Source organism: Melanaphis sacchari, unplaced genomic scaffold, assembly GCF_002803265.2.
Source record: "Melanaphis sacchari strain LSU unplaced genomic scaffold, SCAv2.0 Contig23_pilon_pilon, whole genome shotgun sequence".
Lineage (NCBI taxonomy): Eukaryota > Metazoa > Arthropoda > Insecta > Hemiptera > Aphididae > Melanaphis > Melanaphis sacchari.
The window spans coordinates 2,116,440-2,394,137 of record NW_020271114.1 but is presented as its reverse complement, the minus strand read 5'-3'; the positions used below and the strand labels follow the sequence as shown (position 1 = coordinate 2,394,137).

Genomic DNA, 277,698 nt, shown 5'->3' with positions numbered 1-277,698 from the left:
AGTCGTTCGTCGTCCGATCGGAATTTTTTTTGTTTTTGACGGTCGTGCACGACATGCTGAACCGACTTATAGCGTAACATGAAATAATATATAAGTAAAATAATTGAATAATAAGTAATATTTAATTTAGTCGCATGACCGCGACTTGCGCTTAATATTTGTATACATACATACATGATAATTTAAAATGGATTTTCATTACGTTTTTCTCGTCAGCACGCTATACTATATATATAAAGTTATTTTTGCACCTTGAACGACGCCCCTTTTTCGGTCTTTTGTCTGCCAAAAACACATAATATGATATATTATTATTATATTATAGTTATATTATATAGGTACAATCGTATATATATATATATATATAAGTATACATAATACTTAATCCACGTGGTTGTATATTGTGGTGATGGTAGTGGCGGCAGGGGTCGTCGTCCCTCGGTGATGTATACACTGCGCATTATAAACCGACACGATGTGTGAGGTATTAGGAATTATACATCCAGCGAAAGGTCTCAATTAAATCCGTCTCGGTCTGCAATAGAATCGCAGAAAAATAGTCGGTTAATTATATCCCACAAGCGGCACGTCTTCATCTAACGTCGTCATCGTCTCTTTGATCCTAGCGGCGATATATAAGTGTATACATTTATATATTATATAAGTATATTTATATATACATATTATATTTAGTCGGACCGCGATTTCGCCGTAAAAGCAGCGATTTTACGCTTTACCGTTACATACACATATTATATGTATATAGATATATTTGCGTGCGTGCACTGTATAGTGCAAATTATGTTGGCCTTTTCGCGTGCGATTATTTTTTTCTCCATACACGCGTATAATAGGTTTATAGTTGATACCGACATAATACGTACCTGATATAATAATATACCTACCGCACGTTAGTATTACTTTTTTTTCTGACAATTATATTTATAGAGTAGCGTGATACAATAACTATATTTCTAAATCGTTATGATTGTTTTTATAAAATGCGATCGATTCTAACGCAACTGTGAAGTATGCGTTTCAATAGCTAATGTAATTTTTTTTTCAAATGAATTCGTACAATACCATTAAATTAAAATTTTTATTGAATATCTACTACATAAATATACCAATTTTTTTTATAAAAAATAAACTATATTTAATAAAAACATGAAGCACTTTACTTTTTAAAAGCACATGATGAATGCTAATAATATATCGTCATGATAATTTTATATTTATTTTGTAAATAAAAATAAATAATAGTATAATTTTATTAAATAAAAATATTATTATTATTATTATTATTATTTTTTTTTTTTTTTTTTTTGATTGTATTATAAAAAAAATAGTAGGTAGAGATAAATCTATTATTAAAAAGTAATCATATATTTTGAAATAAAATATCTCATTTTCCTGTTTATTCGTACTTACATATTTACGTCACATATCTATACTTAATTTCCATAAGCCATAAGGTAAATACCCAAAATTATTTATTTTTCAGACACCTACGCATAAATAAACTTATAATATTTCATATCTACATCATGTCATTAGATTAAATTTAATGTTGTTTTTTTTTTAAATCATATTATGTATAATGAATAGACGTTAAAGATACGAATAATATATTTCTACATTAACATGATATATAATATTATTTTGTTTTTTTTGAGTTTAAATAAAAATCTAAAAATTGAATTGATTCAAATTCAGAATGGAAATGATTTTAATTATTTTTACTCATTCTGGAAATTATCAATAAATTCAATAATATTGTTTGCTTACAAAATGTATCATATTCTTCCAAATCTACAAATTAGTAAAGAATGTCCTTTTTTCAGCATAAATTATAATGAATTTTTTCTATGAAAAAAGGAGTTAGAAACATGACAAATACAATGACAAATTAAGTATAAATAAATATCAACGAAATACTTCATTAAAGCTATTATTAATGATTGTGACGATTCTAACTTCTAAGTATTATTATTGTTATTATTTTTATTATTTTTCTCTATTTCTAATAATTAATAGTAGCACAAAGCATTATTTAGAGAAACGCAACTACTATGTATACAATATTTTTGGTAAATACATACTTTATTATCATTAGCTAAATGCCATTGTCCATTTATATCCAATATTCAAAAATATAAAATCACAACTCATTAAAACAACTAATTCTGCGATATATTACAATATTAACCGTGTGTGAAAATTGTAAGTGTAATAAAATAACATACCTATCGAATATTTGTCCCTGTAGGCTATAATTTATTTTCACTACATAATATAAGCAAGAATAATTAAAAACTGTGTTGAATTTCAAAATAGTTTTTCTTTTCAGTACTAAATTAATTTTTCTTCTACTATAAAAACACGACAAAAAGTTGCTTGCGTATAATGGATATAATGTACTGCACTAATACTATACACTAAGTAGTAAAAAATAATTTTAAATCTTAATGGAAAATATTTATGAAACTGATATTTTTATTCTAGCTAAAGAAAATTGTATAAAATATACTTCTGCAACTATATGCGAAGTACCTACCTTACATTATTATCATTTTTAATCTGAATCCTTCTTTACTAAAAAAAGTCTTAACTTTCTTAGATTTACATAATATGATTATAGCCTTATTATAGGTAGATCTGGGTTGTGAAATTCAATCTCCCCTTGTAAGGTTCGTATTGTTATATGAATATACATGCATTATTAAAGATTATTTTCCTTTCGTGGAAATGTATATATAGATGCACATATGTACATATATATATATATAAATTACAAGAAAAATTTAAATTATATGAGTAAAAAAATTTATGTCAAGTAAACTCTCAAAACGCATTTCGTAATACACTAAATAGTAAATACTAATAGTTTATTACACGTATTAATTCAATGTCGGCAATATCTACCTAAATATTTATAATCATGTATATAATATATATAACTTTATGTACATATACATACACGATACACACATGTTATATTCATTCAATCATATGTAGTAAATAGTGAAACAACTACAGTCAATATAATAAATGATTAATATAATCGAAATACGTCTAGCTATTTAAGTACTAGCCTGTCTATTGGTATTTTTCTTAATGAATGATTCAAATTATATTTCTAGGAATATTTAATATTATTCGTTGCGATAATGGCTTATGCAGGTACTGATCATATGTAAATTAAATCATAATTAATGAGATTATGATTAGTATAAAATGTATATTAATTATTAAGTATCTTTACAACCAGTAAAATAACCGATAAATCAATATAATTTCACTTAAACAGTTATACACTTACAATAACTTTAAAATAAAACGTACCTATGTTTTGTTAAAAATTATTATTCACGTACTATAAGCCACTTTATCATAGTATATTATTATATATCAATATATAAATTAAAGGTATACATTTATAATACTTTATAAAAAAATTTAATTATTGTACACTATATTCCATTCATACTGCAATATATTAATATGGCATGCATTATTACGTATATTGAAAATCCTTTAATACATTATTATTTTATTTTACTTAGTTTCTAAATTATTTTAATAACAAATAGATTCATTATAATGTTATATTTATATTTTACACTATCATATATACTTAAATGTATAATATATGTACAGGAAACAAGCTACCAGCTATTGCTATGTAAGTGTTAACTGACGTATGCTTTTGATTGAGTAATTCAAATTAATTATTAATACTATACAAATCACATCAATAAAAGGAGTAATCATTTGGTTAAATAATAACTTATCAAGCATTTTTAAATTATACTCTAACGATTTTTAAAATTAACAGTTGAGCTTACAATTAGTAGTGTATATAATATCAAGAATTATTACGAAATAGACCACACACATAATAATATATATTATAAATCATAATTAATACTGTAATATAGTGCTACTTAATACAGGATCAGTTATTTAAAAGATCGTTTATAAATGACGATACTTATTAGTTATTACTATTATTACGATTAATAAAATCATCATGCGATAATAATAAACCGGAAACGTTCTCGCACATACACAGTACGTAATCAAAAACTGACGTGAACTTCTTCTGCAGCGTGAACAAGACGAGTATGCGTCGTACTGCTATTATGTATTATTAAATACGGTGTTATAAAGTTTTTTTTATAGGACAATATTGTATACCATCATCCGAACCACCCGAAACCCAAACATTAAACGCACACAGAACACAAATTATAGAGTATTATACCTGCTGTATTCGTGTATATATATGTACACTTAGTATACGCATCTCCCCGATCGACCGCAATATTTATCCTTGCCTGGGTTAATGACTATTCCTCGACCCACTACAGCAGTAGGGTTTTCATTTACAATCATCTCACCTCCAGGGCCACCCATGGAAGGTGAAAAAAAGACTCTCTCGATCAAAAAAAATAAAACTATAATTAAATAAAGGGTCTCACTCTCAGTCTTTCTCTCTCACTCTCCATCTCACTAGCGTTTTCTACCTCCCTCTATCATCCTCTCTGATCTCTGATCTTTGATCTCTCTTATTCTCTCTACAAAGCTGTAATTTTTCTCAGCTACAAATAATGAAATTAACCCATTTATCGTGCAATCCAAGTATAAAATCTGTATTATGATTTCCAAAAATAACAATGAATAACAATTAACAAGTAATAACGTCATATTATATTCATGTAATACCCAGCGTAGATACTGTAACATATGATAAAGGCAAAACAATTTCATCGTCCATGTATGAGAACGGATTGGGTGATAGCGAGGGGGTAATCTTCCTAGTATAGGTATATAATACACTCGTGTAACTATACATGTATAAGTGCCTCGTGGGCGAAATCGACGTCCGCCCTAGCCCGCGGCACTGCCGTAAACCCATGTTGTAATAATAATATTAATACAGACAGGTATTGTGCTATTATACAGCTGGTCTCAAATATCATATCGCATGCGTGGAGTACAGAAATAAACCTACTTTATAACTTATAATACGCACGTGTAGGTATTGGCCGACCAAACGTTGTGCGTTACAGCCGTCTGGCAAGCAAATCACGGTTAAGAGGACGTCGCACCCGCATGTGTTTTCTCTGTTTTACACACGTATAACATGGTAAATTTTTATTCACCAGTTTCAATAGTGTGCTTTTAGTTTTGATTTTAGAGTGAATTGACCTATTATCAAACTTTTAGTTAACAACATTATCTGTGTTCTTTCGTTGGTTTTTTACAATATTTTAATTTTTAAATGAGTTATGAATTTGAAAAATATAAGTACTTGAAAATGCTCATAACTCACTTAAAAATTAAAATATCGTAAAAAACCAACGAGAGAACACAGATAATGTTCTTAACTAAAAAATTGATAATAGGTCAGTTTATTCTAATATCAAAACTAAAAACACACTATTGAAATTTGTGAACGAAAATTTACCATGTCGTGCGAATGTAAAACAGAGAAAATACATGCGGGTGCGACATCCTCTTAATAATAAAAACATTCTATAATCCTCTATATTCTATGGTAAAGACTAAAGACACCAAATTTTCATAGTAAAAAGAGAAGAACATTGACTGTTTGCATAAGACTATACAATTTTTATTATTTTTTCGATTTCACTAAAACTAAAAAAGTCATGACTGTCTTGAAATCAGTAATTTTTATACTCTCGAACTTAAAATATGAGTGATTTCGGAAAAGAAATACACTATGACACAGACAAAGTTATCTTCTTTTTATGATGAAATTTAGTTTCTTATCAGCTATAATAACTGTATTCTTCTCGATTCTTTCTGTTAATAAGATATTAAAAAAATATATAATTTAAATGGATTAAAAATATTCTGAATCATAAATCCTCTTCTAAAATCCCATACAAACATTATTGCAATAATTGACAGTAGTAGATTCTTCGTTCATAGTATAAAATGTATATTAGGTTTAGAGATATCCTATCCATTTATATATTATTAAATTTATTTAAATCATTATTTAAAATTTAAATATAGGTATTTTAATTTAAGTTTTTTATGGAATTTAAAACAAATTGCCTAGGTATACAAAACTCCTTAAAAGAGAATGCGTGACGTCCTCGACGTTAAGAGTAATAGAACAGCCAAAGAAGCCAGATATCCGTGGAGTAAATAATAATAATCTACTCAAACATAACCACTAAGAAATACCCACAGTAACATTTACTATATTGGGTAGATACAGAGTTCATTTTGACTAAAAGAAAATAATTGGATGGTATTGAAATATTTCAATAGAACTTTAAAGTTATTTACAAGTGCATGTCATTGTGTGTTGAAAGTAGGTATTTTTGCTATTGTTGTGCAGTCATAATATTTGTTGAAAATGTGCTTTTGATATATTTCGAATAACAGTTTCAATGAAACGAAATGGAAAACTAAAATAAAAATGATGACACAATTTACTATTTTATGTTTCACACGGGAAAAGGGACAATATTGTATTTTATAATTTTAAAATAATCTATTTAGGATTTATTTATTTGTTATTAAAACAATCTATCTTATATGACCTTATTAGTTGTAAATACATTACGCAATGTGGAAGATTTAATAAATAAGTAACTTATAACTAATAAGTGACCGACTGGTCATTAGTGATTAATAACAATAGATTTTAATTAATTTGTTTAAGTAAAATACATTAGATAATAGGTAATATAATATATATAATATATATATTATATACTCATAACAGTTGATATTATAAATAAAATTATAACATTGAAAAGAGATGATTCGCAGGAGTATATATTTAATATCATCATCGATAACTCTGCGTTTTTTCCAACATAATAATCTCTCACCGATTTTTTCAGCTCCTATGAAATCTTCGTATAAAAAGAAAAAAACATAGACCTTCCGCTTGTTTTGATATTTAGTTAAGCTTAATACATGTATTATAGTCTTCCTTTATTAAACCTTTTTAATGCGGCATGCCGCGTCGTGCTTTACGAATACAAAATACGAAATTACTATCCGACATCCATAGTTTGCAGACTACGGAGATTGAAAAACATTTTCAAAATTACAAATTCCAGGTCAGCGTCCTTAGTCAACGACTTGCATATTGACATCTACAGTTAATATAATAATGTGTGCTACGTGCACAACATGCGTTTTATGAATTTATCCTACAACACGTGACACGTCCTCGATACTGAAACTAAGTGTTGTTTTATAATAAAAATTTAATTGATAAGATTCAAAGAAAATCCAATTATTTTATTATATTTATGAGTATTTTGGTAATTTGATTTTTAATAGTTATATAATATTATAAATTTATAACTTATGATGTACCTATTAACAACGAAACGAATAAATAAAACGGTGCTGATTTTTCATATGAAGTATTAATTAATCAATTAAAATGATTATTAATTACTTTAAAATGTCTACAAAGACGATATTTATTTATTTATTTATTTATTATAATATTGAGATCCCTATTCCCTATTATATACAAAATAAAAATAATGCTCAATGTTTACCCAATAAGTTTAGTTAACCTATACTCTCAAGTCGAAAAATTCCTAATTATTGAAAACATATTTTTCTTATCCCTTATGATAAAAGTTTACATTTTAAAAACACAATGCCAATTAGTTGTGATAAGATTTATAAGTTTACATCAGGGTGTCAGATTAAATTTTAAGAAATCCAGGACACAAAAATTATAAATAATATTGTGTATAATTTTTTCCTATACCTTTACAGTATATCTGTGCCCTACACGGTATATCTAATGTAAGTGTTTATACAATAAACATGACACATAAATGTTTAATTAAGACATTATTTATAAAAAAAACATTAAAATTAATCAATTAGATAAGATATCTTAATTTTAATTAAATAAGTGTTAAATAAATTTTAACACTTTTAAAATTTACACACGTGAATTTTTTATCTTTTAAACAATGATGAATCAATACCGATGTACAAGATATAAAACGAGAACTCTGATTGTGAATTACCTACTCAAATTACTATATGATACACAAAAATAGCTTCGCGGGCGGCTAACAAAAAAATCATTTTTAGTAGAAACCGAACCAAAAAAATTGTTGGAAATCTCAACAAATTAAACTGATGATCTTCTAGCCAACTCATGTTTTTGCGTTTTGAGGTGACCATTTAAGTCCGATTGTCCACCATGATTTACTGAAAATGTTCCACGACAGGTTATACACTGTACATTGAAATTGTCAGTAAGTTTAAATTTTTAAATAAATTGGAAATAATTTTAAATGACTGAGTCTTTTTAGTGGCATAGTCACTATGTAAAAAAATGAATTAAATAAAATCAAGACACTATAAAGTATAAATACGTACAAAACCGATGGTAAATTTGACGGTTGCGTACAATCAATATAGTCGGATATAAATGCATACGGCATACTAATTACTGAGACTACTACTGAAGTAATAAAAACTAATAAATTATACATTTTAATATTAAATACATATTTTTTGTAATCACAATTCTCGAAATTCAAAAATCTTGGTTTTCCCGACTCTAAATTTAATCAGAAGTTAAAGGCAGTAGCCTTTTAAAAATTTAGAAAGCGTTTATTACTGTCATTGTCATGCGTTCTAACGTTCTTTCTAATAAGTAATATTTACGATTAGCCATTAGGTTTTATTCGATAATAAAACCGAGAACTGATTAAGTAAAATAATTATGAAAATAATTTAGGATTCTGGGACATTACTATGCAAAAATCCAGAACCAGTAAAAATCGGTGTCCCATGAAACTTTGTACGGGACGCTGGGACATGGATTCCTAAGCCGGCAACGTCCCGAGAAATCCAGGAAGAATATTCACCTTAGTACACACGCTAGTTTAAAAAAATTTTAGATTGACTATAGCAACGATATAATATATCAATAACTATTATATTTTTTTATCAAATATATATTTTTTTTTACAATTATTATTAAATACACAATCTGTAATTATTATTTTACAATAAACGTTTGCGATGGAGATAATAAATAACATGGCTTGAGAGACAGGAGATAAGAAGCCACCCATTGGAGGCACTTAATGTTAGGAGTTTCTTTTTAAAATGTTAATAAGAGAGAATGAGATTGATAACAAGGAAGAGTAGGGATTATAGTAATTTTAATTTAGCAGGTCACGACACCAGGTACGTTTGAAAGTTATCAAATATTTAGAAATTGAAAATAAAATATAATATTGAATAAACATGTATCTAAAATGTTCAGAGCTAACATTTTATTATACCTATTGAGTTTTTTTTCGGAATTCCGTTAAAAATATAATTTTTCCAATACTATCGTTAACAAATCTTAAATTATCTGTTGAAAATACATTTTTAAATGTTATCAGAAAAATATCTATAGCACGTACATCAGGGGCAGCCAAACAGAGGATCATGATCGACCAGTCGATCGTGTTAGAGTTTATTTTTAGGCTACGCATACGAAAATTGACTATAGTAAAAGTTATTTAATAATAAAAAACTTTTTATGAAGATTAATTTTTAAAGATGAAGTCTATTTTTAGTAGATTGTGGCTAAAATAGTTTGTCCGCCCCTGACATATATTATAACGTCATTACGTATTCACGATATTATATTAAGTGTAAAACACATTTTACAAGACTAGACAAAATACAATTTTGCACCTCTTGGAAACAACACACACGTGTATTCAAACAAATCTATTGCTAGCCTAATTATTAGATATCCATAAACCCTATACTGATCTCCCTACTATAGGAACATATCATACACAATGCTATTGCTATGTACTCGTATACTAATACTATACACCGAAGGGGATAATGAATATAAAATATTATATATATATATTATATATATTATGATACGTGTGTTTGTGTAAGTCTGTAAAAAAGAAAAAAAAGATGTAACTTTAATGAATGGGATAACGATAATTAGTCGATGTATTCGGACTTAATTTATTTCGGTTGCGCGCGCGCGCGCGATATACAAAGGAAAATAATAAAATGTGAAAGAAATAACTATCATCACGACTAGAATGCAGCGCGTCTATTAAAAAAAAAAAAAAATAGGGGGGAGAGAACACAGAGGAATAAAAAAAAAAAACGTGATCATCACCTCGGGTGAAACGCGTTCGGCGGAATATAGTACGAGGGGTTGTGTGCGGCGAGGAGAATGAGTATATAGGTATTAGAGTGGAGACGCGGACGAGAAAAGTAAAAAAAAAAAAATAAATAAATAACCGAGTGCGATCGAGTGTTTTGGTTAAATTGTTTAATGATCCTTTATATAATAATATTATATACAAGTGCTATATGCTTAAGACTCAGTGTTCAATAATAGGGCTCTCGGCCGCTGGGGTCGTATTGTTAATGAAATATACATATCTATATAAATCATACGTACCTATACATAGTAATTGTACGGACCTAAGCTGTTTATAGGTGTACTCGTATTATACGTACGTGTATTCAATGTCTCGTTTTAAACGCGCGTCGCATATAAAACAAATACAATAATATAATATGTATACCGAGTGATATGATGTATGTAGATATACGTAGAGTGCCACGATCGAGGCAGTGTGGGTACTATTGTGTATTATTTACGACGGTGTTTTATTTATTTTATTTTACCATTACTATTGTTTCGTGCGCACGATTGACTTATTAAAACCGGCCGAGGGGTATATACGGGCCCAGAGCTGTATTCCGCGGTGTCCGTGTTTCGTTCCACGTTTATACCTACAATTTAAATCCGTATATTATTATAATGTATAATATAGAATCTATATTACAGAAAATATAGATAATATTATATAGAATAACCCGTAACATTTTATACATTATACGTATACATCGAATATGTAGACATGTAGCGTGTACGTATAGCTACTAATTACTATATCTGTGCAGTATATTATAACATGAGCAATATATTGATTTTACGTGCCCGGTAAAAGTAGGTTATCGAAAAGATTGATAAATCATGATACATTACAATGATAAACAATAAAAAAAACCTGTAAAAATATTATCAGATATTCGACTGCAGAATATTCAACATCGGTTATATTATTGTAAAAAATTTACAAAACTATTACTCGTAGAATAATAGAAGATAATTGATCAAGATGAACACAAAATTAAAAGTAATTATTTCAATTTTCAAAGAATACATACACTACAGAATACATTTCACGTACAGACGTGCAACGAAAACACTATTTACTGAACCCTTGCACATGTTATTGAAACATGATATGTTACAAATTGCAATAAATAATTTATTTTTCTATTATTATTAACACTTAAACGAATTGATATTTGATAGTATTATACGTTGTGACATTTAGTAAAATTCGTTAATTTTAAAATTTATAAGTTGTACAAGCTTTGATATTGAAAATATCTTAAAAGAAAACAATACTTTTATATATTTTTTTTATTTTAATTTTATGAATATGTTTATATGAATAAGGTACAAGTTTACAAGTTAAAGATTATTAGAAAAAAAGGATTAAAATGTATTTATCTTAGCACTTAACGTTGTATTTTTATAGGTTGTGTAAAAATTGTAATCATTTTAATCAATGTCAAGTTTATTATGTGGTTAATACAAGTGTCTAATATAGGTATTACTGGTTTGGATTTTTATCTTCGTCATAGCGGAGATTTTACTGACGCTGTATCTTCTTTATTTATATGTTAATTTTAAATTATTATTATTATTTTTTTTATTATTATTATTGTGATCTAATTATTATTATGCTTGAGTTTTCTTTGAGTTTCTACAGTTGTTTCCTAACAATATAATTTGCTTATAATAGTTCAGATCTAATAAATTTCTTTAATAGCTCTAATTAGTAATAAACCAATACAATATAGGTTGATTTGATTTTTACTGAAAACATTGCATTTATAATAATATAACGGTATGTATTTATATTATAAACCAATTATTATTTATTAGATTCAATGCCTACCGAATTACTGTAAAAAGGTGTAAATATTTTCGTAATGGTATTGATAAGCAACAGCTTAAAATTAATTTAAGTGCTTTGATAAAATATGATAATATAAGTTTTTTCACGAATAATATTTTTGAATTACAGCAAAATTACAAAAATTATTATTCTTTGTTTAAATATCTAATTTCATTCGATCTTAAACTAAACATTTCTATAAATAAAATTTAATTTTAATTTTTTTTAAATTTTAGTACGATTTACTTATGGGTTTCACCTAATCTATTAGCTATTAAACTAGTATTGGAACTTTATTTCTACGATAACGGTAGATAATTAAAAATAAATTGATTCGGAATGAAAGTCTAACGCTGCTTAAGTGCATCCTCTACTAAATAATAAATTATAATGCTTCTCTCTAAAATACATTGAAGTATGACTATAATAATCTATTATTCTATGGTTTTACCATACTATCATAGTCTATAGCCGTGGTTCTCAATTTGTGAGTAGTGTGTCACTGAGTAAGTCAAAATGTGTCACGTAAGTACTAATACAAAATGACACGAAATATTTTAAACAAATAATGAACAAAAAAAAAGTTCTTTTTTTATATTGTATCTATGGAATGCCTGGGTTAGTGTGTCGCCATTTTCATGGATCTAAATTAGGTTTTTGCCATACAAAAAAGGTTGAGAATCACTGGTCTATATTATAGTAAATTAATTTTTTGGTTTTACTTTGCGAGTGCACGGCGTGTTACATAGGCACGTCGCTATGATCGTCGGTACGCTGTGTACGCATACCTGTTGCCGTGTATTTGTTTGAAATGAGAAAAACGAACTAAAATATTATAACTTCCTACATAATTTATTACATAATGTTCTTATTTCATTCATTTATTGTACCTTCATCGTATCCTACGTAAATATTACGTCTATCGCTTAAGTACGAAGTAATATATATTATAATTTAATATAAATACTATTATACTCGAATTTAAAACTAATGGATTAGTAAGGTTTTTAAATATTTTGTCATTGGAGTACAGTTACATGGAGTGACCAAATCAAAATTTAAATTTTAAGTTAATAGTAACTTTATTAAAATAAGGTTTTCATCTATCATAAAAGTAATTTATAGATATATAATGAATAATTTTAATCATAACCTAACTTTTGGTATATTATATTATAGAATTATACGAGTATATCTATCTAACAATAATTAATAAAGGTAACTATTTTTTATAGATAAATAAATTGGCTTTTTTCCTAGACTCCTTATATTCACAGTATAAATATATGTACTACAGTACCACTGTTTATTCGAAATAACTAATAGAATTATATCAAATACTAAATATTAGGAATTATTTATTCCTAGATTATATTATCTATATGACTACATAATATCAATAATGGTACTTCAAATGATTGTTAAAGTTAATGTGTAATACCTGGAAATACGTCAGTGGTCAATCACGTTTAGATTTTTTGAAGAAAACGAAAAAAAAAAATACAAAACTTAAATATTAATAAAATTGTTTATCTTCCATAGATGTTTATAGGTATTATCGATGATTTCTCTGTTTATTTCAAAACATTTCTCTTCAAAGATCTTGTAAAATCTTTAAAATGCGATTGGCCACCATAAGTCACTATGACCCGATAGACGATCGACCAAGGAAAAACATTACGGTCTATAGTTCTACATTTTATGAGCCATAAATTGAACCAACTTCAAGCTCTTCCATTTTATATTTTTTTCTTGGCATTTTAATTTTCAACCACTGTCCTCCATCTTCTTGGTCTCGTTGAAAATCTATATATCTAATTACCTTTATCTTTTTTTGTCCCAGTTAACTTACAAAAATTTTAAATTTGTATAATACTTAATTTTTTTTTTTATCTTTATTCAGCAGTAACTTAAATTAACATGCCCAACAAAAATCAACTGTATACCAAAGTGATATGATATACAGTCAGAAACTATCGATGATGCTGTTACCTGTAATTATACACGATCAATTTATTTTTATACAAATAATAGCTAATTGTATTATTTATACTCATTTATTAATATTACCTATATAGGCACTTATATATTATATTTCAATTATTAAATTTTGTTCCTGTTGAAACTAATTAATAAAGTTTATAGAAGTTAATATTTTCTTGGATACAATTTGTGTTCAAAACAATGATAACATTATAATTTATATGTATAATTTTATCATTGTTTTTAACTTAATTATTGCTATGGATTAATTTGTTAGATAGTATAAACCAAAAAAGCTATCGATTTTTTAAGTATAAATAATTATAATATAATTTGTGAAATGTCATTAATACGTTAAGTCGTCAAAATAGAATTGATTCAATAGAAAAACTGAGAGACTTGATCTTTTGTATAGCAGGTTTAAAATATACCTTGTCATTGAACCACTGAGGAAGTATCACTGAATACCTATAATAAATATGATAAATTTTAATTCAATGATATTTCGTAATTTTATGGTTCTTTGTGAAAACTGTGTCAGTTTGTAATCCTATATATATATATATATAGGAGTAGCTTTGTATATTTTGTATATTTATGTTGGTGCCAACTATTATTAATTTATTTTTATATAAGTAATACACTAATACAATAGAAGTAGGTTGTCCTAAACTTTATCAAAAATATTATATAATTGATAATACAAAATTCAATATGTATTACTCTAACTAGTCTTAGATATTTCTTAGATATTAACTTATAAATAATAGGTAAGTCATTGTATATGTACGAAAAATAATTTTGAGCAAAGATAGTTTATCAGTAGGTATATTGCTAATTACTAATAATTAATTAATAATTAGTAATTACATTTCATGATACATTATATTTTTTGTTATTAGTATTACAATAAATTGATTTAATTTTTACAAAAAAAATTGCGTATTTTTACTTATTATACTATCAATATTTTATTATAATAATAATTTAAATAATGTATACCATAGATATTAAAGGTACTATTATATAGTAATATTTAATTGGTAAATAAACAACATAATAGAAACTTTATATTAAATTTTCAAGCATTTTTTTTTATTATAATTTATAAAAAAAATAACTAAAAACTAGGAAATATCAATGGTCTATAGATAGCTAAAAAAGAGTCATAATATTTTGAAAAACGTTATATTGTGTAAAGAATCTTAATACTTGTGTAGTTGTATTGAAAATTAGTGAACATTTTAAGTTTTCACAGTAATTCGTTTTTGAATTATAACAAAATAAAGAAATCAATTTTGTTAAAAATTGGTTTGGCATAAAAGTTCCCGTTTTACTTGAATTTTTTTTCACGATTAAAAAAAAAAATTCAGTGAATTTTTAAAAACGATCCAAAGTACAACTATGTCCAAATTACTATAAAAAATCACCCCATTACTGAAAATTTAAGCATTTTTACTGCCCTAAAGGGCAATAACAAACATAAAGAAACAATAAATAAATAAGACTTAAAGACTCAAAAGAAAAAGTTGTTAGCATTATTTTTTTGTGAATGTAATTACGACAATTTATAAGTAATATAAACGCGAGTACGCAACAATTTTAATACTGGTGATAACGATGGGTATGAATAACGAGCCACAAAGGCTAAGTCTAATTATTTGTGTTCGCGACTGTAAAACAATGTCATGGCTTACTAGTTAGATACTAATTAATAGTTGTATAAAAAAAATATTATTTGATATTTGATAATTAGCTAGGTACCTAATTTAACTTTTATATAGACATGTAAATGATTGAAAATTTGCAGTAAATATTAGTTACGGACACATGTCGAAATAGTATTATTTCATTATTAAGTCATTGTGACCGTGAAGTCACTTTGCAGTACGATAGTCAATAAAATCATAGTAATGAAATTTTTAAAGGTAATTATATCTTATACATATTTATTTATTTTTACAGCTACATAAAAATGTTATAAACTCTAAAGTCAAATTGAGTCCAATATCAAAAATGTCGTAAGGTTCTTCAAAAATAGTGGATAGAGATATAAAGTAGGTACTATAAAATTGTATTAAGTAATGAATAACTTTATTAAAATTTAAAATATGGTTTTCATTTATCATAAAAGTAATTTATAGGTAAATAATAAATAATTTTAATCATAATAGGTATAGATAATAAAGCCCGAATTGTTATATATATATAAATTTAATTTATATACATTAAAAATACAGACTAGCTTCTACTTACAGTTACAATTTAAAAATCCTATATAGCTAAATATATTATAAAAATGAAACATTTATTTATTAAAATACATATATTTCCTTTCAATCAGTTTTTCATAAAATAAAATATTGTACCTTATCTATGATCAATTTCCTCTATAGTTTTAGAAAATTAAATTAAAACAAGTTTATGTATAATATAATTATTAAAAAAATCCAACTCCAAGATATAATAATAAATACTATATTTATTTTACACCTCTATTTATTTTATACTGACACCCTAAGTGATAACACTATTTTATTTAATGCATACTGTTCTATGATCTACCTAACTATTATATAATTTAAAACCTTAATAATTTTCTTAGTTATTTATTTTTATTTAACTATAGATTTAAACTCAAATTAGTAAAAAATATTTAATTACTATTTAATATTCATCAATATATTAATTTAATAAATTTTTTATTAAGTAGAAAAGTAAAACAAGATACATAGTTACCATAAATGTATAATATTAAAATATAATTACATTGTGTACAAAATATATTTAAATTAATAATAATTATATAGATTTATTGTAGTTTTTATATTTTTTTTTAATAATATTTTAGAAAAATAAAATCTGTGTTTATTCCAAAAGAACAATCATTAATTTCATTAAATTTCAACGTTTCAAAAGAAGTAACTGTAATTCATGTTCATGATACAAAAAAATAATATAATATCAAAGTTTAAAAAGTTACCTGATTACTATTAATTTAATTTAGTCTGTGTCAGCTTTTAAAATTCCTGAATCACCAAAATTCAAAAAAAAATATATATCACGCTATCTAATGCATTAAAAGATAGAGGTTCTAGTCATATTATTATACTTAACTCAAGTATGAGTTTAAATTCAATTGCAGCTCTAAAACAAAAACCAAAACAAATATTTAATAAAATTTCATTTATAACAAAGAGTTCAGATAAAGGAATTTTAAAGAAACCATAAGCCTCAAATAAAATATATTCAGTTTCGGAAAAAAAATACGCCAAGAACTAGCTCTTCCAAAATGATTTTAAAAAAAATACAAAGTTCTCCTATGATTAAATCAAAAAATGTAAAAACTAAAAAACCAAAAGAAAAAGTATAAAATATGTTGAATAAATGTAATTTATTAATTCCTATGAAAAAATTACTGTATTCATTGTCACTAACATTATTAAAATCTAAAGTAAAAAAATACTGGAAGTTTGTTGATTTGACCATTAATCCAGATGCTGGATTTATCAGATGATAGTAGATTCAATATCGTTTCAACGTCTTTTATTTTAGATTTAAATAATGTTAATGATCCTGAGCATATAATATAAACATGAAAAGTTTTCAAAATTAAATTAAAAAAAGATTATCAATAATTGCTAAAAAATCATATACTTCTTCAGAATGTTTAAGTGTTGTATCAAAACTTCATTAAATATTAATGAGTCCAATATTATTGATTCAAAGTTAGAATCTCGATCTTCTAATAATAAAAATTCTTCACTGAATACCACATTTGAACAGTTACATATAATCAGTAAAAAAATAAAATATAATTTGAAAATATCAAGATAAATATGACTTCAACTTTAATTTTTATAATCATACTTCAAAATAACTATCTCGTCAACATAATGATATGAATCAAAATATGAATATATTTATTAAACAAGAAGACAATTAACTGTTTCGATTTCGAAATGACAAGCTATTGTTATAATTTCTTGATAGAAAATTTATTCAAAAATTTTAATAGATTTTAACAAACCTTTACAAAAAATACAATCCAATAGTATAAAAGATTCAACACATCTAAAATTCGATGAAAATCAAATTCAATGGAACAATCTCGAAATCAAAATATATTGTATAAAAAACAACGAATGAATTAAGATATTTTAATAAACAAGTTATTTTTAAATATTGTAGTTTAAATAATTATAGTAATAATATTTATAGTTCTGTAATTTATATACAATATAAATATTTAAAAATGTTGATTGTATTTAAAATCCATATTAAAATCTATTTTTTATTTGAGCTCTATTCATTTAAACTTTTTATACTTGCAGTAAAATTAATTTATCTAAATAAATATAGTATAATCACATTAATTTGGATAAACGTATTTTAATTTAGTATTAACTCAATTTTTCATACCGATAAAACAATACATATTTTTAAATAGTTACTAAATATTATAAAAATATAATTTAAATGCCAATATGAAAATAAATTTTATAAATTAAAATTAAAATACATTACACTTTCAATGCATATACCGTCATCAATATATGTATTTTATATTATGTATTATATAAGTATATTTTTTATGTTTCTAATTTTAATATGTCGGTTTGTCTAAATATTGTTTCAAAATAATTTAAGGTATTAATTACGTGTAGTATGTACCTACTAAAAAACTTAATGCGTACCTAACCTAGTTATTTTTTTAATTAAAATAATATAATGAATAAATCAATGCGATATGTGTACGGGCATTTGATATCTAATGGGAAAACATATGTTAATTGTCTTCGAGAAACTTACTGCCAGAACTTGGTAGTTGTTCCAAATTAAAAAATTGTTGAGGCATATTGAAAGAATATCAAAAAAGTTATTGTAAAAAGGAATCGAATAGTGATTTATTAAAAACTAAGTACTTAATTTCTAATAGAAGACGATTGAGATGTGGTCGGTATAAAGATAAAATTCAAAATATAGATAACGATGTATCAAACAATACTAACAATATTGATGATCATTCAACTAAAAAAAACTACGGTTTTCGCATTCGAATTTCGAGGGCATGGATTTTTGATATATGTTGTAAAAATATTGATAGGCTTATAAAATGACGATTTTCGAAAGTTGAAAAATGAGATAATGCAACTTTATTATCAATCATACAAAATTAAATAGAACTAGAAACAATTATTTATTCAAATCAATGGCGAGTATAATTATAGTACCTTAAAAGATATAAATTATTACCAGAGCTCGGGACATAAAGCATTTACTTATTTTTATGAATTGACTTAAAATGTAACAGAGTGGTATGGAAGTGCGTATGTCATGTTAGTTGTTACATTACGTTTAGTCATGAAAAGTTTGAAATTGCTTTTTTTGCTTTTTTCAACGATTTTTCAAAAAGATGCTTATTTCAAGTTTTTCTGATTATTTTTGCTTTTTTGACCATTTTTCCTACTTTTTATGGTTTTTTCCTGCAATGGTGTTTATGATAGAATAAACAATTAGACAAAATATCTCAAAAGTAAAGTTTGATTTTTTATAATATAAAGATTTATTTTTTTATTTTTTATTTAGAAACTATTCCTAAAAAATTTTTTCGATATTTTTTGTAATTTTTATTAATTAATTATATTATTTTTAGTACAGTTACAAATTATGTCTTGTACCTACTTTATCAAGTTAAATAAAAGTTTTTTTTTTTTATTAAATAATATTTTTACTCAAATTTAGGTTTTTTAAATACTTATTTGAGTGTATATAATGATGTTTTTAAGCGCTTATTTTAATGATTTTAAGTGTTATAAGTCTTGAGTTAAGTAACTGCTTATAAGCATTTATTAAAATTTATAGATTGTTAATAGTTTTATAACATACCTACAGCTTTATGATAAAAATGTAATATATTTATATATATTAATAACATTAGGTAAACAAGAAAGCATATATTATATACAATGTATTACTACATTATATATCTAACTAGCGTATTCATTAAACTTCACGGTGCCTTATGATTTATGAATTATGATTACCTGTCGGCTGTCGGCTGTCGGTGTATCTTATAGACTACATATTTTATAGTATCAAGACAATTAAACAGCAGCTTAATTAAAGAATTATTTTCATGCTATAAACTATATCTACAAAATAGATTGTTAGAATAATATAAAATCTCCATAAATGATGATCAATATTATAATAAAGGGGAACTTTTATTTAACAGACTCGTTATTTAATATATCTTCTGTAATATAAACACCAGATTTCTAAGACAATTTTTTACCTATAAAAATCATGGAGATATTAATTTATGCGGACTACCTACGCAATAGAAAAAGCACTATGTAGAATTTAATTGAAAATCAATGACTAAAGTATAGACTATGTATTTTTCTATTTGTACCTATATATATTTCAGGCAGTGGTTTGCCAATATTTAAGCTAAACATTTAAAAAAATAAATTTTAAATGCTATCATATCAACTATTTAGAGTTTTAAAACAAATATATTCTATACTTAGAACATTATTGTAGTACTCTCAAACATGATTTCTTAACCACGCATATCCGGCGAATAATATTGTCCTCTGACTCTTACTGTCTGTAAATTTAATTATTCTTTTATTTTTATTTTGAACAATAGCGTCGCACATCTTGCCATGTGCTAGTAAACTGCGATGGTACCCAAAAACTTCTTTTGCGTTTAAGACATATTGCACCTAAACAAAAACGAAGACATTATATTTTATAAGATTTATAAAATTAAAGGCAATGAATAAACACAAAAGACGAAATTGAAAAGAAAAGAAAAAGAAATATATGGCTGATACGACGACAATATTTTATTTTAAATTCTAATTTCTAATATGCGCGGGTAATTTCTGATAAGAAATAATGTTAGGTCAGATGTTTTTGATTGGTCGCTGAATTTTGCTCTCGATGCATATCAACGACAAGCCGTGCTTAGAACTTTATCAATCGACAGTACGAGTGATTACCAGTTCATGGTGATTACTGAGTGAATCATAGATAACACATAATATGTATTATCCACGGCCTTAGAATATCTTCTAAGACCGTGGTATTATCTATGTAGTGAATAGTGATAACTGTTTTCATTATCTGACAAGGTTCAGTATCAATTTTAGTGTATTTCATATTTACATTTACGTAAAAAGATTTTTTCCGTCTTAATTTTTTTAGTTTTACTTGTCATAGGACGTTTGATTACGTACACGACTATAAATTTAAGTGTTATACCATCAGCTGTGTAAGTTCCTAAATATAAATGACCATGAAACGGCCGATGTATAATCATTTACGTAATTACTGTTTATTACTCGTAGACCATAACCGTGTAGCTTACTAGTATTTACTTTTCAATTTTATTTATTATCGTATTTTTGCAAGACTAACTTAATTTTTTTAAACTTTAAATGTCTTAATTCTTATTTATTTTGGCCGGTTTAACAATTTTGGCGTGAGGATAAGAAATTAATACAATTCAATATAATAATTGAGCCTACAGGTTTACATAATTTATCTTTAAAAAAAATTGAAAGATTTTAATATATTTTTTGTAAAATGAGTATACCTGTAGCAATTGGGTCTACATTTTTTGGATGTATGAGCAATGTCGTTTTTTTGGAACTTTTAGTCAAGTATGTATTAATTTAATAATATTATCTACACAATATTTAGTAAAATGTGTACATTTTAAATTTTAGAGAAGATCCTGGCATAGGAAATTTGATTACGTTTTCCCAATTTTTTTTAATAGCACTTCATGGCTTTATATTTACAGCTAAATGTGGTACCAAAAAACCAAGCATTAGTGTCAAGTATGTATTCATTGATATTTAAAACAATTATAAGTATGGTAAAATATTTTTTTATGAGTGTAAAGTTCAAAAATGTTATTTTTTGTATTATATTTTTGTGTAAATATATTTTAAGTATTCTATTTTTCTATTAGTTTTGTTTTATAGTTATAGCAATATAAGTATATAGTATTTAAATACTGAAGAATGAGTATAATATACTATGCATGACTATTTGCTTTTAAACATTTTTAATTTGATTATTAATTTACAATATCAATTCATTTTTCTATCTGTTCTCTAAATATTAAATACATATTTTAAATCATTTTTTTTTAATTGTAAATTTAATGATGCTACATTCTCTTAATATATTCTGTACTACTAGTAAAATATTTTTATCTTTGTTAATTTATTTTGTTATGCTGTCTAAAACAATAAAAACAAATTATTAAAAAAACAAAAAGTAGTTATCTAATACATTAAAAAATATGTCAACTCTATTGAATTAATTATATATAGTTTTTTATTTAAATATTTAATTTTTATAAATTTTAAATTGTTTTTCAGAGGATACATGATTTTAGTAGCAATGTTTTTTATAACTAATGTTTTAAACAATTATGCTTTTGATTTGAACATTGCCATGCCGTTACATATGATCTTCAGAGCGGTATGTTTTTTTTTTTTTTTTTTTAGCAAACTTTATCAATTTTTATATGACCTTTTCATGTAACCAAAGATCAAAAATTTTTATATTAATTATTATAGGTATAATGGTGCTTATTAGTTAATACAGTATGTTAAATAATACTAAATTTATTGCAATTTCAAAAATTTTTAAATTGAAATTCAATTTAAAAGAACTGCATCATTAAAAAAAAAAAAAAAAATGTTTGTTTATTGTTATAATGGAGTTTAATAAATATTACATCATCATCATTAGCACCAAATATATAAAGATTCAAGATAGTAATAAATAATTTTAACAACGATAAAATTATTTTTTATGTACAAATACTTAAAACTTTTATTTCTACAATATAAATCTCAAATACCACTTCCACATCCATCACTACTTCTCAAAAACTAGAAAATGTATCAACTTAATAATGATTCCTCTAAAACTAATGTGTTCAATATGAAAGGATTTTTAAAAATGTTGTATTTAAGTGGATTATTAAAACACATAAAAAATACCATTGGCTTAAACGCACACACTTAATTTACAAACATTATCTTTCTGTTGCCATACTGTGCCAAAAATAAATACATTTTTTTTTCTAATTTTTTTTTTTTAATTTGAAAACACATGAGTAGCTTATTTATGTTTGTGCTCTCGTGGTACTGTGTTGTGCATATAATGGGAGGTAATTTGTGCTTTTTTTAATTCATTGGCATATTTCTTGTATAATACTGTCTCACATGCACCTCAATTATGGGCAAGTGTTAAATAGCACATTTTTAAAAATTTATAATAGTTTAATCTGTATTACATAATGCTGTGTGATGATATTTACAGAAATTATACTGAATACCATACTCACATATCTCTCCACGCCACTGTCACCAACTATAAAATGTACACCAGTTAGGAAACATACCTGTATCGTTAAGTGTAGTAAATAAATAACAATGTGATTTTACAGCTGGATGAATACTTAGGAAGTCAATATTTCATATAAGTGACTAATCTTATGATGAATGCACATTTTGAATCACTCATTCCACTTATTGTTCCTCCCTTTTTTTCAAATGTTATCAATATTGTTCCCTGTATTTCATTTGTCTGAGATATCCCTGTTAAACCACATGAAATGAACAATATTTAATTCTTTTCTCTAGTTTTATTAAAGTATAGTTGTTTATTTGTTTCTTTTTTTGTTTTTTATTTACTTTATAACTAAAAATTATAAACTAAGATTATCCAACCATGGCTAGGCTTTAAATGATTTAATAAGATAAGAATCCGTTTAAAACCACGTCTCATCCAAAACTGTTCCATGTGAAATTGGGTGATTCAGATAGTTTTTACTTATTTTTATTGTTTAATTATTTAATACTGTATATTTTAATCAATAATTCACAAGCTTATTCTATTAAGAATATTAGATTATCTGTTTGTATATTATCAAATAGATAATCAAAACCTTTATTTTTCAGGGCTCATTAATAGCAAATATGATTATGGGAGTGATTATATTAAAGAAAAAGTATACACTTGACAAATTTATTTCTGTGGGCATGATCACTGCCGGTATTACAATATGTACAATTGTATCTGGTCAAGATGTCATAAGTGCTGCTTAATACTTAATTGCTAAATAAATACTATCAATTTTAAAAATTTTTTGTAAATAGAAAAAAACTGTTGTACACGGTGTTGTTCAAAACACATCAGAGTTAGAAGACTTCTTTTGGTGGTGCTTAGGTATGTAATTTATTAAACTCTATAATATAATCCTTGGTTTCAAAAATTATTAACCCTATTTTTAAATGTGTTTAAAAAATTAACAAAAATAATGAAATCATTTTAAATATTATATTTTAGGAATCGCGTGTTTAACTATTGCATTATTTATTTCTGCTCGCATGGGTATATACCAAGAAACATTATATAAACAGCATGGTAAACATCCACAAGAAGCTTTATTTTATACTGTAAGTATTTAATCATAATAAATAAAATATACTTTGATTAAATAATATTACTTTGAAAAATATACTATAATAAAGAAAACATCTTAATATACTTGTAAGGTTAAAATTGGTTTGATAGTTTTCAATGCAATTTAAAATTAATTGTTTCTAACAAAAATAAAAATTTGAAAAATTAAGAATAATAGAATAATAAGATGAAACTAGAATGCATCTAAATTAACATTTTTACTATCCACCATTATTATACTTTTAAGTTTTAAAACTAGTATTTTTATCTTCTAGTGGCATTTTATAAATGTATTGAAGCATTGAACAATTATTATTGTTGTCTGTAATACAAAAGTATTTTTTTCACAAGTCACGGTAAAAGCATTCTTATTCATTAATTATTATTTAGTGAGTATCACTCAATAGATCATTAACTGATTGAATTAATTGGTGTTTAGAATGAGTTGTAAATTTTGTAAGACATTTTTATGCTTGAATGTTAAATATTTTTGCTTTTATGAAATCAGCAGCTGATTAGAATTATATCTCTTTTTTGCATTAATGTAATCAGATTACTTAATTAAACAACACAATGTTTAGTTTTAGTAGTAACAGTTTAAGTTATTGTTTTATAATAAATAACTTTTACTATTTTAATCTAATTCCACTTGTTTATTGTAATATTAAAATTGCAAAAAATTCATAAACAATTTAATTATCTATTATCTTCATCAATTCAAAAAATTCAAAATATAGTTTATACAAAGCATTTTTTTAAACTATAAATTCTTATTCATCATATTATTATGTATAAATACATTGCACGTAAAAATTAATATTTTATGTTTTATTGTTTTATCTTTATAGTATTTTCATCAATTGCTAGTATCTATATCTTAAATTATTATGTACAATTGTAAATAATATAAATTTGTTAAATTTTAGCATTTGATACCACTTCCATGGTTCCTGTTTTTGTACTCTAATCTAAAGGAACACGCACTAATGGCCTTTGAAAGTGAACCATTGCCATACATAGGATTTGGTATACCAAGTACCATTATTTATCTTGCTGGAAATGTTTTTACTCAGTATCCTTTAATAATGTTTTAGTATTTTGATAATTGTATTCTTTTTTTGATGTGATAATTTGTTTTTGTAATAGTTCATTCGTATATTGAATACGGTGGGATATGGTACATAAAAAAAAATACCAACTTACATTTTTCTTTTTTTAAATGAGAAAAATAGGTAACTGATCTGCTATGCAGTAGGTGTTCAATGTACTTTTCCATTGGAGAATAAGTCACAGTTATAAGTCTCTTAAATTTGAATTTAATGATAAATCATTGCATGTGTTAAACGATTCTGACAAAAGGCAATCTATATTGTTAAGTAGGTATGTTTTATATTATATTTATATTTTTATTAGAGTAATTTATTTTACTATTAGTAATATAATAGGTTGAATTAATTTTAAATACTCAAAACACTACATTTGAAAATATTGTATATTGTATACAATGTAATAATGTATATACGTTAAAAATTTCAAATACTGATGAATAGTATTTTTAAAATACCAAAAAATTATTAAAATTAAAATTCTTCTTATCTAATTTTGCCCAAGTTTAAATTTTCTATAAAAATGTCTTTTGAAAAAATTATCTATCTATTCTTTAAATTTTTTTGTTATAATATAAAGTACTTAAGAAAATTTTATTTTAAATGAAGCATTTTTACTAACCCAAGAAACACAGATTATCTTAAATCAATATATTCATTGATTCGCTCTAAAAATAGAACATTTTAAATATCTAATTATAGTTTAATAAGTGTACATGTTTTAAAAATTATTAATGTAAATATTGTCAACATAATATGGTAAATATTTTAAATATCTAAGGTAAATAGATTATAACAAAATAAGAAAATTGTTTTTATTGAATGCTTTTTCTCCTGAATTTTAGATTCTGAGTGGAACAATGAATATATTATTTTACAATAATGTGTGTTTAATAAATATTGGAAAAATGTTTAAATATTAATAGATATTATAGAAAGAAATATTTGAATGTAGAATATTTTTATGGATTAAATTTGGACACAGTAAATATTTATAAAATAAAGCATGTATAACTTATTTATATATCAAAATAATTTACATATATTTAACATATTTTGTTTGAATTTTTCCTTAACTAAATTTTTATAGATATTTGTGCATAAGTTCAGTTTACTTTTTAACAACTGAATGTTCGTCATTGACAGTTACGTTGGTTATAACATTGCGAAAGTTTGCCAGTTTATTGTTTAGTATATTGTACTTTAATAATCCATTTACTTTGTACCATTGGATTGGAACTCTTTTAGTGTTTATTGGTACAATCATATTCACCGAGATACCGCAAAAAGTACAACAAATGACAGCGCCAAAAAATGCAGCCAAAAAGACAAAGAAAACAAAAATAAATTAATATTCCATTATATGATATTGGATAAATATTAATGGCTATTACAGGATTATAGCACATATTAAATGACTTCTTGTTTAGAATAAATAAAAACTTATTAATTTATTTTATTTGACAATAAACAGAAATAATTTACAAACAAATTATAAGTCTTTTATCTAAATTTGGTGGAGCATTATAATGTGAATTCCTAGCTTTTAAATATATATTATATACTTAACTCAACAATATAATATATATAGATCATAATAATAAAATATTTAAAAATATAACAGTGCATTTACTAAGTCTATTAGGTGATTGAGATTTGCATCCATTTTGATCAATGAAAACCAAAATCTTTGCTAAACGCAACAATAATGTCGTGTAAACTAAAGTATGTACCAGTTACGAATCCTAACAGGCCTAAGACTATGGTAATTATGTCCATGTGGAGTTTCCAATTAAATGCTCCAAATCCTTCGTCTTTCCAGACAACCATATGGCATATGGGCGGGAATATTAGAGCCAAGAATGTGCTGGCTATGGCTCCAACCAACGATATGAACAATGCTAGATGAGGTATCACTTCTGCCGCTAAAACTGTAGCCAAACACAAAATTCATACATGATATAGCTGTAAAATCGTGATATAATGACAATCTATTATATAATGATAATTTACATGTAGCAAATACTAATGCGGCGCGCAAGAGGTATTCGGCGAGGGCGGGTGATTGGAACGGTCCGTATTTTTCTTGTACCGACGGCCATAAGATAGCGACTGGCACATAAAACTGCAATGTGTATGTGCAGATGATTGCAAATACCATTAGACCGACTACAATTTTTGAAAGGCTGAAAAAAATGTGTATTTCATAGGTAGATATTAAAAGCCACGACATCTATAATGTATAAATATGTAAAACGTAAATGTTGTTTTTATTTTTACATGAGAGTAGGTGGGAGGTTAAGCGTGAGACTGCCTTTGACGTCGTCGCCGAACCGCCAGAATCCCACAAAGCCCATGGTTAATATGATAAATGTCACAATAGTCATACCAACGTTCAACACTCCCATGGTAGACGCAAATCTATTGGGTGTTTTCATTTCCAATTGCAGGGGCAATACCTAAAAAAAAAATAAAAAACATTGTTTATTAGTTTATTAAAATTAAAAAATAGCCAGACCTGGCGACATCATCAACTTAATGGATTGTGTTATTTAGACGGCGGACACTTACTAGACTGATGCCTTCGAAAGCATAAATGGCCGTGCCGAAAAACAGGGGTATTTGTGACCAATGAGCCACAGCTGTTCTGGAATTGAGAGTCGGTAAGTCGACTAGACAGTATGAAAGAATGATTCCTAGTCCAATGGCCATCGATATGTTGGCGGCCGTTGACAAGGGTGCGATGAATTTTAAATTTCTGATCATGGCGCATGACATTATGGGCACCAAAGCGAATATCATGTGGATATGGATGTCCAGCACGGTTCCGTATTCGTCGCAAAACTTGAGAAAAAAATTATTACTGATATATAATTTAAGAAAAATATTCAAGACAAAGAGTCAAAATGTTCTACTCAATCAACTAATTAAAAGCGTATAGGTAATGGAGATAAGCCAAATTAAGGCGGTACTGTAGGCCCGGATTGGGTGGACACCGGCCTACTATTCTCAATAAGCAGGCGGTCCAGATGGCCATAGACACAATATAAAAAAAACTTTTTTTTTTTTGCTCATTAATCGTTTAAAAAAATATTTTATTACAAAATTGAGGCGTGCTATAAAACAGTTAGCACAGTGGCCCAGTCCGGGCCTGAACGGAAGGCTTTTTTTTCAAATAAATCTTAGATATACATTTTAATAAGTATGAAGTAAACAACTAACAAGTAATTTTCATACTTGTTCCACTATTAATATTTTAAATGTTTTTGCCACTTTAATTGTTATGAGTATTTAAAACCAATCTACTTATTTAACAAACATATGATATTTCTACATTATAAATTTATAACAGTCAAAATGTAGTATTTGACTCGTAAAATAGGTACCTTCAATAGAATGAAATATTTTATGATCGGGATAATAAGGTATAAAATCTGTATTGACTATATAATATAATTTAAATATTTCGTGTTCTATTAGTCTTATTCTGTTAATTTATTTTCTGAATTTTATTTTTTCTTAATCATTTTAAATTGAAAAAAATATAAACGATATTTTTGCATTTTATACGTAGGATGTACCAATTACTTCTTGTTTAAATCTGTATCAAACTATTAAGAAAAATACAATTGCTAATAATTATTTACATTTTAATTGTATTTAAATGATAATTCTTAATTCTGAAAAGACTAGCTATTCCGTGCGAAATTCTGAAATGATTCTCATAGCTGTTTATTATGTTTATTATGTGTATTTTTTGTTTTATTCTTATGACAGTGTTGAGTATACCTAGTGTTATTATTCAAGTAAATAGTAATATTACCGGCAGAAACGCAATATTGAGTAATCAGTAGGTATAAAGCATTACAATTGAATTACTAATATTACATAATATAGGATATGGTATATTACAATTTACGTTATAGCCTATAGGTACCTGTTTAATGGAGTTGGATACAAACAATATGTACACGCAGCAAAATCCCAATTGAGTGATTATGACAAATACGTTGACCGTGGTCCTGAAAAATAGCGTATTACCATGAATATTATGTATGATGCACTCTACCCTATGTATGTCTTTATTATCCGGTCAACAATAACTCAATAAGTAGTGCCTGCTGCACTACCCGCATACCTGAACAGGTCTGCGTGCTTCTGCAAGCTCTTGGGTCCAGTTGCGAAGGACAGTTCAACAGTCTCCGAAAATGTCGGACAGTGTTCGAGTTTCAGTCGGCTCTTCAGTTTATGGGCGACGTTTAACTGCAATAAAAATACGTATATCATTATTATATACACAAAGCCACACAGATCGCATTATTATTTTATTGAAATACCTTGTGGGATAAAATATAATACGTTTAGTCACAGTTAAAAAATATAACAACGTCTCAATTACGGTTGAATTCGGGCAAAGAAAAGAATGACAAAATCATTTTTGGGTACAAAATTTATGGCCAACCAATTTTTGTACGGTTTTACAGTGGTGTTAAATAGTATTGTTTAAGTTTATAGCTATTGCCAAAGGGGGTAGGCGGATATTCTATTATGGTCCATATTGCGTTGCATCAACAACACATTTACACATATATGATATATAATTCGGCGAGTGTGAGGGTGATTAAACTTTGAATAATTAATAGCTATTAATCATACAAATGGCATATTTTAGAAAACAATAATTTAAAAAATACTGTAATGATTATAATGAATAATTTTATAATAAACTATTAACTAGCTGATCCTGCATGGCGTTGCTCGTAACAAACTAAATGCCCGTTGATTCTTCGATTCCGTTAAATGTATATAGGTAAGCTATCTATACAGTATACATATTTTTAACACATTAACTTGGATGGTTTTGACCAAATTTTAAATAGGTCTAAAAATACATGATATTATACGTATCTAATAAATATTTTATTTTCAGTAATCAATAACAATCCAATACAAACGTAAGTTCGCATTAATTATTGTACTTTATTTCTGTAAATCGGCCTACCAGTATGTGATTGTTGTAAATGCACACGGTTCCAATAAAAATTGTGAGAATTGGCGCCATCAAGAGGCCTCCGTTGCGAAATGCATCTCCCATGGCCAACATACCACAACCGATGTTCCCTTTTAAGAGATGCATAAGCGTCTCGCAATACCTGCAAGTAGAATTAAATTATTTTTCCGGTGATAAATTTAAAAAAAAAAATAAATAAATTTATAATTTTTTCAACTGATATTTTATTAGTAATTAACCATATGATAATAATATACTCTTCTATAACTAAGAAAATAATGCTCACGTAGTCGGATGTTCAGATACGGGGTGGCCGTGCACGGCTTTGGCCACGGCCTCCACCTGTTGTTGTTGTTCTGTTGTTCCATTAGCAGCCTCCACGTCCTGAGTGACACTATTCTTGCGAGATTTGTCTCCCATCGTTTAAGTCACTGAAAAAAAAAAAAGATAAAATGGGTACTTATTATTAGTATTTTTACTATTACATTTTTCGAATTCGATTAACGGAATATTCGTCGTATTTTAATGTTAAATATAAATACTTGTAGAATTGTATTTCCTGTTTGTGAATTGTTTTTTTAATTATTAATCAGCATATACATAAAAAGATTCAATCGGGCACTTATGAACAGTGATTTTATTATTATTGTCCTTTTACAATAAATTCAATATATAGATTATAGTCTAAAAAAATGTATTTCTTACAAATATTAAATATACATATATGGATATATATATTGAATTCCATATTAAATCGTCTCAAATGTAATAACAAATAAGTGGTATATATATATATCTTAATAATTTGTGTTAAATATTTAAGTGTATTTTACAATGTTGTAACAATTATTCCCAATTTACGTTAATTAATTATTTTTGGTTTTTACTAAAGTTCACGATAAATACCATACAAAAAAAACTACTTTTTATCTTTATTTTATGCTATTGCTATCAAAAACTCATATTTTAAATTTTACTTAATAATTATGAGTTAAATTCATATGAGTATGATTTTTTAAATTATTTGAACAAAATTGGTGATATTAGTGACAATATTATCATTATGTCTTAACATATGTCAACGTAATATTATGTTGTCTTTTTATCCACGGTTCACTTTTTTTTCATTTTCACATTTTATCAATAAGTTGTAAGGTATAAAAGACACTAAGTAAGGTTTGTAAAGCGAATAACGTCCGACTTTAAGCTTCTCCGGTGAAATCTTTCTTTTGTTCATTGGTGAAACCCCTATTTTAGTACGGTTCAGTCTTGTAAGCAGCTTCTGATTATGCAATAATCAACTAGTCTGATGACACTTTCTATCCTATGTCGACCATATGTTGAACATTCCCCACCCGTTGCAAAACTACTTCCCATTATTTTCGAACTTGGTCTATTAATGGTAGCCGACAGAAGAGTTGAAATCAATTTGAAGTTCCTCTAAAATCTCAGATAGTCCTACCAACGCACCTTTACACTCTGCTTTTTCTCGTCAACTTTCGAGTCACTCCATGTCTGACCCGCTCTACTACCCTTTTTGTGTGTCATTAATTATAGTTTAAATAATTCAATTCACTAAATGATGTGCTTTACTAATGTCCATTCATCTTTTTTACCGCTTAAACTTACCTGGTTTCGTTACACTTCTACAAACTTGTCACTTACGTGTGTTAATTACTTACAGATTACTGTACTTTGGGTCAAGCTCTTTATTCAATAAAATAAATTAATATTATCGTTTCAATTGGTTGTTAAGACACTACTATTAAATTAAAAATAAATAATTTGTTGATAAAAATATCAAGGTCACCCAGAAATATCGAGATTGACACTTACATTGATGACATTTAAAAAATAAATGATAATATATATTTAAATATTATTGATTATTAAGTTTAGTGAACTAAATATTTTCGTTGAAATGTATTTTAGTTTTTAAAAATTTGAATATTATATTCTTAGGAGATACACAATGATTTAGTTTTATATAAACAAATATATAAATAGGATAAACTATAATAAATAAAAAAGTCGTAAAATAATATTTGATAAATCTATTTTATTTTTATTTCATTCACTATTTTTAATTTGATAATCATTAAACACCAGAATCAAAAACAAATTTATTACTTGTGCGTGTAAAACAATAATAGCACAAACGAATCAGTTGGTTAATATAATTGAGCGTGTGTGTGTTTAGTTTAACTGATTCACGAGGTCCTTTGGTAAGTGAATCTATTAAGCTAACCTATCCAGCTATATAATTTTATATATAGATATTCATATATACTCTATATGTAAATATGTTATTATTTCTCTACCTAGATGTTGGTGTAATTTATTAAAGCGCCGTTGAAACTATATTAACTCTAAGCCATTACATAAATAATTAGATACTTCCGAAATCCTTGAACTTCAAGTTTGTGCATTACATATTTCTTGACAATATTCATTTAACCAAATATATATTTAAAATTAACAAATAAAACTATTAATATTAAAGTATTAATATATATATATTTTACATTTTGCTTTAATAATATTAAAAGATTCATTACCTCGTAAATTTTTATACTTATTTTTTTATGTTTCGTGTACTTTAACAATGGTGATACAGGTATACATATTAATATATTATGTTTACCAAAACGAACACAACATGTAGTATTTTTAATAATTTAACTTTATATAACGTAGGTACCAATAACACATCCATCTTTAGAGCTTTTGTATTTATGATCTTCATTACATATAAATTACAATGTAAAATAAGCGTTTTGAAAATATCAATTTTGAAAGCTATTTATATAATGGTATTTCTTATACGCACATCAATTGCGGTTAAAAATCGTTTATAGACAGATTATTTTAGGGACTGTAAAATGCATATTATCTGCAAATAAATCTTTTCAATTATTTAAGAAGTTAGACTATAACTTTAAGTTTTAAGTGTTATTAATTGATTACAATAATATGAGTTAATTTTCTGTAATAATATTTTTTAAATTAGTTTAAAAGCAGTATGTCGCAGCTAAAGCCACGGACCCAGATCTACTTTAATTTAATATGAAAATTATAATATTTCCGATCTTTATAAAATTTGTAGTCACAAAATTATTACATATTTTTTACGATTTAACATAAAATAGATCTAACGCATAAAGAAAAACGATTTTAGCGTTTCACTTATAAGTTATAATGAATGACACATTTTTCAATCTAGAAATAAATTATACTTTTAAAAGAGAGGTAAATTTTGTCTTTTAAATTCTAAATGTCGGTTTCGCTGAATTTCAATTTATTTTATACCAAAATTCAAAACGAATAAAACTCTTATTTTGGTGATAATTTATTCAATATACATAATCGTATAATAACATTAATTGTAAATTTTAGAATTTTTAATGGTTATAAGAGTAATAACTATGTCTTAATTTTTTTAATTTCATAAACTTTTTGAAGTTAATTATTTTTAATGAACCTGATTCCTTAAATTGTTTTAGCATTTAAAAATTATTATAAACATTAAGGTTATTTTTATTTTTAATACTTCGTTATGCACGTAAATTACAAATAGCTGAATATATAAATTTATAATTTTATACTGTATATATATATATTATGTCCATAACGTACATCACTATGTCATTGATGTTTTCATATAAATTTATTATTCCATACCCGAGTTGATTAGACTGTTTAAAATTCAATTCATCCATTAACATGACCGGCTTACGTTTTTTATACATAATTAAATACTTATAAGCATCACATTTTGAATTGTTTTTTTTTTTAAATAACATAAATAAGGTAAAAAATAAAATAATAGAAATCTAAAATTACTAATAATTTGTTCCAACGTATTAACTCGTGTTATAAATTATAAATATAAATATATATGTAGATAAATATGTAAACAAAAATATAACATTCATCAGTAAAATTTACTCGAAATGTGCATTGATTCGTTATTAATTATTATGCTTATTACACTTGTAATCACTATGTAAAACAACTACATATATCAAAGTATTTAAGATACCAATACATTACATGTACATTCAGCCTGTCCAAAATTAATGTAAATGTTTGTTCGTATTTTGTGTTTATTTGACTACCGTTAAATGTAGGATAAACGATGAACGTTTTTCTAATTTTATGTATTAAAAAATGAATAAATCAAAACCAAAAATTATTTTATAATTCTTAAATTTTTTTTAATTTATAAATATTAAACGAATACTACCTACGAGTAGATAAATGGTATAAAATATAGACATTAAAGTAGTTGGAATAATGGAATATACATGAGTATGTTAATATAACCATAATAATTTATAAGTACTCATTATCAACTCTAAAACTTGATGGACACAATTAAATGGTTAATAAATTTTGTATACTTAATATAGGTATAATGTATTACTGTTTTCGAAACATTCAAGATCGGTCATAACTCATAACAGTCATAATGTTTCATTAGGTACCTTCAACATCTACTCTAACGATACCCCCGTATAATATCTTATGATGTCTTCTTTACTAAAATTTTAAAACGGGGTCGCGTATCACATCATTGCATATTTTATTTTTACGAGTGGAATGCTATCCATTATCCACTGTAGTTCATATATTGTATGTTATGTGCATACATATAACTTCTATAGTAACTGTGCAAATACTGACATTTATGGAAATAATATAAATAACCTATATTTTAACATTATTGTGCTTATCGATATGTATGTGAACAATGCGATTGTTCGACATCGACAGAAACGGTAGATACTCGATCTAGTGCCGGCTCCATGCTGCGAGCAACATTGTAATTAAATATAAATAAAATGTATAGACTATTTAAGTTTAATGTGCATTTGTTTATTAACAAACCATTTGATTATGTACAGCAAGGATAATGTCTACTCACAGGATAATGCCGTGTGAAGTATTGATGAGTAGAGGTACCTATAATAGGCGATCGTAGGTAAATAGGTAAGGCACGGTCGGAATTCGTTAGTTTCCAAAGATAGAACGGCAATGACGTTTCAAATGGAATTTCCTGGTCCCAGAGGTGCGCGCATTGTTTTTCGAACGCACACCGTAAATTTTTATTGCGCGAGCGATAAAAAAAGGTAATTTAAATTTCAAAAACAAAAGCCGACTCGGGAGGTCTGATAAGAAACAAAAAACACCCGCAGACCTATTTAAAAAACAAACATATATAAAAAAAAAAAAAAAACAATACACGCAAATCGAATGAACGACGAAGATGTGTGTTCACATTATTTTTAAAAACCGATATGATAAAACGTTGACCGTAAACGAGGAGATTTTTGCGGCGGACCCGTTGTCACGTGCGTTTATTTTCCTTTGTATAAAATTTAACGTGATGCATGCACGTAATATTGCACGCCCGCGCACGCGTGTGTATTGTTTTTTTACGAGCTTAAAACTAAAATCGCACCGTCGCGGACTGTTAGCGGCGCGCCGTAACTATTTACGCGGTGTGCGTGTGTGTACCGTCCGCCGTCGGGTTTTGAACTAGAATGAATGGGGTATTGGGCGCACACGGCACACGACGCGAAACCAGTTCAAGTAAGCTTTCCGGCGACGTGCGCGTGCGCGCGTGAGTGCTACGATGATTGATTTAATTACCAGTAATTCACACATAATAATATACGATATATAATATTATCATATATGTACTGTGTTGTATATCCGCGCACGGTGATTTATTGCCACGGTGGCGTGTCCCGAACCCGAATATTCGTTCCTCTTCACTTCCGTTCCATCGCTCGTCAAGAAACACCGGAAGAACTCCGGCCCGTCACACGTTTTCCAGTGTCGCTGTCGGTACCGGCGGCGCGTTAAAGAAATTAACGTTATTATATTATATTGGGTAGGTATAACGTACACATAAACCCCCGTAGCCCGAGGGCCGAAAGCGAGAGGAACGTTCGATGATGACACAGATCGCTCATAAATTATTATAATGTTGCGTATTATATTTGCATGCGATCGTAGCAGAACGCAGAAACATCTTTTGGCGAGTCGGGATATTCATTAATAACTTAATGAACGTTTAACGGTCTGTATAGTATCTTACGTTTTGTTGAGTGGCTACTTTAATTAGCGAACACAATTTGTTGTTTAAATCCACGTGCACGTCTATATTTAAATATTGGCCACGCTTGTCCGCCACCTTAGCTGTGACAATCAATTACGATGGTGACATGGTGTAATCAATGAGTCTGTTCACCTAAGAATGAGAACAATTCAAATTTAATGTTTTATGACACTATCTGTAAATCAACACTTATTTGAATTGAATTAATATTATGAAACAAAAATTGGGGTGTTTAAACATGAAATAAAATATTGTAATTCATAAATTGCATATTAATTATTGTAATTATTGTACAATACTCAGTTAAATTTATTTTAATTCAATAACAAAATATGGTTATGGTTTAATATTTTGAGATATAGATAATACAAAATCCCAAAATCTAGGTATAAGTGTATAATTATAGTCTATAAATACTTGCGGTACTTAGATACCTATAACAGACCGTTAACATAACAGTACAGTACATACAGCTACTTTCATTATTGAAAATAGTCGAATGTTGAAAATATTATATAGGTATTTTTTTTTTTTTTTTATTAAACTTAAAAACATCAACGACAAAGGTTATTAGTTTTTTGTATTAAATTACATAGTAGTTGGTTAAAAATTACAATTTTAATATGGTGTTAATTATATATGATTACTATTTAATTTATATTACAATTTTCTTTAACAGTAGGTTCAGGCACATATACAGGGGGGGTTCAACCCCCCCCCTACCAAATAATTTCTTTAAAAATTAAGTCAAATTATACACCTATTATTATAAAATATTTTTATTACTAGCTATTGGTTAATTTTCTTTTGTTTATATTAGTGGGGTATGAAATACAAGTTTATAATCTAGTATTATAGTCGAATGAAGTGATAACTGATTACTGAGAATTACTCATGTGTGAGAACTGAACATTGCGATATAAGCCTTTATATACCTAGAAAACTCACATTTTGTCAATAATCTTTTCTTATATCTCAATCGAAGACTAAAAATTCCTATTAAATTGATAATTTATGTATTATTAAATCAATACTGTAAGATACATTTTAGCCACATTATCTGTTACAACTGTTACTGTGAACGGTCATTCTCAACTCTACGAAGACTTAAAACGTTTTTACGAAACAATATAAGAGAAATTATACTTGTTGGATTGGCACTACTAAACATATACCGACATTTTGATTTAAATGTGGTGAAAATTATCGATAGATTTGTTAAGTTACCACAAAAATGGGATTTTATACTTTAATTTGTAATTTTTTAATGTATTATATATAAATTGTTTGATTTTTTTTCTTCTATCTAAGTACTTAATAGTATAATATACTTAGGTAATTTTATGTGCATAGGTACTAATAAAATAAATGTTTGTTCTGTTTATAACATTTAAAGTTTTATTTATTATTATTATAATATAATTGTTCTTATAAACTTACTTCTGAACAAATGACATACATAAAATTTGGATACTTAGCATAATAATTGTCATATTAAAAAATAATGAGTAATGAGGAAGAAATTGTTTTATTATGTTGCGGTACAATTTGTATAACTATATTTTGTAAGCCCCCCCCCCAGAAATTGTATTTTGTATACGTGCCTGAGTAGGTTTAAATTTTAGTGTATAAATCGGATTTTTTGAGGAAGGTTAAATGTTCGATATGTTTTCGCTATTTGGTCCTAGAGCTTCATACAAGTTGGGTGGGATGTTGTATTTTTTTAAATCTTCGGAGTATTGATAATACTCTGTTATTATGTGCTTCACTGTTAGTGTAACCCTGCAGACTGTACATAGAGTTGGTTCTTCTTTGGTCATGAGGTGTTTGTGAGTCAGTCTTGTGTGCATGGGCGTCCCCAGACATTTTTCTAGGGGGAGGGCAAAATTAATTTAAAAAATAAATGAAAATTTTTTTATACATTTTATTTATAGTAAATTATTATATTTCATCATTATTAAAATTATGAATTAAAACATTACAATTAGGTAGGTATTATTATTACAATTAAAACATTAAAAAATATTATTATACATCATTCTTTTTCATTAAATATAAATTTCAATCTCCGTGGACATTCTCTACCAAATTGTGTCAGTGCATTTTCAATAAATTTTTCTTTATTTGAATTTACTTTTTCTCTATGAACACTCAACATGCATATTCCATTTAGTCTATCATCACCCATCGTTGATCGTAACCATGTTTTAACACGCCTTAATGTACTCAAAGAACGTTCTGCTGTACAGCTTGTAGCCGGAAGAGACAAAAATATTTCCAAAGCAACAGCTATATTTGGAAAAAACGTACAGTTACAATTTAACAAATCGATAAAATCAATATCTTGGCAGTCCTTATTTTGCCAAAAACTGTACCAACTTTCCGCTTCAGCTTGGAGATTATCAATTTTATAGAAATCAGCAATTTTTTCAATACTTTCAAAATACATTTTTTTCTCCGATTTTTTAAAAATGTTGGGGTGAAGATAAAATAGTCCGATTATTATTAAATATTAATGATAGTTTTCATAGATAGCCGTCAGCCGTGCGTTGACATAATATGTTATGGAAACTTAGTAGACCTATTTTTAGAAACTAATTTATCATTTGGAATTTTACCAATTTCTGTGGAAATAACGTTATTCCAGGGGGGGCAAGTGCCCCGTCTTGCCCCCCCTGGGGACGCCCATGCTTGTGTGACCTATTCGGAGACGATTTATAAGAATTTTTTCTCTTCTGCTGAGATTATTATATAAGTATGTATGTATAATATATAACGTAAATTCAAAATAAAAAATTAATATTAAATATGATACTGCAATAGTGATTATAGGACTTTGATCATTTTTTTTTTTTGAAAAAGAAAGACATTTACATGGCACATTGAACTTAGTTTTTAAAAATTATGCATTTAAATCCTAAAATAAAAGCGAATTTTATCAATTTTTAAAAGTTTTTCATATATCTGTTATTTTTGTTTTTAGCAATGTAATCAAATAATCCAACGCGCTTTATAAAAAATCTTCAACTTTCGAAAAAAAAAATTATTAAAAGATCAATTTTCGAGGCATGAGTTTTTTGGGTAACGTGTTATGGACATAAAATAAAATTAGTAGTTTTTTTCTGAATGGTGAGTAGCGTTTACATGTGCGTGTCTGTGCGTAGAAAGCCCCATGACTCATAGAACATTACTTACACAATCCACATACGTACACGACAACTAGTGTATAAATTGCCTAAATATTACCCCTTTACCCCTTATTAAATAGTTTCCTTCATTCCGTATATTATTATTAATAACTATTTCTCCTAAAACGTTTTATGTGTTTTTTATTGTTAATTCGTGTACAAATTACTATAAACACTTAGAATATTCATCAAATGTTTTAATTGGCCTTTTCTGAGCATATTATGATTTTCAAAATATTTCGACTTAGTTTAAATTATTTATAAACACGAGAAAATGTTGGTAACTCGATAATTTTTTAGTTTTATTTCTATAAATATCAATAAAAATCATTCACTGAGTCAAAAAAGTTTTTGAAAAATTAATGCAAGATCTTATTTAAGTTGAACTTTTTATCTTCATAAAATTATAAAAAAATATTTAGTCATAATATTTTTTATATGTATATATTTGAAGTTCAATTTTTTACAAAATTCATCAAAATCACAAAAATTGCCAACTACAAGTTTTTTGAAGTAAAAAGTTTAGAAAATTTTCAATTGTTATAGCTAAGGTTTGAAATTTAATGAAATATTTCTCTAAAGTAGTGTTAAAACGGGAACTAAAAAATGTATAAACTTAATTATTTCTTATATAGACAATTAATGAAGTTTAAACAATTTGAGCAACGAATTAAAATAATATTCGTTATTTTATTATAATTTAAAAACGATAATTTTATTAAATTTATATAATGTAAAAACGTAAAATTGCCTTCCCTCTTTTTAAATTTCATTGCTGATGCATGAAGGTTAGGTTACAATATTTATTGTAACAATTAATGTCACATAAAAATCAAATGAATTAGGTCCCTCTTTCTTTCTTACTATAGTATATTTGTGTACTTCAAAAATTATATTTCCTGAACAACTAAGTTATAGTTATTTAACAGCTAACACGCAATTCAATATTAAAGTTAATTTGGTTAATAAAATTAATTTTATTAGTCATGGACCTTCACCTTCTGACTGTTTTTTGTTTTTTGATAGGCATTTATCAAACGTTTTTTATACACGTATACTACAATGCACTACACCCAGATTCTTCATCTACGGTGGTGAGAAGGATTCTCTTCTCTAAAATCATAATTGTCTATATCATAAGGCATACACCATATAATATTCATACATTGAATGTTTAACGGAAATATTTACAGTTGTTACTTATTTTCATTTTAATATGTATAATGTATTCTAAGCAAGCATGCTAATTTATTTTCATTAATTTAGAGCATTTAATTGACAATGAACCATTATAACTTAAGCGCATAATGTATTAAAATTAAGAAACTTAAATTTAACATCACCCGACTTCGAAGATTAAACACACTTTTAAATAAAAATATTTACAAATCCATGAAAGATTAAACTGCTAGTTTACATTTCTTTTGACCCATATTATAAATCTATATACTGTAGTTACTGTAACCGTTAAAAAAATTACGCAAATGAAATTCAAAAATTCCAAAATATATTACCCTTAGGAAATTAACTAAATAAGTATTTTTACTATAAATATAAGCTTCATAAAAATCTAACAATAACACCCATGATGATTATAAAATACATATTTTTATAGATTTAATGATAATATAGTAAATCCACCTTGTGATGTCAAACCATCTCATTATATAATATGTCTCAACATATTATAATTATATTATATTTATAGGTTATAGTATATTATAAAATTGTATTATTGACATAATGTTTATAATTCGTATAAAATATAAATAATAACATGATATGAACATGTGGTATTGTGGTCTTAGGTTTAACACAAATAAGTGCTTGTACAACGTACCTAATAGTTGAATTTTTCCTTTACAATAACTGTGTCTATGTATCTCTCCCAACCCCTATAATTAGCTATATATGTATATAAATCAATGATGATCATTGATTATCTTTTCTCTAAAAAAGTTTAGCGTTGCAGTACCGTTATATAGCCCATAGGTGATATCATCTAAAATAACGTTGCATATTTACACAAATATTATTTTAATCGTAATTATTATTTTTATTATATATTAATAACATACCTAATCTCAGTGCTAAAGCAGTAAAGTATTCTAATATATTACACTTACCAACTATTTTCAATGATTCAAAAATCGATAAAAACATTTATTCCTGACTCTTGCAGATTATATGTAGCTAATTTACAAATAGACTTGATAATTTCTGTACCTAAGTGTACTAAAAACGGTATGAATACCTACGTAGTACATGACTTTGAATAAATATTCACCTGAAACATTTTCTTGCAATTTAAACACTATTTTAACAGAATATAAATAAAATAATTATTCAATAAATTGCATTTTTTCAGTCAATGGTTTACATTTAACAAGATTTGTTTTGATAAATACGTCTAATAAAGAAATAAATATTTATACAAACTAAGCTTCTTTAAACGATATTCTGATTTCAATAATCCGTTTGCATTACAAAAAAATTTACCTTTCTCTTAGCCTTTCTCTCTTGTCTCTTGTGATCTCTTAATACTATTACTTTGACAAATGTACTATAATTAATTCAAAACTCCATTCTCTGATTTTTTTTATAAATATAGATATTAAAGAAAATTTCTCCTTATTATGATGAAATTTTAAAAGTTTTTAAAATATCCTAATTAAACAAAAAAAACTTAAGAATATAATATTTAAATATCTCCTTTTTATATAAATTAATAAATTATAAATTAGACTGACCAGTATCTATATTAGAAAAATTTAACTTTAAAATTAAAATAAAAAAAAAAAAAAAAAATTCTAGAAATAAAAACATAAAACTAAACATAGGAGGTAAACAAACCTAAAAACTTAAACTGTATTATGTTAAATTGTTTTATTTTTATTGTAAAAGGTTTATAAATAATAAATAAATAAACACTTTTATCATTCTATTTACTAAATTTAATAACCATAATATAACTATGTTCTGCATTCAATAGTTAATATAGTTTAATGTCAACACTCAACCGGTACCAATAACTTTGTTAACATCGATATATTTAATTGTGAGTATAGTGATAATACCTACAATGATATTACAATATAATACATTCTTTAATGACCATTATTCATTATAGTATATTAAGTTTATTTTATATAATTATCTATTACTATTTTCAATAATACTAATAATACTAAATGAAGTTTTTATTTCGTGAATACATAATTATAAATGAAACGATATAGGCTGTATATTGAATAAATATACTCTCTCATAAGATTATTTTACTTTCCAAATAATTTAATCTTTATATATATATCGTCGCAAAGTTGGTCGTCAATCTTTAAACTTCGATAAAAGTGTGTCAATGACATTAATATAGGTTTCCGTTGTATCTAAATTTATTAAACGGCGATTTCCTTTCTAACACAAGAATTAATGTTTAAAAAAAATACGCATGTGAAAAAAATGTGATGTAATCATATTTTCGTGCCTATACGATTTTCGTTTACCGGCGGTAGTATATAGCGATGGAGTTTTGACAACACGTGAGAATCACAGTGTCACACATTCGAAATGTGATAATATGATGGACTGTTATTTAAATGGACGGTATTCTGTTTAAACTAGATCAACCGGGTATTAGGTGTGTGACATAGCATATCCTTTTCGCGCGCGTTTTAACGTCGCCCTATATATTTACTCGAAACTTTTAAAGAGAGGGCCCAGCGCGAGACTTGTGGACCGGCTGTCGGCTGATGCTACAGTTGCCATGAACGAGTATATTACCGTTATTATGATTATTATTACTATTATATCATACATACGTATAATATCCTACGTGAGCATGCAGGATGAGGAAATGGCCAATCTGTGAACCCCGCATGCGAAAAATTTAAATCCCACCTATCTTAAATGGCTATATAATTCTATTCCACGTTTGCGTGGTGACGTCGCCGTCGGTTAATACGTTGCGACGAAATACCACCGTTATAATTTTTTCGGAAGCGCACGATGCTCCAAAATAATCGATAAACACGCACGATAATATAATAATTAACTCGTTATTACCTTTCTAAAATTATTAAAAAATATAGATTTTTGAAATGTATCGTGTAACCTACTTAATATTATAGGTACATGTTATGTTGAATAATCGAACGTTTAAGATTATTGAGTACCATCCTGCAGTCTATACTGGAATCACATATGTTTACGAATACTAAATATGCAGAGTACCCACTATTAACAGTGTACTATGCTACAATACACACACACACATCAAATATACATTTAACATAAAACACTCAGACATTTTATTTTGTAATTTAATATATTGAGCAGTCACGTGTAGATTAATAATAATAAAATAAATGTGATTTTTCGTAACCCTGTATTGAATATAATATGTATAATACAACCAGGCTATTACTACCTTCTAACTACTTTTTAAATTTGATATCCAACTTCACAGGCATTTCAATTTGACTTAATTAATTATAAATTATAAAAAATTAAGCAAGTGTATACCGCTTTGCTGTAAATTAGGTGTCGAGTGGGTTACTTTTACGGATATGTTAAATTTGAATTTAATGCTATAACGTTGTATGTGAAAAATGATTCTAGGCAGAGACGGTCTGTCAGACTATATTACTAAGTAAATTCCGTGATTTACTTCTTTTTGTAGCTACTAAAGTCATTTATTTTAGATTTAGTATTACTGTACGTTGATATAATGTTTTCCTAAAACATGCATTTATTTTATTATTACTTAATACTAATATAATAAAATTGTAGGGCTAGAATGTCTAAATGTATTATATGCATTGAAATTTTTTTGCAAATTTTGATTACTGTTTTAGTTTAAAATGTATGCGAATTAAGTCGTGATGAAACAAAGGTTATTTATTTTGCATGATTTGCGTGTTTTGAATAATATGCATACTATTACAAGTTTCGACAATAAAAATATACCTAAAATAAATGTTTTATGACATATTTTAGTCTTGATGATTGGTAAAGAAAAAAAAATATTATCAATTTAAAAAATATATATCTAAGTATCTATATAAGTTTAGTAGATATATAAGTATATAGTTATTTTATTTATATCTTATTTTAATTGTCATAAACTCGTATAACTGCAACGTAAAATAAATCAAAAATGTCATTATGTGTAGTAAAATTCATAATAATATAATATACGTAAATTTTAAATTCCCACGAATAATGTTTTTAAATTATAACAAAATAATTAACATCGTTAACTATCGTTTTAATAAGTAATGCCTATAAATAGTTAAAAAATAGTCAAAATATTTTGAAAATTTTATAATAAATAGAAAATTATTATATAAACATTTTGTGAAAATCTCAAGTTTAAACAGTTATTTGTTTTCCAGTTACATCAAAAAAATAAAATTGATTTTGACAAAAATTTAATTTATGTAAAAATTCCTATTTGTCCTTAATTTTTATTCCAATTACAAGAAAAAATTACATGGAATTTTTAATTTTGACCTCTCCAAAGTACAAACTAAATCCAATTTTTTATTTAAAATCGCCATTAAAATTGAAAATTGACGCATTTTATCAACTACTTATCATGTATAGTGTACATATAATACATAATTTTAAAATCAATACATTCATCATTTCGCTCAGAATATAAATTAATCAAATTACAAAATATTTTTTCCTATTTTAACACATTTATGCATAGTAAAGACTAAAGAAGTATAGCTTTATCACGCATAATACAAAAATACATATTAATTTTTAAATACAAATTTTTTTGATTTATTTTAATCGAGTAAAAACTAAATTAACTTAAAATAACACAAAGAATATTGTATATGTACATAAGTAATTTTTATAATTTTTTTATAAATCTTTTCTAGTCATTGTTTGGATAAGGTTTATGATTTACATTTCATACGACCTATCATCTATGCTATATTCATAATAGAATAATAACACCATAGATAATTTGTCACTCGGCAAAAGAGTTTAGTCTTTTATGCAGCATAATTGAGCGTAAATACATTTTTATCTTTTATTTAAACTGATATTGAAGGTTCATGGTTATTGGAGTTAGTGACTTGTGTTAAGAAAATATTCAGAATATGGTTTAAAAACTTGGGTCTTCCATAATATTACATATTTTATTGTTTATAAAATATACTTTTTTTCAGTTATGACTTATAAGAACCCAATTTAAAATTATTACAACTAAAAAATATAATAATTTGTTATAAAAAAATAAATAAATAATAACCAGTGTACCTACCTATAACTTATAAGTTACTTATTTTGTAAATTAAAGTTGTAAGTTTTAAAAAATAAAATGTATTTAATATATGTATACTAAAATTTATATCATATACTTGGAATTTGGTGAAATTAGTCTAACTTAGGTTTCTATAATTTGGTAACTTGACTCTTAAAGTATCTATAGACTACAATATATACCCAAGTTTACAATAAATTATTGTGAGTATTCTAACATTACCTAATTATTATAAATACTATTTAATAAGAGTTTTAATTGTTCGCAAAATCGTTTACAACATAAAATTTACGATAAGTAAATACGAAACAAAATTCCTAGGTTTCTGTAATGATAAAATGCATTAAACGCATAATATGTTTTCTATTTTCATCTCTGATTGTTCATTTATTATTATATAAGTATGCGGTGGAACTGGGCTGTCGAAAAAAATTAATGTTCTTACATGACTACATCCTACATGTGTTATTTTATTACTATGATTTATAAATCGATATCGTCCATACCTATTTATGTATTCTTCGTATTAAATGTTGTTAAACTGTATCTATGTAGATTCTTTTCAAATAAAATTAAAAACAAAAGGTCCATCCGTCTTCTTCTTACGAGTTGTGTTGATTGTAAATTGCTAAATTAATAATAAATAAATTATTAGTGACTCATTTCACGTCCTACCATTATGAAAGCTATGTAAAAATAAAATATATTTTTATATATAACAATATAACCATAAAAATATAACGGATTTATCAATAATTAGCAAGTAGATCCATGTTTATAATATGATAATATTGATAATAAGCACAAGTGATTATATATTATATTATAACAACATAGGCGTCGCCAGACATTTTTCTAGGGGGGGAGGGGGTAAATTGATTTAAAAAATAAATGAAGGTTTTTTTTACACATTTTGTTTATAGTAAATTATTATTTTTTGTCATTATTACATTAAATTATTATAATTAAGTATAACAAATTTAAAATTCTAGGGGGCAAGTTCCCCGTCTTACTCCCCCCCTGGGGATGCCAATGTATAACAATAAAACCGTTTACAATTAGCAAATCGTACAAACCAGTAAATACTATACCAAAACAAGTTATAAGACCTTATAAGTTATATCACTTTTTAAGTTTATCGTTTTTTATATATGTACCAAAACAGATGAAAACATACCTAATAAATATCAAAATGAGGTAAATTCAATTATAATAATTTTTAATTTAGAATTAAATTTTTTTCAAATAATAACTGTCTGATCGAAATGCGCCAAGCAAGACTAATTATATTAAAAATATAAGAATCTCTGAACAGATAAATTTCAAGTTGTTGATTTATTTTAAAATAATAAAATCAATACAAAAAATTGGAACCATTTAAATCGAATGAATTGCTTAAGTTATATAGATAGGATATAATTATTATTATTAAGTGTTTTATTTTTACTTTTACAATGAACACTATTTTTCGTTGTTAACCTTATGGTGAAAGATTTTAGTACACATTTATTCATTAGGTAATAAATCACGTGTTTTTAAAAAACGTACAAAAATTTCTTAATCTTGAATGATATTTTGATAAAAATAATTTAAATAAATCATAGTTCAAGTGTTCGTACTAATAATTGAAAAATAACATAAGAAGTTCATTTAATAACTTAAACCACAGTTTAACCGCGTAGATTTGATTAACATTAGGTTACGACTACGAAGACAGACTGACTAACTTTGCAAAATGATAAAATATATACTGATATAATGACATATGGAAGAAGCCTAATATTAATTTCAATATTATAAATAACATAAACATATTGACTATTATATAATACAATTTGATAGATACCTATACTTGTTTATATAAACTAGAGTCTCGACAGTAGTTCGGACGAATTCAGACATTTTTTTTTCAGCATTGTTCGGACTACCGAAGGGTTTTCAAGATTACCTATTCAAATAACTAAGATTTTTTTATTATTAATCCCATCACTTTTATATTTATTGCACTTTAAATTACAAAAATAATAAATAACTTTAACACATTGAATTACAAAAAAAAAAAATGTTTATAATGATAATATTCAGTAATTTTCTTCTGAAGAATTCCGATAAACTACAAATGTATTTTTGAACAAATGGACTTATGCCATCTGAATTATCGGGGGTCCGGATTATCGAAGCTCTACTGAAGTAATGTAGTACCTACCTATACTAAAGCTAAACCACCAAACATGTGATAGATAGCATTTTAGACGAGTAAGCATCAATAATTTTACAAAAATGAGTTCAAATTACAGTATTATTATTTATAGAAAAAGAAATTACCAATAGATATGTAAATAAACTATAATATATTTTCAAACACTTGCATAATTTTCCCCTTTAAATTATGTATTCATTTAAATTCTAACTTTTTATAGTTTATCTTTATACTTAAAGAATATATTTTCAAAAATGTTTTTACAAAATAAATATGAAAGAATAGGCATATTTTTGATTTATTGAACTCTATGCTCTGATAATAATAAATAATAATTGTTCATAGTTAAAAAGATTTAAAAGGTAGCTATGAAGCTAAAATGAGTTAAAAATGTTATTTGTTAATAATGGATATTATTATATCCACATTAATATTTTGTAATCTACAAACATTTTTGAGTTACTTTTTTTTAGGCTTAGTGTAGACCTTTTGTTGCAACCACCACATCTCTCCATACTTCACTATCAAATAATGAACTTTAGACTATAAATATTACAGATTTACATCTATTTTATATTTCATGTAAAACTATTATTATGAGAACTGTTATCATTAGTAAATAGTTTGAACCTTAATTTAAATAAATAAAAAACAACAATTTACACTAAAAAATATGGGTTGTTTTTTTTCATTTAAAACAAGTTTATATTGTTACAATAAACTTATTAAATATCAACAAGAATTTAAACCATTAAAAGCATGATTGTTAAAAATTTCAAAAATCATAATTTAAAAGAATACTTAAAGTATAGGGGCATGGCATTAAGGAGTGGCCACTGAAAATGCAGTTTATGTATCAATCTACTATCAGTTTATAAAAATTTGTTATGTGACTTTGTTCCCAAACTAGGATAATTTAATAAACTGGAATAATCAACACAATTTAAAATTTTAATACATAGATAAGTATAAAAGATACATAATACAATTAATATATAGTCTATTGTAACAATTATTAATATTAATATAATACATGACATCTAGGTATCCATATGAATCCCACTTTATGCTAACCGATACATTTAGATAAACACACATACACACATATACATATAATTGTAAGGCCTATGGCCAATACACACTATGTATTAAGAGACCAGTTCACTGTGTATCTTTAACCAAAATGCAATATCTACACCAGAACTCTGCAAGACTACGACACAGCCACACATTTTTATAAGATAATTAGATTATCTATATGTAAGTACTGTGTAATAATTATTTTAAAGATTATAAATTGATGGTTACTATCACTGAGTCTGTTGTTACTTAAATATATTTTACAATCCTTTCAATAAATATCTACCCATAGCTAAGATTAAATATATTCATAGAATCTTACGATTCTCCCTGGATATCTTATATTTAACTGGTCGTTCCCCTGACCATGTTACACTATGTATGGGTGTATGCTAATATTGTTTGTAACCATCACAGACAGTGCATATTCTCAATGTTTTACTAATAATTTGCAGTTAAAAAAATCAATATTTATTTTTGTTTACACATAAAATAACAAGTAGATTTTGTTACTCTGAATCATAACCAAGAAAAAATGGTTTTCATTAATCAAAATATATTTTACTTATTTACCTTTTATGGTTATAGCATTTATTCATTAATTTTTTTTTTTTTCAAGATTTTAATAGCAAATGGCACATACAATATTTAATGTGTTTACCTGTTGTTTATGTTAATATATAAATATGCCAATAAATGTTCACTTATGTGTATATGTGTACCTATACTTATGTTGGACTCTTTAATTATAATTTGAACAATAACAAATTGTGAAAACTGAAAAGTTTAAAAGTACAAAATCAAATTGATTTAATTTTATAAAATTATAAGAAGATTAACATAACATAAACTATATGCAAATAATAAATACATTTATTTTTCAATGATAAGAAATAAAAATTAATGTTTAGAGATCATATTGTAAATAAACAAAATTTCCATTAATAAAGTTGGTATGACTCGATACAAACTATTTTGGTAAACATTATAATCTACGGTACATAAAGTTTAAATTAAAAACATTAGACTAGAAACATTTTTTAAATTAAAATAATAATATTGAAAAAGTATTAGTTTAAATTTACACATCATCATTATAATAATTAACAGTTAATAATTGCAAAAATTAAACTAAACAGTTAATTCTTAATAGTAATTTCACATAAAAATTTAATAATGTATTTTTAATGCAGGTATTATACAAATAGTCACTAACTTATATTAGTAATAGAGGTGAAGGTGGAAATAGAAAAAAACCATTTACAAAAGTTTAAATTATCAAACTACTATACATTAATATACATTTTCAAAGGACACCATGTAAATGGTAAGTACTTTACTTAAGTTTCAAAGAGTATTATACAAGTTAAATAATATTACTTAAAGTATAAATATTGTTTGTAAATGTTTGAATGATTAAAAAAATTACCAATTAGTTTGGTAATTAATAAGATTTTAATGTCAAGTCTATTTTTGAAAAAATGCAAAATCATTATTTTTTAAATTCAATGTCAAATAATAAAGGGACGAACTATGATTAAAATAAGTCTTATTTTCAATTAAAATAATACTTCTTATCAATTTAGATTAGAAAAATAACGCTAGAACAAAGGAACTAATAATATAATAAATAAAAAAGTAAAGTTATGACTAAAATTTTGAACATGGTTTAGTTATAAGGAAATCAAATCAATTAAATTTTCTTGGGGCTGAACCATTGATTTAGGAAAAAAATCACATAATTTTTCAAACAAATTACAACGCCACTTGTGTATTTGATCACTAAAATCACCAGTTTGGTTATCATCTTTAAATAATAGAGCAGCAGTTTCCTGAAACTATTTTTCATTTAATTAATAGGAGTTCAAATTGTTTATATTAAAACATCAAAATTATTTAATTATGCACTTTTACATGGGATATTTTGAGCAAGTTTATGCAAAATAAAAATATTAATTAGTTTTTATATTACTTAACAATACAAGTAAAAAAATTAATGGGTAATATGAAAAAATGTATGACTATGTATTTAGATAAAACAGAATAAATTAAATTGAATGTATTTAATTTTCAATTTGTTTGCTATCACTTTGACTTACTTCTCGAGTTTGCTCCATGTCGGAATGATTAATTAACTCTGACACAGATGTTTGTAAGAATTGCATAGCTGCTACTTTATCTTTTTTTTTAATTTCTTGAAATCTATACAGCATAATAATATTAAAAATATTTATTGAAGGAATAATTAAAGCATAAAACATACTTGAATTTCCGAATTAACAGTTTGCACTGGTTGCTGAGTTCTGAGTTAGTGCATCTATACACTTTCAATTCCCAAAAATCATCTAACCTTAAATTTTGAGCATCAGTTCTTCCAGGATTACCACCAAATAAATAGTGTGTCTTGATTATAATATAAAAACATAATTTTTATAAATTCAATATAATCAAAATTAAAGAAGACTAGGAAAATATAATTAATAGTAAAGTATTAATAATAGAAGCAACAACCTTATTTTTTTGATCATAAACCAATTGATATGCAAAACGAGGACATGGTTCCAAGTGTTGCATTCTATTCCAATACTGTTCATCAGAATTGTGATTTTTATAGATACAGATCCTATAAGGAATTGTAAAACTTACATTAGATTATTTTACTAATATAAAATGAATAGTAACTATTATATTAATTTAAAAATACTTCTATAGATATCAGCCTTGTAAAAGTATGTTTTTTTAAGATTTCCTAATATTGTCTTTCTTTTGTTAATCAATGGTAATGATAACATTATTTTAGACGTTGATATAGCTTAATAAGATTTATTCTGTTAAATATTACCTATATATTTTATTTTATAAGTTTATAGTTAAATATATAGAAAAAAAATTTATATTTTTTTAATAATTTAATAAAAAACAATAATCAAAACAATACAAAAATTTTAAATATAATGAATAAGTAAAAATGTAAAAATATTTTACAACATTGATATGTGGGACACAGCGTTACACACATTTGATCAAGAATTCTAATTAAAAATCTATGAGTATATTTTTAATGTATGGAATCTATTATTAAAATATATATGTATATTATATTTAAAAATAAACAAATATAAATTACATATAGAATAAAATAATTTAAATTTACTTAATTTGGTTAAAATACATAATACTGTATTTTTTTTTTTTTTGTTAATATATATAATTGATACAGTAAAAATATTATTTTAGTATTTATATTAAAGTATTTTTATTTTTATATTGTTTTATATATAAGATATAATAATACAGTACTGAACATAACCTTATTGATAATTTTTTTTTTTTTATACTTTATGGTAAAATATTTTTATTAAACATACACAATAAATTAATTATTAATATAAAAATAAAATAATAAAAATCAATTCAAATGATATTAAATAATGTTTGAATACATAAATTTACTACATAGTTGCCGATATTTGATTATATCATTCAATTAATTTACCATTATAATAAAAATTTTGTATTAAAACACTTAGTTATATAAATATTAGAAATATTGTTTAAAACATTATTGTTCTGTATTATTAGTCATTACAACTAAGTACGCAACACTAATTCAAAAACTTAAGTCACATATTTTATCAAATTTAACTAATTTTGATATTTAAGATTGTATACATAATATTGACAAATATTTTGTTATAAATTTGCAAAAAAAAAAAATTAATTTAAAATTGAAGAGCCTTCTTATACTCTCATGGTCATCAATATTTTATACCATAAATGAATGATTTATTTTTTATATTAGTTCCCGTTTAAATGTATATTTTATAAAAACACATTAATTGCATATTAATATACCACATAAAGCATATTTAAGATTTTTCAAAACATATATATATGTATACATATTTCATTGCTCTTTTAACATACTAAATAACGAAGAGCTTTACTGATAACTGATAAGTATAGAGAAAAGTTTCTCATTGTTATGTTATAGAATTATCAATTAAATATAAATATATAGGTTTACCATTTATTTTGTTTTATAAAATACACCCAGAATGCATTTTGAACTTTATCCTCTCTGCGATCCTTGTCTTTACTGAGACTCTATATAAAAATAAGCGATAAAAATATTATAATGTACGTAAGTCATATAAAACAATTATTATACTTACAGATAAAACATATATTTCATCATGATCAGTGTCAATTGTGGCGCGCTGTGTATACCCCATAGGTGGCTTATTATCAGTTGATGGAATTGGCATTGGTTGTGTTATCCCTGTTTCAATATCATAACATAAAAAATCTGGACATCTCTGTGCCCATCTTTGCCGCTGACCACCAAATATATATATTCGTCTCATTTTCTAATGAAAAATCAACCTTATTAGAATATGTTTAATTGTTATAGATTATAATAATCATTATAAAAAATAAAACAAACTGAGTGTAATAATATAGAATGTCCTCCGCGTGATGCTACTGTCTGTGGGTTGTGTGTCACAAGTCCACCTCGGACTTTAATTTCATGGTATGTATCTGGCAGAATACATGTCCATGTATTGGTTGGAACGTGATATTTATAAAAACCAGAAAAATCTGGATTGTTTTTTAAAGCTTCATCATCAGAATTGCATCTAAAATAAATAATAAAAAAACTCATTTTTTAAACAATATTATAGTTTAGTTATATAACTTGTTCAAACCTAGAAGAAGAAGCTACCACCCTACCACCAAATACATAAATAGTTGATGATATAGAATCCATAACCATTTGATGGTCAAACAATAATTTGGGTCCACCCATTATACTTGTGTCAGCACTTATTAGAGTCCACTGATTCTGTTCAATGTCATAGACATAAAAATCACTCTAAAAAAAAAAAAAGAAGACATTTTAAAAATAAAAAATAGATACAAAATTTTAATAATAAAATTGAAGCGATTATTTCAGAAACCTGTCAAACGCCAAAATTATGAAAAATGTGTTAGATTCAGATTATTATTTTACGAAATAAAACACTGTTTAGTGCAAAACCTGTTAAGTATCAGAACTCTATAGCTGCTTAATTTTTGGTTAAATAATGGATTTAGTTCAGAAACCAGTTAATAAATGGCATTTGACAACTTTCTGCGGCAAACTGGGAATTTTAAAATTTGCACTTAACGGGTTTCTGAAATAATCGATTCAATTACAATAATACCTGAGGGTAATCATTTATATACGGCTGAGCTTCATAGAATCTTCCTAAAACAAAAATTTGCTTCCTTTCCATGTCAATACATATCTTATGACATGACCGTGGACTCGGTCCACCCTATGTGAAATATATTTTATTGGTTCAATGATTTTATATGTAATTATTTGACTGATAAAAATTAAATAATTTTACATGTTCTTCTACATTGGTCGAAATACAATGCCATGTACCAGTTGCAATAGTAAAGCACCATAAATCAGACAAATCCTTATGTCCGTCCCAACCACCAAGCAGATATATAATTCCAATGGTTGAATCAATACACATTTGATGACCTCCACGCATACACGGCCTTTTTTTACCTCCATTGTCATGTTCTTTAACTAAATTCCAAATAGGTTTAAAATTTTGATTCTTCATAAAACCTTCTAAAAAGCCATCTAAAACAAAATATTGATTTTTATTTTAAGGTTTTACTCAGGGAGTAAAAACTAACCATTTATTGCTTGATCCATTGAAATCTCAGCCTTTTCATAATTTCCATGTGTAACTAATGTATCATATAGTTGTGATAAAAATGGATGTTCTAATGATACATGAGAACTGTGTAAGAGAACATTGGCAGCTAGATCATAATGATTTTGACGAAAATGTTTGAGACACAATCGAATTAACGTTTCTTCTCGAAACTAATAGTAACATCATATTTTATAATAATTGAATAATAAATAATTATAAAGTTTTAAATCATACTTGATAGAATCTAGTAATTTCATTTGATATAATTTGAGAATCATCAATGCCATGTAACTCAACATACCAAAGACTATAATTAAAATTTGAACCCCAGGATTCAAGAGGTTCTAATCTGATATATCTTACAGGAATCATTGCACTATTTTCAAGAGTATAACGTAAATTAAATGTTTCTAATTCACTATTATTGCTGAGACCACTAAAATCAAAACAATAAAAAAAATAAATACTAAAGATATAATAAGAAACAATTAATATTTAATATAAAGAAATTATATTTGCTGTTATCACCTATAGAGCAATTCAATCTTTGTATCATCTTCTAATCCACCGTAAACTTTGAATCTTTTTAAATTACATACATGTGGTCGTTCATACTTTCCAAACTTAATATACTTTACAATGGAAGTGTTTTGTAGCTTCAAGATTAAGTACTGTAATTTAATAAATAATTATTTTGATTAAATCAATAAAATAGATCTAAATCATAAATGATATATAATATTATTAATTATACTTGAGGTGGACTATTGGACATTGAAGACCATCTAGAACTTTGATCATCCTGTTTATTTAGTAAAATATTTCTGTGAACATACAAAAACATTAAATATTATTTAAATATTAACTACTCAAATTAAAATATTTAAAAAAGTTAAAAAAAAAAACAGTTATTAAATTAAAATTAATAGTTTACTTTTCTAAAAATATCATTAGAACCACATTGGTTAATCCAGATAAATTAGATTGATAATAATAACTTAAAATATAAGTATACTTATATACTATATTTAGGACATTGTCAATTTTAAATGAATTTAAGAGCTTTATTGCAAGGTAAAAATATTGGATCAGTACCAAGATAAATAATTTTTTAAGGTTGTAACCTGTTATACAATATAACAATTACAATGTATCTATCAAATTATTAATTAAAGTATAATAATAATTTAATCTAATAATAATCAAGATAAAAAATTATTTCTATAATATATACAAATATATTTAAAAATTATTAAATATTACTATAATTTAAAACTAATTATACCTACAGTTCATTATGAGATAAATTTTTTTGTATCTACTATTAATTACCTTGAGGTAAAAAGTACATGATAAAACATACAATTACTATATAAATAAGTTATTCATAAGATTAGGTAGATATTTATTAACAAATTGTAGGTAGGACATAGTTAGGTACCTAGAAACTTAAAATAATATATCAGTGTATTTTATTCAAAAAAATATTTTTTTATAGTTTAACAATTAGTTAACAATTACAACAAAAATGTGACCAATTTGTCTCAATTTATATATAATCTATATACAATTAAGATACATAATTTATCCAATACTCTGTATAGTGTTTTATCAATTGACGTTAAGTATAATTGTATACATAATCGTGTAATCAAATTAAAACAAATATTGAAATTACTATTTTCTGTTGAGCACACCAATAGATTTAATGAAAATGAACTTTACAAACTATAAGGGGTAACGACGTAAATTCATGATATTATGTATGTTCGGTTAATATTTGTATATAATTAATTAATAATAAGTGTAAAGGTAAGTTGTCCTTACTCTGGTACATAAGTCGGCAAGTAACTCGAATAGGAATGTATGGAATACGATAATTTCTTGCACAAATTGGAACTGGTAGAAGGTTCGTCCATTTTCTGAACACAAACGAAGACGGTGGAGGTGGACAAATTTGGTATATCTATTTGTCGATTTTATTCGGGATTTCGGGAACACTAATCAAGGTTCAAGAGTAACGTCAGTTTGAGACGAGTAGACAATTGAGTCCACATATTTTATTGTAATTTATTATTACATATTTGTCATACTTTAATAATAGACAATAAGTGTCAAAAAGGGTAATTCCGTCAAAATTGAAAATGTACGAAAACAATAAATAAAACTGATTAAAATACTATCAATAGTTTTTTTTATGATAATGGTTTTATGGTATTTTGCTTTGATCATGTTATTTAGCCATGGCTTTGATAATAATCTATTTTCTCATCCATGTTCAGATAAATGGGTATGATGTGGTGGTACTATAATCTTGGTATCGTGTGGTATTAACGGTGTTTATCAGTAAAAATGTCGTTCTGGTCACGGCTGTAGATATTGATAATGATTATTGTTGGACTTGTAGTCCTATGAAGTGAAAATAATCAAAAATAAAACAATCTTAACGATTAAACGACTTACCACTCGTACACTATTTGTTTGTTGTTATTCACTTTAGTTTACCAGATTCTTTTCTTATTTAAGGTAACTGTTTGATAGAGCAATTAAATTCAACCGCCGTCGAAGATATGCTAGGCAGACTTCCACCATGCGTCATCGATGTGGGAACTGGGTGAGTGCTGGTTGGCCCATCCCTTCATAATATTATTATCTCACTCTATTGTATTACCTTGGGTGCTTCGTCACCCTCGCTCATACTTTCATACTTAATAATTACTAATTGCTAATATAATGATCGATGTTCAGGTATACAAAGTTGGGATTTGCTCCCAACAAAGAGCCACAGATGATAATACCATCAGCTATTGCCATCAAAGAGTCGGCCAAGGTGGGTGATCAGACTGTTAGACGACTGACAAAGGGAGTGGAAGATTTAGATTTCTACATAGGAGATGAAGCATTTGATGCCAAGGGTTATTCCATTAAAGTAAATACATTTTTAATATCACTGTAAAAAAATAAAAACACAATATTATCTGGTTTAATTAAATTTTGTAGTATCCAGTAAGGCATGGTTTGATCGAAGACTGGGATTTGATGGAAAGATTTTTAGAACATTGTATCTTTAAATATTTAAGAGCTGAGCCTGAAGATCATCATTTTTTACTAACCGAACCACCATTAAACACTCCAGAAAATCGTGAATATACTGCAGGTAAGTAAACTATGAAATAATATAATTAATTATACACTATTTTTTACCAAATTACATACATATAACATGGCAAGTAGGCGTTGTTAGCTTTAATATTAGTGATTTGACCTTAATAAAAATTGAAGATGAGAACATCTGTTTTTTGGCGTTAGTGTTTTTTAATATTTTAATTTCTAAGTTAGATATTAGTTAACTAAAACTCTTATCATGCTTAAAAATTAAAATATCAAAAAAGCCAATCATTGAGCACATCTAGTGTTCTTATTTTTATTTTTACAATAGTTCATTCTCGCTTTAAACACACAATGGAAAAAATCCATAAGAAGAATCTAGCATTCACTTAATATAATATTAATAAATACTGTGCGTTTGTTATAAATTGAATTAAATTATTTCTTTTTGCTAGAAATAATGTTTGAAACATTCAACGTTCCTGGTCTTTATATTGCTGTACAAGCTGTGTTGGCATTATCTGCTTCATGGAAATCACGACCTCTTCATGAGCGTATACTGACAGGCCTTGTAGTGGATAGTGGCGATGGCGTAACTCATATAATTCCAGTAGTAAGTATTCTACTATATTACTGTAATATAATTAATTTAATGTTTTTATTTTTTTTATATTTTAAATACAATAAGTATTTATTGTTTCTTCTTTAATAATTTCTTTTTTTATGGTGTCCTCTGTGCCATTTTTCCTAGACCAGTCTTCAGTGTCTTGCATTTTAGCCAATGCTTTTGTTGTATTTGTTAGATCATTGTTTGTAAAAAGAGAGGCACTCAAATTGAGTATTAGACAGATTATCTTAGATTTTCAAAACCAATCATTACTTCTATTTTGATAAAGAAGTTTTTCAAGATAAATTTTGATCAGTAAATATTATTGTGACGCATGTTTTTTTTTTGGTATAAACGTTGGGAATTTACCTACTAAATGTGAAATATTTCACCAAGTGTTTCCAGTTTTCACTAGTTATAATTTTAATAGTAAGTAAATGAAAATTTTTGGAATATATTTTTTATTGTTCTTAAATAAATATGGTTTATTGATTTAATATATTATATTTCCATGTTCTCAGTAAAACAAATGCAGTCTTACCTAATATATATGTACAATGGAATGTCTTACTTGCATTTTTCTAGCTTTAGTGAATTTATGTTTCTATAATAAATTTTGGTGTTCTCCATTTAAAATTAAATAATTATAATATAATTAGTTTTAAGTGATAAACTGATAACTATTATAAAAAATATAAATTTTAAAACGTTTAATATAAATCTTATTAATTTTTAACAACTTACTGTTATACAATAAGCAAGTTAATTTACAATTATTTTATATCGTGAAAAATATTTCTTTTAGTATTTTCTGTGCACTGACTTAATATAAATATGTAGTAACTGAAAATTAATTTTCCTTACTCTGATTGAATCAGAAAAATACGTTATATGTTAATAGATTAAAGCAGCGGTTCTCAAACTGTGCTCCGCGAGAGTAGTCTAAGGGCTCCGTGGCTCCCTGAGAATTTTTGTATTAATTAAATTTAAATTATTAAATTATTATTATATTTCTTAGTTAAATTTTTATTTTTATAATCAATATTATTTAGACCGTACCAATATGAATTATTTTAAACGTTTAAAACTTTAAAATATTTATAAATCCACATATGTCATATTTTGTGTCATTGTCAAAATGAGATTAGATAAAAGTCGGGTTTTTCATTCATTTGACATGTTGTAAGATAATGATTTAGTTTACTTATCTACAAGAGTACAATCTACATTCTACGAAGTTCTAATAATTTCTTGATTCTTCAGTCATTACTCGTTATTCATCGGCCGCTAACGCAAATATTGTTATTTCGGTGTTTATTCGTATTACGTGTTTTTTATTTTACCATCAATTGTTTTTATTGCTAACAATTTTTTTTTGTGAATAAAAATACAAATGGATCGTATATATTCGTATTTTATAGAAAATAAAAATATAAAGCAAATCATTTACAATTGTTAATTGTAATTACATAATTTATTTATGAATTTTTGTTGCCTCATATAGACATTTCTGATCTTTGGGGCTCCGTAATTTTTTTTAGGAATATATGGGCTCCGCGAACAAAAAAGTTTGAGAACCGCTGGATTAAAGAAAGGCTGGTTTTGGTCAAAGTTTTATGTATTAATTACTTTTTATGAGCAATATTAAAATTACATTAAATTTGATTGTTAATTTGTATTTAATTTTTATGATTTTAGGCTGAAGGCTACGTAATTGGTAGTTGCATTAAACACATACCAATAGCTGGTCGTAATATAACATATTTTATTCAGTCATTATTGAGAGAAAGAGAAATTGGTATTCCACCAGAACAAAGTTTGGAAACAGCTAAAGCAATTAAAGAACGTTACTCCTATATATGTCCAGATATTGCTAAAGAATTTGCCAAGTATGATTCAGAGCCATCAAAATGGTTGAGAAAATATGATGGCATTAATAGCGTGACTAAGCAACCATTTTCTGTAGATGTTGGTTATGAACGATTCTTGGGACCAGAAATTTTCTTCCATCCAGAAGTATATATTCTCCCTCTTTTGTAATAAAGAAGTTATAATTCTTTGATTTTATAGTTTTCAAATCCCGATTTTACCACTCCCATATCTGAAATGGTTGATACAGTTATACAAAATTGTCCAATTGATGTGCGTCGTCCATTGTATGATAATATTGTTTTATCTGGAGGTTCAACTATGTTTAAAGACTTTGGTAGACGTCTTCAGAGGGACATCAAACGTGTAGTTGATGCTAGATTGAAACGTAGTGAAAAAATTGCCGGAGATAATTTAAAGGTAAATTTTAATAAAACACTATTTTTAAAAATGGCTTATAATATCTTTTAATGTTTAGCCCAAACCTATTGACGTTCAAGTGTATACTCACAACATGCAAAGATATGCTGTTTGGTTTGGCGGTAGTATGTTAGCGTCTTCAGTATGTACAATTTTTTTTTTATTTTCTTAGTTAATCTTGAATTAAACAAATTGAATTTATTTTTTTAGCCGGAGTTTTACACAGTGTGCCATTCGAAAAAAGATTACGAAGAATATGGGCCTAGTATATGTCGACATAATCCTGTATTTGGAACAATGATGTAGTCTTTCTTTATCACTGGGTTACAATAATTATAATTTATAAAAAAAAAATCATATATTATTTATTTATATATTTATATATATACATATAATTTTTTTTTACTTATTACAAATAAAAAATTATTATAATTTACTTATAATTTATTACTATAAATTATTTTCAATTTATATGCATTCAATAATTTTGAATATGGGTGCTCAATACTAATTTTGTATTTTTTTTGTATTGTTATTTGCAACGATCGTAATATAGGCTAAACATTGCCAATTTATGGAATTTAGGATTAAATGTGCTTACAAGATTTAATATTGGATATTCTTGTGTATGTAAAAATTTCTCTTCCAATTAACGATTACTTTGTTGAAATAAATTATGAATATTATTAATTTATATTTTATCTTTTCATGACCTTGCTCTTATGTTTCATAAATTATCATTACTGTAAATTTTTTACTGGGGAAGAAAATAATTAGAGTACAAATATAAAATTATATTTAGTTTAATTATATGATGAAAACAAAATATTAATCAGCAAAATTAAAATAACAAATAATATAATAATAATGAATAGTGATGAAAAAAATTATACAATAGATTTATAAGAATTAAGAGAAAATTTATACAAATGTTTTTAAACACTGCTTATCACAATTTATAATTTATATTAAATAAAATAAAATTACAATAAATGAAAGCATGAATAAACATTTGGCTTACACACCAACAGAAGGTGGTAAATTGTAACAGCTTATTTGTCAAGAGTCTGAAAACTGGGTCAATGCGGTTTTTACTTTGTCAAACAACAATGAATCTGACGTTGTTATCAATTGTTGCAAAAGTTTAAAAATGCCCATTTCTTTTAATTTGGCTTGTCTATCAACTGCACCACTATCTTCTTTCCATACAAGATTTGATACACAAAATATTGCTGCAGCTTGTAATTTTGCATTACAATTTGTCATGTATTCTTGAATTTTTTTCAGGATCTCGTTATTTCTCATTATGTAATCCTTAGCAATGTCACCATCAGCAATGTTGGCTAAAATACACAATGCCTGTTCCTTTACCTCTGGCAAATGATCGCCTTCAAGAATCATCATCACAGCCTGTATTATATCACCACCGCAGAGATTCATTATATAGTCGATGTGAGGTTTTGTTGAAAGCAAATTTCTTAACAGCCCTAATGTTTTCATTAGAATGTTGATGTGAGAATCAGATAACAAATTGAATATTTGGTCAGTTCCCAGAGTACTTAGGATTTGTGATTTAATTTTTTGTTCTGCTTGGAATGCCATGTTCATTAATGCCCATATTCCATTAAGTCTTAATGAATGATCATCTCGTTTGGTTAAACTGCAAAATAGTTCTATAGCTCCAGACTCTAATATGGGTTCTTTAGATGGTGAAAATTCTAACAAAAGATTACATAGTGTGGACGAGGTGACACTCAGAATTTCATCCGAAGCACCTTCTAATAATGTCATTAAAGGTTTCCAAACAGAATGATCTTGAAAAGTAGTACGCAATTGCTGAACAGAACGTGACAAAGAATGTAAACATCTAACAGCAGCCAATTGCACTTTAGGACTAGGATCTTTCAGACCTAAAACAATGTGATCAATTAAATTGTCAGTTTCAATTATTCGCTTACGAATTTCTTCATCATTCGCCCCAAGAGATGCAAATACCTAAAACAAACATAATTATAAACATACTGAAGAATGAGAAAATAACTAAAATTTAATTTTACTTTGAAAGCAGCTTGTTTCATTTCTTTAGACCTATGTTCTCCATAAGTACCACCATATTCCCCCAAGGGATGTGCAGGATAATTTACAAACTCTGCTAGTGTTTGTAATAAATGATTTGATATACTTGCTAATGACTGAAGTTCAGCATCATCCTCAATGAGTACAGCTAAAATTTCAGCTGCTTCTACACGATGTTCCCATTTTTGATCATTTTGACATAAACGCACGAGAGTTGGCAATGCTCCAAACATTACTTTAGAATCATTTACTTCTAATGCTCCTGCTCGATAAAGGCACGTTATACATTTTGATGCTGCTAAACGCATACTAGTTGGTCGGTCACCACCTCGCATAGAGTCTAACATTTCTGGCATTGTCTTTCCATTGTATTCAGTCTCTTCCAAAGCTGCAGAAATCATTGGATTATCTTGGCAAACACGAGCAAAACATTTCAATGTGGCAATGGATAAGTCGTCCAGTTCAGTGTTCAATAAATTAGCCAAAATAAAACCAATTCCTTCTTCCCATAGTATATTTTGATGAGCTGTTGTACGACAAGAATAAGATAGTATAGACATGGCACAAATGCTGTTGCTAATAGAATCTTCAATAGTTTTGATCAGTTTTCTTATAATGGCTGCATCACTAAACACTACAGAATAATCAGAAAAAGGAAATTGTAAAATGGTACATATGCATCGAAGACAAGCTTCTGTAAATTTTGGTTCATCATCCATGAGGAAAGCATTGAATATATATGTCACAACATTGGCATCCACTAGTGCCTTAACTTGGTCTTCAGTTCCTTTGGCTAATGAGCCAAGTATTACTACAGTTTCTAAACGAATCTCTGGTGTTTTTGATTGGTCAGGTAATACCTAAAAAATAATAACAAATATTGCATTGGTAAATTTAGTAAATGTGCTTGAAAGAAATTTTCATTTTTGTTTTTATTATGAATCACCTGCAAAAGCCTGGGCAGTATGCCGTTGGCGATGACTATTCCCTTCTGCTTGTTGCTGCCCATGATGGAGTTCTTAACAAAGTTGAGTGCCTGATAGCATTTTACATTGTCTTGCGTGTACAGGTTGTCGATGTAGTAACGAGACGTTTCGGCATTCATGACGAATATCGGATGCGGGACCATAATAACAATATCAATGATGACAGTAATAATGTATTATTGTTATTGAGATGTTGTCGTCTGTTTTTCACTTCGGTCAGAGCGGCCTACGTTAACGTATCGTCGAGAATAAGAGCACCATTGAGATCTAAAAGCAGAAAACTGGGTAAGAGGTCAAAAAAATACGAATCACGTATCAAATACAAATAGATGACACCGAAAACAAATTGCTTTGATATAGAGTAATAGAGATATTGGAAAACTTCACGAATCTTGCAGAATATAATAACGACGATAACAGCTTTAATTTTTCTTTTATTATCTAAACACGGGATTATTTGCAAGTTTTGAGTCTATGGTAATAACCTAAGTTGTGGTAACAACAACTCAACATTCGTGGTAATAAATAAGTAATAACAACTATAAATCACGACAATTTTGTCATAGGTATTATTTTGTTACAAATAATACAAATTAGTTATTAATAAAATTTATTTTTAAAAATAAATAAAGAGTAAAGACTAATTTCAATACAACGGTCAACCACTCGGCTAATTAACAGAATAAATAAAAAAATTTTAGTTTGTTACTTTATTTTAGTATTTTACACTTATTTTACAATAATATTTAATTAATCCATTTTATTTCAGAAAGAACAAACATTTTATCGGTCTGATTTACTGAGACATAATATTACGCCATAAAGCGTCTCATAAAATTGTTATATTTATTTTTAAAAATCATGTTTATTTCATCTTTATAGTTCAACACATCAATTTAATATATTTAGGTCTTATTTAATTATAGTACCTATCTAATTATATATATTTGATAGGTAGATAGTAGATATTAGTAATTTGAATATCTCTATTGTACGAATTTTTTATTGTTATTTATGATACTTCGTACATTTTAGAAAGTATCACTGACGTCTGACACTGAGGATAGTGGATACGAACATTTTGGCGTTATCGTTAAGGCGTCTTCATTGGTAACCCTATCTCCACATTTCTACAATGAATACCTAATTTTTATTCTTTTACATCATAATATTTTTTTTTAATAAATTAGAATATATGAGACTAAAAATATAACAAAGCAAATTGTGTTGTTTAGAGTGTTCACTCAGTTCAGACTGTTCAGAGTCATAATGAACAATTAAAAACCCGTTGTATCAGTGAAATTTACACTAAGTAAACACAGTTTATAAAAATATAATAATGGATATCGGATACCTAATTTAGGATGTACCTAATTACCATACAATTTTTAATTTTAATTTTAAATTAATTAATATTACATGCATCTGTCATGCTCATGACACAATTTGGACTTTGGACGAACAATGAAAATTTTATTAGGATGGTATCCAACTTAACTAAATTGCAGTGGCTACGTGTACATTAAAATAGTGCTTTTTACGTAGATGCAGAGCAATGTTAAAAATTATTACGAAAATAAAAAAACTCGCCTTACCTTCCGAATTCCAATTCATATGACGATTTTTACATACATAATACATTAAATAAAAATTTAAAATCTCAACATATCATAATATAGAATATAGATGATAAAAAATAGTGCAAACACAATAAAAAACTTATTGAATACACACATCGAACCTAAAAGTATTTGATATTTTGATACTAAATAATCATATCATTAGCAAATAACAACTCAACTCAATATGTCCTAAACTTTAAACATCCACATACCATTTGCTCATATGATCTGTTTCACTAAATAAGAACCAGACTGAATAGGTCAAGATAAAATGCTCAGATGAAAAATAATAGACATTTTTTATCTGGCTCCGCAACTCCGGTCTAGTCCAAACTATTTAGTACATAGCTGAGGAATTGGAAACGGTGTTTAAGAGAAGAATATCAGCCATACAGGCTACAATATTTACTACATATAATCTAGTTGGTTACGTAATCGTATAATCTGCTTTGAGCACCAAACTTTAAATGCTTAATCAAAAAGATGTATCACATCTGCACATAATTTTCTACTTTTATTGTAGTTTTTAATATTGTTATTTATTATAAATTGTTTTCTTTACTTTACATTAATACCACATAATAAATGCTATATCATATAAAATAACTATTCTAAGATAATATTAATATTTTGATATACTTAAGCATTTACCTTGAATGGTTCATGAAGAAACGCCAGAAATAGTATCAAATTTAATATTTTATTTATACTAAAATACCACACATATAATATAAATAAAAAAAAACATTAAAAACTAAAAACTGCTATAAAGTAATTTTATTTTAATCAACGATACATAATTGTAAATCAAGATAAATGTATTTTTTTATTAAATCATAAAAAAACTTGAATAAACAATTTTAATATAATTAAATTTATTGATTATTATAGGTACTTAATTTTCATTTTACAATAAGTTAGGTACGCCATCTGATATTGGGAACACTCTATGTGTTTCTGGACATATAAGTTCACCGTCTATAATTTCAACCTAAATAAAATAAACAAAATTGCTAGAATATCAATTATTATATAGTAAAATATTAAATAAATTGTTTATTTTTTTTCAAATAAAACAAAAAGGTTAACTGAAATATATTGTTGGATTTTGACTTAGATATGGGTTATAAGATCTCATACAAAATTTATATAGTTTTCAAATAAAAAAAATTAATGGAACAAGTGTTGAGAAACCATTTAGAGGAATGTTTTTATAAGAATATTTCCTCAATTAAAAATATGTACTGTATAAATGACAAATTAGTAGTAAGCCAATAGATAAAACACAATCCTTCCATAAGGCATCTAAACTTATAAGAAAAATAATCATTGTATTTTAATATTTAATATATTAGCGTTATGCTAATAGCGTAGACTTACTTCCATGAGCAAATGATGTACTTTTTTGAGATACTCTTCGTCGTTTTCATAGTTTTTGATTAACTCTTCAGATAGGTCTTTGCCATAGCCAATCTAGAATAAAAACAAAAACAAATACCTTGTAAAACCCATCAATATCATGGTAGATGGATGTAATTTGGTTGTGTAACAGTGCTAAAACAACCACACAATAACCGTACTTGTATAGCGGCATTTACAAAAACTTTCCAATTGAGTTTTGCTATTATATTCTTCACAAATTCCTTGTTGAATTCAGATTGGGATATCTGTATGTCTTTTGCCTGTTGAAAATAACGTAATTAGTAAAAACACGCAATTTTATAATAAGGAGACAACGATAATAAATAAATGTCGTCAACAGTGAATAGAAACAATGAAATCACTCACGACAATGCGAAGCGGATATCCTACTTTGACTCCTTCCAGGCTTTTGGACGACAGCATATTATGAGTAAACAGTTTCATGATTGATAATTGCGTGGTAGACTTTAGAGTGTTACAAAAATTAATTATAGATCAGCAGCCGACAGTTGGATAAATCTTATAGATCAAATGGAAGGCACGAAACGGCTAATTATTAGTAGATAATAATTACGAGTAACTAATGGTGAAAAGTAGCAATAATAATGACTAACGACTAAGGAGTATGTGACTGAAATAACTAGTAAACACAAGAAAGTCCTAAAAACCGTGGACACAGGTATACTACAACAGGCGCGAATCACGTCGCACAGTTCACGTGTCTTGTTGAAATGCAAAAACGCTAATTTAATTTATGGATCATAATGTACGGTTATTGTAATTCTCTTTTCTCAAAAAATAAATGGTGACACTGTTTTCCAATTGTTCCCATCCGAATTCCGATTATTATTTATTACATTTGCGTCCCAATAGTCCTATACTCCCAATAGTAAATATTTAATTATCATCATAGACATCATATTATGACGATTTTCATGTTTTTGAAATCTAATATGACTAATAAGTAATATGTTTAAATTACTCGCAAGCCCGAATTAAGGGGGGCGACAGGAGGGGCCAAGTCCCCGGGGCCGGCCCACGCGTGTTAAGGGCCCATATTTTTCTCGGTTTTAAAATTACATTAAGTGATAATTTGTACTTTTTATAGTACCAACAAAAATATTTTTATTTTTTTCTTGTTTGAGCTAACAGTCGATGGGGCCCGTCGACTATGTTTACCACCAATAAGTATGGTAAGTGGGGAAACATAGCGTCATAGCCAGGTTTGTGTTTGTTGGGAATAGGCATATATTTTGATATTACTGTATTTAAAAATAGAATTGGAAAATTTGTTTATGTGACTGTCTCGGTCATGGATACTCATAATAATTTAGATACATACCGACTAAACCTGTTTACATAAACAAAACTTAATTTTATGTGTAAATATATATTTTAATAAAAATGTCTAAATTTGTTTTATTGTATAATTTTATAATTTTAAAGAACTGTTTTTATTGACAGGGGTCCACAACCATGTATTGGCCCCTGGGGGGCCCTTGAAGCTCTTGATCCGGGCTTGATTATTCGTGTAATTTTTTTAACAAGGCATTGACGGTAATTAATAATATTAAATATTAATTAAAGTACCTATGCTAAACTTGCTTCTGAATATTTACTACTAGCCACTAGGTACCAATGTACTATTAAGTTTTTCAATAAAGCATTAATTTTTGAAAAAAAAAAGTAAATAAAGCAGTTTTACAACATTTATAGCCTTACTTTTTAGTAATGTTACATTAATAATGCAACTTTAATTGAAATATACAATTTATAGTTATTTTTATACAAATGTCAAAAAATATGTAAAAAAACATTTAACCATAGAATTTACACATTACAAAACGTCGACATTTTGAATCAAAAAAAATTCTACGTGAATTGAAGAATATGCATTTACATAAAAGTCCGGTCTTTAAATTTATTAGTGTTGGCCAACAATATATTTTTAATTATCAATATCGAAAAAATAACGATTTGCATATATTTATAATTATATGACATATATTAATTACTAATTATTATGTATTAACTTAAAACTTTAAAAGTATGTAAAATTAAAAATATGTATAAATCTAAACATAGAAAATCAGGTATGGAAATAATAGAAATATGTAATTATCAGTTTACAAATTTTTTTCTACAAGCAGTTTTTCCATCAATGTTTCTCTGAAACATCACAATATGCTACGAGTATAATTTATTATCTTTTAGATAAAGGAATAAAAGTGTAGGTATATTATATAAATATTAATTCCTATTTCAATATCGCTGTATTTTCGACAATTATTTATAAATATTGGTATCGAAATTTTTAAGAAAATACTCACGATATCGATATCGTTGACCAACAGAACTAATTATCACTATTATTCAAATCAAATACTGTCATGGTCTTATATAGACCACTGTGTTATAATAGTAATAAATACAACAAAATCAACTACCAAGCTATATTGTATTACAATTTTGCAGATCTATTAATTTAATGGTACATACATTTAGATTAAGTATTAATTTAAAATAATAGTTTTAGTTCATCGGTACACACATTTCTCGGTAGGATGTATATGTCTTGTTTCTACTGAATACATTTGACATAGAAATGTCGACGTCGATTAGATACAAGAAGACGAGGATTTAACTATAGATAATTTTTTTAATACATGTAAAAAATATACAAGTTTCAACGACCGCATGTTAATAATTTGTTTTTAAATTTAAACAAAATAATCGTAATTTACAACACTTTTAGTGATTGATAATAAAGGAAGGTGTGTACTGAAATATGAAATGTACTCATAAGTTAGAAGTTAACTAAAATTACAAATAACGATAATTCCCACCTACTGACATAGTCGAACAAACCAAGGCAAAATAAATACATTTGTAATGTATTAAACAGTGCTCTTAAATGAGAAATTATCGTCCGAATCAGTCGGCCATCTACTGTGAATATCGAATAGTAGGTAATAGGTGCTTGCGCATCTCAAAAACAGTACATTTCCTTAATCGTTACTTACGTTTCTAATTTGCAGCCGTTTCACCATATTACAAGGCATGGAGAAATATATATTTTGTCATGGTACAAGATACAAGGAATTCTTTGTACAGTGTTTTGCTTTAGATATAATGTCCATGTTTATACCTACATAATAACTTGTATAGTTACATGCATATTTGTACAAGTAATTTAAGAGACATAAATTCAATTGATTGTTGATGAATTATAATTAATGTCGATCTTTATTGAACAAAAAAAAAAAAAAAATAATAATTATTACATAGGTACCTATTATGTGAAGTCTATTTATCTATACACATATGTAGGAATTGATAAACAATGAATTATCGAACTTAAGTCTTAACTAGGTGGGCCGAACTAAATTTTAATCATTAAAATCAACTATTCTAGGCCATTTTAAAGGGATTTAGGCTGGTAAGTTTCTCAAAAATTAAAATTAAACGTAAATTTTGATTGCAACTATTAAAAATGTAACTATGAAAACTATAACAGTTTTGTATAATTATAAGTCTATAATCATTATTTATGAATATACTATGCATTATAGGTAAGATGGTATGTATTAAAAATAAAAAGTAAAATGTATTTTAATTTACATAATTTATTTCCATTTTCACATTTAAATTATATTTTTTTATAATATTTAATAATTATTTGAAAAATATGTATCGTTTTATTGGTGAAAAAAATTAAGCTAAGTAATGTACCTATTATTAAATTAATGTAATTATTTCAAATTTATTAATAAATTATGTTAATTAAAAAAATTAATTTCACTAAAAGTATAAAAAAATTAAATATGTAGCGTTTAAATAAAAAATTGATTTAAACGAAATTTTTTAAATAAAATTAACATTTATATATATATATACAAATAAAATACAAAACTAAAAATATTGTAGTTATTTTAAAATAACTAAAAATATGATAATAATAATTTTTTTAAATAAGTTGTCATAATTAAAACTCCTTTAAAACTCCCAATCTTTGTTTTTTATATAGTTCATTTTGATTTTGAGATTGTTTTCTTTTATTATTATTCTGATTTTCGTCGGAATTAAGATATGTCGAATCCTTTATACTATTTGGTTGTATTTGTTGTTTAGGTATGTTGAAATCTATTAATTTGCTTTCATTTTGAGGTATATTTTCTACCAAGTTACCACAATTATAGCTTGTCATTTTTTGAAATAGTTGATTGTCTTCTTGTTCAATAAATACGTTCATTGTTTGATTCATATCATTATGTTGAAGAGATGGTTGTTTTGAAGTATAATTATAAAAATAAAAGTTTTCTTTATCTTCAGTCTTTTCCATTATATTTTCTTTTTTTTTTCATAGCTTATATAACGTAATTGTTCAATTAATGTAATACCCGGTGAAGAATTTCTATTGCAAGAAGATTGAGATTCTAACTCTGAATCTTTATCATTGGATTCATTGATGTTTAATGAAGTGTTGATACACTGTATAAAATCTGAAAATGTGTCCGACTCTTCAATAATTATTGATAACTCTTTTTCAGTGTCATTTTGAGAACTTTCCATATCCATATTGCTGTTTAAATGTGATTTATTAATTCCCATTAAAAACTGTCTATACTCAGAATCATTGATATTACTTGAATCTAAAATAAAAGATGCTGGAACGATATTAAATTCACCATTAGTTGATAAATCCATTAGCATATAATTTTCATTAGCCAATTTTTTAGTCTTGAGTTCTGTGTTATTTATAACTGTATCCTTATCTGAATTTTCTTTTAATTCTTTAGAAAAAGTATTACGATTATTTGATATCTTTTCTACCGGCTTCACTTCTTTAATGAATATCTCACTACTATTTGGTATTTCTTCTATAGTTTTTTTAATTTTTAAGCTTTTTGATTTAATCATAGGAGAACTTTGTAATTTTTTTGAAAGTATTTTAGGAGAACTAGTTCTTAGAGTATTTTCCTTTTCCAAGACTGAATATATTTTATTAGAAGCTTTTGGATTCTTTACAATTTCTTTATCTGGACTCTTTGTTATCAATAAAGTTTTATTAATTACTTGTTTTGGTTTTTGTTTTAAGGTTTCACTTAAATTTAAATTTTTGTTTGAGTTAAATATAATATTATGAGTAGCTCCTTTATCTTTTAATACATTAGACGGTGTGGTATTTTTTTTAGTATTTTCTGTTTTAAGTTTTGGAGATTCAGGAACTTTAAAAACTGGCTCGGACTTAATTAAATCAATAGTAATATCGGGTAATTTTTTTAGCTTTGATATTATATTATTTTTTGTATCATTGACATGGGTTATAGTTACTTCCTTTGATATCTTTAAATTTAATGGAATTAGTGGTTGTTCTTTCTGAACAAACACAGATTCTATTTTTCTAGAAAATCATTAAAAAAAAAATAATTAACTAATTATAAAAACCATAATAAATCTATACAATTATAAATAATTAAAATATATTTTTTTACTCAGTGTACTTATATTCCAATTGATATTATACATTGTTTGTTACTTATGTACCTATATGTTTTATTAATTTAATGTCAAGTTTATTGAACTAGTTATAAATCTCAGATAGTAAACAGGTATTTTAACTAATTTTTGACAAAATCAATTTTGTTTTTTTTTGGTACAACTTTAAAATAAATTACCATAAATATTTGCAATTTTCAAAATATTTCTATTAAATATTTATTTCTACTCTTTTGAGATATTTAAAGAGTTGATAAATTTTTAATTTTTGTTAGTTTTTAAATAAATGTAGCTAAATTATAAATTAATTGCTAGGTAAAAATGCTTGAAAATTGAATTTAAAATTTATTATTAGTTCTTTATTTCATGATTAAAAAAAAAAATGTGGAAAATTTGTTTTTTATACAAACATTTATTTTAATGTTTGAATTTTGATAAAATGTATCATAATTTTTTTGTTTTTAATTTTTATACATAAGATTCCTATAAGTAAGTCATACTGAAACCGTATAAGTACAGTCCTAGAAATATGTAAAGACAATTATTTTTATAAGCAAAGTTCAAATTTGGACATAGTTACTCATTTAAACCTTATTTTTTACCTATATATTTTATGATTTAATGTAATCGGCAATTTCATAAATTCGGTGTAACATATACATAACTAGAGTTGTTTGTATAAAAAAGAGTTATGGACAAATAATGAATATAACTCAGTAAAATAATTTATTGCAAGAGTGCTAGACATCTTTTTATAGTTGATATATTATTTATAATAGATATAGATACATAATATGAGTACATTGAATGAGTCGCTATTAATAATTTTACCTTTTTTTGAATACCAACTTTAAACTGAAAGTTAAACTTGTTTTAATTGTTTGTATAATTTTATTTTCTAAAATTATGCTAGGGGGAATTATCTTCGATGATGGATAATATATTTTTTTAATGAAAAAATGACTGAAGGAAAATGTATGGATTTTAATAAATAAGTACGTGTTTATTTCTTATAATATAAATATATGTTGTATAGCCATATAGACACTTTAAATTGTAAGTACGGAAATGGAAGTTGATCTATATGTTTAATGTAAATAAATTAAACCTATACATATTAATCTGGTTTATATTACCTAATACCTACCAATTATAATTATCATTGTTCATTATATATCTATATCTATTAATTATTTGTATGATAAATAAATACAAATTTTAATAAAGTTATTCATTACCAAATACAATTTTATGGTACTTACTTTATGTCTCGATCTATTGCTTTTGAAGAACTTTGTGACATTTTTGAAATTGATCTCAATTTGACTTTTGAATTACTAATATTTTTACGTATCTGTAAAAATAAAGAAATAAATTAGCCAATGTAGGAAATAATTACCTTTGAAAATTGCATGACAATGGTTTTTATAAAACAAAAAATTACTGTAGTGACGCCGTGATGTCTATGTAATGGCGAAATAATTTTAAGTCAACATGACATATTTTTAAAATGTAATAAAATGATTATCTTGTATACAATTTTCGAAATATGACTAATTACTTCATAATTTATTTATAATTATCTCTTCTTAAATTAGACAAAAACAAAATATTGCTTTCATGGCAGTACTTTATTTCTATAGATAATAGGTACACATATTAGTAAACCTATATACAATCAATGGCAATAAATATTATTATACAACATAGGTACCAGGAACTATATTATTATATTTAAATACATTATATAATATTAAACGTTTGAATCATAAACAATGGTCAAATAATACAATATTCCCAGAATGTATGAAAATAACACATCTAATATTTATTTATTTTATTAATTCTTCAAAACGATAGAAGAACATGGCATTATCTGGATATGAATTTATATTATATTATTATTATTGATCATGTGTTACATAATAATAATTTTATTTTATTCTCTATAAATTTAAAAAGAAAAAAAATTATTATTGCACAAATACTTTATCAATATTAACAGCTGTTAAAATACCTAAAAAGTAAGTACATTATTATATAAATTAAGAAGCATTTTTAGCTCTCTCTTTCCCCATGATAATTATCTTATTGTTTTTGGTTTTTTAAGCCTGTATTTTAACTATTGCCAGTAATCTTTCTTCTTTAAGAGGCTTAAGCTCCCTTATTATTTTAAGAATCTGCGTATCTTTGCTATTTTTCAAAATTAGGTCTATAACCACATCTACTGCTTATAAGTTGTCGGGCATGTATATGTGTAATTGACAATGAACATGTTTACTTTTTTAACTGGTTCTACCGACAACCCCTCTTTTACGAGTCCTCAGTGGTACTCTTTTACCGATTTAGTCCCTTTACACCGAAAATTCATATAGAAATTGTAGACGCTAGAATGGGACAATCATTTTATATTTATTAACAATAAGGATGAGAGAAAAATAAAAATTATAATAATAATAAAAAATAACATGAAAAAATAAAACTTATTAGATTAAAAATAACTGAATATAATAAGAAATTAAGGAGTGTTGTAATATAAATTCAGAAATAATTATTACTATATACTTATAAAGATTATCGTAAAACCAATTTTTCAATTAATATTTAAAGTGTGAATTAATTGAATAAATTAGTAATTTTTATAGAATCACATTAAGAGACTTTAAACTAATTTAAAAAAAAAAAACGTTGAAGCTTTTTTGGTGCTAACGAATGGTATTATAAAATTATTAAAAATTTTCAGAAGTTATATTTTAGATTTCAGTATTAAAAAAAAATATTTTTGTAAATAAGAATACTGCTTATTGTTTTATAAATTGTTAATACCAAGTACTCTTGACATTTTAAATATTTTATAAAAAGGGATTGTTTTTTGTTTATTTAAGATGATATTTATTTATTTATTACTATGATTTTTATTTTATTTAAAAGATATACCAATAGCCACCGAAGTAGCTACTTTACCCCACGAACTACGTATTCTGAGCACGTCTTACAAACCATCCAAATTCTCAATATTTGTCCTTAATAACATCATGCCATGTAATCCACTGAGAGGCTTAAGTAAAATTGGTATTGATATTTAGCTTAAATTAAAAATTAAAAAAAAGAAATCAAGTCAAAAAAGTTAGTATACTGGGTAACGTTTTTTTATTAAGTTACTTATGTTATCAATCAAAATATCAATCATTCTTATGTTTTCAAATAAATAACATAAAAAAAAAAGAATTTTAGAAATTTTTATTGTTTATTTACATACATAAAATATAATAATAAATTTAAAAGTCTTAGGTCTCAACGGTTGAATTACAAGAATACAATTAATATTGTTACACCTTGCTTTAATAATTATTTCATTAAAATTTGAATTTCAAATATTTATAAAAAAAAAATTGTGTGCCTATCTTTAATACTTTTAAGATAATTTCAATAAAACTTTTGAGAAACCTTTATTAAATTTTTAAGCTTGTTGATTGGGCAAAAATTTTTTATCGACAAAAAATATATATATGTATTAATAGCTCAAAAATATTTTGAAAATTATAACAAAATTAAAATAAATATTTAATTGAAACTAAATAAGAAAAGTGATTTTGTCGAGAACTAATAGTACGTCAAAATGTCCGTTTTACTTTAATATTTTCCCTCGATTATTTTTAAAAGTATTGAGAATTTTTTTTTATTTTTACCTATCAAAGAATACTAAATTTATTCAATTCTAAGTAAAAAAATTTAAGTTGAAAATTAAATTTTTTTTCTTCTATAAAATATCTATTTATATAAAATCAATAAATTTATCTCTTCACTTAGAATAAAGTAAATTAAAGTAGGTAAAGTAATAATGTGAACTTTTGTTTCCTAACTGTATGTGTTGAAAATTCTTCTATGCACCAATTATTTACTATATATACATATTATATAAATTCTTTTCATAATTTCGACGTCTTAATTAAAGTTATTCATTTTTAGGTTCTAAGCGAAGCGATGAATATATCGATTTTACTAAGAGTTTTTTTTTTGTATCTGTATTATACACGATTTATTACATAGCAAAAAACAGCTATCGATAAATGATCTTATATACATTTTTTCCTTATAACTGTATAAAAATATTAAAAACAAATACTTAAACACAATTTTTTTTTTTATGCATTTGAAGTAAAATTCTTAGCAAAGCTCATTAAGATTAAAAAAAAATACAAATCATTTCGTAATAAAGAAATTATAAAATCTTCAATTTCCTAGTGTATCTATTACTATCTATTACTTATACAAAACAATAAATTAATAATAGTAGATACCTAATATAAATTTATAAAATATACAAAATATCCTTAGAAATAAAGACTGACAAACTTCGCTCAGAACCGTATAATAATAAATTTATCATATTGATTATATAGATATACTTATTGGTTTAATAACGTGGTATATTCGAAACCTACTATATAGTATAAAGAAAATCATGTTTCTCGATTTTTCTATTGAAACGATACTATCCTAATACATTAAGATTGTTTAACAAAAGATTTAGGTATAATTTACAAATTGATTACATTTTTTGTTTTATATTATGTAACAAATTAAACCATGATAACATTAATAACCATCAAGCTTAATATATGTTACCATTTATCATAGTTTTTGAAACGAATTGCATCTAAAATGTTAACATTGTTAACAATATTAGTTTCAATAAAAACAAAGTGTACTTTATGTATAATAGGTATCTTAGATCTATATAGATACTATATTCAGTGGCGTATTTAGGTTTTTGTCATGGGGGGGGGGGATATGACTTTATAAATGAAGATACCATTGAGAATATTATACAATATATTATTTTAATATTTTAATTTTTGCAAATTTAATCAATTATTGATAAAAAAAAATAATAATAATAATAATAATTTTTTAAATAATATGATGGCTATAATTATTTGTGTATACAGCCTATGGAGAGGATTTATCCCCTTGATCCCCACCCCCCGTAAATACGTCACTGACTATATCATAATAAATAAAACAATCATATTAATTATTAGCTTGATAGTTGTTTTATGAATAAAACAGATGTATATACTTACAGGCACCGGTATTTGACTATTGTTTGTATGTCGCACCACTATGGTGTGTAGTTGATTTTTGTTGGGCATATTAATTTATTGCTGAGTAAAGAAATAAAAAGTGACGAGTTTTATATAAATCCAAGATGTTTGTTAGCAAACTGGACGAAAAAGACAAAAGTGATTAGATGTTTTGATTTTTAACAAGACCGAGACTACGGAGTTGGTTGAATACCGCATTCGAGAATCGAGATGACAAGAAAAAATATAAATGAAAAAATTTGCGAGTACAAACTATAGTCTATAGGGCATGGCATAGACTGAACTAAAAAGTAAAAACCATCTGCCTGGATGATTATCCATCTGGTCATGGATAACGAGTAGTGGCCAATCGCATTCCGAAAATTTTACAGGGTCCTTGAAGAGGAATGTTCTGAAAATAAACAGGGAAATCACCGGTGAAACCTACAAACATCGATGGAAAATTGACAATTAAATAATTATTCATGCTTAGTATTTATCTTTTCATTTTCTCTGAAAAATTCAAATGTGATCGACCGCCAACATTTTTTCCACGTATTACCTATTGAATTTATTACCAATTACTGAAAGTACTATAAAATAGATATAATCAAAGAATAATAAAACCTATTCTTTAGTATTTGGCAAATATTATTTGCTATATTGCTATTGCCTACTAAGTTATTATAGTTATTACTAAAACAAAGACTTTTATGTATTTGTATATTCTTTCTGGTTAACTTTATCGTACGCTTAGTAAGTACTCGATATATTATATTTATGATCAAATATTCAAAATTTTTAGTGCATATTTTTGAACATTTTTTATATTTTCGATTTAAAAGGATATATTTCTGATTATAAGAGCATATTATACATTTTTAGTACAAATTTTAATAATTTAACCGATATCATACACTTCTATAAATATTTTTCATGAATCAAGCAAGGTCAGCAATTATATTAAACTATGAATTTGTCATAAAAACGAATGAGATAGTAGAATAATTTTTATCTTAATAGTTAGTGTCTTTAGTGAATATGTTAGATTAGATTTGTGTTGTGCATTGACTATATTATTGTACTTTCTTTATTTATATAAGCACATAAAAAATAACTGAAAAAAAATAAAATAATTCAAAAGAATTAAAATAAATAAAAATATACTTAAGAAAAATAGAAATTTATAGTGTAATATAAAAGTATACATTTTTTAGAGCAATTTAACTATACATATTTTTAATTTTTTGATACATAATACATATTATATTTAAATGCATGTTTGATGATTTTTTAGTGCATAAAATTCCTTGCCCTAGTTATTATGAATAAACGATGTCATTGTACCCTTGTTTTCATTAATTAATAATAGTATATATTATAAAGTATTGATTTTATGTTTTTATTTTATTAGTGATCTATATTTTATTAATGATTTATATGGGGTGTGAAGGGTTTTTTACGTATCACTTATAGAAGTAAAATATCAATACTTATGTAAATTAGGCGGTAAATTTATTTCAGTCTATGGGCGGGAAAAATCTTAATCCGGCCCTGATTCTACAACTTGAGAACCAAAACAAAAAACCAGCGATTAAAACCATGATTCTTGCAAGACCTACTTCTATCAGATGTCTGTGATTACGAAGATCAAGTTTAAGATAAATTCATCAATAATACTTAATAGTAGGTACCTACCTAGTATAAATGGTTTAACATATGGCATGTAAATATCATTATATTTGTAATTAGATTTTAAGAATTGTAATATCAAGAGATACGCTGATACGTTAATTTAAATTTTCAAATAAATAATAAAAAAAAAAATGTGTGAGTATAGGTTCATGACAGTGATGGTTTTGAGGGTGAGGTGACGCTTCCCTGAATGATTTATTAAATAATATTCAAAATGTGAACTTCTCGTATTATCAATAGCACATATTTTGCTAAAAATGTTGAACGTATCTATGTAGTAGATATGTTGGATATAATTTGATAAAAAATTCTTCTTTATTTCACTTTAATATGAATTATCACTTATTTTATGGTATACCGATAAACCGATAAGGAATGTAATGAATGTATGAAATAATTATTACGTAAAGTCGTAAACGAACGCCGGTTGTAATGTTCCGAGACGTCAGAGAAGCATCGTTTGATAAAAATTAATAAACCACGTAATCAGTAGTTGTTAATTTTGTTATTGTAATTGATATGTATTTATGTTATTAGATACATATAATTATAATTATTTTTTATGTTTTTAATATCTATTTTTGCGAAGTTTAATTTTTATTATGATGGGGAGAGGGGAGGATACATAATTCATGGTCGTATTGAAAATATACACCAAAACCGCCACTGGTTCATGCACTGTGGTAAAAATGGACAATGTAATACAATTAATTTAAATGTTTTGAAAATGTCATGATATTGCAGTGTAGGTATGTACAATTAAATAACATTCATATAAGTTTCAAATATTTACAAATATTTTTACATATTATTATATTTAATTTCAATATAATAACTATAATTGTTATTTTTTGTTTAAATATCTAATTTTGTTCAAATTATAAATCGATTTTATCAAAATCTGGTATTCGTAAAACTTCCTATTTTTCTTTAATATTTTTGTTTTTCTCAGTTATTTTGAAAAGTTTATAAATGTTTTACTTTTGACCTCTATACCTAGTATCAACTATCAACTATCATAATTCATAGATTAAATATTATATTAGTAATCTATATGCAACTACTAACTAGATTAAATTTGCTAATAGTTAAGATGTTGATTTTTTTTTGTTTTTAAAACAGGTTTTTTATTGTGTTTTAATAATTACAATTTGAAGTTTAAAGCAAGTATTAAATAATGAAACGGTAAAATAACAATATGAACGACCATCAAAAAATATCTATTTATTCGGACCACGCGCACTAGCACTGCTGCAGTGCTGCCGCGCTGTTTTCGGTTTTTCGAAGAAAATTGTTATCAATCACTGTCGTTATCAATCGTTTGTTATCAACCGGGGACCGGCGGTCACTTTCTACATCGTGTATTCATCTCGTCTTACCCGGATTGGCGCCATTCCGAAATCGGCAGCCAAACCTGGCTTGTTCGATTGTTCCGAAATTTCGACCTTACCAGCGCTATGTCCGTGTTTATGGTCGCGTGGACAACATTTATGACATTGCTGGTGCTGGCTTTGGGATCGACCGTCGATGACCGCAAGCCAAACACTGTGTTCGTGGCCATACTCATACGGAATAAGGCTCATACTCTTCCATACTTCTTCAGTGCTCTGGAATCTCTTGACTATCCTAAGGATCGAATGCACCTATGGTGAGCTATTGAGTTATTTGATGAATAAAACAAACACACTGTTGTTTTTTGCTTTTAAGCGGTTTTACTTTAATGGTCTGAAGTGATCACTGATCACACTAATCATTACATATTAGTGTCTAGGGATGGAATTTTATTTAAATTCTATATAAATAGTATAATATAATTTTACGAGTTATCTTGTGAATTGTATAGTCTGTCACTTTTACTTTCCACAGTTAACAAACTATTATGATGCACTCTTCTCTGTTTTTCATACTGTTCTCTTATAGGTGTTTACAGAGAAAATAATGACAAATTTACTGCTAAATTTCTCATGATCTACAAAATATGATAGAGCAATAGGATTTAAAATAGTTTTTATTTATCAATACATCTTCAAATATTAACATTAACATTAATTATTATGAACATGTTCAAAAAACTTAAATTAAATAAAATTAATTTTCATTACTAATGCATTATTTTTTCATAATGTACATACTGTTATATTGACTAAATAATGTGATGTAACAACTTATAATAGGCATAACATAAATAAAAAATAGTTTGGTATGCGATAATAAATTAAAATTATTTAATTTTTATCTAAATTAATTTTGATTTTATATTTAAGAAAAGAATAGCCTATTTTTAAAATATCATAAATTAAATATTTATTTTCTTTTTACTTGCTTTAAAATTAAAAATTATTTTAAAAATGTATTTATTTTATAAATTTATAAAAAGTTCTAAGAAAATATGCAGGTATATCATAATTTAAATTATTATTTAAATCAATGATTTATTATGTAGGAATAGGTATAGGATATAAAACTAAATTTTTGTTTAATATTTAAAACATCAAAGTTAATTGTTACATGTTTATTAAATATTATTATTTACAATAAACAATTATTTTATAGGATTAGGAGTGATCATAACATAGATAACTCCATTCAAATTTTAAATAAATGGTTAAAGACATCAGGAACAGCTTACCATTCAGTTGATGTCAAAGTAGATAATAGTTCAACAAAGTATGACGATGAAAGTGGTCCAGCTCATTGGCCCCATTCTAGATTTCAGCATATTGTTCAATTAAGAGAATCTGCTCTACGAACTGCACGAGAAAGTTGGTCTGATTATATTTGGGTAAATAATTAATAATTTTAAGTTCAATAAAAGTAAATATTATTTTATTTTTAATGACTTAATTTTTGTATTAATAGTTTTTTAGATTGTGATGCGTTTATTATCAATAAGTCTACTTTAAGACATTTAATAAAAAAAAAATATCCAGTTGTTGCTCCTATGTTAAAATCTGATGGATTATATTCAAATTTTTGGTGTGGTATGACTGATAACTATTATTACAAGAGAACTTCTGATTATGCACCTATAGTAGAGAGGAAAACTAAAGGGTGCTATCAAGTACCAATGATTCACAGCTCAGTTTTAATAGATTTAAGACTTCAGATCACTAATTACTTAACATTTAACCATAGCTTGTTGTCTAACTACATGGGACCTGTAGATGATATAATTATATTTGCTATGTCTGCAAATTTTTCTGGTTAGTTGTAAGTAGTTTTCCTTTTAATAAAATTTAAATTTATATATTATTTTTTAATTAGGAATTCCCTTACATATTTGTAACGATGAGATGTATGGTTTTATAACTATACCACTTGAAAAAGATAGTTCTTTAGAAATGGACATAAGTCAGTTGACAAATATAAAATTAGAAATAACTGGTAAGGATCAGTATTTTAATATTTTTCTGTGGTAAAAATATAATTTAGTACCTATGTATATTCAAATACAACAATAATTTAGTTTTTTCTCAATTTTTTTTTTTAGTTGATAATGAACCATTACAAATTTCAAGTAATTTATCAGATCTTGATTTACCAAGTGCACTTATAGACAATATGGGTTTGGATAATGTTTTTGTGATTAACTTAGCCCGAAGAACAGAAAGACGTAACCGTATGCATTACTGTCTTAATGAACTGGGTTTAAATGCAACATTTATCGAAGCTACTGATGGAAGGTTAGTAATTTAATTCCATAATGTTTTAAATAATATATTATATTATCAATATTAATATTTTAAAAGATAAAAGTTATAAAACAAACAGTTTATTAAGAAATAAGTAATAATGGTAATTTATATAAATAATAAACACAACAATTTACATAGAGATGATAAGTATTTTATAGATATGTCACCATGTTTGGTGTTTCATTTTTTTTAAGACAACTTTTTAAGTTTGTTAATTCATGATCATTATTAATATTATCCTGGTTGACTTCTGTTAAGTTTTCATCTTTATTTTGATGAACTGATATCCTGCATATGACTGTTCTTCTGCTTTTTGCCGATGATCTACTGTATTTGTATTGTTCAAATCCAGCTACATCCATCTCATTGTCAACACTGCATAATTTTTGTTTTAATGTATAGTACATTTTACGTATTGCTACCTAATAAAAATATAAATACAAAAATTAGGACAGTAAAATTGTATTTTGACATTTAATTTTGACTAAGTATTTAATAATTAGTTTGCAATTTTACGTTTTAATAAAAAGGTCAATTTATGACTTATGTTATTAAATACTAGAATATATTCAATAATAAATTTAAAAAAAAAATTTTACTTGAATTTCTTGCATTCTTGCTGCATATATATAGGAGTTTACTGCTGATTTGAGAATTACTAGACAATTAGTTGCGAAGTATGTATAAAACTTCACGGTTAAACTACCCCAATCCGGTTGAATTATACAATCAGTACATATCAGGTAGTATTGTAGACATGCTGGCATCCATCCAACTACAACGCTTCCGACAATTATTAATGTCGTGTAAAGCGCCTTTTCGTTTTTACTCTGTTGTGATTCCGTTTGTCTGCGTACCTACAGCATTTACGTAAATTTGTGACTATTAAAGCAAACATTTGAATAACGAATAGATAGGTATATAATATTTTACTTGATTCGGCTTATTGAAATGCACACTGCCACTCTGTTGGTACAGAAGACGAGAAGCTTGATGTTTTTTTACTAATATAAATATGTGATAGTACACTATTCCCATAATTGCAAGAGCAGCAAAAAGTACAGCTGAAAAGGTACTTCTGAATTTCGATTCTTTTAAAAAGCTGAAAAATGTAAGTGATAAAATTATTTTAAAATTAGATATATGAATTGTAGTGGACTTAGAGTTAAACTTTATTATTTTTTTGTGTATGTTGAATCGAGAGGGGGGAGGGGGTGTAAAGGCTTTCACAAAAGTCTAGCTATAATATGTTTCCTTTGTTATTTTATAACTAAAGCGTTTATATAGTTTTTACTTTTTAGCAAAATTTTTAAATCTTATGAAGATATTATTGCCCCGTTTTTGTAATGTAAAAATATACTTTGGAAAACAGTGATTACTTTTTTTATTTGAGAGTCTTGGAGGAAAAAAAACACGTTACACAATTTAAAGTGCTTAAGTAATATTTTAGAAATAATGTCAAATTCATTATTAAAATAGAACATAATAAAAAAGTTACTACTGTTTAAAAATAAAAGATTTTTATAACAAATACTCTTTTATACCTGTCCGTTTTTGTTTTTTTAATCAGTGTTTTAACTTTAAAATTGCTATAAGTAGTTTTAGTATCCATTTGTGCGTCTATATTTTTAATGAATTTTCTATATAATTAACAAGCAACAACTGAAATAATATGAATTTAAGAATACCATTTTTTATGTTATTATTTTTTAAATTACCTATATGAAATTAACCCTTTTTTATTGTTGGTGAAATGTCTTCTTAAGGCTAAGAGTATGTACTAAAAGAATGTCCCCCATCAATCATCTGAATCTGCTACTAATGAATAGTATATACTATATCTGATTCGTCGAGTATCGCTTAATATATAATATCAGGAAACATATTATGGATTATGCTTGTCACATCTATGTAAAAAGAGCCTATTTTAGAAAATAAAAATGTAAATGAAGGTTAGATTTTATCAATTGGTTTATGTTTTGTTTTCTTGAAAAGAAACTACCTTATACGTAAATATACTGTCCACATTATTAATATAAAATATGTTCAGCAAAATCATTGAAATAATCATAGACATGTTGGTTCTGCCGTCAAGTGTCGACACAAAAGTTCAGAAATAATTTGATTTTCATAAAGATAGCAGAATAACCATAAAGAAAACTTATGAAATATAATCAAAAAAATTTTTTGATAACTCGTTGAATCTTTTTGGAGAACTCTCCATTTTTGTTAGAATTATATTTTCGCCGATATAGTTTTTTTATGTTTGTATTGCCATAAAAATCGGGGAACAATTTAATAATGAAAAACATTTGTTGGATATATTTCATATGAACCTATGTAAATACCTTCGATGATAGTGGTGCCAATGTAATGAGGGTAACAATTTTCCACATAAAATCCATTCTCATTTATGTTGCGCGAGACGTGTCGATAAACTTTATTCGTGAAAATAGGAAAAATAAACTATTGTAGCGAATTTTTGTTTATTGTGGCATAAGCAAATGAAGAAGAGATGCATTATAGAAATCTACAGAAACCTAGTTGAAAAAACTTGTAAAAAAAAAAAAAATGGTTGCTACTTTATTAACTGCTACAGCCCGACATAGACTCGGTGGCCTTGCAAAACACTTACTTGATTAGCTTACATTGTGGTGATTGAAACGCCTGACAGGGTATCATGTGAAAGTAGACAAATAGGAATGACGGTGGTAATGTCCATAGGAAGAACAAGAACACGGTAACGGTACCGTGCGTAACGGTAGCCGGATAGTGGAGTGGTCGTAGAATGCCGATGTAGTGGTTAAACGCTAACATGATGAGATGACCCGCTGTGGTGACTATGGCTCCCAGTCGGAGCGCCTCCATGCCTAGAATGGTGCACATATCCATTAGGTTCACTTGAAAGCCTACTGGAAGCAGGCTGTTGAATGTATGGCCGAGGCCCAATAGAAACGACGTGTACAAATCGGTACCAGCCAGGCTGAGGCTGATATACAGAGTTGGTGATAAAGGCCTCCGAATCCATAACACCGAAAGTAACAGGATCATATTGAATATTATCGAAAACACGCATAGCAATATTAACACCGGTGTGAACGTGATGTACAGGAAGTGCGAGTATTCATTGTCCAACGTGTCCTTTTCCCATGTGTTGTTGGTCACAGGTTCTGTGTAGTTGCATCGGTCGTTAATGCTGTTCGTCGTCTCCATTGCACGTTCTGTAGCACTCACAGAAGTTTTCCGGATCGCCGACAACGTGTCTTTTTGATTTGTCTTCGGGCCTGCGAAAAGACATTAATCGACGGTTGAATAGTCGACCAATCCGTTTAGGTAAAATAATGTAGGATTTATTGATATTTTAATTAAGTAATCGTAACTTGATACAAAATTAAAATGTCAATGAAAGCCTTTTAATTTTTAATTTTGTTATTGTTCAATTCATTTTAAATTTTAATGTTAAAAATAACATAGTACTATGAATTATTATGAACGTAAAATTGTCTTCCTATCTTGTATATGTTAGTAATATAGAGATAACATATGCGTGGTGTGATATCCTGTTAATATACCACAACCGTGAGTATATTAGCAAGTAGACACGACTGTGCGTAAGGGAGCTTCTGAATTCTAATTGCCTATTTTTGCCACACTTGTTGATCTACTACAATGTGCATACACCTTACACGGGTATAAATAATCTCAGTTCTATTAAAATAAGAGTTTATTTTTAACTCGACTTTTAACCTAGCTTAGTCTTAGTACCTATGATGTCCTATATATAACATAATTAACATATATTATTATTTTTATTTTGTAATCCGTGAATAATATGATTATACCGTTTAATATTAATATTATTTTAACTTAATTTCGAGTGTCTGCCTTAATAACCGATTCGATTTATTTGTTTTGTTTTTTTTTTTTCATTGAACTTAAGCCCGGCAACTAGGGCCATTAGCTGTTTATAGGGGTTATGAACTATGGTAAGGGGTAAGGTTGGTACGGTAGGTTGTATTTTACGATTGTTACGGTTGATAGCAAACACGTGTATGTGTGGCAAGGTTTTTAACCACTATGATCCCGAGTGGTCACCCATCGGGGAGCTAGTAGCTGTGGCCGTTACTTACTCTCAGTCGCATTCTGCGACTGGTAGCAGTCAACGCGCCACGCCAAGCCAATTATTTTGTTTTTTTAACGTCTAGTAAATGCTTTTTGAAGGAATGAAAATATAAGATATAGTTCATGATGTATAAAAATATAATAATATAAATATTAATGTATATACTTGATAATAATAATAATTACGATGATAAAAAAAAATTTTATAATATATATATATATTATATTGTTGTGTATGGGATATATAGAGAACATATATTATAAGCATATCATTAAATTAAAAGTCTTTTACATATTTTTTGTTATATACTACATAAATAGTAAAGTATGTTTTAGTGTAAGAGAAAACCATAAGTAAAAAGTATTTCGAACTTTTTGGTTTAGAAGAATCTCTGATAAAATTCAGTTAACGGCGTTAAATTAAGTTTTTAGTTCAGCATAGGATACTGAAAGAACATATTATTATATTCATGGTATATATTTTTGCATTTTAGAAAATTGAGTTTTCTTATTAATGTGTTCCATACCAGTAATTCGTTTAACGCGTTATACTGTTATAAATATTCATAAATCTTTACATTTATCAATATGTAAGTTTTAAAAAACTGGTTATACGATAGTGAATTATTCCATATGAATATGAATTTTATACACATAAAATTAAATTTTTATTTTTTCAAATTTCTGATTCGTTTATTAAAGTAACGTAAAAATACAATCAATTTTTTATGAACAATATTTTTCATCTACAAAATTATAAAATCAACAATCAATTATAATTTCACGCATGTATAAAATTATTAAAAAGTTGTAAAATTATGCATAAAAACTTTTTTCCGTATTCACTCCTAATCGTCTATCTATGTATATTATCTTAAGCGCAGCTAGAAGTTGTTTTAAATTTTCTAGAATGTTCACGTTAGAAAGTTTGATATGAGTATGAGTGATATAACTCATAATCAAACATTGTTCGCTAAATATATACTAAATGTGACAAATACCCGTACGTGATTGTATTCTTTCCAAAAACTACACTTATCACTGTAATATTTGGAAAATTTATAATAATTGTTCCTTCAGGTAAAATTTGTGATGTATGAATTGATGTATATTATTTATTTATTATAGTTATTTAATTTAAGTAAATATGGTGGACGCGTAGGCCAAAGGATAGCATAGGATATGAAAACGCTCCAACGTGCATAAAAATTCAACGTTACATTTTGGAAAATCTTAACAAATTTAATTGTTTAGATAATTTCTTTCAAGTAAAAGTATTGTGTAAATTATTATATCAATAAATATGATTGTAGTAGGGATAATAGAAAACAAATACATAGTGTTAAATTAATTTTGCATACCATAATTATTTCGTTAGAATATCGAATGATTTTATTTTTATTTTACAATGATGTGTGTTTTTATATTTTTGTGTTTGTCATCTTCTTTTTGGGCAATAAAAATACCTAAAAAACGCGTAGATACTTTAAATTTTGACAGAATATTTATATGTATTGACTTTTTATATATATAGTTTAACTATACAAATAGCTTTTATTTTTTTTTTAGACATTAGAAATTTTTGAATTTTTTTCATAACTATCAATAAAAATATTTTTGCTTAGTAAAAATGCTCGAAATTATAATACAAGTTTCCTCATAAGTTATTTTAGTCATTAAAAAAATTTAAAAGCATACATATGCAAGTTTGACAAAATTCGTCAAATTCATGAAAACTTACAGATTATTTTATAGTTAAAAATTTACGAAATGACGAAGAACATTCGATAATTACTGTATTTATATAGCAGAGTTGTTACAAACTTTCCTTTTTTATTGTAATTTCTTGTGATAAAAATAGGACAATAAATATTACATCTTTTTTTTTTTTATTAAAATAGTTTTTTTTATTAATATGTATAAATAATACAATAAGTAAACTTGATCAAAAGAGAAAAAATTGACATTTGGAAACATAAATAGAGAAAATACGGATTTACACGACTTTTTAACTATAATATATACATAAGTAAAAATTATTTAAAGTTTGAGCTCGAGAATTGATTTTTTTTTATAAATTTAAGTACCTATGAATAGTTAAGTTGAAAGATCTTTAGATAATTTTTTTTGTAGTTGTTGTATCGGGTAGATCTAGAAAGAATACATTTGATATGAAAAGATTTATATTGCACATCTTAAATTTTTTTTAGTATTAGCATTAGTATTAGTTTAGAAGTTTTGTAAGTTTTGAATATTTATGTTTGCTAAGTAAATAGGTTTTATGGTAACAAGTGAATATTAAGTAGGTACCCAGCATTCAAGTGTGATGCTCTTGTGATACAGAAATAGGGATAAACAGGGGGTAATTATTGTAGTATGAATTTAATTTTGCCTCTATCGATTTTACCTGAGTGTAAAATTTGTATTAATTGATTCTGTAGTGTCACAAAAACGTTGATGTATTTTAAATATTATACATATTTTACCTAGAGATTTGGTAAAGTATGTATTATGTATACCATTTAAAGTTTATAATATCAATAATTCTAATATATTTCTTATTAAAGTAGTATATATATGTCGTAGGCCATATGAATAATTAGTTTTTTTGCGAAAAGACTAGGCTCTTTGCAATAGGGTAGCCCGTTTGCGGACTACTTATTATTTTTCCAAACAGCCTGCTGTTTTTTAGGCTCATTGCATACAGACTAACAGCAGTTAGACCTTTTAAAAATTACAATAATTTTATGGTAATGACCATTTGACTATTGTATTACTAACTTTATTTTATATTACTAACTATGTGTAAAATGTAAACTGAACTATTATATTATTATATTATAAGTACATTATTTTCTTTTTGTTTATAATTTTGCCAATATTATATTTTGAATGTCTAATAGTCCATGATCGAATTTTGGAATATTGATGGCAGAAAAAATGATACAGAAATAGCGATAAGAAATTAGTTATAATTGAAGTTGTTAGTTATATTTTGTTCAATATTCCAAAAGTAGATTGTACACTATTAGACACTCAAAATATAATATTGGCAAAGTTATAAACAAAAAGAAAATAATGTACCTATAATACAATAATATAATAGTTCAATTTACATTTTACATAATATGATTAGTAATATAAAATAAAATTAGTAATACAACAGTCAAATAATTATTACCAAAAATTATTGTAATTTTTTAATTTTTAAAACTGCTGTTAGTCTGTATACAATGAGCCTGAAAAATAGCAGGCTGTTTTGAAAAATAATACGTTGTTCGAAAACAGGCTACCGCATTACAAAGAGCCTAGTCTTTTCGCAAAAAAATTAATTATCCATATGGTCTACGACATATACTTAATATGTGTTACGGTAAAAGTATGAACCTAATTAGAAAAACAGGTTTTAATGACTACTGCTAGAAAATGTTTGATTTCTGGGCTTAAATCTATTGATTAGATAAATTCTAGAATCTATAAAAACATTCGGTTAAATTACGAATGGTTACTTTTGGTTCTATTGTAATTCAAACTTTTACAAACGATAAATTTGTCTTAGGATTGTCTTAGGATAAATTATCTATTATGGTAAAAACCATAGTAGGTATAAAAATGTATGCAAATTACAAAATGTTCAAACCAAATGCAATGAAAGTGTAATTTTTAAATTGATATTATTTTATTTTATTAATAAATATAAGTGTATTAAAAAAAGTATATTATATTTTAAATAAATACTATCAATGATGTAAAATAATGGATCTGCAATATGTTTTGTTATTACTAGGGTTCGGGACTTATTGCTCTAAAAAAATGATTAAAATATGCATACAAATATACAGTTAAAAAATGCAAAATTTGTATAAATATTTTTTTTAGATATAAATATTAATAGTTATGTACTTTTAATCTGATTTTTTTGACACTGCTCTGTTGATTTATATTTTTCTGTTTTTAAATTTTGTGTAACAATAAATCACCTAACAACATCTACTTTGGTTCATACAGTTTACAGAATAAAACAGCTCTATCAGTATAAAATATATTTTTTTCCGAAATTAATATGTATTAACGTATACGAATATTATTTAATATTTTAGGTGTTTTTAAACTTGTAAAATAAAACCACGTGTTGAAAAAAATATATTGAATTATGTAGGGAAGTCGATAAATAGTAACACGGCGGAAATAATAATCACGATATACGAATGTCATACACATACCTACTTATTTTGTCAAAATGTTATTGAGTTCTAATCATAAATGTGTACAATAAAATAAATTACAATAGTCATATGTCGATAACAAGATCTTTAATTACTGATGGATAAAGATGATTCCAAGATTTTATTTCAAGATAAACTATTTCAATTTTTTTTTTAATATTATACACAATATGAACCAACAAAATTATGATTATATAGAGTTAAAAAAATATTAAAAATTCACGGATATGCTACCTGTACAATGTTCAAATATGCTGTTTCTTTAAAATATGATAAGATATACAAAATAAAATGTTGTATTTAAATTATGTATTTCACGAAAATAATTTCTATCTTATTTAAAGTATTCTATAAGTATTATAAAAAATATGCAAATGCAAGTTTCCCGAACCTTAGTATTACATGTAGTATAAAATACACATAATAACTTAATTTTTGAATTACGTATTTTTTTTAAATGTTTTCTGCATTTAAAACTTATCATAAAGTTAATAAACAAAATATAAAAAAAGTTATGAATAAAATCTAAACATAGAAAATTATTATAATATACAATACCTACATTATTTATTAGTGCATACTTGACTATCGTGAATTCGAGAAGTCTTATTATGCATTAAGAAAAATTTGTAAATGGACACTTCACCTAATTTTTCCAAAAGCTTTTTAATTTTTATATGTGTTAATAATTTAATACTTAATTTAATTTTTTTTTGGTTTATAAGTACTCAATTTTATTTTTGTCGTGCATTGTTAAACTGGCGCCAGCTTATATGGCCAAGTCTGTTGGAAGATTATATGTCTTTATATATATATATATATATATATATATATATATCTGTGTTAAATTGGTTGTCTGACAGTGCATGGTATATATTTATTTGAAATTCATAATAGTTTTATACTTGATAGCTAAGGAAATACGTCGAGTGTAACGATATCAAGTTGTGTTGGCTTTCGTTAAAAATAGTACACCATCATTGAAAAATGTTACTTTATAAAAATTACAAATTAAATGGTGGCAATGATTCTACCGCCAATGGCTAACAATTCGAAACTAGTAAAGCAATTTTATTACAATAATTTATTAATACTATGTACTCGGAATTCTGAGTCGAAAGTCAGGATATCTATACAACGATTTTTTTCGAAGTAGAATATAATTATATAATTTTGATAGTTTACTTCTTCCTCTAGTTTCGTTTATAATGCATAAAATATAGGTGTGATGTTTAAAATATTTTGAATTAGTTATTTGTTTTATTATATTATACTATCTATTTTTAAAATCTTGTATTTTATTTAAATATGAATTGGTAATTAATAAAACCATCAGATATAACTAAGATAAAGTTTTATTGTTTTATTTGTTTGTTTTTAGTTAAGAGTGTGATTTATACTATTACTATAGAAGTATATTAATCTGATATCATATTACTTTTATTAACAATTTAATAAAGTTTAGTGAAGTAACATAATACATAACTGTATAAAAATTCAATAACATTGCACGTATATAAATATACACAATATGACACTATATAAAAAACTATTAAGTATAGAAACCTTGACAATGAGAGCAAAATTAAAAAAAGTCTTCACTATTATTGAATACATTACTGACTTATTTACCTACATAATATATGAAGATATTTAAAATTAATATTGTTGACTTAATTATAAAAGAAAGAAAGTTAGCTATTATTTTAATTTTAATTTCACTAGATAATTATATTTTACAACACTGTATCGCTATTTTCATTCATAGAACGGTTGATATTATATAAATAAGACGATTCAAAATTTATATTAAAGTCATTTTATTATATAAATACATATTCATAATAGAAAATAATTATTGTAAAAAAAAGTTTTTATTTATTTTAAAGTGTCTTAAATAATTAATCATTTTTACATTTTTTTTACAATATTTTATGGAGGGTTTTTGGAGTTATCTTTAAAAATTAAAATTTAAACCTTTATTTTTTTTTTACAATCATAATGTAAAAAAATATTTAGTAGTTCTTCAATACATAAAAATCAAAATTCGAACGAGTAGCTTATGAGTTATAACTTATAAATATTTAGTGTTTTAATGAGTGGAATGAACTGGTATGGCCGTATGAGTATACCCCACAAAATGTTGGTCTTCTACTTCACTTGTTTTTAAATACTTAAAGCTCATAAACTATTCGTCCATTATAAAAAAAAAAACCTTCGTACAAAAGATTTTTCTTTATCATGAATATTTATTCGATACAATAGTTATAATATACATTTTGAATTATCTTGTTTATTATTTATATATTTAATATAATAATACAATAACATCGTATATTTTTAGTAAGAACCCATTTGAATGAAATTCGTAATGTTTAAATGATTTTAATATTTAGCGTGCAGTCTTAGTAATTAAGAAATCAATTTTTTTCAAACTTAAAAATATGTAATATAATGTCTTATAGTACGATATTTAATGTATATATACACTGATTATGACGTTTGTCGATTATTTTAATATAAATATGAAATATAATAAATTATAGTTAATGAAAAAAAATATATTCTAATATTTTTATTTAATTGTTTATGTTTATTTGGAATACGATTTAATTATAATAAATGTATATAATGTTACATGAATAATAATTAAATCAATGCTTATCATTCGATGTTTTTATAAAAACTATTTTCAAGAAAAAATATGACTATACCATACCATTTATGGTATAGAATATATATATGGGCGTGGGTTTACTAGAGTGAAACATCCGGCACGTGTCTTGATTATAAAATTCATAACTACGAATTTTTGGTAATAATATTAAAAATATTTTTAAACCATAATACGATTCAAAAATATAAATGGCATCAGGCCTTTGTATATAAAACAGTTAAAAAGTAAGATCTAGTGGCCGTAATTGAAACGTGTTCTAACTTATCATAATTGACTTGAATTTATGTAGATATTTTCAGGTCTATTTATTAATAATTTTTGAAATGCCCATAACTGAATTTGAATATGTTGTAGTATTATTGTTAGAGCTTGCTTATCATGAAATGTAAACAGTGTTAAATTCGAAATTTTGTATAATTTTGTTTGATAATTTAATTGTTGATTTACCATTTATTCAATTTATATTTTACGAGAGAGAAGTACTGGTGAAATTACTTATTTGCTGTGATGTATTGCTAAAATAAACCGTGGGTATACGCCGTATTCACGTAGATATATACGAGTATAATAGGGAGATCCAGGTAGGGTCCAAAAAAATTTTTCTCTCTCCGCTCGAACTACCTATAACTTTTATTTCTCTTAACAATATATTATATTACAAATAATAAATTATTTTATCAATAAAAACAAAAAAATGTTTAATGTAATCTTTTTGACTATTTATACACAATTAGAATCATATTTTGGTACTACAAAAAAAAAATATACAATCGATTATCGATATATCGTAATTGCAAGGTTATTGACGTATTATATTTATCTACAACCATGATATGATATATTATTTAAAAATGTATACGGTAGATACAGCTGTAAACCCGCGCATCATTAATTTGTCATATGCATGGATTCAAATAGCGTATTGGGTATACCTATATCGTATTCCTCCGTATACCCCCCAATACAGCGCTGCTTATCTGTTTTCACTTAAGTAGTATACGTATATATATTATAATAATAATTATGCACAATATATCGCCTGTCGGTTTAATTGAGATATAATGATAGTAATTCGTACACCAAGATTTAATTGTTAGTTTCAATTTTCAATTGCTTAGATTTAAGGGATTGTTTGTAGCACTATATTATATTGGATCTATGGTTCAGTAAGCTGTACTTAAGTCACGAGATGTGACGGCTACTCCTCGAACTAGTAAACTAATTTATCTGGGTATTGTTCGATCAACCTTTTACCGGAGTCTTGACTGCGTCGAGGTGTTGGGTGCAGTCGGTAAAGGTATTACAGGAATCGAATTATGTATTTTTTCGATCACTTCTATGTGTGTCGGCCGAGGTACCACGGTTTTTTTTATTGAAAAAGTCACCACATGTCTTGTAATCGGATTTGGACTACGACGTATATCGAATATATATGCTCGTCACGTCTCGATAAAATAATACGTTATTACATACATGGTGCCCAAACTTCCGGTACACTTTATATTATACTGAATATTGATGTGTGCTAACGCCGTATTATCGTTGAAATCAGGAAAAAGGGAATTTTACAATAACAACACGGATTTAAGTTTATAAACACTATTTGATTTTATTTAATTAATTACGAATTTGCTTATATTAAAGAGGTTCTGTCTACATACTAATGGAGGTTCTGCTTCACTCGAGTCCGTACTCCGACTGCCGACACGGTCCCGTCCGTGGGAACCGTACGGGTTGTCGCACGATGAATTCGCTGACCAACGCACTTCCCACAGTCACGTAGGCCACTGCGTTAGCCAGCGAATACACATATCGCATACAGGGTGCTTAATATATACAGGGTACAACAATATCAATGGTGGTTATCTTAAAAAATATTGGTCTAGCAAAACATAAAAAATAACCACCTAACAAGAGTGTAGTCCTCTCCCTCCTCGTAATCGTCAGTGTAAAATATCTACATGCTTGAAGGTAGATTTTGTTTGAGCAAGATCTTTACTATAGAATGGTTACTACTAATTCAATATTATTTACTGGACTGATATAATATTAAGTATCTAATTTTATATGGTATAACATAGTTTAGTGTTGTAACTCGGTGTTTTTTTTTTTTAAAGGAAGGTGAATATAAAACATATTTTTGAGTATTATGTCTAAAAATGTATAATAGAGAGTAAAGGAGGTAACACTTTGTTCTTTCTTTCAATCAATTACAGTAAATCAGTAACACCTCTACATATAAATATTATATAATAGTGCTTGAAGTGTTGTAGAATAGTAAAATTAGTGAAACTAAATTAAATTAATAGTATCTAATATCCATATTAAAATGAGAAAAACTTTAAGTATACCTATATATATTTTATAACAATATAAATATTATTTGAATTAAAAATTATTGAATATTGATTACAAAAATATTCACTAAAAAATTATATTCAAGCTTAAGCGTAATAGTTTAAAAAAATAAAACTGTGTTTTCAGTTTCTTATTTTTAATGAATTCGAGCTTAAAACAGAGGAACAAAACGAAACATTTACCTCTCCCTCAATAAATTATAGATATGGGTGAGGATGTCAGAGCCCATACCAATGTAACATCTATGATGGCATAGTATAGATAATTAGTAATTACATGTTTAGATTATTAGATTCCTGATGGATATCGTGAAAAGTAACGATTTTTACGATTTTGTAAATTATATGTATAACGCCATAATATAAGTAATAATTTTTTCTGTTACTATCCATATTATATTTTCTTCAAACCATCTTATCTACAAGTATCTTATAATGTTGCGTATATTATTTTTAAATTTTTTTTTTTTTTTTACTAGAAATAATGAATAAATAGCATATTTATGCTGAAAGGTGAAAAAAATGATAACTTATGATGACCTAAGTGATTATTTTAGAACGTGTATAATGTACATTTAATCATATAGCTTGTAAATGTGTTTTATGATACTTTGAAACATTTGATATCAACATTTTATATACAAATATAAAAATAAATATATAATTTATATATAAATAAGAAAATATTAACATAATGTGTACAATTGATATTTATTTTATTATAGTTTTGACTATTTTTAAATATGAAAAAAAAAACATTAAATTATATTGAAAGCCAATCAGGGTATCAGTGCTTAAAAGATTGAAAAATCTTATTTTTTTAAATATTTATTTTATTATTGTGTAGTAAGAATGCGTTAAGAATATTCCATTTTTTTAAACACATATTATACTTAAACTCAAAATAACTACATTTTCATTTGTATTTATCGTGTTATTAAAGATTATAAATTTCAATAATATTCGGTTTTTCTTTATTTAAATAATAATTGTAAATTAAATTATTAATTTATATTAAGTTGTATTTACAGAGTTTTAATTTGTTAACAAAAACATAAATTCTACAATTTTGTTTACAATCTATTAAAAAAAAAAGTTAACAGTTTTCAAAATTTGTTATAGAAGGTTATAGTAAGGTAGTTAAATTAATTTTATTTGTCTAAATTTGATATTAGTTGAGATTAAAATACGTTATAATAATAAGTAGGTTAATTTATCACATTCACATATACGTATGTTTATGTAACAAGGAATATTAAGTAGATATTTAAAACTATTATGCATATAACATTTTTTTATGTATAAATATTTGAAATATTAATTTTTGTATTTTTTTAATGGAAAATAATGTACTAAACCTACCAGGTGTCGCACGATGATTTAAATAATATTTTAAAATGGTGGAATTATTTATTTTGCATAACTTTTATTAATAAGTATTAAATAGTATGCACATCTTATACGTTTATAAATATTAATAGCTGAATGTCTAATACTGTTAGTAATATAATTTTCTATGTAAAAACTGTAAAGTAGGTTTGTTGTACAATTTTCAGTATACCTCAATAAAATGTCAACTAAACTTTGTTGTGCACTGTTAATATTATATGGTAATATAATTGTCACTAAAGAATTTAATATTACCTACATTGTATGCTTTTAAGTGGCGTACTCTGTGTGAAAATTATAGTAGCATTTTTCCCTGTCAACTACGTATGTAGAATTTCAAAAGTTATTAACTACGACTCGCTAGTTATGGTTTATTAAAAGAGAAGAATTATTGTATAATTTCTACTCTTAATTTATTATATTTGTTTCTTGAGAATTATTTAAGTGACAATGCAGTCGACTACTTGTTCGAATAGTTGCTTAAATTAACATAACAGTAGTGGGATTACGGTCAGATAGTAGTCTCATCTAATTTCTGGTCTTGAATAATATATTATTTAACATAATACACCGCATTTTTCTACAAAATTTAAGATTTTAATTATAATTATTAGCCGTTATACAGAATACTCGTATTTGTTTCAAGCATTTAAATTTTAATACGGTTTATTAAAAAAAATCGTCTAATAGTATTAAACTATTAATTTTTGCACTTGTAAAAAAAAATGTTTAATTTAAAAGTATTTTATTACTATTTATTGTTGTTTGAAATAAAACATTGTTTAATTAAATATTTTTATATAAATATAAATAGTTGTTTATTCAAAAAGATTTGTTTTTAATATTTTTTTCTTGATATGTGGTGAATAATTATAATATGGATATATAAAAAAGTCTCCTAGTGGTGACTTATTTTGATTTTTTTTTTTAAATTTGAGATATTTGCTTTAACTTATTTAAAATAATTACGTATTATCAATCCATGGGAATGTGAGGAAGAACAGGAAAATAAATAAATTAATACTAATCAATTAAAAACAGTAGGTAGTGAGGAGATATGACAATTAATTTAAAAGTACATTAAATTAATTTAAAAAGTTAATGAAAAGTTTAGAAGGATATTGTCAATTGATTTTTTACACAAGAAAATAAAATTGGTTTTAGACTGAATGAATTTGGTTGGTTTATTTTTTTAGTAATTATATTTTTCAAGTAGATGGAATGCTCAAAATGTTCTTCGTTATAATTAGTTTAGATTATTATTAGATTTTAGAAGTCAACTCCCTATATTTAAAATATTTTGAATATAATTATTTTCAAGGACGTATTATACGTTTGAATTGTAGTTATTTTTCTTTTAAATTTTTTTTTAAAATTTAATTTACAGTTTTTGGTTTAGAGATTTAAAATATTAAAACAAAATTTAGTATTAAGTCTCAGTTATATTCATTATTATTATTATATTTAATTTATACTGAAAATCTGTAATCATAAATTTTTTGTTTGAGTTTTACAGCTTTTCACTTACATCAATTTATATTAAAGTATCTACTAATTAACTTATAATATATATTTGTCTAATTAGAATTATGATCGTTATAACGATGTAACGTACATTATGTTTGAGTATAAAGTATTTATTATTTATGTTTCTTGTCAAGTTTAGGGTTTTCATAAGCTATTTAAGCATACAAGCAAATACGCATTTATCGTAAGAAGTTATCTTTAACAATATGTAATGCATCATTTGCATAATAAACTAGATGTTAAATATGTGTAACTAAGTCTTTAATATGATTAACTTTAGAATTAAAGAATGTTGGAGATGACATTTAGTCTCCTGGGTATTATGTATGGATGTATATTGTATGTTTTAAAAGATAGAAATATGTGTAGCTAATAAAATATGTGAAATTAAACTATATTAACGTGGAATAATTAAAAAAATGCATTATTAAATATTGGAAATCCTAAGGGTATAGTAGTATAGTATAATTTTATGTGAAATAATTATATTTATTATTAGATTGAAAATGTATCAGTTTACTTTATATAAATATTTATAACCATTAGAATTTGTAATTTTTTAAAGTTCAAAACTTAAGATTGTTATGTGTAAAGCGTATATCTTCAAGATTTGGTGTTATAGTAATTGCATACTTTTCTTAAAGTTTAGCAGTGTGTAAATATATACACAAAGTAATATTAACAATAAATTTGATATTTAAATATTGATAATTTCGCATGTTTTATAAAAGTTTTGCTGTTAAAGTGGAAAAGTATTTTTCTTTTGTTTTAATGCTAAAGTTAATAATTAGCTTTACAATTCTTGATGTAATAAAAATTAACATTTATTCAACTATATTATAATACATGAAATTGAGTATTTCTAAATTTCCATCGATTCAATCAAAAAAAAAAAAAAAAATATGAATATAAATGTTAAATACAATCTATATTGTTGTTATCTATTTATTACTCGTTAGTTATCATAATATTTGGCAGTCTTGTTAAAAAACTTAAAATTTTATTTTAATACAGATACAAATACATATATTCTAAAAGTATTTTATGTACATTTAATAAGTTTTAAGAAAAAATAATTAAGAATAAATTAAACACTTTGCATGTATTTAAATACTTTTCAAATATTTTTTTAATGTCACTTAATGAATTGTGCAAGTAGGTAAGGAAATTAATTTTGTAAATACTAATTACTAATTAAAAGTTTTAATATCACACTTAAGTATCATTAAAATATTGTATTTGCTACTTAATTTTAGCTATGCACTAAGAAATGAAATGAATAAAAATGTGTTATTTGTTAATTCTAAAATAATTAATCAAAAAATAAGTACCTACATATTGACGAAGTACATAATTAATATTTAAATAAATATTTAAACTGTTTAATAATTTGATTTTAACTATAAAATATAAAATAATATAATAGTTATAAAAAAACATTATGAAATATAATGAATATTTTTTTTGAATTTCGAAAAGTATTTGATTCTTTTATGCAAATCTATACAAAATATTAAATATCATATTTTCCAAATATTTAATTAAAAAACATTTAAAAAGCATTTTAAATATTATACAATTATTTTAATACATTTACATTAATGTCTCAGGTACTGAAAAAAACTCATTGTTAAGTTAGGTAAATGGATATATCAATAATTTTATATTTAGTAAATATGTATTGCTATATTGGTCATTATTCTCGTTGTATATTTAAATTGAGTGTTTGATATATTCCATAATTTATTATTTATAAGTTCATTCTGTTTCAATTATTTGTCGATATTTTTAGTTTAACGATCATGTTTTTACATAATTTGGTTTGTCATATGTTTATTTAAATTTTTTTTTTGTTTTATTAATTTTGTTAATTTTAGTAGTTTTATAATAAAGTATTTAAAACTTATACTATTTATAATGTAACTTTATATTTTAAACTATAACTATACTCAATTTTTATTTAGTGTTAATTAATGACTATAGCTAATTCGTTCTAAATACAAGTTATGAAAACTGTTTATAAACTATAAACGAAAATAATTCATTTCAATTTTGAACATATTAGTCGTTTGTTATAAATTAATAATAATGTAAACATGAAATTGTATTACTTTTTATCATTTAACAAAACGATATGTTAATACACTTTTTTATAATTATATTATATGCATTCATACTACATGTATTATTTTATTTAAAATTCATGATACTTTATTAAATTTCAGTTTAAAAGTGCACGCGTAAATAAAATAATAACTTTCAGTATTATTAATTTAATTTTCTTGTAAAAGTAATTGGTAATACAATTTTGTTTGATTTAAGAAATTTTATAGATTTTCATTCTGAGTTGTATGAGGTTAAAGAATTGGCAGGCCGTTTATTTAATTTAATCTAATTTATACTGATGATATTCCATTTCGTATTGTTTTATGTATAGATTAATACATACTACCAAACAAGTTTATTGGGATTTCGATTATCTCATATAGTGTAGGTACACATACATGATTTCGTCGATAAGTAAAACGTGTGACAGTGAGCTCTCATTTTCTCGTTATGTTTGATCTTAGCCAGTATTTCAGTTTGTGAATACTATGCTATTCCCATGGCCATGTCTAATTTTATTGTTTAAAAAAAAAAAAAAATAAAATACAAAATTCTATTGTTGTATCTTCTAAAAACGAATTTAGAACGATATTTTTATCTTATGGTTTTTAAAATTGTCTTCTTTTTTGATTTTTATAAATTATTATTTATTAAAAATGTAAGTTGAGAGTTTGACTTACCTTAACTATTTTTTATAATTAACTTTCGATCACTGCTATAAAACTATGTAAACACGTAATTGCAATTACATTATGTATAAATTATATATTCATAGCGTACGTGATTTAAAAATGTTAGATAAAGTTTTATTTATAATAAACAGTTTTTTTTTTTTTTGAATTCAATAGTTTTCATACCATTTTTAGAATCTTAAAAAGTATCAACTTACTGAATGAAAAATATAAAAGTAAATAACGTAGTAAACATTTTTTCAGTTATTCTCAGTTTTTTTTTCTAGCGTATTTGAAAGTATATATCTTTTTATTCATTTTTTTTTACACAACCTGTAAATATATTTTTACAATAAATGCAAGTGTTGTAAGATATCAGTAGATTTAAAAAGGAATGAAGGCACTTCGGCGTAAATATGTTGGTTTTCATTTACTTAATAGATACCGACTCTACTTACGTTTTAGAAATCTCTCAAGATCATCAGGGATTTGGGAGGAAGGGTGGTTAGTTTCTTCACGAATTTATTATTGTGGTTCTGTAGCCGAGCATTGAATCTTTTGTAAAGAGTATTGATGACTTTGGAGACAAGAAGGATTGAGAGATCAGTATTAAGTGTGTGATTAGGGACATAGTATGGACTATAGGACTTAAGTGATTTGGCGAAGGCACTTTGACCGGAAAGTTTGAATACGATTTATGTAAAGAGGCTTGGTCGAGCCCCTGGTTAGATCTTATTGGCCAAGAATTCTATCCAATTTAAAAATTTAAGCAAATAGATTAGGTTAGGTTATTATCAAGATTATATCAGATTAAAATAATTTCAAAACTAATTTACAGTGTATTTTTGGTTGTAGTTTTGTTGTCCATGTTAACTAACTAGATAATTTTAATTGTATTATGTATAGGATAATAATACTATTGAATATTTTTAGCTTGACGTTAAATTAGAAAATATTAACGGAAATGTTGATAAAAAAAAGTCCTCTTTCAGGAAATCCAATCATTTTATGAAATTGAAATGCTTGGTTGGCTTATATTCAATGATTATAACTTTGTTAACAGAAGAAATTTAACAGATATTTCTTAATATGTTGTTTATGATTTATTCAGTTATGAGATATTAATAATGAATATGCTTGTAGTTATTTATTTTTTATTTTAATCAATAAAGAATTATATCAGTAGCTATTTAATTATTAATTATTGATAAGATAAGTTTGTATATAGTTAAAACAAAGTAAGTAGGTACCTATAAATTAATTTTTTTAGAAATGTTTGTTATCTTATAGTTATAATCGTTTTTGAATTTGATCTTTTTTTAATGTTAGAATAATTAAATTTCTTAGATAAATATGTATTTATAAAATTAGTATATATTATATTATATTGAATATAATAATCACAGAATTTAAAAAAAAAAACGATGTAGTTTATTGAATTCAGATAAAGAAAAGGTTATAGATTTACGAATAATAAAGCTTATGTGATTAGAAAAAATCTATGAAGATCAAATTATATTAAATTATATTCTTAATTATATTAAGTATTAAGTTAATGTGTTAATTTTATTTTATTTTTAAACTTAACATCACACGGATTAATTTAAAAACACCAAAATTTTTGATAAATACTATAGATGCATGTTTATCTGGATAGTATTGTTAAATGTATTTTTTTTTTATAAAAGTTAATTATCTTTTTTAAACTTAAACTATAATTTTTAAATAAAAAAAAACAAAACCGTTTAAAAGGAAAATAAATTATTATTGATATTTGGTTAATTATTCATTTAAATTGAATCTAAATTAAATTTTCTCAAAGTTATTAAACGAATTTTTTAAGACACTTTTAACCATTAATTATTTTTTTTGAGCAATAGTAATAATTATTTATTTACGAACCGTTTAGTAAACCAAGATGAGCAAAGAATTTCATTTTTTTTAATGCGATGTTTTACGAGTTTCATGTATTATTTATAGTTTCTTTTATATTTTAATTTTTCAATTCTTAATCATTTAAAATTAAATATTACTTCTGTATCTATTGACAATTTTTTCTTGTAAGAACCCCGGTGATTTCCGCCTAATAAACTTTGAATAATTAAATAATGCAACGATTCTTAACTTGTGGTCCGGAGTCCCCTAACATGACATACATCAATACGTAACGTGTGCATTATTACAATATTGTTGGATTCTTATTATTTTTTTTTTTCATATTTAATATATCTTATTATATAAAAAGATAGACATATTTTATCTTATTTAAACTATTTTTTTTATGAAAAATTAAAAGTAAAAATGTTGTTATAAATTAATTATGATAACACGAGATATTTTGTAAAAAAAAAAAGGTATTCGAAAAATATTGGTAAGGGGGTCCGTGATTTATAAAAGGTTAAGAAACGCTGGAATAATGTAAGTATATTGACTCAATTGGTTTGTGAAATAATGTAACAGTTATATACGAATAGGATATTTTATAAAATATTGTTTTCGTGTATATAGTATTATAATATACAGAAGTCAGAATTGATGTCATTGTAAGATCTAATAACTTTTATTTCATAAAATGAAATATATGACTTGTGTTTACAATATGAAAATGCTCTGTTGAAAATAAGCGTTCCATATAAAAGAATCATATCTGAGTATACTTCTTACTGATAAAATGTCAAGTGTATTGAGAAAAAATTTGATTATTTTGTATATTATAAAATATGTAGGTATGTATTTTAAAAATATATAATATTTGGAAAAATATATGTTTTACTAGTTTGTTTTATTAATAATCTCAAGTTAATAATTTATAACAATTTTGTTAAGATTTTATTTTTGTACATTAAACCTTTTGATATCTAAGTGATAAATGTTAGTGACATATTACGTATTAATGTATTTGCGCATCCTATTCATTATGCCCAGACTTTTGATATATTTGAAGTTTTATTGAGTTATAGAATTTCTGGTCATGTAAATTATTTAGATGAATTATTCATAATAATATACAATTTATTAAAACGTCTTTAAATCTGTTTTCATCAAATAATGATATACTAAAAAACGATTACTCATTATTTAGTAAGTTAGATTATTTAACTAATAATTTAGAACTCTTAAATAAAATTAACTATAAAATGTAAATTCTCATTTGCGTTTATTTTGTTTGAGTAGAAAACTAAATGTAACTGATTTTTTTTGATTTTTTAGTGACAGAACCAAGTAAAATTTCCAAGTCTTAGTTTATTCCCTCTTCCAGTTTATATAGAAGATGATTTGTATTAAAGGTTTTTTAACAATGAAAAATTATACCTTGTAACTTGGATATTCATTAGAAGTAGCCCTTAAAAAATAATATCGCGTAATTTTATAATTCATGCAAATAACTGATGTATTCATAATTTATAAAACACTATTGTGTAATATTGAAACGGGTAACAGCGATGCATTTCTTATATTTTCATCACATTCATTGACACCACTTCGAAAAAAACCATCATAAATCTCTCGTATTAAATTACACTTACTCTTGTTTATCAGTCGAACGTTGTTAACTCATAAACTATATATTATATTATAGATAAAATTTCGAATAATGTAAAAATTAAATTTGATTATAGTTTATGTATTTTGTATGTAATCATATAAACGATAATATTACGATAGAATTACGTTGAAGTTCAAAATCTTTGAGAGTGTTACTCACTAATATTATACTAAAAAAAAATGTAAATGCTGAACAAATATTATTGGCGAAAATTAATTATGGTAATTTTTATAAAAACTATCAACATAACATAGATTTTAAAATTATATTTTTATTATTATTTATGATTATTGATAGTGTTATTGTGTTACGACATGTTAGGTCTTTGGAAACTCGGCATTTTTTTTTTTACAGGTAATGTTGTTATATTTAATGGACGTAGGCAAAAAGTGTATAATACTGAACCATAAAGTATCTCTTGATATTAATCGAAATTTTGCTTATGTTTGTAAATTCTTAATTTAGACACTCAAATGACTGTTCAATCAAATAAGTATTGGTAATGAAAAAGTTTAAACATTATTTACATGTAGAAATAATTTCATGTAATTTATTTATTCACACATTACTCAATAGTAATTTTATATTAATAATATAGATAAATTAGTATTGTAATACTATTAAATATCATTATTTTGTTATTAATACCAATGTAATAATTTATTTTATTAAGTTTTGAATAAATTATCAACTTCATAATGTATATTATTAACATTAACGTAATATTATTTTTTCTGCAGTAAAACTATTTTTACTTTTGTCATAACTATTATTACACAATTTTTTCCCAAATAGGTTTAACCTAATTATTTACGATAAGGAAAAAATGCTTTTTATGTATTATTATTATTTTTTTTTTTTATATTTTCTTTCTTTAAATAACACTAGTTTGTCGAAAAGTGTTTAAAAAAAATAAAATAAAATAAAATGCTGGCATAATTCTTTGACTTGATGTTTTAAAGTGTTATCGGAGAAAAAGTTTTTGGTTTCTAAGAAATTAAATTTTTGTTTTCTATCGATTATAAAGCGTTTACCGCAACAATATTGTATGTTTTTTTTTTATAAACAAATTACTATTAAAGTTCTTTGGCGATATTAAGTTTTTAAGAAATGCTTTAACAAAAATTACATAAAAGTCTATAACTAATTAATCGAAGTGTGAGTAAGAATGTTAGTTGATCTGTTTATTTGTAAAGTAACTATTATTTCTGAATTTCAGTGTATATGGTTGTAAAATAATGCGAACTATACCATTGATAATCTATATTTATAGTGGAAAATAAACACCGTTTATTTGTTTTTGAACAATGCGTTTTACATAGGGCTTTTATAAAAAATAATCGGCCTGGCAAAATCTAAATTCCCCTGAATTTGGCTCTGAGCCATTGACTATGGAGAAATGTGTACGGATGCATAATTTTAGTCATTAAAAGAATGGCGATAAATAATGTTAAATTATTGTTTCCTTATTTTAAAATGTTAATATATACACTCACAAAACTATTTAAATTGTACAAATATATATATTTTTATTGTATTTATAAATAATCACTGAACGTACATAACATTTATTGAACCTATATTTTCTCACAGCATTATTATAAATTACAACCACGATGAATGTTTGTCAATCACCGTAAATAATTTGACACATTTATATTTTACAATAATTACATATTTTAGACTATGCTTTTTTATACCATATATTTCAAATAAATATTTTGTCCATAGTAAATATTTATCGATCATCAGTTTATGGTATTTATTAAATAAAAGTATGTATAAGTACCTATGGCATTATTTAATTTACTAAAATGTTTATTAAATTTTACATTAGTTGATAAAAATTATAGAATAACCAAACAGGATATTGATCCTTATTATTTCGCTTGTATAAAAAAAGTTAAAAATAATTTACTTAAAAAGTCATTGTCATAAAAATAGTAATATTTAGTAATAACTCAAAAACAATGTTTAAATTATCAAAGAAAAACAAAATAATGTGTCTTGAGGCTGAAAGAGGTTTTACGGCCATTTATAAAATTAATATCCTATACTATAATAAATTACTTATAATTTTGAAGATGCGTTTAGCAGTTAGCACACAACTATCAACATTATAGTAAAGTTAAAATAAAAACAAAAAAAAAAAATATGGAAATTAAAAAAATAAGTTTATTTACGTTTGTTACAAATTTTTAGATGTGAAAAAAATAATTAAAAAAATAAATAAACATGTAATTTAACGATAATCTATGACGTAGATTCTATGTATATTCGTTAATCTATATGTAGACTTAGTTCAGTTGATTTATTATATCCAGGATTATCGATTGAATTTCCTTCTAAAAAGTTTGAACTAAATTAGCTTTGAGTTTAATAGCATAGTGCCAAGAGATAGATTGAAAATATACTTATTTGCTAAAAAAAAAGTACCTATATTATGTATCTATAGAGTAAAATATTTTTAAAACTACTCGAAAGTTTGTTTGTGAATTTTAAAATACACTTCGTATGTGATATCAATGTATTTAGTTACCACAATTGTACTCAAAGAATAGATATTTTGATAAATATGGAATAAACATTTAAAAAAAGCATTTTTTACATGTATGTTTTGCAATATTTTTCACCAAATTATTTTTATGAAATATGTAGTCTTATAAATTTTAAGTACAATAATCACGTAGCACATCAATTATAATTTATAACCAATAAATTTTCTGTAGTACTAGTTGATTATCACGCGAAATTAAGTTCAAGTATGGATTATTATTGGGTCAATTTTTCAATTTTTATCGTAAGAGTTTTTTATATTTAAATAATAAAACTATAGTAACACGGCGTTGTAGATGGGCAATATTAGCTACATCATTGCTGTGGGTGATTTACCGGCATCTTAGATTCTGAATGAAAAATAATATACTTTGTCTACTTTAAAAACTATATCTAATTTTAGGTAGCTGAAAATGAAGTATTAAGCAAAATTTTTATTTTTAAGGCAAAATCATAGTTCAATATAAATGTTTAAATAAATAATTATTAACAGAACTGTTTAATTAAAATTTATTTAGTGACTAACCATTTTTAATTGTCATTCGGTTAATGTGTTTGTATTACATATACTCGCTAAAAAGGTTCAAGAGTATGTGTTTTTCATTGTGTATTTAATTTTCTGTACTATTCATTTAATAGTTATATTTGAATTTTATGTGCGTTGTACCACAAAATAATAAGTGAGAAAAGTAAAACTTAATTTTTTGAGAAATAAATCCAAATCCAAAAAAAAAAACAAAAAAGATATACGATTAAAACGCATACGACCTACATTTTAATTTAACATTATAGGTCATCTAATATTATGTGGTTTCCATCTGTGGAAATGTTCTAAAGCCGTTTACGGTTTGTAAAATATTCATTATATATAAATATACATATATAGGACTCATTGTACTTTTTATTTTTCAGTAAACTTTATCCTGACATACATCTTTGCCTCCAGTTTTCTTTTTTTGATACCTGTATCAATAGAAGTTAAATCTTTCTAATGCTTAGTTAGCACTGTGTCGAAATTTTATTTTTTTAGGGTTAAAGTTGAAATTATAGGATTTATATTTCTAAACTTCTTTGCTGAAAATATAATTAGTTCCTACACAGTAAAACCGATTTCTAGTCTATATGAACCTTTTACCCCAATGACTGAAGTTCACAGGCTTGTCATACCCGTTACCAATTAAGGCACCCCATGTTGCGACTCATTGTGTTTATAAAATAAATACACATATATATTATATATAATATAATTGCATGATATATTTATAAATAAATCATGCAATTTATCAAAATGATTTACTTGAATTCGTCTTAATGAATAAATTCCCACATACGAGTCCCTGCATTAGACGGCTATAAATGCGGTTATAATAGACATTCATCCATATGAAGGTGTAAGCAACTTAGAAATAAAAAAAACAATCCAAAGTGATTTACTCTGCACTGGTAGAAAATTTACGTTCAAGTGTGCGTGGGATTTATTCTATTTTAGTTTCACGCACTCGCTTGCTTATAAAACATTTACATTATACATTATATTTTTATTTATGTAGGTGTTTATATATATATATATCATACAGAGTAATCATTAAGTATGTAGATAATGTTCAAAATTTGATTTAAGTCATTTATTTGAGTCATTTTATAATACATAGAAATATATTATTTTCATCTTAAACGTCGCTTACACACATAAAATCGTGCGACGTATTGAACCATCGAGATCCCGTAAATTGTTTATCGTGATTTGCGTTCCTATTACGACATTATTGTTTTACACAGATTGCTGAGTGACGGAAATATAATGAATAATTAATTAATTCTATGCATTTGTTATGATATTCGTTTAATTTATATTATTAGTTTTTTATGTGTTCAACGCAATGAAAATAGCTATTGACGCAGTCATGTTTCCCTATATTAAGAGTATGGACGCGTACAATTTTAATGTTTTTTGGGTTTTATTCTCAAAAACGAAAATTTAAACGCCATGTTGGTCAAACCACGCGGCGCCAGGCTTTTATAATGAGAATATTTTAAACTCCGAGGTCATATCATACATGTTATAATATATATATTTGGTGGTAATGTGTATACTATCACACCAAAAACACTTCGTTATAACACTGTGTAAAAAAAGCTAAGTTAAAAAAAATATAAAATAAGTAATGATTAAATCTTTAAAGCAAAATACCATTTTATAATATTACAAATACTTATGACTAAGATAAATTGTAAAGTTAAATACTTAGTCAACATATTGTTTATAAATAATTAATCACGAAAAATAGTATAATGGTTACTTATTTGTATTTATTTAAGTATGCTTATTCATCCCGCCAAGTAGTTAAACAATAATATGTTGACTAAGTATTATTTAACTTTACAATTGATTTTATTTGTCGTCATAGGTATTTGTAATATTATCAGCTATTTTTTTATAGTAAAAAGCTCTGCTTACTTTGTCAATATAGTGGTAATAGAATATTGTATTATTCATTTTTTTTTTTTAAATATAGTGTATTTAATTATGTAGCAGAAAATATAAAAATTTAGTGAATACCGTATAATGATTCCAACTATAACAGTATAATTTAAATCGTAATAACGTTAAAATTGTTAGATTTTTACATATATCTTATATGAATTTGTTTCATTTAAATAATTTATGTAGAATATACCTAATATATTACATTATTTTTTAGTATTATTATTATTTTTATATTATTCGTCAATCATCGTACGTCGTTGTCGCCGCCGCAATGAGAATAGTGGGAATAGATAAGCGGCGGATCGGGGGACATGTGATATTTTACGACATTTTCGTTATGTACACAAAATCGGTCTTAAAAGTACTTGAACATTTTTCGTTGTACATTTTAAGCTATCTAACCGATCTGCTTGAGAATTCCTTTGTTACCATCTGCACAATATGTCTAATCGATTGATATCTTATACGACTTTATATGTTCAGCCGTTTGTTCTGTAGAACAGACCGATAGATTATCAAGAATTAGCACGGTATTTCAATGGTACAATTCGGGTTTCTGTTACTAAACGTTAGGGTGACTATACTATTTTTTTTTTTTTGTACTTCGCTACGCGCTGGATGATATACTTTAAATGCTAGGCAAACGATTTCAAAGTCGTCTGTTATGATTACGTCGTATAGTATAACTACTATAATGTATGTCTATAACCAAAGTTTTATACATAAATAAACCGGTGGACCTGAGAAGAAAAAACCCAACATCGTTTTCAAGATGTTGAAGATGTTGTATTATGTATTGTTATAGCCTATAAGTATTTAATACTAGAATATAAACGTTAATACGCAGCACTTATGTACGGTACAACACGGTCGTGATAAACCATGACGGACGTTAAGTCGTAGGAATTCGGGAAAATAGTAATGTGACGCTTTAATTGTGTTAAACATGACGGTAAAGATATGTGGTCTTGCTTTTTGACATTTTGTAGATAATGTAACATTAGATGATACGAATGATTTCTAAGTCGCATCATTGGTGACAACGCTTCGCCAGATAGTGACATGATAATATGTGTTTTAACCGAAGTCCTATACACAAATATACCGTAGTCCTGGGGAAGGAGGATTAAAACCATTTTAGAGACATAGCTACTGATTAAAGATGTAAAGCTTATATAATTACGCTCGTGCTAAACTGCAATGGACGTCAAGAATTATCGTAAAAATGTGGAAAACAGTAATCAGCTCATAAATGGATATCCAGTATAGGAGAGGGTGGAAAGATGATCATGGTTTTTGTATTTGATTGATTTTATTCTACGAACTTTATGTTGTGTAGGTGATGGCTGTGTTTCGTTACTAAGAAATGAGTCGATAGGTGTGATGTCCCTCATAATTTCTGATGGCGTATAGCTGCATGACTAGTAATTTTTAATCTGTATAAATTTTGAGAAGTCTTACTTATAAGTTTTACTTGTAACGTTTTCGTTTAATAAAAATTCTTCGTATAATATGATATATATAATTTTATTTTAAGATCATACATTCGAGTACGATTATACGAGCATTCTGAAATTTTAATATATATCACGTACCAACACAGTGAACAAACACTCAGATGTCTGATGCGTATAGTATGTTCGTATTATATGTCAACTTAATATTTTAATTTATTACTCCTGTTTTATTTTTATAAGTATTCAGTTTTTTTTTTTGGATTGTGTTTCTCGGAGGATTTTTTCTTTTTTTTATAGAGGAGAGAATAGTAGGGTGAGAGTCATATTTTATACAGCCGTTAAACCGATTTATTCAAGGAATTTAAATTTTAAGATCTCAAAAGTGTTAAAATATTTTATAATTTCAACCTAATTGGGAAATCAAATTTTTAATTTTGTAAAATTTACTATACGTCATAGTGCTCAATTTATTACAAGTGTTAATATTAATATTTTCATTCTTATTAAGTTCTAGTTTTGTTTGCTTTAATAATTAACTATACAAACTATATTAATTATTTAATAAGTTGTTTTACGTACAATCTACTTCTTTAGTCGATGGTTGCACTAATTGTACCAAGTTTATTCATATGTGTATATATTAATACACGATGTATTCAATATTGTTCTAACGTTTATAATTTTAAATAAAAAATACATTTTTTTTATATATTTTGCTCAGTATTAAAAAAAAAAATATGGAGAAATATTAGTTTAAAATTTTTGATTTGAATATTTGTTCAACATATATTATTTGAATAAATTTTCATATTATATTATGTTAAATTACAAAAATGTATGATAATACATTTGGTTAACAGATAATTAAAATAGTTATCCTCTAAATTTTTTTATATTTTAATACGTTATTTTGTTGTTTTGTCTATTGGTCAGGTAATAATCATTTTTTTTCAATGTATCCTTCAATATTTTTCGGCTAGAAAATGTTCTCAAACGTTTAGTATGATCTCTTGATAGGTTGAAACTCGAAAGAAGATACTTTACGCTAGTAATTGTTTTCATTTAATGGCAGTTTTTCAAGAAGTTATTGAAAACTTAAACACCGAAAGTCTTATTATTTTTTGTTTGATGAAATAATTGTTTAATGTAAATTTACAATTTTATGTTGAATAATAATACATGTTTGCTAGTTTAATTTTAATGTAGATCTTAAAATGTAAATATAAATTAATTATATAGCAAATGTAAATTACTTTCTGTATTTTTTCACCTCTAAAATTGTTTATAGCTTTTAAATCATATAATTTAATACATATTACTAACTCTATTTTCTGGTCATTATTTCGTTATATTTAAAATTAACAGAAATTATATTTTATATTTTTATTATTATATTCATCTATCCTTACTATTATTTAGGGTCTGTTTTTGTGAATTGAAATTAATTAGTATGCTTATGTTATGTATTGATGTGATTCCAATTTTATAATACATATTACATTAAAAAAAATATTGTTGATATTTAGTAATTATCAATTAGTTGTTTGTTTGATTTAAAATTTAAAAATAGTTTTGATTTCATTTTTTTTTTTTTTTTATTGTATTAATTATTTTGCTGTATAAAATATTACTAAAACTAATTTGGATTTTTATGGTTTCTAGATTTTTTGTTCTATAAAAAGTCATACCTAAATAAAATCTTAAAACAAATTGTTCTTTTAATAACAAAAACCTTTTCTAAATCACAAAATAATCACTATAGTCCGATTTAAAAAACATTTTATCGAATTCTACTCACGTTATTATAATAATTTCTGATTATCAAATATTATAACGATAGATTAATCAAATAAATGTACGAAAATCTCCTGATAAAATCGATAAAAAAAATGGTGTCACAACTTAGCTATTCATCGTTTAATCTAACCCTATAACAATATCCCAAGAGTGTCGTTAGTATGCTATTTTTCTTCATAACCTACCGACCTGAAAATACGAGTACCTATATTTATCCTAACTTCATTTATTCTAATTATGGACATTCCTTATAAATTATTTAACGGAATAAAAAAATTCTTCGTTACAATAAATGCATTAGTGTTGAGTCGAGTTATGCTTCAATAAAGTAAGTGAACCAATGATAACAAAATCTTTCTTACGATGTGTGTTCTACTTCATAGTAAAAAAAATATTGATTTATTTCACATTAAGGAATATTCACTTTTATTTTTAAAGTTTTTATAAAAACAATTTATAGTAAATTTGATTAAATGAATAAATTATATTTAATTTTTAAATATTAAAAAAAAAAAATACAAAATTATAAAATACAAAACATTGTAATATTTTATCATAGTACAAAAAATATATTTCCCAAAAATATGATTTATCGATATTTCATACAGAAATTATAATTAATAAAACGTGGTTATATAATTCTTACTTCAAATTGATTTTATATCACTAAAATACGGGTTTTAATTTACTAAAAGGATATTAATTTAAAAGATAAATTAAGTGTCTCTACAATTCATGTGCATGGCATACTATTTTAATTGATTGTATAAAATACTTAGTATAGTAGTAGAAATTCAAGGGTATTTGTTGAGAATAAAGTTTGGTGTATCCAACGCATAAAATGTGAACCAACATGTATACTTAAGAAGTGTCAAAAAATAATTTAATCATATCAAGAAAGATATTATTTTTCATTTAACTCTCATAATATTTAATATAAATTCAAAATACAAAAAATTAAAAAAGTCGATATTTACTAAACGTGGTAGAGATAAACGATGTACGATGACGGCATTTGAAAGCTCCCAAATTTATCAGTTAAAAAAAACTTTTGAAGAATAAACACATCCCTTCGGGATTTCAGTTTATTTAAATTTTAAAACAATTTAAGAACTGTGTAAGTTCTTGCGTACACTTTCGTTTAGTTAAATATTCCTTAATTGCAGAATTAAATAAATAAATATTTTTAAAAGTTTTTACATGTTCAGACAAATTATATTATATTGTATAATTCAAAAATATAAAGTTTTATCTTTATCATAAATTCATTATAAATTATATGAATAGAACGTGATTTAAATATTATAGAAATGTAATTAAATGTATTTAATAATACTAAAAAAAAATCAATCTAATTATATATTATAAATTGTAAATAATAATTTCAATTTATTCTCCTAAATATATTTGGTTTTTATTAATTTCATTTTTCGCAGTAAGTATGAAGGCGCATACATTTTTATCTCAAAGTTTCAGAATTCGTTTAATTTTCACACGGGTTTAAATAGCTGTGTATTATGGGTATTATTTTCTATTATATTGTTGTTACCTACTTATTATCACTGTTTTATACATATTTAATACTTGCTCTGGTGAAAAGCGTGTTAGTGTTTTAATATTTTAATCATTTTTAATACCTATTGAAATATTGGAGTTGACAATACAGTATAAATAGTCCATTGTTAGTTTATTTAGCTTTAAATATAAGTAGACTTTATGCTACACTTTAACCTAACCTAACCGTCCTTTAAATACTGAAAACAGTTCGGTTTATCTCCCATATGATGTAATATTATGTATACAATAAGGAAATAATACGAAGTAAACTTATTTTTTATTTGTGAATTTTCAAAATAAAACTACTTTTTATGGATTATATATGATATTTAAGAAATACATTTAAGGCATTTAATTTTGTTATAATATTATTCACTAAATACAAATTTGATACTTACTATTACGCCATTTTTAATGTATTTTTAAAATAATCTTAATTTTATTTCGTCAATAATACCTATCAACAAGTAAATATCTGTGAAATCGTACAAAAAACCGTGTAAAATATTTCATCGAAATTAATACTGAATAGTGAATCCTCTTTTTGTAAACTCCGCATTCGACACAATGCCCTCCGAGATACGCCACGAGTAAATAACTTAACTAAATTACAGATTAAAGTGATTTACAAATGGATGCTATTTTTTATTTTTTATTTGCTTCGTTTACATTATTTGAAACTGTTTTTTAATATTAATTTTTTCATTATTAACTTCTCGATACTACTGGCCTCATTGACTTATTTCTTTACATTATATATATCTTTTCTAATTTCCAAGTATTTTGTAAAATATTAACTTAAGGTATCTTTGTATTAGGAAGTATCAAATATCAATGACGTAGTTTATGTAGTTTATGAGCTTATACAAATATGACAAAATTGTAATTTATTGAACAAAAATATTTCTTATTAGGTTAAACAATAAAAAAAATAAACGTTTGTTTTTTTTTTTTTTAGTAGATATTTTTTTATTTCGTGTTATTGTCTACTATTTAGTTGTTATCGTTAGGGCTGAGAGTTTTATGAAGTTTGCATTGTTTTTCAAGGCTATAGCTACATAATGTTCGTTTAATAACATTTTACGTTTCATGAAATTTTTGAATCATAATAAGAAATTTTTATTTTGTTTTTGTGTTAATAATTTTCACTTTTAAGGTAATTTGATAATTTTTTTAAATTTTTGGGTACTTGATATTATACAATCTTAGTTTTTCAATTTTAAGATTTTTATTTTAATAAGTAACTTTTTTATATGCTATCAAGTTTTTTATTGTATCAAATATTAGTTATTTTACCAATTAGATCCTTTCGAAGTAAAATCATAATTACTAGTAATTGCAATAAAAAATTAAATGAGAATAATTATTTTTTTTAAATTAAAGTTGTTTGTAAAAGACTTAATATTTTGCAGTCCTGCAACATTTTTCAAATTAAAAAGAAATCGTTTTTGGTTCAAAACTTATTTAAAATAAAAAAATTAAGTGCATTATTTTGAATTTTTAGAGCATAAAATCATTTGTGGAAGGTATTATATTTCCAACTTATATTATTTTAAACTTACATTTATCATACTTATCACTTTTCACTTATTTATTATTTCTCTAAACTCTTATACAGTCATCTTATAAATTATTAATTTAAATTAAAGCTCTACTTAGTATTCTAAAGTATGAAAAACCTTCCAAAATCAGTCACATATGTCAGTACAATTGATGTTGCATTTATGTTATAGATATTACCCATGTTTCAAAATAAAATCGTATCAAAAGCTTTTGAGAAGATTGAATTACATTTTGTTAAACCGTGAGCTTTTAGGTCAACTGTTCCTAAAAGTAGTAGGTCATGCAAGCAATTATGTGCATAATTTGGTTAAAAAATAAACAGTAAACAGACTTGGATCGTTGCCAATCTGGACGTCAGATTTAATGAATATTGTGAACTATTGTACTATAGAATAATAATGTATTGAAAATTTTATTGAGAAAAAATATTATAGTTAAAAAATGTATAATATAATTTGAAAAAAGACCGGTGACCAAGATAATAAAAAGATGAATGTTTCATTTACTTAATTACATCCGTAACTAAAGCTTTAGATAAATTTCTTTAGTCATTGGGCATAATTAAATTTTATATTATATATTATATCGATTTTTTTCATTAAATTTTCTGCTTAAAATTATAAGGTAGATTTGTTTCTGTTGGTGGTATAATAATATGTCTAAAGTGTTTCATCAACATGTATATCCCATGGTATGTACATTATACAACTGTTTTAAAGTCGTGAATTAAAATAAGTATAGGGATGGTTTATGTTTATGTTATTAATTAAATGCCTTGTGTAAGTTTTATAAATAGCCAGATTGTATGATCATACCTAATAATTACTAGCTAACGTTTTATTTTCATTAAATTAAATGTTTAATGCTTACAACAATTTATCAAAAGAAAAAAAAGCCAAAAGGTTTTAAAATGAATAGTAATAGTAAATAGTATTATTTATTTGTAGAGAGAGGTAAATCGAAAAATTTAAATAATTACAGATATTTATTATATTTTAATGAAAAATATATATTATTTAATCTTGAATAATAGTAGTTATTTTTTTAAATAATTATTTTATTATAAATCATTTAATTGTAACATTTTTTTTTTTATATTAATGTTATTTTGATATATTTTTAAAATTATTTTAACCATCCGTACAACTATAATACGCATTATAAAAATGCAAACGAGATTCATTGATACGGATGTCATGAAAAATGTGTACAATAGGTACAAATAGTCTGTTTCATTAACTGTCATTGTGTGTGACTGCGTAGCGTATATCTAAAAATTACCTTACTTCATCGCGGTCTCAAAATGTTATCGTATTAAGTTCGATAAGCCACAAGTGCGAAGAACTTATAACTATTTCGTTTTACCAATTCTATTATTTTTTTGATAAGAACTGCCAAAAATGTTGACAAGTTCTTTTACGAAAATTTCAAATTATCTATACATACATATTTGTATATTTTATCGCGACCAATCTATCCACACTTGACTAAAGAAGCGAGTCGGTCGAATGAACTTTTTGGTATATAAACGATTTTAAAATGTTCGAAGAAAATTATACTATCGAAATAATGAATAAATAAATTCCAAGTAATGTACCGTGATGGATATTATAAATTATTATACGTTGTTGCGTCTGTAGCGTTTTGTCAAATATACTATAAATTGTTTCATAAAGATTGATGTAAAAATGTAATTTATTCTCAGGTCCCGTTACCCCAATATCAAAATGATTCTAGTCTATTGGCGTCTAAAACTAATGTCTTATTAATTATAACTATTGTATATTCCTATTATATATATATGACTTTAACAGTAAATTTACGATATGAATTGCTTTAAAAAGTAGAACTGGTTAAATGATAGTACATGATTGATTTGGAATCTTTTCAATTATTTTTTATCAAATATTTATCATAAACATGTAATTTTTAATTTATTTTTAATTCAATTGATTATTCTGCATTTCGTTATAAGATACATTGTTTTCCCAACAAAATTCTATTTAAATTAACTTAGTGAAAGTTTAAATATCTGATAAAATAATATTGTATTATTTAAACTATTATAATATGGTATTTGAGATTTAGTTTTTAAAAATATAACTTGGTATATAATGGTAGTTATATGAATTCTAGTATTTTTTAAATTTAATAAAATGTGTAATTTAAAATGAACTTAATGTAAATTAAGGAGTAATAATAATTTTGTTTATTTTTATATGTTCAAGGTACAGTAATCTAATTAGTTATTAAAGTTAAATGTTTCATACTTTCATAATGTCATATACCTAATTAGAGATTAAAATATTAAGAAATAGAACAAAAAGAAAAAAAGAATAATTTTATAAGTTAATTAAATTGTACTTGAATCTTACAGGATAATAACATATTTTGTAATTCAAAATCGATAGCCACAATTGTCAAAAATTATCTTAATATATCATAAAAAATGTGTATTCTTAATATTTTTATTTGAAAAATTTACTATTAAACAATTAATTTTTGATCCTAACAAACTATTTTAACTCGACGTTATTTTAATATATTATTTACTTTAATAATGATTGATGATTTATTTAACTGTAGAAACAATACAATATGTTACTAAAAATCAAGTATGTTCAACTATAAATTATACTTAAGGTTAAAAAAATAATTAAACTTTATTTGAACTTTTATTTAGAACTGTAAAAATATTAAAGCTCATCTTTGTTATTATATTTTAATGTTCGTTTACTATTTCTAAAAATAATTTAATAGATACTAAATGGTTAGAAAATATTTTATTATCTTATACCTACAATTTAGTATGAAATATTTTATATTATATATTATAATATATACACAGTGTGATACACCAAGCATGTACTCCATCATTTTTTTAATTTAATAATAAATTAATTCAAATTTTTTAAATTTTTCGTATTATCTAAGTGGTAGACTATGGTATATAAAACTCCCATTTTACGAAAAATAACCCCTCATTTTTGCTATAAATTATTTATTGCGTATTTTTTTGAAAATGTTGACATACTAAATGTTAATGAATAGTTTATTAATTATTAAAATATTTATATTTAGAATAAAACCTTTAAAAAATGGTCTTAAATATATAAAATACATTTATTATACTTGGACCATTTTCATAAATTATATATATTGATAGATTAATATAAATTACGAGAATTTTCAAATTACCATGGCTCTCATATCTTTCAGTCTCACTATCATTGACCAATTATCCTTAGTGCACAAAGTTAAGTAACTCGACTACTCACTCAAATTTTAATTTTAATACGTCAACAACATTTTCAGAATAATTATCCATTAAGTAATTTACAGTAGAAAAGAGAGGTTGTCATTAGAAAAACAAAATATTGTATATCCACATGATATTCCTTAAGTATAATGAAAAAATTCTAAAAAATCATATTTTAAATAACTGTATTATTGATGAAAAAAAAATGGGTGTGCATTTTTTGTGTACTACACTGTATCACATACATTACATTTTATAAATATTTGGAATACTAAACATTTGACAATTTAATGTATTATTGTTTTCCATGAGATACTATTAATCAATTTATGCTTACTTTAATATTACATGAACTTGCCATAATATGTTAATGTAAGTACACTTAAAGCCTGTTTTGATTAAATAAAAAGTAAAGTTAATTAATTTTTTAAGTTGAAAATTAAATCAAAAAATTTGAACATTAGATATTGTATTAGAGCTAAACATAATTTAACTGCAAGATAGCTCTTTTTTATTCAAAATATATGATATCGTTTTCACACTAAAAATTAAATTTACAATCATTTTTACATTTTTTTTTTTTTTGTGATTACATTTTTATGTAATACTTTTTTTTTACACTTTATTTACTATTCAATGACGAAGTGGTTAATCTTTTTTAAATTAAACGAAAAAATTGGTATGTTTTTATGGAAATTTACTGATTTTAATTCAACAGTTTAACCTTTTTTTAAATATTTATATCTCAGTTTTATTACCACCATATTTGTATTAAACTAAATTTGTGTTAATCCTAACTTAAAAAAAGGTAAAACTACCTATAAAAGCTATAAATATGTTTATATATTACTAAAAATATTTTTCAAACTTTACACGTTAACAGTATACGTTAAAATTATAAAATTATACTTTTTAACGGATTGGTTATCAGAATTCAGAGCTCAAATAGATATCGGAAAATTGTTCTACTACTTTAACCTCAGCACAGTGTTATTGTGTATTAATGAATACGTTCAAAGACAATGTGATTACTTAGAAAACTACAATTTTAAGTGGGTACTATAAGCTTACTATAAGTTTTAAAGTGTTTTTAACATTTTAAGTAAGTTAGAAAAAATAAATACACATAATTTTAAGCATTTATTTAAAGCTAAGATTAATTATAATATACATTTTTTACTGATATTTTATATAATTTATAAGCTTTAGTACAAAGAAGAAAAATCTCTATAAAAATGTTAGTTTCAGTTTTCAAGAATTTTCTATCTACCAAAGTTGGTAAATTTATTCAAGCCATGCAAAGAAATATCTTTAAATTCACAAACATAGAAATAAAAAAAATTATCAAATTTTAAAATGCTTTATTTGACTCATGATAGTTGACGCTTTAAAAAATAAAAATAGTATGTTAATATTACTAAAACTAGTAAATTGGGCAAAATTATGGTTTCAAGGATTATTAATTATAATTATAATATAATTATTATCTTTAAAATGAGCAAATTTAAATGCTTACATAAAACTTTAAAGCAATCTCTTAACATTCTTAACAAAAAAACAAGGTTAACAGAAAAAAAACAGTTATTATAAATAATTGCTTCCAAAATCAAATTTTAAATGTGCATTTTTTTTTTTTCGTATACAAAATGATAATATTGATCTTGTCAATTCTTAAATTAAATATTAAACAGTTTTAAATGTGAAATTAATTATTTCAGGATGTTTCTATGAATTTTCTGGAATATTATATTTATGATAAAAAAAAAAAAATTAATTTGACAATCAATTGTAATCGTAAATTATTTAAATTTTAAACTGTGTGTAGGAAAAATTAATTTGCAATTCAATTATTGTTGTTATTCAAATTATATAATAATCAAGAATTTCAAATTTGAGTTTGGCTGTAAGTGTAATTTTATTACTGTTTTTGAATACAGCAGTTTTTATTTGAAATATTTTAAGTTTATATAATTTAAACATGATAGACATTAATAATAGAATTCCAAACAATTAATAAATATTTCAGTTTATAGTCTATTTTTAGATAATGGTTTCACATTTATTATACCATATTATATAATGAGTTGGATAATACGAGAATTTTCAGATAATAAGTTAAAACAGAATAATATATGAATTGAACTTTAAAAATAAAGTAAAAATTACTGAGATTTTGTTTATTCTTTTAAAATTATTAACATTGTTGTATATAGTTTAACACCAATTAACTTTTTATTTTGAGATGGAGGAACTGTAATTTATTTTTTAAATATTATTATTAAATTAAATTGTATTAGTTTACTATAAAAAATTATAATGAAACTTTATTTCAAGAAAATATATTTATAAATGTATAATTGGTAAAAATATAAAACACAAAAATAATGTGTTTTAACACTTTTTGCAATTAAATATAAATACATAAAAATTCTATGACCTTTTCATTTTTAGGTTAGATATTATCGTAAAAATATTTTAAAAACGTTTATTAATATTAAATGTACTCTTTAAAATTTTAATATTTATAGTCAAACTAATAGAATTTTCGTATGAAAAATTATATATTTTTTAAAACGCATATTTTAACAATGTAAAATAGATAAATTAACTCCTTCCGGCATGGTGGGATAAATTACCACCTATAAAATATTTTTTTTCTATTTTTAAATCGTCTGTTTGGTTTAATTTAAGAAATTTAACATGTTTTCTATTATATATAGCTTATGTATATAAATTCTTAGAAAGCTGATATTATTAAATATAAAATTTAAATTTTAGTTTTCTCCTCATTGAATCGATCAATTAGTTTGATTATTATTTCATTGAATTCCAAATATAATATAGTTTATTTTGGTTTTGTTTTAATAAATTATTCTAAATATATGGCCTAATATTTGCGTAAAAGTGAGCATCCATTAATACATTTAAAAATAAAATATAAATAAATACTTAAACATTTTTTTTTACCTTGTTGATTTTATATATGTTTTGATAAACGTTACATTGAAATGTGTTGTAGAATAATCAATTGAAAATAGTTTATTTTTGATATTTGTGTTTCTACTGTAAGTAAACAAACTAAAATAATTTTTTTCTTACCTAAATGTGGTGCATACGATTTGACTACGTTTGTTGACGCGGTGTACTACCATACTGCTACGAATCTACTATTGCGGCGGTTTTCCGTACCGACGGCGACGCGCTCTCAAAAGCTTGTAATTTTCGTGACGTGCTTTAGTTTGCTTATAAAATAAAATAAATATATGTATATAATGTATTCGTGATAAATTTTTCTGTGTTTTGAATATATTTATATAATATAAAAGTGTGTCAAACGGTCCATTTTTTTTTTATAATAAGATTTGTATTTTTTTTCACTGTGAACAGAAAATTTTTAAAACCTCTTATCACTTTAGACTATTTATTCAATCAATAAATTTTCTTTTTGATTTAAATCTTAAGGCATATAAGTCAATGAGAAAAAATTAAAATATTTTTTAATGTTTTTTTAGTTAGATTTTGGAAAAAAATCGTACCCTATAGATTATAAATTGGTTATAAACATGACAATAATGATGCTTATATAGATTATAGATAATTTTGAAAGTTTATCTTTTTAGAAAAGCTACTAAAAATGATAAAATTGACTTCAGTGTTTTTTATTTTTATTTTGTTGCTATAGTTTAAGACTAGAATATAATAATTAAATATAAATATTATCCATTTACTAGGTACTTATTTTTTTTTTATTTTTATTTTTACAAAACTATTTTTACGTAATATACCTAATTTTTAAGTACAAGTTCAAATTCTGTTATTTTGACAAGTCCGAGCTCTTTTTTCAAATTTTATAACATTAATTAAAAAGTACGTTTTTATAAATATTCTTGAGTTCCTGTACGACTTTTATTTAATTTTCCTACATGTTTTTATTTTCATATATATATAGTTGGTTTCAGGAACTCTAAAAAAAATATTGACATTTTTTATGTTTATTTAATAAATAGGTATATTGCAGAATATTATTTAGTATATTTTTATATCTGTTTAAAATTCAAATAGAAAAAAAAAGTACTTTGCTAGGTTACAGCTTCGGAGTGATAACATTTAGTTCCCTGTAATATCACCACTATGCCTCTCCGCTTAACGTTTATATATCTACATAATAGATTATTTATTCAATGTCGATTATCGTATACTGATATATAAAAATGTATAGGAAAATAATCTACATTATGCAATGTCATTCAATAAATCATGATTATTCTGTAGTTTGAAAATCATCTAGTCGATTTTGGTACGAACTATTTTTAAAAATACGTATGAAGCTCTATAAAGTTTCAAGTAGATAGATATCAACTTAAAAAATCATTATTGCTATAAAATAAGTAGCTGATAAAAATAATTATACTAATAAATTTATAACTCTTTGTACATAACGAGTTTGTTAATTTTAAAAATAATAACCGCATACCATGTATATCACACACAAATCTTACCATCTGATAAATATCTATATTTACGAATTTAATAGATTAATTTAATTAATTACTTTATAGTATTATAATCTTGTATGATATCAAAACTTAATAGGTTATCAATTGTATAATTAAGTAATAATATTGGTGTAAAAAATATTATGTAATAAAATCTCGCATTTTCAAATTATATTTAAAATATTTTTAAATAGTACCTACATTAATGTGATTTGTAATATGATTAAAGCTTGATTAACACGGTGTAATTAAATGTTATTTTACGTACATGATACATTTTTTTAAGCAAATAATTGACAAAAATTTACTAGATTAGGTTAAGTAGTTGAACTATAATATATTAGACTATAAAATAGTACTTTCAATACTATACATATTACATAGTGATTATAAACTGTATTTATTTATATACATTTTTTTAGTGATTGATCATTTATCATTTAAATTGTTGTTTTTAATCATATGTATACATTTAAATTTTGTACAATATATTTATAAAAACATATTCTTATCAACGTAAGAATTACCGAATATGTTAATTTGATATATAAAAATTATTTTAGTTTCGCGCGTTAATAAATTTATGTTTGTAGTTTTTCATATTTTTATAAATTATATATTATATCATAGAGTATAGGTATATATGTATGGTTATTGTGCGTTTTATAAGACGATGATTTTTATAATTTCGTAAATTTTATTTTTAATCATAATTTTTATCTGTTTTATTGAAAACCCTAATTATTTCATTAGTATAGTTATCTATAGGTACACTAATTCTTTTCGTTCAACTTTCATAATACTTTATACATTTTGGCTAACGAAATTTCAACAACATATTCAAAATGTCATTCGAATATTGTGTACAACTTTGGTAGTAATATTTACTAATGGCAAAAGTAAAAATGAGCGATTTAATAATATGTAATTTTATCATAGTATGTTATATATTAGAATATCTCAGTGTTGAATAAATTGTATTACAAAGTGTTTAAAACGTAATGTTTTAGTTAAATAGGTTATTAAAAATTAGTCGTTTTTCTTCTTATAAACACTCCAGACTTAAATTAAAAGAGTGATATGATTAAAATATCTAATTTATTAAAATGTAATTAATTCAATAAATTAAAAGAATAGGTTTAAAAACGATACATGTGCTTGGAGTATCAAATTGGTAATCCGTAAAACAATTATGATCAATCTTAGTCGTGTTGACTGGTTATTTCTTATTAGGTTTATTACTTAGTACGTGTATATACTTTATATAGAACATTGTGAACAATGTCCAAAAATATCTCACAATGACAGATTGACCCTTAACATATTTAATGATTAATTAAAATTCATATTCGCCAAAAACAAAAACTCGAGTTTATTGTATAAATATAATTAGGGTCATGGATTAAAATTTAAGTTTGTTCGATTAAAAAATTACCGAAAAAACTTATGAAATTTAATTTCTACCATTCCATAAAGATTTCTTATATTTTGTTTTTATGAACATGTTAATTTACTTAATTGGTTTCTCGTAGATAAACAAAGAAGTAAATTTTTTTTTAATTTTTCGTCCAAAAAAATACCTACAATACGCACATTTACTATTTTACTATAATTTAAGATTGTGGTATATGTAAACATTTTTTTTTTAACTTGGCAGAAAAGCCCCAAGTTGTTATATAAAACGATAAATTATTTATTTGATGTAATTTGTCGGCAATGAATGCAAAACGTACATTATTGTTTAGTTGTATACAATTTATGAATCTATAGTGGTAACATTAGTCGTATTAAAATATATATATACCTACTATATACATAACGTTGACACTTTTTTTATGTACAGAATGATTCACTAAACATGTTCATGTTCTTTTTCTTCTTAAATTATACAGTTTTTCGAAATCTGATTTTTTGAATTTTTAAAAAAACACTTAACTACCATAAATTTAAAAAAGTTTCTGTATTTTAAATGACAACCTTTTTCTTCAACTGAACATTATATAGTGCATAATTTACGTATCTAAATCAGGAATAGTTTTTACGCGTTCTAATTTAAAAAACAAAAGCTTTTATTGCCACAGAATTCTCGTTAAGTAGTACAAAAAAAATTTAAAAAATCAAAATTTTAATAAATTTATTATTTAATGAAAAATGAAAGTGAGCTTATTTGGTGAATCACTCTGTGTATAAGACAAGTATTAATATTTTTACGTGTTGTTATAGTTTTTACTGTTTTACTCATTTTATCTCTCTCTCGTTCATCAATCATAGAATTTTGTGTAATATTATTAATTTTTTTTGTAATAAATAAAATTCACAGTAATATTCAGTACAAATTAATGTCAGCGAATTTTTTTTTTAACATGTTATTTGAATGTTTATAAGCAATGATGATTTTTAATAATTTAAAATGTACAATTTATTAGTGTAATTATTCGTTAAATTTGTTATAGTATAATAAATGTCATTTGGAATAATATGATAGTTAAATGTATTATAAAACATATACAATTATTATTATCTTTATGAAATAAAAACACGATTTTAATATTATGAATTTAAATTTTCAGTTACTTTATTTTTTAGCTTATTCAATAATTATTTGAACTAAAAATATCTTATTGCAATTTTTTTATGATAAATATTTATTTTGAAAATAATTCACTAAAAAATAAAAATGAACTGTAAAATATAATTTACGCTCTAACAATATGATTTCCGCTACATGTGTCGTGGATAAGTGCGCGTTATTTAATATGTCGGAAAGAAGACCCTGCATCCAAATTATACTTGAATCGTGTCTTACTACTTTTTTTTCATTTTATTATTACATATTTTTTCATTGTATACCTACACTTTTACATTGTATATTTTATTTATTTAGCAATTTTCCAGTAGTTTGTTATTATTAACTGAAAAAGAAAATTCTAAAAAATTTAATTTATGTATGAAATATACATTTGATATTTTATGTACAATTTAAATCATTTAAGTTCTTGTAAGTTTTATTTTTTCTTGTTTTTATGTAGATGAAGTGACGTATCTGGTAAAACATTTGCTTTTCAAAGTACAGTGTATGTATATATATATATATATATATTATATATTATATATTATATATATATATTAATATATATTAATAATGACCGTGATTACCATAGTGTCCGGTCCTTGGTGGTTATATCAAATTTGAGCATATACAATTATTATTACTGATTATTTCTGAGATATTTATCTACTGAACTTCTCTGTATACCGTGATAAAATTAAGCATGGCAATTAAAAATAAGAAATAATAATATGTGCGTTTATCAGGTTCCTAGTACATTATTTTCATCCCGTGGTAGCGTCATGGAACATTTCGTTCTAAAGACACTAACACAATATTATTATTATCTGGAAATTAAACTAGGAGATTAAAATTGATAATAGTCACTAAACACGGTTTGCTCGTGCCAGGTGGTACGCGGTCTACGACTATCTACTAACATCATGTAGTATACGTATACATAAACTCACTTACATACACTTGTAATGCTTAATATATTTATATATAAATACTTACCGCACTAGTACAAATTACTTACGATGAGGATAAAATTTACTCACGTATATAATATATTTAGGGCCACCGTGCCACCACCGACAAACCTTCCAGTCGAGGAGAATCATGGATGTCGTTGCCCTCTCCCACCTCTCACCACAATCGTGTATATATCACGGCTTTTATAATACATTAAAATCACGGGACGTGAATAATAAGTATTCGTAATATCGCCAGTTTCTATATTTTCTTCAAAATACGAGAATATTAAAAAAATTATAAACTCTTTGTCGAAACTACGCTGTGCCTATAAAATGTTGAAATACTTGCTTACATATTATATTAAATCCTTCTCAAATACAAAACGAATGTTTAAAGAACAAAAAAAAAGAAAACCGTCTATACAGTGTAAAAATGTAGTTACTTGTTATCAATTTTTTCTTCTTTTATTCCACCTATGAAATTGATTTATATATATATATACACACACAAATATATTATACTTATATAACGGACAGCACGGTATAGGTATTGTGTGTTGTTATGGTTATACCAATACTTATATTTATATTATCCTTTTACTTATCTTATATATGTAAGTAGAACTTCACTTAACACTCTATGGTGTGTATATGTCACGTTTTAAGAAAATTCCGTCATTTATATTTTGTATTTTTATTTTTCCTTTTTTTTTTTTTTTTTTTTTTTAAATGTATACCTTATATATACTTTATACGCACATATAATGTATATATTATAATATTATATTATATATTAAGCTTATGGTTATTGATTGTACTTACTTACTATGTATCGTGGATGCATTATTTCGTAGAGTAGGTACTTATTGCTCAAAAAATGTTAAAAAATTATGGAATTTTAACGATAAATATTAATTTATATTATTTACTACCTATGTGATTTTCGTATCATCAAATCCGTCATATCTTCTAAACCTATTTTTATGGACTGTTAAAAATATTATTTAATAGTATGCTGACTCAATGTTAAAAAAAAATTATCATATTTTTGTTGGTCTAAATGCATTGACATTTAAAAAAAAAAGCAAGGTTTCCGATCAAAAAAAAATAAAAATAAATATAATTTCCACTAAACACTTTTTACTTTTTCAGTGCTGTACAAAATCTATATATCTGGAAATATTACTTTTAAGTATATATCTAGTTAATAATTCAGAAAACTAGAATTTAAATAAATGTATGATTGGAAAATAAAATAGAGCTGCGCGTGTTATGCTAAGTAAATCACTCTAAATATATTATAGAATATGCTACGGTTTTCCGACGTGCTAGTAAACGGTTGTTCAAACACCCCGAACGTTTATACGCATAGTACGTTCGCCAATATGAGTCGATCATGTTGATTAAAAATGCGTCAGCATGGATGTGATGTGAATATACCGTCGTAAACCTTTTCCAGCCATGATAGTGTTTCACGTTTAATTTTGCCTCGCGGGATCTAAGACTCGATGCATCGTAGTGAGCGTCAAACAAAAAGGAAAATCAATCATAAAGTATTGCAAAACATTTTGTCGACACGAAATTATCTGTACGTTGCATTATATGCGGTGACGTGTGTCATTTTTAATACGTCCAAGAAAAATGTGACCCTCGCGATATGTAAATCGACCGTTTTGACAATAAATAATAATATTGGGTGATAAAAATAATGCGTATTCGAAATAAAACCATTTTTTTTTGGTAGGCCAATGATTGATTTGCGGTAGGATATTATAATTGCCTATTGATAACTATTTGTTTTTGTATTTTATTGATCAAAATAAACAAATATTTACGCTTTCACATAGCATGGTGTTCAATCTTAATATATATAATTTTACATAAATAATCGGCTTGAGAAATTTGTTTGATTTTTGAAATTAGTTATTGTGCACTATAATATTATTACACATTTATAAAATAATGTTTGCTTTCAGAAATTAATTATGCTAAGTAGTGATATTATTTTCAAACATTTTATATCCTAGTGACTAATAATCACGACTTAATTTTATAGCATGTAAAATAAAAAAGGCATTTAAATTAGCAGGCATTATGAGTTATGTTATATTTATCATAATGTAGCTATTTGATATGTAAAATATGTGATAAGTTGTATAATTTATATTATTAATCAAATTAAAATGTAATTAAGTCTGACCAAATTCAATAAATTAATTAGAGTAGCGATTCTTAACTTTTTGTAGATCACGGACACCTGATCAAAGATTTTTAGAAATCACAGATCCCCTAATCAGTTTTTTTTCAAATACTTTTTTTTTTTTTACAATATTTCACTATTAACGCATGTTATGTGTTAAGGCTGCCGCGGACTCCCGACATAAGTATCATGGACCCCCAGGGTGCCGTGGGCCATAGGTTAGAATCGCTGAATTAGAGCATTAAAATATTTAACAATCCGTCTCAAATGTTAATAGGTGTTATATAACATAAATCCGAATTTATTACCTGCTTATAAGGTAGAAAATGAAATGCCTATGAACGTGTTGAAAATAAAAAATATACTCAACTTTATTGTAATATCTTATATTGTAAATTAGAGATCCGAAGGGTAAGATTTATTCCCCCGTCCTTCTTTCGATGTGCGTGATATTATTGAGTCAAAAATTATTTACTATTTTTTTTTAAAGAGTAATCTAAACTACAAACAGATAATAAAAATAATGCAATCTATGCTGTATGCTTACGCTTGTTTTTCTTCCAATTCTTTCTACTGTTGTCGAGCTTCGCATTACTTATTAATTATATCTTTATTTTCATATTTTCTTTTTTCAAACATTCTTGAATAATAATAATTAATTACTTAGTGGTTTTTACATAATTGAACACGAGTATTTTAATCTTCTTATGTTATACAATAAGATATATTCAATGATAATTTTGTGTTAATATATTTACAGCATATACAATGTCAAAAACTACATTTGGCATTCTTGCCGTAATTAATATTAATATATATATATATATTATAAACATTCTTATACATTTCGCATCATTTATAGATGTACCTTTGTATTATCATATACCGTTTTATTATGTGTGTTTTGGCACAAATTTTGTACTACAATAACTTATTATATTTCAACATGTTCGTTTCAATTCAATGATTAAATTAAACACAAATTATATAACATATACGTAAACATCATAATATCAGGCTCATATTTAAAACTATATTTGAATCTTAACAGTTCAATAATCATATAACGGTGTAAAATTTAAAAATTCTTGATTTATTTTCTATTTTTAGTTATTATCACAAATCGTAAATGATCTTGTCATTATTTCTAAATTTTTAAAGTTTATAAAGTTATAAATTTTAAATTATCAGTTAAATATTTTATATTATATAATAAAATGTCAATAGTGAATTTAGAATATTTTTTTTTCGAAAAAATGAAATATTTTACAAAATTATTTTTTATGGGTCATTTTACATTATTATACAATTTATAAAGACCAAAGGTAAATTAACGCCTAATAACGTACGTTACCTAATAGTTTGTTGTAAAACTTTAGCGCATAATAATTATGTTTAACACATATGAAAACGAGTAAGAAAATAAATGTTGTCTTGACATTAATTATAAATTTGTTCATTCGGTTAATCGTGGTATATCCTTATTGTTATTTATTATATTCCAACAATGTGAAATGTTAATAGTTGTTTAAAGCTGTATTAGTATAATTTAATTTATTTGATATTTGGCTGACTGTGACTGGTTATAGTACAAATATAATCTTTAAATTAATAATAACTTTGCATTTGGTTTGGAACTATAAATAATTCCGTCGAGTATTAAAATAATATATGTTTATAAGTTATAATAAACAAAATTTCGAATCTATTTTTTATTTCCATTAAATTTTCTATAAAAACCTGTATAATCTAATTCGTACTTTGTATAGTTGAACCCTTGTGTGTTTTCATAAAAAATTTAGGCAATTTTTAACATTTTAGGTTGCGCAAATGAGTGCTAAACACTCCAATATAATGAGTTAAATGTGTATTTTTTTTTATTTAGAATTCAACGGGAGTAGCCTTTTTACAAAATTGAAAGTGGTAGATAGACCAATAATGTATAGAAAAAATTAATTACAGAAAATAACAATTATTAAATACAACATAAAATAATATTGAAACGTATAAAAATATATATAAGTATAAAAATAATTAAAAGTATAAAATACATAATAACAATAAAAAACAATAAAGAAATCACTGATTGACGAGGACTAATATTAAAATTAAAATTATAAGGTTTCTTGTAAAAACATAATTGACTTAAATCTGAAAGTATCACGAAGAGTATTGAAAAAATCTAAGGAGATGGAGACTAAATTAACAAGTTTCAGAGCTCTAACAAAGAATGAGTCATTACTTGATTTGGATTTGAAAAATGGGATTACAAAAAGTTCATGATTTCTTGAGTGGAAGGAGGGAATACGGAAATTGATCTGAGCTAGAAGCTCAGGGCTTACAACAATATAGTTTAGCAAGTCGTATACGAACATGATATCAAATAGTTGACGTCTTAGTTGGAGGGAGTCTATGTTTACTAATTTTTGAATTGGCATAAGAGAATCTTTAGAAATGGGTATGTTTTTCATATGGGCAATTATTTTTAAGAATTTAAATTGAATATTATCAAGATCATGAATATGACTGGATAACGATTGACTCCAAATAAGTGATGTATATTCAAGAATAGATCGTATTTTACTAGCAACTTCACGATTAAAATTTAAACAAATTAAAATATAATATTATTGATTGAACAATATAATATTGTTATGCTTATATGATATATAAAATGTGTTTGTTTGAGTTGCGTTCGACAAGGAACATTATAATTTAAGTTTAAGAGTGACAGTCATTTTTGAATTTTTTTTTATAAAATGATTCGTGAAAATGTTTTATTTATATATAAAATATTATACGAATCAAACATTGATCGCATTATGTGCCAAAATACTTTGTATTCACACAAGTGTTTCTTTTTTAAATTTTGAATTTTTTTTTTTTGCCGAATAAAAAATAAATATTTAAAGTTTCTTCTTATTAATTCGTAGCTGTATTTGTCATATTTGTATAAAATTATTTTAATATTTTAAAATTTTGTAATTGGTTTATGATACTATATAAAATCAAACTTATTTGAGTGGATGTTTATGATTGTATTCCAAAGGTACCATTATGCTAAAATAATTTAAATTTAGGGTATAGTAAGTATATGGTATGGTTTATATAACTTGTAAAATATATATGCTAACTAACTATATAAAACAAAGCAAAACATTTCTACTGAAGTATTATTCAAAGTATTTCCGGACAAGATGATATTTTATGCTAAGTTTAATTATTTTTGATAATCTTTAGTGTTAGTGAATCAAAAGAATAACTGTGAATATTTTAATGATATTATGTTTGTGGTGACATAACATTTTCCAGTACAAACATAATTTTAAATTTAAACTTCCCCATTTGAGTGATAAATATACAAGTGGAAACTGTCTACGACGCCAACTGCCCTATGATTTACGTTGTTCTATTATTTTATTATCATGGTGGCACAATCTGTTTCCATGTAATATATTTGAACCACAGTGTAATATGTTGTATCTAAAATATTTACCCAATCCTTTGTTACTATTCAGCTTAACATTAGCAATATTTTAGCCTAAACTCTAATAAATGTTTTTGATTTTCATTCGAGTTGTTTATAAAATAAATTTACTCAAGATCTTTATGTATGAAAATAATATTTTTATGCTATAGCAGGTAAAAGTTTTTAAATGTTGTGCTTTAATCTAAAATAATTTTTTATTAAAGCTTATGTATTTTTCTAAGAATTTGACGTGTATATTTTTTCAATATTGTAGGTATTAAATATATATAAGAAGGAACTTATTACATGGAGATATTTTTATTTTATATATTGTATTAATAGTTTTAGAATTCATAAATTAAAAGTATCTCATTAAAATATTTATTAGAAATATAATTCTGCTAAATGTAAAATATACCTAATGAAATGGTTAATTTAAGTAAAAATCCATTTAAAATTTGAATTGTTTGTTTAAAAAAACTTTAAACTATATAACTGACGTTGCTTATAGTTTTATAATTTTATTATTAAAGCAAAGTAAAGTTTTTTCCATTTTTCTGTTTTGTTGATTTTAGATTCTAAACAGAGCGATAATTGTATTGACTTAAGTATAGTGTACGTTTTTAATTAATTTTAATTTCTTTTTTTTTGTCTGTTAACGCTTTTTGAGGCAGTAAATTGATTTGATTTTCAACATTGAGAGTGATTTCTGGTAATAAATTGTATCTAGTTGGTATTCAAAAGGAGTTAAATTAAATGTAAATCTTTCTTAGTACTTTCATTAATAATCAAGAAAAATAGAAAAAAAAATAATATCGCAAAAAACTCGAAATTTTTATACTAAACTAATTTTTGACAAAATTGATTTTTTTATTGTGTTATAATTCAAAAACGAATAAGTAACAATAATAACTGTAGATATTTGAAATTTTTACCAAGTATTCAAATTATTATTTAGTATAGATGGTATAATTTTCAAAATATTTCAAATCTTTTTTAACCATTTATATATGATTAAAATCCATTTTTTTTAATCCAAAAATTTCTTCCAGAAAACCAAATTAATGTTCATATTTACGTTTTTCAATTAATATTGAATTAAATTCTTCTTTTTTTTTCTGAGCAAAAAAAAAATATAAATAAACAAACATGTACATTTGTTTATGTAATAAATAATAATAAGATTTTGTTAATTTTAACTTAAAAAGGAACTTATTAAACTTGTTATTTATGCATGGTTGATCCATATGATTTGATAATAGATTATGGAGTATGAGGTTTTTGTTTTTTTAATGCTATTAATTTTTCATATAAATATAGGGATCAGGTAAAAAGTTTGTCGATTGTTAATAATTATAAATTAGTATTTTGTTAATTCAGTATTTTTATACTTTTAAATTAAGCCATTTCTACTTCTTAATGAAAAGGTTATATGTACAATTTTTGCTTAATTAGTTTCATTAGCTTTAAAACATAGTCTGATTACTTAAATGTGCCTATATTTTTTCAACGGCGATTTTTAGGTCTATGAGGAAAAATAAAATTACCTAATTATGTGTTCATAGTCTACGATTGATCAGAATAGTAGCTATTATAAAGAAAAAACCATGATTGCTCATTAAAGACCAGTAGTTTATTTTGAAACTACGTAACTCCGATTCAATGCGAAGTTTTAAAGTGCATTCAATTAGATATAATTAAATTGTTAATAGATTCATTTATTGCTGAAGCTAAGTTTTATTTTTAAAAAGACATTGGTGTCATACATTGCTGAAAGCTTTTAAAATATCTTGAGCGGTGGCTATATAATATTTATTATCGAGAGCTGTCAATATTTTTATTTGAAATTCTACGTGTATTTAGTATGTGATAGCAACCATAAAGGTTGAGTTTCTAATATGACAACCAATTTAGGTATCATTTAAAATTTGAGCTTTTAAAATAATAGGATGCATTTGTTTTAACTAAAATTTTTTTAAGATTTCTTAAGTCAAAGAATATTAAATGCAAAACAATAAATAATAGTCAGGTAAATTATTTATTACCTATAAATAAGTATTTGAGATCACTAAAATTAAACACATTTCCATGCTTTAAATTTGAAATAAATAGAAAAAAAGATCTCACTCCGAGTAGTGAATTTTGAAAGCGTCACATTAAATTACAGTTTTTAAAGAAATGCCCAATAAACTAAAATAAAACGCTGATAATTTTTATCACAGGTATTATCTATATAATTTGAGTCACATTGTATGTGATCAAATAAAGCATAAACATCAGTAACTTGGAATATACCTTTAAAGTATTTACCCCTACTTCCTAAATTATTAAATTCAGTAATATAGATAACATGAAGTATAAACTAATTGGGTTTTTATTTTCAGAGCTTTGACCGAAACGGATTTAGAATTCATGGGCGTGAGGCTAATGCCTGGTTATAAAGATCCCTATTATAAACGGTAAATTAGTTTTATTATTTTGCTTTGAAGAACGTTTTGTATTTAATTATGTTTTAATTGTTGTCTTTTATAGGCCAATTACTAAAGGAGAGATTGGATGCTTCATGAGCCATTACAGAATTTGGGCAAAGGTAATATTGCCCTTTTATAAATATTAAATTAAATTAAATTAAGTTATTATTGAGCGTGTCCCGTATAAACCTACTAAGGCAAGCATAGCAATAATATTTTTTAGTAAATATTCTGTTAATAAATTTGATCATATGGTGCAAATCTTTTAATTATTAATTAGATATTAAAATTTCAAGGTATGCAATATAAAAATGCTATACATTATCAATACACATTGTATAGATTCGAAAATGTGGTGTTTAAATAATTAAATGGTATTAACATTTATTCAATAAGTAAAACTGGTTATAATGTATAATTTTATAAACGATCATTGTTTCATCAAGGAGGTATTAATTCGTAAATATTTCATTATATTAATCTACCCTCACGTTTCAAATTGAAACTATTATTATAATACTGCTTTGTAAATAACGCTAAAAATACTTACCATTTAAGTTCCTTCTTCTATTACTCTATGTAAATTATTATTATTGAGTTTTTTATGGAGTCTCAAATCAATTCGCGGTAAAATAAATATTAGTTATGGCACGCGATGTATATTGTAAGTTGTTTGTCGATAACAATGATATTTTTGTCACGAAGTCAAAAAAGGTCATGATAATCGTAAGTTTCTTTTGGATTTTTTATCCTAATCTTGATCCATTGTCCCATTGATATTACACACTCAAAATATGTTAGGCAGAAAATAAACAAGAAAGACTCCCGTTCGCCGATAGATGGGTGTGTAGGTTGAGGTAATAAGTGTATGAGAAAAAAAATGTCTTAGAACAAAATCAGGAGTGTGCTTATTTTATATTTATATTTACATACTGAGTGGTTCTTTTAACAGCAAATATTCATCGTCTTGAAAACAAATATCATTTTTAGAAATATTTTTTTTACATAATTTGATGTAATTTAAAAATAATAATTATATTACATTTCTACCATTTTTTTCATTCTTATTTTTTGTTTCTTAAATATGGCTTACGTTTAACTTAATTTTTCAAAGCTGATTATTTTCCTGAACACTTCTATGTCTAAAAAGTAGGTAATCACTCAACTGTACAATTATTAGTTAACAAATTTCAACTTACAAAAAAACTATTTCAACAAACCCAAAACCATCTTATAAAATGAGAATTCATGGTATTAAAACTACAAATAAATCTCAGAGAAGTACCTACGTGACGTCAAACAGACAAGTGAGCATTCATGTGGAATAAATTGGTTACTATAGTGTAGTGTAACAACAGCTTCAGGACGTTGTTGTCCGAGCGCCTATCGATATATAAAACGATGTGTCTATAGAATAAAATATATAAGAGAAAACTATAATAGATTGTATGCAGATGTTTATGTAATATAAAGACTAGGATATATTACGGCGTTTTGTGTATTTTTCCAATTTTTAAATTGGAAGTCTGAAACGCGTTTATAATTTTTGTAACATAATATAATGTAATAAATGCAATACGATGTCTTTATGTACTCATTATTAACCCCAATTGTAAATTTTCTGGTCGTTATTAGATTTACAAAATAGTTGTGATTTATTTTATTATACAAAATGTAAAATAATTTTCAACTATAGTTTTTGGTTTTTATTATAAAATATGCCGCATACATATATTAATAAATTGGAATATAATATCATATTATACGTTTATATTGTACCTAATCATAATTTATTGGAAAACTTCTATTTATGAGCTTTCACTACTATGAGCATGTGTAATGATAAGAATATTTTGCAGTCGGTGCACTCTAAACATTAAATTGACCATTTTTTATTTTATAAATTAAAAAAATATATATTTTAGTTAAATTTTAAATAATTTATTTTTGTTTTTTTCGTACATAGAATTTCCAATTAAAATAATTGTAGATAATTTTTGTTTAGGAATACAAGAATAAATTATAATTCTTTTTTTTTTTTTTTTTTAATATCAATATTTTTTTTTGACCAAATGCCGAAAATAATATACTTCAAAAATGTTTAGTTTAGAATCAACTATTTACAACGAATGAGATATCCAAAATTTATATAAAACCCATTGTGACAAGACTTTCTTATTTATGACTTTCGTATGAATGTGCTTTGCTGAACTTAACTATAATATATAACTTCCCTACATTTTATACGGCTTAGCATTAACCATAATATATAACATAATTCTAGGCCGTATAAAATAATATTAAAATATAGGAAATGGCTACAATTTTTAAGATAAATCAAATTTGGCTAACTATTACAATAAAATTGTTCAAATACAATCTATTACTTTAATATAGTTCTATACTACACGAACATTCTAATAAAATGTATACTTTCTGATTCTTAATAATGTTAAACCATAATAGTTCATGAAACTATACGGAGGTTAAAGCTTATAGTAATTTATAAGGTTTGTATAGTATATACTATACTTGTATCGTATATACAGTTCTAAAACTAGCAGTAGCACAAATCAAGAATTTAACAGTATTTATCGAAGTCCAATTCGTATATAACGAAGAAAAGCACATTCGGTGTAATTTAAAGTTATATTTATAATATTATTAAATACTTATATTTATTTTGTTTTAAAGTAATATGGGTGCTGCAAACAGTGATCAATGGATGTTTTGTGATTTACCCATATGTTTTTTTTAACGTTTGTATTGAAATAGATAGTTTATAAATACTGTTTAATGTTTTGTTAATTTTATAAATATCATAGAAGGATTATAACCATGTGGTGTATGGTAATTGTTTTTAGTTAGTACCACCAGATGAATGTGGATACTTATTTTAGCAAATAAACGCAATTTAAAACTTAGATTCAGGTTAATTTGAGATTTTCCTTTCTTTTTCAGTTCAATTGTATTTATCTTCATTCAATATATTCCAAAATAATATTATTGAACAATTTAAAAAAAAATTATTTTTTAAATAATGATACATCTATATTTAATGTAATTAAATTAATATGTTATACAGGTACTTTTATATAATTTTATAAGTTTTACGGTATAAATTGGTAATGTATAGTTTTGCCAGCTTATTCATCTACATTTTTAAGGACGTATTTATATTATACCGTTATGTATTCTAGGGTTTGTTAGTTATTGTTTAAAAACAGTTTGTAAAAACATTTAATATTAATTTATATAATAACATTAATAACTTTTAAAAGTTTTTAACGCATAACATTATTTATTCAGTAGTGCATTCAAACTTTGTTTTAAAATATTTTCTATTTTTCCGTTTTTTGTATGTTTTATGTGCTTACATACTATGAAGAGTAAGTTAATTTTAAATAAAATCATAGTAGTTGTAAAGATTTATAGTTAACTATTTTATTTAATACAGTTTTATAAGTAAACAAATCATTTAATATTCGTGTCATGTGATATAAACTTTAAAATAAGTACATATTGTTAAGTGATTTCTATGTGTTACTATTATAAAATATAAATAAATAAAATTCAATATTAATGACAAAATATATAACAACGCAGTAATATTTTAGTAAAACAAGAAATAGCTCGATAAGGTCTTGCAATCGATATTTAATCTAAATTCCGTTCAAATGAACTAAATTAAATTTGCTTTGAAGTGTATATTTATAGACAATAGTACACATCATGTCGTATTTATTCCATTGAGAATGCAGCGAGACAACACACAAAGATTTAATTGTTGTATCTTGTTCATAACTTTAGTAACAATATGTGTACTATTTAAAAGACTTACGTTAGCTTTATGTAATATGTTAGTATTTCTTAAATTATTAGCGTTCTTTTTTAATATATTTCAACACTGCCAATAGTAAACTATAAACGATATTCCCTACAACGATTTCAATCAAATTGTTAAGTTGACAAAAGACGAAGATTAAGCAGGTATAGGTAGTTTATTTATGTTTTGTGATAAGTTATAATAACGCGGCTAATTAAACTGATATGTTATGTTCTAGTTAATTAAATTATACATAATTCTAATAGAAAAGATTTAGGATGTCAAATAAAAAAAAATGTAGTACGGACTACGAACGTTGTTGCTGATATAAATTTGCGTAAATTATTAATAGATGCAACTGGTTGTTAAAATAAAAAGCGCTCGGGCAATCTAAATTTATAATCTCATTGGGCTGAAATCGTTAGGAAATCATCGACGAAAAACAATAAAGAACTCATGGATATTCATATTAGTAAATAAGTATCATCTATAATTAATATCTGTTTAATGTATATATTGTATCATAATTCGTAACAAATAAATGTTAATATATTATAAGGTTTGTAAAAAAACATTTTGGTAAAATTTCATGAAAAAATCTGGTCTTTACATCTATCATTTTGGTACATACTAACCATTTATTACGGATTATATTAAGTGAACATGGCTAGAACGTAAACATTTCGTTTTTATATATCTTTATAGCATTCCTTAAGTGTATTGTGTTCATACAAACAGTTTTGTTCGAAGAAAGAAGATAGAAGAAATACAGGAGCATTGGATATTTAATGCTTGTTAGAACTATTATTAACTTGATAATTGTTAATTCTACTCATATAAAAATAATTGTTGTGATTAATGCATTAAAAAATAAAATAATTCTTTGGACTATTGACAAATTTTAGAGAAACAATTAGCCACAATAGTACCTTTAATCAATGAAGTAATATCAGAAAAATGCTTATAACTTTTGTGTTATAAATTATAGTAAATTCTAACATGTAATTATACTATGATGAGAGTTAAATTAACTCAGTTAATACTTAATCAGTACTAAATTTATTTTTGCTATCTATTTTTTTAATTTTTTACTTAATTGCATATGACAACACGATTTGGGGCGCATAGTATGTGTTTGATGATAAAATATCGTTGCAGAATAAACGGAATTGGTGTAATGTACCGTGTGTGGTCGTCCATCATGAGACAAACATTCTACGGGCAATTAAGTTGTAAAAATAAAACTGTATAATCGGTGCCGACCCGATGGTTTTCGAGGTCCGGTGCAGAATTTTGCGGGGTCACATATGTATTAACTTATTAATTATTGATAAATATCTATATTTATTTTTATAAAAATTGTTATCGTCTTCAATCGTCATCGACGATAAATAATTTTACAAATGTATGCGTGTAGCTATATATATAATTCGCGTACTGGGATAATATTATTATGTTTATTTATAGATTAAAGTGATATTCGTATTGCATAATTTGTGGGGCTCTTACAAGCGCGGGGCTCTATGCAGTCGCACCGCTTCCCCCTCCCCCCTAGGGCCGATACTGTGTATAATCATAGTATAACAATGGTCGCAGTAGTGATCAGAATGCCTATACAATCATAGTAAAAGGTAGTTATTATACAATATTATTTGATTTTTAAATTTAATTATAGTACAATAATTTGTATTGTAATGAAATATCGATAAAAATGAACCCACGACAGTGGTGTACCTAATTTGCCTATTGTTATTGCCGTGTGTAATCAAAGTATTTTAAAATGTTCTGAAAAAGTATTGCATAGTCGATGTAAAATATCTATTATTTTTATATATTAAAAATCTTTTTATCTTTATTTCGTTTTTATCCAACTGTTAGAAATAGAATATTTTATAGCCGGAAACGGAGTTTCAGAGTTCACGAATTTATTTCTAGAACCTATAATTTTCGAAAATTATTTCATAAAATACTCTTTTTTTTTTTTTTTTAATTTATTATATTTAAAATACGTCAACATATTACATGTTATTATAAGTTTATTAATACAATTTAGAATTTATTATTAAGTATGGTATGGATGATTAGCAGATATGTGATACCTGTGTTAATTAATTAAGGAGTGGAAGTGATGAGGAGTGGAATTTTGTTTATTAGGGATATAAAATACTCGTGATAGTTCACAGTTGTACTGTATCGTTTATCACGATCGCTGTATAATGAAATCTGCGTAAGACCGCTAGAGAGTAAAATTTTGACACGCATACACATTTTTGCAACACCACTAAAACTGAGTTCTAATTTAACTTACTGCGTTTAAACCAAGAAGTATGTTTTGAATATTGCGTATAGTTATAATTGCAAGAGAGTAAAACGTTTAAAGCGTGAAAAACGCATTTTTGTAATACCACTATAACTTAATCCTATACACCTGTACACTGCAGCTGCGAATCCAGAATTTTAATTCTGAGGGTTAGAGGAGAGAGGGACTGATAAAAATAATGAATATATTATGAAAAAACCACAAGGCAAAAACTCATCCGACCAGACCTTATTTTAAAGCCTAGTTAGTAGAATACGCATACTTGAAAATTAATTTAACATTTTGTTATTACGAAAATATATAACTTTTTTTTTATACTTTCTAAAATTACAAATATGATTTAACGGAATTGTTTAACAAATGTGATTATAAATAAATTATAAATAGAATAGATACTTTATATTTTATAAAAGTTCTGGTAATTTTTCAATGTTTGGGTTGACAGTATTGTGGTAACTGCTACTCTTTATGTTCGTTATAAGAAGTTTATGTTTACTTTATGTGGTGGCAGTGCAGGATTATGAATGTTAAATTTTTTATTTCGACCGCGGAATATGTTGTGTGCCGAAGAAGTACTATACACAATGCGTTATTCTTAAATAATTCATTGTCAGCTGAGTTATTAACAGAGACCCATTATCTAAAAATGTTTACAATCGACAAACAAATATAATTTACGATTATTTGATAGTAATTACCATACCCACGACTGGGAATTTATAAATGTATATATATATATATATATATATATATATATATATATTGGAATTTATTACGTTTTGTGTATAATGTTAATCATTTTATACCTTTTGAAAGGACGAAATTGTAATTTGCAATACGAAAACGCGTTAAGTGACATTGGTGATTTTTATGCACATATACATGTACATGAATATACTTATAGGTACGTAGGTATGTAAAATATGTAAGTTAATGAAAAAAAAAATTAATTAAAAATTAACCGGCTTCTAAAAGAACCAACAAATATTCAATACATGTTTATGTTGTGATTATTTACGTTACGTTTCTGTCGTAAAAAAAAACCGAAATGGTTTCAGAACGTGACCTAATATGTTCAATATAATTTGTTATTTCTTACTAGTAAAATGATTACCATATTGCAAAAATGTCCCGTCTACGGTTTTGACGTTTCAAATTGTATGTATTCTTTCCGAGTTTTAGAATTAGTTTTTTTTTTTTTTTTTGTTAAATACGCAGAAAATAGTGTAGTTATTTTGTTTTATGTCTTACTCTTTTTTACCATGTTTCCGGCCTTGTAGATTTATTGTTTCATTTGTTCTCCTACCCATCTAAACGATCTATCATGGTGGAATACAATTGTAAACGTTAACTGTATACATTATAATGTTTATTGATTCGTTGGTATTAGACACTTTGACTGATTACGATTAAGCAACTGTTCAAAACTAATTAATATACTATTTTAGCCTTCAGGTATATGAATGTACCGATATGTAGTTATATGAATTCAAAAAAATATTTGTAACATGTCCAGAATTGATTGACTATTTATGTTTTTCAATTTTTAATAGATACTTAAAATAAAAAGTAAAATTACGGTCATCTTCACTGCAAAATACATATTAAGTATATATGTTTCAGAATACCTGCTCAATAACATAATATTATATATATTTGTTATATAATACATCAATTAAATACAATTAAAAAAAACACACTTTTGTAAACTAATATTTCATTAATATTACTTAGTATACTGAGTTTGAATATATACTCGTATCTTTATTTTGCACTTTTGTTTGTTGTTAAAATTATAAAAGTTATACAATGTTTTGTATAATGCATCAAATCAACAAAGTTGTTATACTATAATATTGCAAAAGTGGTATTCTTAAGAAGTGTTTTATCCTAAAATTATATTTTGAAATAAAAATATTTAAATTCCATTTATAAAGTAAAAACGTTGATATTTACGTTTTTACGTTATTGTTTTTTTTTTTTTTTTTTTTTTCAGACAACTTATGAAGGTTTAGATGAAGTGTTGGTTCTAGAAGATGACGCGAGATTTGAACCGTATTTCCGTTTCAAATTACAAATGGTATTGAACGAATTGAGACGTCTAAAAGTTGCTTGGGATTTAGTGTACGTATAATATAATGTTACTAAAAACCAAGTAGGTACATACAAAGCACATATTATAATTCTGATCGTTCTTCATATATTTTGTATGGTATTATTAGTTATATTGGTCGAAAGTCATTAAACGACAACAACGAGAGCTGGTTAGAGAACTCAAAACTCCTTGTACGGCCGGGCTATTCATACTGGACACTCGGATATTTGTTGAGTGGACGTGGTGCGAAGAAACTGTTAAACGCTAACCCTCTAAAAAAATTGCTACCAGTGGACGAATTCCTCCCAATTATGTTTAACCAACATCCTCAGTAAGTTTCTAAAAACGATTTTTATAAATATTAAATCAGTACACCAATTATGACTATTGTATAATAGTTCATAATAATATGTCATGATTCTTGCTACTATACTAGTGAGTAGTGATATTTACATTACTTTTATATGGTGGGAAGAAAAAAATGTATGTATGTCTATGTTTATAAAGTGAAGTATAATATGTTTTATATTTATAAATTACTTATTATGCTTTGCAATAAAACTCATTTAACAAACTTGATATTCCTTAACATTTTATACTAAAATAATTTAACTATAAATTTCGATTTTATTTTATTTCTTGCCAATCATTTGTCTATTACTCTATTAATTTATCAGTAGTAATAAAATTTATTGTATTTAACTAACATTGTGTAGAGCGACTTAACAAATAATAGTAAAACCACCAATTAGATCTATTGTTTATGTATATTTAATATTTTTACTATAACTTTATTTATTTTAACTTTAAGTTTACTATATCAAAATCATATAGTACTAATATAGACATGTATATTATAATATGTAAAATATTAATTAAAATTGAAGTACTAAACATTGTTTATGTCTATATGAAAAACAATATTATATTTTTATGTTTTTCGTAAAAAATATTATTTCATAAAATATGTTCATAGTCTCATATATTATTTTTTTTTTGTACAATTTTTTATTTATTAAGTTTCCCTGACTTATTCATCTAAACTTATTGTTTATACAAAAATAACTTTTGGAAAATAATTAAATATAAAGAATATACAGGACTATAAATCAATACAAGATGATAATGTTACAATGTTTAAACTGGCTTTAAAAAAAAAAAATGTAAATAAAAATTTACGTTATGATATTTACTAGTAAAAATATAATTAAAATAAAGATTATACGAGTATTAAGTTCTGATATTTGATAATTTAATATACTCGTACATTGTACTTTAGATAAGCACCGATAACTTAAATAGTAGTTTTTTAGCTTAAAATATTCATTCAATTAACTATTAAAGGTAGCAATCATTTCAAGTTGTAATTTATTTCTTTAATTGCATAAATTACACGTTATTTATTTATTTTCAACACAGGATTATGTAAAATAAAAATTGATTAATGTTTATTGTGATATAATCATTATATCTCACAATGTTTTACAATATCATAATTAACATTTCATTTCATTTTATTTTACTTCTACATAAAATTAAATATAAAGTATTGTTTTCGTGTAACAGTTCATTAAAGTTCACAATATTAAAAATTGTCATTTAAGTATAATTAATTCACTCAATCTACCTAGCTACAGAAATAATTTAATTATAAAACTATTAAGTTATCATGCAAAAAAGTAATAAAATATTTGCCGGACAATCATAAATGTTAAGTATTTTAATTATAAATTTTATATATTTAAATGTTGTTGACTTTCAGGATTAAAATCATAAAATAGATTTTATAATATTTTTAATTTGTTCTAGAAATATTCTTGAACGAATATTTAACACACTGTGGCCGAATACAACAATTATTCACAAGTCAAAAAATGTCTGTATTATTATATAATATATACAATATGCATTATGCATACATTAAATTTTTGAAGTTGACAAACACAAATATGGTATATATTTATATTGAACATTTGCTGAGTTATAATATTGTACGGATATTTAACAATAATTAAAATTTCGTTTACGATGTTACGTTTCTATAACGAATTCTGCTCTAAAAAAACAAAATAAAATTAAAAGTTATTAAAGAGTTTTAGAAAAAAATTGATTTTTATAGTAATAGACGTTTGTGAAATAATTTAATAAAGTTGTGTTTATGAATTATTTTTCAATTTTCTGTGTATCAAAAACTCAAACAATCACATTTATACAATAAATAATATAGTTTTGGTTCGATGTATTATGTTAAAAAAATCATAAAATTATTTAAGTGTATGTTAAATAACGTGATTATTTTCGCCCATAATGAAACACCCACATATATTATGGATCATGATTATAGTATCAAAAGCTTAAAAAAAAATAATGGATTCGATTTTGATGATATCTATTTAACGATTTTTATACGAACATGACTAATCTCTTTAGCCGTCGAATATAAATAAAACAACATAGATTAAGATTATTCTCGGAAAATTTTTTTCCTCGTTCTTTAAACTATGAAGGAATTTGGTTTTTTTTCAACATATACATCAACAATAATACATTTGACAAGTAGTTATAGCGATTATGTTGTTTAATACGATATCGTAACAAATGCATTTATTTTATTATGAATTGTAATGTGTATAAGTATTGATATTTTACTCAAATAATAGGCATTAAGTATTTATTGGTTTGGTACTTATTTATTTTCACTGTATCAAAATCATTATCACATTTTTAAAGTAATTAAATACCATTAAAATCGATATTATAATATTATGTTATTTAATACTACATTTAAAGTACCGTTACAGGTGGCCCACCGCCCTCTCACTTATTCTCATTCGAACTATCTTATAAATGATACGGGAAGTTACTGTGGGATTACCATATAAATTCGAAGACTAATGTGTTATATTTATGTAATTCAAATACCATAAAACCTTTTATACATGCCGAAATTCGTACAGTATTATAAAACATATATATTGACAATTTATCAGAGTAATGTCCAAAATGCGAACGCGAATTACAGTGAAATCTGTCTTGTGTGGAATTGCATGGGACCAATAAAAATTTCCGTTTTAGGCAGGTTTCCATAAAACTGAATAAAAAGGAAAATTCCGTACTATAGAGTTATAATGTTCCGCATGGTTAAGATTTAAGGTTGTAACATTCTCCAGCCAATAATAAAAAAATTAAAATATTGAAAATTAATAAATATCATAGGTTACAATGAATTTTAAGTTTTAGTAAATAATTTCATAATATGTATCACTAAAATATTTCAAAATAATAATAAATTAAAATTTCAAAAAAAAATTCTAAAATTTGAAGAACATATTTAGTAGGTATCAATAAAATAAAGCAATAGCCGGTTAAAATACAATTAAAAACTCCAAAATTCGTGTAGTTTTTTTTTCTAATTTTTTCTTCAACAATTAACAACTTTCTTCTATAACTTTTATTTTTTCATCTAAATTTAAGCAAATCTTTGAAGACATTGTAAGAACAAGTAAGACGAAACAAAATGACAGGAAAATTACGACTACGGTGTAACAATAATAAATACTGATAATATGGATTCAAGATAAAATGTAGTTATATCTATCGATACGTACTCGTATTAATCGCTGACCTTAATAATGCTTTAATAGCAAAATATCGAAAATATTTTTGTTCATTTTATATATTTTTTCCGTTTATAAAAGGTGTATATGATTTACGGTACCAACAAATAGCTTTTCGTTTTACGTTAGACAGGTTCCGTTTTATCAAGGGTTTAATCCAATGTTAAGTTATAGAAATCTACTGGGACCATAATAAATTTTTTCACAAAACAGGATTCTGTCTTATCTGGGGTCCGGATAAGAAAGGTTTTACTGTATTCACTAGCACGTTTGAAATTCGTTTTTTGGTCTCGTTTGTTAAAAAATAATATCATATTGACGCAAAATAATAAATAATAATCTATTTATTACGTCACAGGACCGAATGGTTGGAACAGTTTGAAGAACGCAACTTAATCGCATTGTCTGCATCTCCTCTGCTCATCTATCCCATCCGGTACACGTCAGACGATGGTTACGTTAGCGACACTGAAGATTCTGTGACCGTGCAGATGACGAACGACAAGCTCGCGACCGAACAAAAAGAAATCAAAGAAGATTTGTGATCTGCGTGCCATTATTATTATTTTATTATTATTATTATTATTATTATTATTATCAATATAAATAATATTGAATAGCCCATTATCGAAATCTGTTACGTGTCATATCATATTTTTATATTCGTTATAGTTTTTATTTTTTATACATTAAATTATTATTATTATTATTATTATTATATACTTTATAAAAGTTATACTATAATATATAATCTGGCAACAAATTTTACAGAGACATTGTGTAGGAAAAAACAGTAGTTAATTCGTACAATTCATTAGTAACTTTATACTAATGTGGTCATGTAGAAAATGTACTTTTATTGAAATCATGGCATCCTTAATTTTTAGCAACAGTGGAAAAGAAATTTTATGCATAGATGTTATAAGATCAAAAAAATAAATAAATATATAAACTAAAAAAAAATTTTAAGCTCTTTGGAATTTCCGAACCGAACTCGTAAATGTGACCACAGAGAAGTGAAAGGAAAGTGATACAATTTTATTTTTTTAATTATAAACAATGTTTATTTTATCATTAACGCCAAAGTATATTCCGCTCGTTTTATTTTTACATAGACTGAAGAGCCATTTAATTATTTTATTATAATTGATTAATTAAAATATATTTTTTGTATGTTAGTTTATAGAGCAAAAAACATATAGTCAACCATAAGATATTTTATTTGCAAAAAAAATAGAAATTTCTTATACTTCATAGACTGATCAATTTGTTTTTATAAGACTTACTCACTGATGATAACTTTGTAAACATGTCTTTTAACCATCAAATTATGTAATTATTTTCAAATAATTAGATTTTTGTTACCAGAAACAAAACTATTTATGTAATAAATATTTCAAAATATTTAGTAGGTATTTTTTTTTCTATGCGTTATATGTTATTATAAATACGCATAATTTGTCATTTTAAATATTATATGCTATATTTATTAAAATAAATGTGTTTTACTTTTACATTATTTCTTTGACTTTTATATTATCTCACATTTATATTAAATTTAACTCTTGCGGTTTTCTAACGCGAATGTGTTTCTTCAGAAGCAATGACCTATTTAGTGTTACGCAACATGTACAGAAGCTTACGTCTTATTAATTACGATTGCCAACGTTATATTTTGTGTCTCAAAATGTTCGTAAAATTTAGTTCTCAACCAGTAGCCACACATATAGATTGTATCAATGAAATGTGATTAAATGACTGTCAAACTTATTATTTTTTTGATCGTTTATGATAATATTAAAAATTTGAAATAAAAATCAAATATTTTTCTACGCCGATGGTCATGTCATAACACGTCGATCGCGTTCAAGTGCGTACAAACGACGTTATATCCAAAACGTTGTATTACTGTCGTACAATATACCCACCCAACATCTTTAAAATTTCTTGAAAATAAACGCCAAGAATATTTTATCTTTTAAAGTGTGGATTCAGAAAGCTTTTGATTGAAAATAGCAACACTTATTTCATTCATAACCTACAAAAAATCATTTAGGTAAAGTAAATATTTTCTGTACAACTAAGATAGTATATAATAATGTATATTAACATAAAATTAGTAATAGTAGTTTTTGTTTATACTTAGATAACAGATATATCTAAACATTCTAAACTATTTATATATGACCGTATTGACTATTAGGTACACCTTTTAACTAATTCCAGTATAATTTTTGTAATTTATTAAATGATTATGTATTCAAAAAAAAAAAAATGCATTTACTGCAGTATATTATTGCTTTTTAGTTCCATATCGTATTGTAGTCTGACCTAAGACTTGAAATAACGAAAATTTATGATCATCAGATTTTTATTACTGTAATACTATATCAGTAAATATAAGGGTTGTGGATAAAACTTGGTTAATCAGAAAATGTAATTGTTATTTATAGGTCATTTACAATATTTAGTACCTAGATATGTAAGTAATTATCTTGTAGTTTTTTAATATCAAATCGGTTTTATATTATGTATTATCAGTCGATATACCTAATATTTGTAAGTTATTTGATAATTTTATTGTTGTTTTATCATTAACTTTTTAACAAATAATACGGTATAGATTAAAATGGTCCTTTTCTGGATGACAAAAAACATTTAGTTACTCTGGCTTGATAGACGATAGAAAATCATCTTTACTGCCTTCTATTTCATAAAATCGGCTACAATCCACCATCGATCTTTCATACGATTGACTTGAAATGATTGGAATAATAATATATAACCAACCACGCGCTAAAAATACGGATACTCAGAAACAAATGTAATTTTCTACAGTCAGATTTCATAATGACTTGTCTGCAGTGGCGCCCAGACAGGTTAGCAAGGGGTGCAACTGCATGTGCTTTCGTGATGGGTAGGTGGGTAGGTGGGTGGATAGGTATAGTCCCTAGTCCCTATGGTTATAGGTACCTAAATAAATTATAGGAGTAAAGTATAACAATGCTACACGACAACTCATATGATGTTACAAGTTACTTATAGTTACAAGTTACAACATATTAAATGATAAAGTAATAGAAAAATCATCTGAATCAAGAATTATACAATATTCGAATATTAATGTTGTACGCTGTTTAGCTGATACGCTCGTATATTTAATATTATGAATTATTATATTTTTGTATACAAATCAAAATAACAATACGGGTATTGCTACATGGTGATAAGATACCAATAATAGCGTATATTAGGTATTTATTTTTAGAAATGTGTTTCCCTGTTCCCTCAATATAACTAGCCAGCAACCACCCTACCCGGCCTATCCATTGGCTTCACGATAATTATTAATTATTATGACCGATAATCGGTTAATAAATTCCAGTATTCGGTATTCCACACTTTCCACTAGATATTTTAGTGAATTTGTGTTGTTCGTCTGTTGACTGTTTGATCTACGAACTTCAAATTATTTTGTATGCGTCTATGGCAATTTTTTATTGGTGAAATTAACTATCACTTATTATTATTCAATTTTCACAGTTATTTATTAAAATATTACATTACGTTCAATAAAATAACATTTTGTTTTTAAATAAAAAAAATGGGTGGGTGGGTAACTTTGGATAGTTGCATGTGCTCTCAAAATACCTCTGTGCGCCACTGCTTGTCTGACTATGAGTACCGATCATAACCTAAACAGAGAATACACTAATATTCGTCCACAACAGACAAGGCAAAGCAAAAAAATAAGTTTAGACACTTTTTCAAACTCCTTTATAAACTGAACCAAAAAAAAATAAAACTACCGAGACAAGGCTAGTATTTAAAAACAACCGTGGACGCTGATTCAGCGGTCTGTCGTAGAACTTTGGTGTAGCATAAAAAACTTAGCTCGTAGAAAACAATACCCTGTCAATTCGTCTCCAACTAAACGCGGATTGACATCCGATTACCGAGACACAACAAAAACAATATTTATCAAGACTATGGACCGTGGTTATTATTTAGCGATTGGTGTAAGAAATAGTCTTTTTTAATACTTTCCACCTAAGCCCCCTCAATTTGCTTGTTTGAATTCATCGTCCGGGCCTAAGTATACAGACCTATAATATAAAAAAACATCTGCTTATAAAAGTAAGCACTTGCATGAAAGCCGTCAACCCGTTTATAATAACATGAACCCTTTACCTAATTCCATTATTGTACGTAGTTTATTCACACTTAATCTGGTAGACGATTTCATGACCAATGCCAAAAGCCTGATGGGTATCGTCACTCAGGGTCGAACCCCTGTTCTCCTCAAATTAACAATTACATGTATTGTTGGTAAACAAATCAATAAAGAAACATGATTACAAGTAACCAATAACCATAACTAATAAATCAACCTATTCACAGATAACACGTTGCAAAAACAACACGCCATTTTAACTTTAATTTTTAATTTTGATTAAGAATATGAAATCAAAGATTTACCTATATTATATTATAATACCTAAACTATGGTATTATTCAAAAAATTAAAAACTCAAAAAATTAAAGCAATAAAAATATCATATATTTTTTTTCAGAAATGTTATTTTGAAATTACATCAAAATATATGAGAAAATGTTTTCAAACTAGTTAAAATATTTTAAAACAATCATTATATATTCTTAAATGAATCAATTGGTACATTGCGACAAAATATTTTTATTCATAAATTACATTTAGTGATATTTTTGAAGAATCAAATATTGTCTTCTCATTTTTCTGACTTGGACTGGTAATATAATTTACTAATACTGGTATGTTTAAAAATATTTATTTTACTGATCAGTATTTACGTCATATATAATTAAAACATTTATTATTAAAAACTAGTGATTAAGTAACTGATTTTAATTTGTACGAATGTAAAATAATTCCGCCCAAAGTTTAAACAAATATTTTTTTTATTTGCACATTTTTCATTTTTTTCTTGTTTATAATTCATACATTTTCTATCATTTTTCTACTTTTTGTTCGTTTAGCTTTCAAACTCATAAACTTATCAATTTGCATGTTTTTTAAAAATATCCCAGAACCCAACATACATATATTTCAAAAATACCGGAACCACAATATTTATGTAGCATACCTTTTTTGAGGGACGCAATTTACCTACCTTCTTCATAATTAACAACTCAATTATGGGAGAACTATATAACATTAAAACGTGTGATAATTATTAATTGTAATAATGACAACATGTTATAAATTATAATAGAAAAAAAACTAGTAGTATCAATTATTATTGATAAGTTATCTTTTTATTTTAAAAGGTAATTTTATTTTTAAAATGCTCATGTGTATTAATTATTAATAACTATCACTCTGGAGAATCAATTAACATATCCGTTCGGCATATCAAATCGTAAACGATGCCTGTAATATCAGTAGCTACACATAACAAAATACCTAACCTACCAAAACGGAAACGTAATTAACATGCGTAACACAGTAATAATACGCCTAATCAACAATCAACGTGTTTGTATCTTGTGTGTGTTTTGTAACGGTAAGTTTCATGAATACTCTCAGTAATGATACTATATTTAAAATCAAATGTATGAATAAAATAAATTATAAACTTGATTATTGTGTTATAATTTTTAAATTGTGTTAAATATGGATTCAGTGAGAAATTTCTGCGGAATTAAGTACAAATAAAAAATGTTAAACACCTTTCTTTATGCAATCAGTATGCCTTAAATTAAACAGAAAAATACTAATAGAAATATTATTATTTGAGTTAAATTTCTAATAAATTAGTAAAATATATATGCTATGCTTTTCACATAAACTTATTACTGAACTGAAATACAGTACAAAAAAAAAAAAAAAAAAACAAAGCAAAATTATGTTGTAAAAAAAAGTGAATATAAATCACTCGAAAATCGAAATTCGAATACCATTAATTTGGAATTTTGATGAAATTAAAATACTTTTTGAGGCATATACAGGCTCAGAAATAGAAAATATAATTATGGTGTACTATTGTAGTTCATGTTCATCAACAATAACAATTGATTATTTTTTAAATGTATAAAACAGTTAATTCAAACATAACTATCCTACCAAAATACGTTAAGATTTTTTAAAAATTAATCGAATTTAGTTCTATAGTGACTATGTCATAATAATTTTATAATATTGTTTAATAGCGTATTATAAAATATATGATATATGTTTTAGATTGGTTTTATAAGGGTGTATTTCTTTTATGACCTGAAAATACTATTTGTAGTAAAAAATATTTTGTGATAAATTAGAAAAAAAAATGAAAATTAATTTTTAATTACATTTTATATGTATAAGAATATCCTTAGAAAATATAAATATAGTCTGACAAACAGTTTTTGTTTGCAGAATTGTTTTTTATATACAATGATTCAGTGCCGTGCCTAGAGGGGTGAGAGAGGTGCGTATGCACCGAGTACCATGACCACCAGGGCGCCAAAACCTTTTTATAATTTAAGTAATATTACTGATATATGAAAGTTAACCATATTAATTTATATGTTTTAATTGTTTCAATATAATAATATCGTCCTGATCAGCGGTGTCGATTCATTATTTTGACTGACGATGAGATAAAGTTTTAAAATATATTGTAGGCAATTATGTAAAAATACTTATTCATGTATGGATATAATTGGTTTTTATTTTTATCCTGAAATAACGACGTCGTTGATCGTCAATAACAATAATTATTGTTATGTTTAAATTATTGTTATTTTATAAAATTAATAATTTAATAACAGAATTTCGACCAGATTAAGTTGTACGATTTTATTTTGAACCCATCTGGTCATCTATAATAATGTTCACATAATTCATTGCAGAAGTGTAGGTACAAAATTATTTTTTATTAGTATTTATTTGAAGATAAGTTATTTTTTATGCAATCGAACAAATTTGATTCGTAAATAAATGATACCGGCTTAGGTACCTATCTATCAATACTTTTTATTCTACGAATACAGTTTAAATATTATATTACTATTCTATGATGTTAGAAATGTGCAAAAAAATGTAAATCTAACGAATTTCTTTGCTCTTTTCTTATGTTATCTCTTTATAGGTAAACATACATGGTAGAAGAGATAAGGGTACTAAAAATAATTTTTAGGCACGGCACTGCAATTATTTATCACTTAATTCAAATTTAATATACTCATTAGCCATTGCATTTACCTACTCAGTACAATATTAACACCTACTAAAATATAATAAGTTTCTCGATTTTTTTCATGTATTTTAGATAAAATTAAATATTCAATTATTCGATAACCTATATTTAAATAATAATAATAATAATAATAATATCTCAAAATCTTATCACGTTTTAATTTTCAAAAGCTTTATAATATTAAACAATGAAATTACCGCAAAAAAACCTTCCATTATATCGACTGAACTACGTTCTAATCAATATTTATATATGTATATATATAATATGTAACAGTATTTTTTTCTGTGTAGGTTGAATACTGTTTTTCTACTTACTCGTTAATAATAGTAGTAGTTCAATTTAATTTTCTTCCGACAGAAAAAAATAAACGGTATACTTTATTACAACTGGGATTCTTTTATACGTATATATATACGATAATATAATTGTTTTTTCGTTTTGGTGTGATGATGCCGTTTTTATTTTAAACGCTTGTTTAATGAAAATACACCAACTTTACAATAACAACAAACACGAACAGAAATTATAATTTTTCTGGACATAAAATACGACGAGATTTATTAGTTATTTTCTGGAGTAGGTATAATTCATATATATATATATAGAATATATTGTTTTATAGTAATAAGATTTATCCTATGAATGTATACATTTGAACCACTTCACTTATTATTAAGTTTAAGTTTCAAAGTACAATAGCAATATACAAGAGAGATAGGATTTCTCGAACGTATCACAGAACACAACAACACGTATATGGTATATACATAGTTCATGATTAAAGCAATATACATTGGTTTGCATTTAGCTAAATACTATTGTTATACAATTATAAGCATATATTAAATTATGTCATAAATCATAATTACTATACTACGTATATTAAATTAATTTTGTTAGTTATATTGGTAAATATATTACTTATTATATTAAAATACAATTGTTGAATTGTAAGACTATTCACCATTCAATAGGAACATAATTCAGAAAAATATTATTTTGTTTTGTTAAATATTTAAACTTAAATTTTAATAAGATAAGATACACGTGAAAATATATCAAAAAGAATTCTTTAAAAATCATACTTTAAAAAATAAAGTTAATATAAATGTTGTCTCTGCTGTCGAAATAAATTGAAATTCATGAAGATCAATTTGGTTGAATAGAAAAATAATTTACTCTCTCAATAATGAAAAAAAAGCAAATTGTATAGTTTTACAAAACTTTCATCACAAATGATTATCATTTTCATTGAGATAATTTTAATTATATATTTTGTATAAATATTATACTCAATGTTTCAAAATTTAGTTCTTCTTTTTTAGTTAATGTTGACCATAACACAAATAGTTTAAATATTTGTTGATATTAAAAACCGATGATAAATATATTATTAAATATAAAATAATCAAAAAAAAAAAAAAAAAAACAACAATATTTTTAGTTTATTTTTTGTGGTTTTGAAGTTCAAAAATTGTTTTAAAAATATAATTATTTAATGACATAAAATAATGCTTTCTAAGTAGATAAAATATATGTGAAAATTTAAGTGTGAAAAGTTGTGGTGTTTGAACAAAATCTATTTATTATCAATATATTTTTGAATTTTGAAATAAGTATGGCACTTGAATTTAAAAAGTAAAAAATAAAATTCAACTTCCAAAGAAGATTAGTTTATCAAGATAAAATACAATCACAACCAAATCGAAAGCTCTAAACCTTCATTTTCTAAGTTTTTCAATAGTTAATATAAAAGTTTATAAAAGTAATAATTAATCTAACCTTTTAAATTTAAATAAATAGCACGGTTTTTAACACTTCAATACACGATTGTTAAAGTCGATATTTCAACAAAACGATGATGGCTTTTTTTATACTGTTTCTAAAATACTTTAAGTAACAAAAGTACACAATATGAATATTAAAAATTTCCATCATGCAAAGGAATACATTTTGAAATTTTTTTTATTTCTATTGATTATTGTGATTAAAACTGACACAAATAATAAACAACCTTATTTAATATATTATTTTTATGTTTTTCTGAGTATATTGTCTAACTTTAATTTAATAATTAAATTGTAAATTGTTAATATTTATCTATATTTTTAAATTAAATGTAAAGAAAATTAATAAATAAAATACAACAAAATCCATATGGCAAACTCTAAAATATAATAATCTCTATAGTTTTTATTATAGTTAATTTTACGTAAAGATAATTCAAAAACCAAAATTAATGATATTGCGTATATGTATTTTGTGAATGCTGTGCATGGGTCAAAGAGAGAAAACATCGCTGAAATCCCTGAAATCCTCTTTTGAAGAATTTAATTTGTGCTGTTTCGTATTTGCTTCTCTATACTACTACAAAAATCAATTATTAAGCTTAGTTTTATATTTTTATTACCAAATAACTAATCCTGCACGATGTTGCGAGTGACAAATTAAATAAAACCAGTGAATTTATCTTGTCTTAAACTCTGTAAAACGTAAACTACACATGGTTTTGACACAATCAGTTGAATGGTATTAACTTAATAAAAAAATACAAGTCTAAAATTATATACAATTATAATAACTATTTTATTTTATGTATTCAATAGTAATAGTAAGCTTCACTTTGAAATTTTAAAAATTGTCTTCGATATGCACATTCTTGGTTACAGGATTAACTAGCTATATAATAAATTTTAGAACCATAGGTGATTGCTTAATAAAAATAACATACTAATTTTCTCCTGAAAAATAAAATTACAGTAGGTTGAATTATTTTTATTAAAATATTGCCAAAAATACGAGATCATTGTGTGTATAAAATATAATAATGTTCATAAAATTTTATATTCTCACAAATAATATTTTTGATCTAAAACAATTATATAACGAATACTTATCGTTATTCAAAGTTTAAATATGTAATTTCATCCAATTTTTTTTTTCATCCAAATTTGAACTTAAAATGTCTATAACAGAAAAAAATAAGTTTGTTTATTTTTTAGATAATATTTTGATTTCAATATTAACTACTTATGAAGAAGAACTTAGTATTGCTTTTTCAAGCGTTGGCTTTAAAAATTGCACATTTTTAATTGACTACAAAACAATTTGTTCATGATTCGATAAATTTTATTGCAATTGTTATAATTTAAACAAATATAAAAATAAATTACGCCTACTTATTTTACATATCTATAAGAACAACTAATGTGGATTCTTACATATACCAAACTTTCAAGGTTTTTGTCCATGCTAAAATAATTTTATTGACATTTATAGAAATAAAACTAAAAAAAATTGAAAATTGAAAATATTCATAAATAACAAAAACAGATTAATAATATTTAAAAAATTTTATTATACACTAAAAATGATCATATAAATATTAGGTAAAAATTCCAAGTATTTATAGTTATCCATTTTCAAGTTACACCAACAAAAAAAAAAAAAAAAAACAATTTTTTTTTAAACTCAATTAACGTAAAAATTCCAATTTTTCTTTAATTTTGTGTTTGTATTTATCAACTGTTTTGAAAAATACTAGAATTTTTTATTAATATTGACCTTTCTAAAGAAGTACTAACTAGATGAAATTTTCTATCAGATAACTACCCACAATGTTGAAAATCGATGTATTTATTAAACTATACAAAAAAAAAAAAATAAATAAAAAACATATATTATTCTAAAATTAATACATTAATCGCTTCGTCCAGAATCTAAAATTTAATTTTCGACATAATAGTTATAATATTACAAAATATAAATTATCAATATATTGAAGTTGTGCTCACACAATTAAAATGCAACCAAGTAATATCTATATATAATGACTATATACTATCAATATTAAATTGACATTTTATATAAGACGAAAAATTTTAATTTTAATTTATTGTTACGCATTACATGGACTAAAACTGAACTTAAAAAAAAACTATTTTAGAACAGGAAATTAAAAAATATTAAGAGTTGGATCCAAAACCAAAACCTTTATTTAAAGATTAGATTGGAATGGAAAATTGAAAACTTTAACGTGTATTATGAATTATACTACGAAAAATCTATGTTCTGTTGCGTTATAAAGGCGTATTGTATGTTACATAAAATCAGAAAAAAAAGTAAAGAACTGTTTTATTTAGAAATAAATTGACAAAACTAGTAATGCCTATTGCCTAATGGCGTTATGTCGCATTTGTTATTATAGGTTCACTACCTTCTGAAAAGATTTCTGTCGTTAATTTAACAGCTATATATAAATATAATAATTAAGGTAATAGTTTGTTAATAATTTTAATTGTGTTTTTTATTTCTATAATTTTTTTTTTTTTTGTCATTTTATATTCATATATTTTGTAATAGTCTTTAAGAAATTTAGTCTTTTTTAGTGAGCAATAAAAAGTTTTATTTTGCATATTTTTCCCATTTTTTTAAAATTTTTATGTACATATTTAACAGAATCCTGGTTCTTTTTATGATTATTAATTTTATTGTACGCAATGACATACATTTTTAAAATATACGTAATGTAGATGAAATTTAAGATATTACATATTTATACTATGATGTTTATGTATGACCTTTTGAGACAGTAAAAAAAAAGGCTTCTATTTTCAACTTATTTTTAGTAGAAAATTGAACCTAATTTGGAGCTCTTTAAGGTAAAAATTGAAAATGTTTTTAATAATTAGGAAAAACCAAGAAAAATAAGCAATATGTCAAATTTACACCAAACTAGTTTTTCGATAAAACTAATTTCTTTATTTTGTTTTATTTCAAAAATAAATAACCATAGGAACATTCACAAATGCTTAAATTATCGTTTTCTATAAATGGTACAATTTTCAAAAAAATTTTGCCACTTTTTAAGCTATTTATATTTTATAGACAATTAAAATTTTCGATTATTTTTTTACTTTTTAAACAATGCCGAAAAAATGAAGAAGTTATTTTTTTTTTAATTGTTTTAATAAGTTTGATGTCATTTGTAAGTTTTTTCTATACTGTCTTTAATATCAGCTCATACAAGTTGTAATACTTTTAATTAGTTCTTCATGTAATTTAATGATATTGATATTTTCACTGAGTGAATGTTCACATTTTTCCAATTTAGATGTACACGATTAAATGACCTTCAAGATTTAAAATAATTATTTTAGTATCACCAGCTTGAGAACCTCCAAACACATTCATGTCTATAGCATGACTGACACTATATTTTAACATAACATGTATTTATCTAACTATTATGTGTGTTATCAAATTCAAGCCACTCGACAAGAATTTGATTTTGTTTTTTATGTATAATTTTTTCGATTAGGTATTCGTACAGATGATCGGTTTTACATATTTCCGCCGAGTAAAAGCAACCTGCAATCGGTTTACTCATATAATCTTGCAACTTATAAGTGACGAGTAATGTTTTGTTTATTTTGATAATGTCAAATATTTCCGTAGACCAAATTGGTAAATAACCTTTTACAAACATTCATTTTATCTACTGATACGAACGTTATCACTTAATTTGAATTTAATTGTTTTTAATGCTTAATATTTGTCAAAGTGAGTCGTATAAACTATTCTAACGCGTCTCTCCAAGTCTATACTTAGCGTTTGTCCTATTATATTTTGAATTACTTCAGCTGATTTTGGCCATCCAGGTAATCTCTAAAAAAATTTTACATATATTAATTACTTGGTCATGTATTAAAAATAATTCAACTGAGCTTTTTTTATTTTATTTATATCTGTAGTTACGCATAAATTAAGTGTATGATCAAATAACATCTAAAATGTTTATGCAATATATTTTCGATTTCAATTACGACTTATAGAAATTTATAATCTAAGCATTTATAATACTCAAAACATTTATGAGAAAAAAAAAATAAATAATATTTTTTTTTTAAATAAGTAGATGTCGAATTTGTCTCACCATTGAGTAAGTGACTGTAATGTAATGTATGATGTATTAAATTTAAATTCAATGATAAATCGTTGCATATCAAAAACGATACCGAGCAAAGACGGTCTATTAGCTTATATAATAGTATATTTTATGATATATTTATATTGCTATATTTGAGTAATTTATTTTACTTTTAGTAATACGGCAGGTTAAATTATATTTTGCCAAATGCATTGCCTTTGAAAATTTTAAAATATAAATAAAATATTATTATATGCTTTATAACATTCATACAATTTATATTGTTCTTTTTCACAAATTATATTTTTTAAATGTTATTTCTTACAATTTATGTTTATAAGATAATATAAATACACTATAGTTCTAAAGTTTAAGTTAGTTATATAAGTAGGTATCTAAAAGTTAGTTATTTAAAATTGTGTTTAAAAAAAATAATTATTCTGTTATGTCTTTAATAATAAATATTGTTAGCATTTATAAAATATAGGTTTTATGTACATTAATACTTAAAGTATATACAAATAAATATTATACAATTTATACATATAAATATTTTTTATCTTTAAAATCAAAATATATTTATGTGTACCTACGTGAGAATGAAATTATAAAGTAAACACCAAAATAAAAAAAAAATGCATGGTATATATATATATAATCTGTATCATAAAAAAAAAAAATAAGAAGTTTAAACTCACCTCCAACTCTTCCCCTACCTATCATGTGACCCATAAAATATAAACAGTAGGTTTACAAGTAGGTAAGACATTCCTCCAATTATTATGAGCCACTTTTTAGTCACAAATTACCCATTAACAACAAAAAAATGAATCCGTTTAGAGTAAACTTTAAAGTTCATTTGTGAAAAATTTACCTGCAGCTTATTTATTTCTTGTAAAATGATCGTCTAATAATAATTAACAATTTTTTAAAAGTATTACGCACATCAGTATTTCTCAACTGGTGGTTCGCGCAGGTATCCTTGAAAGATATGTAAGAAGGTATGAGGCGATGCGCAAAATAAAAGTGTAATGTTCGAAAAAATTTAATTTGACGTATTTGAAATTATTTTTTATTCATAAAATATTTCATAATTTAATAATTGTTGACACATAAATCAGGTTTTTATAATACATAAGTGTATTATACTATAATATGTAAAATAAAACATTATATATGCGGCGGCCCACAGTATGTCAGTATATACAAGATTTTATCTAATCGGGTAATGGGTAATATAACATTACCCGTCACAACTTCGTCTATGTGCCTATATTGGTCTGTTTGATATCAACATATTATATTTAATCTAATATAAATATTATTTTTTTTAATAGCTTTCAGTACAAAACTATTATAACTTGACAATTACATAATTAATATATTATAGTATTATATCCATAAATCATAATCCATACATACATAATATAGTACACAAAAATACACAATTATTTACAATTTATAAGTGATAAAAAAAAAAAACAATTATTAAATTATAAAAATCTAACAAATAATTAATTAATTATATAGTTATATCACACATGAAATACATAAATATTCAGTTGATTCATATTCGTATTTTTTTTTTAATTTCATAACATTTTCTCAATTTTTGACCACGCATTCTTTTTCAATTAGTAATCAATTGTGTACCTTATTTTAAAATGTTTAATAAATATAGATTTTTTTAAATAATAAACAATTACATTTTTTTTTCAAATTATAATAAATCAGATTTTTTTTAAATCTATGAAGTATTGACAGTTTTAAAAATAATTTTATTTTAACATATATCGTGTCATTAAATTTGAATCATCAAATCGTTTTTGTAAAATATTTACGGCAGATAAATTTGGCGAATTTAGGCTTTCGGAAAAATGTATCATTATTTTTTTGACTTAAAAAGGTTATATCAAAAACAGACAATTTTTTTTGCATTTTGTAGAATAAATTGATTAATTATTCGTCGTAATATTAACGAAAAATATTAAATTCATACATAAAGGGCTATTATGGTACTAAAATATGTACCTACATCTCATTTTCATTATATACTATAGCAGCGGTTCCCAAACTGTGCTCCGTGGAGCCCTTGGGGCTCCGCAATGGTTTCCCAAGGGCTCAGTTCATTATTGTCCGTATGTATACAGTTCGTGTTAATTATGCTTCGTAGAACACAGGCAAATGCAAATTAACGTTAAATATTTCTTGGGACTCTACGAGAAACTTCTCCTTAAAAAAAGGCTCCGAGGCTGAAAAAGTTTGGGAACCACTATACTATAGTATTACTATTTGTTTATTTTGTACATTATTCGACGTGAAAATCCGCATTATTTGCTACCAATTTATATAACCATATGTGGCTTAATACTTTAAATGTCATGTCTAATTTATCTAAATATATATATGTCGACAATTTTCTATAATGCCTTGTGCCACGTGTCGCATACACATACTACATTACACTCGTAAAATAGAACTACGATTCAAAAATATTACAAACACTTAGAAAGTTACAAATAAAAATATGTCAATATAGTTTATGATTCGAAGAATGTTAAGTCCTTACATTGACGCGCCTTTTTTATTTTATATAATATAAAATAATTTTTTTCTACAATCTAAAACAAATATCAAGCTTACGTTTATTTTTAATAGTGTTAAAATCACTTAAAAACAATTTTAATTTCTTTTAAAAATTACGAACATTTGCAAATTATTTTGTGGTTGAATTTGAATATTTCTAAATTATGTTAGATTAAAATTTTAAAATACGATTTACGATTAGTTATTATAAATTGTAAACATTCAAATATTCATCAATAATACATTTATTATAATAATATAATCCACAGAATTATGTAGGTATAATATTTATAGACACTTAAATAATATCAAAATTATTATCTTATCGGAGTTATCGTATAGATTCCGATTAGCGGCTAATCAATAGCCGATTCCGAAATGTTATGCATACTGTGTAGTCGTTTTAAAAAATTGATTGGGGGGGGGGGGGGTGTGAGATTTTTAAAATCTAAAAGGGGCGTTGAGTAAAAAAAGGTTGGGAAACACTGATATACAGTATTGAGTATAGGTAGGTACACTATACTTAAATACTTTACCAACAACGAAAAAAAAATAACGAAATTATGGGTGTCGTATACAGTATAATATCAATCAAAATAGACGGTCGATCGTTCACAGTCAGTAAGTTAGTTGTGTGTGGACTGTGGACATAAATCATAAATTCCTACATAATATTGTCATTTGTTAATTTGTTATTATCTCGACCGGACAACGGAGAAAAAACCGATTACGTTATGTTATAATCGTTTAATTTCGCATGAACGATAATAAAATGGTAAAATAATTTCTATTTTTATAACACTATCATTAATGACCATGTTAAAAATTTCATTCATTCTGTTCTGTTCGGCCGTTGGAGAAGTTTATGCGAAAGATCAAAAACTTAAAAACTATTCATTGAACTCCATAGGTAGGTAAGTAGGTACCTATTTAGATGAAATTAGTTAGAGATTATTACATTAAAAATCGTTTATTAACTATTAAGGAGGTTCAAAAATGTATTGTGAGTGTGCGTGCGGGAACAAGGACGTTATGTACAATATAAACATTAAACACTTATGTATATTAAAAAGAATTATAAATGCTTAATAGAATAGAATATAATACAATTTTTAATTTACTTATTTTTTTTCTTTATTTATCTATCATATTATAATATTCTATATTAATAATATTTAACTGCCATGAGTTATGTAAACCTTTATAGTTAATTTTTATTTTACCTACTAATATTTACATAACATATTAATATATTATAGTAAATAAGTTGATATATTTATTTATAAATCATTTTATTTCCGCTCAATTCAACAAAGTTTTGTAATGATTAAATTATCTTATACTAAAATCAAATTTTAAATTATAATCTTTAACTGTTGTTATCCTTATCTATTTTAATCATTATTTATTACATGTTTTTACATGATTCACAATATTATCACATTGAACAAAACTTAAGAGATTATAGATGTAGAATATAGATTAATTAAGTAGTTGTAAACACAAAATAAAATTATAATTCGTTATAAATTTGTATTCATCGTTATTACCATAGTAACGCATAGATCGTTTTTATTGTTTTTTACTCAGTGGATCAACTATCAAGTATTTCGAAGTGTTAAAATTAATTTTATCACTTATTCTGAGATGTCATGAAAATTGAAGAACAATATAACATCATACGATCAACAAAGTAAAATTGAAATATTTAACTATTCACTAAAGATAATTATTTTTAAGTAAAAAGGTATTGGAAAGAATTATTTTCGAGTTTTTTGTGACTTGTGCTTTTGTCAGTTGTTACCTCACAATAATTTGAATATATTATTTATTGTTCATGAAATGAAAATGGTTAAAATCCCCAACTAGTAATGTAAACTGGCCAAGTGGATATTATTTCAGCCATCATAATTTCATTTTTTTTGTTGTATAGGTGTATTTATTATTAAAATTTGTGAAGTATTGTTTTGTGATTTCTCAACTTAAAAAATTCTCTTGTGTAAATCTATGATGATAATTATAATTGTGAAAATAAAATTTATTTAGGTAAAGTCAAAATTTACACTATGCATTATTGTAGTAAACCCAAATCACATGTAATTATTTTAGTCGTTATAAAATAATATAATAAATAATACATGAAGTATAATTTATGCTGACAATTAATGTAGGTATTAATAGTTATTTATGGTGAATAGGTAAAGCCTAGATCAAAGGTAGAGTATAGCTATAAGTATAGCCTAGATCACTATATGCATACAAATGCATAGGAGATATGAACAAGATGTAAAATTAGAATATAGAATAATCATGCCACCATAAGTCATTGACAGGACCTATAAATACGGGTAGAGCACTTAATATTAGTAGAGAAGGTAGTTAACTGTAGACTTGTGCACAACCAGCTTACTACAGTAAATTTTAGATTCTATTTTAATTGTTTTAAAATTGTACAAATAAAATATACATTTTATTTGTAGCTTGTAAAGTAAAGTGTTCTATTATTTTCAATATACCTACTTTCCTTAATACGTCTTAAGATTACGTTAAACGTGCTACGTCGTTTACATAATAATTGTGGTACCGAACGCCGTGTCCTGCACAGTGATCACTACATTATTGTTTATTCTTATTTCATATTGTAATAGGTTAAACTTCTGCTTTTCTTCCAATGAAGCTTATCTGTATAATTTTAGTAATTAATTAGTTGATAGTATGGTATATCTGATATTCTGTATAATATGTGTTTGTAATATGTGTATTTTTTTTTCTCTGTTGTTTTTTTTTTTCACTGTTGTTGATTTTTTACAACTGATTATTTAATTGTTTATTTGATTATTTTGAATACAGTAAATACCTAATAATATATAGTTATACAATGTTTTTAAACACCAGTATAAGTAATATTCATAATTTTTAGAATGCCAAAAACGAAGAAAAAAGCCATTAATGATAAAAAACAATGCCCATCAAAAAGAACTGTGTCTAAAAGACAGAGTAGATCTGCATTTAAATTTGATATAAAAAAAATTCTGAAAGAGAGGCGCTCTGAAGGAAAACTTTTGAAACAAAGTGCTAAACTTGATGAAGAAATGAAAATTATTGACGACTTGTATCAAGAAAAAGTAAATCAGACTATTGACTTTGAAGACAACGATAAACTTCCTCTCGTTTTAAAAAATTTGGATCGTGTTATTATTGACCACTCTAATTATAATATACCCTTTAAAGATAATTTAGATGTTGATTCAACAAAATTGTGTATACAACGCTTACGTATCATGTCAATTGAGGAAAATGAAGTTGAAGCCAATATTCATTTTAATCATTTGATGAAAGCAAATTGGTCTCCAGAATTTGGTGTATGTTTTATAAACAATAAATTTAATTCAAATTACCTATTTAATAAATAATCATGACAATCAATTTTTTGCCTAAGGTTTATTAAAAATAGAATTAAATATTTTTCAGGATGTTCTTAATATTTTATATCAATGGAGAGCTGATTTGGATACTCCAACTACTGATCCATCATTAGAATATCAAAACATTGGGCGGCATAATTTTGAATTAGTAATAAATTTCATATCTTACAATATACTGAAAAATAATGAAAAATTTAGTGTTGCTGAGCTGTTAACAATAGCTAAATATATTGTTAAAATATCTTTTGATCGTCTGTGTGGACAAATGATAAATGTGATTAAAAGATTATTTAGTACTTGTATTGAAACAGCTTTAAAAGAAGACAACAATACCACTATTATGGCATTCGCTCAAGAATTGTATTCTAAATACAATGAAGATGATTTATTAGATATGATAGTGAATTTATTTCTACCTTTGGAAGGACAAATAATGAAAAAAATTTATATTTACTTAACATACAAACTATACAAGTCACTTTTAGGAAAGAATGATACATGTGCATTTCCGTCTAGCATCAAAGAATGGTATGTAATATGTATTATTTATGATACCACCCTATAATAAAAAATTTATTCTTTATTCAGCTAGTATCTATAAAAATAATTGCTCTTAAAAACATATTTGTATATTATTAACAAGCATCTAATAAAACATTGTTGCAATAAAAATTGCTAACTAAAATAATAAACTTGAAATCTATCGTTTATATTTAGATATACATGTATGTATTTAGAAAAGGTACTCATAATCTCATTATTTCATTCAAGTTCATAAAATACATATTTTGTGTCAAAAAATAGGTAAAAAAGTAATGAAGTTGAACTTTGTTTTATTTTTTTTATTTTTATGATTGATATAAAATTTATTATTATAGAGTATTTATCTTAAATACAATTTTATTCAGGTTTGTACAAGATTTTGTGGATAAGAATTATTTCAATAAAAATCCCAAAAAAGTATTATTCAGTGTTATTCAGTTGTTAGAACATGTTGTGGTTATACTTGATTTATATGAAGAAGAAGAAAAACTGCATAAAATGTATAATTTTCTGAACGCAGCGCTCAAACCTACTGGATTGTCAAATTCTCTAAAATTTATTAATATTTTGGACCAATGGAGGTTACGATTATTTCGTTTACATGTCAATCGCAAAACTAGTTGTAAATAATGATACTACTGATAAAGTATTAATCTATAAGTAAATCTTAAGTATTGTTAATCTTCTATCAAATTTATTTTTTGTATTCTACATATATGTTATTAAAATATTGGTATATTAATTTTTAATGTTACTTTGATTTAAATCCTATTTATATTATAATTGGTATCAGGTAATCGTAAATAATCTTCACACTGTATTATTCAACTCGCAATGCTTTAAATGAAAATCAAAAAAAAAAAAAATGTTCTCATTTATCAGATTCATTTTTATATCAACATGGAATAATTTGTTGAAAGGTTGAGAATCATTGATTTAATTGGTTGTATAAAATCAGAATAATAATATTATTAAGTTGTGGTAAAAATAATTTGATAGTTTTCTTTAAGGTATGAAAAATTATTTTCACCAATCAGTAAACAGATTCAAAAACTTAAGTATAAACATACACTACTATAACATTGGATAATTAAAATTAACTCAACTAATTAAAGTTATATTTCATTTTAGTTAATTGGCTATTTAAATTACTTCTTGGTGCCAATTTATTTTTTCTATACCAACATCTTAGTAAATTTTGTAACATATACATATTAAAAAATATAGCAATCAATTAGTAATATTTAGTATAATATATTTGTTATTTATATGAAACGTTTACAACTCAATTTAGTCATATCTTATACCAGTCATACCTCAATTTTACAAATGTCATTGGCACCAAGCATATTTTGCAATTTCACACACTACATTGTATTTTTTAGTATTAACTTTAGAATTATTATAATTTATCAAATTTACAGTGTAAAAAGACTAAAGGATACAATTTTATTAATTGTCAATTATGTATTTAACCAAACAAATCATTCAGTTACAGTGAAATAAAATCATACAATCTTTTTTTCTGTTTATCCATCTTAGTGGCCCTGTGGTCAATCCAAGTGGGAACATACTAGTATTTGTAGTTTTGTTCGATTTCTTATTAATAGTTATCACATTTTTCATGAATATATAATAAATATTAATAGTATAAACATGAAATTTTATAACATAGCAAATAATAAAAAAAAAATTAACACAATGAAAAGTTAATATTTCAATTTAAAATATAAATGCAAATCATTTTATTTCTCTTAATTATTTTATTTTTATAAAAAGAAAATTATTAAGATATGTTAAAAACAAGTTAAGGAAAATTTTTTTAATACTTAAGATTATAAAAATTTCACTAGTTGTAGTCTTAAAAATATAAACAGTAATTAAAATAAAGAAAACTAAATAACATTCAGTCACTTGATGACTCAGAATCCTTAAATTTTGATACTGTAAACACAAGACAATATATGTTAATTGAATCCTTGTATTCATATTTAACTGCATGTTAATTTACTCACAGTCATTTATAACTCTTCTGCTATTGTTTGACTTTGTATTTGTTCGTTTTGGTATAGCACCACTAGATGGGTTTAGGTGTACATGAGAATTATTAATCGGGGAAGTCTGCTCTGAATGATTTAATCTTGAACTTTAAAAAAAATATTTAAAAGATAAATAAATAAAATGTATTTATATTTATACTCTATTTTCATGTTAAGAAATACCATTAAATATTTCAGTTAGTTGACCTTATATTAAAATAGGGTTTTTAAAGAATAAAAAAGAATACCAAAATACACATTTTCAGACAAATTTAAATTTTAACCCGGTACATACATGCACCATACAACTTTCTTTCTTTTAAATAGTGACATCATTTTTTTCTACAGATTTAGGAAAAATATTTTTATTTTTTTTTAAAACAATTTTTGCACAAAAAGTTGTTTTTTAATCAAAAAATTTGTTTTCATAATTTTGAATTGTTGAATTGAAATAGTAAAATATTGAAGACAATGAAAATAATACAAATATAGACACTGAATTTAAAATCAAAATTTATTTATTTGTAATTATTAATTTAACTATCTAATAAATTGCTTAAAGTTTTTGCCTTGATATTCAAAATGTTTTAAAAATTCTATTGATATGGCAATATAATAACTGTGTTACATAACGCTACTTACAACTAACCGCTGACTGATACAATAACATATTCACACACAATTAAAAATTAATATTTTACCAATACATATCATGTAAAAACAATAGTTTGCTGTACACATTAGACATCATCACATTACTGACTACTTAACTCTGTAAGACTACGATATAGCCTTCTATTATCGTAAAACTTTAAATTACATATAAGTATTTAGTAGAAAATATAATTGTAATAACTGGTACTGAATCCTGGTTATATTAATATATTTAAGATCCTATATTTTTATCTATCCCCATCTATAGTAAATATATACACAACTCCCAAAGTATCTTATATTAGTTATATTTAACTGGTCATTTCTTCAACTATGTTACAGTAGCATTTAGTCTTCTCTTAAATTATTAAGACAAGTTTTGATTTATGTCTTATCTGTTTACAGACAATTCAACGATATCAAAAATAGTATTTCAAATTTTGAGTATAAGTTGATCATAGTTAAAATGTTGTTAAAAACAGATAATTTGTTAATATCAAAATTGATAAAATAATAAATATAAATAATTTGCCAATTTTGTACTTAATTAGTAAAACATTTTTTATATAAAATTTATTGAAGAAAAAATACTAATACCAAATCTAAGAAAATGATATTGCCATTTAAAAAAAAGTAAGTTATAATACATGTATGTGTGCCAAGAGTTAAAAATTTGAAACTTTTTATTATGGTACTCTTTTATTCCCTGAAAACCCCTTTCAATACAAGGTCATCCAACTGAAATATTTAATGGCATCTATTAACATAAACACACTGAATTTATAATTAACATAATTTAAACTATATTAGCATTCATACAAATATTAAAAATTATTAATTAATTTGTTCAATGGTGTTATTATATTCTTAAGTTAGCTATTACATTTCTTTTAAATAATTAACCTATTAAATACAAATAATACAAAAAATGTAAATTTCATCTCTTTTTTATAATCAAATTTATAAAAAGCTTTAACATATTTAGCATAAAAAATAACATTTGTCAAATGAATGCATTTTAGTATAATTCAAAAAGTCAATAAATTATTTCTGTAACTCATTTATAATAATAATTATGTCATAATTAATAGACAGATTATTGTTAACAACTCATAATCAAACAAAGTTAAATGATTATTTCTTTAACAAATTAGCTGTTTACTATAAATGAGTATATTTGTTATGACACTGAACAATTAGAGTTTTAAAAATGAAAATATCAATGAACAACTTCCATGTACATGAAATAATACTTATAAGAGATACTATTGATCAAAATATAGTGAATTTAATAATAAGAAAGATGATTCCATTAGGCATCATCTACAGTGAATATGTTGCATCAATTATAACAACTTACTTGGATATAAACTGTACATAATTGTTCCGAGCAGAGTTATTTCCATAACGATAATCCATAGGTATGTTTGGTCTACTTGGATTTTGTCTATTTAGTTTAACGCGTGGTAACATCTGTCTCATTTGTGAATCATATGTTGATGATGCCGAAGATTGAGCATTGGCATTAGAGTTTCTTAACATCAATGTTCTATTAGATAGATTAGCTGGAGCTGAAATAGAGTTAAAATTAAGAACTCTGATACTGGGTATGGAAATATGTATACATATTAAAATTTTACAAGTCTTATATCTATAATATTAAAAATTTTCAGGTAACATATCAGTCATATCTGGTAAATAAATCTTTTAGACTTATATTATGTATTAGTTGGTTTTTGGTATGGTCTACAGTCTATACTACAGTAACATCTTAAGATACATTTTTAAATGATAGAGTTCCTGGATCATTTAAACCAACATTATTATAGTCTATCAACTAACCATTTTGTACATATAGACTGAGCTATGAACCTGTGTCAGGTCAAATATGGACTGGATACTCAGCACAAAAATGTACAAGAATATCCTATTGAGATACAGTACATTTTTTCATGAGACAGACTATATGTAACATTGGATTTTGAATATCAATAATAAGTACAAGAGTTCAGGAATGATATGATATACATACAGTAAAAAATTATGTTAAAAATGTATTCTGTGTTTTATATGTTAATTTAGCAATTGTAAACAGCAGTCATATGGCATCTATTATTTAAAATTAATAAATAAAAATAATTTGATTATGAACTGACATTCAAATTATTGTAAAAATGGAACTCTTAATATTTAGAAAAGAAAGTCATCTTTAAAGTTTATATTGCAAGTTTATTTTATTATATTCTAATAAATATTAATAAACAGATAAATCCTTTATGATAAGGGTTATAAGGAAATAAATTGTACTATACCAAAACAAATCAATGAAGTGCAATAATATATTACCATTATTACCAGATGTTGGTTTCAATAGATTACGCTGAGTTTCAAGTAAGTTTACAGATTTTGGGAACTTTGAATTCATATTAATAGGTTGTTGTGGGTAGATATCTTTATCAAGATTATTTACCACAGGTAAATCCAATAGTAGTTTTCCACATCTCAACTGAAAAAAACCATTCAATTAATTATGTTTTTCTACAAATTGAGTTTATTAAATTAAAAATGTTAATATAAGTGCTAAAAAATATTTAATTACTCCAATGTTTCAATTTAAATATTATTATGACAACAAAATGATTACTTGATGGTTTAACAACTTCTTAATGGATATTAATTTTTCACAAAATTCGCAAGGCAATTTTTCAACATTAATTTTTTCACTACTGTCTTCATCTTCTGAACTTAAACTTAATGTGTTCAGATTAAGTTCACTATCACCACTGCTGCTAGAGGTATCCAAGTCATTAGGTAGTATTGGAAACATAGCGTTCTGGCCGTTGGTATTTTTATTATTTGTTTGCAAAACATTATGAAATGTGGCCAAATCAGGACGACATCCAGTCTATAAAATATCAGTTGAAAAATAATTACTTACTATATAAAGAACATTATAATGTAACTTACTTCATGCAAAACAAGATTTTCAGAATCAATCATTTCTAGACAAAACTCACAAGGTAGTTTTACACTATTAAATGTATCAGAAAAATTATTGTGTTCATTTGTTAAATGATTATTGATATTTGTAGAATGGTTATTAGGAATTGAATAAGCACCAAGTATGGGAAATTCATCATCATCATCATCATCTAGATCTAATAAAAGAAAATGGTTTAAATTCTAATAATTCAAATCAACAAACCAGATTTTTACATAATATGAAACGACAAAGATATAATACTGTATTAATTATCAAAAATTAACAATTCTAGCTTAAAAAAAGAAAACCTTGAAATCAGAATTATGAAACTTCTTTAAATAAATAAAATGAATTCTTTGAAAAAAAAAATTATATGCTAGAAAAAACATAGTAATTAAAATATTACATTATATTTTGTAATAATTAAATAAATAATTACCACTTGGTGTATCTACTATTGGCATATTTTTTTTTGGATCTTTGTGCGTATTATCATTATTGCTGTCAGTATTAATTTGAGGTTGATCATTGTTGCGTTTGACTGGTGGTATAACCCTGTGATTAGTCATAGTTGGTTCGTGTAGTCTCAATGTGGGCATGCTAGTACTTGTTGTTGGTCTTGCAGTTACCGCAATGTTTGGCACTTTTTTTATTAATGGTGGATATGCTGCCAAACTGGCTGGACTATCATCTAATACTGATTTTGCAGCTATAGTTAAAGTTAAAGTAAATATAAAATTCAAATATACAATATCACAAAATTTTTCTTACTATTTAGTAATTCTTTGCGTTCATGGGATTCCTGATGCAAAGCCAAATATTTCAACATGATAAACTGTCCACAGATTTTACAGCGTTCTGTACGGCTGCTGCACATATCTGTATGTGCAGGTAATGAGAAAGCTTCTAAGTCAATCTCACAATATTTACATGTTTGCATACGATGACAACAATCGTTTAACTAAATAATGTAACATATGTTAATACCAGAACTTAAAAAACATAAAAAGAACATACTCTATGTGATTCTAAATCTATTGCTTCAAGTTTTTCAGAACAAGCATTACATAAAATAACCGTATGCATAGTTTTTTGATGCTCTTCATACTCTGAAGTTAAGAATGGTTCATCACACTTTGTGCAAAGCTTCAAATTACGGTGACAGTATGCAGTATGCATTACATGGTTAACAAGTGGAATATTCCTTCGGCTAAAACAATAATAATATATTTAATGATCAAAAAATATATGATTTGATAATTAAGAAGAAGCCATACAGGTATGAACCTGTATGTGTTATCTTTGTCTTCCAAGTACGTCGCATAGTAAATTTACGCTCAGCAGATCACTTTTAGCTTTATTAGTTTAAAAATCAAAATGAATCGGCCTATTATCAAACTTAATGGTAAGAACATTATCTGTGTTCGTGTATTGGTTTTTTACAATTATTCAGTTTTTAAGTGAGTTATAAGCAAATTTAATTTGTGCTTTACTGTACACGCATAAGAAGCTAAAAAATTGAACAATCATAAAAAACTAATTTTTAGACTAATGGAGTTAAACCTAATCTTCAGAATGTAAATTTGCTATGTTACATACTTGTAAGATGGAGACAACCTATATGGCGTCCTCTTAAGAATGTGATACTAACAAACATCAAATTAGTATACATAATTAAATACATCCATGTAAATTGAGTGTATAAAAATTTAAATGTATTTTTGAAACTATCAAAAATCTGTAAAAAGGTTAATAATCTATGATGTAAACAAAATTATTAAAAAGTTACTTTTATTGTACTCTTTAAAAATTATTCTACAATTCATCCAACATGTTTTATCCAATATAAACATTTAATAAATAGGCACAAATAAAAACAAGAATTTTACATGCAACTAAAAAATTAACTATCAATAAAATTGATGTACATGACCAGAGAATATATAATTTTCTAATTTATCTCTAAAGATAGTGCCAAAATAAATCTATCTCCATACAGTTTGCTGAATAGAACATTGATATATTTTCTTTGGAATAATTTTGTGTGATGTGATATGACATAAAAGAAAATCTTGATTATTAGAATAAATATATTAATAATACCAATTACCGTACAAATTAATTATTAGTGTGAGTAGGAGATGAAGAAAATGAACAAAATAAAGACATAAAAATATTTTAAAATGCATTGCGTGCAAAAAGTACAGGATTGTGAATATTGTCTTTAAAGTTATCTAGTAAAAATAATACGTGAAAATATATAAAATGTTATAATAAAAGCATGATGTATTTTTGTTAAATAATATGTGGAATACTATGTAATTATGAGATAACCATGGATCAAATATCTAACTTTATAGTGATTATTGAACAAGATGGAGATTACTTAGACAATCCAAAAAATTATTATTGTAATAATTTAAGCTAGTCGAGTCAATTAAGTCTTAATGTCAGTAGGAGTACCAACAAAATAATTAAATACATTAAATATAAATACTAATTTTGAGGCAAATTATTAACATTATTTTCAGCTCTCTACGATACATAACCTTATCTAAATACAAATTACAAATTTTTATTATGATGTAAATTACAAATTTCCAATCAAACAACAGTTTTTATTTAAATTTTCATCTTACGATATAAATCTAATTATCCTTTTATTGTTGAACAAAATTTATATTATTTTTATTTTTTTAATTAACTGTTATAGTTTAGACATCAAGAGTTAATAGCCTATTTTTAACTTAAATTTTCTTATTGATATAATATTTACTTTATTATAATTTTTATCAAATAACCATAAACATTCAATGATTCTAAATTTAATACAGTATAATGAAAAAACATATATAATCTTAGTAAACATTAGGAGGTGTAAGTTCACAATCGTAGTCTATCACAATTATAAAATAAATATGAAATGGATTATCTAAAATATTCATTTAAAGTACTTGAGCACTTTTAATCTTTAATGCACAAATGAATAGTACTTAAATTCAGTAACTTGCATGTCCTATTAAATCTTGAAATATTTTTAAACATTTTATCAAAATCACACATATTATGCAGTTTATAAGACATAAAATCAATAATAAGTACATAACTAGATTATCATAATTAGTAACACCAACATACTAAAAATTGTTTCTTATATTATTAATTTTATAATTTCCTTCTAAACCTACTTTTTTTTTTTTTAATTCTTCTACAATACTTTTATAGTTATTTTTAATAATGTAAGTAATCTGTTTATTTTTTTTTTTTTTTAATTTGTAGTGGGAAAGAAAAATCTAATTGTAACACCTATCAACTTATTTCTTTAATAGAATATTACAAATTAAATTTTATTGTAACTAGTGGCAATAGTGCATAATAGGTAAATTATTTTATTATTATAATTAAAATTTATATACATTCTTTTTAATTTATATTCTTACCAGATTCTTTAATATTTAATAGTGGTACATTTTACAAATTTAATTCTACCTTTTTGCTCATAAAATTAAGTCAGATATGCTACTTCGATAAATGAATATAACAAAATTTCCCACATAACCAATTAAAAGCTCGATAATGGTTAGTAATCAATGATAATATTCAATTGGATTATTTTCGGATTAATATAAACTCTTAAAGCGTCAATAATTTTAAATATACTTATATTTAGCTTAGGTATTTGCATATTTTATTAAAAACCAATGATATAGGTATCAATATAACATAATAATAAAAAAAAAAAACAAATTTGTAACAATCCTTAAAATTTTAAATATATATGTAGTATGAGTCTGAAATATGCGTAGCAATAAATATTGATAAATTTACACAAGTTAAAGTTAAAACTTTTAAATTGTAAATTAAGATTAGAATAAAACATTTTTAATTAATTTCAGTATGATTATCACATATTTAAAGTGTATGGAAATATTGTGTATACATTAACAGAATGATTATGGATAAAAAAATCATACTATGACTTTAAAAGCCATATTCAAAATTGCATTAGGTGACATATGTTAATATTAAATTATAACAGAATCAATCTATATTTATTATGAAATTTCAGGTTTTATGCATGTAAACACATACTATAAAGCTGATAATTAAAACGGTCGATTAGACAGGTATTGTATACTGAAGCTTACCAGTTGAAACAATATTTAGTATCTTCTTCGGTTATGTCTGGGTTCATTTTGAAGTAGTCCTAATTCAGTCTTACCGACCGATTTCGCTGTAGATGTATCAACGACAATTTAATCGATTTTAATTGAAATAATGAATTATTTAAGTGCGCATAACATACAAACGAGCATTTTTTTACCACAGATCACATTTCAGTAGTTAAGTCACTATACAGTTTGCCTATAGTTATATACATACATTACATTTTTGATAAGGAACAAGTGGACATTATTTCAACAGATAAGAATAAATAAAACAACGCCGTCTGGCATACAAGTTTAACCGGTAAACGGTTAGCTCGTTGTAATGTAAACACAAGACAATATTATTATGGAATGACTATATCACTTTTTTTCTTTAATATATTTTATGAGCCTATTAATAGGTACAAACATAGACTGAGCCAAATGTCAATGATTATTGATTTAGTAGCTTGCGGATGTCAAATTTTATCATGATACAGATTCACACATATTCCTATTAATTTAATGTTATTGACTAATCATAATGTAAAAATGTAAAATTAATGTTTCCATGAGATTTCCGTTGAACCAGAGCGGCCTATGCCCTATTGAGAATTGAGATTATCATATAATAAAAAACCCGTAATTCTTACAGTTGTGACTTGTGCTATAATAGGTCTATGGGAATTCTGTTGTCATAATACATAATATATATTCAAATACTTAAATACTTTAATGAGTTTAATGTATTTCAAGATCTAATAATAGTAATAATACATATTACAAATACTATCAAATAACCAATATATTAACAATAATATCAGTGAAAGAACTAAAAAGACATATCCACGTGTATTGTATGTATCACAATACATATAAATTACATACTGTACATACAAAAAAATCCATGTTATAGGTACCATTATTTTTAAAATTAGAATGAATTGACTTAAAATCAAATTTAAAGTTAAGAATATTGAAAAAGACGTAGTGCAGTCATTTTATAATATATTAATTTTGAAGCAAATTTTAAGGATTATAATTTTTAAATGTTTATAGGTACTTAATTTTACCCTTTTTTTTATATAATAGTTTCGAATCTCCTTCCTTTCATCTGCCTCAGAAGGAACGTTCCTGGACTAAACCTAACTTAACCTAAGCTATGAGTTTTGCATCTTTGTGGACCGGCAAGCGTAAGATGTAGAGGTTCCACAACGTTGGCTCAAGGACAGACCCTTGAGGAACACTACAGGTGACCGGTATTGTTGAACCTCCCGTGGTACGGTCGTCGTCGAGCAGCAGCTTACGTTTCTTCATATAAGATCTGAGGATGTTGATCAGATAGCCCGGTACGGACGACCTCTGCAGGCCGCAGGGTACCATCGATGAGCTCCCAAGGCATTGTGTTGAACGCGTTGTTGACGTCGATCGTTACCACTGCGCAGAGTCTCCTGTGCTGGACCACACCTCTACCGGCTGCGCGCTCCGTTTCCAGAACCTCTTGGATAGCGTTAATAGTTGACTTGAAACACCTGAAGCTGAACTGGAGGCTGCTGAGGTTCTTTTCGGCATACGGCTCGAGCCGGTTCAGAAGAAGTCTTTCCAAGAGCTTGCTGGCGCCGTCAAGCAGGCTGATGGGTCGGTAGCTCGAAGGTTGAACTGGCAGCTTATCTGCACCCTTGTGTAGCAAAACCAGCTTGACGCGCTTCCATCTGACCGGGAACTCTCTCCTGACCAAGCAGGCGTCAAAAGCCTCAAGGAAAATCCCCGGGCTACGCCTCACTGCGAGTTTGATAATCTCATTGGGGATATGATCAGGACCCGGTGCCTTGTCAAGTGGCAATTTTTCCACTGTCCTCGATAGCTCGTCTGCGGTGAAAAGCAGCGTCGAGTCTTCAGGCCATGCGTCCAGTTCGGTGGAAAATCTTGGCTCCAGAGGAACTTAGTCTCAGTCGACTGTTGGAAGAGTGGGAAAGAGGCCTCTCGCGATATGGTACACTGACTGGTCGTCCATAACAGGAGGTCGCCAGCCTAGCCGTTTGGTGACCAGCCTGTACGGTACACCCCAGATGTCGTTGTCCACAGCGTTAGGTACAACACAACCATAATTATTCAAAGATTGTCAATCACTAATCAGAGGCTTCGTTTCAAAATAATTGAGTGTGAAATAATATAAAATAATTTAATATATTATATCAGGGCCAATGATCATTTGGCATTTCGCTTGCAAAATACTCAGATTAAAAATTATTAGCTTAAATAGATCATCGCGAAATATATCTGCTTTTTTTTATATACAAAATTAAGATCACTATTGTAGTTTAATTGCCTCGTGATTTTTGTAATTTTTTTCACCTGAAATCTTAGTAAATTGATATTTAAAAAAATATGGTACTATCAAATATTTATATAAAACATTAATTGACCTAGCTTGTTAAAGTTTGACAAGTATAGTCGCTCATCCCTAAGCCTATACCAACTCTGGTAAAATTTATTTACAAAACTAGCAACTACACAAATATCATATAATACTCATATTATATGTTAATTTGAAAAAAAAATATAAAATGTTTTATTTAGTTCACTAAACTTATTATTTTTTTTAATAAAAATAGGGCATTATACTCGTACTACGAAATTTTTGATTTTATAAAATCAGCATTCCTTTTGATTAACACCAACCACTCCAGATACTACTGAAACAAATTGTAATTTGTAAATATAATTCTTTCAACTGAATGACGGATGTGTGTACAGAGAAAATGGAAAATGTTAACATTATCAGTGATTATGACTTTTTGGATAATAGCAATAATTTAATGTAAACGAATAATTTTCAATAAGAAAAATCATAAATAAAAATGTACTATAGTTATGTACTTCGCCTGTTTCAAACAATTTTTGTCAAGTTTAGGTAATATTGCTTATATTGCATATTTAACCTAAATATCATAAAAATGATTTTTATATTTTAATTTTACAAAATTTAGATATTTATTTTTAAATAATAAAATAAGTTATTCTGTATTTTTTGATAAGTAAATAATTAATTTTAAAATGTATTTACCAGTGAATTGTGAAAATTAAATTAGGTACTAAAATATAATCTTTTAAAATTTCCAGAAAGCCGATTTTGATGAACTAATTGAAAAATTGTTAAAAACCGATGACAAAACTTTAAAATCTGACATTGAAGTGTTTTGTAAAACTACTTATGTTCCAATTTATCCATCACAAGATCCTGCCTTATGGGAAATAAATTCTGATATGATTGAATATTTTATTCGTAACCCAGTCGTATCAAATCCTAAAATAATTAATTTTGATAATACTATTCGTAAATGTGGCGAATTCAATAGAAAGTTATCACATGATGTTTTCAAAAGAAAACTTTTGAATGGCGAAATAAAAGATAGACAATAGTTACTATACTCAACATCAAAAAAATGCACTTTTTTGTTTTTACTGCCTTCTATTTTCTAATAAAAAACACAGTTTAGTTCTACCGATTTAGGATTTATTGATTGGAAAAAAATATTTAGAAAAAGTTGAAAAACACGATAAGAATTTGACGCATACTGAATCTATTCGCATATGGTTTTCTAGACGTAAAATAACTACAGGTATTGATGTTGAGTTAAAAATAGAACTTGAAAAAAGAGAATTTTATTGGAAAAGTATAATTCATCGTTTAATTGAAACAATTATATTTTTATCAGGCAGAGGTCTTGCATTTCGTGGCGATAATGAGACGTTGGGTTCTAAAAATAATGGCAATTATCTGAGTTGTTTAGAATTAATTGCGAAATTCGATCCACTTATGTTCAAACATCTTGACGAGTGCGGTATAAAGGCCGTGGAAATGTTTCGTATCTGTCCCATCATACTATTTGCGATGAGTTAATAATACTTGTGAATAAATCTGTACTTCGTAAGATTGTTAATGAAGTAACGGCAGCTAAATATTTCTCATTAATCATAGATTCTACTCCCGATATCACAAAATTTAACCAATTAACAATTGCCATTAGATACATTAATATTTAGACGGGACTGCAGTAGAAAGATTTTTATGTTTTATTCCATCGGTTGGACATAAAAGTAAAGAAATAGAAGTCGCAATGTTAACGAAATTAACTGAATTAAATATCAACATAAATTATTGTCGTGGACAATCCTACGACAATGCCAGAAATAAGTCAGGTATGTATAATGGTTTACAAGCTCGAATCAAAGAAAAATCAAAAAACGCAATTTTTAGTCCATGCTTAGCACATACCTTAAATTTGATTGGTTGTCATGCTGCTGATGTAACTAAGGAAGATTATAACTTTTTTCACTAGCCCAAAACGTCTATGTATTCTTATCTGCATCGACATGGCGGTAGAAACAACTTTTAATAAATTTGAAAAATATACCACACTCAATGTTTATAAAACACTTATGCCCGTCGAGATGGTCATCAAGATTTAGTGTTTGTAAGAGTTTGAAAATTGGGTTTAAAAGAGTGTTAAATTCATTGAAATCTATAGCCTCGAATTTGGATCAGAAAGTTGGTATAAGACATGAAGCAGAATCCATGTATAAAAAAATTAACACGCTTGAGTTCTCATTTATGATAGCTCTGTGCCTCTGTTACTCCAATATTAGAAAGATTCGACGCGACAAATAAGACTTTACAACGTATTGATATTGATTTATCTTACATTACTAGGTATTTACATACTTTTTTCTAGAATTAAAAGTGTCAAAAACAAATTTTAACAATTTAGTGCCATCGTATTAATTTTAAAAATAAAAATATATTTACTTAGATAGTAGATACCCCAATAATTACCTGTACGAGGTACGACTGTACAAACAGTATCAAGTATTTGAATATCTTTCTTATTTAACTGTATATCGTATACATATGCGGGAAAATGGATTTTAAGCTAAATAAACTATCTGCATTTTATTTGTATTGTAAATACTAATTTAAACACCATTTACATAATAATATATGCATAATGCCAATGCATATGCTAAACCATCTCAATATTTTATGGTGGAATAATAATATAGAAACTCCATTATCACGCATTAATCCTGCTAAATATGCATAAATATATAATGTACATAATAGCGGCCAATGACCATGTTTATGGTGAATGTCAACTTATTTAAAAAGGTATACATTATATACATTGTATTTTTAAAATGTATTAAAATATTAATGTTTATATTGTTTATATTAATAATTTTATTACTGAAAGAATATTTAAATTATATCTACATTATTCGAATGTTTCTAATCTCTTTGAAGATATACCGCATTCCTGCGACATCATTTAAAACGTCTAATATAACAGGTTCATTACTTTTTAATAATATGTATTCAAGTTTTTTTCTCCTACTCAGATTGGATTTTAAAAGTGTTTTCCACTAAACCATGTCATGTTCCGTACATTCAACATTACAGTCATTACACTTACAGTCTAAGACGATGTAGATAACAACAATTCATATCATTTCATAACAACATAGGTACTTACTTAAATCTTCGTCTGTACACGATGCATGATATTGTGGAAACTATTATTAATAATAATGTTACCCGTACAGTATACAGCGATCAGTAGATATCATAGACATTTAAAGAGAATCATTCATACAGATCTTATTATTCCTTATACTTATCCTTATCTTTAGATAATATGTATAGGTATATAAAAGAACAGGCCTTTTTTATGTTCCCATTTTGTGATGATACTATTTAACATTTTTCCAATTTTTTTTCACAAGGTTGTACCAAATACTCCTACAAATTATCTATTATTCACAATTTAATTTTATTCGTTATTATAGTTATTTTGAGGAAGTATTAACTACACACGGGCGTAGCCGGGTAATTCAACTAGTTATGTATATATATAGGGATACATATTTGTACGTTATTTTTAACTGATATCCTCAGAAGCGCTGAGATAAAGATACTTTTTGGTGGAGATACAGTATGTAGGTGCATTTTACTTATTATCTATAGGTACTTACTTATTATTTATTCATATAATATAGGTACCTTTATTAGTCTATACTCTATAGTTTTATATAGAAATAGTAGATACCAACTATATGAATATTAAATTTAGTAAATCTTATTTAATTACGTTTCAGGTAATACAACCTAACCAGTAATCATAAGTATTAGGATTTAGGTCCTTAAACCATAGTCGTATATATAGATTAACGGTGGCTGATAATTATACGTGTAAAAGATTTTTTTTCATATAGGATAATAAATATTTGGAATTTTCTAACTTTTTAAAGTAGGTACTATAAGTGCGTATACCTACCGTATCAAAATATAAGTTTAATACTCTTAGTTAATTGTGTACCTATATTTTTGTTGTCTTAGTGGTTTCAGCCAGTTGTGTGTTGTGTGTTGTGACTTGTGAGTATAATAAAACTATACCTACTTATATTTACCTATTATAATCAAAGTCGCTTAATAGCCGTTTTATTATTATTTGATCTATTGTTATGTAGATTATACATATAATAAATTATAGTATCTAAGTTACTTGAATAATATTATAGACTTCTTTATATTACACTATATACCATTAGGTATATTTACAATTTATATGAACGACGTGCAGTGTAGAAACCTAAGTCGGTAAGCAATATTACAACACTTACAAATTACAATAATACAATCATTATAAAAATAGAGAGTGTATCATAAAGCCGTATAATGTATAACTAAAGTTTATAGTTTTATTTAGTATAGGTACCTATCAAGCGTCTTTAGTATTTATCTATGTCGGTTTATATACCTAATTGATAACTCTGTATAGGACTGACTTGTGTGTGGTCGTAAAGATATTTATAATTTCACTGTTTGATCAGCTATATTGTCTATCGCTTATCATCAAATTATTTGAAACCTTTAAAATTTAAATGGTTTATACACTATTGACGCTTGTCACCACATTTTCCAACTTGTACATCTAACATCCAACGCGCCATTATACCACATAAATCATCATTTTTTGATAAATCATTGAAATTAAAAACATTTTCTTTAAATTTTCTCGGTACCTATTTGTATTTTAGAAAGGCGAGCAAGTAACCCCTTCTGTATATTATAGGTAATAGGTGTCGAGTGAGTCACTATAATCAGTGCAATACGAATTACGATTAACCGATGAGTACCTACTTTTTATACCTTTTTATATTTGAAGAAACACAACAGAATTGTGCACAAAAATATTTTATATTATTGACTTAAATTATAATTTAAGAAATTTACTACATTTCAGGTCTATAAATAATATTTCATTTCCAATAACTTATAAATGTGAGTATCTACCTATGACCATGTTTTTAAACGTATCATTTTAAATAATGTAAACCAGTTAACTATGAAATTAAAAACCATATTTAATCTATATAATTTGGAACATCAAACCTTATTTTTAACCAAAACGAAAACGGCATATTTATATAAAGACATTACACCTATATTGTCTATAAAAAGTTATTGCAAAAGGTAGTACACACGTGTATATTTCAATTTTTTTAAATATAATTTCGTTTTGAAAAATGGAGATTTTTCTAAATTCTTTAGCATAATAACGAGTGAATAACGTAATCTCAATAACAACAAATATTATATTTTATGATATTTCATTATTTTTGTATTTTTTCTAAGTATTTATTGTAAATTAACATTTTCTTTTAGCTTTTTTAGATAAATGTTAGTATTTTATTATTGCAAACTATATTTTTTTAAATAAAACTATTAAAATATGAAAACTCGGTAAATAAACGAATGAGATGTAATATAGAACTGCGCAGTGTGCATTATAATATGTCGTTATAGCTTGTATTAAAGATTCGTCGGTCCATAATATCGGTGGAAAAGCAGTATCGACTATATCGGAACCGGATAATATAGGTATATGTATATTGTTTATTATATAATCAACAAATTCAAAATTATTTATAGAATTATTTTCAATCAAATAAACAATTAATGTATTTTCTAAATAATTAATTGAGGATAAAAATCCATGTTCTATTATACCATACAAATAGCTAAAAATTGCATAATCTGGGTTACTCGTATTGTAATGGATGTGCTAAATTTTAATTCATTGATTTTTATTGGAGACAGTCTGTCAGTCTACATTACTAAGTATATTTCATATGATTATTTATATTGCTATTAAAGTAATTTATTTTACTGTTGGTAATGAGGTAGGTAGATTGAATTTTTTTCAAAAACATTGGGCTTATTGTATTATTTTATTTATTAGTATTTAATTATTATAATAATGTATATATTTATACCATATCACATTATAGGTATTATTATTAACAGTCAATATCATTTTAACGTAAAACGGTGTGAATATAGGTTTATGGTATAAAGCTATGAATAGAATTTTTTTTTAAATAAATCTGTATACTTAGAAAATATTATTGCATATAGAGTAAAATTCATAACATGTTAATATACGTAAAAGTTTTAAGTCAGTGGCAGATTTGAGGGGGGTGATGTAGCGATCGCCCTCCCTTTTATAAAAGGGCTTTTTTATATAGTATCTACAGCTAGAGGTGGACAACTGGTAACCTGCGAATTTTTTTTATCTGGCCCGTGCTACATTTTAAAATTATATCATACAACAAAAAAAGTTAAAAATTCATATTATTAATAAAATAAATGCTAATTATTAAAATGTATGTTTTGAATAAACTTTTTTATTTTTTGCTTTCTATGCAAAATTTTTGTTAGTAGGTACCTATATGTATATAATATATGATACCAAATCTCCCCCTCTTTAAATGAGCTTCAGATCCGCTACAATTATATTATGTTCCATGAATGTTTTTAAATTATAATTTATAAAAAAATAATACTTGACATCATTATTCGTCGTTTAAGTATGTAATTTCGTTCAAAATATAACTTCAAATGTTTATAAAAAAATAATTATATTTAATATTTTTTAATTTTCTTTTTTTTTTTTTGTTTCAGTATTAACTACTTACACGAGGAAAATTAAATTTTCAAACCATGTCTATAAAAATTGAAGATTTTATGAATTGTTTATAATAAAATACTTGTTATTTGTAAAAGTTTGTGTTTTTAACAAAATGTTATGAAAAAATTGCCTATCTATTTTTAATATTTTTGTAGGTACATTATATAAAAACAACTAATGTGAGATATTGTATTAAATTTTCAAAAATTTTTATCTAAATTTTTTTATTTATTTAAAAATGATATCGTAATATATAAAAAATAATAATATACATATACGATAAATATTTCAAATTTCTACAATTATTTGTTATTGAATTATATTAAAATAAAGAAATTAATTTTGTCTTTACTGATTATTAAGAAAAGTACTAAATGTTTTTTTTCTTTTGATTCATCAAAGTACCAACTAAATCTAATGTTCTACCAAGCAACTGCAAAGTTGAAAATCGAAGCATTTATACTGCTTCAAAATATTATGACAGACATAATACACACAAAAAAAAAAAAAATAAAATAAATATACATTGTTAAATTAATACATTCAATGCTTCATTTAGAATCTAAAATTTAAATCAGTGTCCTATAGATTATTGTTAAAAATAATAATTATAAATAATTACAGTAATTATTGTAATATTTACGCAGTATATTATATTATAATAATTATTAACAATATATACAGCGTGATGCATGAATATAAATTGTCTAAGCTGTTTGCGTACACGCTTCTTCTAAATGGAAATTTAAACGAATACAAAATAATATTAGATTTGATTTCTAAAAGGTCGCCATCTTAAACAAGTTTCACTGAACATAAATACGTAATAATCTTTTATTAATATATTAATATAATATTATTCATGTATAATGTATATGCCATGTAGGCTGAAGGCTTATTGCGTGTACGGTGTACATATTACACGTAGCTACGACATAATATTAGTAATCGTTAACAAATAAAGTGATTAGTGGTAGATGACCAGCTTGAGCGTTCTGAATCCACAGAATTTATTATACGTTTATATTTATAAATACAAAAAATAAAATAAATATAACTATTGTGATAATTGTAGCCCGCAAATCACCAGATTGTCGAACAGTATAATCACCATACATTTTAATATTTAATAATACGAAACAGTAACATTCAGCCCCGTAATTCTACACATTTTATTATAAAAATAGCAATTAAAACGTAATTATAGATTATTGAAATTATTATATTTTACTATATGTCATTGTCATATTGTCTCTAGACTCTACAACAGTAATAATCAAAACTCGACCTGTTGGCGCGATAACACACGATGACATTTGTATTTTGTATGTATTAAAACGTAATAATGTAATATATTGAAATAAACATGATAATATCCGACACTCAAAAATCTTTATTAAATTTAATTCTGCCCTAATAAAATTTAAATGTTCATAAACCATCGTCAATTCACGTAGGTAATATTAGACTTTAAATTACTATAAATTTTACTGGTAGTGTTTTACTCATTAGGTACAGTGCCACAGGGGTAAATAATATAGTAAAATATTTTTGTATGTAGGAAGGGTTTATAAAAAAATTTTATAAAATTATTGTCATTAATCGATACATATTAATAGTAGTCACTTTATTATTATTACGAAATATTGAGATTATATTCATTAGTATTGTGTAAAGACGTTTGATGGGTGTCTTATACGCAGTGGCGTATTGATAGGGTGGAATGACAAGCAATTAACCATGGCCCATGATCCTATGATTAGAGCAGCGGCCAGCGGTCGCCAACCTTTTGGACTTCAAGGATCACTAAATCTACAATTCTAAATTATACGGACTACTTATACTCAAAAAGTAAAAAAAAAAGTCTTAAATACCAAATTAAAAAAAAATTAACTAACGCATATTTTATAAAATATCAATAAAGGGTTTTTTTTTGTTTACAACAAAGTTATTTAAGTTAGTTTTACTATTATTGATTACAAAAAAAAAAATAATAATAATAAAAGTTAAAATGTAGATTGGATTCGAATTATTAGTGTTCTTAGAACGTATTACGATAGCGTATTAGATATATTTATTTTATAACATGTAATAATAATGACAATATTATTACTCAGTTATTCTTATTTGTCGTAAATTGAACCTACATACAACATTATACAATACTTTTGTATATTACGATTATAAACACAATACACATTACAAATAATGTTCAATGGACCACCAGTTGGCGACCACTGGACTAGAGGGTCCATCAAGAAATGTATAGTATCCAAAAAAACGGATCAACATTTTTACAAAATTTAAAAGTACAATGATCTTTAGAAAAAAAACATATCTTTGAAAAATTAAATTACATTTAATATTTAGAAAAATTACTGGCACATGCTTATAGATTATTTTATGTAAGTACAGTGTTAACTTGTTAACGTCTGCGATAATAATATTGTAGAACAATGTTATTAAGAATATTGTTACATGAAACGCACTCTATAGTTACTAGTTAGAGCGGTATAATAAGATTTTAATTATAACCTTTTAGCTGCAGCCGATATAGAGATAAATTTTAAGGGTGAGCACATTATGTCCCTCGTACACCTTTTTTTCAAATTTGCAAGACTAAAAGCCCGCTGTATTATTTTACCACAGACGAAGTAAATTATAGTTACGCCACTGCTTATATAGGGAACATCTTATAGATTCTAAAACTATACCTACATATATTTATGAAAAAAATAATTTTTAAATTGCTATAATAAAAAAAAAAGGAAAACGTTTTTACTTAATCCATTTATATTTTAATTTTCACAATAATTTACAAAGGTTAACATTTGCATTCAAAATCAAATGCAAACTGAAAACATTTAAATAATCATAATTACTTTATTTTTTGGATTTCGCTTTTTAAATAAATAATAGCCAATGGTTAAGAACAATACGGCATATCGCACTGTTATTTATTAACTACAAATATTAATACATTCTTTTTTATATTAGAAACTAATATAACTTTTATTTTAATAAGCGTAATAACTAATAACTAATAAGCAATAACACATCAATATTGGATGAAGTCTAGAATAATATTAATTTTATTTAGCAAATAATAATTATCAACACCATAACCACTAACCGTGTAAAATGTAAATTTTACCAATCTTAAATTCGTCGTGCCCATTTCATACATTTTGTTTAATATCTGTTTGACATTTTATCATAAAGTTAAGTATATTCCATTTGCTATTGTTTTAATAATTTGTTAACGTTTATTTTAGAATATTCGGCGGAGCACTTATCAGCTTCGGAATTACCGATTCGATATTGATCTGGTATCTCCCTCGATTGTTCTAGTAGAATCGACACAATATTGTAAATAGCTCTAATTCACCATTAGATTTTAGTTGATTCATTTGATTCGAAAGTGTTACAAGAGAGCCTTGTCTGACGAGTATTATTTTTTATGTAAGGAAAGACAGAATTGTTAATAAAAGTTGCGTTATGAGATGTAATTATTTTTTGTAAGTTTATTTATTTCTCTCAAATAAAATATATACCGCTCAATGCTCATTGAATCAGCCAACAAATATAATTTTTATTGCAACAATTTTTCTCATAAAAATCATCAAAATATTGAATGGTTATATTATTAGGTATTAATTATCATACCAGAATTATAGCTTATAGGTGTAGGTACTAGTAATAGTTGGTATTAACGAGGAAAAACGTGTATGCCAACCCAGAGCTGTTTGTCGAAGGACACGCGATCCCGGTAAAGCAGTCAATGCGTTACCTGGGCATCGAGCTTGACACGTGGCTGTCGTTCATCAGGCACGTGGAGCAGGCCTCCCGAAAGGCTATCGAGTCAGCGCTTGCCATAGGTAAGCTGTTGCCCAACATTGGTGGGCCCTCGTAGAGCAAACGGGCACTACTGGGTTTGGTAACGTACAGCAAGTTGCTATACGCTTCGACGACGTGGGCAGACACCGGTGTCAAAACAGCTAAAAACCGAAGCGCGATGGCCAGAGCCCAGAAGACTACAGCACTTCGGATAATCAGAGGCTATCGGACGGTATCTGCAGATGCGTCACTGTTGCTCTCGTCCTCACTGCCGGCCATCTCATCGCCCACGAACGATTGAGAGTAAAGAATCGGGAAGAAGATCGGACGACAACGACGGCCGAAATGAAATTGGAGGAAAGGACGATTTCAATCAGATCCTGGTAATCCAGATGGGACCGATTAACCAACGGAAGGTGGACTCGCAGGCTACTTCCGGACGTCTCTCGGTGACTGCGGAAGCCGCCGATGGAGCTGATCTTCCGAATAACGTAGACGCTGTCCAGCCACAGGTGCTACCGAGCCTATCTGTTGAGGATGAACCGCACCGACGACGGCGTCTGTCTCTATTGCGGTCATCCCATAAACAACGTCGAGCCACCTTCGACTGTCTCCAATGGAACACCGAGCGAGAAGGAATGCGGCTCTTTCTGAACGGTCGTTTACTTACACCGGAGGATGTGTCCGACCTGCTTTGCAGCCCCATCGTCATTTGAGAAGCGTCAGCCAATACATTCGAGGCGTTCCTCAGGGCCCGCAAGGAGTTTTGCTACATGATTGAAAACATCATGATCCGGAAGGAAGAGGATGAGAGGGATGCATAGAGAGTGGACCAGTAAAACCTACTGGTAAAACTCTCGGAGGTACCACTGACCACTCTGTAGCATCTCACTCTTGTGGCACCACGGCAGATCATGAACGAGACTCGAGGGCGGTGGGCTTCGACCGGCTCACGAACAGATGTCCCAGTACGCGAGGTCTAGGGCGACGGATAGAGGTCGGTCCGCCAAGACACAAGGCTCCGAACAAAAAATTTTTTCTTTTTAATATGTATGTAAATTAATATTGTAAGGCGGTTAGATGGGGGATTGTCTCATCAACTCCATTGTTTAATTTTTAAGGACAAGATGTAGGAATCCCACGATTTCCACGGTGGTTTATTTTTGTCTTGTATTGTTTATTATTAAAATACCTGTTAAATATAAATGGAGGGACCCTTAAAAGTAATCAAGGGGGTTATACAGAATTTATGGGGGACTTAGCCCCCCTAGTCCTCTCGTTATTTGTGCATATGATTCTAAGTTTCTTTAGTAATGATAAAATAACCTGAATATTACAGAAAATAAGTTTTCTGGTATTTTGATAGTCACTTTACTGCTGTTTGCAAATAAATTTCACAATATAATTAATAATTAAATTTAATTATTATACTTTTCATTTGTTTTTATAAATATTAATTATTATCAATTTTGATTTTATATCGATGTCCGATAAAAATAAATAAGGTATGTTTGATGGCGAGCGTATGTATGTTCATAATATTTAGTTTAAATAAGAATAATTATGCGACGAACAATTCTAAATTATTATCCCACAGGCTATGCATAAAATTACCATAATTTAAGTTTCGAGACGTAAAATAATATGAAAACTGCAGCAATAACTATTAGCTGTTCTAATAAAATTAAAAGTGAGCAATACACCAAAATTATGTATGTTTAACGTATATCTACACAGAGCTCACATGGGTTATCGGTTGTCGGCAGATCAGCAAGCCGCACACTGCTTAAGTGCTGAAATTCTGACGGAGTGACTGAAAATCTGCGAAGTGCACACTGTACGACTGTTAACTGCACAGTGCACAGTCGTACACTTGTTCAGAGGGATAAAGTATTTAAGTGACAAGACGATTAAAATAATTATATAATATTTATTATAGTACCAATTACTATCCTCACCGGACAACAATCGATTCATCATCTCCTCCATGAACATTTCTTTCCCGCTCCACCCGACCAGGCAACTCATGACCACATGACGTGGGTTTATTATCTCGTGAGCATGTCACTCTTATTATTATTTGGCCATGAAATGTTGTTATCTATTATAATAACATAACATGTACTACACCAATAAGTAAGCTTTTCGCCCTCGTCGCTTATTCGGTCAATAGTCATAATTAATTTCTCAATCTGTCCGTTGTGATCCCACGAACTCGTCTCATCTTCGGTCGTCACATCACGATCACAACAACAACAAAAATAACAACGACAAATTATAGTGTTATGTCGTCATTCGGAAAATTGATTTTTTTTCCTGAACATGACGATGTAATTACGCGATTTTCTACGTCATAATATGTTCGTATTAATTGTAAACCGATTCCAAATAATAGTACATATCAGTTAGTTAAATTAAAAAAAAATAAAAGAATAAATAAACTATTCGTTCGTTTTTTTTTTTATCACCTAGGAGAGTAATGGCGGATAATAATTTATGGCGTTTTGTTTTTTGTTATCAGTCCTGTTCATCGCAAAATAGCGATTTTCACATTCAAATAAAGCGGTGAGCTGCTGTTTGAAAAGCCAACTTAATAAATCTACGTAAAATGCACTCACCAGGAAATCAGTCTGTGTCATGCAACTACTAGTTCAGGCAACAAGTTTGACAACATGGGAGCTAAGGATTCAAAACTGAGCTGTATAACTTATGAGGATGCAGTTAAAAGAAGTACTAGCTTAATATAATTAACCATCAATATTTTATAGTAGCATTATCATGCTCATTTGATGGTAGTTATAATTATTTTGTTAATTAAAATATATGTACATGTTTTTCAGTTAGTGATTCAGAATTAAAGAGACTGAGAGAAGCATTTAAAAGACTGTCGCCAGTTAATGGAGCAATTACTAAGCATTCATTCATTAAAGAAGTACTTGGTGATGGGGTTCCATTATCGATTGCAGAAGTATGTTATTAATATCATAGTTAATGATATTCTGTATATATTATAATGGGAAATTTTGTAGTATATATATTCAGCCTGTGGTGGTACTATTAAAGGCATTATTTTCAAGGATCTAGTTTGTGGATTGGTACTTTTGACTCTGGGTACCAATGAAGAAAAATACAAATGTAAGTAATTAATTTAAGAAATTAAAATATTGTCAATTGTTTATTTATATCATAACTATTTTATGCATTTTTCAGTTTTATTTAATTTATATTCTAATGAAAGTGAAAATGTTATTTTACGAGATGAATTTCAAAGACTTATCCAAGGGTCTGAGTGTATTTTTGTACCAGAACATGTTCAATTTTTATTTTCAGAAGTAAGTTATATTTTTTTTCTCCCATGTGTAAATAAATATAAATTTGATTTGCATTAATAATACTTTCAGCAAGATCGCGTCAATTATGATGAATTTAGATCCTGGTTGACGAGACATCCTGATGCTACATCATTAAGTCGATGGTTACTATCAAAGCCTTGTTCAGTTTCTCTAAGTAATGAATTAGAAATGCCAACTTTCTATCAAACACTTGCTGGAGTAACTCATTGTAAGTATCTATTTGATGCATTTTAGTTAAAAAAATAATAGAAGTTAATACATTTTTTTAACCATAACTCATAATTATTATTGTGTTATATATATTTTAAATAAAAATTATTTTGTTAACAAAGTTCAAGTCAGTATTAGAATTTTGATAGTAAATATAATATGTACTGTAATTAAAATGATCAAAAATATTATAAAAATGTATATTTTAAATTTAATATTTAAGATAGTAAAATAAAACTCAAGCAAGTATTTTTTTTTATTTTTAAAAAATAAATGTATGTATTAATTTCTATTTGGTTGATTTTTTCTTAAAGATTTTAAGTTTTTGAATAAAAAAAAAAAAATTATTATTACCTTGTATAATATGTTTAACATTTTTTTTTCACATGGAATTAATTTCAAAGGAGGATTTTTTTAACTAAAACTACTTTGAGTATATATTTAACCTGACTTAATAAAATATTACTTAATTTTTTAGTGGAAGAAACAGATATCATTGAATTAGAAAAATGTTACTGGTCATTAAAAGGTGAATCTTCTTCGGGTAAATTGGACTTAAAAACTTTGATACCTTTGATAAGTCCTCCTATGCCATTAAATGTTTGCTCTGGTTTGTTTGCTGCTTTTGATGAGAATATGGATGGTCATATAGATTTTAAAGAAATGGCTTGTGGTATATCAGCTGCTTGTAGAGGACCTTTAACTGAACGACAGAAATGTAAGTTGTTTTAATTGTATCACTAAAACATAAAGATTATTGATTTAAGTACTCTGTCTAAATTTTTTTTATTAGTTTGTTTTAAAGTATTTGATAATGATCAGGATGGCTACTTATCAAAAGATGAAATTTCTAAGATGGTTGATGTTATGCTTTTCATATGTGAAGATAATATAGCAACTCAAAATAAAGAAGCTACTGATGAATCAGGTATTATTAATAATTAATTTGTTTAGTTATGTATTTGTGTTATTAAAATATTTTTTATATTGCTAAATTTTTAGTAAAAGAGATCATTGTATCTGATTTAATCAAACGTTCTACTGACAAGGGTCTTGCAATTGGAGAATATTTGATGTGGACTGTTCATAATTCATTACCAATGGATTTTTTAAATTTAATTTTCCAAGTAAATAGGTTTATTTGACTTAGTAGTCTGTTATGTATAACAAAATGTTGTAGGTATGCCATATTGTGTTTGGTTTGAGACCTATATCACGGGTTGAGGAGGGAGAAATTGTAAAAGGCTGGTTAGAACGTGAAGAACGTAGAGGCTTAGTTGTTGGTCAGCTCTGGTATTTAATTTCAATGGATTGGTGGCGAAATTGGAATGATTATGTTTCAAATACATATAAGGTAAAAATGATGGAGACAATATTTGATACCCTTTTTCATGCGTTTATTAGTAAACTATTATTTTTAGAATGGTGGTGAAATGTCCAGCTATTGTTCTTTTGAAAGTACTAGTTCTTTTTCAAAAACATCAAGCTTAAAACTTTCATCGAAAAGATCGCAATCATCTCTTGAAAATAGTATTGCTCTTGATACATCTTCTGTGTGTATACTATTTTAAAATTAAATAAGGTAATCAAAATTTATTTTTATTTATTTTTATTTAATACTAGGTGGTCGTCACTGGAATAACCTCTCTGGATCCTAGTACTGGTGGTCATCGAAGAGTTGGTTCAATTACTTCATATTCATCTTTGCAAGAATCGTAAGTTATTAATTTTATAAAATCATTTTTTATTTAGATAAATGTTTTAAATTATTGTTATAATTTATTTTAGTCCTACTCAATCTCCAATCATGAGTAGAAAAGTTAGTCTTAGCAAACCTGGCCCAATAAACAATTCTGGTCTTGTGTCTGTGCCAACCACAAAAGTAACATCATTGACAGGTGAAGGAGGTCAACTAAAACGAAATATGCTGCTACGTGGTAGAGATTTTCAGTTGGTTCCCAACTCTTTATGGAAAGCACTAGTACAGTGGTATAGAGGTTCACCAGCCCTTCCTAGACAGGTGAATAATAAAATATAATTTTGAATCAATCAAAAATTAGTCTTTTAAGAACTTGAAATAGTAAAGTTGGGTATTATAATTTATGAATTTATGATTAATATTATGTTTGTTTTTATAGGTAATTCGATCAAATCGAGGTTCAGGAGAGACTGAGTTGGAACTCTATCCATTAAATCTAAGACTATTAAAACATCATAATGGTACCTTGAGTAATGGATCAGGTCCTAATTCTAATGTGGCTAGAGCACCTACACCTAATACAGGATCATGGTCAGGATTAGTTGGTGGTTATGGTGCAGCAGCATTAAGTAACTTAACATTATAGTGACATTTGTTTTAATATATCAATAATAATTTTAAATACTTTAAATAAAGGTTCCACTGGTTACAATTATGTATCAAATTTAGTGAATTCTATGCCTCGGAGATATCTTGCGTACACTGCATCTTTTAGCAAGTTATCTACTGTTAAACATGTATATGATTTTCTTTGTAATAGACTAAAATTAAAAGCAGAAGATATGAGGCTTTGGCATTTTCATGACGAGGTTTGATTATTTATAAAAGGAAATTAATATTTTAAAATTTTATATATTTATTGTTTCTGTAGAATAATATGGTATTAATTGAAGATGAAGATCAAACTTTAGAAGAATTAGGTGTTTGCGATGAAGATCAAATAATTATAGAAATACGAAACAAAGATTTGACATGGCCCGAAGAAATTGGTTCTCTCTCTATTAACTCCGGTGATAAATGTAAACAATGTAAGTTCTTATCCTGTTTAATATGGATGCGTTTTTTATTTAAGTGTTTTAGTAAACATTAGTTAAGTTTATATAGTGTCATTAGAGCAAGGAAAATGAAATATGAGCATAATTATATAAACATTTAAAATTAAAACACATGTGTATGATAGTATGATATTATCTTTGTAAAGTGAGCTTTATGCAATATGTATTGGCTTGTCATTCATAAAAGATCCCAACTAATTTTAATTTTTGTTTTTTTAAACAAAAATATTTGTAGTTATCACATAAAAAATAATAAATTCTGTTTTAGGATTTTTGGTTAACAGAAGTAAACTTATTATTTAATAAAATACAATCAATTTTATTTGATATGTTTTCATATTTTATTTTAAGCAAGACAGAATGCATAATGCATTTATTTTATAAAATTTTTTATTTTTTTTTTTGTAGACATTCAAGCAGTGTAGTTAGTTGTTAATATTAAATAAGTCAATATAAAGAAAGAATTAAGTAACTTGGTTTTAAATTGATTACCAGTAATTTAAAAAATTGGCTTTCAGTATTTTTTTCTGTTAAACAATGTTATGTTTTTAATTTGATCATTCTATTCAAATTTAAGTTGGTAGATACTTAACTAACCCATATTTTTATTATTAGTTTTCTATAGTATAATTCAAAAAATAACAATACAGTATTATTTAATATAATATTTAAATATATTTATGTTGTTTAAATTATTTTTATAGTGCCTGCTGAAAAAGGAGCTACTGGTTTAAATAATTTAGGTAATACTTGTTTTATGAATGCTGCATTACAGTGTGTAAGCAATACTAGACTTCTTACACAATATTTTATCAATGATATGCATCTTTATGAACTTAATCGGTATGTATTTTAATTTATTAAATTAAATTAAATTTACTAACCATTGTAGTTAATTTTCTAGGACTAATCCATTAGGTATGAAGGGATGTATAGCTAAACGTTATGGTGATTTAATTCATGAAATTTGGAGAGGAACTGCCAAAACTATAGCACCTCTTAAATTAAGAGTAAATTATTTTTGTTATTATTTTGCAAATAAAATATTAATGATTAAATGTTTTCATTTATAGTGGACAATCGGAAAGTATGCACCACGTTTTAATGGTTTTCAACAACATGATTCTCAAGAACTACTTGCCTTCTTATTAGATGGTTTACATGAAGATCTGAATCGAGTACATGGCAAACCATATTCTGAATTAACGGATAGTGAAGGAAGACCTGATGTTACAGTTGCAGAAGAGGTTTGTCTTCTTAATTTAGTTTTAATTTTTTTTATTTATAATTTATCTTAAAAATAAAACTGTTATTATGTATTAATTAATTGTTCTTTATTTTTATCAGGCATGGGAAAATCATATTGTGAGAAACAAATCAATTGTGGTAGATTTATTTCATGGTCAATTAAAATCTAAGGTTACTTGTAAAAAATGTGGTCACGAGTCTGTTAGATTTGATCCATTTAATTATTTATCATTGCCTTTACCAATGGAATCATATGTGTGTCTTCAAGTTATTGGTAATTTATATTTTATAGTTTGATTCAAATATTTTCTATTAAATTTTTAAAAAATATATTTATTTTAATACAAAAAAAAAAAAAAATAATAATAATGTAATGGTGTATAAAATTAAATATATCAAAATTTACATTATTTAACTTTTATATAATTAACTGCTTAAAATAAATATTCTATGTTTAGAACTAAATTTTAAGTCAAACAACTTTCTAGAATAACTTATTTTAGTTTAGAAAATGTTTATTAATATTTTTATACAATTATTAGTGATTAAATTGGATGGAACAGTTCCTGTGAAATATGGTCTACGGATGAATGCTGATGACAAACATTCTGTTGTTAAATTAAAACTTTCTTCATTAAGTGGAATCTCTGCTAATAATTTAAAACTTGCAGAAATAATTGGGGCACAAATTAAAGTTAGCTTCTATAATTAATATAAATATGTGCGATCTTTAACTTATCGATATAAATTTAATTTGTTTCATTAGAATATTATTGTTGATGAACAAAAAGTAAAACCTGGAAGTTTGTTGTATGCATACGAGCTACCTCCACCTACATCAGTAGGCCCTGGTTCAGAAGTATCAGGTGACGAGGAGCGTTCGTCTATTTGTTCAACTAAATCTGGTACTCAAAGAGAAGCTGCCCAAACATTTACCACTATACAACGAACTGTTAGGCCAGGAAATACATTTGGTAAACTTAAATGATGATTTATAAATATTATTTATTATTTAATTAGAATTATGTATTATCCTTTTTTTAAATGTATTAAAATGTACTACAAAAATTTAAATGTATTAAATATTTTAAATTTATGTATTCTTAGGCAATTACATTTCAAAATTAGTTATGAATATTAAAAGTTAGGTCAGCTATTGAATTAAAAATATTAATAGCATGTTTGGATATGCTTAAAGTTGACATTACTGAAACTTTACTACTTTCATTAACGTGTAGAAAATTAGTATAAGGATTTTAAAATGTTTATTTTTAAAGAGTGATTTTGCTACCATTATTCAATCATTAGTTGCTACTGATATTCTAATTTTATAAATTTTTTTAGTGCAATCAAATGGTAATCGTACCAGTAGTTTAAATGAAGACATATCAACAACCGATAATACTGATGTAATTTTGTTTGTTATATTAATTTTATTATTATTTATGTTTGAGCTTAGGTATTTATATAGTATTTATTATTGTTAGAGTATTAGTGGATCTCAAATGGACACAGATATCAATTTAGAAGAACCTATTCATACCACAATGGCAGACAGTGGGAATTGCAGTGCAAGCAGTTTTAGTTTGACTGATAGTGGTGATACAATCCATCAAACTCCAAATTATGTTGTAGCATTGCACAGGAAAATGGTAATTATATTAGTAAAACAATTATTACTGTTAATATTTTATTTTTAAATCTTATATTTCATTTTATAATTTAAATTATAAATTAATTATTGACCAAAAAACAATAATTTAAGTAAATTACTCGGTTTTGTAAATTTGTATTTATTTTTACTAGTGATAATAAATGAGTACATCATTCAATTTTTAAAAAAAACTGAACTAATAATTAATCTTAAAAGTTTAAAACAGATATAAGTCAATTGTATTTAGATATTAGTCACTATTGAATTTGATGTGTCAATCAACTTAAATAGTTTTTTGTGAAAACAGATTAGGGTTTTCAGGAATGTAAAGATATTATAATGAAGTAGATTTAGTACACTTTTATTATTATTTGCTCGGTGTCTATTTATTATGGTAAATTAAGTTATATATAAATATAATGTTACTCATTAGTCATTAACATTATTTTCCTAAATGTATGAGAATTATTGAGATATTTTAGCGAATCAAATAAAAAAATTACTGTATTATTTAGTAACAGGGTACCTATTTACTATTTATGAATTATAACAATATTGTTTGTCTATAATTGAAAGAATCAGTTTTGAGTAAATCATTAATTTGTATATACAAAAACTGGTTGTTCTCTTAAGGTCTGGAATTATTTTATACTGTGGGCTGTGGGTCCTCGAAGTTATCAGGGTGCCATTGCTAGTTTAGTTGCAAAAATAAATGTGCCTGTCATGTGACTGACAAATTATGTAAATAGTAAATATGGATATTATTCTTATATAATCAAAGAATTTATATAATAAAATAATATATTGTAATGAATTTAAAAAAAAAATATACTAATATCATATTTTGATTAATATTATTTGGGATTTATATAAATACTTGATTTATTACTATAACTACCTATATAATTGGTTAATAACTGGTGAATAACATATTATCTTCCATCACATATAATATGTACATTAAAAAAGACATTAAATTCTACCATAACAACTTTTACGTTTAAGATAAAATAATAATGTAATTATTAATTAATTTAAACATTATATTTTATTAATAATACAATATTCTTAGATCAGGCAAGATGTGTATTTTATATCTGCTCATAAAAGTAAACCTAGTATTTTTGGTTTACCAATAATATTACCTTGTAATGAATCTACTACAAATCAAGATCTTTATCAAGCTGTTTGGCTTCAAGTAGCTAGATTAGTATCACCTTTACCCCCATCTGAATCTACAGTACCCAATCATGCTATGGACTGGTAATAATACTAATAATCATGTAATATAATATGCATAACAAATCTTTAATAAATGATTTATTTTTAATTATTTTAGTGATGATAGTCTTGGCTATGAATTTCCTTTTGTTTTGAAAGCTGTCAACAAAGAAGGAACACTTTGTGCATGGTGCCCTTGGTATCGATTCTGTAGAGGATGTACAGTTTTATGTTGTGATACGGATTTTAATTTTGCTGCAAACCATATTGCTATAGACTGGGATCCAACAGCCTTACATTTACGATATCAAACCTCTCAGGAGTCTGTAAGTTTTTAAGTTATTTTATCTTAGTATAAATTCCATTGACTAAGAATAATTATTTAAAGGAACATGAATGCATTGGTGAGTCTCAGTGTTCACATACAGAACCAATAAGTCTTGAATCGTGCCTTGCGGCATTTACTAAAGAAGAACAACTTAGTGAAGCTGAAAAGTATTATTGCTCAACATGTCAAGACCACCAATTAGCATCTAAAAAGTTACAAATTTGGAGATTACCTCCAATTTTAGTAAGTTGTTATTAATGATTTAAATTTGTGTTTTATTTATGTATTTATACATTTATAAATAATTTTTTTAGATTGTTCATCTGAAACGATTTCAATATCTTCAAGGAAAATGGGTAAAATCACATAAAGTGGTAAAATTTCCTTTTAAAGATTTTGATCCAACTGATTATTTGGCTTCAGTTCCAAAACATACTGTTTTAAGAAACAAAGAATTACAAGATACAACTAAAAATCTACAGTAAATAAAAAAAAAAAAAATAACTATTTCTTTGTCTAATCACTTAACAAAATTATTTATTTTTTTAATAGAGAACAATATCCATCAAACAATAAAGAAGATTTAAAACCTGCTTTATTAAATGCTGGTAAGATGAGATATGATCTATTAAAATAAATAAAAAGATGTTTTTAAATAAATATTTTGTTCTCTATTGCAATTAAATTATTTATTTATCTTGAAAAAAATATAATTTTTTTTACCAAAATATAACAATTATATTACCTCAATTTTATGCAAAACTATTTAATAAGAAATCATTAAAGAATGTACTTCAATATTTTTATTTTAAATTTATTTATAATTAATTATTTATTTAGATGGTGACACTCTTTTAAATACTAATAGTCACCTAAACGAACTGGAAGGTTCACAACGTAAAAGGTTAGAATCTACTTCTCTTTTACGTACACCAATTGATGATAAAGCTTTGCAAGATTTTCATCAGCATAAGTTAGTTGGTGAATTTAATCCATTAGATTTGAAGTACAACTTATACGCTGTTGTGGTAAATTATTCAAAATAATATTATTTAAATACTTATAAATTAACACTACCTATACATTTTTCTAGTTAACTCAGTTCTGTTATTGAAATTACCACAGGTTAATACTAAATATTAATCTACAAGACAAAGTAATATTATAGGTCTGTCCAACAAAATTTAATGTGTAAAGCATAAACCAATTTTCTGTTACAAACATAGATACCTATTTACTTTATTTTCAAAATGTAATTTAGGTTCATGACTCACTTAATCATCTCTTTATATATTATAAGTATTATGGTTAATGTTCTGAAAAAGCCAGTAAATTTAAGATTTTCAGATCAAATGCATGTTACAGGATACTGGTAAATTGTTTCTAAATGCTTAACACTTAAAGTATTTTTGAACAAACCTAGTTATATAATAATTTTATATTGTAAATTATCAAATTTTTTGAAAATAATTTAACATTATTAACCAGTGGTCTTTGCAATATCAATTAGTTTACCAGAAAATTATGTAGGTAGTTGTGATAATTTATTAGTACAATTATTTACTTTAGTCTTAAAATTACATTCCTTCTATAAAATATTCTGTTTTTTAACAGTGTCACTCTGGAATTCTGGGAGGCGGTCATTATGTATCATATGCTTGTAATCCTAATGGAAAATGGTACTGTTATAATGACAGTAGTTGTAAGGTAAAGTTTTAAATTTAAGCAATTAAAAATAATTAAATTAAATTAAAACAGTTAATTATTTTACACTTCTTAGGAAGTCACTGGTGAAATAGATACTAGTGGAGCATACATGTTGTTTTATGAACGTGAAGGTCTTTGTCATAATCAATATATGCCCAATGTGTTTGGACGTGTCCCTGTTGATGTAAAGGACCTTGATCAAGATTTTGATTCTGATTTGAAAAAAGTTTGTACTATGATGTGATCTTTGAGCTTATATATTTTTTATTAATCAATGAAAAAGATTTATTAGGATATTTTTACACAAGTTTTATTTGTTATTTTTATTATTATTTTGTAAAAAAAAAGTGATGAAATGCCATAACAATGATTAAGTAATGTTGCAATGATTGCTGGTTACTTATGCCATTAAAAAAGTTACCAATCTTAATCACAGTCTGCACATTTTTATTTGTATATTGCTTATAATACATTCCATATTATTAAATTATTACAATAGTAGTTTTTACTATACGTAAGAAAAATAAATATTGATAAATAAGATCAAAAATATTGGAACAATTCATTCATAATTATTATTATTATTATTATTTTATTATTATACTGTTGCTTGTAACTTTGTATATTTACATTGTTTTCTAGTCTGTTAGAGCTCCCATATATTATTATTATTATTATTTGTTATATTATTTATGTTATGTTTCTGAAATAATTAAATTCTATATTTTTATTTGTTTAGAAATTAGTCTACCTACAAATTTTATTGTTATATACTGCAAACTTCTTATTGTAACTTCTTACAATATTTTTTAAGTAGTTGTTTTTAAATCTAAAATTAAACCTATGTATTAAAATATTATTATTGATATAAAGGTATGCATTATTAATTGTAGTGAAAATATTCTTGTTTGTCATACATAATGTAAAATTATATATAAATATATAATACAACTTATTATTTTTTGTTAAATAAACAGTTGATGCAGTTAAAAATATAATATATTTTACAGATGATTTATTTGATTATTTAAACAGATCCAAAATATTCTGAATAATTGGAGAAATATGTAAAAAAAATCTGACTTAAAGGAGCACACAACATAAAAAAAAAATCTTTAAATTATTTTTAAGTGTTAAATTATTGTAACTATGGCTATATGAAATGATTTGGTGAAAATTCGATGTAAATAAAATTATTACTTTAGGAGATATTAAGAAATGTAAAATAGCCACGTGACGTCATTGGGCCCTACTCTTCGTAATTGCCTATCTTATACGTGTAAAAGTTCCTCGCTTCTCACAACGATTTACCAACCTAAACATTTTATTTTTGAAATTTAATTTATGTAAATATGTGTGGTTTTATGTGTTTAAGGCGATGCAAGAATCAGAATTTCAATATGACGTTTAGTTTTTTAAATATTAAAAATCTTAAAAGAGACATTTTGGTTAAACAGCACATCATGATGAACTTTTTTCAATTGCTCATAACTTATTGAATAATGTGAGTAGAAACGTAAAACCTATACCATTATCCTTAGAATTGAACATTCTTTCAAATAAAAAAAAACTTATTTTTTGTGTTGTGTGCTCCTTTAATTCTATTATTTTTTCTATCAATTATACCTAGTAAGAATAACTTACTAGAAATCTTATATTAAATTGTATTATTAAATATATATACTTTAGTAGGACCTTTATTTTAGGTTACTAGCCTATATGTATTTTCTACACAACATTATAATTTTAGCAGCTATTTAGGTAAATTAGTGGACGGACATTGGACACTCATTAATAGTGGTTAAAACGGGACACTTGCTCCCTTTTGGAGAAACAATATTAACTTGTAATTTAATAAATATTACTGTGGTATAATTACCTAATAACTTAAGACATAAAACAAAGAAATGTAATGCAGTTCTTGTATACCGACCAAATAATATATTTGATTATATGTATTTTATTTTATTATTTTCTATTTTTTCTTGTACTAATATTTTTATTAGGTAACTATAATATACCAATACATATATTAATTATATGAATAATAGCATATAATATGTGCTAAATATATAATAAAATATTATTTTATATTTATATGTTGAAATAAAAAAGTACACCTTTTTTCCCTTTATTTAGCTTAAATTTAAATTTATATATTTTTCTCCCCTCTTTAAATAAAAATAAAAATATCTTTAGACCTCCATGTGAGTGATTGGATACTTGATTAATTGATTATTACTTATAAGATGATTCAATTTGGAAATAATAACTTTAAATTACTTTTAAAAAATGTGTAAATGCATTTTTGATATTGTTATATTATTATCACTTATCGGTACAATCTATATGCCATGATTCATGAAGAATCTCATTATACATTTTTCACGTTTTTGATCAAGTATAAAAACTTATAGAAAAAACAGAATATTTCAAATGTTTGTTTAAAAAGCTCACAATCAGTATAAATCATTTGAAAATTGTATTGTGTAAAAATAATTAAGTATTTGTGAAAAGTTTCAAATTTTGATGGTTAATACTTATTAAATTTCATCAAAATGAAAAAAATACCATTAGAAAAGAAAACATTATCATAGTTAAATGTTTTGATGTCCACTGTCGTAAAAATATGAATTTCAATAATTTATAAAAAATGTGCGTGGATGTGGTATATTAGTAATAAAACATGACATTAAATTTTATGAAGAACTAAGGTAGGTATATCATGTTCTAGAAAAGTTGTTTTAATTCGCTCTTTCAAAATATCAAAAGAATACCTACTATTTTTTTTGGATTTTTACACTCAGTCCTGATTTATAGGTGTGAAATCTAGTTGATAATTATGGGAAACGAGGAAAAAATGAATATCTTTAAGAATACTTGCTAAATCTATAGACTCAATAAGAAATGAAAAATATAAAAAATTAACTAATTAGGAAGTTTACCAATTATTCCAAATTTCCAAAAACCTACCATTGGTATCTGAAGAATAAAATTAAAATGAGTTGGTTTGGTTGGTTTCATAGCGGGTAGCTATAGCATACATTCATTTTTTTTTTTATTCGGGAACTGAATGGATAAAGGATATTTTGATTATGAATAGCAAATTTTTTATTTATGAATCAAATCATCACATTTTAATAATTTGTCAACATGTGTGACTGTGTGAGTGTTAAATATGTTAATCAACACATAAAATAATTAATAAAAATAATTTATCATCAACAGTAATTAAATAATGGCCGTGATTATGCTAGATACTGTTACAGTAGCGTTGTGTTAAATTTAAAATCAAAAATAAATATTCATTTAGGTATATAATTTTAAATATTATTGACGTGCCAACCAGTAATTTATAAATTACTACCCAAATTAATATAATTAGTAGTTCTGTTCTTTCATCTCTCAAAAATCTCGCCTTTAATGTCTCTTCTATTAGTTCTATTCCTTTCAGTTTTTACAGTTCTCACAACATTTAACATTTAATAGTGTCTTTAAATTTTAATCTTATACTTTTTGACGTTGAAAACAGTTGCACTCTTATCTGAGTTATCACTATCTGTATGAATTTTACTATTTTTCTCAGAATCTACTATCTATAGTGTCTTGTATCAAAAATTATGAAAACAATAATAATTATTAATCATGGTAATATTTCTCGCTAGCCTTCATAAATAAAATGATACAATAATTTACATTACACGTCGAATCGAATACAAACTACAAAGTACTATTATTTTTATAATTAACCAATTAAAATAATCAAAAATTTTCATTCTCAACTATTATTTGTCGTGTCACTACGATAATAGTGAATTGTATGTTTTAAAAAAATTTGTTCAGCATTTAAATATCTTATGGAGGTAGGTGTTGCGTAATACATGTTAGATTTATTTTACAATGTCATTTAATATTATTTGAAAAAAATTTAATAGGACAAATTACCACCCAAGGAAACTCATGTTTTGACTTTGAGCGATTTTATTGAACGACGCAAAGAATGGGATCAAGAAGATGAATCGCGATTAGCAGAATATCTTCAACAATTGTCCAATGTAAGTGTAACTCATAATAGTATTATTTTTGTTATTAATTAATATGATTGTGTAATATTGTAATCACATTCTATAGTCACTGTTGTTTTTACTTTGTATTCTTTATCACATTAATTCACGATTAATAGTGAATCATATCTATTCTCAAAGTTTATAAAAAAATTTAACTTTTAAGGTTTTTCTGATTTTATTTATTCTGTTTTATTATAAATACTAGTTATGTTTTATAACTTAAGTTTCAAATTAAATAATAGTACTTATTAATATATAATAATTTAAATACTTTTAGAAAATAACTCAAGGTGCAAAAAATACATTAAATGAATTGGACGATTTAGTGGCCAGCATAGATGACACTGCAGTTCAAATAGCAAACATCAATAATGAATTTCAGTTATTAGCAGATAAACAATTTATAGAAAACAAAGTTCAAGACGAAGATGAAACAGTGCAAACTAAAGTTGAAGTAAATATAATAAAGATATCAATATTTAAAAAAGAATATATAGAAATAATATAGTTGATTGTTATGTATAATATAATTATATTAACTAATTTAAATATATTTTTTTAGAAACCTGTGTTACGAGAAACCAATGACGCTGATACATTAATAAATAATATAAAAGAAGCACTTAAAAACAGCTTTAAAGCTATTGATACTCACTTTGAAAAAATTACTGTTGTAGTTAGTGATTCTGATGACAATGATGATGAACTTAGGTTAGAATTATTTAAGATTATTTCTTTATTTTAGACTATAATATTTCCATTTATGTTTTTGTGATAGAAATGAAGAAACTATTTTAAGGCCAAAGATATTTTACAAAAAATTAAATCTTCCTTCTTTAAGTGGTAATACATTATCTGAAATTGTCGTAGATAATGCTATGTTTTCAGATTCAGATTCTGATGTTGAACAACCTACAAATACATTTAAAGATCAGGTAAAATTAGTTTTTTAAATTAATCAGTTATATATAAGATCAATCTATACAACGTTCATTGAGAGAATATGAGTGTACACAAACCAAAATTATTCTTTGTCAACTGCTGTAATATTTATAATAATTAATAACCAATCAATGAATGAGATTGGAGATTAAAGCAAAACTAATAAAAGTCCAGAATAATTAGTGTGTAATGCTTATGTAGTCACATTTTCACGATGAACAGTGTATAGATAGTTAATAAAAAAATGCATTTTTGATAGACACTGTCTAGATTCAAATTATTATAACACTCAAAAAAAAAAAAAAAAATTGCAATTACAAGTTTATATTATGTTATAAATTATTTTACATTTGTTTAGGAATCATTATCTAGCAATGATGTACCTGAAGAAGATGTATATTCTATTAGTGAATCAAAAAATACATATGAACCTAATTCCGAATTAATAGGTGCCAATAACATTTATTTTGAATCAGAAAAACCGAAGTCTAAAAATATTCCCACTTATGTAGATGATGGTAAAGGTAATATATACAAATATTGATTTTATAATTCTTGTATTAATATTTAATTGTTTTACCTTAAAACAAAATTTATATCTGGGAAAAATATTGTTTATTAATTATTAGAAAATACTAAAATACTTGCATTTAAGATCATAATATATAGTTAAATGACCTATAAAGTTATTTTATTAAATTAACACACTAACGCTCAATTTATAGCCATTATATTTTATACTAAATTCAAAGCTTGGTGTAAAAAGAGCTTTTACTTTTGAGTGGTGTTTTTTAAATATTTATATAATATTATACATGAAATATATATTGTTGTAATAGCTTTATTGATAAAGTGTACAATATATAAATTGCTCTAAGACAGTTCTAATCCTTAATCTGGCTCTGACTACATCATATTGATCAGAATTTTTCTGTATTTTTGCATTGACAGTATTAGAGCCTTAATCCAACTAATTTTCAAAAATTACTGTTTGTAATAAATAAGTTGAGTGAGATAGAGTTTAAATCAGTTTAGAATTAAAAATTATACATTTTCAAATGATATTATCTCTTAATATTTGATGAATATTAATCATGTATTTTTAAAGTTTATTTTTCTTGTTTGTACTAACCTTTTTAATAATACACTTTACCAAAATGTTTTAATAGATGATCTGTTTACTCCACCACCTTTAATTAATGACGATGAAGATGAAAATTTAGAAAATGAATATAATATATTTGGTAATGGTAGTAGTAATATGTTTGGTGAAAAAAATTTGTGGGATGATATTGATGATGATGACAATGATGATTTTTCAAATGAACCACCTTTACCGATATATTCAGACAAACCACCTCTGCAAGAACCTAAATCTTATACTCAAGTAAAGGTTGAAGCACCAAGTATACAACAAACACTGAATGATGAATTGCGAAAACGATTCCAAAAAGGTTATTTATTTCATATAGCTTATAATGACTAATTGATGGTTGATTATTTTTTTATTAATTTTAAAATACTTTATATTACAGATAGTACATCTTCTCAGTCAGATAATTTAAATGCCATATCGTCAAAAACAAAAGTAATTGTTTTTTACTATTATTAATCTTAATCTTATAAATAATTAGTTTGTTTATTAATTATTAGTTACCCAAAGGAGCTGTTAATATTCTTGGCGGAACTGATATAAAACCATACATTTCTAGTCCTGCTTCAAACATAAAGTACTGTCAATTAAATTACAAATATCTATTTAAATGTAATCATATTTTGTGGTGGATATAACATATCACATATTTATGTAATATAGCCATACTCTTGTGGTACTAGGTACTAATTATGAGTTCACAATTATAAAATAAATTTAGTTAATTATGTTTAATAGTATTGTAATATTAATTAATATGTAAATAGAAGTTAATAATTTAAATATTTGATGAAATTGTTATTTACAGACCATCAATAATACCTGAAATAAGTAAAAAAATGGCTATAACACAAAATGATACAACTGAAGATTTTAATACTTCGAATAAAGTTGTTGACGATTTCAATTCAAATTCAGTTACTATAGCACATAAAGAGTTAATAAAAGAAACTAAACCATTAAAAAAACGATCGCTCTTTGATCAAGAATCAGATGATGATGATTTGTTTACCAAAAAAACAGTTACAGTTTCTTCAACATTAAAATCAAATATTTTAGAATCTAAAGAAAGTTTGACAAAAGATAAAATTTTGTCGAGAAACTTATTTTCAGAATCAGATTCAGATGAAGATTTTATGGATTCAAAACTGAAAACAAAAGCTAATTCTACTATTGATAATAATTCTACAAAACTTTTAGACTCTTCATCTGATGATGATTTATTTAGTAATAAATCTATCAATAAAATAATACCAAAACAAATATCTGTTGTAAGTTCTTCTCCAATACATGTTGAAGATGTTAAAGTATTAAATAAATCAAATGAAATAAAACATTTATCAAAACTCCCAATAGAAAAAGATAAAGTTAAAGATACATTAAATAAGGAAATTACTGATAAATTAAAAAAGGATTCAATAAATCCTAGTGTGGCTGATAATAAAGTTACAGAAGAAGAATTTTTACCAAATGATAACACTTTAAATAGCAATACTATAGAATCTCTGAACAATAATAACATAATGATACAAAGTAACCAAAAGCCTTCAAATTCACAACAGGCAAAAAAGTTAAGTAATTTTTTTTCATCGGATGAAGACGATTTGGATGAGGATACATTGTTTAATGTTAATAAACCAAATAAAAATAGTATTAAAAAAGATCAACTAATTTCTAATGCAAGTGAAATTGGTCAAATTACAAATCCCGAGGTTCGTGGACTGAAAAAAGACTTATTTGATTCTTCTTCTGATGATGATCTATTTGTTACTAATAAACCAAATTATAGTCATACATTTTCAAAACATAGAAAACAATCTAGTTTTAATGAAATTGGAAATAAAGAGATTGATGATTGTGCCATAACGAATAAAGCAACAAATATTGATAAAATAAGTCAAATGGGAAATGACATTGATAAAAATAATACAAAAAATTTTAGTCTACTGTCTGATGATGAAGATGAAAATTATTTGTCCTTTGATAAAAACATTTCTGATGCTTTTATTAGTTTATCTAATAATCAAAATATAAATGAAAATATATCAACTATTAGTTTGTCATCTGAAGAATTTTTAAGCCCAAAAATGGATCAAAACAATCAAGATATGTTTCAGAATACAGCACCTGATAGCTTACAAGATAGTAAGAATCGTGATTTATTCAGTCAAAAAGAGATTCATATGCCTAAAAATGAAATAATGTCAAATGAAAATACAATCCATAGTAATAAAATTTCCACATTATCAAGTAATGATGAACAAAAATTAATTCTTAGTTCACAAATTCAAAATGAGAATTCTAATAAAGAAACTAAAATGATTTCTCCAACATCAAATTTTTCAACGGGAAATTTACTTAATAATAAAAATCAAGAACCATTGAAAAAAAAAGATTTAAATGCATCCAATATTATGACAGTATCTATTTCTTCAGAAAACACAATTCAGAGCATCGAAAATCCTATTTTCATAAGTAGTGATGAACAACAATTTAATTCAAATACTCAAAATGTGAATACTAATCAAGAAATTGACGTAATTTGTCCTACATCAGACTTGTCTTTAAAGGATTCTATTGATGGATCTTCTCTCAGTTTGCCAAATTCAAGGAATGAAACTCTAAAAAAACTTCCAGGTAAAGCTAATTTTAAATAATACCATTTTAATTATTGCTGTTAATATAATTTTCTATTTAGATAAATAAAATGAATATTCTTAAATAAATTTAATAAAATAGAAAAAAAGTATTGTAACATTATAATTAGTTGAAATTAGTACAAATCAAGTTCAATTGTGTTTAAATTAGGACATTTTGAAAATTGACAATAAGCTAACTGATATAATTACAATATGTTGTTAAATTGAAGGATATTTTAAATTTAAACTGAATAGATAATTTGGATAGATAATAAAGAAAGTACATTAATACTTTAGTTTACAATAAATATTAGATTCATATATAAATTTAATACCATTAAAAATAGTTGATATTTATCTAAACTGATTGTTTAAAACAGTGAATTAATGTTGGACTATAAGATCCGGCGAATAATTAAATTCCAGTTAGCATGACTGAATTTTTTTAAGAGATAAAAAGTAAAATAAAATTTAATTATATTTTGTTGATTATATTATTATACTATTCATTATTGATTCTCAATTTTTTTTTAAATTAATTTTTCCCAAGTACTGAAGAGTATAAAATGAAAATTATTTTGCAACTAAAAAATCATCAATACATATTACTATATTATAAAAATAATTTTTTTTTTTTCAGGAAAATTAAATAAAAATGCTGGTGCCTTTATAAATGTTGCTAGTCTACTTCCTAATTCTAAAAGCCCATTGAAAATATCTGATATTCCTCGATCAGTTTCATTGGATGAAAAAAATGATACCTTACCAACTGATGGAACAAAACTTTTCAGTGCTGAAAAAGTAATTAATATTAAAAAATAATAATTCAAACTAAAACCTATTATAAGTTGTTAATATTATATTAATAAAAACCAATAAATAATATTTAAAACCTTTTGCACCACAAATTGTAATTTTCTTATAATTAATATTTATACAAAAAAAATTAATTCTATTTCTTTATTTGTGTTTATATTTTTGTAAAATTTTTTCTAGGAAAGAGCTAGAATTCAAGTAAAAAGACGTCCTCAAAGTCGAAAAGCTAGAATAGCTGCTGCTCGAATGTCATCTATAGATATTGGTTCTGCAACAAACTTTGAAGAATCATCTCGCCTATTTGTTTCAACATCTAATTTAGATGACTATCAATCTAGTCCAATATTAAATAATGAATGTACAGATGTAGATTCTTCAAATGAAGTTAAAAATAAAATTGTTGAAAATGATGAAAAAATAGAATCAAAAAATAAGCTAACAAAAAATTTATTTGATGATGATTTAGATCAATCCAAGTCAATTCAACAAGAGTTTGATAAAAAAGATAGTAATTATAACAAAAATATAATATTGAGTGAAGAACTATTAGAATCTAATAAATCAGTACAAGAACAACTCCCTGTAATTGAATCAAATCATAAAAAACTTCTAGAAAATGAACCAGTTAAAGAAAAACAATTGGAAACTGAACTAATAAAAAAAAAACAACCAGAAATTGATTCAATTAATGAAAAAGTTTCAGAAATTGAACGAACACATGAAACACAAGTTAAAGTATTCAGTATGAAAGAATTAGAAGAAAATAAATCTAAATCTATGATTTCAAATACTTTGTTACTTCAGAAATCTAATTCTTTATTTGATGATGATGATGATGATGATGATGATCTATTCTCTCGGAAATCTGGTAAAGTAAATAAAACAATATCAAATATATTTGATAGCGATGATGAATTTGAATTTAACCAAAAATTTACAAAAAAGAATTCCGATAAAACAAAGTCTATATTTGGTGATGATAGTGATGATGATCTATTTAACACGCCCAAAAAACCTTCAGGAAGTAATTTAACTTCTCAAAAATCGATTGGTTAGTATAAAATATACTTAGTATCTAAACAATTTTATTCATATTTTTTAAAAATGTCATATATTTTTAACAATATGCTATTGTTTTAAGTGTTAAACATTTTTTTTTTTTTTTAGATAAATTAAATCAGCGACAAAATCGTTCTAGTGGTGATGGATATGTAAAACTTGCTGCCGAAAGTGTTGCTGTTAATCCATTAGAATCTAAGAAAAACTAAAATTATTGAATATGTTAATTCTATTTTGTATTTTATGTGTCTACAACTTTTATATCGTTTTTACATATATATGTATGTAAAAAACAAATTGATATTTTTTTGAAATTTTGAATGTTTAGAACAAAGAACAAAATCAATATAAAATTTTATTATTTTATAAACATTATAAACAATCTGATTGGAGTTTTATTTGTTTTGCTCACTCACTACCATTATTATAGATTAATTTGTTCATAATAATTAATATTTTTGTTTTTTTTTTAATTTGATTTCTCATTATTATATTACTACCATTATGTAATGTTATACAATATTCTATTATTATTTTATCTTGGGTTGTTAATTGTTATGTTATATTTTTGTTATTTATTATTTATTTAAAATAATAAAATATGTCATATCTTGGAGTAAGGTCTTATATATTATATTTTAGTCTGTGTGTCAAATTTTTTTTGTATTACTAAGATACTGATAAGGTACATCTACACGCAGTAATAAATATTTAATTAAAATTGGTTTTTATTTCATTGGTGTTGAACTATTGATTGTGATGTCTATAATAGTGAAAACATATAGGTCATATTTAACCTAAAAGATATGGCGACAGTACTTCAGTTCAAATTTTGGCTCCCCAGTTGCTACGATCATAAGGTCAATATTCAATATAATACAAGTCACTCAACACACACATGACTACGTCGATTGTCAATGGTTTTTTTTGAGATGTGTGATCCCAGAAAAAAACAAGAGAATTTAATTCTTTGTATAAAAAGACTTTTTATGAAGTAATTTTTTTAGGAAAACAAATCATATTGAGCCACTAGATTTCAATGCACGTTGTACGTAGCGGTAGCACATTACTATTCGTTACTCGTTAGTCGTAACTCGTTACATAGGTTTTTATTTTCCATCGAATCCGGTAGGTATCCACAATTCACACGAACTACGATCAGTTGGCGGGCGCCGTGACGGTTTAAAAATACCATATGTCCGACGACGCATTATTCCATGAGCGATGTGTGGTTCCATGGACCAATAATAGTTCTGTTGGTGGCGGTGGACGCACCGCCCGCAATTCCCCGCCATCGAAAAACCCACTCCCTGAATCACCGCCAGACGATCGTAGTACCGTACCGCGCGGACTTTCGCGCACGCTCACAAGACGGTATTACTATATACTACTATAGTACCAAACACGATAATATTATATATATATATATATATATTATTACATACATACTTCTGTATATATGAAAATGTATAATAATATATAATATATGTACACAAATACATTTAAAAAGTATATGCTATTTTATTGGTAAATTGTGGTGCATTCGATGTATTAAAAGTACTTTTTGAGGGAGCCTCGTACGGAGGAATAGTAGTGTTTTGTTATCGTAGTTGTTTTATTATTTTTTTCCAACCGACGACTCGACATGCCGCGTCGTCCGCTGTCGCTGTGAGATCGGTCGCGCGCGTTACTACTTCTATACACGACACGCCGCCGCCCGTCTGGCAGTCAACTCAGTCAAGCAGCCGCGCCACACGTCTTGGGCACCGCAGTGCCGACCGACCACACGACGCACAGGTACGTCATCGACGCGGCTGCGGCACGCCGCCGCCGCGCCGCCGAGTGCAGTGAACTTGATCGATGTGTCGCGCGTCGTCCGTTAGCCTATGCTGCCGCCGCCGCCGCCGCCGCCTATAGTTCCTGCGCCCCTTTTTACCCCACGCACACGCGCGCGCGCTTCGCATATTATACATATCTGTATACGTATGCACGCGTAGTAATAATATAATAGTAATAATCATAATAATAATATAAATAATAGTAATACAATACGCGTTCGTTTTTTCGTCGTTGTTTTTATCAATCGAAGACGATTAGCGTCGATCGCAAATCGCTAAAGCGTCTCGTGTCGTCCGTCCGTCTTTGTTCGACCATCCGACGTCGACGCGCATCGTGCAAACGGACGTTCGTTGCGGATTTTCGCGTGTGCCGCACCGACAACAAAGTAGTCTCTCTCTGTCGCTCTCTCGAGCACGACGACATTACGTTGCCCGCACACTTTGTTGAAACCTATTCAATTCACCGCCCCGACCGATTGTGAAAACCTTTCGGAAATCATCTTCCTTCTGTAATAGCATATACCCGTTGTGTTTTGTGCATAGGAAGAGGGCCGCCGCGTCCGCACATCGTATTAATAATTGTTCCGTGTTAGAAATTATTCAAAATTCCGGTCCCGACGAAGAACTGCGCCTTTTCCGGCCGAAACGACGACGGCAGGATGAACACGAAGAGAAAAAGTCGCGCCAACACGAACAGCACCGGGACGAGGTACGTACATATGAGGTTGACTAATATTATTATCTTTGTGTGGATGTTTTTGAATGACAGTCGAAGAGACGTGTATTCGTCCAATATTATCGAGTAGGTAGGTACTAACTACTAATATAAGTACGGTGTTGTTTAACTGCGTCCGTTCGTACTCATTGAAATGCGACAATAATTAATTCAAAATAAATTGATAATATGTGAAAATATATTCATTAAATGTTATATTATTATACTGGATTATTGGTGTTCGACGATAACGACGATCAGAATATCCTGTTATTATTTGTTTTACAATTTTTTTTTTTGTCACTAATCAATGTCAACATAGTCGCCATTTTGTCGGGGATTTTTCTATCATATACCCCGCATACTATATCTATTGCTAATATAGTAATATTGCTTGAGCCGTACTGTGGACGTTCTCGCTACTATAATAAATAATAATGATATTAAATTAATCATTGTGTACATTGTTGTTTAATGTTTATTAATTTATTATCAACGTTGGTAACTGGATGAAAACGGAGTTCATACTTCATTGGAATCATAAGAGTACATATTTTCCGAGAACACCACTACCACCACACACCCGTTTTTTTTTTAAATTCCAGAAACAAATCGATATTTCATACCTAGTATCTTATTTGCATGTTTTGCTACCCTAGGAATTCCGTTTTTGACTTATCTGAATCGTTGCTAACTGTAATTTGCTCAGACATTTATTTTATGGCCTTTGATCACCTACAAAACTGCTTGTGTGTGTGCAGTAGACCTTGATATGAGATTATGAATAATTATGATTTATTTCGTGAGGTGTATGGCAAATCTTATAGAAAAACCCAATGTTATGTATGCGTGTATCTTTTAATCTTTCAGGTATAATTTGATGATAATACTTTCTTCTATATTTATTTGCTGAGTATTTTTATTCTAACACATTTTCAGAGACTTACCTACGTATGATCTGTGACTTTAAAATTAATGAAAATATGCCCATTTAGTTGAATGAAAGACTATCTACTACATGAAAAGTAGAAAGGAAATTGTTAAAAACAATAAAATGATGCTAAAAAAGTTATTTTTATTTCTTAATCATCTTTAATTTCCTTGAAGTATCTGTTAAAGTATAATCTCTCGTGTTTCTTTTTTCTTTTGTGTTAACAAATAATATTACTCTTATTATTTACTTATTTACACATTTTAAGTGTACGATAAAGGTTATTCTATAAATTGTATAATTATATATTAACCATTAGTGGCTTATTTGTTTAATAATTAATCAAAATTTGTATGTGGTTACTATGTATATATAACATTAAAATATATTATCTTAATTATAGTAATTAAATTAAATGAAATTCATTAAAGATAAACTTATATAATATTTAAGCGTGTTTTAATTTTACATGAATATTCTTGAAAAGCAATAATCCTATTTTTAGTGGGTTCCTTGGATGCCATAGGCGTTGACTTAGATTTTAGCTTGGGGGCAAGTAAAAAACTTACCTACTGTACAAAGATATTCCAATTCTCTCCAATAAAATGATCAAGTAGGTACAGTCATTGCCAGATAGATCAGTGGCGGGATAATGGAAATTCAGGGAAAACCGTCATCAATACTTAAATAATTACTACTTATATAGGTATATATAATTATATTTATATACTTATAATAATATAATGGTGATGGTATTTTATCTCTAGAGTATTTAGGCAATAAGTTGTATTGGTGAACATTTCCATGCCAAAGTTCATTAGCTATAAATGCTTAAATAATAATCAAATAATTTTTATACACGAAAGCAAAATGCTATTTTTATGTTTTACCTTCTTTATAATTTAAGTACAGGGGTGATGCCTCCTTTAAAATAAAGGTATGGAGGCAATTATCCCTGTTGCCCCCATGAAGTCAACGCTTATGTTATATGCTATATTGCTTTTGAATTTTTAAAAAACAAACCATGTAGATAAATTAGTAAAGGAACTATGTTAGGAATTGCTTAAAAATATATATCTAAAACAACTTCAATGTTATTTTGTGAATTATAAAGTACCTATTATAACCTACAAATGATAATGAATGTTACATGTGTAGTTATAAAGAAATATTAAAAAGTAATAATCTTACTTATATATAGTTATAGATGGTAGACAACACTAGACAAAATAATTTTATTCTATAGATATCACCAAAAGACCCATCTGTGTAAAGTTTATAATTTTATGGAATTTACATTTAAAAAAATTTTTAATGTATTATATACATATTAATTTAATATTTTACTGTAGATATCTTAACTTGCAAAGCAATTTAAATGAAGGAATTTAGATAATAATAACTACAAAGGTATATTAATTTAATCTACCTCTTATTTTTGTGTAAACATTTTTGTGTAACTACTATTTATAATATTTTTAGTTTTTAGAACACAAAAATGTAAGATAGGAAAAAAAATGAATTTTTTTAATGTATCTTTTAGTTAATATAATTGTGTATATTGCATAATCTAGATATAAAAACCTTCATTAATTTTTTATTTTTACTTTAAATAGTTAATTTATTCTTTCCGATTTTCATTTTGGTTTTCTTATAACCATTCTATAGTATACCAGATCCATCACATGATAGATAAAATTTAATTTTCCCTTGAAGAGAAACTATATTGTACCCAGTGCCTTCCTTGGCATGTCCCAAGCATTTAAAAGAGTCTGGCATGCAGGTGTATTATTCAAATTAAACCTTATTTTTCCTTGTCATTACTTCTTAAGTCATACCTTGAAGATCACTTTTTTTCTGTATGCATAGGCTCCCACCACATTCACTCTTATTAAAAAAAACGTAGGCATACTTTAAGGTACCGTCATTACCCATCCACCTTACTTTCCAATCTCTTTATCTTAGACTATCCTTACTCAAATCACACAATTTTTTATAATTTTGCTGATGACAAAACTATTCTAATCAGCAACAATGATTTAAACCAAGTTTTTTGCCATCTCAACTATTTAAAAATTTATAAACTCTGGGATGTATAAATTAACAAATCTAAATCTGTCCACTGCACCTTTTCTCTTCGTAAAGGTATTGGGGTATATAACCACCACTTTTTCAATAATCAATCTTTCCTTTTTGACTAATAAATGCACTATCTTGGTATCTTCATTGACCGCTGGCTTACCTGGCTGCCACACATAGTTAACAAAAATGGAACTCTCAATACTCGACTCCGACTTCTTTGTCTAATGCTTTCATCAAATTATATAAAACTTCCTGTTAGATTCCTTTTTTATAAACAACTTTTAAGACTTATATGGACCGACAATATTCAGCTATAGGGTACTGCCGAAATTTTCAAAACCTAAAAGAGTTTCAATCTATAGTACTCCATTTAATTTCAAAAACCCCCATCTGTCCCGCTAACCCTACCTTTCACTTTGACCTCAAAATACTTTTAATAACTGAAACAACCAAACTCTATCATAAGCGTTTTAAAAATTACCTTTCTTTTATTATCAAAATTTCCTTATCTCTGAAATTTCTTTTCTCACTATCCTTGGTAACTCTGCTAAAAGATTAAAACATCATAGATGTTGTGACTTGCTTATTTAATTAATATTCATGTCATCATTCTTCTAATGGGAGGTTTCTACATAACTTTTGTTACTTTTTCATTTTATTTATTGTTCTTGTACATAACGGATTGTATGAATAAGAAATTTAAAAATTTATAAAAAATAGTTAATTATTCTTATTTGATTTTGCCTTAAAATATTTTTTTAATGACATCTGCTGATGTTCAAGTTTTTTAACTTTTAAGTTAGTAATGTTAATTTTTGTAAATAAATATTAGCCTATCATATGATTTTTTAATCGATAGATCACATATCAGTTAAATTTTTCTATCACATTAAATGTAACAATAATATTATTTGGCTAATGTTTATCAATTAATAAATAGGTCAAATTTAAGTAAAATATTAATATATTTTTTTTATACTGCAAAGGTTAGTCTATTTAAAAATATTCATATATTTATTTGTATTTTTAGAGCTCCTCGGGCTAGAGCCTCATCTTCAGGTGGAAATGGAGTTAATGCCCAAGTATCTGGTGCTGATGGAATATATTTAAATGAAACCTTTATGCACCGCGTTACTAGTTTAATTGGACTTGAAGTTGAAGTAAGAATTTTTAATAATTTGATTCTCATTTTAAGTAGGAATATATTTAATAATTATTTTTTTTTTTCAGATAGTAACTCATTCTAAAGAAATGTATTCGGGCATTTTGCGCACATTCTCTAGCAATTTTGATGTTGTTTTAGAATTACCGCACAGGACTGATCCTCCTCCATCAAGTCAAGCTATAGGTTTAAAGATTATAGCTGATAAAATGATATTTAAATTTGATAGTATAGTAAAAATTGCTGCATATGAAACAGATTTAGATAGTATGACTCGAAGTAAGTAAATATGTATTAGATAATATGTATGTATATGTTTGATTATTGTATAAGTCAATTTTGAAAAATGTTTAATATATTAATTTATTCATTAATAGATACATTCCAAACTGATACAACTATTAGTAAATATAATGGGCAACCTTCAGGTGAAAAAGTATTGGAAATGTGGGAACCACCATCTATGAACGGCGATATGGATGATTTTGATTTAAGTTCTGGAAATAATAATGCGGTAGGCTGCAATATCAACAAATAATAATGTTTATTAATATTTTAAGAAAAAAAAAAATATTATAGTTCTTAATAATTAAATACCAAATATAAAATTAATATTAGATCAACAAACAGTTGATTTTTAATAAATCTGACCTTGATAATTTAATTTTTTTTTTTTTGTCATGTGAAGTACAATAAATCTTTTTTGTACTGATATAATATTAATTTTACAAACATAAAATTTAAATTTTTTCATTCTCAAAAATAAATTTGATTTTGCTAACATAATTGTTTTTTATTATTTTAATTTGGTTGTTTATTTAATTTTTAGAATGGTTGGGATGCTGACGACATGTTTAGAAGAAATGAGCAAGAACATGGTGTAACGTCTTCTTTTGATCAAAATTTAAGTGGTTATACAACAGAAATACGAACAGATTTATCAAATTTCAAGTAATAATTTGTCTTATAGTTATTTAATTTAGTTTAATTACATTGAGTTAGTAATAATACTAATAACTAATAAGTAATAATAAATAAGAAAAATAATTTCTTAATTTGTTGAATTAAACTTATTTGAATTTCATTACTATTAAAAAAATATCATGATGGTTTAATTATTATCTATACATTGTGATCTTAGCAATCAGAATTATATCTACTTCACATTTATAATTTAAGATATGTACAACAGTAAAATGAGTGTAGAAATTGAAACAGAATATTAAATATTATTAATACTGAAGTATATTTTGCAAAAAAAAAAAAGGATTGAAATGCTGTTTTAATTGATAATATTTTTTAAATAAAAATTGTGTACCTTAAATTGTCATTGAGTATATTATTTTTTTAATTTCACATTATGTAAAATAATAATATTATTAATTAATTAAAATAGCTACACTAAAAATAAAGAACAATTATAAGTTAAAAAAAATTTATATTTTTCAATACATGATAAATGTTTAAAAACAATTTTTCAAGTAATAATTTGTATCAAAATATTTAAATAAAAACTGGTTTATTTATTAGTTTTTTTTTTTTTATACAAATATGATACTTCAAAATTAACTACTGTATTAAAAATACAATTATATTATGGGGTTCTTAATTTTTTCATTTTTATAATAATTAAAGTTATTTTTTTTTTCAAGAAATGAAGAAGCAAAAGCTGCCCGTTTAGCCAGAGAAATCGAAAGTAATCCAAATTCTCAAAATCGAGCCAATTTAGAAAATGGTGATGAAGAAGAAAGGTAAATGATAATTATTGATGAATACATTATTAGTTAATAATTATAAATGGGGTTCAGATTTTTGTGCTTTAAAAATGTTTAAATATATTATGCTCTATGCTTAAATTAATCTTAAAATACAGTGGTCGCCGCTTAATGTAATCACTTTGGTACGGGACATAACTGATAACATAATCCGATTGATAACATTAAACGAAAGTTAAAAAAGTTATAACAAATAATAAAATCTACGTTAAATACATAGTTAATAAAAATATAATTTTTTTTATTTATTATTATTTATTTATAAATAAAGTACATATGTAGGTATAAATTGGAAATTTAAAATTAAAAAAAAAAAAAATTAAATGTAAATAAATAAATATGTATAATATGTATGTACACCACTAACTTGAACAATATTTTTTTATCGATGTCTGTTTTTTTTTTACCATTAAAATTTCATTGATAAAATTTTCGTATTTGTACTGTCTTGATGCTGTACAAACGAAAGGTAGATATAAATGTGATATCAATGTGTATACTGTATAGACATTTATATCTTTATTACAATTTTTATCTTTATTATGAGACATTCGACAAAAAATTTGATTGTATGTTACAAAATTATGATTTTATGAACTCAAACTGATAATATTATGTGGCGTACTGATTACAAAAACCGACATAATTTACACATATAAGTACTTACACTTTTTGATAACAATAAATGATTGATAACATTAACCATGATTATAATAAGCGGTGACCACTGTATATTCCCTTTTTCCCAACTCCTAAAAAATGCAAAATTATGTAAAATAATGTAGTATATATAGCCACGACTTAAGTCACGGACTGAACGTATTAGATAAATATTAAACACATGTAATAAATCATAATACCTTTAAATAAAATAGAATAATACAATTTGTAAATAACAATCATATTGAAACTTGACTGGTCTTGGGTATATTTGATTTACATATGGAAATACATATAGAAGATTTAAATATAATTATTATTAAATCTCATTCATGGTGTATTATCATTTGCTTATATTCAGGCAGTGATAGATTAAAAAATATATTATTCCATTTGGATGTGCCTTGTTTGTAACTTGAACTTAGGTTCTGATAGTATATTATGTTATTCATTTCTTGAATGATTTATGGTATGAAATGTTAAAGGTTTAAAAAACAAAAACAGAAATTTGCAAAAATTACTAACGAGTGCTATTTTAGTTATTTTATTTTATTCTAATTAATTTATAGACATAATAATACATTCTTATTTCTTTAAAGGTATTTATGGTATTATTATATTGGTCTAATATTTATTTAATATATCTAGATATACACACTGTATAAAAATAATTAATAATTATCAAAATATGTTTCATATAATTGAATCAAATTTTGTTGTTTGTATTAAATTATTCGATGCCAACTAATATGATCAATTTAAAAGAAATTTAAAATAATATCATAGTTCAAAAAATAAACTTGTCTACACAACTCAACATTAAAAACATTCTTAATAATATAATAAGTGAAAATAAATGTCAATTTCAAGATTTCTAGTAAGTCTCTTTTATAATTTTTATTTATTAACCATAATTAATATTGCTTATATATTCAAGTAAGAGTAGGTATTGATTGTACTTTTGATTGCTATTTTACAATAAATATGATATATTTATGTATATAAGCTGTTTAGAAGTATTTAATTATAATGAAGTATTTCATAATTAATTAGATATTTTGATAGATTTTACATTATTTAAATGTTTACATTTATAAAAATAGTTTCTGTTGTTCAATTTTAATGAAATTGATATTTTTAGAATAATTTATTCATAAATAAAAAGTCTTGGGTAGCTGGCTGGCAGGTGACCTATCAATATTGTAATATTTCATACAAGCCACTTGGTTGCCCATTGTGTCTCGAGCTAGATTTAGATTCGATATTTTGTTTTTGTTGGTTTTAAGTAAATAATAATATTTATTTTACACATTTATATGTCAATTATCTGTTAGTATTCGTCTTGAACAAGAAGTACAAACTTCTCTTTGTCATCAATTTTTTGTATGAAGTATAAATCTTATAAAGTTGAAGGATTTGATTGTTTTTTTTTTCTAATGAACAAATTCATCTTGTCTATGTCATGGTTCAATCTTAATATTGTTATCTTCAAGCCTTAATGAATTAGATGCATTTAATATTGATATTAAATTCAGCAGCTAGTGACCCAAGTGGTGTCACATTAATAGTATAATTTGGGTTGCCGACAACCCAAATAACTTTATAATAAAAAACATCACTTAGATGGTGATGGACATGAGGCAGTCAACCTATTAAAAATGGTCTGGTTCTGACTATTTTCCACCTTTTCATAAACAAATTAGTATAAATACTGCACTTGGTAAAATATTTTTTTGAAAAATTATGCTAAAGAAACAGTTGTACACGTTTGTTCATTTGTTTAATTATATATCTCTTCAAATCATGATAGATGTTATTCCAAGTCTGTGTTTTTGAAATTATAGAATATTCAACTATGTAATAGCTAAATGTTAATGATATAATCTTTGGAATTTCAAGAAATTGTTTGGTTAATTTTTTATTTCTTTGTTAAGTTACAAATTTAAAGAAAATTATTCTAATATTAGTAAAAGAAGCTCTATGCTCTTGTAAATACTACAATTAATTTAATATTTAATTTTAAGTAAGGTATTCAGATATTGTGTTAGCCAGAAGTATAGAGTGTTGATAAAATTGCAGAACCTTAGAATTTCAAATGGGATTCCCTTTTTTATACTATCTAATTTAAAAATATAAATACTTGTTTTATGTTATTTCATATTTATTTTTTTACTAAGGTTTGCTGCTGTTTCAAGACCAGCAAGTGAGGTGTCTAATAATCACAATGATAACAAATACATGTCTGGACGTCGTAAACCTGGACCACAGCAGCCAGCCAACAGTGCATATGGTTTGTTTAATAGAAACCGTAAACACCCAGAAAAATATCCTAGCAGTGGATCTAATGAGCGATGGGAATGTGTTTCTGGTTCAGGGACAAAAAATAGCAACCAGAATCGAGGACATGGTCATCAACAAAATGGTAACAACAACGTTGTGAACAAATCCACTTTGCCTCCTTATCACAACAGTGCTAATCAAACATATGCTGCCAATAGTCGTGAATCACCAGTCTCAGTCAATGGCCAAAGTGATAAACGAACATCAGCTCCTATTAATAATCGTAGAGAAACATCTTCGTCTGGTTCAAGACATGGTATTTAAAGTTCTATTTTATATGTAATAATAATATATGTTAATTAATTATTTTTAATTTTTTTTTTTTAGTTTCTGGTCGTAATAATTATTCATCTAATGACAATCAATCATTACCTTCTTCATCAAGGTCATCTCCTCCAACAGTTCAAGGTCATCATAATCAAATAGCAAGTGTACCTCCCCCTAGATATCAAACAGCCACTTACACACAACAGACTAGTACAACAAATTCTCGGCCTAATGTTAGTACATCATATGCTGCAGCAGCTGATAAATCTGTGCCAAAAACACAACAACCTCCCCCACCTATTAGAGGTAATTAATTATTACAAATGGTATTATAATTATTAATAATAAATCCAATAAAAAAAAAAAAAATAATAATAATAATGTAATATTATTTTATTAAACATTTTTTTTTATATTTCAACAGTTAGGGATGAAAGTCTTAATTCTGAACTGAAGCGATTTAGTACAGACTTCAATTTATCTTCACCATCCCCACAAAATAACCCTAGAGTTACTTCACCTGCATCAGTTGTATGTGAAACACCTAAACAACATGCTGCTCAAATACCACATTCTGAGCCACCTTCTCCGTCTGTTCAGGAAGTATCGCACATACCTGAAGAAGTAAATGAATCTCCTGTATCACCTTCACAAACATTATATAAACTTCAAGAAGTTCAAATTGAAAAAAATGTAGAAAATTTAAAAAAAGATCAAACTGAAAAAACTCCAGAAGAAAACATAACTCAATTGCCAGATAAAACTGTTGTGCAGACATCAAAGCTCAATCCTAATGCCAAAGAATTTGTTTTTAATCCAAATACTAAACCTTTTATTCCAGTAAGTTAAATTACAACTAACTAAACTATGCATACATATTATAAATATTAAAAATATCTAAAACTATTTATAGCGTTCACCTAGTACTCCAAATTCATCTAGACCAATGACACCTCAAACACCAACAACAAATATAGTTGCTACAACTAATCAGCATCAACAAATGATCCAAGCACAACATGGACCAGCAATAGCAATTCCAGCTGCTTATCATCATCACCATCATCAACATGCACCTGGTACTGGGCAGATGGTTACACATCAAGCACCACCTCATCCACATCCAGCATTTACCATGTTACCTACTGTATTTGTTACTTCAAATTCTGCATTTAATCATCATCCTCATTCAATGCCTCCACAACCACCAAATCAAGCAGGACGATTCCGTAAAAGTTAGTTTTAATATAGTATTTTTAAAAAAGAATATGAATTAATAATACTATAAGTTAGTTATTACTTTATTAGTTATAGCAAGAATATTTTAAGTATTCAATTTTTTATAATTTGATGTTATAAATAATTTAGTGACTGTGGGAATGTCTCATAGAAGTGATATAGCTTCACAAATTCAAGTTGCTGCTGCAACTGGACAACCCCTTTTGGCACCAGCACCACTCCAAGCACAATTCGCTGTACCAGGATATAGTCCACAACCTATGCCCACACCTCAAGCTTATCAACAAGTTCAGGTAAATAATTATAAACAAAATAATTTTTAACATGTATGTCTTGGCTGGGAGTCATTCTGATAATTTGTGCGACACCGAAAATGTTACTATGAAGTCGTGAGAGTTTTATGTAATGTGTGTGCATGTGTATGTGTGTAGACCGGTTATCGGAAATTAGCAAGCAATTATATGAACGTTATCGGAATCGGTGGCGTGTGAACTAGCAGTAACATTAATCGTTTAATAATTGTATTGACAATAAAACATTTTTTTGATTCTTATGTCAACTGTATTCAGTAGAAAGAAGATATATACATGTATTGATGTATCTGCATGTAGTATAAATACTCTTTGTTTTTATTTTTATAAAATATGCAGTGACTTAGCCATGGTTGAATATATCTCTCCTCCTTCAATTACTTGTATTATATATTCATACAAATAATTTTAATTCTTAATACTTAGTGTTACTATCAAAAATTACTGAGGAATGATGCTCAATAGACTTTTTTAAACAAATTTTATTGAAAATCACCTAGAACTAACTTAAGCTATTTTTATTAGACAGCAATATAATTACTGAAAAATCTGAGAAGTTGTTCAGCTTATTAATAGTATATTTTTAGTATACCTGTAACTGACAATACCAAACTTGATGTGCTTTTAATGTCAACACTTAAACTAAATGAAAAACCATTTACTTAATGTGTTATATTTGATTTCAATGAAAAATTGTATAATTGTATTTTTTGTTAATATTTAAGCTTCAAATACTTAAAAAAAAAAAATATGATGCTTATTTCTAAAAAAAAATACAAATATTCTGTTTATATTCTCTTAAAAATATTCAAAAATATCCAAAATTATGCAAAAAAAAAAAAAAATGCAAATTTTACTATTTATTTTTACATTACTTATTAAATATCTAATTATACTTAAATGATAAAGGTATACACTTTATTAATAGAATTATTGCACTATAGTAAAATAATATATTAACAATTTAATTAAAATATTTATTATATCAAAACCAAAAATAACAGTATTCCTTAATAAGTCAGTGAAATGAAATTTTATATATATACCATACTATTTCTTAGCAAATCTAATATAAATATTTGTGTTAATGAATCATTATGCTAAATATTCTATAACCTAAAAAATATTGTCATATGTGCAAAAATAATTTTTTCCTACGAATTCAGTGTTCAATGAATCGTCCACAATTTTTACTCTTATCAGACTGCATATCTTTAGTAACATAAAAATATATTAATCCGAATCCTATTTATGAGGAATCATGTTTATAATTTTAAGTTTATTGACAGAAAAAATATCTGCCCTTTTCCCTCGATCAAAAATTCTGGCTACTTCACTGAAATTATTCAATTGTAGAGTTTTGTAGTATGACTTAAATGTGATTATAAATATAAAAAACAATTAATGTTGTATTAGTATACTTCTATTTACTTTTATTTTAGATGGTTCGTATGGTACCACAGCAAGGAGGAGGCATGATGCCTACTTTAGTGCCTACTTCAATAGCTTACCATCCAGCTAATGCAGGCCAGTTAAGTCAAATGGAAAGTGGTGTACCTCAAGGTCCACCCTCTTATCATCACCATCATCATCACCAAGCATCACAACATCATATATTGAATCAACAACAGACTGCTCAGTCTCCTGCACCACAACCTGGGCCTCCACAAACACCTGGACAGTCTCAAACTCCAGTAAATTTCCAACAACCTCCACCTCAACAATCACAACCACCTCCTTTCCCTGCGGGTACTACAATTATGTGCCCTATCTTGCCGACACCCACTGCATCGCAACAGCCATCGGCACCTAATACACCTGGTTCGGCACCTCCAATGCAACAACCTCCACCACAGCAGCACCAACAATATATTTCCCATCCACACCAGCATCACCAAGCAGCATCTGCGCAAGCGCCCCATGGGCAATACCACTTATATTCAACCATCCGGGAGTCATGAGATATAGCCAACTCATTTGATCCTAGTCCACATTTAGTTAGAGCAATAAAAAAGTAAGTGTTTACATTAAGATGTTATTAAATTATATATATATATATATTTATTCTGTTTATTAAACTACTATTTGTATTAACTAGTTTCTCGGCGTTTATCAAGTCATACAAAACAATTGTCAGTTCAACCGAAAAATCTTGATTGTCAAGAAGCTTCAAGCTCAAAATTTACCATTATATATGGTTACAATGATATAATAACTATGAGCTAGCTTTGGCTAAATGTTGTTCAGTAACTGTTATTTATTTATTATTATTTTCTCGTTCTTTACAAATGATTATTATTAATTTTATTATTTTTTCCATTGAATCCTTCAGAGGTCATTTCATTTTATTTGTTATGCCAGTATAAAAAGAAAATTCTAGAACATTTATTAATTCGTATATAAATATATATAATAATGTGACTCGATTAATGTTTTTAGTTTTCATTTATTTTTGCATATGACATCTTGTTGGCAATTTGAAATTGAAATTATAAATTCAGCTGTTATAAATACAGTTGTTAACAATATCAGCTTATAAATATATTATTTATACATTATTCATTTATATATATATATATATATATATATATTTATGAATACTGTGTCAGTTACATTGTTCTAACTTAACTATACTCTTCGGCTGATATTTCTTTTATAAGGAGAAAATGTCTTTCTAGGATATGTGATATTTAGCTGAAATTATAATTTTTACATTAATAATTACCAGTAAGCAGAGAACAAAATCTTATTATATAATCTCTGATTACTGGCTATTTGTTTTGAAAATTAATATGTATTGTGATTTTTTCTTCTTTTTTTTTTAGACTTGTTATAAATTTATTTGCCGTATGATATATAAATTGCTCGACTTTTCTATTTAGTTTTAACAAATTGTTAGATTGGCCGCAGCACAATCGCAATTAAAAAAAAAAAATAATATTTTGTTAGTTTTTTGGGAGTAATTTATTTAGTAGAATTTGTTGTAATATACGTTTACGTGCTGCGGCCAACCTTGGACTTTCATAAACAAAATGTATTGAAAATCTATGAGAAAAAATTGTTAAACGCTGCGAGACCTTGTTAAAGTTTTATATAAAAGTCTTATTTTGTACATTTTGTAATGCCACGTTCAGTAAATAAAATATTAAACTGTCTCCCGAAATTAATTGGTTTTGATTCCTTATTTAATTATTTATAAATTATAATGATAATCCAGTAACACTAACTGGTTGCTTTTGCAATCCATTTGAACCATTTACTCCTGTATATTACCTTAAATGTATTAATTTGAACAATGTTTGTGTTAAAAAACAATGAACAGGTGATGGATACCAGGTTAGGTTTATGTGTTGTTTCAGTGTATTAATTTATTACCTGTTAAAATAGTCACAAGATAATAAAAAGCAAATAAATTGATCTATGTTGTACCATGCACTCCAAAATAGCAGCATGCGATCAACTGACTGATGAACAAATTACAGCTGCAACAAATAAAGAATTTATACCTACGACACGTTGAATCATATTTTGTTCACGGCGGACAACAATTTGAACAATTTATATGTTAAATTAATTAATTACTAAATAAACTTATTACTTAAATAACAATTGAATTTGTTATTAATTATTAATACATCCTAATAGGTCCATTAAATGTAATGAAATAAACAACATATTTATTTACGTTTTTTCTGCTTTAAGTTATAAGTTTATAACTCATACACAGATTACAGTGAAAATTATACAGAAATTAAAATTATAATTGTGTGCGACTATCAACTTAATAGTTAGGGATAAAAATGTCAAACTTAAACAATCCTAGAATAATTATTTTTAGAGTTATAAGTCAAAAAACTGTAAATCGCATGAACTTTGCAATTTTTTGGTTAAATTGCTATAACTTGGTCAATTTTGGACTTAGAAAGTTAGTTTAACTACCAAAATTCATTAAAAAATTAGGTAAAAAATAATTAATGATTAAAATAGGTGGTTACCATTTAAAACAAAAAAGTTGTACTGCGCATGCGCATGTCTAATTAAGTTGAAAATATTCAAAGGCCATAAAAATGAGTATTTTTATGTCATAAAAACCGATCAAAAGATTTCAAATCGCAGGACTCTACGCAAATTTATTGAGTGTTCTCAGTTAGCGTTTACACACTGTATACTGGACACTTTTATGGTAATTTAATTTTAATTTTGACAATTTTTATTGTAAATATAGAATAATCGTAGAATGCCTATTTAATCTAATCTTACTATATTGTATTATATAAATTATTATACAATTATAGTTTATCTTATTCGTCCATTATCGCGTCGATGAAAATATTTTTCTAGTTTATAGTCTGTGAAGTTATCCTACTCTTATTTAGTTGTGTTTGTGATTCCATCGTATTCGAACGTGTTTTGTAAATAATAAACATTGCAATGACTAGTAAATAAAAGAGATAAGTTTGAAAGAAAAAATTGAGATTGTTGAATTTAATATGGATCAAGGACCAAGGTCTTAAGCTAAAGTAACTAATTTTTCAATAAATGTTAATTTTTATTTTAAAATGATTTTTGTTTAAATTTTTACTTATTTTTTCATACACAATATATTATAATATGTACATATCATAATTTTAAATAATAATATAATATGCACAATTAATATTTGCATTAAAATAATACAAATGTATAATACCTATGTATACAAATATCATTATTATAAATATTATATGTATACATATAAATAATAAATGTTGTACATGTGTAATTATTAATTTCTCTAAGTTATTTTCAAGAATTTATCCCCCCCCTCTCTGAATAGTGGAAACCTCTAAATAACTGACAACATTACGGTGACCAAAAGTATCCAGTATTTAGAGGTCTGAGGTTTCACTGTAGATCTATATTAACAAAAAAACTTCGAAGAATGATGTATATATAAAGAAATTTAAATAAAGTTCTAGAATTACCAAAACTTCAGCAGATTCATCTAGCATTGGTGGAATCGATAATTTCATATGATATAATAGGCTGGGGTGGCGTTTTTGAAAGTACATTATATCAGTTTCAAATTTGTCAAAATCAAATCATTAGGTTACTTTTTAACAAAGCACGTATATACCCTACAAGGAAATTATATATACAGAATAAAATGTACTTCCTGTTAGGAAATTATACTTAAAAATAACAGCTATATTTTTAAAATTTATAATTTATTACCACTTAAAATGTATGAAATCAACACTAGATACGCAAAAAATTACTTTTTAATTAAAATAACTAAATAAACCACATCTAGTAGCATAGCCGCATAGGCATGAATTGGGGGAGGGGGAGCTTAGAGAGACTTGGCCCCTTAAAAATATGTATAGTCCTCTACATTTTTTTTTTAAGTTTTTCAATAAATTCAGGTTTTTTATAAAAGAAAATTATAAAATGTACCTACTACATTGTACCTAAACAGGATATCCAATAAGTATGTATTAGGTATGTGGACGTTTAAGGTTCATGGCGTTCATGCAGAAATGCAACATGCACGAATTTTGTATTGTAAATGTATAATAAAATTAGAATGATTGAGATACGTTAATATTTATTTATAGTAATAACTTTTTTAGTTAACATTTTGAACAAAGTACTTACTTACTTCATTGATCATTATAAAGTAAATATAGCGATAATATTTTATGAGAACCATATATCTTATGATATATCGGTTAATATTTAATTTTATATTTCATATTTCTTTAGGATTTATTAAGTATTTTTGTTAATTCATTGAAAGCTGAAATGACCGTCGCTAAAAATTGTATAATCCAAACATATGGTACCTACTTTAAAAGAATTAACAGCAGTTAATTTAAAGCTTGTTTTTAGGGCTGTGAATTTAATGCTCTAAAAAACCTAAAAAAATTCATTAAAAATGTCAACAAAAAATGAAATAAAATATGCAATACAAAATGCCAAAAATTATAGTAGGTATAAAATACGCTTAAAATAGTTTTTAAGTTAATTTTTATATTTATATTGATATTATAGTACCTATTTTATAAATGTAGTAAATTAATTTTACATGCATAAAAATATGTTTATTTAATAAAAAAAATTAATAATAATCTTGATTTTATTTGAATTTTGTATAATGCTATTCACCTGAAAATTTTTTTATATTTTTTTCATGTATTTGTTTTGTTAATAATTAGGTTTTTAAAGATGTTAATTACCGGAAAAAAAAAATACCGGAAAATGAACTAAAAATGAAAAATATGACCAAAAAAATTAAAATCAGAAAATGCAAAATAAAAGTTTCATAAATGGATTCGTTGTTATATAATTCAACTTATGTACTTACAAGTTATAAAGCTATATTTCACAATCGCCAAAAAATTGCACTTTCCTACAAATTCACAGCCTTACTTGTTTTAAATTAAAATGTATACCCAAACTTGGTTTTATTTGTATAAAATAGCTATAACATTACCAATTAGTTCCTCCACGTGTGAAAGAACTGAGAAGCTTCTTTGATATATGCGGCCGGATAAAAACGTGGTTACAATGTCTATGACACAATATAATATAGATAGATCTTATAATTCGTTACAATATTTGTCAATATAGTATAATCAATTTTTAGCTAATTTTAGTTTAAAAAAAATTGATATTAAGATAATAAATTTTTAAAAATGTGCAACTTTTTCTTTTTTTTTGTATACCTGTAATTTTAATGTAACGATATTTTTGAATTCCTGGGCCCCCACACGAGTTTTCTAAATAGAGTCCAGTATTCATTTGTAAATATAATAAATAAAAAAAAAAAAAAAAATAATAATATAGACTCGTGGAGCATGCTACTTAAAATTATTCATGTGAAAAAGTGCCTAAAAATATGAGCTAGAAGCTCACGGATTATATAAGCGCTTAATTATCGATGTATATAGATGTACAATTTGGACATTAAATTTTTTTTTATTGATTTTAACCCTTTAAAACTAAAACTTTTATAAATCCTTTTTTGAGCATGATAAAATAATAAGATTAATCTATTCTCAAAAATTCAAATTGAAAGTTCTAATACAGTGTTTCTCTATCTAAGGTTGTGAAATATTGTTTATGGGTCCCCAGTGGCGACCTATAATTAAAAAATACACGCAAATAGTTTTAATAGAAATATTTATGAACACCTAACTTATATTTTATTTGATACCTCTATGTATAATAATAATGTGATGTCTCGGTTTCGTTAGTATTGTAAATTCTACAATGTTGGTAATAATATATCTTTAGTAAAATTTGTATTATATTTTTATGTAATCGGTAAGTATGTGCTAATCACTGTCGATGTAGTATCGGTCAATTTTCTGTACAGTTGAGTAATAAGCAGTACATAGAGATAAGGAGAGTAGGTTGGTTAAAACGAAAAAGCTTACCTTACGATTAGACACCCAATTTAAATACCTACTCAAATTTTATATAATGTACATTAAAATTTAATTTTCTAATGGATAAATTTATTGTTTGTAAAATCACATCTGTTAGTATCAGTCGACTTAGGCGAAACTAGCTAGACACTTTTATTAGGACAGGACAAATGAAAAATATAACGTTAGGTTATACTATATTATAATGTGCCCAAAAATTACTTGTCCAATGCCCAAATATTACTTGCCCAAAAACTAAATGTCCAAAAACCAAATGCCCAAAAACGATAAGCCCAAAAACTAAATGCCCAAATATAATATGACCAATCTCCGTTGCCCAAAAATTAATGCCCAAAAAATCAATGCACAAAAAGTACTTGCCAAAAATAATAATCCCAAAAACTAAATGCTTAAAAATTACGTTCCCAATTCTAGTTGTCCAAAAATTACGTGCCCAAATATTTATGCCTAAAAACTTAATGCCCAAAAATAATAATCCAAAAAATAAATGCTAAAAATTCACGTGCCCAAAAAATTATGCCCAAAAATTACATGCCCGAAACCTATAAGCCCAAAAATTCATTGCCCAATTCTAGTCGCCTAAATATTAATGCCCAACAAGTACATGCCCAAAAAAAATTCACTCAAAAATAACTTGCCAAATGCCCAAATATTACTTGCCCAAAAACTAGATTGCCAAAAACCAAAATCCCCAAAAATGACGTTCCCAATTCTAGTTGCCCAAAAATTATGTGCCCAAATATTCATGCCTAAAAACAAAATGCCCAAATATAATTTGACCCAAAACTAAATGTCCAAATATAATAAGCCAAATCTCCGTTGCCCAAATATTAATGCCCAAAAAGGAATTGCCAAAAACAATAAGCCCAAAAACTAAATGTCAAAAATTACGTACCCAAAAATTACATGCTCAAAATTTACGTGCCCAAATATTCAGTGCCCAAAAAAAACGTTCCTAAAAAATTACTTTCCAAAAAACTAAATGCCCAAAAACATGCCCAAAAACCAAATTCCCAAAAATTACGTGCCCAATACTAAATGCCCAAAAACAAATTGCCCAAAAACAATAAGCCCAAAAACCTAATTCTAAAAAATTACGTGCCCAAATAGTAAATGCCCAAAAAGTATGAGCCCAAAAATTCATTGCCGATTCTAGTTCCCCAAAAATTAATGCCCAAAAAAACCAAAAATTACGTTCCTAATTCTAATTGCCTAAAAATTAAGTGCCCAAAAATTCAAGCTCAAAAACTAAATGTTCTTAAATAATAATCCCAAAAACTAAATGCCTAAAAACAAAAGGCCCAAAAACCAAATTCCAAAAAATTACGTGCCCAAATACTAAATCCCCAAAAACTATGAATCCAAAAACCCAATGCTCAAAAATTACATTCTCAAAAACTATAAGCCCGAAAATTCATTGCCCAATTCTAGTCACCCAAATATTAATGCCCAAAAATTACATGCCCAAAAACTAAATGCCCAAATATAATTTGACCTAAAACTAAATGCCCAAATATAATATGACCAATCTCCGTTGTCCAAAATTTAATGCCCAAAAAATAAATGCCTAAAAAGTATATTCCCAAAAATAATTTGCCTAAAAATAACGTGCCCAAAAATTCAATACCCAAAAATAACATTCCCAAAAATAACATGCCCAATAATTATTGCCAAAAAAAAATTGCCCAAAAAGTACATGACCAAAAACAATATATTACTTGCCAAATAAGTAAATGCCCAAAAACAATAAGCCCAAAAACTAAACGCCCAAATATAATTTGACCCTAAACTAAATGCCCAAATATAATAAGCCAAATCTCCGTTGTCCAAAAATTAATGTCCAAAATGTATATTCTCAAAAATAGTTTGCTCAAAAATAACGTGTCTAAAAATTCAATGGCAAAATTTATAAACCCAAAAACCAAATGCTCAAAAATCACGTACCCCAAAAAAATGCCCGAAAACTACATGACCAAATATAGCTTGCCCAAAAACTAAATTCCCAAAAGAACGTGACCAAAAACTAAATACCCAAATACAATAAGCCCAAAAATTCATTGCTGATTCTAGTACTCCAAAAATTGATGCCTAAAAAGTACATGACCAAAAACAATTTGCCCAAAAACTAAATGCCCAAAAATTCATTGCCCAATTCTAGTCACCCATAAATTCATGCCCAAATACAATAAGTCCAAAAAATAAATGCCCAAAAATAACGTTCCCAAAACTTACTTGCCCATTGCCCAAATATAACTTGCCCAAAATTTAATTTCATTAATATGAAGAAGTTTTTGCTTTTGATTTGGCTTTTTTTTCTAATTTTCTTACTAGAGTAGAGCATTTTGACGAAGATAACATTAATGAGTGGATTAATTGTGTTGCCACTGTTCCAGGATTTGAGCGTCTTAGTGATGAACAAGTAGTAGGTGGAGCATTAGTAACAGTTTTGGAAAGTGAAAATGAAGAAGAAGAAAACGATGAAAAACAATGTGTATTAATGAATCTGTGCCATGAAGCAGTTCTTAAATATATATGTAGAAGAACAAGACGATACAACTCTGTGTGACAAAATGTTATTAAAAAAACTTCAATAACAAGTTTAAAAGAAGAGTTTTCAAATGAAGAAACAATAAGTTGTGACTGGTTTTTTGCACATAAATAATTTATAATTTTTATTTATTTTTAATTATTCATACATGTGTATCTTTTTTGATAATATGTAATAATTATTTTCAATTTCAATTTCCAATTTATTTTTTATAATAAAATTTATTTTTGCGCATTATCCGTGAATGTCCTGTCACCCTATTCCACGGATAATCGAGAGTATACTGTACTTATAATATAATATAAATTTTATTTATACATAGATACATTGTTTCCGAGGACGTATATCAATTTCCCCGAAATGACCTTTTTATTTGTAAGAAATCTATTGATTACACTGCATATCAACTCTGCCAAATTTTTTTTACATATTGATTCCGCTGATTATCGACTTTGCTGAACTTTTTAATACTTTGATTTTAACGCGAGGTAAAAAAGTTCTATGATATTGATGAAACATCAAAATTTAATTTAAAAATGTGGGCATTGTCTTCAATTTCTTCAAAACGAACAACTATAACAATTATTGTGAATCGTTCCATTTAAAACTTAACACGCAATTTACCAAAGCACATCTAAATGGTTTTTTAATTGCTCACGTATTAAATTTAAAATATAAATTGATTCTTAAATAATAATAAAAGTGATAAACAATAGTTAAATAGGCAAAAATAAAAATTATGAAATTAAAAAAAAAATATGTAACAAAAATTTTTAACAATTATTTAAATAAAAAAATTAATAGATTAACTTATTTAAAACTGGCATCAAACCACTATTTAAAAAAATAAATCGACTTAGATTGTATTTAATTGCTTTTTTACCATAATATATAATTTATCTTCTTGTGTTATATTCTTCACTGTGGACGACAATTAATTGTTTTTTGAAATGCTTTTATTTAATATATATTATATATACTGTTAATTAAAAAATATATTTTATATAATCAACATTAACAAATATTCGGCGGAATCAATTTATACCTATACACAAATATCAGGCGGAATCGATAAACTATGGAATTGATATTGAAACAGGGGAATCGATAAAACTTCGTATTAGGAACGTATGTGTAATCGGGCTTCAATCGGGTATCTCCGAATTCAAGTAATTGATTTGCTTTGTAACAACAAAGAATTTATAAAATTACTTTTATTTTTAACAACGCCTGCATTTATTTTAAATTCATACCAAATGAATGCTAATCATATCACGGTCGTTAGAAATGTATATCTTCAACTTTACGAATAATCAAACAATTTAAAGAAACTAGACTGAGACGTAAAATTGGTAAATATGTGCCACCGTATGAGACTTGTATATTACTCGTGTGTACCATCCCAATAATCCATATCAGATTGTACTTTGATATTGACATATTGAAATGGTTTTTTAATATTTACTAACAAATAAAATATTTCTGATCATAATTTTAAGGCACTACGCCTTTATAACATTAGTTGATGTAGAACGAAGCTTTTTACTCTACAAAACTTTGAAAAATTTACTTAGCAATTAGCAATAATAGACGCAGTTACAAGTTTGAAAAAATTAAAAAAACCATATTAGCGCAGTGTAACGCTAATAATGATACCTAATAATTAATAAATAATAATGTAAATTAAGATAAATAAAATTCCATGTTATTTAAAAAATGTAATTTAAATTGTATTAAAAAAAAAAAGTAAATAAAAATAACTAATAGGTAATAAAAATATTATATTTATGTTTTATGAATTATAATACAATTTTTATGCATATTTTGGTGTTTTTATTGGCTAAAAATACATATTTAATAATTTTTTAATGCATAAATGCATGCAAATTATTGTAATTTTAAGTGCATAAACATCTGAGCCCTAGTTATGATGATTTAATATAATTATTGAAACATGAAAAAAATATTCACTGTACAAATAATAATTATTTGTTTAACTCAAATACTATTTCGAAATTTCGTTATTTCATTTATTATTTTCAGACTATATTGTATTAAATATATTATTTAAAATATAATATTCATAAATAAAATACATTTTTTGGTTATAAGTTAGGGTATAGCATGAGAAATACGTATTTTTGATTTTGATAAATATCGTTTAAGTAATGTGCATGATTTGATACATCGCATATTATTGCAAACGTCAAAAAATAAATAAATATCTTGATTAATGAAGTTTATACTGCCGTATACGTTTCCTTTATATATTCAACACTAACAAGGTTAAAATTGCAAAATGTGTACGAACATATTATTATGATTGTGCGCATGGTGTTTTAAAACGTGAATTACCTCCCTCCTTTCTTTAAAACTTCCATGCACTACTATACACGAGACACTGAGCAACTATGGAAAATAATATTGTCCGGAAGGGCTTTAACGGTTTTTGGGTGATTTGAGTTTAGTCGCAGTGTATTTAGCGCGCCGGTTACAACCGCACTACTGCACCGACGGCACGCGTCATGCACTCCTTGATCGTCACTTCTCGCAAACTCGACCGCCAACAGGTAATAATTTACTTACGTAGTTTATTTGATATTATTTTACTATTTTTTTTTATAGACAGTTTAAATTTTATTTTGAAATATAAATAGAAACGATATTAATACAGTGGTTATTGAGTTTTATGTCGATACGTATCTATGTTATAATATAATGTAAAGTGTTCGATGGAAAAAAAAAAAGAGTATTTAATATTATAATATTTTTGTTAGCCAATCAGTTATTATTTTTCATGTTATTAAAACATATTTAATAAAATATTTTGTCATCGACAGTTCCAAATCGTTTAATCAATACCCATTACAGTCATTAAACGTTCTAAGTAGACTTTTTTTTATTTTATTAAATAAAATGCAATAAAAAAATTGATTTCTACAAAAAGTATTTTATTAGTCATTTATAATTATTATTGTGGAATAACACGAGTATATAAATTATGATAATCCGCTACTTAAGAGTACAAACTAAATAAACTTTATATTACTTTGTTTAGTTTTTTTTTATTCAATCATTTTTTGCATAGATAAGAAAATTTTTATAATTTTATCAACATTAAAACATGATTCTTAAAATTATTTATATATTTAAACTAATATAATGAGGTAACATTTGTTCATGATTGTTATTTATTTATTTATTATAACGTTTTAAAGATATTTAAAATGCAATTTAAATTGTTTTATTAATTTTAAAATTAATTGAAATAATAATTGTTTTTTAACTACGAAGAAAAAAATATAAATTTGTATAAGTACTCTATAATTATATTTAAGTCAAAATAAAATAATATTCAATAACAATTTTGAAAAAAAACAAAACACTGTTTATTTTACTTAATTTGTATATAAAAAAAAAAAAAAAAAAACAGTGCTTTTGTAGTGTTATAATTATTATTTTTTTCTTTCCATAATAAAACCTCAACCCCCATTTTTTAATAACTATATCATGATATAAATAATTTCATTAGAATTCCAAATTTGAGTGAAATTAGTTTATTGTACATGTTTATAGTAATTTATGTTATAATTTTTTTTTTAAATTTATATTTTCAGTGTTGATAACAAAATATACTTAGATATTTTCAAGTAAATAGTAATAATTTTGTAAGATTCTTGTAAAGATATCAAATATTTATTAATCATTTAATTTATTAAATGAGTTACGGTTTTAACCATGACACAATAAAATCATAAGTTTCGAGAATTCACGAATGTCATTAATGTATGTCTGCTCATATTAAAACTTATCATAAAAATATGTATTTTTAATTATTAATTTGTTGACTTGATTATATTTTTATGCAGCCCCTAAAATTGCGTAAAGTTCGACACACTTTGTGCACTGCAAAAAGTGAAGTGTGCAGTACGAAATTTAAAAATGTGCTTTAAACAATATTTATATTTTAGTTATATATTACAGCACCATTTTAAAATCGATAATTTATGTATATAAGTAAACTAAACGATTTTAATATAATATAATATTATACAATGTGTTAATAATATTTTAAAATAAATTAAATACATTTTTTTTTTTTTTTTTGAGTAAATTTATTAACAGTTATAAAAAAATATATTTCTATATATATTGTTATTTAATTTGTATTATGCGTTTTTGATTAAAGAAATCCACAAGTTTTCAGAACATTAATTTTTTATTTAGATTTGACAATTCGGGAATATCTGTGTAGTATGAATGTATAGATATTTTAGAGGCTGTTTAAATGTATTCTACCCTTATTAATAAATGTGCTCATTAAATACAAATTATATATTATAAATAAAAAAAAAGTTTTTAAGAAAACCTTTTTTTTTTTAATTAAAATTTTTAGAAATAGTTACGTTACATTAAAATATCATAACAATACCATTGACTATTGAGCATAAATAAATAAATTATTGTATTTCGTCACAATAACTGCAAATATTTAAATAGTTATAATAAATTACGTAATTATTTTAGATGCAAACAATATTATTAAATGACTTTTAATTGGTTTATTCTTGACATTCTCAAAGTGAACTTGTAAATATATTATATTACGATTTACAAGTGATTTTTTGAGTTTTAGAATCTTCATGGAAATAGTATATATTTTGTTTAAAAAAAATATATTATTTTCATTATTTTTTTTATATTTTAATCTTGCAAGAATTAAACTAAAACAATGTTTCATCAATCGTTGTGATATTCTCAAAGCAAAATGTTGAATATAAATAAACGAATAAAAAACAATAGTTCACTTAACGACTAACGTGTTTGTGCTTCAGCTTTCCTGCAGATTTGGCTTCAAACCTTTAGCCTGTCATAATGCCTACGTTGAAATTTTTAGCTGAATGTACACCCTTAATTTCTATATGCATAATATAGTCTATCCACGATAAGCTAAAGTCAAATATTTAAAAAATCACTCTCGTTCAATAAAACATTGTATTTTATCAAACACTTATCAAATAAGTACCTAAAATTGTGCATTTTATTTTATTTTTTATAATAATTCATTAAAAAAATAAAAACCACGTATTTTACAGACATTTTTTTGCTGGAAATATCACCCGTAATACTGTTATTATATTATTATTAGGTACGTTATATAGTTATTGTATATAAATATGTGTATTCTTGTGTAAACGTAAGTCACCTGTGTTATTGGCCTTGGCGACAGTGGTAACGGGCTATAATACGACGTGCCCGTGGTTAATATAGGGACGACCACATACCTATAAGAATTGAATTAGGAAATATCGATTAGCATTTAGATATACATATTTTTTATACTATCTTATCCCACCTCAAAAGTTATGCCGCGTTACTGTTATTAATGGATATTACTATCGTGTAATGAAATGTGTGATTTAAACAGCCGCGGAAACCAAATAGCGTTATTTCTTTTAGTAAAGTTGGTTGGAATAAAATATAACGTAACGTTTGGGGTTTCCTGTGGCGTTTTACGCCAATCTCATGAATTTATTTATTTTTGAAGTCTTTACAAAGTGTTTGTAGTTCTTAATAGGAACTATTTTAAATTATAATCATTGTATTATAAGTACCTACCTTAATTCTTTCAACACATATTATTTTTGTATATATATATCAAGAATAATGTATTTACGGCACGATTAAAATGGAATACATCACATTCTGTTGATTGATGGATCGCACAAATCTTTTACGATTCACCAAGTTATCTTCTAAAACTTTAATTTAATCTTATTCGAATGCGAATATAAATTTTAGAAAATTGTATGCTTAAATAAACATGATTAAGTATAATATAAATTATAGATAAATATTTCAAATACTTGATTCATAAGAATTTTGCTTATATTTTTAATAATTTGATGTATTCAACAAATTTCCAATGAAACTTTAATCTTATTTGTTTCCGAAAACTAATGAATATTTTCATATATTTTTAGTTAAAAGATATTTATTATCCTTAAACAGTGTTTCTCTCGTTTATACGTAATAGAGATAATAGGAAATTATAATCATTAACTTTCTTTGCTTATCTCTTTCACAGTTTTATTTAATTTTGTAACTGCTGAGATATGATGATTTCTGTTGAGTAAAAAAAGTAAAATATAAAAAACATAAATGTTCTTGAGATAATATCACTATATCTACTAAAAATTATTAATAATGACATATATTTTTTAATTTATTTTATTTTACTATAAAAACATAGTAATCTTGTCTTTTTAAATTGCTATTAAATACTACTTCCTAGCTTTTTATTAGCTTTGAAAATTCAAAATTCAAATACTCTGATGTTCATTTGGATTAAGACTCTCAGTTTAAGCTGTCAACAAACTAATGCGTCTTTGTACATAATTGTATCGTTAAGTGACCATTCTGAAACAGACAACTAATTTCTAAATAATTTGACGATAGTAGACAAGATTTTCTCATATAAATATCATCAAAAATAAGGACTCCGCATTTTAAACAACCCAATATGCCATTATATGCAATGTACAATGTATAAATATGTTACGGGCAATGTGAAATTGTGAACTATGAAATTTTTTTTTTAACAAACCAATATTATTTTTTATTTTTATTATAAATTATAATTTTATTATTACCTATTTAAAATAATGTATAAATAGTTAAATATATATATAGGTATATAAATATAATATATAATAATTTATATAAATAAATTATTTTTTTTTTTTTAAACAATTATTAATAAATTTCATTAAATTTTACCATATTACGAATATTTCAAAACAATTATACATAATAATAATTATTATTATATAATATTGATAAAATGACAAAAACTTTAAACTACTACAATTGTACAGCAGGAATCAATTTACGATTTGTAAAGATAAATGTCTACAAACCAAAGACGTAGCGGCTAATTTAATTTCATTGCGAGAAGCAGCTCGCTCCTTTTTTAATATAGGAGGATATGATTGGTGTACTTGTACACAGAGTTACAAAACAAGTAAATGTAATTATAGAAAAGCAGACAGATTATATAATTTCAAGTGCCATGCTTCTAAATCTTGTGCAAATAAATAGATAATAATAAAATTATAATTTATAGGTAATAAAAATAAGACGATAATATTTGTTAATTTTTTTGTGTTATTCCATCAAAATATTATCGTAATATTATGATAGAGCTCGGTAATTGTAGGAATTGCATATTGTTCTGTATACTCTCAATTTATAGCAAACCTGTATATTTCAATTAATAATAAATATAAAACTTATAATTTTCAATAAAGGTATTTATCGCATTTTTAAAAATATTGAAAAATTAACATTGGTTCATAATTTCACATTGCCCATAGGCCGTAACATATAACTTAAACATTGTAGGTACATGTGTGACAAATTATTCGAACACTAATAATAGTTGACAATAAAATATACCCAAGGAGTTGAATAAAAAATATTTTAAATATTCATAACTCACGAGATTATTTGAATCGGCTTTTGAAGAAATAAAATATTTTAAAAAGTTTGTGATTGATTCTAGTTTTTTTATGTAAGGAAAATTGTTACCTATCTGCAAAAACGCAAAAACGACTTTTATGTTACGTTATTTTGTGAACATAAATTATTCAAAATTCAATCATATCATCATGAGTTATGGGTTCTTATGTAGATATATCAGCTAATTAAACTATTTAGTCAAAAAGAAATATTATTTATTTGTATTCTAATCTGTTAATTTGCATTAATTTTATAAAATCAATGTTTTTTTATTAAGTAATAAGTAATTTAGATTTAACAAAAATAATATATTTAGTACCTAATGAAATTAAATTATATTTAATTAATTATAAATTTTATATATTAATATAATTTTATAAGCGGCTAGAAAAAAAGAACCTTAAAAAACTTAAATTTACAGACTAATGCTCTTAAGATACCCTTGACGGCATTTTAATATTAATAAACATTAGAAAAATGTTAGTAGGTACAATTTTATTTAGCTTATCAAGATTTTTTTAGTCTAATTATTAATTAGAAACTTTATTATTATTATTATTATAATTAATTGCTTAGATATAAAAATTACGATTTTACCTTAAAAATAATCGTATAGGTATTACAATATTGTTATGAAAAGTGTAGTGTAATAAATATTTTTTAAATCGTTTTATAAATTGTCTAATAATTAAAAATAATTTTAAAACATAATATAATCGGTAATAAATATTAAAGTTGATAACTAAGGCTTTGAATTTGATGACCTAAACATTTTTAAAAAATGCACTCAAAAAAGTATTAAAATAACTTATTAACATCGAAAAATGGCTTAAAAAATTACCCTAAAAATACCAAAAAATTACATAACATTTTCAAAAACTACGTTTTTTAATAATAAATCATTGTTTTAAAATTAATATTTTTAATCATTTATTTATTATTTTTTTTATCTGAACTTAAACAATGCTAATATTTTTGTACATTAAATATGTTTTTTTTATAGACTTTAGACGTTCTAAACTAAATTTAAAACGGACATGAGAAATAATGTCAATAATACAAAATAATTACAAAAAATAAAAGAAAATCGATATTTTTAGAAAAATAGTTGAAGGATTGGGCTGTACAATACGTTAGTTTTTTCAATTATAAAAGGAAAATATAAAAAATACAAGTTTATCTACAAAAATGCGAAAAGGCATCAAAATCACTAAAAAATGACTGTTTAACAATAAATTAACGAAAAATGCAAAATAAAAATGGTTCCATTGAATTTTACATAACAATAATATAAGTCACATTTCTGTAAAAACAAGCCTCGTATAAACACATTAGAAAAAAGATGCAAATGCATAAGTTCTGAGCCTTATGGATAAACTACAACCTATATTTAGTATAGTTAATTAAAAAATGATTTGTATCGATATTTGTCGATTTTATTTTTAGAATGTGGTGTATTATTTATTGAAACAGGCATAGATGAAAACATGCAATTTATCACACTCCCTGTAATACTTGACTATCACAACAAAAATAGTACCAATAGTATTGGTATCCAATCAAAGATCATTTATTATCAGTCATTTTTTGTCTCTTTACTTTTCGTGATATGTTATTGTTCCCTGTCTTTTTTTATCATATAAATATCTTAAATAAAAACCTTTTAAACAGTTTTGCTAGTTTGTATTCTAGTTTAAAATATATTTCAACAATTTTCTTTGAAAAATGAAAATACTGAAAATGTGTATTTTATTGTTTGAATTGTAATATATGTGTACTGTATGTAACAAGATATTACTATAATTGAATCTAATAAAGTAGTATGTTCTGAAAAATTCGTGAGGTATTTGGTGAGATGATTATTGAAATTGTCAAGTTGTAAATGTCTATAAAAAAATTCTATACTCTAGATGTCTTAGATGTCTATCTAAGAACAAATCATTAAAAGTATGTAAGTATATCCCACATTCTTGAATACAAACAAAAAATATACATCTACTCGACACACAGTCCAAATTTTCAGTGCATTTAATAAAATGCAAGCAGAATCACCCGGTTTCGCTGGTGTGTATTTTTGTCGATAAATTTCTTGGAACAATTCATATCTACACGCTACACGGCCAGTATGAATATAGGTTGCAGAATGCATGTAGCTGAAAACCCGCCCGGCCAGTCACTGTGCTGCACAATACGTATTAATTAACAAATAATTGAAATTATTAATTAGACCACTTAAACGCAACATTTTTTTAAAATCCTTTCGTATTGCACGGTGAAAGTACTAAAGGAACTACTATTCCAAATTTCAAGCTCGTAGGTTGAGTAGTTTTCGAGATATAGCGATCAGTGAGTGAGGTATTTGGACTTTATGTATAATATAGATATTATGGTAAACAAAGATAACGATTTTTTTAAAATTTTATCATTGCTTTATACCCTTTAATTCTTATAATCGCCAGTAATAATTATTTTTGAAAAATAAATGGGGACATTTTTGTTTTAAAATATTTTAGTATTGACTTAAAGCTCGAATTTGTAAATAACTTAATTGCAAAGTATACATATAATATCATGCAAAGCATGAAAACGAACAACGGTAATAGCTGCGGGAAAACCGCGAGTAACAACAATAATGATATTATAATATTGTAGGTAGCTTGTACGTACATATTACAAACGCGCATACGACATAGTTATCTGTATAGCTATTTCAAAGTTTTGTGCGAGACACAAGTTGGCGGCAGTCGGGCGAGTTATCGTACACGTCATCGCTCTGTCATTTCGGGGTTTCGAACGAATTTACTCGTGTATTTACGTATACCTCTACGCGTGCACGATATACCTGTATGCCGCAACAATGTTGATACTTGTTATTATTATACGATGTCTTTACATAGTCTATAGATATACATGTAATAATAATAATAATTCGTAACTCGGGCGTCACAACTGATAACAGATTCCTCGTCGATTTCAATCAAATATAATATAACATAATATACCTACCTAGATGTTGTAAAACACACCGACCGCAACGCGGGGTTGAGGTCCGCGTCATTCCAGTGGCGGCACACGCCAGTCAACAACAGCAAAAGCAGCACCAGTCAACTCTGTGAGTGACAAACGATCTATGTCCGCCTTTACCTTAACAACCATCTATATTATACATAGCACACACACACACACATTATACTCGTACACGCGCGATACGACTTTTGAGGACTATTTATCTGACCATCCTCACCCGCCCGGACCTGAGACGTGGATATTTACCCGTATTATTATTATTATTAGAATACATATTTTGAAAACGCAACGACAATAAAATAATGTCAAACGATATTTCATTAACGACGCAAATGTGATCTGCAGACGTTTGATCCTGAAAATATTCGTCCGTCCTCGGCTCAAACGAATGTCCTCCACTTCTCCTGTCACAACCGCTGGACAATCTACAAACGAGCAATACAACGAAATATTCACTGACGTAAAAATCAATCACTCGCCTTTTACAAACGATATCTATTATTATTGTTCGTATTTTCTATATGAAACCTTTGGTACGCGTATATATAGTAATTCAAATGATCGATGATCAATTTTTTTTTTTACTTGTGAGAATAAATCAGATTTCTACTAGCGCATAAATAACAAGTGTTTTCAATAGCCTATTATACATAATATATTCGTAATATGTGTATATTTGTATAATTTGGTCAATTTAAATATCAATAAAGAAACCGAAACGGATACAAAAATAAATGTTTAAACATTAGGTATTTACGTTTTAAAACCCAAATTCTGTGGATATTTAAATTTCATCTGTTGTAGTATGTACTCGCATGTTAAAAATCATTAAATAATAAATATGACGTCATTGTTATATTAAGAAGTGTATATTATAATATTATATTTTATACATTTAAATTGTATGGAAAATAAATATGTCTGTAATTTATTTGAATTAATTGTACAAATTAATAGAATACAACAAAACAGTAAAATCAGCTAAGCAAAATAAGAATAATAGATAAATAATAGATATAATAATTATATTATACTATACCAGATAATATATTAAAACTTTATGGTTTTTTTTTTTTTTTTTTTTTTAACTTGTATTATTCTCTGCGATAATATTATTATAATATATATTTTAAATCTTTATGTTAATGTTAATTTCAGTGACATGGTGATGGGTGAGGGTGACGGAGATATGGAAGGAGGAGGTGGTGGAAACGACGAATGTGTCGACGATGGTGATGAAGAGTTAGTAGCAATGATGCCTACGACGTTTTGTGGCTCTAACAAGTGTAAGAAAATTAGGAGACCTTTGCCACCTCGAGAGACGTGGAAGAAGAAAATTGAATTTTTATTGGCGGTAGTCGGTTTTGCTGTTGATTTGGGAAATGTATGGAGATTTCCTTACATCTGTTATCAAAACGGCGGAGGTAAATAATATTTTTAATTTTTTAATACTTTACAGATTTAAGTTCTGAAATATACCTGCTATATTAAAAATTAAATACATTTTTCAATGAACTGTTTATATTCTAAACTATGAAGAATCAAACTTATAATATACACATTATAAACTAAAGTATCTCTATGATTTTAAACATGGCTATTATACATTTTAATGAGCTTTAGGGTTTAGGTTTTTTTAACATAACATTATTAATAGAAGGAAGTTAAAGTTTAAAATAATTATTATCATATACGCTCGATTATTTGAATTTATCGAGACATATTTAGTAGGTACAGTGATCAAGGTCTTAGAGATTAGTTTATGGTTATTATCTTTATCGTACTTGAATGAAATACATTTTCGGAAAGACAATTTATAAATAAATACAAGTCGACAATTCAACTTATAATTATTAAAGCATTTAATTCGTATATTTTGTTTAATATGATGTATACGTATAAGAGATAGATTATGTTTTACAAATTTAACTAATATTAGATATTTTGAGTAAATTTTTTAATTTTTGACTTTCAGTCATTATTGATTTGTTGATTATTGTTAAATATAAATACAGTTAAATGTATTGGAAAAAATAGTTTTCAATAAATTCTGTATTAAAAATTATAAAATTTTTAACTAGACTTTTTCACTCCAATAATTCCACCATCCTTGTTGTCTTAAAAAATATTGGTGCTGTGATCTTTTAAATTAGATTAAATTAAATCAAGTTCTGAAAGGTTCTATTAATGGATAGTCACTCTTATCAAAGTATTCTAAATTATAAATGTCTATAAATCTTTGGATTTACTTATTGTGCTATGTAAATATAGATTATAAGTATTTTAATAAAAAATAAAAAATTACTAGACTTTAGATGTTTTATTTGAGTGCACTTAGTTTATAATGTTTATATTCTGTAAATATGTATAAAATAGAAATATTAAAAATTATGAAAATATTTTTTTGTTTTATTGTAATTGTAATGATATTTTGTTTCTGGTTATCGGCAAAGTAATACATTATTAGTTGTAGTCTGTGTGTCAGCTAGACAATACTAGCTTAGACGTAATGTTTGTCAAAAATGTAATTATTTTTTATAGCTGAGATCCCAAATTATTAATTAAACTAATAAGTAAGTTACTAATTTAATGAAATTTACGATTTTATTAAGTTAGTAATTGTTAATTACCTTATTACTATTATTTATCTAATCTAAATGTTAAAAAAAAAAAAATTAAAAAATAAAAACATTAAAATGCAATACATGCAACTATATTTATATAAAAATTAATTAATTAACTATTTTTGTAACCAAGTAAATTATTTAATTTTGACCCGTTTGTTTTTTATCGCTATTAAATGCAATAAGTACTTGATTATTTTGAAACCTTTAGAATTTCAAAAAAATAAAAAAATCAACCCGAGTGTTGTAATATTATTATAATGTAAGTATACATAATTTCACTAAAAATCACATGTTATAATATAACAATTTAATTAAAATTTTAGCCAGGATTCAATTATTCAGAACCGATAGTTATACAAATAATTTTATAGTAAATCAATGTTTTTATGTGATATTTAGTTAATATTTACATGTAATAATAATTGTTTGGTTAATAAACAAATAAAATGTAATGTTGCGTTCTCGTTTAAAACTATTTGATAATAATTAATAAATCTCAGAAAGAACACGAATGGATTGATTGTTGTGAAATGAGTTTATTTGGTATTTCCCAACGCGAAAACCACATCTATTTACCCAAATCCGTTACGTTTAAAAGGAAACAATAGTATTTTTGCTGCCACTATTTTAATTATGACAACAATGGTTTATATGCATTTCAATATTTGAGATCAATATATAATATGTTATATTTCTCTGATTTCTAAAGACCAAATGCACTTTTATAGTTTTATAAAATTAATATGTTAAAATATATTTCTTAATCGGTACAAGCAAGGTGGTTATCTGTTTGATCTATTGACTATTGTTAAAAATGCAAAACGCAAACATTGGAACGCTCTGTTGTATTGAAAAATAAGTAAATCTCGACGTAACATAATAGACTGAGATTGAATGCAAATAACGTACTTACTGTTGCGTTTAAAAAAAAAAAAATACCATTTATAAAATGCAAACAACTATCATTCAATCCAAATAATAAATAATAATTAAATCCAATAATGACGTTAAATTACTATTGTATAAGTTATAATTTGAAATTATAATTGGATTTGCAATTATTTTAGTATAAATTATCTTTTTGTGTTAAATTGTAATGTTTTTATTGTAAATAAATATAATCATTTAATTTACTTATTTAGGTGCGTTTCTTATACCGTACGTGGTAATGTTGGTATTTGGTGGATTGCCTTTGTTTTACATGGAATTGGCACTAGGACAGTTCCATCGATGCGGATGTCTCACAGTGTGGAAGAAGATTTGCCCGGCTCTAAAAGGTAGGGTATTTAAATGTTCATATCCCTTATCAGAAACAACTCGTGGAATGCTTTGAAAGCGTACAATAATGGAATGTTCTACAACAAAACAATTTGCTTGGAGAACTATCAATTTAGAAATAGGGATAGTCTGCAGTAATGTACGTCTTAAATCAATGGTAAAGAAGGAAGGGAATGAGAAAAAAAGGTTTTAAGAATCGAAAATACTTAAGATGAATATCCGCTCTTTTATGATAATTGAACGATAATCTGCTGTATTGGCTGGAACTTTTGTTTTTTATTCTCTTGTTTTCAGTTGCATTAACAGTAGCTGCACAAAAGAGTAACTAGGAAATTAAAAAATAAAGGCACAAAATAAAGAAAAGAGAATGCAAGGACGCTGGGAGAGAACGGGAAAACAATTGATTCTTGAGAGCATTTTCAAGTCTACGACAAACATTGAGTCTTTGAATTATACATTAAATGCAAAAATGTGAAACAAATAAACCGATAGAGCTTATTTAAAACGATTCAGCGAGCAATAAATTATTAGCCAATAAGGAAATATTATAGGATTGCATCAAATATTTAGTTACTTTACTATGTTATTTGTATTTGTTTAGTTTTTTCCGTATAATATCTGTTGTTAGAGTTTTTAGCTATTGTATTCAGAGATCTAATAATTTATAATAGAAATATATTCTCTTCTAAACATCTAAACAGGTAATTGGCTCGTAAATAAAACTGAAACATGTTTTAAAATATTGATAATATTAATCCTAGAAGAATTAGTTGTTATTATTGACAATTCAATGATTTTAAACTCTAATCTTATTTTAGCATGGCTTACATAGTGATAATATGACTGTTCATTATAAATTATAATTAGTTAAAGTTGTATAGTATAAATATTTAATAGTACACTAATATGTCTGTAGCGTATTATACTGATTAATTTGAATTATTTTTGTTTAAAATTTTGGTCAATCAAACATGAAAATAGACAAAAACAGATAAAAAAAATAACATTTATCTTTCTTGATTATTACAATTGATTAATACACGATTTCAATATGTTTATGGTTTGGCAATCGAAATCAAAATATTTACTTTGTTGAAAAATCTGTTTTACGAATAAAAGTAATAAGTTATACGTAATACATATACATATTAATTTATTTACTAAAAAACAAACCAAGATATCCTATTGCTATGCTTAATTATTTAAATCATAATCAATACATCTGTGTAAAATAATATTAATAGGTTAATTTTTGCCTTTAACGAAGTTTCAAGTTCAAAAAATGATTTATTATATAATTTAACTGCGGAGGTAGTATTTCTATAGCATAAATAATAATATAATTCATTATTTTATGTAAAATTTAATTGATCATTGTTGTGCTCACTCAATTTGAATTGAGGGCAATTCATTTGGTCTAATAGATATTATGTTACATCATGTCACGACATATTGTAATTATGTGAAAATTAAAAAAATTTTCGTTGTTTTGAATTTCTGCTACAGTTATGATGAAAAAAAAAAAGCTGAATCGTGATTTAGGAACACGGTCTGACCTTAAGCAATTTACCATTGTCAATATTGACGTTCACAATATAACAACTGTTTTGTGTGACCACCACCACCGTTGTGGTGCTTGATCGACTGCTGCTGTAGCGCATCCCTATACGACAAATATTTACATGCCATCGTACTTAAGCCATGATATCGTGTAACGTTATAGTAAAAATTATGTAGCAGTATTGTGAAGCGACTGCTAAAGAGAAAAAAAGTATAATATATAATTAAATAGCAGCAAACCGTTTATTCCATATAATACCATCACTACCCTTGTAAACAGTCGTCAATTTCTTTCAGTTATTCAAAAACAGAGTGTTTGTTCTATTGTTATAATTTATTTTTTTTACGTTTCCATTTTGATTTTCACTCGTCATTATATCGTTCTTTGCTACGTGTCCATACGTGATTTTTGTTGTACTCGTTATAAGGATAATTTCAAACGTGCGTTGTCGGTAGCACGAGGTAAAGTAATGATTTGGCCAATAATGAGAAGTCGGAAAAAAATTGTCATAGTCTTATAGGTTTATGCCGATTTTATTTGGATCATCAATTTTTGCTTTTCACCGTTAGCAAACTATATTGTTCCAATTTATGATATTCGCAATATTGAGAAATTACTCCGGGTAATGATAATACGATTTAAAAAAAAACTTTTACGAACGTGTTAAAACACAGTTTTGTTATTAATTTATCTTGCCGTTTTGATAGAATACTAAGAACTCCATTGGTCTGGTTTTTATATCAATTTATGATTATTTTTTCCTATGAACATTTAACGCTTAACAACAATTCGTTAGGTAAAAGCCAGCAACGCTTGGAATCAATAATTATAATTTTTAATTTATTATTTTGTTATTATTATTATTATTATTTTTTTTTTTTTATGTCACCTACTTTAAATTTAAATTGTTTTCTAATAGTAAAAATAAGCAAACACACATAAAAAACATTTCTTTCATATAATTCTAGATAGTAATTGACTTGGTATAATTAATTAACAAATTATGATTTTTATTCATAATTTTATGCTTAATAAAAAAAATTATGTGTTTATAGTGTAGTTCTAAACTTGATTTTTTATATAAATATATAATTAATAAAACGAGTTTTTTATTTAGTAGTTGGAATCGATTTTTTTTTTAACCAAAATCTAATTTTTAAGTACCAAAAATACTACTTTTTGATTAAAATAAACTTATCATAAAAATCAAATTAAAAATTTATACTATAAAACAATTGGATGGCCTATACATGGTTTACTATTATTACATATTTTTTTTACCATAGTAAATATTAGCCATAAACAATTGTATATTATTAATCATTTATTCGATTAATATTCAATACACAAAAAAAAAATTATAAAATTAATTTTACTCTTATCTTATTTAAATAGACATTTTTTGGTCAATATACAACCTAAGATGTTTTACACTGTTCATATTTATTTTCACTTAAAAATTGTAAATAAATTATGAGTAGGAATTTTAAAAACACTTTAAAAATATTAACTTTTAGGTGTTTCAATTGTCTATAAGAAAGTTATAAAAATAAGACAATAATAATGAAACTTATTGAAAATTATACAGTTCAAAACTAAAAAAAAGTCTTTTTATCCTTAAGAATATTTCAAAGTTTTGTTACTTATAATAATGTATAATTAAAATATGTTAATTCATTGATATCTTATTTACCAACTGGATAACATATATTTAGTTATTTATTGAACAGATATGAAACCAAAAAATTACTTTTTGTATTAATCATCATAGTAGGTACAGTTTTTATTTTCAAAGAATTTTTCTGATCGAGTAAATTGTTACTTAATGACATTTAATAGATAAAAAAAAATGTTATTAATAACCAGGACTTGTAAGTTCGTGCACTAAAAAATGTATAGATAAGCATGCAATAATGCACTAAAATGTGGAAAATATGAATTAAAGTTTGCATTGAAAAGTTCAGTAATATGAATTTATATCACTAAAAATTTAAAAATGTGCATTTAAAATTTTAAAGTACGTACAAAAAAAATTAAAATAAATTTATACCTTATCGATAAAAATAAATTTATAGAGGTACGCATGTGATTGGAAGGAGAATGGTAACGTAATAACATTATTTCAGTGGTAGGTACAACGTGAAATATATAAAACTCAGTGTCATACAAAATAAAAATAAACTGAAAAATACTAAAATTTTGTAAATATGTTCGGAAAAGTAAAGTATATTAGAAAAAATTCTAGCATTTATTCGTATAATATTTTTATTATATAATACCTTTCATGAAAAACAATTTTATTGAATTTAGATGAAATAATATGCCCTAATATCCCCTCCTACCCCCAAAAAAATCAACAATATGCCAAATATGCTCCAAAGCCCAAAATATTAAACTTTATATTTTTATTACTATTGTTATGAAATGTATTTGTAACTCACTTAGCATGTTTTTCAATGTAGCAAAAAAAACATGCGAATGCATGAACTTACAAGCTCTGTTAATAACCAATAGATCTTATTCAGAATAATTTAATTCACGGGTTGGGGTTTAATTTCCAGAACATTCATTTAGTCTCGTGGCATCTGTTGTTTTACCTTCTTTCAGCAGGTGTTCCGTAATCCATTTCGGGTAAAATATGATTGTGAAAATTTTATTTATTAATTTTTATATAATGTTATCGCATCGATTTTTTACTGATTAAAAAATAGTATAATATTGAATTTTACATATTTTTATTAGTAAATAAATTCAATTTATTTATTAATAGCTATAAATTATTCAAATAAATTGCATAATTTTATAACACCTGTTTTATAATAAACTAAAACTTAAAATATAAGATTTTTATAATTTTTAAAAAATATCAATTATTCGTCGGTATACGATACAATTAATTTTTTTTTTTGCTCAAGAATTTATTTCCAATTAATTTCAGGTATTTTATGATATCCTTGGTTTATTAAAACTCTTTGTAAGAATTCATTTTTGAAATAATCAATCATAGTTTTAGTTTGCTACGGTTTTAATAATATTGTTTTCAATTAGTTTCATTATTGTCATGGTTTGTATTTAGTTTTCCTTCAAAACAGAAATTATTACATATTATGATATTATGCATAAAACGCTGCATATTATAGAATTGGTCATTGTAAGTTCTATGTAAACTTTCTATTTCATTAGTGATTCTTAAAAATACAATATTTTTTATAAATAAGCAGACCAAATTAAATTAATTAAATATATTAACAAGTTAATTATCTATTGATTCTATTGTAAATTAACAAAATAATTAGTTACTAAGTTACCGTGTACTTTGGATTTAACGATGGCTCTTATGCCCAAAGAATTAGTGGAGGTGATGAATCATGTTTAATGTACTCACGCAGTTAGCTCGTAATCCAAAAAAAAACTGTTTACGTCTAAGTTTGGACATAATGCCATCATTTGTATAAAAAATGCATTATCGACGTTAGTGGAAAGAGGAAATAGCAAATCAAAAAATAATTTTTGTCATTGATTTAATTCATCATCATTGTTTTTATATACACCCTGTAATTTTGATTCTCCATTTATCTGTGAGCTATATAAATATTATTATAATAATTAGTAGTAAAAAATAAAAGTACGGAAGTCAAAGATAATTGTTCATATAAAAGTTTAAGAAAAAAATTATTAACAATAAATATTTATTATATTTAATTATTTAATTCGTATTTATTCGTATTTCTTACTTTTATTCATCAAGCTTGGACTATATGAAAACAGAAAGTTTTAAATATTTCTTTTGCTGCTTTGTAAGCACCGATTTTGAAGTTAAAATTTAACTTTTGAACATTAAGAGATTGACATATTTTCAAGGAATATTTTCACATTTTAATCTAAATTTATTTTAGGTAATAGATGCATAAATTTATGTATGTGTATTGAATATAACTGTGAAAAAAATTTGGTCGTAATGTATAAGTAGGCGCTATCTACAAAAAGTTCTATTTGTTTCGACATAAAATTTAAATTTTGACTTGTTGTAATATAAACGAAGTCGTTAGTTACAGGAATAAAAAAAAATTTATTACTTTTAAATAAATATAAATCATAATTTTTCAAATTCTTCAATTGCGATATAGCTGTATTATTTTGTACTGTTTTCTCTTCTTGTAATAAATCGCCTTTTGCACTTATGTGATATCATTGTATGTAATGTTTGGTACGTCACAATTGAATAACTTTGTTAGTTAATTCGAATAATTGTTAAAGGTCTTGCAGATGTATTTTCTTTAGTTTTTCAAATTTATCTTATAATTTTTTACTTATTATTACTAAGATAATAACGTTCACCATTTGATGCATGAAAAAAGTTATCATTTTTTGTTAAAATACTAGCATTAAAATTTTTTTTGGAATATTTCTATTTTATTTATGCGTCAATGCGTTTTTTTTAAAATTAATATTTAAAATTATTTAGTAACTTAAGTTATTTTTCATGTTCAGACGTTATAATTTTCAAGTTTTCTATTACGGAACCAATCAGAGCATCATTACTTCTATCCATCAAACCACTAAATTTGAATATGACTTATCCAAAAATGACGACTTTTAACAATATCAATAATTACTTACAGTAGAATATCGATTACATTAACATGATATCCTATTTATTATTTTTTAATTGCTATAAATATTTATAGGTACAAGAATATGAAAAATTAAAATAAACGACAGCGTCGGTCGAAAAATCGTTCACAATAATCATTTGCTTATACACACTTTATATACAAACGATTATTTTTTAAGCTTGCTTCTTTAAGATATCAATTATAGGTCCAATATGTGACTAGCAACCACTCCCAAATACGAACATCGAAATATTTTTACTTCCTGAAAGATGATAACAGATAAAAAAAAAATACACACATTATTATAAATTCAATACATTCATCGCTTCGCTAAAAAAAATATAAAATCATTGAAACTCTTAATAATTGGAATTAACCGTTTTTCTCTTTAAAATAAATATTATGTTATTTTTAAAATGTATTTAAGTGTAAATATTAAAAGTGAAAAACTTGAGTGTTTCCTTTCACTTTATATTTCAATGTAATTACGTTTTTCTTGTATTTAATTTTTTCATGTTTGAATTTTCTAAATAAATTTTAATATTAATTTGGTAAATTATTCATTTTCGAGTTGCAGCATTTGACTCAAAATCTGGAATCAAATGAATGTTGTGAAATTAAACTGACGATACTATTTATCTGTAATTCAATCATTAAGTCATATTTTCGAACGCGCGTCGTATTTCCATAGCTATTAATTCGATTCTAGTGAAGATGGCCATATCTTTGGTGTTTTACTAATAAGTATTTGCAATTAATGATACTATTCACAAACAAGTCCCTTATAACGAATACAGTGAGATAGCTATATCGGTCGGCTGGAGATGTCAATTTGAAACATTGTTCGAAAAATCAATCAAAATTGAATTCCACCATATACACTGTAACTGTACAACTTCATCAGTACGTATGTGTACTCTTATTATTAACATCAGTCTCACTTTTAACGTAGAATTTCATATTATTTACATCAACCAACATTTTATTATACATTTTGAAACGTATATTACTATAGCAGTCGTTTTTTAAAATGTAAGTAGAAGTTAATACTTATTGATTACATACAATATTATTAAGTGCAGATATTACAACTGCAATTCATATAGTAAAATAAATGAAACTGGATATAATTTATTTTCACAGCTTTGTGTTCCCTAGTCATAGCATAATTTTAATTTCATAATTTAGTGTGCAAATAAATGGAATGAGGAATGTCAACAATTTGTTTTCGTTATTTTAAACTGTTTAATTTATGATATTATTATAGCAATGAAACTGAAGTATGTAATTTTTATATATTTGCATACTTTTGTATACTTTTTAAGAGGTATTTTATTGTATTTTTTATAATGGTTGAGTCATTTTCAAACTTTATATTAATTTCTTTAATAACGAATTTTATAACTAAATACACGAAATACGTAGCATAGATATGTAATATCATATAATTTCCGGATATTTTTGTTAGTTAATATTGACATTATATCTCGAATAATATATTATTACATTTTTACTGAAGATTTCACTTTGACTAAGGTATAGATATTTTTTTATGAGTTATATTATTTATATTTTCTGTATATAAAATTGACACAAACAGTTATTAGCTTTTATTACATAATAAGTATATGAATACATTAATTAAAATGGTTTTAAATTATTCTGAATTATTTAAGTAAGTTGTCATTAATCCATTTCTGCAGTAGTTTCCAACCTTATTTTTTATGATCCCTCGTAAATTTTCAAAAATCTTACACCCCGTCTTAAATTAAAGTTTAGAAGATTTTTTTTTTTGATTTTTTTTTTTTTTTTAGTGATACAATCTAACAACCAATTTATTTTTTTATAATTTTAAAAATAAAATATAAATCAGCTTGCTAATTAATCATATTGTTTTTATAATTTTGAATACATTAATTTTATAAATATTTGTATGTTAAAAACTATAAATAAATTAAATTTAATAAGTAGTATGGGATTGTTTTTTTTTTCTTAAAAAATCCATAATCCGAGGTGATATTTTTGTAACGAACAACGCATATCATTTTCCACATTTAACTGATTTCTTTGTTTAATTTTTATTTATTTAAGTACGGAAAACCCAAACTCACAGAGATTTCATCATCACTTTATTACCTCAATGTAGTATCTAAACCTCTCTGCCGGTTGGGAGCCACTGTATTATTGGTATAATTATAAATATGAACAAATTATTATTGTGTAATTTTGATAATTCATTCAAATTTTTTTCTATTTTCAATTATTGGGCTATAAATATAATAATTACGTAATCATTTTTGCCGTTTAAGACAAAATAATGTATTAAATTTTCTAATACAAATAATTTTAAAGTCTGTTTTCAGAAACGTGACATAAAAAATACGTCTTTATTATTTCTGAATACTTATTATTTATTCAGGTGTTGGATATGCAATATGCCTAATCGATATGTACATGGGCATGTATTATAACACTATAATCAGTTGGGCGTTATATTATCTGTTTTCGTCGATGAGATCCGAACTACCTTGGACCAATTGCGACAACCCGTGGAATACGTTGAACTGTACACCAGTGACTAATTTGTCGGGATTTACAAACTTTTCAACGAGTCCGGCTAAAGAATTTTTCGAGTAAACTAATTTTATTTTATTAAACATATAGAACAACGTAAGATATGAATATGTTCATAAATAAATGTAATATATATCACCATGTATGGTGTATAATATGTATATTATATTATATTATATATTTTTACCTATATACTCAAAGTATTATAATTTTATTATAATATTAGGTAACTATGTATAATGATAAGTGAAAATTGTTTACAGGAGAAGTGTTTTGGAACAGCACAGAGCTGATGGGTTGGATAGAATCGGACCGATAAAGTGGTCGTTGGCGTTGTGCTTGTTGGCCGTATTTCTATTGGTGTATTTCTCTTTGTGGAAAGGAGTAAGGAGCACAGGCATGGTAAGTATTGTCATTTAAAACTGTTTCACCGGAACGCCCACGTGGGCACAGATACAAACGATTATTGATTCCGTCCTCCAGCCATGACACCATGTGTGGTTTTATACCACATAGGTGCGTAAACGTATAAATTACGTATATAGTTTATTAGCTGAGGTTAAAAAAGAAGAAAATAATAGAAAAGAAAATAAATTGAAAAAAATAAATACTAAGTGTAATAATATGTTGGCGCGAGCGTGGCGTACAGTCAATCAGCCTAAGTAGTCGGCGCAGGACTTGTTATTGTATGCAGCGAGCTTGGTTCATTACCGATAAGTGTGTGGTTTATGTAGGTATATGGTTTATAATATAGTGCGGTGTGGCTGTGGGGACGAAAAAGAATCTGTTATCGTATGCTCACTGTTTTTAAAATCATCAGCCCTTTATACGAGACTGACCGTTGAGAGCAAGTGAGAAGGTGATTGAACGCCGTTTCACATATACTACTCCCTTTATTACTCGTGTTTTTATCTGTTTGACGTCTAATGAATTATAGATTGAACCGTTGGGTGGTACGATTTTTCCATCCTTATTCCTTGGTGGACTGAATCGTTCCGGAGACTTTTGATTAAGCACGTTGCCCACTGTATATTATTATCGCTGAGTGCGATAAACACGACCCACTAGCTAACGAATCAGTCACGGAAAACACATGAACTATAATATTATGTATTCACTGGCGTGTTTATACTCGTACTACATATGTATGACGTGTATATACATATGCCATGTCGATAAATGACTTTTTTTGTTCCAGGCGGTTTGGGTCACGTCTCTTGCGCCGTACGTTGTATTGTTCATGTTATTGTTTCAAGGAATCTCGTTACCGGGCGCTGGCGAGGGTATACGATACTATCTGACGCCGCAGTGGCACAAGCTCGTTAACACTAAGGTGCACATTGAAATTATACGCAAAACTAGTGTTTTTTTTTTTTTTTTTTTTTTTTTTATTTGTTACACGCACTTCGAACTATTTTATTAGGTATGGATAGACGCGGCGTCTCAAGTTTTTTTCTCTCTGGGTCCAGGATTCGGTACTCTCCTCGCCCTGTCCAGCTACAACAAGTTCAACAACAACTGTTACTGGGATGCCATACTCACCAGTTCAATAAACTTTTTTACCAGTTTCCTTGCCGGGTTCGTTATATTCACCATGCTCGGTTATATGGCACACGTACAAAACAAGAGTATATCCGAAGTAGGAGCTGATGGTAAGTCTCGAGATATTAAGTCATTGATGTATTGCTTACTTAATTTCTTTTGACTTACAGGGCCGGGCTTAGTATTTATCGTGTACCCGGAAGCAATCGCTATGATGACGGGTTCAGTTATGTGGGCCCTTATATTCTTTTTATTACTCATCACATTAGGTAATATCATTTTCAATTACGTTTTTAGTGCTTACTAATAGTGTTACAGTTAATAGTAATCTTTATAGATTTCGCTTTTAATTTTATGATTTATTTCATTTGTTTTTATTCTGTTAATTTTTTATAATATTTTTACAAATAAAAATTATAAAAAATGTTGTGTAGTCTTAAATTTAAGTACTTATACATTCATTGAATGGTATACATAATATATTTATCTATTTTGGTTCAGGTTTGGATAGTACATTCGGTGGTTTGGAGGCAATCATAACTGGTCTCTGTGATGAATATCCGAGTGTATTAAAACGACATAGAGAATTGTTTGTTGCTGGTTTAGTAGCAGTAATTTACATATTATCATTACCAACTACTACATACGTAAGAATCACATTGTTTATGTTATTAGTTTGTTGCTCATTGATTATATTAATTAATCTATGTAATAACTAAAATAGTTATCATAATAGCTTTCATACTTAATTTCGTTTTGTAGATATTTATAACACTATGAATATATTGTATATACTTTTCAAAGTTTAAATTAAATTATACTCGAGAAAGAATATTTTTAAAACCGCTTCATGAACTGTTCGTATTTTTGAACTACCAAAAAATGTATTATTTATTTACTTACGCCATATGGATTTTATAATATAGTAATAATAAATTCAGTTAAACATACGAGTATTTATAGGTATATAATATATAAAGATAAAAAAAAAAAAACTTTTTTAATAGTCTAAATATATTTTCTATCAAATCAAAATTAAATTATTCAAAAGAAACATTATCATGTAGGTATATCAGAAACCCACTAGTCAACTAAAATGAAATTGTTTATTGCCCGTATACAATATTACATTTCATGATTTAAGTAACTCAAAATAAAAACTTTAGGCTATGCTTGAGTATCAAACATAATATTTCTTCATCCACGTTATTTTAAATAAAATTTTATTAACTTTTGAAAATCTTTTCGGTTTATATCTAATAATAATAATAATATGATGATGATGATGATGATATGTAGGTATAAATTATTATATTCGATTTAATTGTACTATACTATTATCATAACTGATTCTTGTATACTATGTTGGTACTTAAACTATAGGTACAAGTATAAAACAATGGAATTATTTATGTTGTTTAAAATTTAATTTAATTTATGTTGTTATTATCTTATACAATACTACGAGTAAAGCATATTATCTATTAAAATTTAAAATTTGATTTATTTCTTACTTTTTTTTAAAAGTTAGGTATCCATGCTGTTTTTAATACCATTGTATAATGTTCGATTAAAAAAAAGCTATACATAATATAATTTATAAATTATTAGTTTTAATTGAATATTAGTTTATCTGGAACGTATTATTGCATGTTCATTATAATTTATATGTATATTTATAATCTTTAGAGTTACTAATTTATTAAAAAAAATATATATTAATGATATTATAAAAATGTGTTATTAAAATCTATATAATACCCAAACAATAATTTGTATTTATATAATCTAGTTATTAAATTCTGAGATATCATTAAAAATTAAATCTGATGAAAAATTATTTCTGTATATTATTATTGCGGAATTTATTAAACAATGAACTTAATGGGGAAAACAATTAATTATAAGAAGTCTTTATTTATTGTCGGTCGATTTCACACGGATCGTTAATTGACCATTTAGAAAAAAGGTTTTAATAAGGAAAATAATTTATAAAAGGATAATTTCGTAGTTAATATATATATATCGGTTATAATAGGTAAGCTATAAAAGTGTGTATTTTATTATGGATACAATGTTAGATAATAGATATACTAAACTGTTGAAATATAAAATTAAAGATTCGATGATAAAATTAACTAAAAATCAATTTATTAGTAAGTTAGAGTAGTAATGTACCTCAAATAGTCATACTAATTTGGTCGTGGTGAATTTCGTCACATGTAAATTAGTCATAACTCATAAATAATATACACTGATCGTACGTATGTACAATGTACACATTGTTCGCAATATCATAATATGTACTCGTTTATTAGTTTTAAATTTAATTCAGTATTATACTAGGCATTTGGTAATATTATTTTTATATTTTATTATATACTATTTAACGGTTTATTAAATTGTTTTGTTTAACTTTTTGTCTTTTCATCTAACACATTACTAAAATATGACTTTTATGTACTTTGAAAATATTTTTTTTATTTGATTTTTAATTTAATTTAATGAATAATGCCATGCTTACTAGAAATAATTATTTTAAATACTAGATTATAAAATGGCACACGTTTAGAGAGGACTGATCTTTTAATACTAAGAATGTCACTATTTTACTGGTCCGTATATAGTGTAGCGTTGTATATCGTAAATGTAAAATGAGTATTATATTGAATACGATAATAAAGGCTCTAGAGGTATAATAGTTGTAACGTATTTATCACCTAGTACATAATATATAATACTCAACTCATAGTAGACATTCTTAATTACATAAATAGCCGATTATTATTCTATAATTACTATATTATATTGTCTATATTATTTTGTTTTTTTTTTTTTTTTTGTATTTAAATGTTTAAAATTTACTGTTATAAAATGTGTGTACCTAGTACCTACTACATCTAAATTTAATGTCATATTTTGCTTATTATTTATTATTCTAAATAAAACAAAAATAAATTTTATCATTACATGAATAATATTGATGTCAATAGTATCAATGAATAATATTTAAGATAAATGTTTGTTTAAAAATATATACACAATTATATATTATTCAAATAATAATAATACAAAAAACATTCATAGTATAGTGTTATTTTACACATACAAATGAAAATGTATATATAGGCACGGACTTAATATCTAGATATTATGTTAACACACTACTCCTTTGTTTGAATCAATTCATGAAAATCTTTTCATTTTTAAGGCGTTTTTGCAATGAGAGGTCTTTACATCAAAACATATTTAAATACTCTAGACACGACGACGACAGAAACGTATTCTATTGTGCATTTTTGAGCTTTTATCAACACAGTAACCTTATTGATTATTCGTCATCCTATTTACCTTAAACGAGTATCTATACACCATATTCTGCGTTATATATAATATACTCTTAGGCTTCGGCGATTTCAAGGATAAATTATTTACATCCGACTAGAAGGACTTTGGATTTTGACGCGTAATGTTAAGTGTTTGCTGTGCAGTCCGCGGCAGTAGCCCTAAGAGAAACCCATAGGAGTCGTCAATTATCATTATTGGTATTTTAAAAAGGTGTTGTTCAAGACTGTACGTATATAATATATACATCACAATCCCATTCGAAAACCTTTAACCTGCTCTAATCGTCCGTTTATTCTATCAACGACGACGTGTCCGTCGATGTGTGATGGAGGAGGGAGCTGCGTTACAGTGCCTGTCGTACACGTTACACGCTATATGAATTTCGGAACGCAAATGCTTTTAACGGAGAAATAGCGAAAGCAATAAAACGAATGTCGTGTATCTGGCGGTCATCGGGCCACCAAAAGATTGGGGGGCTCACTCGTTGAATCCAATTTGATAGGTCAAAAGTTAGTGTTGGTCGGTCATTAATTTTCACCGAACGTGTACTCAACCGATCCACTAATGGCTGGTATTAGATATATACTTTGGCCGAATGCTTAATATAATATATATAATAGGATGTCGAGCAGTCATATAAACACACACACACAGTTTAACACAAAATATACGGTGGGACTCAATTGCAAAAGGGTATTGCAAGACATGTATGATTTTCCATCGATACCGATTCCGTTATAGCCACTGCGAGAGCTGTGTGCACTTGTGCACAACGAATACAATATATGATATCTATGTGTATAAAACGTTGATATTGAACATACTATATATATATAACTTATTATACATGAAACGGTTGTTAGTTAGGTAGTGGGGTGTTGAATGGGGTATCGATGGTGAAAATAATGATAATAAAGTATAATAATATATAGTGATATAGTAATACATATATTTATGATATATTTTTGCCAGAATTATTTAGTCCGGAGAAACAATTACAAAGTTCACGGTTGATCGTGGCTGTAGCCTGGAAGTATGATATTTGAAGTTTTCTTTAAACAGTGTAATTGTCAACTTCAAAAAATAGTCTCTTAACATTTATTGATTGTTTATTTTTAATTATTAACCTTCTTAGAATTGTTTTTTTGTTTTTAAAAATTATATAAAAAAATTAAATTATTATATGTATTTATATTTTATGTTAAACGCTTGAGCTAGAAGTGTCAATAACAATTTACTCTTAAAAAATATTTTATGTAGTAACAAAGTTTAAAATATATCTAATTTATGCGGTTTTATAACGATTACAATCACGTTTGAGTATACGTTATTTTACTATGTATATCTAAAAACTTTATCTAAAGTCAAATACTTAATTATTAGTAATTTTGGGACATTTTAGTATTTTAATCAATTGTTAAATTTAAATGAAGCAAATCAATGTTTTGAAAATAAAGATATACAATACAAAAGTTAATGAATTTATAGTTCAAACGACTAAAATATTTGTTTGAATCGGATACGTTGGAATTAAACAAATTTAATTATGATGATTTTTGTTTCGATAACTTTAGTTATTAAAACCAAATTATTTTTTTATTTATGACCCACTGTGAACCATTTAATTTAATTTAATGATAATTTATCTCAATTTACAACGTTTTAACATCAGCTATGTGCCTCTTATAAAAATATGTTTTAATACAAATTTATTTTTTGATATTAGTTCATTAAGAACTGAGATTGTTTCAATTTTTATGCTCATAAGTTAAAGGAATTAAATTGAAAAAAAAAAAATAAAAAACCGTTTATGTTCTTTGAGAGTGTTTCTTTTAATAAATGTGTAATTGTGAACGTCTAGTACCACAAATATAATTAGGACAGTTTGTAACAACATAAAAAGTATTGAAAGCTCAAATACATTTATTATTTTAATTTATATTATTATTTTGTATTATCAATAGACAAATAATAATTCCTTTTAATATAATCAAATTTAGGGCGGAGTTTATTTAATCACATTGCTGAACGTATTCGGACCGGGAATCGCCATATTGTTCGTTGTGTTTGTGGAGGCAGCAGCGGTCTGTTGGGTGTATGGAGTGGACCGGTTTGCAAACGATATTGAAATGATGATCGGACATAGACCGGGTTTATTCTGGAGATTATGTTGGTGCTACATAAGTCCCGCATTCTTGTTGGTAAGCTCATTTCATTATTGTATAGTAAGTAGTAATACATTTTTCGTTCATCGGTTTTAATTTTCAAACACGTTATTAGGTTTAGTCGTTCGATTAAAAGTTTTTTATTTTCATAATAATGAGGTATTATTAAATCGTATAATAGAAGATCTATTTTGTACAATAAAGTTCCGAGATAATTATTTATGTTTCGTGTTATTAAATTTGGAATTTGTGTATTTTTAAGTAATTTTTGTTCCAGATATAAATTCAACTGATTGCATTTAGATTTTATTAAAACTATAATTTATTTAACAAATTTATTATTACAATTACGCAACGGGTTGTATTTAAGTTCACTTAACACTTAACAGTGGGTTAATGTTCCTTTAAACGTGATTTAATAATCCGTAATAGATTTATTAAATTTAAATTAAATAATTTGTTTGTAAAACACTGAATTTTTTCAATAGTAATTTGTGTGCAAATTATAATGAAATGAGAAGAAAGTAATAAAAAAATAATTTCCAAATAAGTGAAAATGTCAATGATATAAATTAATTTCAGTATTAAAAAGAGTTGTGCGCAACCATTAAAAAATGTGTCTTTCCTGCATCAATGGATAAAATTATGAAATCAATTGATGTATTTTTATTGAAATTCTAACATTTACATATTATTATTAATGCTTTTTTATATAACTTTTTAACGTCCATAACTAATTGTGTGTTTGAATAAACTTATAAATTTTCAACAAATACCCAATATTTTTTTTTTTCAACTTCAATAAAAAAACAATTAGGTTAAGCATTAATTTATTTTCTAAACTTAAATATATTGAGTGCCATAAAAAGTTTAAATTAAATATTATTGGAATATTAATATTAAGATATTTTTATTCCTTATAAATTATGATAAAATTTATTCTTGATACCAGATTAAAATAATAATAATAATAAAAAACGATTTTATAAAATATATTATGTATATTCATATAACAGTATATATTTTTCAGTTAATTTTTGTGTTCTCAATATTGGGATACAAAGAAATGATGGCTGGAGATACGTATGTTTACCCGGATTGGAGTATTAATATGGGATGGTTGATGACTGCTTCTTCGATTAGTTGCATTCCGGCTTACTTCATTTACAAAGTGTACAAGACACCGGGTCCATTCATGCAGGTTTGTTATTTTTTTTTTTTTTATTTGAAGTAAATACTTAATACTATTTTATTTGTAGTTAAATATTTTTGGTTGTTATTATTATTTTACTTTTTGGGATAATTAAATTTAAAAATTATTATGTATAAAAATTAGAATATGCTAATTTAAATATTTAAAAAAATAAAAAAAAAATATTTCTATTTTGTCAAAAATTGATTTAGCTTTACTTTTGACTCCACCAAAATATAAATTAGCTAATGCAATAAACTTGAAGGTCAGGATTTAAACAAAGATTGTAGGATTATATGTTATTATTACTTATTATGTTTATCGTTTGTATTGACAGCTATAAATTTAATTTAATCGTGAATTATTTCACTAAAAATGATTTCTACTTTCTACTGCGCACAGAGTGATATTTTGATGTACACGGTATTCAATTATTGTTACTGATATTTTTCAATTACATTTTCATGTACACGTTTATATTAATTTGGTAATTTATGTTCAAAAAATACTGTTGTATTCTCTTTCAGTTATATCCGTTTGGGGTTTGTAGCATGAGCGTCACAGGGCACTCCTCCCCCTCTAGAGTTTTAAATTTGTTACCTATTTGTAATAATGACGAAACATAATAATGAACTATAAATAAAATTTATAAAAAGAATCTTCATTTATTTTTTAAATTATTTTGCCCTCTCCGGCCCCTAGAAAAATGTCTGACGACGCCCATGGTTTATAGATTTATCTTCTAGGTATGGAAACAGATATATTATTTTGAAAATTAGTCTCAGAGGATTGCATTAGGTATGAATTAAATATTTGATCACTTAACTAAATGAGTCGAGTATGTAAAATTAAATACGATTGCCAGCAATGCTCATTCGGTTTTATCGTTATGGTGTCGACTGGCATTCCGTTAAAATGCTTATTGTTTATAAATAATATTATATTATAAGTAGGGATTTCGTATTTAATTTGTGTGAAGTATTAGATTTATTATTTTCTAAGAAATAAATTCGCCTTTTAGGTTAGGTATTACAGAAAGAATAATTTTGTAATAGATAATAATAATATTAATTGTTAATTATTAAAATAATCAAAGAAATCCGTTATTCTCTTAACCCTTTCAGAGAATCAGATTGATCATGAAACCGGAAGACCCGGAACCGAACGACCGGAGCATCGTGGCAATTGCGTCGGCTGTACACGGAGGTAGTAGCGGCGCGGGCGGCGGTGGAGGCACACATGTCTGATTGGAATGGCTCGTCTAACCCGGCCGACCAAAATAATAACAATATCAGAAAAGAAAATGAACAACAGCAAAAGTCTCGGACTCTATCAGAGAATTTTGCTTCGACAAGTCGGGTTATAGCTATCACATCTTATAATTATTATACAATATTATATTATCATCGTAATATATTATGCATATAAATATATAACAGTCAGCAATGTCCACTCCCGGAATTAAACAGATGGCTCGTCCTACAGGTTACGATATCGACGACTATCACATATTATCACAATAGTCGTGTAATATCGTTACGACGACGTGTTGAATAATAAGACGACAAACGAGGATGTATCGTGAGCGCGCGTGTTCTTGTGTGTACATAAACGGATAGTAGATTGATTTACTATACACGTCGAAAAATATCATAATATATTTAAGCATATAGTGCCCAATAATCTTATTGTAACTTTCTAGAGTGTGAAATAGTAGTGTAGAACAATGATCGCGATTTATGCGATTTTTTTCCCCGCGATAGATACATTTAGCAGTGAGATAATAATAATCATTATCTGTCGACAAGACGATACGCACGTATAAAATGCAGACAATAATACCTATGATGTCTGATAATTTTAGGTATCTATGCGTGAAGTCTATATACGGCGTATTTTTAGTGTGTATTTACTACATTATATTATATATTATACAAAATTGCTATTAATTATTAAAAGTAGATAGTTGTAGGTATGCATAAAAAAATTTAAAAATTAATAATAAAATATTATATAATTATTTTTAGTCTTATGAAACAAAATGTTCTGATTAAATCATCATTACCATCTAACGTGTTATATAAATGAGTATCATATTAATTATGATAAAGTTCATGTATAATGTTATTTTTTAATTTTTGTGATGTATAATTTTTTACGTAATTTATCGAGCGTTAGACAATGAATATTATAGTTGTAATCGTTTAGTCCAGGTTATTATATTAATTATACCTGTAGAAATTTTAATACTATACTATACACAATATATTATGATCATATATAATGATATTATAATTAAAATAATTTTTTTTGTTCTATTTTATATTTTGATCGTCAAACGGCGGTGATAAGTATACTGTTTTTTAACTATTAATCAATTGTATTATAGTCACGCGTGTACAAATTTACTGCTGCACATTGACTATAATAACATGTAATAGTATTTCCTAGAATATCCTAGAATAGGTTTTAAAGCCCTCTCTAAATAAACATTATTTAGTCCAAATGATACGTTACCGTGTAGTGAAAGAGCTTTATAAAATCGTGTTCAAAAAACGAAAATTGTTTTGACAGTGCCGTTTATTAAGAAGATATTGTTAAATTATGTATTTATCAATTTATTTAAGACAAGATATTATTTAAAATTATGTATTAAATACTTATTTCAGGTATTATTATTAATTAGAAAACATTTTCTTTAATAATATTATTATCGTTATTATGACATAAAACGGGTTACCATATGTATTTACTTAAATGTTATAACATTATACGTTTAGAGTCTGACACTTACATATATATTATTGTAATATAAATTATTATTTTGAATAATATTACGTTTAATAATAATCACAATTATATCAATAAACTGTTCAACAAATGTTAAATCACTTCAAGTGTAATTCTTACATGCTATACGTACAGTGTCAATAATGTCATTATCGAATATTTTATGTTATCGCGTCAGTAATACATAATTATAATGTATTTTGTAAATTACGATTATTATAATAGTCGTATCGTTTTGGATTCAATTTTTTTTTTTTTAATGAACCAGATAAAATATTTTCTAATATATTCTTTCAGATAGTTTATGACGTATCGTGTTTATTTTAATTGATTTTCTTATGTACAACTTTAAACTTTTAATGTTATAACATTTTGACTGTTTTATAAATAAATTTATATTAAAATGTAATATTTAAGTAATTATACTATCCTAGTAATAAAAATAATTTATACTTATTTAATTATATTATTAAGGGTCTGACACTTAATATTTATTACTATATTATAACTATTATTATTCTTATCATTAATTAATATTATATTATCAATACCGTCAAGTCCTTGAATATTTTATTGCTTGGTAATAGCTTGTAAATTATTTTAACCGATTGCTAATTATAATACTAATACAATAAACTATGTGTTTTAAAAATATCTTCTTGTGAAAATCCTTCTTAATCCCTTAAACATCTCTTGAATGATAAAAATATAGAAACTATCTCGTAGTTTACTTACTTTAAAAGTTTTCACTCTGCTAAAATACATTGGTATACTAAAAAATACCAACAGTATAATGATATGTATAAATATATATTATATTGTTAAATTAATAAATTTATAAATAAATATTATTTGATACAATTTATTCTTACTTAAATACAAGGCAGCTGGATCTAGCATATTTTTACCCGAGGCAAAGTATAAAATTAGTGTCCTTTAAAAATTTCAGCTCCCTCAATAATAACGCCACTGTTATATTTATGTACCAGTTACTCTAAAAAAAAAAAGATAAAGGAAAATAAAAAATAAAAAAAATAAATACTCGATTAGAAAAAAATAAGTATTAAATATAAATTGTTTGTTGGCTAATACGTTTTCCAACAAAAAATGTTTAACACTATATTATAGATAATTTAAAAATAATAAAAATAATTTTACAAAATTCTAAAAAAACAAATTAAGACAAGGCTTACATATAAATACAAAAAATAAAAAAATAATAAAATAATATAGAATTCTACAAAGTTAGCTAACACATTAGGTATAATTGAGAATAATTTTTAGTAAAATGATTATTAATTATGTATATTTTATTTAAGTAGAGAATATATTATAAAAAATTATCATTAAAATTTTGATGGAAAAATCGTTAATAATATCGTTATAGTCTAAATTTTTGGCTATTTAATTTTCTATTGAAATAATTAAAAGATGGTTGAGCTTGTCTTGATTGGTTGAAGATTTAAGATAGGTTTTATCAAATTTAATTTAATAAAATTTCGTTTGTAAGATACTATAATCACAGATAAAGTTAAAAAATATTTGATATTTTATTGAAATATTAGGATAATCATCTTGTAGATTATTTTTATAAATAAAATTTAGGATTTCAAAATAACTTCCATATCTTAGTGACTCATCTAACTCAAAAATATGTCATTTAAAATTTTCAATTTCGTATATAAATTAAATTAAATTTATATCTTTTTTATACTTATTACACAAATCAATTTAATGTTTTTTTATAACATATAATGGCATTTTAAGCAACATTTTATCATTTAAAAATTAAATGTTGATACAATAATTTTTATTGGTTCAAAACAGTTTCTTAATCCTGATAAAGTATTATCTATAGCAGATTTTATTAAAATGTTGAATTTTTGTTTTTCACTTATAGTTGTTACCTATTCAGTAAGCTCAGCAGTTATCTCATAATAAAATTAAAAAAAAACTATTAATATATCCGCTTATTATTTGGTAATTTAGCATCTCCCAACCAAAACAAGTTTCCCTATTCGCTCCCCTAAATCCAGTCCTGCTTAAATAATACAACTAAGCGCATTTAGGTACAATAATAGTTCTTAAATTTTAAACAAGAAAATAAATAAATTAGTTTTACAATTAAGTATTTAATATAGTTTAAATCAATAACAAATTAATTACTACGAGTATAGTATCTTATTGCTGTTTATTCATGTATAAGATATATAATTTTTATTTTTTTTTTAAATATTTTCGTCATTTAATTTAGTTTTGTAATATAATCAGTAGATACATAGAAATTGTAAATATTATAAATAATACAGACAATTTTCCCAGGTATAAAATTACACAGTATATATTGTTCAATAACATCATTTTATTAGATTGTTGAAATTATAAATTATTTTTGTTCTAGTTTTAAGTAATACGAGGATAACAAGTAATACTATATTACTATACTATATTGATAGCTGAATGATGGTTTTAATTTTTATTATCTCAAGGTGCAGTCCTATCACCAACTCTTTTTAATCTATACTCTGCTGACCAACCTATCAATCCAAATACTCAAATAGCCGAATATGCCGATGACAAAGTAATATTCGCCACCTACACCGATCTCGACTTAGTCTCATTTACTCTTCAAAGCCATCTGAACGACCTAACGCACTGGTACTCTCTCTGGTGCGTCAAAATTAATGAAAATAAATCTATGTACACCACCTTTACTCTCCGCCACAGACAACCACCTCTGGTACATATAAACAACAAACCAATACCATACTCCGACACATCCAAATATCTAGGCCTAACCTTCGAAAAACGTCTAACATGGGCCAGACACATACATATAACAAAACTAAAATTAAATCAACGACTCTACTTTCTCAGACCTATTCTCAGAAAATTCTCAAAACTATCCCTCAAAACAAAAATTCATATCTATAATCTTCATAAGCTCATCTGGCTCTACGGTATCCAACTTCGGGGCACAGCAAAGATATCAAATACTCGGAAAATACAAGTGTTCCAATTAAAAATCCTCTGACTCATAACTAACGCCCCTCCGCTTATTTCAAATCACACTTTTCGTACAGATCTTCACATTCCTAAAGTCACTGATACAGCTAAGCTATATTACAAACAAATTATGAATTGCCTTCAAAATCACAGCAATTGCCATATTAAAAAGCTTCTATCTATTTCCATACCAGGTAATCCTCCCAGAATACTTAAACGAAAATGGACCCGAAATCTCATATTATAAAATAAACATAATAGGAATACCTTAATATCCAAATAATTGTAAATTCAAATTATTTGTACAATAATCAAAAAAGTGAAAGTTATTGAAGATTTGATTTTATAACAGACATTAATTTTTTAACAATATTGATTAAGTACGGATAAACTCTTATGGTAAAATTATCTATTTTATATTGATTTTGTCTACCTATTTAATTAACACGTTTACAATAAAATAGAACAATAAGAGTAGAATATGAAAATTTGTTTTTGTATAAAGGTGGGTTTGTTTAGTTCTCCTTGGTTGGTTTCGTTATAAAATACAATAGCTACTAAATTAGTTACCAGTGGTGAACTCTATCAGTATACAGTGCATTTAACTTGGAGTTGGTAATTTTTTTTTTTAACGAAAAATATACAATAGATGTCAGGTCTATACCTATAAATTGTTAATATTTATTCAATTGTATTGCAAGTCAATAAATATGTCATGAACTCATGAAATACGTCATATTTTGTCACTTGATTAGGTATAATACTGCAAAGAATATAAAATATCATATGAAAAGTATAATAACAATATTCTAAATATTAATTACAGAAAAGAATAATTATAATGATTGAAAAAATATTTATACTGAAAAGAAAACTATGTTTTATTATTTAAACATCATATAAATAGTAAATATAATACCTATATTAACGCCATAGAAAATTTTATCAACTAAATTGTAAACAGATCGATGTTAAATATAGTTATAACTGAAAGATAACACATTTTTTTAGAATGAAATTAAATATATCAATGCCATCATTCTAATAAATATTGAAAGAACACTAAAGGTAGCGATTGAAAAATGATTAATTATACATAAGATCCAATACATGATCACGTGGTATATAAAATTTGTAATAGAATAATCTGACAAATTAAATAAATCTTGTTCTAATAAATATTTTTTGTTTATTTAATATATATGTATAATTTACAAATCCTTACGCTATAAGTGAAATAAAAAAAAAAGTATATTTTTATTTTTTAATACAGAAAATAAAAATGTTTAAATTTGATAACATTTTTTTAAGGAGAATTCTAAATAGCCAATTTTTAAATCTAATTCAAAATAGTTAATAGTAAAAATGTTTAAGTCAAGTTATTTATTTTTAAAATTTTCAAAATATAAATATTTTTTTGGAAAAATTAATTTAAAACGTTATAGCTTTTATCAAAATATATTTTTAGGAATTTTAAATATAAGTAAATCATACGTTATTTATTATCCATAAAGTTTTTTTCTAGTGGCTTTATTTCATCATATTGTGTATGTTATTTGCCATATTTCGTTGGAAAACGTAACTTTGGATCGCACATACGTATTATGATAATATGCAAGAAAATATTTTTACTGGAACGTTATTTATTAAGAGTTACATTAACTATCCTGATAGTAAAACCATATCAATTAAAAAACAGTCATAATTTCTAGAATATATTATAAATATTGTAAATAGTTCAATAAAACGGTTGATAACAGATAATTATATTATACGCTTACCAAATCAAAATGTTTGAACTAAAAATTATTAAGTATTATTTTTACTCATCTTCATGAAAGTAAAATTGTAAATATTTTTTTAAGATTGATGCTAAAGGTACAAAGTTTTAAATCATAGTATTTTTTTCTCAACAATTTTATATTAATTATTTATCATAATATTCTAACAGTTTTTGTTTGGCACAACAAACTTATACATGGTTAGTCGTATAATTAAAGTTATCTTAGTGGTCGGTATGTTTTAAATTTAATTATTAATAATCGGTGACTTATATGAAGATTTTAATAAAAATAATCTCACTATACAAAACAATAATTTAAACATTTATTTTATTCAAATTTCAATTTTTATTAAACATTCATATATATTACATAATATTATTTTAGTTATAAACAATACAATTTAAATTTGTTAACGAAAAATAAAAGAATATTAAAATATAAAAATATAGCTAAAAATTAAACGACAAACTACTAAAAATGGATAAACAATTTTAAAGATGAAAAAAATCTTGTTCTGAACATAAGGTTAAAATTAAGTGACAGATTTTCAAGGGGTGAAGTGGTACTTAACTTGATAGTAAAGTTAGTATATATAGTGGTCTTTTAAATGCATTCAAAGATTTAATATTATTTTTTATTTTTATTTTAAGAGGAAATATGTATTATAGTAGGTATAATAATATATTATAATTTTGTATAATTAATTAGATGTATAAATAGTAGAAAAATTAAAGAATTTCCCACTGATTTTGAGTATAAAATGTACATCTATTGTGGTTTTGAATTAGTAATATCTATAATATTATCCACTTATTTTGAACATAAAAGTTAGTATAAAATGAAACTGTTGTACGGCGTAGTGTATAGGCATTTTCAGTACATAAATGTGTAGGTGGCTTTCAAACGGTTTCTCGAAATGTTTTAATTATAAATATTATTATCCTAAATTCCTAACAGTTCTAACTAACAAAATACTATTAGAACTGCCACTATGTCAAACTTGAGAATTATTACTTAATAAAATTTTTAAAACATATTGTACCCATTTATTATATAATACGAGTACATTTATTCAGATATTAAATTACAGTTACATTATAT

General features: G+C 25.4%; 16 protein-coding genes across 29 annotated transcripts; 9 read left to right on the top strand and 7 right to left on the bottom strand.

The window, feature by feature from the left end:
• Positions 1-21,122: 21,122 nt before the first annotated feature.
• On the top strand, positions 21,123-27,134 carry LOC112594577 (UDP-xylose and UDP-N-acetylglucosamine transporter). The gene is made up of 8 exons (XM_025339436.1): positions 21,123-21,709; positions 21,776-21,889; positions 22,439-22,541; positions 24,032-24,163; positions 24,230-24,299; positions 24,420-24,529; positions 25,463-25,608; positions 26,733-27,134. Exons 1-8 carry the CDS (start codon positions 21,633-21,635, stop codon positions 26,992-26,994), a joined length of 1,014 nt encoding a protein of 337 aa, XP_025195221.1. The 5' UTR covers positions 21,123-21,632; the 3' UTR covers positions 26,995-27,134.
• Positions 27,135-27,209: 75 nt separating this feature from the next.
• On the bottom strand, positions 27,210-36,211 carry LOC112594576 (proton-coupled amino acid transporter-like protein CG1139). Its single transcript, XM_025339435.1, has 9 exons — positions 35,581-36,211; positions 30,940-31,084; positions 30,645-30,795; positions 29,781-29,905; positions 29,580-29,664; positions 28,214-28,486; positions 27,923-28,101; positions 27,656-27,828; positions 27,210-27,573 (listed from the first exon to the last, which is right to left on the bottom strand). Exons 2-9 carry the CDS (start codon positions 31,071-31,073, stop codon positions 27,314-27,316), a joined length of 1,380 nt encoding a protein of 459 aa, XP_025195220.1. The 5' UTR covers positions 31,074-31,084; positions 35,581-36,211; the 3' UTR covers positions 27,210-27,313.
• Positions 36,212-51,045: 14,834 nt separating this feature from the next.
• LOC112594583 (muskelin) lies at positions 51,046-57,173 on the bottom strand. The gene is made up of 15 exons (XM_025339442.1): positions 57,082-57,173; positions 56,009-56,078; positions 55,783-55,925; positions 55,489-55,690; positions 55,232-55,424; positions 54,928-55,175; positions 54,739-54,852; positions 54,241-54,407; positions 53,979-54,171; positions 53,707-53,901; positions 53,559-53,638; positions 52,043-52,154; positions 51,795-51,934; positions 51,631-51,733; positions 51,046-51,369 (listed from the first exon to the last, which is right to left on the bottom strand). The coding sequence occupies exons 1-15, from the start codon at positions 57,171-57,173 to the stop codon at positions 51,205-51,207; spliced, it is 2,217 nt and encodes a 738-aa protein (XP_025195227.1). The 3' UTR covers positions 51,046-51,204.
• Positions 57,174-57,638: 465 nt separating this feature from the next.
• Positions 57,639-61,624, top strand: LOC112594579 (actin-related protein 3). Its single transcript, XM_025339438.1, has 8 exons — positions 57,639-57,868; positions 58,003-58,183; positions 58,255-58,411; positions 58,818-58,975; positions 60,668-60,985; positions 61,040-61,258; positions 61,317-61,400; positions 61,469-61,624. Exons 1-8 carry the CDS (start codon positions 57,825-57,827, stop codon positions 61,562-61,564), a joined length of 1,257 nt encoding a protein of 418 aa, XP_025195223.1. The 5' UTR covers positions 57,639-57,824; the 3' UTR covers positions 61,565-61,624.
• Positions 61,625-62,186: 562 nt separating this feature from the next.
• Positions 62,187-64,749, bottom strand: LOC112594578 (armadillo repeat-containing protein 8-like). Its single transcript, XM_025339437.1, has 3 exons — positions 64,281-64,749; positions 63,316-64,194; positions 62,187-63,253 (listed from the first exon to the last, which is right to left on the bottom strand). Exons 1-3 carry the CDS (start codon positions 64,461-64,463, stop codon positions 62,318-62,320), a joined length of 1,998 nt encoding a protein of 665 aa, XP_025195222.1. The 5' UTR covers positions 64,464-64,749; the 3' UTR covers positions 62,187-62,317.
• Positions 64,750-66,794: 2,045 nt separating this feature from the next.
• On the bottom strand, positions 66,795-68,101 carry LOC112594737 (multifunctional methyltransferase subunit TRM112-like protein). Of its 2 annotated transcripts, none has more exons than XM_025339693.1 (4): positions 67,755-68,101; positions 67,523-67,624; positions 67,323-67,415; positions 66,795-66,933 (listed from the first exon to the last, which is right to left on the bottom strand). In XM_025339693.1, exons 1-4 carry the CDS (start codon positions 67,806-67,808, stop codon positions 66,850-66,852), a joined length of 333 nt encoding a protein of 110 aa, XP_025195478.1. In that variant the 5' UTR covers positions 67,809-68,101; the 3' UTR covers positions 66,795-66,849. The 2 variants fall into 2 exon arrangements, with proteins under 2 accessions (XP_025195478.1, XP_025195477.1); XM_025339692.1 differs by having other exon boundaries at positions 66,802-66,933; positions 67,731-68,099.
• Positions 68,102-71,349: 3,248 nt separating this feature from the next.
• Positions 71,350-78,020, bottom strand: LOC112594722. Its single transcript, XM_025339675.1, is given in 4 exon segments — positions 71,350-71,754; positions 71,757-72,768; positions 74,126-74,217; positions 77,951-78,020. Coding segments are annotated over 4 exon segments (1,578 nt in total). The 5' UTR covers position 78,020.
• A 2,899-nt stretch (positions 78,021-80,919) lies between these two features.
• Positions 80,920-149,764, top strand: LOC112594612 (glycosyltransferase 25 family member). The gene is made up of 10 exons (XM_025339497.1): positions 80,920-81,293; positions 82,199-82,427; positions 82,506-82,848; positions 82,910-83,029; positions 83,136-83,328; positions 136,714-136,788; positions 136,862-136,919; positions 144,943-145,070; positions 145,169-145,372; positions 149,017-149,764. The coding sequence occupies exons 1-10, from the start codon at positions 81,103-81,105 to the stop codon at positions 149,201-149,203; spliced, it is 1,728 nt and encodes a 575-aa protein (XP_025195282.1). The 5' UTR covers positions 80,920-81,102; the 3' UTR covers positions 149,204-149,764.
• Positions 83,493-123,776, bottom strand: LOC112594613 (trace amine-associated receptor 3-like). 2 transcript variants are annotated; one of them, XM_025339499.1, is made up of 6 exons: positions 123,739-123,776; positions 86,316-86,624; positions 85,976-86,210; positions 84,274-84,442; positions 83,940-84,197; positions 83,493-83,762 (listed from the first exon to the last, which is right to left on the bottom strand). In XM_025339499.1, the coding sequence occupies exons 2-6, from the start codon at positions 86,551-86,553 to the stop codon at positions 83,493-83,495; spliced, it is 1,170 nt and encodes a 389-aa protein (XP_025195284.1). In that variant the 5' UTR covers positions 86,554-86,624; positions 123,739-123,776. The 2 variants fall into 2 exon arrangements, with proteins under 2 accessions (XP_025195284.1, XP_025195283.1); XM_025339498.1 differs by having other exon boundaries at positions 85,976-86,624.
• Positions 149,765-161,422: 11,658 nt separating the features above from the next.
• Positions 161,423-169,097, top strand: LOC112594595. Of its 6 annotated transcripts, none has more exons than XM_025339466.1 (5): positions 165,065-165,303; positions 165,984-166,086; positions 167,314-167,755; positions 167,865-168,346; positions 168,727-169,097. In XM_025339466.1, exons 2-5 carry the CDS (start codon positions 166,046-166,048, stop codon positions 168,989-168,991), a joined length of 1,230 nt encoding a protein of 409 aa, XP_025195251.1. In that variant the 5' UTR covers positions 165,065-165,303; positions 165,984-166,045; the 3' UTR covers positions 168,992-169,097. The 6 variants fall into 6 exon arrangements, with proteins under 6 accessions (XP_025195253.1, XP_025195248.1, XP_025195251.1 ...); XM_025339467.1 differs by having other exon boundaries at positions 165,290-165,307; XM_025339468.1 differs by lacking the exons at positions 165,065-165,303; positions 165,984-166,086 and adding an exon at positions 161,423-161,538.
• A 1,115-nt stretch (positions 169,098-170,212) lies between these two features.
• Positions 170,213-178,420, bottom strand: LOC112594590 (TRAF-type zinc finger domain-containing protein 1-like). 2 transcript variants are annotated; one of them, XM_025339453.1, is made up of 10 exons: positions 178,186-178,420; positions 175,055-175,247; positions 174,809-174,998; positions 174,477-174,746; positions 174,022-174,212; positions 173,699-173,959; positions 173,401-173,560; positions 172,415-172,625; positions 170,377-170,507; positions 170,213-170,305 (listed from the first exon to the last, which is right to left on the bottom strand). In XM_025339453.1, the coding sequence occupies exons 1-10, from the start codon at positions 178,230-178,232 to the stop codon at positions 170,268-170,270; spliced, it is 1,692 nt and encodes a 563-aa protein (XP_025195238.1). In that variant the 5' UTR covers positions 178,233-178,420; the 3' UTR covers positions 170,213-170,267. The 2 variants fall into 2 exon arrangements, with proteins under 2 accessions (XP_025195238.1, XP_025195239.1); XM_025339454.1 differs by having other exon boundaries at positions 173,410-173,560.
• Positions 178,421-180,947: 2,527 nt separating this feature from the next.
• Positions 180,948-182,528, top strand: LOC112594721. Its single transcript, XM_025339674.1, has 4 exons — positions 180,948-180,956; positions 181,309-181,547; positions 181,792-182,030; positions 182,233-182,528. The coding sequence occupies exons 1-4, from the start codon at positions 180,948-180,950 to the stop codon at positions 182,526-182,528; spliced, it is 783 nt and encodes a 260-aa protein (XP_025195459.1).
• Positions 182,529-193,170: 10,642 nt separating this feature from the next.
• Positions 193,171-204,102, top strand: LOC112594571 (ubiquitin carboxyl-terminal hydrolase 32). 4 transcript variants are annotated; one of them, XM_025339414.1, is made up of 32 exons: positions 193,171-193,414; positions 193,576-193,784; positions 193,895-194,022; positions 194,084-194,189; positions 194,265-194,386; positions 194,456-194,615; positions 195,096-195,335; positions 195,411-195,545; positions 195,620-195,744; positions 195,798-195,971; positions 196,039-196,170; positions 196,241-196,332; positions 196,406-196,637; positions 196,756-196,945; positions 197,013-197,185; positions 197,248-197,404; positions 198,136-198,274; positions 198,336-198,441; positions 198,505-198,678; positions 198,779-198,953; positions 199,222-199,373; positions 199,446-199,653; positions 200,024-200,088; positions 200,167-200,331; positions 201,406-201,596; positions 201,673-201,880; positions 201,943-202,125; positions 202,197-202,363; positions 202,435-202,490; positions 202,723-202,910; positions 203,497-203,589; positions 203,663-204,102. In XM_025339414.1, exons 2-32 carry the CDS (start codon positions 193,727-193,729, stop codon positions 203,831-203,833), a joined length of 4,665 nt encoding a protein of 1,554 aa, XP_025195199.1. In that variant the 5' UTR covers positions 193,171-193,414; positions 193,576-193,726; the 3' UTR covers positions 203,834-204,102. The 4 variants fall into 4 exon arrangements, with proteins under 4 accessions (XP_025195199.1, XP_025195200.1, XP_025195202.1 ...); XM_025339415.1 differs by having other exon boundaries at positions 193,527-193,784; XM_025339417.1 differs by having other exon boundaries at positions 193,171-193,448; positions 193,527-193,784.
• Positions 204,103-207,230: 3,128 nt separating this feature from the next.
• LOC112594632 (uncharacterized protein MAL13P1.304) lies at positions 207,231-214,536 on the top strand. The gene is made up of 13 exons (XM_025339526.1): positions 207,231-207,452; positions 207,525-207,644; positions 207,934-208,110; positions 208,219-208,367; positions 208,435-208,591; positions 208,957-209,122; positions 209,768-210,052; positions 210,134-210,186; positions 210,252-210,328; positions 210,560-212,388; positions 213,031-213,191; positions 213,387-214,257; positions 214,374-214,536. The coding sequence occupies exons 1-13, from the start codon at positions 207,447-207,449 to the stop codon at positions 214,472-214,474; spliced, it is 4,152 nt and encodes a 1,383-aa protein (XP_025195311.1). The 5' UTR covers positions 207,231-207,446; the 3' UTR covers positions 214,475-214,536.
• Positions 214,537-216,247: 1,711 nt separating this feature from the next.
• On the top strand, positions 216,248-229,911 carry LOC112594594 (ataxin-2-like protein). 2 transcript variants are annotated; one of them, XM_025339462.1, is made up of 14 exons: positions 216,248-216,812; positions 220,862-220,991; positions 221,062-221,272; positions 221,371-221,507; positions 221,823-221,944; positions 222,646-222,744; positions 225,606-225,718; positions 225,803-226,024; positions 226,096-226,341; positions 226,460-226,875; positions 226,949-227,270; positions 227,404-227,567; positions 229,028-229,599; positions 229,684-229,911. In XM_025339462.1, the coding sequence occupies exons 1-13, from the start codon at positions 216,763-216,765 to the stop codon at positions 229,544-229,546; spliced, it is 2,751 nt and encodes a 916-aa protein (XP_025195247.1). In that variant the 5' UTR covers positions 216,248-216,762; the 3' UTR covers positions 229,547-229,599; positions 229,684-229,911. The 2 variants fall into 2 exon arrangements, with proteins under 2 accessions (XP_025195247.1, XP_025195246.1); XM_025339461.1 differs by having other exon boundaries at positions 225,606-226,024.
• Positions 229,912-240,000: 10,089 nt separating this feature from the next.
• On the top strand, positions 240,001-270,989 carry LOC112594623 (sodium-dependent serotonin transporter). Of its 2 annotated transcripts, XM_025339512.1 has the most exons (12): positions 240,001-240,136; positions 249,273-249,538; positions 251,884-252,018; positions 260,616-260,829; positions 261,034-261,172; positions 261,969-262,103; positions 262,194-262,422; positions 262,483-262,581; positions 262,814-262,959; positions 267,661-267,861; positions 268,856-269,026; positions 270,142-270,264. In XM_025339512.1, exons 2-12 carry the CDS (start codon positions 249,277-249,279, stop codon positions 270,262-270,264), a joined length of 1,854 nt encoding a protein of 617 aa, XP_025195297.1. In that variant the 5' UTR covers positions 240,001-240,136; positions 249,273-249,276. The 2 variants fall into 2 exon arrangements, with proteins under 2 accessions (XP_025195297.1, XP_025195298.1); XM_025339513.1 differs by lacking the exon at positions 240,001-240,136 and having other exon boundaries at positions 249,277-249,538; positions 270,142-270,989.
• Positions 270,990-277,698: the final 6,709 nt, after the last annotated feature.

Bases quoted from the DNA above. Each gene is read 5' to 3' on its own strand.
- LOC112594577 (XM_025339436.1), top strand. From the start codon at position 21,633: ATGAGTATACCTGTAGCAATTGGGTCTACATTTTTTGGATGTATGAGC. The intron at 21,890-22,438 runs GTATGTATTCAT...ATTGTTTTTCAG, and splicing joins AAACCAAGCATTAGTGTCAA to AGGATACATGATTTTAGTAG. The intron at 24,164-24,229 runs ATAAGTGCTGCT...TTTTGTAAATAG, and splicing joins TTGTATCTGGTCAAGATGTC to AAAAAAACTGTTGTACACGG.
- LOC112594576 (XM_025339435.1), bottom strand. From the start codon at position 31,073: ATGGGAGACAAATCTCGCAAGAATAGTGTCACTCAGGACGTGGAGGCT. The intron at 30,796-30,939 runs GTGAGCATTATT...TTCTACTTGCAG, and splicing joins GTATCTGAACATCCGACTAC to GTATTGCGAGACGCTTATGC. The intron at 27,829-27,922 runs GTAAAAATAAAA...CATTTTTTTCAG, and splicing joins AACCTCCCACCTACTCTCAT to CCTTTCAAAAATTGTAGTCG.
- LOC112594583 (XM_025339442.1), bottom strand. From the start codon at position 57,173: ATGGACGAACCTTCTACCAGTTCCAATTTGTGCAAGAAATTATCGTAT. The intron at 56,079-57,081 runs GTAAGGACAACT...GTATGTTCACAG, and splicing joins TTGCCGACTTATGTACCAGA to AAATATTTTACTAAATAAAC. The intron at 55,425-55,488 runs GTATGATTTAAA...TGTTACTATTAG, and splicing joins AAATTACTAGATTCTATCAA to TTTCGAGAAGAAACGTTAAT.
- LOC112594579 (XM_025339438.1), top strand. From the start codon at position 57,825: ATGCTAGGCAGACTTCCACCATGCGTCATCGATGTGGGAACTGG. The intron at 58,976-60,667 runs GTAAGTATTCTA...TTATGATTTTAG, and splicing joins TAACTCATATAATTCCAGTA to GCTGAAGGCTACGTAATTGG. The intron at 60,986-61,039 runs GTATATATTCTC...TTGATTTTATAG, and splicing joins AAATTTTCTTCCATCCAGAA to TTTTCAAATCCCGATTTTAC.
- LOC112594578 (XM_025339437.1), bottom strand. From the start codon at position 64,463: ATGGTCCCGCATCCGATATTCGTCATGAATGCCGAAACGTCTCGTTAC. The intron at 64,195-64,280 runs GTGATTCATAAT...ATTATTTTTTAG, and splicing joins TACTGCCCAGGCTTTTGCAG to GTATTACCTGACCAATCAAA. The intron at 63,254-63,315 runs GTAAAATTAAAT...TGTTTGTTTTAG, and splicing joins TGAAACAAGCTGCTTTCAAA to GTATTTGCATCTCTTGGGGC.
- LOC112594737 (XM_025339692.1), bottom strand. From the start codon at position 67,808: ATGAAACTGTTTACTCATAATATGCTGTCGTCCAAAAGCCTGGAAGGA. The intron at 67,625-67,730 runs GTGAGTGATTTC...TATTTTCAACAG, and splicing joins GATATCCGCTTCGCATTGTC to GCAAAAGACATACAGATATC. The intron at 67,416-67,522 runs GTACGGTTATTG...TTTTTATTCTAG, and splicing joins TTGTAAATGCCGCTATACAA to ATTGGCTATGGCAAAGACCT.
- LOC112594612 (XM_025339497.1), top strand. From the start codon at position 81,103: ATGTCCGTGTTTATGGTCGCGTGGACAACATTTATGACATTGCTGGTG. The intron at 83,030-83,135 runs GTAAGGATCAGT...TTTTTTTTTTAG, and splicing joins TATAAAATTAGAAATAACTG to TTGATAATGAACCATTACAA. The intron at 145,373-149,016 runs GTAAGTTTCTAA...ATTACGTCACAG, and splicing joins ATGTTTAACCAACATCCTCA to GACCGAATGGTTGGAACAGT.
- LOC112594613 (XM_025339498.1), bottom strand. From the start codon at position 86,553: ATGGAGACGACGAACAGCATTAACGACCGATGCAACTACACAGAACCT. The intron at 84,443-85,975 runs GTAAGTGTTTTG...TACATTTTTCAG, and splicing joins CCACAATGTAAGCTAATCAA to CTTTTTAAAAGAATCGAAAT. The intron at 84,198-84,273 runs GTAAAATATTAT...TAAATGCTGTAG, and splicing joins ATTTCAATAAGCCGAATCAA to GTACGCAGACAAACGGAATC.
- LOC112594595 (XM_025339463.1), top strand. From the start codon at position 165,204: ATGACCATGTTAAAAATTTCATTCATTCTGTTCTGTTCGGCCGTTGGA. The intron at 165,308-167,313 runs GTAAGTAGGTAC...CATAATTTTTAG, and splicing joins TCATTGAACTCCATAGGTAG to AATGCCAAAAACGAAGAAAA. The intron at 167,756-167,864 runs GTATGTTTTATA...AATATTTTTCAG, and splicing joins ATTGGTCTCCAGAATTTGGT to GATGTTCTTAATATTTTATA.
- LOC112594590 (XM_025339453.1), bottom strand. From the start codon at position 178,232: ATGAACCCAGACATAACCGAAGAAGATACTAAATATTGTTTCAACTG. The intron at 174,213-174,476 runs GTAATTATTTAT...TTCTTTTATTAG, and splicing joins AATAGTAGATACACCAAGTG to ATCTAGATGATGATGATGAT. The intron at 173,561-173,698 runs GTAATCATTTTG...GGTTTTTTTCAG, and splicing joins AGAAGTTGTTAAACCATCAA to TTGAGATGTGGAAAACTACT.
- LOC112594721 (XM_025339674.1), top strand. The intron at 181,548-181,791 runs GTTATCACATGA...ATGGTTTTCTAG, and splicing joins TGTGGCGAATTCAATAGAAA to ACGTAAAATAACTACAGGTA. The intron at 182,031-182,232 runs GTATAAAGGCCG...ATTAATATTTAG, and splicing joins CAAACATCTTGACGAGTGCG to ACGGGACTGCAGTAGAAAGA.
- LOC112594571 (XM_025339414.1), top strand. From the start codon at position 193,727: ATGGGAGCTAAGGATTCAAAACTGAGCTGTATAACTTATGAGGATGCA. The intron at 194,023-194,083 runs GTATGTTATTAA...GAAATTTTGTAG, and splicing joins TTCCATTATCGATTGCAGAA to TATATATATTCAGCCTGTGG. The intron at 203,590-203,662 runs GTAAAGTTTTAA...TACACTTCTTAG, and splicing joins ATAATGACAGTAGTTGTAAG to GAAGTCACTGGTGAAATAGA.
- LOC112594632 (XM_025339526.1), top strand. The intron at 208,111-208,218 runs GTAAATATAATA...ATATTTTTTTAG, and splicing joins CAGTGCAAACTAAAGTTGAA to AAACCTGTGTTACGAGAAAC. The intron at 208,368-208,434 runs GTTAGAATTATT...TTTTTGTGATAG, and splicing joins GACAATGATGATGAACTTAG to AAATGAAGAAACTATTTTAA.
- LOC112594594 (XM_025339461.1), top strand. From the start codon at position 216,763: ATGAACACGAAGAGAAAAAGTCGCGCCAACACGAACAGCACCGGGACG. The intron at 221,508-221,822 runs GTAGGCTGCAAT...TTTAATTTTTAG, and splicing joins GTTCTGGAAATAATAATGCG to AATGGTTGGGATGCTGACGA. The intron at 222,745-225,605 runs GTAAATGATAAT...TTTTTTACTAAG, and splicing joins AATGGTGATGAAGAAGAAAG to GTTTGCTGCTGTTTCAAGAC.
- LOC112594623 (XM_025339513.1), top strand. From the start codon at position 249,277: ATGGTGATGGGTGAGGGTGACGGAGATATGGAAGGAGGAGGTGGTGGA. The intron at 252,019-260,615 runs GTAGGGTATTTA...TTATTTATTCAG, and splicing joins GATTTGCCCGGCTCTAAAAG to GTGTTGGATATGCAATATGC. The intron at 262,960-267,660 runs GTAAGAATCACA...AATCAAATTTAG, and splicing joins CATTACCAACTACTACATAC to GGCGGAGTTTATTTAATCAC.